The sequence below is a fragment of the Falco punctatus genome (genome assembly GCF_963210335.1).
Source record: "Falco punctatus genome assembly, chromosome: 1".
Lineage (NCBI taxonomy): Eukaryota > Metazoa > Chordata > Aves > Falconiformes > Falconidae > Falco > Falco punctatus.
Genome location: NC_137580.1, coordinates 62853113 through 63141470, shown reverse-complemented (window position 1 = coordinate 63141470; position 288358 = coordinate 62853113). Strand labels below are relative to the sequence as shown.

General features: G+C 38.9%; 1 protein-coding gene across 5 annotated transcripts; it reads right to left on the bottom strand.

Moving 5' to 3' along the window:
- Positions 1 to 130744: 130744 nt before the first annotated feature.
- Positions 130745 to 242979, bottom strand: FAT1 (FAT atypical cadherin 1). 5 transcript variants are annotated; one of them, XM_080378605.1, is made up of 29 exons: positions 242484 to 242979; positions 231260 to 234548; positions 204191 to 204505; positions 185237 to 185298; positions 180078 to 180407; positions 179341 to 179551; positions 175004 to 175143; positions 166788 to 167063; positions 166358 to 166568; positions 159746 to 163813; positions 158899 to 159095; positions 157340 to 157493; positions 155669 to 155902; positions 154007 to 154396; positions 152541 to 152755; positions 151992 to 152129; positions 151533 to 151676; positions 148192 to 148389; positions 143126 to 143927; positions 141762 to 141893; positions 141489 to 141652; positions 140457 to 140919; positions 139803 to 139956; positions 139430 to 139540; positions 138582 to 139213; positions 138201 to 138338; positions 136162 to 136221; positions 133386 to 133421; positions 130745 to 132450 (listed from the first exon to the last, which is right to left on the bottom strand). In XM_080378605.1, the coding sequence occupies exons 2-29, from the start codon at positions 234525 to 234527 to the stop codon at positions 131825 to 131827; spliced, it is 13869 nt and encodes a 4622-aa protein (XP_080234731.1). In that variant the 5' UTR covers positions 234528 to 234548; positions 242484 to 242979; the 3' UTR covers positions 130745 to 131824. The 5 variants fall into 5 exon arrangements, with proteins under 5 accessions (XP_080234731.1, XP_080234728.1, XP_080234729.1 ...); XM_080378602.1 differs by lacking the exon at positions 242484 to 242979 and adding an exon at positions 240653 to 240889; XM_080378603.1 differs by lacking the exons at positions 136162 to 136221; positions 242484 to 242979 and adding an exon at positions 240653 to 240889.
- Between the last annotated feature and the right edge of the window lie 45379 nt (positions 242980 to 288358).

Sequence of the window (288358 nt, the reverse complement as noted above, 5' to 3'; positions counted from 1 at the left end):
TGTTGGTTTTGATCTTACAAGAGATACCTTATTTTTTCTTATTGCTTATAATCTCCACTTTTGCAGAAAGCTCTTCTCTGATGCCTCTTGCAGATCGATAGTACAAAACCAAATACTTTGTTTTCCTTGTTAATCTTATCAGATACTCATTTATCTCTTTTTTTTTAATTTGTAACTGTGGAGAAACTCTTCCCTCTGAAATCTCTATAAAAGGACACCTCAGTCCTGAAAACATATTTTTTGTTTTAATTTGATCTTTTTCTCCTGTTCATTTCCTTCACAAGTCTTAATGTTGAATATCCTTTTCCCATGGTCTCTTATGATGTTAAATTTCCATCATTACACACGGTTTCCCAAAGTTAGGACAGAATGTGAGAATGAATGGTAGCAACATAGTTACTGTTGTTAAAATTCTTACTGGACTGTATGAATTAGTAAATGTTACAGGAAAACCTATCCAATGAGCAAGGCAAAGAGATCTTGTGCTATAAATCAGTACATAGCTTCTCATACCTTCAGCTATGAACCATTCCTAGGATAATTCAGCAGATGAATTATTGCCATAGACTCTTACCTGTGGTCTTACCTGCATAGTCAACTTCTGAACAACGGTGCAGTTTAAACCAATGCCAACATCTGCTCAGCTACTTTTGACCCTCACAGCACAGCCTTACTTTGTAACTAGATTATTTACAACAAGGGCTTCTTACCTTCCTCTGCACTGGAGTTACAAGAAAATATCTAAACCACAGAAAGATCAGTATTTCATTGTGCATAGGGGGATTTGTAGCTTTGTCAATAGGAAGAGGGAAGTAAGTAGCAGCACATTGCTCCCTCACAGCACTTCAGAGCCAGCAGCTGAATAGCATGCCAGATACCACGATCAGAATTCTGACTCCCCCTTACAAATTCAGCAGCAGTACTGTTGCTGGCTGCTGCAGAGCTGGGGCTTTAGAAGAGGCCTTGCTCCCACCTGTAGCATCCTTCCCATGGCTGTGCTGTGCCTAAGAAAGGAGCAAGCATCAGGGGGGATAAAGGTTTTTTCTCTCTCAGGGCTGCGGCCATTTAAATGGAGCATGTTGTTTCACCACACTGGGGAAAAGCAAATTCAAAGCCAAGACTGCCAGAACTGAAGAATTTTATTTGGTAGTGATGAGCAGAGGTTTGTAAAACCAGCTTCAGTCCTTTGCTGATTTAGTTGTGTACTGAACCCACTTTCTGTATAGTGGAGGGGGCTGGGGATATGATCTTAACCTGCTGAAGAGTGAATATTTCATTAAAAAACTTTGGTGAAAATTTGTCAAATAATTTAATAGAATCTGTGAATTGTTAGGTTAGCTCTATTAGTTGGGTTTTTAATATAAAGAACATGTTTTATTTCAAAAATAACACTCAATAAATTATTCAGCAAGTAACATCGGCCAGCTCTTGCAACAATTGATAGAAACCTGTAGCAAAGCAAGTGAAATTAAACTAACCCTCAAATAAGCCTGAATATTGCAGACTATTCCAGCAAGGGAAGTGCTTTCCATTTTTCTTCTTTTCTAGTTTACACATAAATGGAGAAAAGCACTTGGAGATAAGAATGAAATCAGCAAGCAACCAATGCTTAGTATACTGTCCCTCAGACATGCTAACTTAGAAGTGATAATTTCCCCCTTTTTCCTGTTGTAATTAATATCTTGTAGGAAAAGTCATCTGATGGTAGCAGTAAAAATTAAATCTGTGGCCATCTCAGAGCACTATATGACTACTTTTCTGCCTGTCTTGGCCTTGGACTCTGTAGGACTCTCCAAATTAACTGCAAATGTTCTTGCTCATTACCTTCCTCTGAAGCTTTTGTGGAATCACAGCAGCACACTGTAACCACTGACTATGAAAGGGAGAAAATTCTGATGAAGGAAAAACATATGGAGCATGGTTTGTAATCAGATCTATCCCGTCCTTTTCGTATGTTTTCAGTTCACAGCAAAAAAATCCACAGAGCATAAACACCTGAATCCGTTGAAATCTATTTCCCCAAACAATTTTACCGTGTCCCAGGCTGCTCCTGCCTCAGCTCATGCAGCAAACCCACTTTGCTGCATAGTCCCTTATGGGATTTGTAACACTGGCAGCCATTCCACTAGGGTCATGTATAGCTCACACTTGTTAGCAGATCGTTGTTGCCTCCAGCAAATTTAGAGGGAACGGTGTGGACTTACAGATAAGCTTCTTCATTGAGCCTTCTCTCCTTTGTTTTCTGTAGACACCACAGCCAGGTGAGCATATCCTTGGCACTTTATTTCCCTCTTGTCCTGACATACCTTCATTCTTCCGGTACGTCCTGTTTAAGGAACTCACGAGGGCAGCTAGACCTCACCCATTTCTCCTGGCATTTAGCAAGTAGATGTCATGACAGCCAAGCAGCGTATCCAGGTACCAGTAAGTGCCTGCACATGTAACTTGCTCCCTTCCACATCCGCAGAAGACGAGGTTGTGAGGTCTGCTGCTCATTACTGTATGACAGTAATCTTGGTGGAGTTCCCAATCAGCATGGGTAAATGCTTGCCTCATCCCCCTTCCTATAAAGAGATAACTCCTCCGGACCAACACAAATTTCTGCCCCACCCCATCCTTTTGGAAATGCCCCCACAGGTAGACCAGAATAAACAACTCATCTAAATATGATGCTATGAAGCAGTATTCCCCTCAGCCATGACTAGCTGTTAAAAACACTGGGCTTGTTTACCCACGAGTTACAGTGACCTAAACCATGCCTTGCACTTAAATTGGCTTATATGGACCCTACAGCCCATTTTGCCACTCCTATGAGAATGCAAAACTATGCTGTGAAAATTGCATAGTGCCTTTTCTACATAATAAACAAGGACAACCTGTGTTTTAAGGCTGGTTACTGAAAAATGTTTCAGATTTATAAGCTCATCTGTGACATTTACTTCAGCCTTAAATTAGCAGTCACCAATAAGCGATGTGAAATCAGTTCACCTCAGCAATAGATGCATATCTTCAGTTAGGTAGTTTCTCTTCTGAACAAGAAATTGTTTGGCAATGTTTCTTGGGGGAGGGGTTTGGGGGCTGCAAAACACCCTCCTTACATGCACAGAGGAAAAAAAAAAGGGGAAAAAAAGAAAAATAAACCTTCTGTCAGTTTTTTACTATTTGGAAACTGGAAGGTGAGGAGTGGCATAATTTATTACAGCCATTAACAATGTTATAGAAACAAGTAAAATAATAATTGGTCTATATTCCTCAAGGAAGAATACCACCGACATTTAGCCCAGACAATTGTTATTCCATATGAGTGAAAACAGCACCATTCACATTCATATCCCAGACAAAAGATTAATTAGGAATTGAAATGGTTTATTGTGTCTGTAATGCATGAGTTTGCTAGAGCTGTTGAGTTTGTCATTATTTCAGTTTCTTTCAGAACAACAATCAATTTCCAGAATCAGGAATGGTGTAAGCATTTTTTCTTTTAGTGCTTGAAAAATTGTTACTGTGATTTAGAAATAAAAAACTAGCACCCAGCTCTCCATTTGGTTGTTTTGTTTTGTTTTGTTTTGTTTTGTTTTTTTTAATTTTTATTTTTGATTACTTTAGAACCTCAATTATGCAACTTCACAACTGAAATTAACCCAGCATCCAACACTTGAATTTCTACAGAAATAGGTAAATCTTTCCTTTAAAATGTTTGGAGTAAGTGTTCTCCTGTTCTTACTGGCTATACAATCAATCAGCTAACTGCTTAATTTAAATATTAGTTAAAAAATCATAAGGCTGAATTGGGGGTGTGAGGTGTGTGTGTGCATGTGTGTGATGTTTTGTGTGTGAGTGTCATCTCAAATTTCAGTAAGTTCTTAGAGCTAAAAAATTGTAAGACAGTTGTAAGTATCATAGCATTGCAGCAAGGATCACCATTCTAAAGCAGTAGAGTAAGAATGTCTTTTAATCTGCTTGCCTTACTGTATATTGGAGTCCAGTGCTCGTTAGTGGCTGCTTTTTGCTCTCGCTGCTTGCTGTACTGCTTATCATCTTACTGTGCTGTGCCCGGGAACACTCTGATAACAGCGATGGCGATGTGCCTGGGCTGGCAGGTGGCCAGGGCATCGCTGCTGTTTCTGTGCTGCCAGACTGGACAGGCTCCAGTGTGAGCTTGAGGGACTGTGACCAGCAGATGAGTCCATGCCAGAGCAGGACACTGCAAAGTATCTGTGGATGTAAGTCCACAACACAGCAGGTACATCTCAAAGCATCTGTGGCCATGGTTATGTCCATGCATACATCTGAAAAGATTATGACCCAAGGGTAAGTTCATGCTGGAGAAAGTACATCTTGAAGTATCTGTGGCTGTGGCTAAGTCTATGCCACAGCAGATATACCCCTGAAGAGACTGTGGCTCATAGATGAGGCTCCTCTTGGAGCAGGTACAGCCCTAAGGGACTGCAGTTTGTGAATAAGTCCAAACTGGAGCAGGAGCACAGGGAGGAGTTCATTGCAATGTTAAACCCTATGGTCTGGTCCAAAGGGACCAGGAGTGGACATGGCAATGAAAATACCTCTTAATTGTTGTAACCCATGATTTGAGTTGCATGTTACAGGAATTACTGTAGCAGGAACCAGCTGAAGCAGTGGAGGACAAGCCTTACAAGAAGCAGTGCAAGTGCAGCAGTGACCCAACCTGTGCTTACTTTGGTGCCCAGTAACTCCATGCAACACATCACCTCTCCTATCCTGAGTGACCACTATAATAGACAGATCCAAATATCATGGACTAAATTAACTCAGTGGACATTTTGTAGACATTTGTGAACATTTATGGGCATCTTACAGACATTTCACAGGGGTAGACCATTGACTAAGGGAATGATATCTATGTATTGTATCAAAGGATGGGAAGAGGGGTGGTGGTTAGTGAAGAACTATTGGATAGTGTGGGACATGAGTTTAACATAAATGGTATGGAATAAAGGGTGGAGAATGTGCTGTCATGCTGCATAACGCTGGTGCACATCACAAGATCATGCACTGTTGCTTTTGCATTCCTGATAGGCATTATCCTTCCAGAAATGTCTCTTACCATGAATTTGGAAAGACAGAAGCATCAACAATTCCAGAGGTTGAATGGTGTGTAAACTGTAGGCTGCTTGGTGGTGGATGTTAGGGCAGAAAGCGCATCTTAGGGGAACATAGGCAACTTGGTGGGGTCTGTCTGAACAGTATCACAGATTGTATACTTCAGTGTCATTTTCGTGTGGAAGAAGCAATGAAAAAGATTTATATTTCCCTCCTGACACAGAAACATTTTATTGTTGAAAGATGATGGAAAGTGAAAAATACTCTTGGGACTTACCAGACAGTAGTTCCTTTCTCTCAGCCCTCATTCCTTCTCTTTTCTCCCTGTCATTCCTGTCTAGAAATGGTCCAGAAATGGTGAACTTTCTCTCAGTTGTGGCCAGAGCTACCATGGTAAATGATTTGGCTTCTACCTCACATTTTTCCCAAAGAAAACCTTTTGTGAGTTACATGTCTGCCAGACTAGCCAAAGCTCTGCCAGAGGCAAGACAAGACAGATCTTGTGCATTGGACAAATAGTTGTACAAGTGGGTGGAAGCGGTGGGAGAAGTTACTTCTTCACGGTGAGGTAGGAGACAACTGTAGTTAAAATGTGCAGCTGAAATTCTAAACTTTTTCACAAGAAGAAGCAATGTAACTGTTGTATGACAGAGGAATTCATAATTTGATCCTCATGCATTAACCAAAAGGATGATACAAGGTGGAACAATGAACAGAGGCAATTTAAAGAAATATTTCTTCTTCTGCATCTTGGTCAAGCAAGGCCCTAGCAGACCCATATGTTAGCAAAACACAGATACTTCGAATGCAGACACTGAAGATATGTTTTATCTTCAAATGCTTCATCTATTTCCATGGCTAAGGAATTGTTCTACCTAAAAATTGTAATAAAATCTTTGTGCTATTGCTATAAAAGTTGAAATTAACTTACATAACAACGTGGCAAAAAACATTCCCAGAGGAATATGAGAAACCATCTGCTCAGGCATTCAACTCAGCAAGAATATGAAGGGGAGGGAGGTAGTGGGTGAGAGGGATCTGCAACAAAGTATTTTCAAGCCTGAAGCAATAAATGCATATGACGAGGTGTTACTGTTAAATTCTGGCAAAAGTCTACTTCAGAGCTCTTCAGTAAGATAATACACTACTCTCCACATGACCTCATAGATTTTTCTATGACAGCAAATTGTCAAAAACCGTGCACCTCTGTATCACTTTCCTGCCTGCATTTCATCCTCACTTTGACAGCAAACTGGATGACTGATTCCACGTTCTTCATGTGGAAAAACGTATTTAGTGCACAGCAGAGCTCACTTTTTATCTGTCTTGGAGGGCACGTGGCAGAAAATATTGATAAACTTTGGTGCTCTTCTTTTTTTTTGTTTGTTTCTCTTTTTTTCTCTCTTTTCTTTTCAGGGACATAAATTTAAGCACTTTTTTACAAGACTTACTTCTAGTTCAAAACAAAGCAGAAGTCTTCACCATATTTAAGTAATGTTAGGTATGTAAGAAGCCAAGACGGACAAATAAGTGTTTTAACATGCAGCAGTGGAAAAATATGTTAAAGAGCTGTTGAGTTTACTGATTTTCTAGGTTTATTTGAAAGACAAATCCTCTATCAATAAGAACAACTAAAGTGCAGGCACGAAGTGGGAGACAAGGTTTCTGCTTCCTCCTAAACAACAAGAACCTTGCAAGGAGATAAAAGATCAGCTAGCAGCAGGAGTGTTGAGCAAAAGATGACACCTGGGAACCCTTCTGGTTTTGACTGTGCTGGGTTGAAAATGTGCTTGGCAAATATGTGGCAAATGTGAGATTATAGGTATGATGGAGTAAAAGGCAGCTTCAGTTATTACTCTGTAGCCCCTTTGATTTAAGCTTGCATTAACTGGCAATGTGCAGTACCTGATGTGTTTACTGTAGCCTTTAGAAAGATTATATAGAAAGATAGTACTCCTGCCCTGCAGTTCTTGCTGAAAGCAAACATCCTCTCTGTGCTAAGCTTAGCCGTGTCTTGAAAGGTTGTACATCCCCTTCAAGATCCTCTCTGGTTTTTTTTCCAGAAAGCCTCATTTTAATATGGATGGTGACAGTCATGATTACCCCACCTCTGTTTATGGCTTAATTAAGCTTTGTAGAAATCTTAATTGCATAATGGTGCAAAATGTTCTCACAGTGGTACAAAACACCCTCACAGGTCTGTGCAAAAAAAGATTTGTGCTGTCTAAGGCTTGCAGGATCTCTCCACAAGATCTACATCAAGAAACCAGGCTTTGTTTCTTCTGCCCAGGCATTGATGTACTTCATAAATATATCCATGAATTACATATATAGCCCCTGATTCAGCAGAGAATTTACGTAAATGGCTTCACTCTAGGGTTGTGCTTAAATGTAAGCACAGGTTTAAGTGTTCTCCTGTACCACAGGTTTTGCAGGAAACACTTCTCTACTTGTCAACAGGATAGTTTATTCTTGGTTTTGATAGGTCAAGAACAGATTTCATTAAATTATACACCTTCTCTTCCAGCTAAAGCAGTATAAATGTAAGTCTTGCAACTTTTGTCTGCTCACTGCTTAAATACTGCTGTAAGTGCAAAGGTATTTTCTTTGAAAGTTTAAATGATTTAATATTGTTCTTTCTTCTGTCTCTCATGCACACATTTATTGTCAGTAAAATATTAATCAAACTTTCCTACTGATCTGCCCTTTAACAGCTATCATACATAAACACACTTAAATCAAGATTTTTCTACTCTAACATGAATAGTCTCAGTGACGTTTACAAGAAAATGCTCTGGTTTAAACCTAGGCACATATTGAAGTGCTTTGCTGAAAATGGATCTGCTTATGTGAATTATGATTAATTTTATGGTCCAGATTTTCAGAAGAATTCATCCTCTATCACCTTCTGTTTAGAAAGATAAATGAAATGTCCAGAAAACAACAGCTGTGGGACTTACTGAAGTTTTTAGTCTCACAGAAATTCTGCCAAATATGTTTGAAAATTTGATCTTAATCTTAAGTCCATTGTGTGAGCACAGAATAATTCTTTGAGTCCTAAGCAGAAAAATGGTCACATGTCACAGATTCCCCAAACCAAACATGGCTGTTGTTTCCTCCACTTCTGTAATTCATAAGATGCTCTCTTAAAAAAAGCAAGGATAGTAACTTGGTTAGCAAGCCTAAATTGACAATCAGTAGAGTTAAAATCCTTTCTATGCAGTGTCTGTGCAGAGATCTGGCATTTTTGTTTGGAAGTCTAGCATGGATGGACACATGTTTGTGTATAGCTAGTAAAACTAAAAGAAAAAAGCCCACAGCTCCATCAGATTTGTGAAAATAGGAAGCAAAGCTCACTCTTGAACTAGTCAAGGTAAATAATCAGAAATACCTTGCATATGAGGAAGGAATGCAGAGATCCTGATGTCAGAGTTGCCCACTGTAAAGGAATGAAGGCAGCGGGTTGATTAGCACCGATAACATGCAGCTGGGGCCTTGCTGTGAAGGCAGTGGGTTGATTGGCATGGATGATGTGCAGCTGTAGCTCGTTCCTGCTAAGTGGTTAAATAGCCCTGAGGAGCATAGGAAGAGAGGCTGCATGAAGGAGAAGCCTGGAGAAGGAAGAACCTAGACATAGCAGAGACAAGAAGCATGGTGGTCTGGCCTCAGGAGGATGGAAAAACAGCACAGACAATAGAATCTGACCCATGTAAAAGCCTTTCTGCTGCTTGCTAGTTTTGCTTGTGCTGTGACAGCTCACCTCTGGTTTCCAGTCTATCCTAAGATGGTGTTTACTGGAACTATGACGTTTACTAGGAAGTTAACTGTGATAGCCTTACTCCAGGGACTGCCTTCCTTTCCCACTGTGACTAGTTTGAAATAGGGTCATACACAGCATATACCATGCTGACATATGCAGTGAAGCATATGCCTAGAAGCTGCACAGATTGAGCTTTCATAACTTTCAGAGTGATTCTTTCTGTCTAGGATAAAGCACACTGACTAGAGAGAAGGGAAAAGACTGGTTCAGTATTTTTTTGTTTACATACCTATCCCATAACATTACCCTTATCAACACTGTTATGGAGGCTTCATGGCTAGCATCAAAAGAATTTGTCCTGAGAGGTACCTGTGTATTTTCTGGTAGGATTATATTTTATTTTTACCTATAGTCACAGGCCATGTAATGGAAGTGATGAATTACTTTGATTATCTTGTTTGCTCACATGGCAAGGGAATTTTCTTTAAATGTTTAGCATTCTCCCAGTCACTGTGGACATGAAACATTTTGTGAAAGAAATTTGAGAGGTCACTGAGCAAATAGGTGAAGGTTAGAATTTCTCTCCCCACTATCTTGGACCTGTAGGTTGGATGATGACAGAAGAAGGCTTCTTGTGTTTTGCAGCAGCTGGTAATGCTAGTCAGAATCAAGACTGCAAAAACAGCATTTAACTGTCTTCTCCAGAAGAGGTAAAAAGTTGGTTTCTTTTAGTACTCCTTCTATTCCTAACTGCCTGTAATATTTGGGTGATATAATGGCTGAACGATTACTTTGTAGAAGAATACAGTGAAGAGTGTTTTTAACTGTCAGCAAATATAATGCCAATTATACAGCTATTGATTAGCCACCATGGAACAACACTTACACCTCAAGGAACCTGTAATTCAAGAGGCATAAACAGGAAGAATTAGACATGGGGGGAAGTTGAGAGGGAAGTGACTATTTGATTATTAGTAGTAGATGAGTTCTGTTCACTGTATTTTTTGTTAAATTTTACTCTCCACGTACTATTGCTATATACTCACTGATTTTGATGTTACAGAGGGAAGAATCCGGCCTTCTGTCTCCTGGCTGGGCAAGCTGCTTTCTATCTTTTATGGCTTCCTCTTTTCTTTTTTCTTTCTTTGTGTGCTGGCTGGTGAGTTACCTGTTGTTAGCAGCACAAATGATCAAAACCACGTCCTTGCTAAAGTCAGCCAACAAGCTGTTTATGACTCAGAAAACAAGCCTTCTGGTTATTTGGCTCAATTGGAGCCATATGGACTATCCACCTCCCAAGAGCAAGTGGCAATGAGTCAGAGAAAGAGACTCCCTCCTCCAACACTAAGCAGGGAGCGTTGACCTAATTGACAGATAAAGAATCTGGCAGGTTAAATGGAACAGAAAATGATACATCCATTACTTAAAATGCTTTTTTACCTCTAGGTTTAAGCAAACAATAGGAAGCCCCAATAAGAAATTGAATTTAAATTATTTTAATCTATTTTGTGAAAATTACAGAAATGCTACAATTACTTGTATTGTGCCAGCCTCTGTATACAGGCTTGTATCGATGTAGTATTCTGTTGAATAATACAAATCATTGCATTGAAAAAAACCCAACCCAAAAAACCCTAACACTGTGGTATGAACGCAAGAAAGCCTAGCTGAAGCTGGTATAATCCACAAACCTACAGCAGTTGCAGAAAAGTCTTGCTGATGTACACAAGATAAATCCATTTGCATAGAGACTTGCACTTTAGGCACTGCATAAGCTATTAGTGCTTATAAAGGTCAGCAGAAGAACCTATCCTTGATATAGTTGCTTAGAGAGTTGTCCTAATAGTAATCCAACTGTCCAGCTAATGGTTGAATCAGAACTCCCTTCCTGGCACTTGCTTGCAGATTTGAGGGATTTGGAGGCCCTTCTTCATACTTCAGATACGTTAGTTCTCAGTCCAAAAAGCTTTTCCTTTCCTTCTCTGAGCCTTTGTTAAAGCCTTATGGACAGTATAACATTCATGACTTAGCTACTGCAGCCACTGCTGAAACAAACTGATTTTTACAACTCCAGTCATCTTTCCTTGATGTTTACCTACCCTTTATATTTTATTTCAATAAAATTGTCATCAGATGCCTTGATAAGTTCTTGTTGCTGCCTGTTTCCTTTCTGATCCAGCATTAAAGTAGTTTCTTTCTTTTTACAACACTTTGAAAAAAATCCTCTGACAAATTTTGATATGGATTTTTTAAAAAGCAACTTGGTATGCTAAAACATGCACAAATCAGCCTGATTTTGCCTAAAGGCATCTGTCCAAGCAGAAATGACCCTTCAAAAGTTCATTATTTGTAGTCTTATGACTGCTGTTCTCTACTAAGATATGGATGCAGAAATTATGGCACAAAGAGGTAGAAGAAGGTCTATGTATTGTTGGTTTGGTTTGGCTTTTTTAATCAAAAACTGAATTGGGAAGGTATAAAGCTGAAACCTGTTTTGGTGCAAAGATAGCATCGTTCCCAGAACTTGGACTCTTTAATTTAGGCAGGGGCTGATCTTGAAAGAATTGCAGTGTTCAAGAAATCCTGGTTTTCCCAGAAAAAAAAGATTAGGGTCCTGTTTGATGCAGAATCCATATTTGAATCTGGAACTGTCATTTATTAATTTTGGAGTTCAGCTGGGTGTTCTGCTCTTGATAAAATAACCACAGAGGGAAGTGCAGAGCTGCGGGGTACATGTGAACTATGAAGCGGAACATAAATATTTAAACTGATCTTCAGTGAAGAGAAAAAGCTATCATCTTAGACTGCTTCCCTTTCTATTGTACTGAGCACCAAGAGCAGCACCTTCTGTTCAGTACGTGCTTCCTGACTTCCAACAGAGCTGGAGTGCACTGGGAGAACATTGCTACAAGGGTAGTTTCCTTACAGCAGCACTCCTTACAATAGAATCTTACAGCATAAGGTACAAGAAAATTGTTGTTCTTGCTTGATCTGCATTTTGGTCACTAAGGGAACAGCCCTGCATCCATAAACTGCACAAGCCACCGAGTATCTTGCTGTTAGCCAGGTTTTGATTTCTCCTCGCTGCCATCTAGACAGACAACTTGCTGAAAAATACCCAGAGGTGATGCACAAAGCAAGGAGCACAGGCCTGATTCAGCTGTGTAAGAACAGTAAAGCACAGGCAGCGAATACAGCCGCCACATCCAGAGAGGCCACCACAGTGCTCAAGGCCAGTGAAATGAATGTTCCTGAATGGTTCGGTGAAAGGTTTTGGCTGTAGTATTTTAATATGCAAACCTACTTGGCTTTTTCTTTTGTTTCTTCTCTCTTTCCCTGGAAAAGGGAGGGAAACAGTTCAGAAAAAGCAGAGATATGAAAAATATAAATCAAAAGCAGGAAATGATCAAAAGATATAAACTTGTGTTTCTGTAGACAGAGAACAAAGGTAGTACTACACTTGAAAAATACTAATAGGATGTTCGTATCATTGCTTAAAAATGAACAATAGCTTCTTGTATCCTATAGTCTGTTTGGTTAGTGCCCAGGAAGGGGGTTTCCCTCAGATATTTTCTGTGTGCTTGCACTGATGATTTCCTGGCAAAATGAGCTGGAAAGAAAACTGTATGGGGGAAAGGAAGATGGGAACAAAATCACTGTGATAGCCAGCTACTCCCATAAACTTGCAATCAGTGCCACTTAATTTGCTTTTCTTCCTAAAAAGCTGTCAAGCTCCAACACTTTTACTCCTTACAGCACATGGGACAACAGGGTCCCTCACAAATCTGCGACCAGATTGGAGGACTGATCCACTTCTCATAGTTTCCATAGGCTTTGATGAGGGCGAGGAACATGGTGAGGAGACAGCAACTTGGAAAAGGTGGAGTGGCTGGAGTCTATAACCCTCAGACAAGCAGCTGAGTGCCTCCCAGTATTCCCTCGAGGAACCATATTTTCCCATCTCTAACAGCAGACAACATTCCTGCACAAGTTGTTAAATACCCACACTGGTTTCCATGCTTTACCACACGCTCATTCTGGGACTGTAACCATGTCACTTGGTCTTTCTGAGCTGGGGTCTGCATGCTGCAAGGGAAGTTAGCAAAAACTCCTTAGCCTTGTGCAACATGAAGCCTTGTGCAACATGAAGTTACACAGTTTTGTTTTGTTGAAGATGTCCCTGCTTTTTGCATGGGGGGTGGGGGTGGGGGGGTGTCTTGGACTAGATGACCTTTAAAGGCCCATTCCAACCAAAGTTTTCTATGAATCTATAATTATGGCAGGGCACCAATATTAGGCAATGGGGGCTGTATGTGCGTCTGGAAAAGGCAGTGTAGGATGACAGGAATGTGTCTTGCTGGATTTCTGCTGTATATCACAATCTGTGAATAAGAGTAAATGCAAAATTGCCAAATTCAGCCCACTGAATGCTGTCAGTGCTAACAGTAGCATTGTGAATGCTTCTAGCTACAGTAAAGGAGATTCATGGTTAAACAATCCCTTAGTAGTAGGCCAAGCCATAGAAGCTCCCGATTCAGGATTGTGCTGCTGGCTGAATTTGCAGGATAATATTGGGTGGTGTGACCTCAGCTTAACTAGGTGCAGAGTATTAAGTGAAATAAGTGTGTGAAAATAAGCCGTGTGCCACCCATTCATTTATTCTTTAGCAGGTTTGTTCTATGGAGAGCAATGTACAATCCCAGCAGCTAATCACCCATACAGTTTGGGCTGGGTCCATTTTTAATTCCTCAGCTACAAAGTTCTGCCTCTACTTGGCATATGAACAGTACAGCAGATGTCAAAACAGATGTGCATCATTTCTGAATTCTGAATCCAGGGGTGGCTGCACATTGTCACTAAATATAGACTGACTATTGCAGGGAGAACTGGAATCACTGGATGGTGTGCTCAAATACCTGCCTTTGGTTCACATTTTAAACTAATAAGACCAGTCTGACAAAAATCTGCTAAATCAAGGACAGGATCCAAGGTGTGTACTCTAATATTTGCATTACAGAAGAGCTTTGAGTGCCGAGGAGATAAGTGAATTGCTTTTTCATACATTTGTCACATATACAAAAACTTATTGATAGGCATTCAGGGAATATCCTACTCCAAGTTCTGCTGTGAAAACAGATATGAAAGTTGATTTTTCTAGCAACCTGTATCACTTCTTTTGAGTCAAGTAGTTGTGATGAAGATCTACATGGTTCGTGTCTTTTACTACCACAAGAATATGCGTGCTTATGACAACTGAACTGTGTCTTTGAGATGACTAAGGTTGGTTGTTTTCTTTTTTTCCTTTGGAGTCTGATAAATGAAGCTGTCTTCCAGAGCATACTTGCACTCAGAATAGCAGATTGATTAGCGATTTGTGTCCCTGCATGTAATGTGCAGCTGTACGAAACTGTTTGTGGTCAAACTCACAGCATGGGCATGCTAGGGAGAATTTGCAATCTTGATATGAAAGTCTTCAAAAGTAAACTGGGATGTCCATCAGAAGGCTGCTTCTCTGCTGCTGGTTCAGAGAAAGACAGGGATGGAGATGTAAGGCATTGTCAGCCTTTCCTTCTTTTTTGGTGGGGTTGAGGCTAATCAAAAGATGGCTGTAGAAAACCACAATGAGATGCCTGCAAGATAGTGAGGAAAACAGGATCTACTGAGGAGCTGCAGAGGATGGTGGGTTTTGCAATTCCAGTCTGCATGCTGCCCTCTGTGCCTGTTTCCCTTGTATCTGAGTATGTACCAACCAGTACCTCCAGTGGTTGCTCCTCAGGAGCAGCCATGTGCTGTCTCCTTCAGCCTTTTTAAAAGTGACACAAGTGTAACCCAATGTCTGTGGAGTGACAAGCCTTTGTCATTTTAGTTTTCTGGCCTACACCTGCTAGAAATCTCAAAAAGAGAAAGACTGGGCTTGCTTTAGCCTGTCACTGAGTGCCAGTTTAGGCCTCATGAAACTTTCATTTCTCATGGACTGAGAACATCACCCTCAGCCCAGGGTTCAGCTGCCTGAGTCAAGGCCTGTTTTGGTTCAGAGAAGCTGTATGAACTTGGTTGAAATTTACACAGGAAACTCTTTCTAAGCTTCTACAGAAGACAACCAACTGAAGTCGTACAAGGTAAGGACTGCAAAAACACTGAGTGACTGCTGAGACAGGGCTAGCCAGCAGCTAGTTTTTCAGCTTCAAGATGAAAAATAGCACCTTGAAAAGGTATAAACCCTGAGGAATAGTAGAGAATTGGAAGACAGCAACTGAGCAACATCAAGAATCAGACCATTTCATGAAGCACCAAAGGTTGATCCTTCTCTACCTGCCTGGCTAGCAAAAATGTAGCCTGTCATTAGGGTGGTAAGCATATTAATGTTCAGCCAAGTAGCTCATTAGTCCCAGCTAGTTATTGTGTGTAAACCAATAAATACCTTTTGTGTGCTTTCTACTTGTGTTTTTTCCTGCTTGCAGTCTTTCTGCATGTGGTAATAGTTTCCCCAACAAAGTGACCAGGAGGTGGAAGGTTACAAGTACTTAGTTGTTCATGCATTGCCCACCATTAGCAAAGCAAATCGAGTCGTGAATTACTGCTTGCTATTAAGAGTGTAATTCACATCAAATACACCCAGCACACATAGATTCCTTTATGTAATTTAAAAAAAAAAAAAAAAAGAACAGAGAATTAAAATCATTGAATGCAGAGTACGTGATAAAATTACCTAAAATGTTTTTCATTATAGACTGACCTTTAGAAACCTTTAGACTGCTTGAGGGACTGCTTCATACTCATGTGCTGTTGCTGGTTAGAGATGCTCGTCTATAACGTTTGATTACAACTCTGATACATGTCCTAGTCCAGAACTGTAATGACTGTGAGGGCAGTTACAACTCTGAGTTTGCATGTCTCTTTGTGTACTGCATGTTTAGGTTCCTGTGCACAACTGCTTCGCTTCTGCTGCACCTTTCCGTTGACAATAAGCAAGCACGGTTACAGTATTTACAGTGCTGTTGGGTTTTAGTGCAATCCTCTAGTGCTAAGAGGATTCCAATTACCAGGATCATGGTGCCACTACTGGCCCACGGTATTGAAAGCAGATTGCTGTGGACTGTATTCACTCAACAATACCAAAACCCTTCTTTTGACTGCTGAGCCAGACAGCAGTGAGTCTGAGGAAGAGACCCAGGAAAAAGCATAGTGTGAAGCCCCACAGTTCTGTTTTATACAGGAACCTACAGAATAACTGTCAGTCTGGGTTATGCAATGAAGCGAAAGTTAGCTGCATTTACACAACAGCTACATCTCACATTTAAAGGGTTTTAGGGTGGCTGGGGCATCTGTAAAGGTTTAAAGAGCAGTTAATCGGAACTCGGGTGAATTGCCTATTCAGCCTGGACAACTTTGTCAGAGATTTCCCAGGTGTAACAGCTTCAACATGAGGCTTTTAATTTTGTCAGTCATGGTGTGCTAATTTTAGCAGTTCTGAGGAAATCACTCTTGACCCTAGACCAAATACAAAACAAGGCAGAAGCCTAATGCTTCTGGGTCTAACAGCATACTATTCTCAAAGCATATATGGAATCTAATACAGATCTGTTGCTCTCATTACACACATAATATAGATGATATGTGCATGCATAACAGCTGCTATGTAGGGATCTCTACCAGCCCAGTGCTGACTAGTCTAATGATTTGGCTGCCAAGTCTCCAGAAAATCCAGACAATGAACCACAAGATGAGAGAGGGGAGATGACCTAATAAATAGTGGTCTACTGCCAAAACTGTAGATTCAATTAGGTGTTATGTAAGAGGGGGCTTACTTGAAAAGAGAGGTGTTGTCTCCTTCTCTCTTCCATGGAGGCATGAGAGAGGATCAAGGGTGCCTGTGTCAGAGGAGACTGTGTGTCTTATTGATCTTGCTATATTTTACAGAAGTACTTTAAAAGCAGAAGTAGGTGCCAGTTACAGAGGTAAGCAGATGCAGTTTGCATGGAGTGGTTGAGGAAAATAATAAAAATATTAGAGCAAATAGCTGTCTGCCCACATATCGTCCACACTTGAGTTATTAAGGTCCATCAAAATTGACTAGTAGGCAACAATACCTCTAAAGTGAAAAACTTGCATTTGCCCTACATTTCAGTTATTTCTCCATCTCCTCTACTGGGGACTATAGAAAATGAGTGACACATTGTCATCTTCTTCTCTGTTATCAAGTAGAGCTATACCTGTTACTTGACAGAAACTGTAAACTTTGGGCACTAGTTCATTTTTCAGTACTGACATCTGTGTCTTATGGTGAGGCCTCTGTTTGGATTGCTCCTGGCTTGGCTCCTTCTGCTGCTGGATGAGTGATTGGCACTGTCTGCATTGTAATACTGTTCCCAGGGTGGCTGGAGTGTGGGGGTTAGAGGTCAGGACTTCCAGACTCTCACCTGATTTAGGATGGTCTGACACTTTTGGAGCTCTTGCAGACATGGAGAGCTGCACTTGAACCTGGTCTCCATCAGCATTCTTATGTGAGCTGAGGGGAAATTACCAGGTAAGGGATTCCTCTTTGCTTTAATCAGGGAAAGTTTAAGTGTCTTGTTTTACATTAGGTCAAAAAACTTAATTTAGGAGTTTGGACACCCTATTTAGGCAATAGAAAAAGCTATGAATGTTCTGAGAGTGATTCAACTGAAATTTATTAATCTCTGGAGTTAACACAGGGTGAATCAACTTACTGAACTGCCTCTCTCTCCTTTCACTTGGATGAGGTGGATTTTACCCTTAGTCTTTTCTTGATTTCACTTCCTACCTGTGAAGTGTTTTGCAGTTTTCCATCAATAGTGCTTGTAAAGTACTCATATGCTTTACTAGTGTTGTAGACCTTAGCTACCTGTATAATTGAATCAAATTATTCTGCCCTTACTAATTATGTCATCCACACTCAGTTTTTCTAAATTAAGGTATATTAATTTTACACACATAGCGTATCTGAATGCCAGCAAAACTAGCCATGTAAAGGCTTTGGTTATTAGACTGCACAAATTTTTGTCTGCTGTAAAAGAACAGCAAACACAACAGAAGGAATTGGGAGTTGGTGGAGATTGTAAAGTGCTGGACACACTTGCCTGTGGAATCAGTTTATTCAAGGCTTTTACAAACAAAAGAAATTAATATGTTAGATTTGAATTATAACAGGATGTTCTTGCCTTTGGGCAGTGGGGTGGATCAAGGACCTTTTGTGGGCCTCCCCACCCTCATTTTTTAAAGTCTGAATTATTTCTTTTATTTCAAAACTAATGCAAATCATTTGGCGCTCTGTGCTCTGACTTTTTCCCTCTCTTAAAGTGGTATAAAAGTAGGACCACTGTATACTTTGGAATAAACAATGAGAATAAAAATCATTCCTATATGTTAAGTAACCACATCTGTGGTGCGCTCCTGGTAGACAATTGGTCAGATGTTGGATACCTACTTTGAAACATAAGATTTCATTTCACAGAGCTTTACGCATCTCACTTAATAGTTACCTCACCATAAGGCTCCCTATAGAGAGGCAGAAGCATCTCCATATTCATCTCATTGTAAGACAAATATCTGCAATAGTTAAGATCCATCACCCTGGAGGTGCCTGTCTCTCCCAGTTGATATAAAAGGAGGCTAGCCAGCTATCTTAGACCTAAACAACTCACTTTTATACTTCTGAAGTTAGACTAGGTGGAACTACCCCTCTAGTAAAGACTGCCTTTCAACAGTAAAGACACAACCAATACTTTGCCAGCTTTTGCTGTTTACCTTACAAGTATTCTTTGTGCAGATTGTCTTTCCTGCTCCACTAACATTTTTTGACAGCAGATAAACTTCATAGGTCTTGACATGTCGTACCACCTAGGGATAGTACTTCAGAACTACAGCAGTGCTGGCTGCTTGGCACTTCCCATTATTACTCTAACAGCCTTTACTTTGGCTTGTCATCATGGAGCAAGACTCAGTCTGACAGTGTTTTATCAGTAGGAAGTGGCTTCTTATAGCTGCAGCAAGCCTTTGGCACTGGTAACAGAAATACATCACAGCTCACTACCTGATGGACAAAAGTGTGTTTTACCATCAGAAGCTGTAATTGTAGAACTGGGTACAGAGTATACAGGGTATGAGTGAAACACGAAACATCAGCAGTGGGTAATAGTCAGAGGACTTGTACAAGGCTTGGTAGTCTCATGGTGACATCCCTGACAAACCCTCAGTAAGCAGCACACCTCTGTAGAGAGTGCATCCAGTCAGCAAATGGAAGCCTCTGTACCTCTCAGAATCAGAAAAATTGAGTTAAGGACAATAATAATAAATAATAATAATAACAAAACCAACAACAACAATAACAACAATTGTAATGAAAAGGAGAAAGTGAGAGGAATAAAACCCAAGGGGGGAAAAAAAAGAAAAAGTGATGCGCAATACAATTGCTCACCACCCGCTGACTGATGCCCAGCCAGCCCCTGAGCAGTGATCTGTGCCTGCTGGCTGACTACCCCCAGTTTATATACTAAGCATGACACCTGTGGCACAGAATATCCCTTTGGCTAGTTCGGGTCAGCTGTCCTGGCTCTGCTCCCTCCCAGCTTCTTGTGCACCTGCTCGCTGGCAGAGCATGGGAAACTTGAAAAGTCCTTGATCGAGAGTGGGCACGACTTAGCAACAACTAAAAATGTCAGTGTGTTATCAACATTATTCTCACACTATATCCAAAACACAGTATTGTGCCAGTCACTAAGAAGAAAATTAACTATCCCAGCCGAAACTAGGACAGTATCCACCCTTTATTCCATACTATTTATGTCATGCTACACTTTCCAATACCATCACCTTTCGTGTCTCTTAATATAAACACACAGACAGCATTCCCCTAGTCTATGGACCATCCTTCTAAAAGTCCATTGAGTTCATTTAGTCCATGATGTTGGGCTCCATCTGTCATAACAGGCTTTCAGGGCAGGAAAGATGATGTCTGATGTTGGATTGTTGCATGTTGAAGTCAGTTTTGATTCTAGCACTGCTGTGATGGTCTGGTCTCATCAATGTTCATTCTTTGTTGATATGGTGATTGGAAGGGAGTTGGGTTAAGATCTCCAAATCAGGAGCAGCAGAGATGGGTGCTGCAAGGTGGTGCCTCCATACCTCTCAGAATCACCCGTCGTCTTTCCTTAGTTGTGTAGGTTGTTATATGGGGAGCAGATTGGGCTGCCTTACTCAGCTCCATCATCTCTCCTGATGCGACAGGTCTTTCCTCTTCATTCTGCAGAAGAGATGATGCAGCTGCATATCTCAATTAAACTGTTGATTTGGAATATCCTAAATTCCAGCATGCCGTACATCCAGGGGTCAGGGCTGATCTCCTTTCAAGACAAACATTTTTTTAATAGAGATGTTTTTGGAGCTAAAGCCAACATCTATTTTTTTGCCATGGTACTATTAGGAATTCAAATTTGGTTCCAGTTGTCTACAAAAGCTCCAGATAGAGCTGGTAATAGCTGTTGTAGACAAGATTGCACCTGCTTTGTAAATACAGTTACATGTAATAGCCATAGAAACATTTTGCCGCAATCAGCCACTTCATCTTCCTGTAAAAATGCAGTGAATTTACAATCCCTCATGCATGAAAATCTCTTTATCTAGGGCCTACCATTATAGTGATTTTGTAAGAAAATAATCTCTACTGTCATCAGGGCTGTTCATCACTAACAAGGTGTCAGTAAAAGACTGGATGTTTGTAAGAGGCACCCATGAGAATTCTTCCCAGACTTATTAAAAATTACAGAAACAGCTCCTCAAGTACTTGGAAAACCAGATAAAACTCTGAATGGAGACAGAAGATCAAGTAGATCCCAGGCAGCTCCTTCCCTTAAAAGAGTTAATCTTGCTTCTTTATGAAACAAGTTAAAAGAAAAGGGTCCGATCCTTACCTACAGAGACTCAGCAGAGCACTGGTGGAAAAGCAGCTGCAAGGAGTGGAACAGTAAGACATCACCCGTCTTTGCAGGCTCTGTGCTGTATGCTGGCAAAGCAGGGTGAGGAAATAATCTCTACTGCAGTTGAAGTGTGGGCATAGGAGAAGATTTTGCCAGAGTTGTTGTATCTGTGCATTGCTACCCTGAATTCAAAGGGTCCACAGCAAACAGGGAGATGTTAAGCCATTAGGGTGCAGAGCTCAGTCTTCCCTTTGCCCTCTGCATCCAAGGCACTACTGTGGGCATGAGCTTGCTTTCTTAGATTTCCAGATTCTGTGCTGGCACTTGCACATAATCAGCATGGCCAGAGCTGAACATGGATTCAGGCCCTTGCTTGGCCAGTGCTGATACCTGCTACGGTAGGAACAACCCATGCCCTTCTCAAACAGCGATGCAGTAGCTGCTGCTCATCCAGACATCCTTATCACCTCCAGCATCTCTGTGACCAAGGAGTCAGGGATTTGTGGATTTTATCCAATTTCAGAGCAGAGGCACACAGCAGTCTACTAGTATCTTCCCTAGAAACCTCTTACCTCTAGACATGTCAGACATAAGTATGTGAGACTGTAAAAAAAGACCAGTTGCAGACCCTCTTATCGAAGATCCACAACCATCAGACTTTATATTTTGGCTTGGGAGTAGGTGCTTACTGGAAATATGTCTATCAGTGCAGCAGAGTGGGGCGGCAGCGGGAGCAGGCAGCACTACAGCCCAGTGGAGGAAATGAAAACAAACCCTCCTGTCTCCCTGCCTCCCTTTCCCCCAAAAAAGTCTTTCGAAATATTGCCATGATACTGCTTAAAAGGTCTCCATGGTGCTGTTAATTTGAATGTCAGCCAATAATTAGTAGATGTGATTACATACAGAGAGCGAACGTATTGAAGTAGCATATAAGCAGAGATTGTCTGTGTCCCTGGTATGCAGAGCTGCCGGCGGATGTTGTATTAGGAGGTGGATACTGAGTCAGGAAGGCTTGCAGTAGGAAGATGAGGACGGTGGAGACAGCAGGATGTTGTAATACTACCCAAAGGGGAAGGATAAAGGAATTGAAATTCAGCTTTCATGGACAAAACCCCAAAATGCTGGAAAAGTCAGAGTAACGAATGGAGGAGAAGGAAGCTGTGCCCTTGGATGAGATCTAAATGGCTGAATTTTTTTAGCAGTCTAAGGAAGGATGGGATGTGTCAGTGCAGAAGAACAGATGGGGTTGGGAGAGGAACCCCCAGAACTTTCTCATACACACCGGGTCTTTACAAGCAGTGAAGGTCTCCTTGTTGCTCTGGTTGTCCCTTTTCTTCTGCCTCACCTGCAGCTACAGACACCATAGTGGGAGGACTGGATCGTGGGCATCTCTGCCTGTGCAAGCAGGCCAGTGGCTTGGGGAGCTTCTCTGCTGAAAGCAGTGCATGTCCTGGCAGTCAGCACAATGGCCTGTGGGAAGTAGGTCAGCCTCAGGCTCCAGGTGCTGCTGATCCAAAAGGCTTTGTCTGGATAGCCAGGGCTGTGTATCATGTAGCACAGTGATGCACGTTGCATCACGCTGCAAATGATTTATGCACATTGCGTCACCTTGCAAATGCACAATGCACATTGCATCACACTGCAAATGTACTGGAAGTAGACACCTGATTTGCCATCAGATCTAGCAGGTGGAATTGTCTTCTGCTGATTTCTACTGCCAAAATTTCTGTGTCCCTGAGCTGTACTATGCCTACTGCTGGGTTTAGGCAAGCGAAGCAGATGACTGCCTATGGCAATGGAACAACGAGAGCTGGCAGCAGCACTGACTCTGCATCCTTCTTTGGCTGTTTCAGAACCTGGTGGAGCCAGCCCAGACATATGTGGGTTGTTCAGTACTGCTGGGCCTCTGTCCCATGCCTCCTTCACTGGGAAAATGTGCTCCTGCCATTGGGCAGAAAGAGTCGATAAGTCAAAATTAGAGAGTGATCTGGAGAGGAGTGGCCCAAGGCCACATTAATGGAGGGCATTGGAAAAGTCACTGTATAGTCCTGCTATTCAAGATGGAAACACACAGTTGTGGAAAGTTTGGCTCAGTGTGTTTGATCAGCTTGGCAGATCTAGTTGGGCACAAGTTAATCAGATGGCATAAGGCTGTTTAATTCCTCTACCGTACTAGTAGAAGTCTTTTACTGTTACGATATTCAGAGATCTTTGGTAGCATACAGAGCACATTTAGATGAAATAATATATCCCATAGTCATTAAATAGGTCAAAATAGCTTAAAGACAAAGGATGTGAATAGTGTGCATTTTGTAATTAACATTATGGGCATATAAAAAGGTGCAAGAAAAGAATACATCAAATTACAGAAGCTGGAAGGAGAGAAGTACAGGTTGCAGAACATTTTGGTATTTCATTCTTGACAATATTTGCATAAGAAATTAAAACCATTTTTTTTCTTAAGATTAAAACCTTGGTTTTCCCTGGTCTTTCACAGGGCTGAATCCTATAGAAAATTACTTGTGCAGCAAAGAGGAATAAGCAGCATATACAGTCTATAGTGCATAAAAATTTGCTTGTGAAGTTACAGCACATTAGATTTACTTTTTTCAAAGTAAATCTGAGGAAGACACTTTAGCTTTTAAAGCAGAGTATCAAAAAATTTAAGCAGTTTAAAGTCCTGAGAACCCAGCTATTAGACTTCTTAGAGCAGAATTTGTAGGTTAGGTATAATTAAATGGATTTTTTTTGTGGGTGGGGAAAATATCTCAGACAAGTGCACTGCTATAATCAATGGATAATTATACTTCAAATAAATCAATGCAATGACCATTTTCCTTTCAGTTTAGTTCTTGGTATGGTGTCTTGACAATATGGGTAGCTGTTCTCTATGTGTGAAAATGTGTGTGAATTGTCCTGCTACAGAGATTTTTCAAGAGGAATGTTTATCATTCCCAAATTTGCCTATGGCTTCCATCATAATTCTTCAAATCAATGATATTTCAGCACTCAGACACCATTACAAATTATCAAAACTGTTTTCCTATTTTTAAAGGTGGTTTAGAGTTGTGAAGACCAAGAATAAGTCGTTATGGTTTGCTTGTTTTTCAGGTTTTGCTATTTTATTTTTTTTTAGGTTTTGCTATTATATTTTTTTTTCCTCTTTGTTACAAATTATTGGTCTTTCAGTTTTCAGTTTGGAAAAACATACTGTTACCTTAGAAACTTACAAAGATGTTTGTGAACTTGTGGTTATGTCTGCTACAAACATTGATAAAATCTCATGATTTACTGCATTTTTGTATGTATGTATGCATGTATATGCATATTATATGTATATATGTATGCACAAATACATTTAGAATTGAGTATGAGGATAGTTCTGATTTCTGGGACTAAGAGGCCAATATTTTAATGTAAGCACCCATGCATCAGTTAAAACATAGCTTCTGAGATAATAGGCCAGAAACTGGTTTCTCTTAAGAGAAATGTCACATAATGATGGGACTCAGATACTAGACTTTGAGAAAATACCATGTTTTTCATTCTGATAAAAGGCATGAGTTGACAGAATTCAGTCAGGTCCAATTAAAAATAATATCCCATGTTGGTTTAAAAAACAACCTAGGGAAAAAAAAAAAGATTAAAAATAAACTCAACATGAAGAGAGGTATTTTATAATTTTCTTGTTCTTTTGTCATGGATTCAATGTAAAGAACATATCAACCTGGAAAAATATTTTTTTTGCAAGCAAGGTAAATTCTCAGTCATTTCGTTTAATAGGAAGAATTCTAAGTAGAGGATGAAATTGTCTAGCTCCAGAGGAAGTTATGTATGTGTTCACTACCATTATCACAGTGGGTATAGTGCAAAAAAGGCACGCAAGGCCAGGAGGGATTCATTTTCTTTGTATACACAATCATTTAGTATTTCATTTCACACATAATTTAGTGTTTCCCTGGAAGGAGAAATGATCCCCTCTACATGTGTGAAAAATGAGTGTAGGGATGCATGTAACATACCCTAAATCATCACCCATGGTTTAAACCTCAACAGAGGAAAGGAAAGCTGTCCAGAAAAAAAGACGGGGGAAAAAAAAAAAAAAAGAAGAAAAAAAGAAGAGGAAGAAAGAAACTCACATTAAGCAACTTGATTCTGGCTATTTTGAGTAAATTAATCACTCAGGCCAAGCTACCAAGAATCATGGATTAAAATCAGTTAAAAGAGACCATTTTTAAGGCATTTTTCTACCACTGGAAATCGGTGGACTTGTTTAGTTGTTTCTCAGCTGTTCTGAAGGCTCCCCTAAGTCTGTATTCCAACTGCCAGTAAGTTTGGCTATTTCCTTTGTTTACTAATATGGAATGGCAAATCCCAGCAGAAACAGGTGTCATCACCAACACAGGCAAGCTACAAGCTCCCGTCCCTAACACTGCAATTAAAGACCTTTGAGCACTGATGATCTTTAGTGGATACTGAGATCCGGTCCAGGAATTTTCACAGCCCTGGCTGGTGCTTTATTTTACCACCTAACTCCAGTCTCCTGAGATCTGGATGACAGCCTTATCTTGTTAGCTGGGAGGAGTACTGACACCTCCTATGCATTAATACATTGCTTGTCTGTTTTCACTATCACTTGGCCCACCTAACTGGAGAAGCAGATGGAAGATTTGGGAACAGTAGCAAATGGCACATATTATGATGGCTTTAAGCAGTAACGCCCCCAAAAGCAAGATGCAATATATGACAGCTCACAGGGTATGTGATGTAGTCAAAAATCTCCCTGAACGTTAGCAGAAGAGGCAATTTTGATTTTTGTGGTCAAGCTATAAAGCAGTGGTACTGTGTCTCATCTGGACAACATTTTACAGAGGGAGATTTCACAAGAAGTCTGGGAAAATTCAGGTGAAGCACAGAGAAGGCTTGATTCAGAAGGGACTGTAAGCACTGATGTGTATTTCTGAACCCTGAAGCTGTCAGGCTGCAATTTGTTTTTTTGCCTAGGGGCTTTGTGCCTACTCTAGTTTGAACAGAAGAAGCCATTTAGTCTCAGCTGTTTGACATCCTGGTCTGGGATAAACATCTGTTGCTCTGTTCTTCTCTTGCTATGCTGATGTTATTTCTATGACAAATTGGTTGTTGTCAGCTCTAGGGGCAATAAATCAGCTTTAGATCAGGCCTAGCGGGAGATGCAGGTTCACCAAGGAGCAGCAGAGCAACAGGGCGTTATTTCTGTCTGCCTCCAGATCAAGTGTCCTATTTGGTAAAAGAAAAGCAGCAAGCTTGACATAGTCATGTGGATTGATTTGAACTGTAGGAGTCCACTCCAAGGCTGAAGCTTGCAAGATCAGAGCCTGTTAAATCATGCTGCACAAAACTCTCAATTTTGTCATGGAAAACACACCTAAAAATAGGTGGTTTGGTTCTTTCACACACTACAAGCTGTTTCTGTCAGTTGGCTGCACTGAACTAGAAAGTGTTTTGGCTTTCCCATAAGTTTAATTTCCAGACATTTCTCCCAATCTCTATGCACATTGCTGGGGAAAGGCTCTGTCCCATCCCTCACTAGAATTGCTCCACTATATGCAATCATACTCATAAGGGGCAAAGAGTTTTCAGCTCACAGTTCAAAGGGAAGAAAGTATATCTTGTATTCCCCTTCCTCCCCCTCCTCTCCCTACCGATGTTTAATTCAAGCAGCTCAGCAAAGAATGAAATGTCAATGACTTCAAGGGTGTTACAGATCTCTGGTGCAAATCTCCCATCTCAGCTCTGGCAGTTTCATACCTGTATGTGTAGATTTATCCTGAAACTAAGTTTTCAGAGATTAGTGATATTAATAAAATAATTTTAGTAAAATGTAATAAAATTATATCCTGTGATTATTTTAATGTAATATTCTAACACTTTTTTATATAATAACTAACACAATGAAATTTGCAATTTCATTGCAAATAAAAGAAGAGCTTCTCTTTTAAAAAAGCTATTAACAACAATCACTGCCCTTGCAAACAAATTATCGAGCAAGCTACTGACTGTAATCTACCAGACTTAGAAAAGTCGTCCAACAGAGAATGTAATTTATTTGTAAAACAAGCAAGCTACAGGTATGTAAAATTTTCAATAATAATTTCAGCAGGAAAGACAAAACATATATCAGCTTTCTTGTTACATTTTGATAATGCTAAAAGATCTTCTTTGAATGATTACACATGGATGATTATATGAAAGGATAATTCGACAAAGGGTATGATGTTCTTGAAAACATTATAGTCATCCTGATCCAAGATCTTTTTCCTCTTGTCCTGGTTTCAGCTGGGATGGAGTTAATTTTCCTCTTAGTAGTTAATAGTGCTGTGTTTTGGCTATGATGTGAGAACAATGTTGATAGGACACTGATGTTTTTAGTTGTTGCTGGGTGATGTTTATACTAAATCAAGGACTTTTCAGTTCCTTGGGCCCTGTCAGCCAGAGGGCTGGGGGGGAGGGGAGGGGGAGCACAGGAAATTGGGAGGGGACACAGCCAGGACAGCTGACCCAAGCTCGCCAAAGTGGTGTTCCATACCATATGATGTCATGCTGAGTATATAAACTGTAGGAAGAAGAAGGAAGGTGGGGATATTTGGCTATGGCATTTATCTTCCCAAGTAACCATTACGTGTGATGGAGCCCTGCTTTCCTGGGGATGGCCGAACACCTGCCTGCCGGTGGGAAGTGGTGAATGAATTCCTTGTTTTGCATTGCTTGCATGCATGGCTTTTGCTTTACCTATTAAACTGTTCTTATCTCAACCCTTGAGTTTTACATTCCTTTCTGTTTCTCCTTCCCATCCCTCCGGGTGAGGAGGAGTGAGCAAGTGGCTGTGACCTCTTTATTATTAACCACAACACCTTTATAATCATCATTATTCAAATCATATTCAGAATAGTAAGTACACCAAATACTGTGTTACACCTTGCTATGAAGCCACACAAGATCTGATAGCTTCTAATTTCTCAGAGCAATGCCTTAGTCTCCGTTTGGCACCTGATGAGAAACCAGTGTCACTGATAAACATCTAGTGCTGTATCTGCTCATGGCTCAGCTTTGGGTCTCCCATTTGTCACTACAAGTTAGGGGTCCTGGTTGAACTACTTTCTTGCAGTCTGTGTGTCACAACAGAGAAGTGTAGGGTTAAGTTAAGCACATCAGGAATTAATCATCCAGTGTACAGAAATTACTTTTGTTTCAGTTGAATTGACATGAAATCATTTATTTTTTTTTTCATTTGCTTTTCCTGAAGGGAAATCGACAAATTTGTTGAAACTCTGATCCTCTTTGTGGAGAATTTGGATTTGTTTCAAACACTTTTCTATGCTTAAACTTTCTTCCTTTACTACATCTGTTCATCTCTGAAAAAAGTATAGGAGCAATGTCATTGTCACTGTGTCTGGATTCCCTGCAATCTCCAGCAGGAGAGCTGTTGGGCTGAAAATAAAGAATCTACATATGTGGGGTTTAGAGTTCAGCCTTATTTTCTTTAAAGGTAATTTTTGTAAAAAAAATCTCTCCTATTTTCAGAAAACTTACTGCTGGTTTGGGCATTGTGTCTGACAAAGTCTGCTGTTTATCACTTTGGCCAGTCACAAGTGTAGAATGGCAAAGAACAAATTGCCAACAGTATCCTCTGTTTCACTTGCTGAAGTGATTTTGACCCAATGAGGCACTGACTCAGCTGGATGGACAAAGGTGAAGAGCTGCAGCGGTTGTGCCCGTTCTGTTGCAGCATGGCCAGCTGCACTGCAGTGCCTGCTTTGGGTTGGGATGGCTTCGCTTGTACTCATCACCTGTTGCTTAAAGGTTGCTCTGTATTTTGTTCTGTAGAGTGAAGTATATCCAGAATCATTTTAATATGAATCAGAAAACTCAGATATTTAAGTTCTGGCAATAAGGCCATAAGGACTTCCATGCATATCTGAGGATTTTTTCTGGCTTTCATTTTACCCATGATTACCCAAAGTCTTCTCGAAAAAGTAGGACTTATTTAAAAAAAAAAAAAAAAAAAAAAAAGAGAACAAGCTTGAAGAAGTTTAAGTTTAGGCCTTCTTTCAATTGCTTAATAAAATTGAGTTATTAAGTGAAAAGGGAAGTCACTTTCACAGATCATCCTAATCTTAATCAGTTGCAATAATATCAAGCAAGATCTAGGGACTCTTCTCAAGAACTGCAATCCATCTAAACAGGAAAAAAATCCAAAAAGGTGAGCCCTACCTCTGGAGTTCACAGTCAAGGTAATAAATGCAGAAAGCTAGGAAAGCACAGGAAAGCAGCAAGGCAGCGTTGCTGGCTGGAATCACACCGTACCATTAAACTGACACTTCTTTTTTAACAGTGCTTACACAGCATCAAGACCTTCACTGCTCCTCACCCTGCCCCACCAGCCAGCAAGCTGATAGTGAACGAGGAGCTGAGAGGGGACACAGCTGACCCCAAATGACGAAAGGGATTCCCCATACCATATGGCATCATGCTCAGCAATAAAAAGCTGTGAAGAAGGGAGAAGAAGAATGTTCAGAGCTTGGCATTTATCTTCACAAGTAGCCATTATGCATGATGGAGTCTTCCTTTCCTGGAGATGGCACTAAACATCTGGCTGCCAATGGGACGTGGTGAATGAATTCCTATTTTGCTTTGCTTGTGTGTACTACTTTTGCTTTACTTTTCAAACTGTCTGTTTCAACACACAAGTTTTCACACTTGTGATCCTCTTCCCCAGCCTCACTGAGGGGATAGAACACGCAGCTGTGTGGGGCTTAGCTGATGCTAAGGTTAAAACAGCAGCTGTTTAGGGTCAAACCAGCATCCTAAGTGTGCCTAACATGACAAGAAAGACCAAGGTCATTGTGGATAGTGTTCCAAAACAATAGAGAAAGACTCTGTTATATCTTGTCCTTTCCTTCTGGAAGAAAATTGTGTGGCTGTGCCACTCTTTTAGAAAGTACAGAAAGACACTTCTCCACAGACCTGGTATTTCCAATGTTAAATTATCAAAAGGATTTTTGTGTGACTTGATTCACTGCTAGAGACTCTGGCAAGCTGGTTACCTTTATGAGCCCTCTGTGCATTTTGGATATGGTTGGTTGTTCTCTTTGGGAAGCGGAGAATTCAAGCCTAGTGGATGTGGAAAAGAGCTAGGGGTCATAAGACTAGTTCTCCACCCTTGCTGTAATACCAGCAACCCATAATAGCTCAGGGAAGCCACTTCACACCTTCAGCTGGTGAAATAAGGAGCTGGCATCCTCAGCCAATTGGTTTCAGAACTATGGATAAAAAAGGTACTGTTAATGCTTCAGAATTATTTTCCTTTGAAAGACACTAATAAGGGGGTTTGGGAGGGGCATTGACTTTTGATGTATTTACCCCACAAATACATGCTGCTATTCTTCTAAGGCATTGACTTGGGAACAAATGTACTTTACCACAAAAGCTCTCTTTTTAAGTGTTTCTTCCACTTAGAAGATATATTCGTACCTTTTCAAGAAATACAATTTCTAGTTCCCATAGTGATTTCTGCTGTATACCTATCAAATTCTATCAAAATTAGCTCTTGCTTAGTTCTTAATAAGCATCTTATAATGATTGCTCTGCATTTGAGGAGCTACTACATTTCAAGATATCTAGTTGTAGTAAACTCTGAAACACAGTGAAGTCTAAGCAGCGTGGGAGTTATTTTTAGATCTTAAAAATTTATGTGTCAGATTTTTGAACCTTTACTTTTAAATTCTTGGCACCTTGCAGTTCATTTCCTGACATTTAAGTGTGTTAGCACACCCCCCAGCTGTTATTTCCTAGATACTTTTCTCCTCTGTCTCTTTATGCTGCATTGCATAAATGTCTGTGTGTTTTCAAGATCATTTCATGTATCTCCTCTGTTCCATTACAGTCTGTGTTTGTGAGTGCGTGTGAAGGTAAGAGAAGCTGGTTATTCAAAACATCCAGTTTGCTTCTCATCCTAAATAGCAGATCACAACTTTTCATGAGAGTACTCTGATTTTTCTGGTTCCTGCCCTCGAATGACCTTGCAAATATCTTGCTGTTTTCCTAGTGATGGACGAACAACTCAAAAAAATCTGCTTTTTTGTTATTATTAAAAAAAAAATAATATGGTGTACACTTTATGGATCTTTTCTAGAAAAAGACTGCCACTTTCCAAGCAAGGTATGGTTAGGGATTTATTTTTTTTTAAAGGCAGTTGAGCTCTTCAAAACTCATTAAATAATTAACACTTTTCAATGACATTCAAGTCAGAGCTAATTACTAAACTTCTAGAAAGCAATCCTTATAAAGTGAAATAAAGTATGAAGGCAAATGTTTATACTGGTTTATTTTGGAGTTGCTGCTTACTCCTTCGTAGGAGCTTCCTTTCTTTGGGCATTGGTCATACAATGAACAGGAAAGGTGTCTTTCATCGGTTCAGTAAAATACAATGAAAATAATATTTTCACAACTAAGTCTTATTTTACAGTAAGCGAATTTATCTCTGCCCAAAATGGATTTACTACAAAGCAAAGCAATGCAGTTTTCCACCAGAACATAATTACTGCTCTACTGAAAGCAAAATTACAACATTGCTGGCTATTGAAGTAAGCTTATATAATAATTAGGGATGCAATGTTCTTTGATGCTGTTTCAGTTCCCATAGGGATTTTTATTTGACTAGGAAAGACATATCTAGATCTGCTTTGCTATTGCTGCCTATTCTCTCCTGACATAATTAAAATGTTAGACTATATGCTTTGCAAAATTGGAAACTTTTACAGTTCCACTTTTCTCAGGTAAAGTACGTATGTTTTTCAGAAGTGTTGTCCTAATTCATCTCCCATTGACAATGCTGCTAGGGCAGCTGGCTAACAATGGGAACAGGGTGGGGGTTCGCCATCCCTGTGGTCAGGATTTCTAGGAGAAAAGTGAAGCCCAAGTGACTGATTTTGTTTTCTCCCCATGGAAAAAACTCATGTTCTTTTTCTAAACTATAAGTTTAGATTAGATAAAGACAGCATTACAAATGCAAGATCTACATCTGTGGAAAAACTTACACACTGAGTAGTGTTTGTACTGCAACTGTATACTACATCTCACTGGCTAAATCTAAAATGGTAGTTTAGGAGCACAGAGGAAGAAGAGGTAAACTGTTATGCACTCCCTTTTCTCTACTTTGTGCAACCACAGTGATAAAGACAAAGAATGCTCTGTCATACATGTCAGTATGGCAGCTCTCTGTCCAGGCTTTCCCCAGATCCCTTCCCTCCTTGCCATATGTGATGATGGAACCCTTCTTCATTGCTTATATTTAGCACTGATTTTTATGTCTGTATATGTATATCTTTCATATATATATATATCTATATACATAATCTATATACAAAATTGGAAACCTTTCCACAAAGCTCTCAAAATAACTTGACTGCTTAGCCAAGGCAGCTGTGTTAGCTACTTATCAAAGACTGCATATAAAAAATTGCAGGATGAACAATTTTAACTTTAAGCTAATGAGCCAGCTACTTGTATTTTCATTTTTACTATACAGGTTTTGCTGGTAATAGTTCTATGTTAATAAACCTCAATTAAAAAATAAACTGAGAACTGGTTCACTGCTTCCAGAATGGGTGGAAAGCTAAACTTCAAGTTCTATATTGAATCAGGGCTGCTTAACCAAAACTCAGTGTGTGTGTAATATGTGTCAAAATTACTTAAAATGTGTGTTCACTGTGTTTTCTGTAAAGACAGGCACTATCAAAATGTGTATAATTTTCAGTGAGAAACTTCAGGTTACATGCTAAACTTGCTGAACATGTTGCTGGGGTGCACTCTGAAGTGCAGGAGGAACACAGGATTTTCCTCTGGGTGTATCAGCTGCCCTAAGCCTGCACCAGAGCATTCTTCTGAGTCTAAAGAATAGGAATAGTTAATCATGTCTTAAAACAGTACACAGACCTTGATGGGAAAACGAGGAGCTTAAGCTTCCTACTGCCAAAACCCCCCACCTTTGGGTCCATAGTTAATTTGAATTACGTTAAGGAGAAGGAAGTGCAGGGATGTTTTATTTTTGAGTGACAGAAAACCCTTTATTTGTTAATTGTGAAGTCTCACTGAATTCTTTATCACTGTTAGCTTCTATCACCTTCAAGCTTATTTCTGCATGGCTCTACATATGCAACAGATCTAACCACAAAACTGAAATTTTAAAAAAAACTATCTCCCAATATCTTCTCCAAGTTTCTTAGCACATTCCTTGAATCTCATTGCTAACTTATTCATTTAAGGAGTTTTCAAATATGTTTTTGCTAATTTCCAAAAAGAGAAAATGAGAGACTTCCCCTCATGCATGCTACTGATCCTCAATGTTCCCCTATGGATTAACTTTATTTTCATATGTCTAAAAGCCTTCTTATTGACTGGACAAAGAGAAACTGTTGATTGCCCCATAGCATAAATTTTTAATTAAGAAGGCAACACATTTAGGCACTTCAAAACTCATTAAACAAGTAATGTGTTTCAACTGCAGTAAAACTCAGAACTAATTACCAATATCTGCCTAGTGAACCTTGTACAGCTGGGCTTATTCTACAAGTACTAATGGTTATTTTAGAGAAGCCTGGCGTCCACCTTCAAATAAGAAGCTAAGACGCTGTTGTGAATAGTTTGAAAGCTTAAACCTATGCTGAGCCAGTGACAACTCCTAAAATTTCAGGGCTCTTCTGCATTCAGCACCAGGAGCCTGGGGTTTATAGTAGCCTTGTACTGTTAGCAGCCCTTTGTTCTTTTGTCTCTGGAAAATAAAATTCAGATCCAGTATCTGCTGACCCCAAAAGCTTAACTTGAGCTCATGCTGACACAGTAACTGAAAGTGGCCACAACCTGGCATACATCCACCCGTGCAGAACAAAAGCTTTCGCAAGTAAAGTCTGGGAGGAACTAGAGAGAGTGAAGACAAATCTGCAGGAAGGGCAGAGAGTTCCTCTCAGGTGATTATCAACAGAAAATGTTTCTTATTGTTAATACTGAGCTGGGATATATTAAGCCTTTGGTATCAGTCTCATATTTCTTGCCAATTTCAGAGTTTTTATCTATAAGGCCCAGGGAAAATCACTAGGCAATTTTCTCTGCAAAGAGCATCTTTTTGAGTTTTTAAATCTGGAAGCATAAGCAGAGATACATGCAATGCATGATGTCTTATAGCTGTGTCTATAAATAAACCCTGCATGATGGCAGGTGCTTCAGGCACCTGACACAACTTCCCTATTGTTTGTTTGGGGTTTTTTCTCTACTGACCTATTTGTTTGCAGAAATGTGTGGGAAAATTAAAGAGGTAGCTTATTTTATGTGTGTAAAGAGTCTGGTTTAAACATGGCACTTAATGCAGTTCAGATGGGAAAGCTGTCAGGCATGAAACCAGGAGAGGAGTTCAGTAACAGACAGCCTGGACCTGTCTGGGTGAGCTGTGCATCTGCAACTGCATCCCAGGACATGGGGTGGCATCATTTCATCAGCTGGTGCTAACAGGTTTAATGCTTCCTCCTGAAACATCACACTGGCATGAAATGAAGGGTCAGTAGAAGGAGAGGGAAGACCCCTGAGTCCAGGGGATACAAGCAGGGCATAACAGAAATTTTTCAAGGCAGACACAACAGCAGGGCAAACGTGCCCATAGCTCATTGGTCTGTCAGCTTTTTCCCTTCCAGCAGAGAAGACATGCAGACGTGGCCGTGGCAGAACTGCAAGCTATGGTGCTTTCTGTGTGGCAACAGTATCACTGCATGCTTGGGGCAATATGGTAGGGCATTCTCTGGCACAGTAAAACAGGTTGCCCTGACAGTATTTGCATTACCACCCCAGATGATGTGCTTTTTTTTCTTCCAGTCTATCCACACTGGCTTAATCTTTGCTGGAAAGATGTCAACCACATCATCCTGATTCAAGAACCAGTTTAATTAAGATACCATGTCAAATCTAGAAGTGTGCTAACGGGCTGCAAGACTTTCTATGTCATATAATATAATAGGTTACCAGGTAAAGAAGAACACACATAACTGTTGTTTGTGCTAGGGTCTAGGTAGCTTGGGATGGCAGAATGGGAAATGCATATATCCAGATAAAGACCACTTTGACTATGGAAACACATAAGAGCTCTAGTTATGGACAGGATTCCTGTTCTTCTAGTTAGTTGCCATGGTTTAACTGCAGCCAGCAACCAAGTACTATGCAACCACTCACTCATTCCCCCGCTCCCCTGGTGAGATGGCGAGGAGAATCAGGGGAAAAAAAAAAAAAATAAAACCTGTGGGTTGAGTGTGGGTTGAGGTTAGAACAGTTTAATAATTTAAATAATGCAAAATATAATAATAATACTAATAATAGTTTTAATGGAAAGGGAGGTAACAAAAAGAGAAAGATAAATACACAAGGGAAAAAAACTCAAACAAACAAATACCCAAGTGATGCACGATACCATTGCTCACCAGCCACTGATTGACACCCAGGCAGTGATACCACCCACCACCCACCCCCAGCTACCTCCTCCCCACTTTATATACTGAGCATGACATCATATGGTATGGGATATCACTTTAGCCAGTTTGGGTCAGCTGTCCTGGCTGTGTCCCCTCCCGCTTCTCTCTGGCACAGCCTGAGAAACTGAAAAGTCTTTGACTTAGTATAATCACTACTGAGCAACAAGTAAAACCATCAGTGTGTTATCAACATTATTCTCATCTTAAATCCAAGCTACAGCACTGTACCAGCTGCTAAGAACAGAATTAATTTTGTTCCAGCCAAAACCAGAACATTTGTGTAAAATTGGGAAGGAAAAAGATGATGCTTTTTGAAGCAGACTGATCACAGGGTGCTCAAACGCCTTTATGGAAGTCATTAAAACAAGTCATAGTTTTGTTTTAGTGGTGGTGGCAACCATTTATTGTCTCTTCTGAGCTATGTTGGGACAGCTAAAATCATCTAACTTGCAAAGCAAGCAACCAGAAAAATATTTATAGTTCTGTAAGAAAAGGAACTTTTGCACCAGTCAGCCTTGCCACAATCAATAAAGGCCAGGTCTCTTATGTCTCAGAGTCATAACTAACCTGCTATACCAGAGCACCTTGGCCTTGGATTTCCTGTTTGCAAAAAAGCGATGAGAACACTTACCTAGTGATCTATAAGAACATGAATACTTGAAATCATGGAAGCCTAACTTTCCACTGTCTCCTTACCCTATGTAGTCATTTACGTTAGTCTAATGTCCATGGAGAATAATGCTTCACATATCATTTCCAGTGGGGTTTTTAGTATGAGCTAACTGATGGTCCAATCCCTTATGTAAATACCTAATGTGTTATGAGACAGGGCAGACACATGGGCAGTATCTGGACTAGATGCTACAAACATGTTGACTATCTCAAAGCAATGGACAGTCAAGGGACTAAAAGCTAAAATACCATCAGGAAAAGGCTGTTGTATTTCTGTTTCTTCCCCAGAGTAAGTTTCCCTTTTCTTTTGCTGGTTCAGATAAACAAGAGAGCTGCAGCAACAATAGCTGACTAGAATTGTAGCACAAGGCTGTAAACCCCTCCAGAGTGCCTGCACACCACCACAGGTGGGATAAATGGCCTTGGTTCGGCTCCTGAAAGAGCAAGGATTAGACAGAAGACACTTTTCTTAGGAACTGTAGCCATCATCACAGTTCCTTTACAAATAGAGCAGGACTGCAGCAAAATTGATAGTGTGTCTGAGAGCTCAGGGAATCAATAAAGGCAGCAGGAAAAGGAAAAGGCCAACTGCTGTAGCTTCTTAAATGAGAAATGATTTTTATCCATTGTCCAGTCCCATGGCACAGGAAGAAGCTTATCACTTCAAACCAAGAATAGAAAGGACACTAATTCTCTGTCTCAGGAAAGGACAGGAGCTCAGTAAAAGGTCACTGAGAAGATCAGCGCTGTCATAAAGAGATCTGTTTTCACTTGACTTCCTGAAAGAGAAAGTGGACTTGGGCTAATCAGCTATGTGGCTTTCCTCCAACATTGACGTCTAGGGCTGCAAGGAAACCAGAGTGCACCAACAAGTTAAAAAAACAAACATGTATATGCATTCCTCAGGGATGCATGCGAATAAGGGGAGTTTGCAACATTTGCAGGCAGAGACCTCTGCCTTTCTTGGGAGAAGCCCTGGAAGCACCAGAAGGTCTGTGTTTGGCAGCAGTCATTGACGTGGATGACAGAGCCCTGTGAGGCTCCCAAATACCCCACCATAAGGCTGCTTCGACAGCACCTCTGAAAGGAACTACTTCACCAACCAGCTCCTTGTGGCATGCTGGTTCTGCCATATGACAAACAGCCTAGATGGGGGAAAAAAAGGTTTACTTTTTCAGAGCAGACAGATGAAATGCAAGCACCAAACACACCCTTTAATTTGTTCCTTTAAGTAAGCTTCACACAGCCTTAAAACTCATTGAATTTTTCCATAATTGCACACCAGCCATCATGCTTATAACAAATACCATCAGTCCAGCTTCACTTGCTTATATCTAACAATGCTGAGTTTCCCTAATGCCTTTTGCACTAGCAAAAAGATATGTGTAAATATACGTATATTTACATATAAATTGATTCACAAGGGTGCTTCACAAGCGTGGAAGTGAGCTGATTTTCACTGCAGCAGAAGGTCAAAGGACTAAAATTGCTCATTTAGCTCCACTGCACTGGATCTGTGATGTGGTGTGGCATGGTGTGTGCAGAGAAGCAGGTGCTCCAAGCAGTGCTGATGCAGAACAGAGTCTAGGCAGAATCTTAATGACATTCATGAGCTTGCTGAGCTTGTGTCAGTGAGGTTCTCTGAAGCTCAGAAATCAAGTGGTGTTCATTCACAGTCTATGTATTGGTGTACTTCCTCCTAACACAGTGGCATCAATCTTTATGTGTGATAAAGCTGATGGTCTCACTCCTCAAGAGATCATGAAAAAGAAGGGCACATTGTCCAGCAGGAACATACTGGAAGCCTGTAGAGCTGTATGTCTTGTATGTGGCTTTCACACTGGCTGCAGAAACCCCCTTGTTCAGGAGACAAGAGAAGACACTGTTCTGCTGAAGGGGATTTCTAAAAGTTTATGGTGATGGCGGTGTGGCTTTTAACCAGATCTGAACATGCCCTCAGCCCCACTTTCTTTCTTCATGGCCCCCAAATCCTTGATCTCTCAGCTGGAAGCAACCAGCATGTTCAGTTCAGCTCTGAGTACCTTGAAGTGTTCCTTTGGAGTTCCCAAATCCCTTTTGTTTAGCCACCTAAGTTTGGTAAATATTAATAAAAAGGAAAAAATGCCAATGTAAATTGTTCCTTCAGAAAATACGGTAAGAAAACCTTTTTGGTATTTCCAAAGTGCATGAGTTTTTAGCTAATGTGTCCAAATAACATGTTTTTTATGTTTATTTGGGTTTATGTTTATTTGTTCTGATTTGTGACTCTTTCCTTGTTGGTGCTAGAGTTGTTCAGTGAATTCTGGTTTGAATTCATGACTAGTCTCCCTGAAATGCAGGCAAAAAATGTGAAAAGCCCAAATCATGTCAATGTAACCAGAGTTTCAAAGGTGAAGCCTGTAGGTTCTACAACTGTGCTTGGAAGACTCTATTGTGAGAAATATTTTTGAAGAGACACATGGTTTATAATGGGCTTCCTGAGTTTGTGTCAGTTGAAAACCTATCAGAGAAGTTCTGTGAAGCACAGAAACTAGTCTGTGTTCATCTGCAGTCTATGTACCAGTGTGCTTTCCTCTTACCACAGGGGCATCAATATTTATTTCTTCTCAAAATTATTAATGAATGTGCAAGAGTTTGGAAGCCCTTCAGATCAGTCAGCTCAGCTGGGCAGTAGTCAGTGCTCTGTCAGAAAAATCTTGTTACAGGTTGTAGTCAGCTTGTTGCTACAGGGTTAGGTGTGGGGAAAGAAATGCGAGTCAGAGAAACAGATCCAAGTACCTATGTACAGTTCCTCTGGTTTTGCCGCAGATAACTTTGTCATACTATTCTATACTGCTGGGTTTTATTCAATTAAAAAAAAATACATCTAGTAAAGTGTTAAAACAAACAGTTAAAAAAACATTGCAAGCAGATCCTGAAGATTTACAGGAAGATTAAGGGAGATGATTTTCAACCCATGACATGCACTGCAATATACAGTAAAGGGATTATGTTTCCAACATACTTATTGCAGGAAACAATAATCTTCTGGTTTCTGATTACGGTATCACATTTTGCTTTGGCAGATAGCACAGTAAGCATGGCTTCTGCTCTCAAAGGTGAGTTTAGCCTTGTTAATTAAAAAAACATAGTGAAGTCAGTGGCTTCTCAGGACAGCTTGAATATAAGATTTGGCTTCTGTTGTTTTGCCAGACCCACTTTTTTCAGTTTTACTATTTAGAAAGTGTAAAGCCCACTGATTTCAGACCTGTGATTTAGAACATTTAATGGAGCTGCAGACTCATACATGTTTGGTGAACTATCTGAATACATGTTGATACAACGACTTCCATTTGCTGCAGTTTAGTATTTTCTGGGGTAACTTGAGGCTACAAATGAAGATGACAGATCCTAAAGAGACCTCTCTCTATATATGCATGTATAGTTTTAACCATGATGAGTAGTCTCACAAAAACAACTGAGACAAGGCACAACTTATGAAGTTTATTTCATCAGGGCAAAACACAGGATTCCTGAGAAGGTGAAGATACTGTTGACATGGTAATAGATCATGTGAAAGCAAGACTGGCATTTGCTCTTAACGTGCTTTTTCTGCATTATTTACCTCTCACAAGACTGCACATTAAATAAGCACCAATGTTAGATCACTGTGATTTGTCAAGGTTTACGCTAAAATATGTTGGCCTTTTGATTTTATATCCAAATTTGATATTTCAAAGTTATGAAGGACTGATTATTTTTTTCCCTCCCACAAGTAGCACAACCTTTTGCTGATATAACATCGAATATTTTTCCAAGGAGACCAGATCCTAGCAATGTCCCAAAGATTTCATGTTCTTTGTAGGTGCTCCTTGCAGATGTTTTTTGCAACTCTATCTGTACTTCTTGTAGAATAAGCCCACTAATTTTTGATAGGCATAACATTTTTTTTCTTTGTTCAGTCACCTCTCATCCGTGCAGGATTCTGCCACTTGTGTAACTAAGCAGGAGGTATGAAACATATGGCTTGACCGTGACATAAGTGTGATGCAAGTTTTGAGATCATCAAAGAATCATGGAATGGTTTGGGTTGGAAGGGCAGGGACACCTCCCACTAGACCAGGTTGCTCAAAGCCCCATCCAGCCTGGCCTGGAACACTGCCAGGGATGGGGCATCCACAGCTTCTCTGGGCAACCTGCTCCTGTGTCTTGCCACCCTCAGAGTAAGGAATTTATTCCATGAAAGCAGATTTCCCTATGGCACGGACTACTAACCCAAGCATCTGAGTTAAGGGCAGCATGCTAGTTTTCTTCTTTCCTTGTTCAAACAAACTTAGGAAAAGGGAAAGAGGATGTCCTTAGAAGTTTTGGGACTGCTTTCATTAAGTCCATGTAAAAGAGAAAAGATAATCATCGTGGCATCTTTTTTCTCCATCTATTTGACAAATCACTGTCACAGATCGTGTGAAACACAGATCTGATGAATCCCTAGCAAATTTGGCAGTTATAATGGATTCTGTTCAAGGGAATGAAGACACACAGATGAAATAAGGATCAACTTCAGGGAAGTTTTCTAATCCTTGTTTGCAACTACCCTGGTCAGCAATTACTCCATCCTCAACGGTGCTGGCTACAAGCTTTGCCATAGTGACAATCAAATCAGTCCAAGATTTCTGCTAATGAGTGGACAAACTATATTCAAAGAGGGGCTGCAGGGCATTCTATGCCGTTACCACTGGTCAGAAATATCAGTTTCACTATACATACCTGGAGGACTGGGGTCACGTTTCAACTTGTCCTAGGCAAATCTTAGAGTCTACTTGCATCAAAGGTGAGGTACCATGGGTTAAAATTGTTTAGAAGTTTATTTATCTTGGGATTGCTCTCCAGATTACCAATAATTCATTAAATACTGCCTTGTGTTTCCAAAGCGCAGTGAATGAAAGATCCTACTAGCCCCTAGTAGGCTACTGTAATTTATTATTTGTTTATGAACCTGAGCTGTCTGCCGCTTACAAATAGCCTCATCAATTTTGTCACAATTGCCTCTGTTGAAGCACAGGGATTCATTGGCACGGCTGTATAACAAATAGCAAGTTTTTAAAATTAGCAAACTCCTCTCTTGTAACTCTCCTCATTAAAAGTGATGGCTAGGCTTGTATTAAAAGTTGTAGATCTTTTATGACCAGCTCCCTATTTCAAAAAAGCATGTAGAGGCTACTCTGGATTTTGGGGAGGGAGGTCATTTTTTGAGGGGAATCCACTCAGAAAGCAAGTTTCATCAGTATCAGTGGCTGGGAGAAAAATATTTTGAGAGGGAGATAAATCTGTCACAAAGCTGTCACAGCTGACAGCCATTTTTGTTGGTATAATTTTGTCTAGTTTGGTATCTTCTTGTGACAGGAGTGTCAGGAGTGTGTCTCTTATAGTTGTCTGCAAAAAAGCTTTTCTGTCCTATAAAATAATTAGAGGAGATCACAGTCTTGCTTTGTGATTGGAGGTATGCCAGTCAAGACACAGCTTTCATGGCAGAAAGAGAAGAAGATAATTAAAAGGAATTATATACCTTCTGGATTAGCTCTACAAAGTAATTATTCTTCCCTTATCATGGGAAATACTACAGACCCAGCAGTTTTGGTCACAGATTTTTCTTTGCATTTGTTCAATGAACTAGCCCAATGTCACATGATTGGCAGATTTGATTACACAGTAATGATAATTGATATATTCAGCAAATACAGCTCATAAACTGCCAGATATTGAACCAACTCATTAAAAATCAGCATGTTTGCCACCAGAAATGAAGATGCTGCTTAGAATTGACTAAATTAAACACAACTACTAATTTGGTTAGATAACCAATTAAATAGAATAAAAACAAACAAAAAAGATGTTGCTTCAAATGATGCATATATTTTTAAAGCTGCGAAGAAGAATTTTCATCAGCCTAAATAAAAGACAAATGATATTGCTTTGAAGTGTGTGACCACCACAAGACATTGCAACTCAAAGAAAAGATTTAAGAGCTGAATGGGCATGGTACCACACAGATGTAAGATTTCTTTGTTAGCAACAAAGAGTAGGTCAATTAATTCCAAACATTGTTAGTGGATGATGAAATGCCACCATATCGTTTGTAAGCATCATGGAATAGGAGTGCTCAGGTGCCGTCTCTGGTAAAGAGCTGGGGCTGGGGAACAAACCAGAGACGAGGTTAAGGTACTTGATGATGATGTTCATGGGGTTGGTTGTGGTGCCAGTGTATGTAAGGAATTGGCTCATGACAACATCTTTGCAGACTCTACAAAACTGCTTACAGTGTTAGGACCTTGCCCCAGTGCATTGCTCATTAAACCTTTTTTTTATGTTTAAGCACAAATGTGTGTTTAAAATTCTCAGAGGGTACAATAAAAAAAATTCCCTAACACATAAAATAGAAAACTGAAACTTTGGGATCAATTAAAATCTATTTATCAGGTCCCTTAGTATGCACAGGAACTTGTAATCATCTACATCACTTAACACACATCTAATTACTGAAAGCTATTGCATGAAAGACACACTAAAGGCATGGAAGGATGTCATGCTTTCTTTTCATACAAATTGTTGACCTGAACCTATGCTAGTACCCCATGAACAGCATTTTTCTTCTGGAGTTGTTCCAACCTACTACGAAAATAGAAAAAAAATATCTGTTACTCTGAGGGAGGGGAAGAAAAAGGGTGCCAGGGCTGAACAGTTTTAATTTGTTCACCTAAAAATTCCTTAGCATTTAAAATGTGTTTTGAACACATTTTTGGTTTGGGATATATATCTAGTTAGTAGGGTTAAAGCTTTGACACCTGATTGTATACCATTTTGACTTGTTTCTCCTTTCACTATTGGTGTATTCTGAATTAAGGCATTGTATCAATTGTTTAATGCACCGGCTGAGAAATTTGATCTAATATTCACTGAAAGCACTTGACTGTCCTGTCAAGTTAATTACTCCTGAAATACTAATGGCAGAGGAGGCACTCCCTGAGACTGCGAGAGTAATGGTCTTTACCTTGAAAAGCCAAAGGTGCCAGGAGCAGTGTTTGAGTGGAGATTGATCATTCATTAAGTAAATTTTGTATTTCCTCTACTCAGAAGGAACTACTTGAACCATCAGGAGTGGATCGAGCAGCTGTGCTCCATCAGCTTTATTTTACAACATGCAGAAGCATATTAACAGTGTTATTAGGTGACTGACCCGGTATTTCCAAGAATACTTCCAGTGTGCTAGTCCCACATTTATAGTAGTCTAGTTTTATTTTTCTTAGCCATCAGACATGCCTCATCCTAGCAGGGCAGCTCTGAGCTGCAAGAGCAAATCTGTGTCCTGCACACAGCCATTGTGGTGGTAGAGGTTTTGTGTTGGTACCGCTGAGCTGTTTGACAAAGGAAACCCAAAGATTGTTGTCATATTTGTTCTTAATTTTCATTGTACTGTTCTGACTGTGAGAATGCAAAGAAGTGCTGATTTGTTGAGGAACCATTTGTAGGTATAGTATGGTTTAGGAAGATGTAACCAGGAGCATGGTCAAAGCTTTCCTGAAAAAGGATTAATTTGGAGATGACAATTAAGGCTGTATCACTGCCAATTGGCAGTCAGGGAGGGTTCAGCTCAGACATTAAAGACATGGGAGCTCTGGACACTGGTGGGAGATTTCATGAGTCTTGTATCTGATGGTGGCAGGTGAGCCTGAAGGAGAGCTGAGCCAGGATCCCAGCTGCAAGAAAATGCATGTCCTTCATAATTCCTAGATTCAGCTCCTTCCCTCTCTGACTCTGCCAGAAAGCATGGGGAGCTCTGGGGCAGGGGACGGGTTTCAGGATCATGTCCAGGAAACCTGCTCAGGGTCCAGGTGGTGAAGCTTTATTGTCTGGCATCCTTGGTGCCAGGCAGGCAGCGAACCATCTGCGTGGACGGATAGGATCCTTTAGGTATCTCCAGCTTTTCTGCACATCAGGACCGGAGGGGCAGGTATTACCTACCACGTAGGTAGGTAAAGCCTGCTGGGAATTGAGTAGCCCCATACTGACAGCCCAGGAGCTTCTCTGCCCTCTCTGGCCAGTATGCATGGCTTTATTAGTGACAGGAGCTGGGAGCCTCTGCAAAGGGTTCCTGTTACATGAGTGGCCAATTTATATTGGAAATTTTGAATGCCTACTTTTATGAAATCTAAACGAAACCACAAAAGGAGTTTGCATGAATATAATTTATATATGGGTTTTATTAATTTGCATGGAAAGATGTGTTTGCTGCACAATCCAAAATTAATGAATTATTGAAAAATATTCACAATCGAAGAATGTAACTATCAAATGTTTCAAGGTCATTACTGCTGCTAGAGTTCAGTAGTGCTAAGGTCTTTACTGCTACTACTATGAAAGACAAGGCAAGATGGAGTTACATAAAAGACACGAAACATTTCTTCAGAAATGAAGAAAAATGGATATGAAGGCAAAATAATGTACACTGCACCTGAGAGAAATGAGAACTTGGGTAGAGCTATCAGAAGGATGATGATAGGGATATAGAAGGCATCAGAATCACATGCAAAAGATTATAACTTTTTTTTTTCCATAAAACACAGATTTTCTTCCTTCCAAATATAGTTAGTAATTTCTGACTCACTCCTAGCTATTTTTACATTAAAATGCTTTTTGCAAAGCTGAATTAGTAAAGACAAGAAATCTGTTTTCTGAGAACTGTTGGAAGTCACAAACTGACACATCATTGTATGTCTTTTCCAAATTAAAACTGTACATGCTTTCAGCTTCCTTTATCCAGCTGTTTACTCCATTCACGAATCAGGTCTATATATGGCTTGTGCTTGGCCAATCACTTCAGCACAGCTAACAGCTGCTTAGAAAAAAAAAAAAAATTATACTCTCCTACCTTCCCAGCTTTCCCAACAATACTTTATTCTCTTCTTCTGTTAAGAGATTTCAGAAATCACTGAGAGGACAGGTTATCACACAGTTCAATTGTCCCATGAAAATTGAACTTCCTTTCCTTGCTCAGTTGTTTTTTAAACTAAACAGTCCAAGTGAAAGGGCTCAGCATTCAGAGAGGGGATGTTCGTATGCAAAGGATGCAGGAAAATTTAAAGTTACAAATACAATTTCACAACTAGCATTTCTTTACTTTCTGAAAGTAGTTTTATCTTAAAGGACCTGATTCTGGTAACATTTATGCATGTCAGGGAAGGGAGCATCTTGTCCAGGCATGTGCTTAATGATGTTTTGATTTGAGTCATGGTAACTTTCAGGGAATTGCTTGGCCATACCTGGAAAAAAATACTAGTCACAAATGTCCTACTGTCTTATTGAACTTATAATCCAGAATTTATATAAGATCAAGGTAATTACAGCCTTGTCCTTGAAAATAACTGGATAAGAGAAACCCACGCATGACACAATCACAATTTTTATTTTTTTTTTTTTTTTCAAAAGAGGATTAGCATTACTTCCATGTATGCAGGCAAATTTTTGTTACAGATGAAATTTGGAAAACTATAGTTAATGTCAAATAACTAGCAACGCTGCTTAAATTATTTTCATTGTTCCTACTGTTTAGTACTTGCATCATCACATAAACAAGAGCCATTCTGTACAGGATTGTACCCTGATGCTCCAAAAAGATGGTATTTACTTAAAAAGAGGATGAAAAGGGGAAAAAAAAGGCGTTGGGGGAAACATGCACAACATGTATAATCTTGCCAGCATGAACACAATTGAACCTATTAAAATGGAAATTATATGAGTACTCTTAAACTGTGATACAGAAAGGATCAGAAGTCAGATTTTGATAACCCTAATTCAGAACAAATAAGAGCCTTGCAGACCAGGAGCTTTCATAGAAGTTGAGGGAAGCTTTTGTGGCATATAATCTTGCTCAGTGTGGAGGAGGGCAACTGACTATGTTTAGCAGTGTAATGGCTGTCTGAGTCATCAGTCTGTGAGCTTTGGTCTCCCACCCACTTGCATATTGGTGGAAGGGAAGCACAGCTTGTATCTCAACAATTCCTTCAACATGGTTGACAGTACTGGTGGGAAAATGCTCCCATTCCAAACACCAGCACTTCTGACCAACTGAAAAGTGTGCATTCCCCCCGCACCTATCCCTGGCTAATAAGCTTCCAGACTCTTAGTGCTCCACCATCTCTGTGTGCAGCATGGACACTGTGCCTGTGCTAATGGCTGTATGACAAGTGCTACAGCAAATAACGGGGCACTTCTATAAAAGGATGGGTCCTTATCTACCTGTGCAAAAGCAGTAGGTCTTGGAGTTGTAGTCAGGAGTGCAATGATCAAGTGATGCCTCTCTTCAGCAAGGGCTGAGTGAAGAGCAGTCTAGGATGCATTTTTGTTAAAGGAACAGAAGTGTATTTTGGTCCTGAATACAGTAAATAGGGCATGTTATAAGCAAGCCATTATATATATAGGTAGGTATATGCTCCTTGGATGTGTTCATACCTTTCTCACAGCAACATTTTATTTGAGCTTTCTAGTGTATTTTGATTTGAGTGCCATAGAACTAGAAAAACACAAGTGTGAATGAAACTCATAAAGCCCTACAAAGTTAGTATCCTTGAATTTCCTGATACACATTTAACGGGGAAAGATCCTGCTGTTATTTTTAAGTATTCCTTTTACTTAGATTCATACATACATACATCAGTACTTCACTTTCAAAAAAAAAAAAAAAGAAAAAAAGAAAAACTTTTAACAATTCCCATTTAGTATATGTTGTTATGATAAGTAATAACAAGCGTGACACTCAGCAACATATATCACAAGAAATGCAGGGGAACTTACCCTGTAAGCGTGGGGTTGTTCCTTGTAGTTAACAGAGATAACCTTCGATTCTAGATTCACCTGCTTTTCTGCTTCAGTGCTCCCAGGTGGCATACTTGAAGGAGCATGAGGCCAGATCTGTAAAGATAACGTCGACAACATGATCTGAATCATAATAGGGATATAAATAAATACCTAAAAGACGCCAGCACCACCAAGCATAGTAGTGCTAAAGGAAGAAGGGGAGGGGGGGCAGTGGGGGGGAGGAAACTACTGTCTGGATGTACAGACCCCCTTTAACCACCATGTAGCTGTTATGCCTCTGCTTGGCTTGAGAGAGGAAGGAGCATTGAGCTGGGGAGAATAGAGAGGGTGCATTCCGCATCCACCCCCAGTGCTGGAGCAGAGAAGCTGTGCAGCTGACAGTGACCAGCTCTTGGGCTGGTGGCAGACAAGAAAGGACTGGGAGAGAAAGATGGAGCTAGGCAGACTGTGACAGAGCGTGAGACAAGCACGGTAAGCATTCGGTTCATGCTTGGTAGTTTTGTTACTGTACACCGTTAAAATCAAAACGCAGCAATCGTACCTGTGCACTGACCTTCACTGTTGTAAAGGTTTTTAAATGCCTTTTTTCCTACTGACTTTTCAATTGTAGGAGAGGGCCAGAAAGAAGACTCAGCCTCATGTCTGTAAAATGAAGGCTTCCTTTCCTTCCCTGTGCAGCTTAGCAATGTCAATTGTATCATTATCTTGTACACTGCTTGAAATAAGGTTTCAAATGGGGCCTCAAGTGCTGTAGTCACAGAGCTCGTGGCTCAGCCTCAACAGGGGAGTCACCAGGAGCCCTACAAACACATGAACATGGAAGGAAAGCACAATTACCATATATTTGTAAACATACCAAAGGTCTCAAATGACTCAACACACTGTAAAAAGCCAGGTCTCTGCCTGCTCACACAGCACTGTGTATCACTGTCTAACTGACTGCGTAAAACACTGTCATGGTTTAACCCCAGCCGGTGACTAAGTCCCACGCAGCCGCTCACTCACTCCCCCCCCTCAGTGGGATGGGGAAGAGGATCAGAAAAGTGAAAGTGAGAAAACTTAAGGGCCAAGATAAAGACAATTTAATAGGTAAAGCAAAAGCCACAGACACAAGCAAAGCAAAACAAAGAATTCATTCACCACCTCCCATGGGTGGGCAGGTGCTCAGCCATCCCCAGGAAAGCAGGGCTCCAGCACGTGCAATGGTCACTTGGGAAGACAAACACCATAATACCAAATGTCATCCCATCTCCCTGCCCCCCACCCCCCCTTCTTCTTCCCTCAGCTTATATACTTATATATACTCAGCATGACGTCATATGGCATGGAATACCCCTCTGACTAGTTCAGGTCAGCTGTCCTAGCTGTGTCCCCTCCCGGTTTCCCATGCTCCTCCAGCCCTCTCCGTAGCAGAGCCCAAGAAACTGAAAAGTCCTTGACTTAGCATAAACATCACCCAGCACCAACCAAGAACATCGGAGTACTATCAACATTGTTCTCAGACAAAATCCAAACCACAGCACTGCACCAACTACTAAGAGGAAAATTAACTCTATCCCAGCTGAAACCAGATCGTGCATTGTAAAGGAATGAAGCTGGGTTAATTAGCATTGATAACATACAGCTGTGAGTTGGCTTCAGGGGTGGGGGGGTTGGCTGATGTAGATAAGGTGCAGCTGTGGCTGGTTAAGTTAAGATGTTGGGCAGCCAATGAAGGGAAAGCAGAAGAGGAAGAAGCAAGAGGAGACAGAACACATGCCCTGGATGAGGTAAGATGAGAAGAAGGCAGCAGAGGGACTGGCATGAAGAGTATGCTGGTATGAGATGGTAAAGGACCTTGTTGCAGCTTGATAGTCTGGAGAGTGCTGTGACAATGCACCAAATGAGAGCTAAGGGAACTTTTGGACAAAAAGCTTACAGACTTCCTAGTAGGAGCTCCATGGCATATTCAGAGTTTTTAGCATTTTTTTATATACTGCCACACGTGTTATTCTTATACAAGCAGTTCCACAGCACTCTGCTTCTATTGTTTTCTACTTCAATGTGTTTGCAGTTTTTTCCTACTTTTTTCACTTCTACTTTCATGAGCACTTCCTACCATGATGCACAATCTCCTCTAAGCTCAAAGGTACATTCTGCAGGTACTGCTGTCTGTAAACAAATGACAGAGTCCCACATAATAACAATAGTACAACTGATATTGCATCAAATAAAGCTAGCTGAAAATTTTCTAAGGTGAGCTGTTTGAACTGGAAAACGCTGTTGTTACAGAATGAAGATGTCTTGCAGATAAATGTTGATTTTGTCTAAATTCTCAGCAGATAATTATTATTAAGTCTTACTATCAGAAAGTTGAAATGCTTCATTTCAGAAAGGTCCAAGTATTGTTTTTAATATGCTGTATTTGGACTATATAACAGAGTAAGACTGTCAGATTACCAGCTCTGACCTTACTGAAATGAGATGCCATGTATGTTAGGAAGAAAACATTTCCGCACATTTTGTTTGCAAGACATTCTGAGATTTTTCAACCCAATTTAAGACAATGTAGAATTTTTAAATCTCAGTATCTTGGATGGCAATTCTTTTTTTTTCAACCTGATGTAGCCATTGGAGAATAAGAACAAAGCAGCAGAGACATCGGGGGGGAAAAGGAGAAAATACAGTGGCTGGTAACTGGAAACAATTGAATAAGAAGCAACTAGTAGCTTTCCTGAAGTACTATGTCCCTAATCAAATGAGAAATTTTGTGACAGTGATTTTATTAAATGTAAATTCTGATTTATTACCGGGGGTGGAAGGTATTGCTGTGAGATTTTCAGTGCAAGCTAATGAATTTCTGTGTTAATTTACTTTTTATCCTCTTAATGCATTGAATATTTCTATTTTGAACTTCACACATTCTCATCAAGGAACTATTTTAACCTCCCACTGACTTTGCTTTCAATAAATAGTCTTTAAGTGCAAGCATGGTCTTGTTGCATCAAGTAGTTGCACAAGTCTGTGCACAGCACATAAGTTCAGCATTCATGTGCTGGTGCCTGTGCACTGGAGTAATACTTCCAACAGTGTGTGTGTGATGGGTCTCGGTGTGGACTCTGCGTGGATTCAAAGGCCTCATGGTGGCCCTGGGTTATGCATAAAACACCACTATGAAGTCGGGCTGCTCTCCTTCCCTCCTCTCTTAGATCCCAGAGGTGGGGATGGGGAAGAACAGGAGAGGATTTGTTCTACCTGAGCCAAAATGATCTGACGCTAGAGCCACTGGCAATGGTCAAGGAATCTAGGTGTCAGGCTCTTGGCACATCTGAATGCCGTCTTGTTTGCATGATATGCCTTGCATTCAGTTAAATATAGAATTACAGAGCTGGTACCATCAGGCTGTTGCAGATGCATATCAGAAATCTCACTAAGAGCTCTCTGTTCACAACGTTTTCCAAACAAGACAGCTGGTAGTAGTTTACTCCCAGATCTGAAAGCAGAGGGTCTGATGGAGACCTTTAACGTATACATGCAGTCTTTGCAGGGTACAAGAGGCAAACCATTTCTTTTCCTGGAGTTGAGCTGTAGTTGTTTATCCATGTAGCCAGCAAGTGAACCATAGAGGTCTGATAGTCATCCATTCAGTACAGAATTCCCTGCTGAATGGAGAATAACTCTATACTCTGAAGTGCCCTATTTTGTACTTCCATTTCAGACATAACTTCTCCCTCTCTGGACCAAGTATGAGGAACCAGCAAAATTCCAAAGAATGAAGGGCCTGAAGCTGTCAAAAAATGCAGTCATATCAGGTATAGGCTGAGGGTAGGAATTGTCCTCTAGCTTACTTCTCTTCATTGTCCACAAAACTGCAAATAGAGCTCTAAGAATATATTCCAATTGTACTCCAAACCAGAATATTAGTTTTCAAGCTCTGGGGCTAATTGGGTTATTTAATCATCTGTGTAGAACATCTATTTCTAGTTCCAACTCACAGGGTTGAGTAACTACTTTTAGAGAAAGTAAATAAAAAGAAAGAAACATCAATTGTCTTGCTTGAGTTCTGTAAAATTATGTTACTGGAAGAAGAGCACGTTTGGGATTTACTGCTGTATCGTTTTTTTCTTTCATTACAAAAGGGAAAAAAAGGTCTTCACAGCACATAGTGCTTTCAGCAAAAGCATACCTAATTCCTTGTGTTTTCAGGAAAAACATATGTAATTCCTTGCTTTTTTTCCCTGAATAAAATATGTCATTGTTATTTCTACTATGGACATGCCTATAAGTCCCAGCAGAGATGGTGTTGCCATTCTAAAATGTTCTGGCTGAAACAGACATTCTCTGCCCTGGAAAGCTGAATGTAAGTGGATAAAGCGGGCAGAGATAGGGGCGGGGGTGGGGTGGGGTGGGAACAAAAAAAAACAATTAAGATCACATTTTATGGATCAGTTAACTGTAACACCGAGTTTCTTGTGTCAAGCTGAAATTTAAATTCAGGTTTCCTGAATCCAAACCTTTTAACTTTGGGAAACTACTCCCTCACCTGGCCCCTTGAGCCTCAACTGATTTCAGACCGTCATTGGTTTTCTGTTAATTAATTTCAAACCCTAGATATCAGAATGTCATAGTAATCTAGAGTTAAAAAGAAGAGAATTTTAGACCTTAAGAGTGACCATTCAGTCTCCCCCGCGTTGCAGGATTTTTTCAGCCATACCCAAATTACCTCTGGATCCAGGACAATATCATAATAGCATAAGACTATCCCAGGGCATTGAGTCACACAGATGCATCTCTACTGCCAGGACCCAGGAACACAGTGAATGGAAAAATGCCTTTGTTGGCAGTTGCAATCAGCTTTCTCTCACCTCTGCTATAATCAAGAGACTCACCGAACTCCAGGCTTTCCACACGTACTGTTTTCCCTTGTTGCCTTGTAACTTATAAAAATAATGCTTAAAAAGTGTCTGACAGAACCTTGTTTCTCTTTCATGTCCTTTCCAAGTAAAGGAGTGTGAAGTTAATGAGGCCGCTACCATGAAGACACTATCATCGTGATAATGGCATTAGGTTTATGCCTGTCAGAAGGTCTGGACACGGGGCTGTGAGATGCAGCTGAGGTCAGTGAATGGCATCTTTCTAGGTTGTAGTGAGAAGCTTGTGACCAGGGTTTGGACCACCTTGCACAGAGTAAGCACAAAATTACATCCCTTGCCTTTAAGTGCTCAACAGTCTAAATATTAGAGATGGGATGCAAATGTATGGAGAGGGACCCCGGAGGCTCTGCTGAAGAGCAATAATCGCAAGCATCTCATCGTGCAAGCTACTTGGCATAGCCCACCCTTCTCTCCTTAGTCCCCACCAATACAAACCAAGTTGTACAACTGCTGAATTGGAAGCATACTGCCACAGCTCCCTCCTTTAATAAATAAACACATCTGTGCGATGTCACAACAAATTAGCAACTACTTATTTCTGTTCATTGAGCCAGATGGAATCAATAATCAGCAGGGAGTTGGCACCAGATTCATTAAGGCAGCTTTCAAGGCCTCAGTAACAGGAGTGAGAAGTGACCCTGTAGATGGGAAACTGGGCTAAAATAATTCTCAGCTGAAGTAAAAATAATAGATAATACTCAGTTTACACAGCACCCTTTTACCATCTAAAACAGCTAACCCTTTTTCTAAATAATACATGAAATGCAGCTCAGTGCCTGATACCTGATGATTGTACTGTGCAGTTTTGTGACAAGAAACTGAAATAAAAACAGGGAAACAGTGCTTAGTCTTTCATGCTTATTTTTGCCTATCTGAAGAACATCAATCTATGTAAATAGATTTGCTTTTGGTTGAAATCTGCATGTTCCATTTCACCAACTGCATGTTAGAAATTCAGACCTCTGCACAGCAGGTGTATCTTCCTTTCTTTTGATTTGCGAAGTGTATAACACTAGAGCTTAATATTTATCAGAAATGGCCAATCAATCTTCTGAGTCTGCAGTCCTATGGATATATCATATATTAACAGGGCTGGTAATAAAAGTCAAACACAGTACCAGATGTGAAATATGACAGTGCTGTAAAATGATAAAGCATAGCTAGAACTTCTCTCTTTATTACTATTATCGCAAACTTTTTTACTGAGGAAGCCACAAACAAGTTGAAGAATCTGGTGTGTTGGGCGCCGTTCAGGTTCTTAACTGGGAAATAAATCTCATCCCAAATATTTTTCAATCCACGGCCTTGTAAGCATGCACTTGCTGACCTTATTCCTAGAGCAGCTCCACTGACAGCAGTGCTGTCACAATGATAAAGTTGTGTTTCTATGCACTGCAGAATTGGAGTTTTAAAAGATGAAACAGGAAAAGAGCTCGCAGTCTACACAGTGGTCTGTGTTCCCAATCATATTTCATAGCTGGGAAGCCAAGGCAGCGATCTCTTTGGGCCCCCTCAGCCAGAGGTCATTATTACCCCTGGCAGTAATTGGTAGACATTTTTTGGCATTTTTAAGAGATAGACCAAAGATCTAAATGGGCTCTGTAGACAGAATCCCCCTTTGATTATCACGTATTTCTTACAATTATTATAAAATTAATTATGTTTTATATTAATATGTCATTAAGTTTTAGTAATAAAAGGAGATGAAGTTTGCTCAGCAGAAATGTGAGTCCTTTTCTGGAAAGGTAATAATCTATCTGCCCTTGAAATGTTGTTCTCAATAGCTATCACTTGATATTGCTATTCCCACACACAGAGATTTTGGGATAATAAAAAAAGAAGCTAAATATATTAATTGTGGCTATTAAGTGTCACCTGCTTTCCAAATCGTCCTAGGTATTTTTCTGCAGTTTAATCATAAAAGTACAATTTAACCTACATTAAAGGAACCCAGCAAATCAGAAGTTTTAGTTTAAGCATGTAAATTACAGCTTTGCAGATGTTAAAAATTAACCAGGGAAGGCACTGCAGGCAAATGGATGGGTTAAGAAACTTAAACTCTGGTCCCAGCTCTTTGCCACTGACTCATTTAATCTTTGTGTAGCACCCGAGTGAACTTCAGGAGCAACACCACTGTGTTTGAACCATGCAGGAACAAACACCAGTGTGTAGCAAAACCCAGAACCTTGCTCAAATGCCTGTATCATCCTCTTTTCTTCCATACTGACACCTGATAACTAAGGACCTAACTACTGATCCAGTACAGGTGGTCCCAAAAGTAAGAAAATTTCAGCAGGACAGGTACCAGGGCATAACTGAAAAGTCGCAGTGAAGGTTGTGCTCATGAGAAGGGCAGGAAGAATTATTTCACTGAGGTAACATGAAAGCATTATTCAGACACAGGTCTGGTGATTTGTGTTGCTCAAAATCATCCACCAGACTCAGTAAAAAAGGTTCCTGAAGAGCCATGTACTAAAAGAATAGTCAAGACACTTGACATGCCAAATGTCATGTAGCAGTATGCACGTCAGAGAAGGTTATCTCCCTCCCCTGGTGGTTGGCTGCCTTTAGGGATTCCCGTGTCTTGCAGTGGGAAGGTGCCAGCCCCTCACGTTGCTCTTTGCCCATTAATTGCAGCTTTCATGCTAAAGAGAAAAAAATTCCAGAAAGGATGAATACTGATTCTTTGTAACAGCTTTCACAGCCACACCTCCTGCGTAAACTACTCAGTAAATAAGAGTACCAAGCTCGGGTCAGCTATAGCTCTTCTTCACAACCCAAAAGCATTATTCCCTAATAAAAGAAATATTAACATTCCGTAGACTGTTGTCCAACATCTCTCTTGTAAAGCAGGATTACATGAACAGCTGAATTCAATTCTAAAAACTGAATGGTATCAACTGATAAACTGCTCTGCAAGCTCTCCCGTGAGCACAATCACATCAGTTAAGCTGCAGAGGAGAGTCAAGTGAGAATATTAACTTACTGACTCCTATCATCTGTTCAAAGTCAATTCTGCAGGAGTGAGCATGTCTTCTGAGCTGCTGAGTCGGGTGTTTGTTATGGGTTCAGGAGCATGTATTTTATTAGATAACAGGGCAAATGGAAGGCTCTGATTGTGGTTTTTTCCTCTCTGGGAGAACTTTATTTGAGCCAAGTGACTTAGTTCATACATAATGAAAATCAAGATCCTCTTTTTTCTTTTTCTTTTTTTTTTTTCTTTTCTCTCTTTTGGCAAATTCTTCCCGTCTCTCACTAGCTAATCCCCAGAGGCCAACAGATTTGAATTTTGCAATACTTATTATCAAACAACTGCTGCCTTCAAAATATTCTTAAAACTGTGCTGACATCACAGTGACAAAGTGCTGTCATCCCCTGGCAAGATAAATTAAGTCAACTTATGTTTGCATCTTGTGATTGAGCTGACTGAAATTATCTCCATTAAAAAACATGCAGGAGGGATGAAAATGGCACCAGGCGTATAGATAGGACAGCAGTTAAATAGAGGATTGTTCATTCCAGCTGAAGATGAGTCTGAATTTGGCTAAAAAGGTTCATGGTTTCTGCAGCATTATGGCGCATCCAACTGGAAACTCTGTGGCAGCCACAGATAACTCCAAAAGTAGGAGGTTTTGAAGTAAATGAAAAGTGAAAATGAATAATCCAGTCAGAGCAGTGTCCCTGGTGTTGTTGAATTTCATATGCAAAATTGGTTTATCCTAAACTGCCCCTGGTTTCCATGAACCCACTTAAGCTAAGTCTAAAGGCCTGTCCCTGCACTATGAAATTACTGAGCACGCAAGAAAGATATTAGCAGCTGCAGAGCAAAGGAGCTGAGCTTCTAAGTGGTGGAGAGGGTATACTAGCTGTGATCAGCTTTAATGTGTCTTCTGCAATGACCTGATGGGAAAGCAAAGCTTCTGTGCTTGGGTACGCAGCATCCTTCATGCTTCTGCCTTAGCAAGAGAGGGCCGGTGGAGAGAGGCAGTGATGTGGCTGGCCCTCATGGTCCTATTCTCCTGGGTAGTGCAGGCAGGGTGCACATACAGGGCAGTCACTTCTCCTTGGTGTTGCTTGGCCCTTTTACACCTAGGGTCGATCCAAAGAAAAGTCTGTCACGCTGTCTCTTTTTCCAGGGATTTGGAAGCCACCATTTCTCAGTGGGAAGCAGGAGAAACAGAGGCAGGTTTTTTTTTCACTCACAAGAACTTTCTCTGTTGCCCCCATTTTTCACTCTTGTCTGCATGGTGCAATGTCTTATATGCAGAAATACACAAGGTAGCAAGAAATATGTATTAGGTGTCAGTAAATGGGATAAAAATGGTTTTCAATTGAACATTTGTTTTATAAATGTGATTTCAGATGAAGGAATATTGCAAACTGCCATGCAGCACATTCAGCAAGTACTACCTTGCTATCATAAGACATTATTCTGCCTCCAAATTTGATTTGTGTAAGCAGGGAACCAGGAAAGAGTCCCTCATAAATTAAATTGTTGACTCATTTTGCTATTGAATTCCAGAAAAGACCTTACCTGAGTCCTATATTGGAAATCTGCAATACACACACATTAAAAATAATAGAAATGGAGAGTGAGAAACTCTGATCAGAGAATGAAAATCTCGGTTCCCAAAAATCTTTAAAATTTTGAATGTATCTTCATCCCCTTCACTCTGGGAATGAAATGCCAAACATTTTTAAGCTTTCTGTGAAAGAGAATTATTGTGTATATATCATCACAAACCTATTATATTGAAAAAAAGTTTCAGAACTATTGAAAAATTCTCTACAAAGACATCATTCTGTGTTGCCATGCCATGCACCATAATGCTTTACAACAAGTGATATAATGCAAAATAAAGATAAAGGTGAGTTCAGCATCCCTCTTTTCTGTTTTAACACTTTGGACTCCAGTATTGTGCAGTGCGAACAATAAAGTGTCTGTGTACAATAGGTCGGTTTAAGAAGACAAGCAGTTTCTGTTAGTTCACAAGGACTGGCTGGAATCAAGCACTAAGTGTTTGACTGGAAGTCGTAGGAATAGACATGGTATGCATAACTATTCTGAAAATGGCATGACAATGTGAAATGTGAAAAAGGTAGACTGAGATCTCACTGTTAACATTTTTCCTAAAAAGCCAAAATACTGAAATTAAATAAACTCTGATGGAAAAAACAGACTCCGTATTTTCTGACAGCTGTACAATGAGAGATAATGGTTGTACAGCTTTTAATAGGTTACACAACTAAACATTGTTTAGCGATGCAGCCTCTCGACAGAGGCAGCAGAATGGGTGGTATTGCCATTGCGGTCTCGGGGCCCTTTACACACCTTCATCTATTGCTCTGGCCGAGAGTGCGTACTCAGGGCAATGCCTTCGCTTTGCTGCACAACGTATTTGGAGCAGAAGTGGGGGGAGCCTGGCTGCCTGTACAGAAAGAAGAGCCACAAATTTTCTGCCTCAGAGCTAGTTTTGTTCTCACAATAAGAAGCAGCCAACACAAAATAATACCTCACACTTGCTTTCTCCTTTGAATTCTATGTAAGACTGCTTACAACAATGTCCCAGCATAATACGCTGGATGACTGTGGGGAATTTGTGTCTTTACTAGAATGACCTAGGTTGGAAGGCACCTCTGGGCGCCTTTTGTCCAGACCTCCTGCTCTAAACATAAATCATTTCAGCATGAGATTAGGTTGCTCAGGGCCTTGTCCAGCCAAGTGCTGAAGACCCCCAAGGATGGAGACACCCCTGCGACACCACTGCCTCAATGGGCCATTTCCCAGGGCTGCACTGCTCTCAATGTGATCTTTTTTCCCTGTATAGCATAGTCCTATGGAGGCAGCTGTTTGCACTGTGTCAGTCCAACCACTTTTCTTTTAAATGAATGCCAGACAGCCAGCCACCTTGAAAGTTTTATCCTGACTACATAAACTTTGAAACAGAGAAAAAAAATCATAGCGCCCTAGGATGCAGTCTGAGCAATATCCTTGATCTTTCACTTTCCTAGCAAATCATTTGTCTGGACAGTCTCTTTATAGAATCCTCTATTACAGACAAATCCCATAAAGTATATTTATTATATCAACAGAATGCCATCTTTCTACCAACACTTTTCAGATGCTTAGGTACACTTAACTTGTTATAAAGCAATAAACGTACTTTAGCACCTTTGTATTCTTTGGTAGTTCTCCCTCTATGCAAATTGCTTGTTACCAATGTATGGGAAATAGGAACTGTTTGTAATACTTCTGCTGAAGTGGGGAGGGGTCTACTAATTTTGGTACTTATTAGCCTAAATTCTCATGCATTTCTCAGACTCCATTGGTCAAAAACATTTGTGCTTCCTCAGGCTTACTTTGTGTGAAAAGGTTGCTTTAATTAAACCCACCCAACTGTTTTTGTTAATAGCTCTGTAAGAACTTCATCTGAAGATGGGAAAAGTCAATGGAAAAAAATCAGGCTAAGGTGAGTAGAGGAGCTTGTGTAGGTGACAGAGATCAGGATGCATAGATGGAGATCAGCATATTTTAAATAACAGATTTTAGCCATTTGATGAACAGAGAAGTTTGAAGATTTTAGTAATTACTTCTACCCTTTTTTTGCATGAGTACATATTTTCCTCAAGAAAGGTATTAGCAATAAAGGTTTGCTAGAACTCATGCATCAATAAGCCAGATGACAAAAATGTCTAGATGTGCTCTAGCACCAGTGGCAGACTAAGGAAATGTTCCTCTTTCAATCCAAGAGATCCAGACCATCCATACTGCACTACTGGTCTAGCTGATTAAGACAATGAGAGGTTTCCATCTCATTCCCATTTCCATTTCAATTCAGAGGTGTTTAAGAGTTATGCAGCACGCTTCTATATGTATTCAAATTTTCACTTTTTATACTTCATGTTTGGAAGTGGTGAATGGCTGAACTTCTTACCTACTTTGTGAATATTTTTTCCCCGTGAATTTTCATTTAAAGTAATTGATGCACTGACCACTGGGGTATTTCTATAGTTATTTAAATGAAGATATTTTTTTCCAGTCACTGTGGCCTTTGAGACCAAGGAGCTGACAATTCTCATCCTCTCAAATACCATGTTTATTCTAAAAATAGAGAGGAAAAAAAGTTGCCCTATAGTTATAAAAACCCAGGCAGTTTTTTATCACAGAATGAATTAATCCTCAGTCCAGCCCACTTGAATAATCTTCTCTGTGAAACTACTATACAAAGTTCATATAGCACTTCAGCAGTCTTTGGTTTCTGCACTTAAGAAGTCTTCAGTAGTTTGGTAGCTTGACCTTAAAACTTTTGTCAGCAAATATATGTATTACTGCTTTAAAAAATATTTCAGTGAAATACAAATCATTAGATTGTTCTTGTGATTTCACAAAATTATTGCTACTGCTTTAATTGGAGATCATTATAAAAATAGTCAATTTCAAATAAAAATATACTTAGGTAAAAGATCTCTTTTAAATAAAATTCCAAGTTCTGTGTGTAGTTTAATCTTCTGCATTCATTCCATTTTGGCCGTTAAGCTCCTCTGTCCACACTAGTTCTTTTGTTCTTAAGCAATGTTGCTGGTTTCAGTGAGATATACCAAGTATTAAAAACTACCTAAAAAATGTACATGTATCCAGAATATGTCTGTGTTTGCTTTATGTGTTAAGGTTGGGGTAGTTTGGGTTGGTTTTTTTTTTTTTTTTTTTTTTGGGGGGGGGGGGAGCTGCAGGGGTGGGTTTTGTGAGAAGCTGCTAAAAGTTTCCCCCCATGTCCAACAGAGCAGTAGCTGCTCCATGATGGACCTGCTACTGTCTAAGTCTGAGCCCATCAGCGACAGTAGTAGCACCTCTGAGATAACATATTTAAGGAAGGGAGGAAAAATATGCATAAAAGAAACCATAGACAGAGAGAAGAATGAGAATGTGTGAGAAAAAAAGCCCTGCAGACACCAAGGTCAGTGCAGAAGGAGGGGGAGGAGGTGTTCCAGGCACTGGAGCAGAGATTCCCTGTCAGGCCATGGTGAGGACCATGGTGAGGCAGGCTGTGCCCCTCCCTCTGAGGTGGAAGGAGTGGCAGTGATGAACTGACCACAAACCCCATTCCCTGTCCCCCTGCACTGCTTGGGGTGAGGGGGTAGAGAAAATCGGGAGTAAAGTTGAGCCCAGAAAAAATGGGGTGGGCAGAAGGTTCTTTTAAGATTTGGTTTTAGTTCTTTGTTATCTGACTCTGATTTCATGGGTAATAAATTAAACTCGTTTTCCCCATGTTGAGTCTGTTTTGCCCATGATAGCAATGGCTGAATTATTTCTTGCTGACCTTCTCAACTCACAAGTTTTTTCTCTTTATTTTTTCTCTTCCCTGTCCAGCTGAGGAAGGGAGTGATAGAGTGGTTTTGGTGGGTACCTGGCATCCAGCCAGGGTCAACCTGCCACAATGTTCTTCAAAATAAGATCAATAATTTTGTATGAGAAGCTGAAATTAAGCAAATGGGACTAATGCTGGAATGAGTATCTTGACATAAAGGATTTAATTCTGAAATTAAGACTCCCTTTAAGTGATGTTTATACTTGTAAATTCAAATTCCAAATGCCACTATGAGGTTCATTGGGGCTGCTCAGCAACAAGAGCACTAAAAAGAGGAATCAGCAGTGAAATGAAAGAAGAGAGGTAGTTATTCTATCAAAGAAACATTTGGGAAACTTGGGAAGGGAGACAGATAAAAGGAAAGTCAGGGAAAGTGGAGACTTAGCATCCCACTTCCCTCAGAAAAAGTAAGACTGTGTTTGGAAATGGTGCCAGAAAATTTTGAAACTGTTCGTGTATTACATGAAGAACATGTATTACAGCAAGAAAAACAATGCCCTTTTCACCTCCCTGCCATTTTCACCTCTATGCAGAGCTACCCCATGCAGCTTCCCAAAATCCTTGGGCTGCCTTTGCTCTTCCTCAGAGCTGCTGTCCATCTTGCAGCTTCCCCCACACAAAACCACCCCAAATGCACATGTGGTGGTGAAAGAATAACTCTGCAATACACAGTTGATGTAGTAAGAGAAGCAGCAAACAGTAAAACATACCAGCCATCCTTCTCGCCCGACCTGGAGTGTTAATGTAGTGAAAAGCTGACAGGTGTCAAGTTATTCGGCTTGTAAGACTTTTCAGGCATAAATAATGGTCATACTTTCGTCTTTGCTACATGAAACTCAGTGTTCATTTCCCAAGGCCTGAATTCCTCTCTTACTGCTTTTACATGGGGCATTCTCCCTGCTTGGCTTCTAGAGGAAGTCGACTGATGAGCTGTATTAGGGCTGTAAGGCCTCATGCAACAGAGGTCATCTCCTGAAAATTATGGAAAAATAGAGTTCTTTTCTCCTAGTCTGAATGCAACAGAGAGGCAGTACGGCATCATTGTGCTGGAAGATCAGGACACTGTTTGTACCCCAGAGAGAGCTCAGCAAGAGACACAAGAAGAGAGGAGTTACAAGAATTAATAACAGTAGCAAAATGTCTCATCCAGCCTAAAAAACAAATACATTTTAGTTAGACAAATGTTGCTCTGGCCTGCGACCGTCAGTCTTACCTGCCCTCTCCAATACTGTGAAAAACAGGCAGGAGTGACAATCTATCCCATAGTAATTTTTCTGTCAAAGCCTACAGGAACTGCAGCACAGAGACAGTTTGTCTATTAATGTCACTGGTTATTCATTTCTTCTCTCAGAGGAAGACAAGTCATATAGCAAGAAAAATATGATCTCTAGGCAACACATGCTTTTTTGAGTCCATAATGGTGGGCTCAGAAGTACTGGGGTGGTAGGTCCATTGTCCGCTCTCTGGCTCCCATTCACATCTCTTATTTCTCATCCCACTTGCTTATGACCCTGTTCTGACTGCAATTTAATTGTCTTTGCTTTACTGAACAGCTTTGAAAAGCTAAACAGATAATGTCACCTTTACAGCTAAACAAGGAGTTCTGCACAGAAAGTAAAACTTGAAATTTGCCTTGTTACTCATTTACAGTGTTTTTCCCAGCCCTACTACCCTTGTCCTTCCTGCCACAGATTTCCTTGGTTTTGCTGTAAGCAGAAAGGCATTCAAAAGCTCATAAAGAGGCAAGGATCGGTGCTTGATGAGCTGATAATGAAGAATTTGCAGTATATTCCACAAAGCTCTTGCATTCAGCTTGTGTCAGAGCTATGAACAGGGTTCAATAGAGCAAAAAAAGAAATAAACAGAAAATCTCAACCCTACTTCAGCTTAAGCACTTATCCTGCACACTACTTAAAGGCCAATATTTGCAAGTTATTTATTTCAGAAGTAGGGTTTCAGAGCTTCACAAAGACACTTGTATTCACTATGCTCTAATCCAGAAAATCAAAAGAAGTTATTCTTGTTTCTAAAATACTTGTTCATCTCTCTGTGAATGAGACAGCTTGATTTTGCAGTTCTTATCCTTACCTAGTGGGAGAATCAACATATTATAAAATCTAGAAGGTGGATTGAACCAAATTATATTGATTCTTCTCTGAAAATGGATGTTTAAAGAACTTATTCAGTCTGTCTCCCAGCTTCAGACAAACAGGAATTCTTGGCTAGGAATGGCAAACTTACCCTAGAAGGAAGTTCAAAACACTGAAGAACTGCTTTTTAGGGAACTTTGGCAGCAGTGAAAAAAAATTAGGGTGGTGTTTACTGTGTATGATTATCAAGGGTTAGCAATTGACTTGAGAATACAGAGCAAATGCAAAAAATATTCATTTGTTGCTGAGGAAAATAAAACATTTTTGAAGTAACTGTACTGTACTCACAAATCTGAGGCAGCAGGAGGGTATTCTCTGACTAGAGACTGTTCTTCTGATTATCTTTTGCTAAGCCAGAAGTTATAAATTAAAAGGTGAGAATTTTAGGGCTCCTGGAGCAGCTAAATACAATGGGCTAGTATAGAAGAGGCTCGCACTCCTTGGCACCTTATCTGAAAAGGAAGTAATGTCATCCTATAATTCATAGCATTTAGGTCAGCCCCATGCCTGAAGTTGAAATGGATAAAATCAGCTGCAGCTTGCCATTTTGATTTGTGTTTCTTGGTATTTGCAGAATCTGAGACCATTTGTAGATATTCCCTTTTCTTCTACATCAGATCTATGAGGAGGAAGTATTCACTCGTGTAGTTTTAATGGTGTGTACTTTTCAGAGATAGGCATTTTCAGATATGGGTGTGGTAACTTGGATGCAGCTAGTTCATGTTCTATAGCTGAAAAACAGAGGATCTCTGGGATTCCTTTAGTCAAACAAAAGTACAGCAATGACAGCCACCCTTAAAAGTTTTTCAAACAATTTTCAAACTATTTCTTTGGTACTTTGTCCCATTGTGATTCCTTAATACTTGGGAGATGCTGACTGTAGATACTATGAAAATGTCATCTTCACTGCCTTCCCAAATTGTGACATCCATGAAAAAATCTGAAATCACCTGAAACAATCTGAACCAAACCCAAAATCTGAAACAATCAAGTAGCTGGCGTGCTGAGCTCCCTGCTTAAATTACTATTGTCTCATTGTTTCCTTGTACTCATCCATCAATTTGCATTTGCCTTTTATCTACCTTCTACTGTAAACAATCAGGAGAGGTTATATTTTCTGATGTGCTGTCCAATTGTTGTCCACTAGGCATCTTATTCATGACCAGGGATACAAAGTGTTTCAGCAATATGAATAAATGCATTTGAAATATCTCTGCAGATACTTTTTCAACTCTCCCACAAAACGTCCATTGTTGTAAGGGACAGTCAAGAAACAATGAGGAAAAACTCTGTCTCTTCTGTACTATTATCTCATAGCAGCTAGCAAGCACTGAGTTGAGATATTGAGAAAACCCCATCATTTTCCTTTTGCTTTTCATTTTGATGTTAAAAGTGGAAACTGCTGTGCTACACAGAGCTTTTCTTATCTTTGTATCTGGATGCCCAAGTAGCTTGTGATACTGTCTCATAGTGCAAAGACAGTATTCTCTTGTCTATCCACGCATTTCTTCTCTCTGTACAAAGTGTTGCTAATGTTTTAGTCCAATGGGTAAATACAGCTTTGATCTGGAGGGAATTAAGGGATGGCTACATAATTTGAAGCTAAAGTATCTGCTTAGGACTTCCATCTCTTTGTAGATGAAAATATGTTTTAGCAGATCTTTCTAGACCCAGGCACAGAGAGTACTCCTGCACATTTTCTGTGGAAATCATCCTGTTCCTTCCTCTCAGAGCTGGTCGATTTGATCTGGCCAGATTGGACTCAATGTGGACACTGTTCTTGCAGTCTGGATTGCCCAAACATGGATTTAATATGCCAAGGATGCCTTGGACCTATCACATATGATTGCTGAGACAGGCAGTGCAGAAATAATGCAACACACCCCAGCTGTGTTGAATTTCACCACACACCCCATGCAGTCAAACAGCCATGCTCAATACTTACATGTCCTAGATTTGTACCATTCCTATGCCAACTGGGCTACCAGATACCTGTAAAGTCCAGACCAGTGCACTGCACTGATCATAGGAAGATTAATAGCCCTGTAGTCCTGCTTGGTAAAGCTTTGCTATACAATCTGCTTTGGTAATGTCTGGAAGTGGCAAAACTCATGCTTCACATGCTTCTTTGTTACACCAATATATCCATCAGGCACCTAGGGAGCCTGACACCCTGTTCATTCTCTCAGGGGAAATTTGACAAGCAGATCAAACAAGGGTCTGTATGAACTTGTTCTGTTAATACAGAGAGAAGGTACTCGGCTAACAGTTGTGTTATGCCTTTCCTATTGTTTAAAAGTATTTGGGAAAGAAGAGAAAAATCAGGTTGCTTAGTATGCAAAAAATCAGAGTTGAACTTAAGATACAAGGTCAGACTAAATTCCAATGGTAAATTTTATGTTGGAAAAATAAAAAAGCTAGTCCGAAGAAAGAAATGGTAATTTTTTTCTCCTCTGTAAGACACAGTTTCACTGAAACTAAAAATTCTTATGAATATTTTTTTAAAAAGTAATGAACCTGAATCAGGGTGGTTTTCATTAAAATACTTTCTTCTATGTTTTTCACTTCTTTCTAAATTCTCTAATTCCTTTACTGCCACATTTCAATTTATATGTATTATGAAATACGTTATTAAATGTTACGTATTATTACATATTATCAAATATATTGGGTCTTGCTGGGATGGAGTTAACTTTCCTCATAGTGCCGTCATAGTGCTGTGCTTTGTATTTGCAGCTAGATCGGTGTTGATTAACACACCAGTGGTTTGGCTGCTGCTGAGCAGTGCTCACAGCATCAAGGCTGGCTCTCCAGTCGTCCCCCACTCATCAATGCCCAGTAGGCTGGGCATGGGCAAGAGGCTGGGAGGGGACATAACCAAGACAGCTGACCTAAACTGACCGAAGGAATATTCCATACCATATGACCCTATGACTCAGTAACAAAAGCTAAGAAAAAGGAGGAAGCAGGGGAGGACGTTCATTATTAAGGCATTTGTCTTCTGAAGCAACCACTACAGAGGCCCTGCTTCCCAGGCAGTGGGGGGACATTCCATGCTGCTGGGAAGTAGAGAATAAAATCTCTTTGTTTTCCTGTCCTTCTGCATGTGGCCTTTGCTTTTCTTTATTAAACTGCTTTTATCTCAACCCATGAGGTTTTCATTTTCTCAACCCTCTCGTGCTGAGGAGGGCAGGGATAGAGTGGTTTGTTGGGCACCTGGCAGCCTTCCAATGGGGTGCAGTCCACCAGGAACAGACTGCTCCAACATGGGACCCCACAGGGTCACAGGTCCTGCCAGAAACCCTGCTCCAGCATGGGCTGCTCTCCCCACAGGGCCATGGGTCCTGCCAGGAGCCTGTTCCAGCATGAGCTTTCCACAAGCTGCAGCTTCCTTTAGGGCACATCCATATGCTCTGGCATGGGTTTCTACATGGGTTGCAGGGTTGATATGTGCTCCAACGTGGACCTCCATAGGCTGCAAAGGGACAGCCTGCCTCACCATGGTCTTCACCATGGGCTGCAGGGGAATCTCTGCTCTGGTGCCTGGAGCACCTCCTGCCCCTCCTGCACTGACCTGGGTGTCTGCACAGTTGTTGCTCTCACATATTCTCACTTTTCCCTCCCAGCTGCTGTTGTGCAGTAGCTTTTCCCCCTTCTTAAATACATTCTCACAGAGGCTCTACCAACATTGCTGATGGGCTCAGCTCTGGCCAACAGCAGGTCCATCTTGGAGCAGGCTGGCATTGACTCTATCAGGCATGGGGGCAGCTCCTGGTATCTTCTCACAGAAGCCACCCCTGCAGCCCCACCCACTATCAAAACATCAACATGTAAACCCAGTATGTGTGCGTTACACTCTGTAAGTAAGTGAGAGCATGTTATGAAATATGTCAAAAATTATGAACATTTTTTTTTACTTGGTTTGATATAAACTGGTACAGAACAAAATGGACTGTTAACATCCAATCATTCCTTCACAGTTTCTACTCTGTCAAAAATTTGGAAATCCATTTTAATTTCATGTTTTTGAGAGCTGCTACTGATTCTTAGCCAGCTGTAATAAAGGCAGTTAATAGTTTACTGGCTCAAACTCCAATTTATCCAGCTTTGCTAGAGGTGTCATGGTTGTTGACACATCCATGTTTCCCAGTGAGATTTTTTTTCAGATACTAGTCATCAAACTGAAGCATTGCAGTTAAACCTGAAAGCTCACATGAAACAATAAATTTCAAAAGCAAGTGATAAGTTATCTTTACTTTAAGAACCTTTCTTTGACTCTCAGGCTTGGAAAAACAATAGCTAGAACTGCATTTTCTCTAAAAAAATGTTGTACATTTGGTAAGCCAACTCCTAGGTGAATTAATAAATATCTCACCTTCAAGGTTCATAATTTGTCCTCATTTCAGGGATATGGTATGTTAATTGTGTCTTGCAGGTGCAGAGCGGACACTGGTTTTGTTGCTTCTCTTCCCAAACTATGAGGGTGAAACAAAATCCTGATAACAAAATGTATGTCTTTTAACTAACATTCCTTTCTTTATTTTTTCCAGGTTTTTCTGCAGCCATGAAGAATCAAAAAGGAATATCTCTTCCAAGGCAAAGGTTGAGATGCTCACACAATCATGTGTTATAAAAGGGCTCTAATGACAGCTCTCTATAAAACAAGATATATAAGAATTTCTAAATAGCAGGCAACATTGGCATTGACAGAAAGACTTCACAGGACAAATGATTCAAAAGTTGGGTGCTTAAGGTTAGAAACTGAGCTCCCATTAGAATCACTGGGGTCCAAACCTCTTCTGACAATCAGGTCACTTTCATGGTCACCTCTGGCTACTTCATGTTGGGTACAGATTGAAATCTATGAAAAGACAGACAGAGACGTATGGGCATAAGTCTCTGAAAAGAAAGCTTGAATTTAAGAAGGGAATTTTGTGGAAGGGGACATCAAGAATGTCAGAGAAGGAAGAGAGGGCTTTTATAAAAAGCAGAGAGAAAGAAGAGTAAAGCAGCCATTGAGGCCAGCAGAGGGAAAGGTCACTTCCAAAAAGTCACAGGCTGAGGTGCTGGGTATGATTTGAACACAACTTCTGTCTGTGGGTTTGGGTATGTGCTTCTCTTCCAACACAATAAGACTGCACGCTTCTTCCCTCACAGTGCTGCCAGAATCACCCCAAAAAAATTTTGGCTTTGTTTGACCATGGTGAGCCCTGCTTTTGTGTACCGAAGTAACCCAAATCTCCAGGAGAAAACCAGTGAAAAAAGAACCAATAAACTGTCCTTAGGGTCTTTTGAAACTGCAACTCAGTCATCTACATCTACATCAGTCAAGCTCAGTCTTTGTCATCACAGAAGGTTTGCAACAGAACTTTTCATGCATTTCCTCTGTACTCCCTACACAGTATTCACCTCTGGCTTGGAGAAGTTTTTTTAGCATTCTTCCATACTGTCTGAAAACCTGTTATGTTCTGCGAGACCAGGATCCTTTAAAGCTGCAGAGCTTTTTTATCAAAAAGGATCTTTTCTGCAGAAGCTCTATATTAAGCAATCTTTCCCTTTGCCTGGAATCGTATTGTTGTTCTGCTCCATTTTATCCCGGCTGTATAGGAGGTAAATACTTATTACTAGCTCCATTTTAATGCACAAGTAGGAACTAAGTATGCCAGGCCATCCTTTACACCAGGATTTAATGTTTTCATAAGCTCATCTGTCACGGTTAATCCTGGTGGGTGGAAAGCAGCTCTTGCACTCAGTAAGTCTTGCAGTAGTGTATGTCTGGTGTGGGCCAGGGTCTCAGCGTGGCTATGACTGCATTCATTTTGTTGCACATGCTGGAGTGAAGACCCATGTGAAAATGCCAGCTTCCCTAAGTCCTGGGCCATAATTTCTATGGGTTTTGGTACACAGCTGGCCTGAAAGTGAACTTGAGTTATGGTGCTAGGCAGGTAAGCAGCTTTCTTCAAAAGGTGCCATTTTCAGTATATAGTATCAAATATGTGGATGGACAAAGCCACAGTCTTGTTGGACCAGGTGGCTGTTGAGAAAACAGCACTTTTGCAAAACACTTTTATCAATGCACACTGAACTAGTATTCTCAGTTCTTGGTTTAGAGCACGTCTATCTGTCTGCCTTCCTTGTAGCTCCACTTCAAGGCTATTTGAGCCTGACAGCTAGGCTTGTTGTGGGTTTTTTTCCACTTTTTTGCCCCCCTGTGAAATTCCAGCAGACTGGTTTCGAAGACATCTGTTACCTTCAGTGCAGAGCTGTTGGGAAGCAAAGTAACTGCTATTCTGTGCCTTTGGAATTGTTTTATTTTGGCTTATCCATGACTTTTATGAGTCAGGATAAGTGACTTGCCACATCCCAGCTGTTCATGAGCTTTCTATTTCTTCTGTGTGAGATTAATTGAAAAAAAATAAACCTAAAACAAACTCAGCCTGACTGCAAAGGAATATACACAACAGAATTAGGAGCTGCAGTGTAATGCAATGCCTGATGATTTGCAATATCATTTCTCATTGTGGAAGTAATTAACTGGGAATATGCTGAAATGTTAGCAGGGCTGGACAAAGTGAGGTCATTAAAACACTTCTCTTTTACCAAAGGAAGTTAACATACCAGCATTGGCACACACGTATCAAAATTTTCACTGAGTTTGAAGTTAAAATATCAATTTACTTCACAGTATTCAATGCAGAAACTGAAATGTATTTTTCATTTCAACTTTTTTTTTTTTTTTTTTTTTTTTTACTTAAGTACAGAGAATTGCTAGCTGTGCTCCATGCTTCACCTAGCCAGTCTGTGGAGAGCGGTTCATCTGTTGAAGGTTATGGTTCTAAGTGTAAATTCTTTTGTGACAAGAAATATCATTTGTACAGCAACTTGCACAATAGACTGTTCTCTGTCTCTGGAGTTGTTCAATGTAACAGCAAAACAGATGTATAAATGTTCAAGTTGTTCATAGGAAATGTGTGCAGTGCAGATCCTTATTAGGAGGATATTCTGCTGTCTGACTGCTGTCTTCAGCCTTTCTTCCACCCTCTGCAGGGTTTAACACTTCCCTCCAGGCTCCTTCAGCCACCTTCCCCATCAATACAGGGACTGAATAAACTGCATACCCGCCTGTCACTCAGGGAAAGCCTGCAAAGGAAGTCAGCAGCTTCATATGACAACTGAGAAAAGTAATTTCTTCTTCTGAACCCTGCTGTCCTTCATATTGCAAAGGTAGAGAAAAGACTGCTGTAGGTGTTGTCCTACTTCTGATAGCTGCTACTATTTTGCCCACTTTCTTGGGTAAATTCAAGACTGAATTGGAAATATTGAGACCTAAAAGAAAGAGCAATAGCTGGGTGAAAGATTCTCCAGCTCTGGCATGAGTGCTGAAGGTCTGATGCTGGTGTTGCTGTTATGGCAGGGAACCTTTCCCATCCTATCTCATTCCACATGTTCTGTCTCACTATTGTGTTACATTACCATGAAAAGGGGTCCTCACTTTTACTGTCATATTTATTTCTCCTGTGACTTCCTTACGCATCACGTTTCTGCAGAAATAGTAGATTTTGACTGGAGGATCTTTGGCACATTTTAATCTCCAAATATCAACCTGTATAGAGTGTAATGTGGTATCTTTATCTATTAATCCAGTCTCATGCAGTTCATAGCTGTGTGATCAAAACAGTGTCTCAATGCAGTTTAGCAATGTGAGCCAACACCAGAACAGAAAGAAGAAATGTCTATTTTTGAACTCTTGTCTTTTGTGGTAAACAGAGAATTGCATCCTGCTAGTACCACCCTATCCCACTGTCTTCCTCCGTGTCCCCCTGCAGTCTTCAATTCACAGCCAGGAAAACATTTTGGTCCCTTTAGCTGTTTCTCAGTGCTATTCACTGCACTAATTCCATCCTCCAGCAAAGAATACTAGGGAAAAATTACTTATTGAGTTTAATTTCGTCTTTTCATAGCTTAATTCCTTCTCATGGGAAGATCCTAGTGTCTGAGAGAGCTCAAAACCAGTATGAAATCTCATCTGGGTTGGTGGATAAAAGTCTAAACAAATGGATTGAACCAGGTTATTAAATTTTAGATAGGACAACAGTTCCTTTCTGCCTGAAGTTAAAAGTAGTTCTAGATTTTCAGGTAAGAAGCCAGCCTTTTTAATTTCTTATTTCTTCTTCTTCCACTTTTTTTTTTTTGTTGTTTTTTTTTTTAATTGTATCTATTAGAAAGAGGAAAAAGATGTCTAACCTTGCTGGAATTAATTTTTTTCCAGTGATTAATTTTCCCTCATACTGAAATTAAATGTTTGGATCTAAGGTTCTGGACTATTTAACAGTGAATAATTTCCAGTTCAAGTTCTAATATGTTTTCACTAGTACAGGCAGTCTTAAACTTATCATCAAGGTATAAATGAGCAAACATTCCATTAAAAATGAAGAGTCTTATGACAATACCTATTCTCCAAAAATGGAACTACCTGAGCTTTCCTAATAGCTGGTGACATCCATTAGCAGTTCTCTCAGAAATTGAAAACATTTTCCATCTGTTCATACACACTCATTACAAAGTAGTTAAGAGCCTGTGGGATAACAGAGGCCCGTTTTTGCAAATTACAAAATATCAAAATGAGTTATTGAAGAAGCAGTGATGACTTTGTAATAAGCTCCTAAACCTTCAACTTTCTTTTTTCTCAGACACTGGACACCCCATTAGTTGGAACCTGTTTAGCCTGTAACCTTTCAGATCATGATATTTTGAAACTCTGTGCTGTGCATACTCTGGGAAGGCAAGCTGGTTCTGCCAGGTTGCACTACTCTAGCAAAGAGTAGAAATCAGCCTTATTATTTAGCAGAAAACACCACTGAGGCCAAGTGATTAAGAAAACTCAAATATAAATGGAGCATTTATATAGATAATGAGATCAGCCAGTATTATGTTAATAAGAAATAAACTGCATTAATTATGTGCTTGCATGTTTTCATGCCTGAAGCGATCTTTAAGCAGGAAGCTTGGATTGACCTTTCCTGTAGGAAAGTGTATTGGGTATGGGCATTTCTAAGAACTTCTTCCAGTCACCTGCTGTGAGATGATGGAAAGTTAGTTAAAGCCTGCTACACGGAGGCTTCTGAAATGACAAATGGCTTGGTTGGAGACAGATAAACATGTCATACCAAGTAAACACTGTTTCTTGTTGCAGCGTAAATCTGTTTAGAGATGTTCCTCAAAAATCAGTCTTGTGAGGATTGGCTCCAGTACCATCTTATTCTATGCACGTTTCCCCACAAAACTAACCTCTTGGTCAGGTCTCCAACTTGTACATGTTTCTAATTAATTACTGAGTGCAAATTGAGTTACCATATTTTACATTATTGGGTCCTAAACCTGACTCAGAGCTCCAAAAAACTTTGTTTTTCAGTTCAATGCTTATCATGTGTCTTGGTCCTATGTCATTGATACAAGAAGGTTACTTGGTTTGTCTGCCTGTGATTTCTCATGGCTTGAGAGATCTGCATATCATGTGTTTTTATGCTGAAAACAGATTACCTTGCAAGTAATCTTTAACAGGAATGTTTTCTTTGTTTCTTCTAATTGTAATTTAGTCCGGTATTCTAATAAATACAGTTCTTTCAATTTCAAAGATTCTCATAGCATTTAACAAACCACAGTGCCATATTATGGTTTGCTACTACACAGAATCACAGAATGGTAGAGGCTGAAAGGGAACTCTGGAGATCATCTGGTCTAACTTCTCTGCTCAAGCAGGGCCACCTTGAGTCAATTGCTGAGGACCATGCATAGACAGTTTTAATATCTCTCAGGACGGAGACTCCATAACGTCTCTAGGCAATCTATGTCAGTGCTTAGTCAGCCTCACAGTGACCAAGTGTTTCCTGATGTTCAGAAGGAGACTCCTGCGTTCCATTTGCACCTATTGCTTGTGGTCCTGCACTGGACACCACTGAAAAGAGCCTGGCTCCATCTTTACACCATCCCTTCAGGTATTTGTATACATTACTAAGATATTTTATCTAGAAGGATACTCTGAGAGACAGTATCAGAAGCTTTGCCAAAATCCAAACCTACTAGATCTACTGGCTTCTCTTGGTCAACTAGATGGGTGATATTGTAAAAGGAAATTGGACTAGTTAAGTCTAAGGACTTTCCCCTTGTGAACCCATGCTGGCTATGACCGATGACAGCATTGTCTCTCAAGTTTTTTTTTCAATAACTCCCAGAGTAACCTTCTCCATGATTTTACCAGGCACTGAAGTGAGACTGACAGGCCTGTAATCCCCCCAGTCTTCCTTCCTACCCTTTTTGAAAATTGTTTGCTCCAGACTCTTGATCATTTTTATGGCCTTTCATTGAACTCCATCCAATATGTCCATGTTTCTCTTGTACTGAGGAGCCCAGAACTGGACAAAGTACTCCATGTGTGGCCTCACCAGAGCTGAGCAGAGGGGAAGGATCATCCGCCTCAGCCTGTAGTAATACTTAGTCTAATGCAGCCAAGGATACCATTCACCTTCTTTGTGTCTCATGTTCAACCTGGCGTTCTCCAGGACCCCAAGTCCTTTTCTGCTGAGCTGCTTTCCAGATGACTTGAGTAAGCATTTCCATAAAGTCTTGTATAGCTTTATATACTGTGCACTCACTGATCTGTTCACCCATCATCTGAAACTTGAGGATCTCTGAGATGAAGAATTGCAGATATGCAGCAATGCTCAGGAACAGAAATGGAAAATCTGGGCCCCTGAATTCAAGGGTCAGTTGATCATATTTGCACGTAGATGGGTTGAAAGGGGCCCAGGTTTGCATTTATGACTTGCTCAAATTTGTCACTTCTCTGCTGCAAGGTTAACCTATGCCTGTTAAGTTTGAAAGAAGCAATGACACCTACACTTTATTCACTTCAGTTTTCTACCTGTATTCTCCCCTTTTCTAGTGGGAAAGAGAAAGAAAAATAAAGGAAGGTAAGGGGAATTGCTCAGCCTTCAGCAGCTTCTTCCCAGCTGAAATAGAAGATGCTCTCACACAGTTATTAGGAGCCACATGGCCTTATTTTGAGAAAATTCATTTGCAAGCCTCTTATTCTTCCTGATGCAGGGTCTCTCTGAAGTTTTAATGGAGGTTTCCATTGTGCAACTGTGTTCATGTACAAAGTACCAATCAAGAGAATAGCAGTGACAGCATGGACAGCAGCAAAGGGCAGGTGCCATTGTAGCTCTGCTGACTGATCAGATATTCAGAGCAGCTTTCATTCTCCTGCCTTCCAGCATCCTATTTTATCTATTCTTTGAAATATTTTCCCTTGTTCCATTACAATGATACTAAAGAAGTAGAAGTGGAAATAAGAAATGTGTAGTACTCTGCTGTGCTCTAGCTAGCAGCAAGAGGGATGCAGCTTGGTTCTTGTTCCTTTCAGGCACTAATGCATCTATACATTAAGGAAGATAGTGTACCATTACCAGCCATATCCATGACAGGGTTTGAACATGAGGGTGCTTAAAGAACGTCATAAAACAGGCTCATTACTGGTTCCTGTGCATGTAAAAGAGGTAGGTCTACAACTGTCTGTCCCACGTGGAAGTGACTTACATCAATGCTGTGATGATCTAGTTGTGTATTTATAACTATGAGGACACTAATGGAGGAAAAGCAAAGTTAAGGTTCTCCTAGATACTTGGCCATTTTATACACCATATTGCTAACCTTGGAGGCAACAGAAGCCAGTGCTTCTGTTTGGGTGTTGTATGCCAGACAAAGAACTTGACGTAAAGTGGAGAAGAAGTAATTGCAGTTTGGTGTCATGTCCCTGCTACAAACAAGGTGGGACCACTGTGTAGCTATCTCTGGTGAAAAACAGCAGGTGGAAATGAAACTGAATGGAATCTGAACTTTTATATCTTTAGGGTATTTTTACTTTTTTTTTTACTTTTTTTTTTTTTTCTTTTAAAGATTTACCTCTTTAAAATGGCTGCATTAGCATGAGCTTTCAGAGAAAGAAAGGTGGAAAAAACCCACCAGGCTATATGAACTGTTATGCAGATTTCAGTTTTTTAATTGCTATTAAGACTAAATTTAAAACAACCACTAACAACAGAGCTCACATAAAATTGTCAAACTGGAAAAAAGCCTCTCCGTTTGCAATCTGTCATTATAACTCACTAATTTAGGCCAGGTACAGAACTACACATCATGTAATTTATGAAAGGCACAGGTCTCTTATTAATCATGAAAACACATGAAGTTATACCCAATACACAGAGCTAGAATAAAAGCTGCATTCTGGACACATATGAGGGAGAAAATTACAAGTAAAAGAGGAAATAAATTATTAGAATATAGATGAGCGTCATGAATGACTTAACTGTTTAGTTGCTTTGTTTTGGTAGCTTGCAATGCAAAAGCTTTCCTATATGAAAGTGACGTGCCAAGTACTTGCATTTTTCTCAGTTGGATTGGTTTTGCTAGTTCTAAGTGATGGTTTTCAATTTTTGTTCTCATAATCTCAGGTATGAGTGGGTCCCCAACATGGGGTCCTTTCCATCAAAACTGTACTGGCAGTGGTACCCTTGGGAATGAAATAAAAGCGGCGAAGACAGGATTCAGTTCATTGAGATCACAAGTTTTATGAGACATTGGCCTTGCATTTCTTTAATACATCCACCAATCTTCCCACTGTGAGGTTATCATGCTAGCTGCTCTCCCCCAGTCTCCTCTGACAACTTTTTGGCTTTCCTGTCCTTTATAATAGGTGAAGAAGGAATTTTGTTCCAAAGAGAGATAGCTTCAAAAGTGGTTTGCATCAGGAAGTTTGCCATAGGTTAAAAAAAAAAATGTGTAGAAAGGAAGGGTTATTATTGCATAAACAGAACTTAATTTTCATTGTCATACCTCTTTCTGTACTTTCTTACCTAAATGAAAAATAAGTGTACTAAGGTACAGAATAAAGATGACTTTTATGAGACAAAGGACGACCCTATGAAAGCAGAACTGAGGAGCTAAAGTGAGGTTTTGGCTGTGATGGAGAACTGGATCAAGCTTTCCTATGGCCCTGATGTTATGATATGTATGTACACTGTGGGCAGCACCAACTTTTTAACAACTTTTCTTTAGTATCATGAAAATAGATACAGTTCTTCCTGACTATTTAACTATTCAAATATATGCATATGCACACACATGCATACGCACACACATATATAATGCCTTTGGCCTTCAGATATGAGCATAGTACAAATAATAATGATGACAAGCAATCCTCATTAGTTTATAATTGCCTGAATCATTTATTAGCTAGTGTTTTCCTTCATAGGAATTTGCGTAGTAATGACATCTGGACATTGTTTTCCTTTGGAGACTCCATGCCTTCCTATTATTTTCTTGGTTGATAGAAGTAACTGAGAGTATAAATAGTTATATTAAGACAAATTGTGCTTGCACTTTTAGTCTTTTTTTTTTCCTTTTTCAAATTATTTCTTAGCTTACACTGTAACTTATAGGTGGATTTGACAAAATTTCTCTATGTTGAGTAGATGCAGCAGAAGGAAGAGCCAGAATAATGCTGAGCTGTGCTCAAAATGATAGTGCAAGTACCATGACAGCAGATCCAGAGAGTTATGTAAATGGTTATAACAGTTGCTATGATTTACAACAATAAATTAAAAGCTCACCCTGTCTAAGGCATCATTTTAGGGAGAATACGGAGGAAAGAAATCAGGAAGGTCAGTTGATCAGTAAACATGACCTATAAGGAAAAACCGTTTAATCAGAGAATACCAAGGGAGGTCATTATGCCCAGAATGGGAAAGGTTGCTTTTTTTTAGTTCAATGTAGCAGATTGTTTGGAACACCTTTCTGAGAGAATGAGTGTAGAATGTGAAGGGTTGCCTTGAGTGGCTGAGTGTACTCATGATTTTTTTTTTTTTCTTTATGGGAAATATAGCAGTATTATACTCAGATTGGCATTCTTACAACAGTCCAAGTTCTAAGAAGGTGCTAATTATTGTTTCCAAACCTTTTCTAGCTTTCTTTTTGATAGAGTATTGTCTTTTCCTGGTTTTGCCTCAGTTTTCAATAGGAGATAAACTCTGCTTTTCCTGGTTTCTTAGATGCTCAAATCAAGAGAATTGCTGCATTCAGTACCACATCTGGGTTGTTGTCTTCAGGCTCCTCAAAAGCTTTTTTCTGACAGCAAACAAACTGGTGCTTTCCATGCTGCATCAGGTGAGATGTGGAGCTGCATGGAATTCTCAGGGTAAGTCAGGTGAGCATTCAGTTTGCATAATAAAACTCATCCTAGTAGATGGAGGGGGCATTCTGGCATACACAGAAGTCAATGAGTTAATTTAGTATTTCAACTTGTGCATTCCCTAGATTTTAAGAAAGGCCATATTGTTTGTTTTCCCATTGCCTTAACAATTGGGATTGTCATTTTACTTACAGGTCCTTTACAACTAGTAATTACTGAATGAGCTTCTCCATTATCTATCAGAAAATCAATCACCCCATTCTCCAACTTCACTGGAACCAGGGCACCAGGTGGGGAAACTCTGATATTCTCCCTTAGTCCCCTGACTCACTTTTTCCCTGGCGGTAGGCCACACACTCTTCCAATGCTTCTTGGGATTTTTTTTTGCACAGTGATTCAGTCCCACAGGTGTTCAACCTTGCAGATTTCTTCCCAGCCCCATTCCTATTTTTTCTCTTCCTGTCTGCTACCTGTAGCCATCCCAGTTATAGCTGCTGCCAGTAAAGGTGATTTTTGTTCCTTTTTATTCTCTCAATTGTTATATAATTTATGCACCATCCCTATCAACTGCAAGATAGACACTCCTCCTACCCTGTCAGCTTTCTGCAACTTTTTATTAAATCTTGTGACAATTTTCCGATTAATAATATGCTAAACATTTTCTAAGTAGCTTCCTCATTGGGATTTAAGTCCATCCATTCTTTGGCTACCTCACAACCTCTCATAAAAAGCTGGCAGACATTCTTTAGGACCCTGTTTTCCAAAAGCTGGTACATTCCATCAGAATTTTCCAGATAAGAGCTGACAGACTGCTTCCAGTTCAATAAATCAGAAGTATTTAATAGCATGTTTACAAAAAAAAGTGTGTAAGCCCTTCACCCCAACCACTTGTCTCAGAGAAGTCCTGCTAGAAACAGGACTAAAGTTTCTAAAGTTTTTATCACCTATCTGGGTTTTTTTTTGTTTGTTTGTTTTGTTTTGCTTTCTCTCTCCCTCCCCGCAAAGTATCTGATATTTTTTCCTGCATTTGTAGCATATATAGGTGGGGCTGTGGGCACCAGCAATTGCACATCCTCTGGTCCTCATCCCCCCACACATACAGCCCCATTCTTACTGCAATTACCTCCACATACACTCTTTTTCCCAGCATATAAGGCATCAAAACATCTTTCCCCAGGTTACACTTTTTTCTGTGTATCTGGTTCTCTATATAAAGTCATAAATGTGTCAGTATAAAGCACTTCATTCCACTGCCCCAGCTGGCTACAAAACATCAGTTGTAATATAATTTTAAATCGTAAAGACCCATTTTCTAGCCACTGTTCACCACCACCTGATTTATAATTTAGCCATTAGTGGTTGCAATAACATTGTAATTTTTGTTTAGTTAAGGGATCCCCTCCAAACTTATTCCAGTGTTTGAACATGCATCCCAGAAGAGAACACAGGAAGACCTCTGGAAGCAGCTGTACCCATATCACACTTAATATTACACTTAATTCCACTTAACCCAAAGTTTCATGCACTTGACTCTGACGCTTTGTCAGTGAACATAAGGTATTTTACTCCTTTCCTTGTCACACACCTACGTGTTGAAACTTACAATCCTTAATCGTACTGGTGCAAATACTCCAAGCACGACTTATATGGAGGAATAATAGCGGCTACTTAAAAGTTCCATGATCCCACCGCCCCATACAAATACCTCTAACGGGTGAAGCCCTACCGCCCGGCCCAGGAGCTGGTCACAGGAGCCCCCACCGGCAGTCGGTGTGCTGCAGCGCTGCTCAGTCCGTGTTCTCCTCACTTGGCACAGCAAGGCGATCCAGGCAAGACCTTACAACAGTCCCATCTGGGCTGCCAAAACCGTTCTCCCCAATTTGGGGTGTTCACCCAGTGAGTAAGAGCCGATCCACACAGAGTCAAGATGCTGTTTATTGCATGTCTGCGCAGAGATGGGTGCTCGGTGGTAAACCCACACACATCATAAAACTTTATATACACTTTGAACAGTTTCCAATTAAGTTTATCACACTTAATTCCCATTGGTTCTCACAAGCCTTGTCTCCGTTGTTTAAAGGTGCTCTTTTTTTTCCACCATGCACGTTCTGTGGGAAGGGGGCTTTGTGGTAGGGGGCTGTCTTTGCTCCAGTGTGGATCTTTTAGTATGTTAATTAGGATAGTTCACACATAGTTCCAGTATTTTCCTGTTTGTTGTCATTAGCCATTTGGTTCTGCTTGAGCTTATTTTGTTGTGCCCCAGCTTGACTTATTTATGGTGTCTCTTCCTTCCCTCAAGGCCAGGCTTTGTTAACTGTTTGTAAGGATTTAACTAACATGCTCCGTTTTTCAAATGCTTGTTTTTAACTACAGATATTTACATTTTCCCCTCTCTTTTTCTTTCTTAAAGTAAATAATTCTTATATAAGGGAGAGAAATGTTTTGAGGTATTATAAAAATATACTTTAGCATGAACAGAGGAAGCAGTATAGAACAGAGTGCTAGGACATCTGCAGACTGAGATGAAATTGGATCCAGATGTTCTTAGGATTCACGAAGCAACAGGTCAACTAACATACTTCTGCATTCTCCCAAGAATTTCTAAGCTGTCTTATGAAGGCATACCTCCCAGCTCCAGGATTTTCTGTATTACCAAACCATGTGCTTTTTAGAAACTGATTCACTTGTATTATGTGAACACTGAGAATCAAATGTTAACTTAAGCCAACACCAGAGCAGTGAATTACCTACCTCCCATTTTAAGTATTAAATTTTCTCAGTCTCTCTTAAACTGAGGAGTTGGTATTGCCAGGATGCTCCTTTTTTTAACATCACTTACAAAATTTCCTCTCAGTGGCCCACAAAGAATGCAAGGAATCATGCTTTATATAAAAAGTCATAGAAGGCGGCTATGCCAAAACCCTAAATCCTTGTCATATGGACACAGCTGAAATAAAGAGCATAACATGTCATTGTGTGGAGAGTTAACAGCAGTCTGAGCTGTTGGAGGTTATTGTCTTTCAGTTGTTTGGCTCCAAGGAGAGAACAAAAGACTGAAGGATGGGGGAGATGACAGCCCACCTATCAAGTTTGATGTATGAGGGAATCTTCTATAGCTTAACAGTGAAATTCTCTTCAAGCATTACAGCCACATGAAGTAAGATGAGTCAAAGAGGTGATGTCATCCATTATAGAAATGATAATGTAATAGATTGGTTTATAGGATTATGGCCAACATTTTCCAAAAACTATTCCCTCTGGTCTGTATTTAGTCATCTGAGTGGTCTTAGCCAAGATTTTTAAACACAAGAATGTAAATTGAACTTTCAGTGGTGAAGTTTTCAAAACACCCAAGTCATCTGAACATCTCTGCTTCATTATCAAAAGGGAACTGTACTTCCATTGTCTTTTGAAGAAAGTCTTAGGCACATAATGGGGTGGACCACTTGAAAATTTGTCTCCTAAATTTGTGATTATGCTTCCAAATACATTTGGTATCGGTGTCAATACTACTGAATATCCTCATGCCCAAAGTACTTGTTTGGCAATAGAAAGTTTCTTCAAGCACTCTGAATGCAGAGTACTTCTGAAAACTGAACCATTAATTTTTGTGTATTTTCATGGCCATTAGAACTCAAGTTTTTAAAATTAAGGTTCCAGTTTCACAGTCACACACCACTCAGCCATATCACTGTGAACTTTGTCTGGGAGATCTTTGTAAGAAACAAATTGTCCAACATCTGGGCTAGACTACATTAAGGAAGATTTACTTTTTATTTTAGAAAGAACAAAATTACCTTTACCCTTCAGGTACTGTATTTGGTGAGGATTGTTTAAGGAGAGAAAAACAAATTTTTAAATGATGAGACAATAACAGATTCACTAATTAGAGGCAAATTATATCAGATTCAGAGTTATAACATGAATTAAGAGATAGAGAAATGGCCGTTTGAATTTGAAATAGTGAATGGTAGTGTGAGACAGGGAGAGAAGGTATAATCCTTCTATTTTACCTTATGACCCTTGTTTCAGGCTCTTATTTCCCTCTGGCTTCTTTCCTTTGAAAGAGGCATTAGCAAAATGCAGTGGACTGATGACTTTTATGCAGCTGCTAGAAACTGGTTTTAAAGAGACTGCCTGTCCCTGCTAATGATTACAGAAACTGATGGGCCTGGGTGGGGGGAGGCTGGGTGTTGTAACACCATATAGGAAGGGCTGTTTAAGTTCTGTTACCAAAGAATGTGGTGACATCTGGGTGTTGATTAGTTATCAGACGTCCTTAAAATCAGAAATATTGCTGCTAAGTTTGGACGTTTGGTGCAATTATTTAGTGCCTTTTATATGGGTATCTTGTTGCACAGTTTGTTGAGGGGGAACAGATAACTGTTCCGTAAAGTCTTCGGCAGCCTTGAGGAAGAGGGAGATGCTGTTACGTACTGTGCTGACTGGGCAAGACCTTGCATTGCAGTGATGCTGACAAATGATGTCTCAGTCTCAAAGTGCTTACTTGAGCAGATTTCCTGTTGTTTCCAGCAGGCACCGAGCAGCAGGGAATGAAAATATATGCCACTTTGCCTTTCACATCCTACACAGAGTCGGTGCTTCTGAGCAGAGCACCTGCATATATCGAACACTCCTGAGAGGGAATGGCAGCCCCCATCTTGATCTGCAGGTGCGCTGAGTAACACACGTTTCCTGCAGCATTCATATGTAGCTCTTTGACCTCATTCCATCCCAGAGATCCAATCTAAAAAATCATAGTGCAGTTCACCACCTTTACTGAGAATAGGGGATGGTGCAGCTGCACCTTTACTGGTGATGTGGAATGTGTGATTATTTCTGCCTGGCCCAGAGAAAAACACAGAGGACAGAGTCTTCCCCGTATCTTCCTCCTCTGGGCCTCTAGGCCCTTGCTTGTGCCTCACACCCTGATTCCTTTCTTGTCTTCCATGGTGGCCCAGCTGAAATTAAAACTGCTTGACCAAAAAAAGAGGGGAAAAAACAGTACTTTGCTAGGCAGTGCCACCCGCAGGCAAGCGCTCCCAAATCCCAAAGCCTTTACAGATGGTTGAGGGGAGAGTTCCTTTCAAGCTTCATGCAGCACAAGTGAGGAGTAAGGATAAACGCCCGGGCTTGATCCCTTATGATCCTCCTCAGTCAGCAGCTCTGCTGTGGTTCAGCCAGGGAGGACTCACAGGAGGAACCTGACCACGTCTCTCCTCAGGGAAGCAAGCTCAGAGCTGGCACGGGTGTGACATTCAGAAAAGGGCTCCTGTAGCTTTCCTTGGTGGGAAAATGGCTGAGGAGGCAGGAAGGAGAGATTTTAGTGTTTGCTCATTAAGAGCCTTCAGACCTCTTTTTCCCCCTAGAGTGCTTCCCAGAGGGTAGGATCTTTACTTCTGAGTGCAAATTCAGGACTGGAAAAGGGGGAATGTAAACCCCATTTTTAAAAAGGGAAAAAAGGAGGAGCGGGGAACTATAGGCTGGTCAGTCTCACCTCTATGCCCGGCAAGATTGTTGTCCCATATTTCACTGGAGCTCCCTGTGAAGTCGGTAGTCCTCTCTTTTTCCAGATTGCTCCATGTGCATGAGCTACCCCAAAGGCATATTTCAAGTCTGTATAGATGTTTACTTTTTTTCCCTGACTGAGTTCCAAGGCTCAAGTGAAGCCTATTAATTCGTCTTTCTATGCAGAAGTGTTGCGGCATAACAATTTGCTGTCCCGTACTTCTGTGGTAGCTACCACCGCATATATAGCTTTTTATTTTCCATTTGACGTATAGCTACTTCCATCAATAAAAAGTTCCAATTCTGTCTCAGATAGTGGTTCATCTTGAAGATCTAGCCTGCTGGAGTGAACTTGTTCAGTAGTTGTGAAATAATCATGATGTAATTCTCCAGTTACTAGTTTCCAAGGCTGGCAGTAGAGTAACTGGGTTGAGAACAGAGGTTTGAGCATCATCCTTCTCCAGCAGCACTGCTTGATACTGAGCTAATCAACTTGCAGAAATCCAGTGATGTCCTTTGTTCTCAAGGAGAGAGATGACAGCACGGGGTACTTGTGCACTAAGGGGTTGGCTGCCCGGTGTCAGTTTTTGAGACTCTTTGATCAGAGTTACAGTTGCAGCTACCGCTCTCAAACAAGCAGGTCACCCTTTGCTTACTTCATCCAATTGTTTGGAAAACTATCCCACTGGTCTCTTCCAGCTTCCTAACTTCTGTGTAAGCACTCTCAATGCTGCTTGCTGGTTTTCATGCACATACAATTGGAGCAGTTTCTGCAAATTTCAGAGTCCTGATGAGGGAGTCTGTCAGCTTTCTCTTTACTTCCTCAAAAGCTTTTTGGCATTCTGGAGTCCATTCTAGCACTGTTTGTAGTCCTTTTGTAGCAGCATATAAAGGTTGGGCTATCAAGCCAAATTTGAATCCAGAGCTGACACCATCCAGCCATTCCTAGAATCCCTGACAATTGTTTCTTTGAGATGGGAACAGCAATTTTGCATATTGTCTCAGCTCTCCCAGCACTCAGTTGACTCTGCCCTCTTAGAATCTCAAAGCCCATGTAAAGGACTTCCAACTGAGGCCTTTTCTCTTGAGACTCATATCCTGCTAGTCCCATGAAATTGAGTAAACTGATAGTCATCTCCAAACATTCTTCCTGAGTACCTGACCCAATCAGTATATTCCTTTCAGAACAAAAGGATTTGCCAGTGCTTAAGGAAGCCTTATCAGGACTTACAAAGTGCTTTTAACCTGAATTAACCCTTAACAACTTATTCACTCCAACTGTCTTAAAGTCAAACCACCAACAACACCTTCAATTCTATCAACCACAGAATATCAAGATCAGGGAGAAGATCCTCCTCAAAACTATACTAAGGCACGTGGAAAATAAGGAGATGATTAGTGACTGCCAACATGGCTTCACTAAGGTCAGGTCCTGCCTGAGAAATGTGGTGGCCTTCTATGACAGGATTACAGCATTGACGGATCCAGGGAAGAATGACTGATGTCATCTTCCTGGACTTGTGCAGAGCTTTTGACACTGTCCTGAACAGCATTCTTGCTGAACTTCGTGAGTTTCTCTAAACTGGAGACACATGGATTTGACAGGTGGACACTTGATGGATAAGGAATTGGCTGTATGATTGTACTCAAAGAGTTGTGGTCAACAGCTCAATGTCCAAGTGGAGACTAATGATGAGTGGCATTTTTCAGGGGTCCATACTGGGACCAGTGCTGTCCAACATTTTGTTGGCAATGTGGACAATCAGACTGAGTGCACCCTCAGCAAGTTTGCCAGCGACGCCAAGCTGAGTGGTGTGGTTGACATGCCGGAGGGAAGGGATACCATCCAGAGGGACCTTGACGGGCTTGAGAGGTGCACCCATGCGAACCTCATGAAGTTCAGCAAGGCCAAGTGCAAGGTCCTGCACATGGACCTGGGCAATTCCAAGCACAAGTATAGGCTGGGTGAAGAATGGGTTGAGAGTGGCCCTGAGGAAAAGAACTCAGGGGTGTTGGCTGATGAGAAGCTCAGCATGACCTGGCAATGTGCACTTGCAGCCCAGAAAGCCAACCATATCCTGGGCTGCATCAAAAGAAGCATCGCCAGCAGGCTGAGGGAAGTGATTCTGCCCTGCCCTCTGCTATGGTGAGACCCCACCTGAAGTACTGTGTTGAGCTCTGAGACTAGCAACATAACAAGGTCATGGACCTGTTGGAGCAAGTCCAGAGGAGGGCCACGAAGATTATCAGGGGGATGGAGCAGCTCTCGCTATGAGTACAGACTGAGCGAGTTGGGGATGTTCAGCCTGCAGAAGAGAAGCCTCCTGAAAGACCTTATAGCAGCCTCAAGGGGGCCTAGAAGAAAGCTGGAGAGGGACCTTTTACAAGGGCAAGTAGCGATAGGACAAGGGGTAATGGTTTTAAACTGAAAGAGGTTAGGTTTGGGTTAGATATTAGGAAGAAATTATTTACTGTGAGAGCAATGAGACACTGGAACAGGTTGCCCAGAGCAGCTGTGGATGCCCCATCCCTGGAAGTGTTCAAGGCCAGGCTGGATGGGGCTCTGAACAACCTGGTCTAGTGGAAGGTGACCCTGCCCATGGCCGGGGGATTGGAACTAGATGATCTTTAAGGTTCCTTCCAACCCAAACTGTTCTATGACTCTATGAAATCCCAAATCCAATTGACATTCTAGCTCATCACAGAAGCAAAAATGTGAGGTGCCCTGTTTTGGGGAATAAGACAGAATGCATGACAGGGCAGGGAAGAAAGGAAAATGGAGTATGAAGTGTGAAACTGACATTGAGGATCAAGGCCTGATCTTTTCAAAATCCCATCAGGTCCCAGTATTGTTGATAATATTGCTACATGCAGTTATGCCAGCAGAATGGAGCAACCCCATGCTGTGGGTCCTGAGAATGGGCAGACTGAGAAGATAGTTTGGGAAGTACCCTGCATGGGTATTTCTGCAAGAGCCTGTCTGTATTGGGGCTGCAGACTCAATTTTCACAGCTGTTTGCACTGTTGACATTTCTTCTTTAGAAATTTCCATGTTTCATAATTAATAACTGAATAGCCCTATTTTTCAATGCCGACTAACCCCCAGTTTCCTAGATTGATAACTGGGAGTAGCCCAAGAAACCTGTAAGTCCGGATCTTAATTTTTTATTAATTCATATATTTACACTGACTTTAATTTATCTGTATTAATTTCTACCAGCTGATGATGGATCTTCCTGTTTAGGCAGAACTGCATTTCTACCCTGCCTGTGAAATCCAGAGCCTGTAATATCTTCCATTTATGCAGTGACATGGGACTGTCAGGGAAAATGTGTTTATTTTACATTATTATGTATTTAAAGTGAGAATAGAAAAAGTAAGTCAGTCAGCTACTTTGGGCAAATAGTGCTGTGAACTTAGTGTGACCATCCTGCCAAATTTATTTCAGGATGATATATTTTCTCATTAATTATCACATTTTATGTAAATGTCATACTTTATCTGCAGGCTTAACAGGGCTTCGACCTTTTCAGCAGATTTTCCATTGAATTGTTTCCTTGCATAAAAGTATTGGAGTCGTGCCTCACTTTTCTTTAGAAATACCTCTGCAGTTTTCCTGACCCTACTGCCAGCTGGGAGAATAGATTAAAACTCCCGAGCTGTGACTTACATTAGTGAAAACTATGCTTATCTGTGGTAAAGCAAAATGTTGGTGTGATGCATGAGGAACAGACCTCTTTCTACCTTAAATAACCTTTTTTTATAGGTGATGGAAAAAGCTCTGACAGAATCATAGCAAGATTTGGGTGGGAAGGTACCTCTAGACACCTGTAGTTCACAGCTAGATAAAGGTTCTGAGGGTCTTGTCCAGGCAAGTGCTAAAGATATTGAAGGCTCTGGATTTCATTGCAAAATGGTATCCATTGATGGATTATCATCCTATAACTGAATCATATAAGTGGTAGCACATCAGGGCTACCATTGATTGAAAATGAAAGTAAGGTCCAAACAACCCTATTTCACTCCAAATGCCAAAGATTTGAAATCCTACTTAGAGTGCACCAAAGGTATCAAGCCATCCCTTCATTGGCTTGAAAGTAAAAGCCCAGGGATAGCAGGCACGCAAAGAGGGAGGATTTCCAGTCTGTAACCCGAGTGAAAACCTCACAGCACTAATGTACTAAGTCCTCCTTGGACCTACTTTTGGCCACTGGTAGAAAGAAGGATAGTAGGGAAGAAAGGCTTTTGGGATGTATGTCTGTGCTGCTAAAAGCCTTGTGTCAGCCCCAGATTGGTAAGGAACAACCAACCCAGCAACTGTTCTGAGTTGTCCCGGGGACTTTGTTGCATGTACTGAGTTTTCTCAGGAGTCTCTCCTCCTTTTCTCTTCTAAAACTGAAGAAATCTCTGTTCTGTCTGTACATCTTGGGGCTGGTTAGTTTCCACTCTTCAAAATAACTGCAGCAGACTGGCTGATAAAAGAGTCCTAGGCTGCATCTTGCTCACCTCCTGTTATCCAGCCACATGCAGCACCTTAACCAAAATGTAGACAACACCAGCTTTCTGTGGGTGTTTCTTCCTTCTAAAAATCTAAAGTCAGGTTGAATAGAAAAGTTTTCTATAATGATTTTCATGAACAATTAGAAGACTTCATTAATATTATAAAAATCCATAACCATTTTGAAGTTCTGATGAAATCCCATCTTTAAGGGGAAGAAAAATCAGGCTGGAAGGTTTCTGTTAGGTCTCGTGATTTCATTATGGTTTAAAATTTTGCTAAATGAAGTTAATGTCAGTCACTTTAAATTAGTCATTATGCAATAAGACTTTTGTATGCATAAACAATATGTCAGGTCTTTCTCCACTAACAAACACTTCTGAAGTGCAGGCATAGAAACTCAGGAAGGACTGTAGTAAATTCAGCAAGCATGTGTGACATGTTGCTGTCTGGAGGCTTTTGACTACAAAATGAAAGGACAAAGAGAGCAGTCCTACTGATCTGTGGAACATTAGCAGCAAGAATGGCAAAAGCACAAACAATGGGATTAATGAGACATTATTAAAAGCAATAAAGTATATGCATAGCATTGCCAGGAGAATAATTTTTTGACATCACTAAAAGCAGAGTAGCATTCTTGAAGCGCGTTCAGTTAGCATCTGTGATTGTGAAGAAAAACCTGCTATTATGGAGAGGGTGGACATCCTAATTTATCTGGAGTATACCAAGGCCAATTTTATCTGAAAATGATATAAGATTAATCACAAATTGTATCTTTAAGACAGGTGAGCCCTACCATTATAAAATAAAGGTGCATATTATGCTTCATACAGAACCATGAGTTCAGAAGGATGTGAAGACACACAAAGGCAAGCACAGGACTGTAGTCCACCAGGACTAGCCCCTGGTCTAATTAAATAGGGGACAGTTATGTCCTAAGGAATAAACTGATGTCTAACAGTTCCCAGATGTGGGTAGAGTACCACTAGCAAGGCAAGGAAATTGCTGTACTAGAGAGGCCTGTTCCTCAGTGTGTGACCACCACACAGCTGAGCATCACATTGCCATCTCCTATAGGGTAAAGGCAGCAGGACATTTTTTTTTTTTTATATCACTTTGAAGTAGTTCATGGTGCATGTCACCATTCTTTCTAGGTGGGTGGAGGCAGAGAAATGGCTTGTCCTTCATCTGTCCTTCTGCATCTGCATCTCCAGGCCCTGGGCCACCTGGTGCAGTCTTGCACAAGACTGAACACGACTATCACCATTTGGAGAACAGAATTATCTCAAGACACTTTCCTCAGCTTTCAGTGGCATTAAAAATTACTAAATAAGGATGGCTTAGCTCTCATCATTTGTTGCTCAACACCTGACAGCACAATGGATGGTGAATTTTGAACAGAAAAGAAGTGTGATGCCCTGGAGAAACCAGGTCCTAGACTCTGTGTGGGATGGAAAAACTCTTTGGTGTATTTACAGAAGGAAAGAAAAGGGAACTAGTTTTCCGTGTTTATAGTCTTCCATGTAGACCTCTTTTGGGCCAGCAAGCTTTGGTACAGTTTGACTCCCTCTGCTTTTCATAGTGGTGCCATCAGGACTAGGGTGATTTACACCAGCTTTGTAGAGATGCTAGCAACTGAGCAAGTCAGGAATATTGCAAGGTGTCCTGGTGGACTGGGAAGAGTTAAAAGAGTTTAAAATAAAGGTTAAATGGACAGTGACATAGTTTTCTTTTCCCTGCTGGTCTTCAGGAGCCATCTGCTGCTTGACAGGTCAGTTCTGGTGTGCTGACCTACCTGTCAGCTATCCATTACAGGGCGACTGCCAGCTCGCTCACTGCAAGGTCTGCAGCCACCTGGATTCACCAGCCTCACTGTGTCCTGCAGTAATTAAGGAACCACAGGTGAAATAAAAGTAAATTTCCACTTCCACTTCTTATAAACAATGTTAATTTGATACTGGTAGGTATTTTTTAATGCCTTTTAAAAACCAATTGTAATTAAAGATTTCAATAGCTAATTATGCTACATTGAGGGAAAATGTCTTCAATAACAGACTGTACTCAGAGCAGTACATTAGGTAGCAGTATTGATACAGGGAAAAAGCAAAACAAGCTACTTACACTTTTAACATTTTTTTTTCCTTCCCTTTACAATTTAAGGATTTCCATGAATTAGTGCCAACAATGAAAATGCAACTATTTGAATCATGCTTTCATTCTTCTCTGGTTATCTACAGCAAATATATGTTTTCTAACAGTATTAAGGACTTCCTTCTTGAATGTCAACTTATAAACAAGCTAGTAAGTGTGAACTTGATTTATGAGACTGTAGCCTGAACAAGCATGGTTCAGAACAACGAAGCTAAAAGAAGAGTTGGCTATGGATTCTGACTTCAGATGTAAGCCCACTTCAGGCATGAACCTGTGTTCATATCTGAAATATCGTTGTACTGTTGAAAAAAGTTAATTGCAGTGCTTTGGATTGTATCAGATACAGCAAATGCTTGCTTTTTAATGGTAGTGAATATGTCGATCCATATTCTATGTAAGAGTGGAGCACATTTTTTCAAGCAAACTAATAATCTGTGTTTTCGTCATGTGGAGAACTATTTGAATGATGCATCTCTGATTTAGGCTAACTTGTAGTGAGAAATAACTGGCTTGGGAATTATGAAATACAGTATGTTTCAAGTGAGTATCTCACTGAAACAAATAAAAGAGAGTAAAATATGTGCAATGAGCAGAGGAAGGGTGAACTTGAAGATAGCTGGAAATAAATGTTCATGCCCCCTTTTACAAAGAAGAAACTATGAATTAAATATGACATTTGGATATTGAAGCAAAGGTTTAACTTCTGAAAAAGGCATTGATTTTGTTAGTGGGACTCTACCTGTGGTTTCTCTCCTGTTGTCACCATCCTGTCTAAAACCTGCCAAATCCCTGCCTATTTTTCCAGTCTTGGCTAACTTAGATTAAATCAAATCATGTCACAGTTTTTCTCACATTCATATTAGCATTGATTTTGTAGACAAACTGCAAAGCAAATTCCTGTGATCAGTCCCTTTCTTCCTCATACAGGGAAACTTCAGCAACTTGGTATTGAGGTGAACTTAACCACTTCTTCACAGTGGCCTTGAATCCTTTAGAATTGGAAATGCTACTAACAGAAGCACCCTGAAAAAAAGAACCTAGTATTTTTATATGTTGTGGATGCTATGTTTGGGAATTAAAGAAAGCAACTGAATAAATTGATGGAAGAAAATCCATCAAGGTTATTTAATACTAAGATGCTACTGCTTGCTCGGTTGTGTGTCATTGATAGCTGGGAAGGTGTAACTAGGGAAGTACTACGTAGCTTGCCATCATATTTTTCCCCTTGTCATCCACTACAGTACATTTTCGGATGTATAATGCAGGTCTAGACAATCCATTGTGACCATGTTAGTGGAATCTATTCAACCATGGTTGAGATACACAGATTATAAGAACACAAAATAGGTATATGGGTTATTTATTCTATTCTATTGCTCACATGCAAAGGTAAGTAGACTTTCTTTAAAGGAAATGGAATGGAAATTCATTCAGGATAGACTCCAAATTCAACAAGTCTGACAAAGGTGGGATTAAAGTCAGGACAATTGTTAAACCTTGACTGTATTCTTTGCCCTGTCTACCACTGTAGTCATTCACTCCCAAGTCTTGAACATTGGCCCTACACTGACCAGACTGTAAGAACTACCACTGGGCCAATGAGGTGATAAATCAACATGTTTTGCTTCCACCAGCTGTGACAGAGTAAGAGGCAACGTTATGTACGGAACACTGTCATTATTAAAATTACATTTATCATGGGGAAAAAAAAAAGAATGGAAAAGAAGAGATTGATGACTCAAAGAGTAGAGGCCTATATTTAAGTCATCCTTATCTATAAGGTAAGAAATGTCCATTGCATTGGACTGGGAGAGGATGAAAAAGACAAGTGAAAGAACCAAAACCAGTTCCAGTTTGTGGTATTACTTGGTTTCTTCTAGTATCAGCATCTAATTGTCATACTTACACTGGGGCATGCTGCAAGCACAGCTGAAAATAGGTCACAGCAGATAATGTCTATTGCATTGTTTAGATACGCAGGCTTCCTCCACCCTGCATGACTTGTTTATCTGTTTGAAAATATTTTCCTTGGGGATCAGGTTATACAAATCAGGTTTTTGCATGGTGTTAAATTCTTTTGACAGCCTATTTGTGACATAGAAATGAGGAAGAAAAGAGAAATCAATGCTTCTAAAAATCTTCCACCCCAGTGGCTTGCTTATGAGCAAAGGCCAAGCTGTGTCCACAGGGTGTCTTCTAATTCTCCCTGGCAGTGAGGAAACCTGAGCTGAATAAAGTGTGCACACTCAACTGTAGCCTGGTTTGCGTATGACGATACCAGTAATATTCTTAAGCAGGACTAAAGTGCAGGAAAGGCAGGAGATGTTGCCTATATGTCTAACATAAAGCAGCCTTCAGACTGCTCTGAATTAAGCCAAGTATTAAAGAGGATGGAGAGACAAAGTCGTCTGAGATCCACCAGCTCTCTTAGGTCCTGCCATGACAACCCTTTCTGTTCTTTGTTTCTCTGGAAATTTGTTTATGATAGAGCTCCAAATCAAAGCAATGATGGGATAGCGGACAGGGAGAAGAGAGCTTCCCCTTCCACCAGGGTGGGTAGGAATTACTGAGTGCTTTTGCAAGTCAGGTTAGTTTGTTAGATACTTAAACATAGATTTATGATCCTGATTTTAAGTGAGTTTAAAATGTAACAGTACTCATTTTCTTTCAAATTAAATGTAGAAATGCTGATGAGGCTTTTTTTGAGAATAATTGCCTTTTTATAAGGTACATATTAAAGAATGTCACAAGCACATTATACAGAAGGCATACCCTTTTGACTGTGCATGAGTGTGTAGAAATTTGGTGTCTGTGTCCAAAGTAGTTCCTTTCGGTTCCTTCAGTCAGTGGAGCTAAGGAAGTCATTCCTTCCTTCTTATGGGAGAAGGTGGTCAAAGAAATCACACTTTAGACCTTGCTTTACTGGTAACTAGCTCACATGTAAGAGTCCACACTGGTCTCCTTGAGTCAGAGAGAGCGCTCCTACCAGGGGTGCCTATATTTGCATGTGTTTCAGTGGGTTTTGCTCAAACTGACTTGTTATCCACTTGACTCAGCAGTGTCTTGACCCAGGAAAAAAAAGAAACAAAGAGAAGGTTCATGGCATCCCCTGGCATCTTTGTGAGCTAGGGGTTTGAGTCTTACAGAAGTATTACTGGTGGATGTTAGCGTGCTTCAAAGGCAGCTGCACAGCATATATATATACACTCTTAGCCGTGCTTGGGCAGCAAAGTTTTAAGCCTCACTTCTTATTCAGACCATACACTAAGAGACAGGACAGACACAGATCTCCTTGCCATGGGTTCAGTGGTGCTGGGAACAAGTGGTTGCGATCACACTACATGTCTCTCGCAGTACTACGATGAGAGCATTGTTCTCTTTCACTTAGGACCTCTGATTATTCATATTCAGAAAGCAGTGCCACCAGAGGTCAATGCAAATACAACCTTCCCCAATAAATTTCTGCTCTTTCGTGCAGCTCACCAAAGGAAGGTTGAAGAACAGAGGGAATTGATATGTTTTGTTCAAAATCAGGGCCATAGGTTCAGGGGGGAAATGTGACCTATTGACTTAGTTTAGGTTGATAAAAATGGTCATTGCTTCCACAAGGTGAGAAATTCTTCAGCCTGTACTTCTTTTGTGAAGTGTACAAAAACACATCAAGCTTCTTTTATGCCTCTTTTGCTGTTCCATTAAATTGACAATATTTGCATAAATGGAATAATGGCTCTTTACTCACCATAGCCAGCCAGTCTCAAAATTTTAGTCAGTATGGAGGAGTAACACATAATGTAGAACCCTTTTCCTTTTTTTCTCAGGTGTGATTCTCAGCTGACACCAGCAAACTCAGAAAGATAAATCTCCTGGAGTGGATGCTGTGGAGAGCAGAGGGTGATGTGCTGCATATCTGGTGGTGTTTCAGAATATGAAACTAGCCTGCAAAGGGCCAGGTTTTCAGTAGGGGATGAGCACCTAACAGCTCCTCTTCCTTTCACACACTAAGGGCCTCCATGTATTGGTCATACTTTGTATTTTGGGTGCAGAGCAGGTTTGAAGAATCTGGTTTATATAGCTTTGATGTCACTAGCCATGTAAGCAGGGACTGCCCTCTTTTGACAGCAAATGACTTTCCCCAGGGCAGTAAACCTGGTGTCTACTACTCAAATATTCAAAATACTGTTTAGGATTATGGAAATGATGACTCAGGGATAGAATGTTGAGAACTGTACTAAATCCCATGGCTGTCTGGACACTTAATTCTCTCTGAAATCAGAGAAGGCTGAGGGTCTAATTAACTATGAAATTGGGCCGCCAAGTCTTCCTGTTATGTGGCACTTGAAGTCTGTACATTTGGTCAGTAAAGAATTAGCCTGTCCTGAAGGCTGGAGTTTAGGCTGCATAGCAGCTGGAAGGGTTAAAAAGAAAAAGGCTGCAGGCCAAGGTGGAAAAACCTTGCAGAGGTAGAGGAGTGACTGAGAGACATTCAACCAGAGAGAGAAAAATTGTTGTGGGTAAAGAAGCGAGAGGGCTGGAGGGGCATGGGAAATTGGGAGGGGACACAGCCAGGACAGCAGACCCAAACTAGCTAAAGAGGTGATCCATAGCATGGGACAACATGTTGAATATATAAACTGGGGGAAGAAGAAGGAAATGGGGGTGTGTGGGGCGCATCTGGGATTATGGTGTTTGTCTTCCCAAGTAACTGCTACATGCTGATGGAACCCTGCTTTCCTGGGGATGGCTGAACACCTGCCTGCCCATGGAAAGTGGTGAATTAATTCCTTGTTTTGCTTTGCTTGTGCGTGCAGCTTTTGCTTTACCTATTAAACTGTCTTTATCTCAACCCAGGAGTTTTTTCACTTCTACTCTTCCAATCCTCTCCCCATTCCACTGTGGGGGGAGTAAGTGAGCGGCTGCGTGGGGCTTAGTTGCCAGCTGGGGTTAAACCGTGACATATGTACTTAATATTGTCAAAATACTTGCCAGGATTCCTGCCAGTTTTTACCATGTCTGTGTGGTACTTTGTGCCATTTGGTGTGCTAATTTGTTATTCTGTCATTTGTTATTCTGGAATAAGTCTTTTAATTCATTGTGGTTGTGGTTGTGGGTATTTTATGACAAGCAAAATCGAGGTGTAACTGTGCATTGTGAATAAGAAAAGTCGTTTTTCCTGTAATGTCTGTGATGAATACTTTAATGAAAATAGCAATAAGAATATCTGAATGTCAGTGTCATAACAGAAAAATAAACAGGTTTCCTGGGAAAAAGTTAAAATTTCTGAATTATTTTACTGCTATGTCTGTCTTAAGGGTTTATCCAAAGCAGAATGAAGTAATGGAGTAAACTCAATTTGACTTAAAGGGTTTTCAAATCAAGCTGCTAATACCTCTGTTAGATAATGTCATGAGTTAGAACTGATCATAATAACAAGACAAAGACTGCATTTACAGCTTCTATAATATCCGTCTTCTGTGGATTGCACTACATGGCACAGTACTAATTCTCACTGTCCTGCTGGGAAAATTGTTATTCTGCCCATCTTCTCAGTGAGGAATATGCTGAAGAATGTTGAGAGTTAACTTGGGATATCCAAGGTCACACCCTGGAATGGGAAAAAAAAAAATTAAGCATGGAATGAGAAGGGCTGGTTGAACAGGTTATTCTGCCAAAAATTTTTGCAGTTTTTCAGTGCAAAGCCTTTCCCCAACTCTCCCCTGACTTTAGCTCAAATTTGCCCCTACCTTCGAAGCACTTTTAATTAAAAATAAAATTATTAGCCAATACTTTCCCCCCTCCCTTCTCTTCATAGTTTGCAGCTATTTGTCAGCATTTTATATGGGCATGGATAAACATTTTGCCTCCGATCCCTCAGTGAAGTTGTCATTCCTAGGAAAATGGTGAGGTCAGATTCAGGTTCATTACTGGTAGGTTAAGGAATTTATGGACAGATTATGTTCTGGTAGGTTTTTGGGGGAGGGTATGTCTGGAGGGTAGAGAAGATACTTGGTGGAAGTCCAAACATTTTCTCTGGATGATTTACACTGATAGTACCTGTATCCAGGAGCCAGATTCTTCGTATTACCATTAGCTGATTTTGCCCAGAGTGTATTACATAATGTGCCAACATGTTTGCTTTTCGACAGTCAGAGTAAACAGAAAGAGATTCTTCTCCTCCAGAACCATTGTTACAAAAGCTAAAAGGGAAGTTACATAAGTAATGAAATGAAAATGTATTCCTCAAAATTCCTCCGAATTATCCTAACATTTGGTTTTGTATGGAGAGGAAGAGGGCTAGTATCTAATACGAATTCTATAAACCAATATACATCAGTCATTTATTACTAAAGGAGGGTGGGATACAAATGCTCAATTTTTCTAAAACACCAACATCTACTTCAAATTAAGTTTGTGGGAAAAGGTGATTGAGGTGCCCCTTAATAGAGAAAAATATTAGAAACTGAAGAACTCTTTATCTTCATGGGAAAGGCACAGCAAGAAGCTCAGTCCAGGAACCAAACACAGACAAAGTTCAGCTGATAAATAAAAATGTATGTTTATGACAGCAAAGATGATTGAGGAGGATGAAGAACAAACTGCTGAAGGAAGTTTTGTCTTGATCATCTTCAGAGATGTCTTTCTGGAAGGCAGGATTGACCCCAGCACAAAAGATACTACTTGAAGCAAGAGTGATGTACATGACAATCTCTGCCTTGAAGTAAGACTGAATAATCATAAGGGGCCTTTGTCTTCAAATGCATAACTGTTATCCCAGGCATGCACAGCTCTTAAAGTGGAGTTTCTTCAGGACTGGTTTACCCAAATTTTCAGGCTGGTGCTGTGAAAGCTGTTCAGGAAGAAGGATTTGGGGAACTACAGGCCTGTCAGCCTGACCTCACCGCCTCTGAAGATTACGGAGTAGATCACCCTGAGTGCCATCACATGGCACACACAGGACAACCAGGGGATCAGGCCCAGCCAGCATGAGGTTGTGAAAGGCAGGTCCTGCCTGACAAACCTGATCTCTTTCTACAACAAAATGACCTGCCTAGTGGGTGAGGGAAAGGCTGTGGATGGTGTCTACCCAGACCTTAGTAAAGCCTTTGACACCATCTCCTACAGCATTCTCCTGAGAAACTGGCTGCTCAGGGCTTGGAAGAGTGTACACTATGTTGTATAAAAAGCTGGCTGGACGGCTGAGCCCAAAGAATGGTAATAAGTAAAGTTATATCCAGCTGCTAACCTGTCAAAAGTGGTGTTCCCCAGGGCTCCGTATTGAGGCCAGTCCTGTTTAATGTCTATCAGTGATCTATATGAGGGGACTGAGGGTACACTCAGTAAGACTGCACGTGACACCAAGTTGTAGGGGAGTGTTGATCTGCTTGAGGGCAGGAAGACTCTGCAGAGGGATCTGGATAGGCTGGACCCATGGGCTGAGTCCAGTTGCATCAAATTCAACAAGAAGAAGCTCCGGGTCCTGCACTTGGATCACAACAACCCCACACAACGCTACAGGCTTGGGGAAGAGTGGCAGGAAAGCTGCCTGGGGGAAAAGGACCTGGGGGTGCTGGCTGACAGCTGGCTGAACATGAGCCAGCAGTGTGCCCAGGTGGCCAAGAAGGCCAACAGCATCCTGGCTTGTATCCAAAACTGTGTGGCCAGCAGGACTAAGGAAGTGATTGTCCCCCTGTACTTGTGAGGCTGCAACTCGAATACTGTGTTCAGTTTTGGGCCTCTCACTACAAGCCTGATGTAGAGGTTTTGGAGCGTGTCCAGAGAAGGGCAGATGAGGCTGGTGAAGGGTCTGGACCACAAGTCTTGTGAGGAGCAGCTGAGGGAACTGGGCTTGTTTGGTCTGGAGAGGAGGAGGCTTGTGGGGGACTGTATTGCTCTCTACAACTGCCTGAAAGGAGGTTGTAGGCAGGTGGGGGTAGGTCTCTTCTCCCAGATAACAAGCAACAGGACAAGAGGAAACAGCTTCAAGTCATGCCAGGGGAGGTTCAGATTGGACATTAGGAGGAATTTCTTCACTGAAAGGGTTGTCGAGTGTTGGAATGGGCTGCCCAGGGAGGTGGTAGAATCACCATCGCTGAAGATATTTTAAAAATGCATAGATATGGTACTTAGGGACATGGTTTCGTGATGGACTTGGCAGTCCTGGGTTAATGGTTGGCCTTGATGATCCCGAAGGTCTTTTCCAACCTAAATGATTCTTCTGTGTTTCTATGATTCTGCTATAAGGGAAGCAAAGATATTTTGCCTATGCTTTACCACCAGTTGTGGAAGGGAGAATGGAAAGTATTGTACCACCCTAGATAAGGCACTGTTTTGAGATGCCAATGACATCACCCTTTATATCCTATTTTGGGAAAAGTGAGTGCACAGCAAGATTTAGTGCTGTTGGTTTTCCTTCAGCAATGTAACATGAACATCTTACTGATTATCTGACATCCCCATATAGTGCTCCACTGAAAAATTTGCCTTTATTATCAACAGAAAAGGGAGAAAACCTGACTGCAACATACAGAAGGACATCAAGAAAAAAAGAATTAAAAAAAAATAGTTTGGAAAGGGGATGTTGTTGAAGACCCTGTGCCTTGGCACCTTAACAGTGATGAGAAAGTGTGTATGCAGCCCGTCCTCAGAGATATTTACAAGGAGAAAAATCTGTGTGTGCACAGAAGCAGCAGGGCAGTTTATGCATTGTAGTTGCAGAAAGACAATGCACATCATCTGCATGAGCTGTTCATGCAAAAGAAAATCTGTGGTATTATGGGGTCTTCTATTATACTTCAGGAAGAAACTGTGCATGTTCACATTAATAATTCAAGTCTTCAGGGTTCAGAGGACAGTGGTGTGTGCTCAAAGAGGCAATGTGAGAATCAAAGAACGCTTCCCCATCTGTTCTTATTGACCATGAATGGAAAGGTAAAGTGGGAATTGCAGCGTGGGAGGAACAGGAGAATTTTAGAATTGGTCTGCAGGAAAAGGTGAGGTGTCATGACAGAAGAATATGAGTATTTATTCCTTTAAGTCTGTCTTGGAAGGCAACTCTTTCATCACTCAGTTGTGTCTCCATAATGCTTCCTTGCAAGTCCTACAGTAAAACTCTACTCTCTTCCCCACACCACTCATACAGCACCTAAACCTTTTTGACCCAAGGCTCTTGGTGGCCATTTGAAACTGCATCAGCAGGGTGAAAGAAACAGCAGTAGGCAGAAACAAGTGGTAAAAATACTGAGGGGAAGCAAATCCATCACTATTAGTTTATTGTGCATTGAATTTATATGCCAGAGAGATGAGCAACTGCCAAAAGTACACCTTTCTCATTCATTTTAGCAAACAAGGACAACATAGAAGAGTAGTTCAGCTTTAAGAGAATGTGTCCTCAAAGATTTCTGGGATTAATTGGAAGAAAATAGCTATTAAATGACTGACAGCATAATATGGCCTTTCTAATCAGTTCTTCCCTATTATCTGGACAAAGATTTGACGGATGAGTCTATATAATCTTGCAGTAAAGTCGTATTTTACAGTGATGAGAAAGTATAATTTGTACTCACATTGCAATGCTCAGATAACCATCTTTATAACTATATCTACCTGAAGTATTTATAAAGAACAGCCTAGAATCAGGCTTCTAAATCCACACTCAAGCACTTCAGTAACTGATCTAATTATCAAATTGCTTCCTCTAATGTTAAAGATCGCCCCTGCTCCTCATGAATTATCTTCATGGGAATCCTGGGAAAGCTGATTATATGGAAGGAGGGAGAAACAGTTAGAAGCGAGTAGACCAAACAATTAGAATTCCAAATGACACGTTCTAATGGCTTAGGTTTATCATGGTTGTCATTTTTTAACTCCAGTTGGCAACTACAACAGCTGCTTGCTCACTCCCTGCCCACCCACCCCAGCAGGATGCGAAGGCAATCAGAAGAGTAAAAGTGAGAAAACTCATGGGTTGAGATAAAGGCATGGAACAAAAAAGGAAGAAAGTAATAATGTTAATAATAATGATGATGATGATGATAAAATAATTAGAATATACAAAACAAAGGATGCACTATGCGATTGCTCACCACTTGGCAACTGATGCCCAGCCAGTTCCTGAGCAGCGTCCCGCAGCCAACTCTCCCCCAGTTTATGTACTGAGCATGACATCATATGGTACAGAACATCAGTGTGGGTCAGCTGTCCTGGCTGTGTCCCTCCCGATTTCTTGTACCCCTTGAGCCTTCTTTCTGGCAGGGCTTGAGAAGCTGACAAGTCTTTGACTTAGTATAAACGCTACTTAGCAACAACTGAAAACATCAGTGTGTAATCAACATTACTCTCATCTTAAATCCAAAACACAACACTATACCAGCTGCTAGGAAGAAAATTAACTCTATCCCAGCCAAAACCAGGACAATGGTGATGCAAGAGACTTTTTTAATTTACAGATGTGTTTTACTTTCCATTATAAGGCCATCATTTTCTGATTTTATTATGTAAAGTGTTGATAACATTGAGAATTAGATTTTAATCAAGAATAACTTACTCCTTAGATCTCTGACTAATGCACCAACCCAGGAAAGCACTGAAGCATGTAATTTTACCCCTGCTTGGCAGTGTACATAAAGTCATGCTTAATTCTAAGCATGTGAAAAGTCCCATTAACTGTTAAATTAAGTATGTTTATAGGCACTGTGCTTGTACAAAGAATCCAGAAGAATCCAGTACATAAATTCAGTAGTAATTAAAATGAAATCAAATAATAGTAAAAGTTACTAGTTTATTCTCTCTCATTCTTTGCACAAGTTGCCCAAGAGGCAGGTATTTTGTAGTCATGACACTGACATAACTCATGATTTGTCTAGAAGGAGCACTGGTTTTGTACTAAGATCCCCCTTGTGTACAAGATGCTATACAAATGCCAAACAATAATAATACTTCCCCAGGTAGTTTGAACTCCGTTTCTAATTGGTACCACAGTATCTGTGATCACCCTTATCCAAAAGTGACTGAATATATCAATGAGATACTGGGGTGCTGGGACCCTACTTCACCTGGCCAGTGAAGGTGGGAAGAAGTTCATACATTTCACTCAAAGCAGTCTAAGTTCTTTCTAAGGTAGGGAGAGGCCTTTCACACAGATACTGCTGAAAACTTCATGCAAAAGCTCCACATGGACTCCAGGTTTCTCCTTGCACGTAGCCATTTACAAAATTGGTATCTGTGCTATTAATACACTAGATGCTTCTTTTTAATCCTAGTAAAGTCAGTGAGGGTCTTTCTGTTACTCTTTAGGTGCTTTGTTTACAGCTTTTGCAGGCCAGAGGTTGCACTGGGGCCAAAATTACAGTCCTTATCCTAGATGTCTTTTGAAGTGCTGCTGCATGAAAAGAAAGCTTTTTATTATGAGTCATGAGGTATTCTTTGGAAAGCAGAATTAGGAATTTAAAGAATAGTATTGTGTGTTCATTAACTCATGAGAGAAAGTATCGTTGAGGTCTGCCTTTCTTGCACTTCTGCATTTTTATTAATGATACATGGTTTTGCAACAAAAGCTGAATTTATATGCCAGGCTGTTCTTAGCATTGCTAAAAACCCAAACATGAAGCTGAATTAATATACAAAGTCTTACAAAACTGATTAAAAAAATTAACATGAAATTGCTAAGTACTGCCCAAATTAACACAAATCAGAGTTCATTACATGGCATTAGGAGCCAATTTATTGCAATCATTATGCCTGCTGTTAGAGAGAACCATATGCCAACTCCAGAAATAACAAGCATTCTGAATCAGGGTCATTGCTGTCATATTTGCATGTGAAATACATTAATTGATCTCCCGTGGATATTAAAATTAAACCCACACTTTTTTGCTGCTGAATGTTCTCTCAGAAATTTGGTGTGTGAAAGGACAGACTGCGTGGAGAGAGATGTGATGCTTTAGAGGAATACTTTTTTGCAAACTACATTATAGTCTTCAGTAATCAAACTCATTCTACTTAAGTAACTGAGGTCCTAACCATCTTTTGGGTTCCATAGTAGAAAGATATGCAATCATACATGTCAGAGATGTGAAATTCCATGTTCTTACCCATGTCTTCTTTTTCTGGTAGACTTCCAAGGGATGTCCTAAAGAGGCTTGTGGTGGTGCTCTTCTCCCCTTCTCTGGGCTGTTCTATGACCTTGGGAGCTGCTAGCTAGACCTCGGTGCCTTGAGGGACAAGTCAGGCATTTAAGCACACCTTGACTGTACCGTACCAGTAACTCCTGATCAGTTAAGGCAGAGAGTGGCACTGCCCGTGCTGGAACTCCCATTGACTAGTCAAAGCAGGGAAGAGGAATGGCAACAATCAGTTACTCCCTGAAAACCCTAGAATGTTCCTTCCAGATCATAGCCTGAGTGGTAACCAAGCGGAATGATACAGTGTTCCTGAAATTTGTAAGAAAATTACAAACTCAAGTTGTATTCGGGATGGAAATTTACTGATGACTAAATCAAATCATATCACAGCCTTATAAACAGCAGTCCCAAAGTGAGATCCTTTTGAGCTCCTCTGGACCACAGCACTTTGCAATCAACATCTCCCTCTGAGCAGGACATTGTTCAGGGCTTGCAAACCACTAAGTTTGCAAAACTAGGAGGACCATTGTGGAAAGTCAACAACGGGGCCTGGGATGATCCTGCTCCTCAAGGCTCAACCCTTCACCCATTAAGGAATGCAAAGGCATAAGATGTATTTCACTGAACTTATGGGCATTTAGTAGGTATACCTTTGCTGTAATTATATGCTACAGGCTTGAAGTAGTTTGTTTAATTATGTAATTTTGTGATTTAGAACAAATTTTATTGATCTGATGCTAAAATCTTATGAACAGTCTTGAACTGTGAACAAAGCCTCTCTTTCTCTGTTTTGCTGCCCTTTAGATCTCATCCATTGTCCAAGTCTGAGACTAGGAATAGATCCAGCTGCACCTAAACTCTGTGAGAGTTTAGAAAGCAAGGGGGTCTACTCTAAACCTCGTGTCTTAATGGTAGGATGCCCTTTACTTTTTTACACCTTTGATCTTTATAAACTGTTTCTATCTCTATTCTGACTTGATTTCAGCTTGATTTATTTCTGCATTTGCTCCATGTAATAAGTAACAGAGTGAAACTTGCCATTGAATGTTATGTAGTCGCATTTCCATGTATTCATATTAAACCCATTTCATTATTGGTGGTAATTCATTAAGTGACCTCAACTGACCACTCCTTTCATAACAAGGCTACAGCTGTAAGAACTTATGGGTGAACAACATGTTGTTTAGAAAAGTTTGCCCTTCCATAAAGGTTTGCTGTGCCATGGAAAAAGGATAATAAATTTTATTGTTCAGTCACACAGAGTAAGAATGCATCATGCCCTTCAGCTGTAACTCCCAGGATGCACTGCTGCAGTGCAAATTAAAACAGTTCAGTACTCAAGATAAGTATTTTGATATTTCAGGTTTTGTCCAGAACTTCCATATTGTCTATGGATAAATAAAAGCTGAAAAATAGCGCCTGATTTCATTTGAGAAAAAAATTGTGTGGGAGAATAAAACCAGTGTCCTCCCTTCCCCAAGCACTTGTGACCAGTCCTGGACAAAGGCAGTGGGAAACTTCACATGAGAAACAAGAAGCACCTCTTTCTGAGCCAAGGAGAGGTTATGGGAGGGAAGGTGGATGTGAAGTAATGTGGTGAAAAACTCTGTACAATAAGATAGGCTGTGGAGCTGAGGTTAGATTGCTGACTTTCTGACTTGGAGCCTATGAATACATGGGAGGACATGAAATATTTTGACAGTAGCAGAGAGGTTATTAAATTAGATAAGCCAGACATTGGAGCTGGAGGGCAAACGCTGATATAGGCTGGAAGGGTGAGAAAATACCTGTGAGAACCAGGGACTCAAAATGGGATGTGTCAGGAGACAGTTAAGGCAAGGCTAAAGAATTAAGTAGGACATAAGAGGAGTAAAGAGGGCAGCTATCCCGTATCTTTTCTCCTGTAATTGATGCTGATCCGTTGAGCAGGAAGAAAATCTTTCCCTCTTCCTCTTACCCCTTGAAAAGGAAGAGGTACCCCTCAAGTTGTCTGCTGAGATAGTCCTTGAGGACATACAGGCCGGTAAACTTTTCCTGTTGAGTCCCATGGTTGCTCTAACCTATACCTTCCTTGATTTCTATGGACTAGAAAGAATAGTTAAAAAATGCAGGGTGAGTATAGATTGCTTTGCCCCACTCTGCTTCTGTGAGAACAGATTTACTGGAGCACATTCTCCATGGTTTATAGCACCAATACAAACCAGTCCTGCCCTGTGAAAACAACTCACATGCCTTTTTATGTGTCCTTTACCAAGTGAAGACAGCATTTCTGTTGTAGTGTGGGAAATCCGAGTGGCTGTCACCCTTAACAACAAAACCAGAAGTAAATTAAAAATAAGTAGCTTGAACAAACAAAATTGTTATTCCAGCATCACCAAAACAGTCCAGAAAGCCTTAGAAACTTTCTCAATTAATGTGCAAATTATGGCAGTCCAGTGTTAGCAGGGCAAACAGCTGTTGTGCTTACCTAGACAGAGGTTAACTTCTCTGTAATGATGTGGGTTATTAAAATCTTTGGAGATAACATTATCAGGAGCAGCACACAATGCTACAGCATTTTTCATTCACCTGCTCTATTATTGCCAGTGCAGAGAACATAAACACCTTGCTTTCTATGCAGGAAGTCAGATAGATTGAATTTCAGAGTTTTCCAACAGTGGCCTTAAGTAGATGCCTATAAAAGAGTAAGGAGTAGGGACAGTTTCTCTTTTCCTTTCCTTAAAGAGCTTGGAAAATAATTATTCCTCAAGCCTTTATATTGTCATTAATGCTCTGGAAAACTCATAGGTCTCTTTTTTTGCTCTCAGCCTCTAAAAGCTCAGCCACTTCCACCTTTCCATGCAGATCTCATACTTCAAGCAGTTTCGGAATCCTTATAACTGCATAGCAGGATGTGGGAAATTGCCCACCTGCTTGTTTGAAACAAACCTACAAGTTCTGGGGATCTTCTCAAGGACCTGATTCTCACCTTACAGAATGCCAGTCAAAAGTGGGGATCAAGTAAAGGTAGGGATCCCTGGTCAGAAGTGCTCACAAGTTGTACAGTGCTTCTGTAAGAGACGTGCCTTAAATGGGACACTGAGGAAAGGAAAGTTACATTCTGTGTCTTATAAGGATACTCTTTTACTCTCAGTATGATTTTTTTCTTTTTTCTGTAACTTATTCAACATACTTGGCTTGCAGGTAGTTCACATTTTGGATACTTTTCTGCTGAACCGTCATGTCTTCCCTGGTTTTGTGTACCAGTCTTCTTTATCTGACTCTCTTGTTTTGCTGAGATGATTTTGGAAGAATCCCTCACAGTCCTTCAAAACTCTGAACACATCCTCCGCATGATCTGCAGCTCCTCTCAGTTTAATGTTTTCTCAAAACTCGATTAATGCCTTCTCTGTCCCATTAACAATAATTAACATATAAAGCCCAGCGTAGAGCTTTCTGATGTCTGTCTCAAAGACTGGTATACAATCTCAAAATGATTTTTCAATTACTTCTGCACTGGCCTGACAGTATTTACATGTAGAGCATATTTCCTCAGTTTGCTTATGAGAGTGTCATGTGGGACAGTATCGAAGGCCACAAAGAAGTCTAAGTAGTTCATCTCTACTACTTACTTCTTTACTCACAAGGACAGTTATCTTGCCGAAGAAGAAATTTACTTACAAAGGCAAAAAAGCAACAATATCCATTAAAATCTCTCATTATCATCTTTATAAACCTAGAATACATTTATAGCTAGAGAGATATGTATCCTACCCACCGTACACAGTTCTCTGAGGTTATTTAGTATATATAAAAGAATGTGTGGTTTTGATAAAAAAATAATTTCTCTCTCAACTTTTGTTTGGCATTTTGATTTCTACAAGTATTTGTAGTTATTTCAGCGAGTCCAGTAGGCTGTTTGCTTTACGATCTCAGATATTTATTCTGCTTATATGGTACTCAAATATTTTCTGTGGCAGGACAAAATAAGTCTTATAAAATTGCATTCTCTTATCAAATGACAATAACTCAGAACTTACCCCAAGGTGAGGAATAAATTGAAACTAGCAGTGTTTAACATGGCACACAGTGCAAAGCTCTGCACCAAATTAATACTAAATCCAACTTTGATATATACTTATGCTGTTTGGAACACTGCACAGCTATGTTTGCTTTTAACTGAGAAATGGTCCCTGCAGTTCAATATTTAATGTTACCTATGATTCTGGAGAGCTCAAAAAGAATTATTTCTTTATTCTTTAACCAGTTAAAAAATCTGGAAATCACTTTGGGGCACAGATTGATTGTATAACAACAAGGGAATGAAAAGCAATTTCTTGATCTGTGTAGCTCCTTAGTCTTTGCACTTTGTTATAGTAAACTAAGGCCAGGATTTGATCATTCTTTAACCGCTTTGGAAAATAGCTTACTGCACAAAACAACTATTATATTTTATGGTTTCCTCCACTGGCATCCAGCTGTGGGGTGGGGGTTGGGGAGCAGGGGGGGGGAAATGTGACAGAAATGAGTTTACCAGCTCTGCACAGGTCCTGGGGAAACAATGGAGATACTACCTTGGTTAGTGCTGTTCACTATTGAGTGCTTGTCCATTGTATGGGAAGTCCAACAAAGGAAGTGGTAACAGCAGTCTTGGAACTCTTTAAACTGTAGTATCACAATCAAAGCAGGTCTGTCAAAGTCTCCTGTGCCAAACCCCTAAGCATGGATGGGGACTGAAGCTGATCAGAGTCATAAAGACTTCCAGCAGGTGTTCAGGCACGTCTTTCCTCTTAAACGGCAAATGTCATTGTGTCTGGATAGTTCTTGACACATGTACAGATCATGAACACAGTGGGGAGAACGGGTAAATGGCAAAAATGAATCAACAGTTTCTTGCTAGATCATCCCTTTCTAGAAATCCAGGGAAAAGCCATTTTTGACAGGAATTGTAACACTTCTATTATGTGGGATGAGGAATCAAATCACTTTTCACTTGCAGATGAGGAAACCAACTCCCTAGGGCTGTGATACTGCCAGTGGTAATATCTTGGACATTAAGTATTTGAAAGAAAAAAAAAAAAAAAAGGTCCCATTCTCCTCAGACTTCAAAATGACTAGCTTACACACTGTATTTTAAAAAAAAAAATAAATAAATAAAATAAAAAAGATAAGAAGGCACTGTGTCACTTAAGCTTTAAAGCTACGATACAAAGTTTCACCTAACACCTCTACTTTCCTCTTTACATGTATTTAACAGGAGAAAGCAGGGGGTTGTATGAAGAAAAACTCATTGCTCAGATAGTTTTTCTTAAAGTTATTCAAGATATTCCAAAGATCATGTACAGTATCATCTTTATGATACATTTTGGCACGACTGTGGTGACTGGGAAAGAGTAATGCCTATTTATCAATATTTTACAGAGTTCTGGAAAACCTGATAGATCTGAAAACTGACATGCATTAACAAAGAGTTATGCTAGGACCTGTGGAAAGCATGATATGAATGCATAATATTATTTTCAAGAGTTCTTTGTGCTGCTACACATTCAGGACAGTCATAAGGTGTCCTGTTTATGCATGGGATGAAGCTTAGCTGGACTTGGAATTCTTGCAAATTACTAGAATGATTACCTTGAATCATCCTACAAAATAGTTTTGATAGATGTAATCGATGTTCTTTAGCCTGTACGCTGCCAACTTTTCCCCCCAGAAGTGACAGATCATCCATTGCTCATTGCTCCCTCTATTGTTCAGATGTTCACAAAGCTGAACTTTGAACAGTTAATTATCTGTTATTCTAGTAATTTTGTTAGTTATAGAGAGCCACCGATGATATATTTACATGATGTTACATGATGCTTTTATTTTCAGACAGTTTACAGTGGAAAAAATGCTATTCCTGGGCAGTTTTTTCCTCTACTGTGGGGACAGAGATGGCAGCATTGCTAAGCTGCCCTAGGGAGTTATGGGTTAAGATTTGGTGCAGATTATATCTTCTTGTAGCTGAGATCACACCATGTTTCATATAGTTTATATATGTTGTTAAACAGTCTGTGTTTCTGTCTGAGTTTGAGTTCATTGACATATTGCAAAACAACCCTTTTTTTTCAATACAGCTGCAACCTGACTGTGCTTGTAAGCTTAAGGCCTTCGGAGTGAAGCAGGGAGGGAATGTGTCCCCTAGCAGAAAGTCAGTTCCTGTCCATTGTGCAGCTTGGAGGATGATACACCTGAACTTCCAGCTCAGGAGACGGTAAAGGACAGCTTTCAGCCATGAGTGACCCTGCGCTCACTTGAAACACCTTTCAGTGCAAAATCAAGCCATTCTGCTAAACCCAGTGCCAAAGTTGTTTTTTATTATTATTTTATAATAGTTTTATTTAGAATATATTTGTAACTATATAAAATATTAATAATATATTCATAACAACCAAATTTATAATAAACAAAGTTATTAGTGGATCTTTCGCCTCTTCAAGGAATGGCTTAGGGACTATGCCTAGGACAATGAAATCACCCTTGTCTTTGTTTCTGGGCAGGACACGGGCCAGACATGCAATGAAGTTCTAGCTGAGAGCCAGAGGGCATTCTGTCCTGTGGTCCTATAGTAACACAACTCCACACTGCTCCGTGCCCACTTCCCAAAGCACCCAGGTAACCCCAAGACAATGAAGGAAACTAAATTGCCAACCTTTTACTACTTGTGTAAGAGTTAGCTCTGGAATAAATGCTTAATAATGGAAACACAAGAGGAAAAGAACTTTATCTAAGGCTTATATGGTTTGTTATTTTGTAGCTGAGAGGGGGAAAATGAGGGAAAGCTGCAGCGGAAAATGACATTTAAAGTCTGATCTCCAGATTGTGAAATAGAAAGGAATGGATAAAATTATTGGGAGCCACAAAGTTCAATTTCATATCATCTGATCTTAATGTTATGGCAGCTACTTCTGTGAACTTCGGTCTTCTCTTCCCTTGCTTCCCTCCTGCAAGATTGCAATCTCACGCAGCAGCTCCTGCTCTAAGGCTCAAAGGGATTACTAGTGAGATATGGCCTTTTCTAAAATATGGAACAGACTATGAAAAACAGTAAGAGAGACTAATCTCAAGCACCTACGCTTGGGAAGTAAAAACTATTTCTGAGAAAGCAAGTGCTAGGTATCTCTGGTAATCACAATTACAGTCATTTGCCATCTGTACGCACAGCAGCAGAGCGTGGGACTTTGTACATAGCCTGTGGGTGCGTAGGAGGGTGCTAGACCCAAAGAGGTTCATGAACACTGCAGCACTGCATTGCGATGGCTGTGCTCTTGTGCTGTCCAGCCCGCGTCCTGGATTTCGAGAGCCTGCAGTTGCTTTGTTGTACCGAGCGGTGCAAGTAAAAGTTGCAAACCCATGCAGCCCGCCAGGTCTGCAAGACCAGGACATTCTGACAATGGGAGGGTAGGAATTAGGGCTGGATGTGGCAGCCTGGCACATTTGCTCAGGAATAGTTCATTTTCCCCCTTTGCCTGAAAGAATTCAAACACAGATAGGTCATCACCCAGAACAGCTATCAGGCTGGGTAGGAATCAGTGCAGGCTGTGCAGGGAGTGGGGTTTAGCCTTTCCTGCTGTAGTGGTAGATATTCTTTGAGATTCATTCACCTTCTGCACACGTTTGAAGCTGGAGTCTGGTGACATGTGGGGTGGGAAGCCCAAGCTCCACTTTCCAGGATGATGCATGCATTTCAAATTAGTGTCACCAGTGCCACATTCCTAGTCACTAGGAAACGTTACCTATCCCCATTTAAAAAAAACATCTGCTGCTTCTGTGTTTTGAGGGCAAGCTGAATTGGTATGGCATAATAAGTTCCCTTCAAGCAAACAAGGCAGTGGGTTGCTTGGGGTTGATCTCCTTCAGACCTAGCAATGATCTAAACTTTGTGTACAAAGCTGGATGCATTTTGAGATGAGGAGGAGCAGAAAATTCAGAAACTTGTGAGACATATGAGGTACCTGCACAAAGCCAAAAATGTTCAGGCCCGTAACTTTAAACTTTAGACTTTAGCACTTAGTTGTTACACCAATATCACTGACCTGCTATGAAATCAAATAAACAAGATAATCCATTCCTGCTATAATTAATGCACCACTGTCTGCTGCAAAGTGAGGACTGTTTTTCTTTGGAAAATAATGATTTTCAGGGGTTGAAACCTCTGTCAGTTTCATTAAAACCTACATAAGGGAGGTTTCTTAGTCTGGAGATGGTATTTCTGTTCAAAACCCAATAAAAACGTGGCCAAAAGACAACCAAATGCTTTATCCATTAGGCCACTGGCTGTTTAGAGTTCTTGTTACTCTGTGCTCAGAACATAGCCAAAGTTTTTTTATGTTTTTCACCTGAACTGCTTTTCAGAGCTTCCTTAGTACAGTTCCACAAGCAGCCACATTGGCAAAGCTGACGGAGGTATGAACAGCAGCAGCAGTAGAGGGGCAAGCTGCTGACAAAGTGACAGCCCCTTCCAGCCCACTTTGCCTTTGGATAGATCTCTTGATTTTGTCTCCTGAAAGGGAGACATTTGCTTAGCTGCAAGAAAAAGGGAGTGTAAATGGAAAAGCTCAGCATCCTCACACACTCATTTTTCAGCCAGATATTGATATTCAAGGAAAAAAGATTTTCAGGGATAAAGAGAAGTATTTAAATCCCATTATTATTATTATTATTATTATTATTATTATTATTATTATTATTGTTGTTGTTGTTGTTGTTGTTGTTGTTGTTGTTGTTGTTGTTGTTGTTGTTGCTGTTGTTATCCTTAGTGTTATTAGTTTATTATTACTGTAATTTTATTTTTATTATTATTACATGTGTTTTGTCTAAGCAGAGGAGCAAGCTCTTCTTTTTCACAGAGGTCTATAAAGATGCAGAGAAATTAATACCAGTTTTGTGTAACAGAAATGTAGTAAAGTGGTCCAAAGAGAAAACGTGTTTTCTTTGGACACTTGCTTATGGGAATGGTAAAAGACAGTCTTTTAAAAACATGCTAAACCATTTGCTTTCCTTTTCTGACTTTGATGCTACTTTGGAGCCTGCAGCATCTTTTTCAAGAGGCTTGTAATGGAAATGGTGAGACATCCTTAACTGCAGCAGATCAAGTGATGGCCTCTCAGCTTCCTTGGAAAGGCTGCAAGCAGGGGGTCTGTTTCTCCAGCTTAGTAGGGCAGTAATACAGGGGCAATAGCCATGAAGGCAATCCCTCATCATCAGGGGTCATGGTCACCTCACTGGAAAGTGCAGGATGCAGAGGGGCAAGAGCTAAAGGCTGAAGATGGCATTCTAAGCAGATGGGTTTCCAAAAATCTGTCGCTTTTGAGAAGACTAATTTCTGGAGTATTTCTCTGCTCTGGACAGCAATGGGCCAGCTTTGTAGTGTGCTAGGAATAACAAACACTCCTTTAAGAGAAGCTAAATGATGTGACTTACAGTGCAGCGCTTCCTAAAACACTTTGTTTAACCATAGCAAGTTGAGAGCAACCTTCTTCATGTTGCCTCAGGGCTTTCAGTCCATAATTCAAACCATTGTTTATCATGTCCCGGACCTACAGATTTTGGAGTTTACCAAAAGCACTGCAATAACAAGCAATCCATTTTCAGCATAGAGATATTGTTGAGACAACAAAGCCCACTCCCTGAGGCAGGTAGTGCCTATTTGTTGCTAGTTTTGAGCCACATAAGTGCACAGGTTGCCTGTGAGATTACTGGTCCAAAGGCTGAGGTCCATATCCTGCTGAGATGGGAGCATTCATGTCTTTTCCTCAGAGGGTTTTCAGATGTACCTAGAGCTACTGAAATTCTCAGAGACACTTTTGAGAGAGAAGAAAATACACAGGAATTTAGGCCAGATACTCAACTGAATTCTGTGAACCAACACTCCATGACATGTCCTCCAAAAACTGAGGAAAGAACAGTGCACCACACAGTTTCAGGTCCAGCTGGTGCTGGCTGAAGGTCCTCATCTTGCTGCTCATATAAGTGTCTCAGTCTTGGTAAGGCTACTGGTTTTAATTGCTAGTGGTGATTTGAGCTTCACTAATCAGAAATTGTTTGTTTTTATCTACCTGGGCAGGTAGAATAGAATAGATTGGAATAGAATAGTTCAGTTGAAAGGGACCTAAAACAATCATCTACTCAAACTGCACAGATTGAGAAGGTTAAATATACAGTATCATGAACAGAGTCCTGGCAGTCATAGTACAGAGGAAGGTACTTAATCTCCTGCTATTAATACACTTTCTGGACATTCCCATTTTGTCATGGTCATTTTAAACATTGTCATTTTATTAAAAGTTTTCAATCATCTCAGCTGATGAAAAGGTGTTCATGTGTTTTTGAAAAGTTGCAAGCAATTCTCCTTTTCAGGCAGAACTCAGCTCTCTGACCATGTATCCAAACAATTATCATTCACCTAAATGAATGAGAGGAGAATAGGGGAGGAAGGATTTGCGTGATTGATGGGAAGAATGAATTTCTTTTAGCCACCCAGCAGTACAGTAATTGGTATCTGGGACACAGCTGCAAGTGCCACATAATAGCTGTCAGTGTCATGTGTAGGCAGATGGTCTCAATGTTTTGGAGTGGAGATAACACTCTGACAAAAGATGGGCATGGTATGAACAGAACTCCAATGTTCTTGGCTAGCCACCAGAGCAGCACTGTCGTGCTGTCCTACTTACAAGGTGTCTCTGCCTGTTTCCTGCATCTGTAAAGATGTTGATGCCTCGTGAAAAGGAAATCGGGAGATGAAAGCAGGAGCAAAGAGATCTGTGGAATATATATGCCTTTCTCCCACAGCCTTTCAACTGCCTAGAGGGTTTGGGGTTTTTTTTTTGTTTTTGGTTTGGGTTTGGGTTTTTTATGGTGTGGAGCCAGCTTGGAGAGAAAGACTTTGTTCTGAAGACTAAGGGTGTTTTCTAGAGTTCTTTCAAGGTACTGAAAGGGAAAAAAATACCTCTTGTGAATTCATTCATAAGCTCCCATGAAAGTGCTTTCAGCTAGAAAAGCAGCGAGGCCAGCAGTATGACTGGGATTACTGCGTCCATACTGCTGAGATTCTGCACTCCCCTGTCATCCTGCTTCCAGAACAAGGTATGTAATGGGAACTATGGATTTCCCCTGTTCCTTACCTGTGTTACAAATTAAAACACTGAAGATAATGTGGCACTAGGCATGCTGCTATAGACCTGCGTAAGACCCTGGGCTTGCATAGCGTGATTCCTAGACACTGGGTCATTCAGCCTCTCTCACCCCAGTAGTCATGAATATTTGTGTTTAAATGCAGAGCAGGTGGCAGACCTTTAGGCTTAGGGCTTAGGGAGGAGTGGGAGAGGATTACTTTTCTTTGGTACTCCGTGTGGAGGGAAATTAGCTATTGACACCTTCCTGGCTACCCAGAGCTGGATGGGTACTGGATGGGTATTTCTTTAATTTCCTCATACTGCTCAGTCCCCATGCTGTTGCTTTGCTAGTGCTGCGTTGCACTGTAACACTTATCATTACCACAGCTGGAGAAGATAAAAGACTTCAAGCCTTCAAGTCCTTGTGGCTTTGATTCCCATGGCCTCTGTATGGCATAGTCACTGGACACAACTGTTTATAATGCCTTCAAGCCCATCGGTTATATGGAGAGGGGTCCTCTTCACCGATAATTCATAAGATCAGAGTAGGAGACACAAAGTTTCCCTACACAGGCAGGTTATCCTACAGAGGCAGATAGCAACGTGAAGGTTGTGAATCATGAGAACAGGTTTGCCCCCTCCCACATACACATAACTGCAAGTCTGGAAAAGAGGGGGGAGGAAGGGAAGGGAAGGGAAGGGAAGGGAAGGGAAGGGAAGGGAAGGGAAGGGAAGGGAAGGGAAGGGAAGGGAAGGGAAGGGAAGGGAAGGGAAGGGAAGGGAAGGGAAGGGAAGGGAAGGGAAGGGAAGGGAAGGGAAGGGAAGGGAAGGGAAGGGAAGGGACAAATGGTCCCCTCACTTTCTCAATCTCATGAAGCCAGTTCCTGTTGCGACGGAGGGAAGACACAGTCACTCAATATGAGTGATCAGCAGACTTTGTTTATTGTACCTTACAGTCACCTTTTATATCTTGTTATAATTAGCTCATACATATTACAAAAGTTAAGCTCATTATTGGTTAGTTGCCTAAATACCAAGCCCGCCCCTAGTTTCTCTTCTGTAGTTTTCTGTTCCCACCTGCAACATTCTTTTTCCACCAAAATCTTCCTGTTATTGTGTAACAAGAACAGCCAAAGACAGTGTATTTTTGCTTTACTTCAGATAAGCTGAGAGCGATGTGCATTTTTGTCCAGCCAGCTGGACTATGTCTATGAGACCTTTTTCAGCTAGCCAGTTATCCACAAGTTCCCAAATTGAAAATGTCCAGCCACTGCTCTCACATAGAAGGTGCCAGCAAGGAAATCTGTTGCTGGCTCTCACCTTCCCTTTGCAGCCCTCTAATTGCTTCAAGAAAACTTGGGCTACATGCTTTCTTAGCAAAAATATGGTCCCTCACTTTCTCACTGATACGGAGCCCAGCTCCAAATCTCAAAATGTCCAGTGACTGCTCCCAGACAGAAGATGCAAGGAAGGAATTTATTGCTCGCCCTCACCTTCCCTTTTCATCCTTATAACTGCTGCAGCAAAACCTGGGCTACGTGCTTTCTGAGCCACAAAACGGTCACTTGTTTTCTGACTCTTACGGAGCCCAGTTCCCAAGTTGAAAATTCTCAGTGAGTGCTCCCATACAGAAGGTGCCAGGAAGCACCTTCCAATGGGGGAGATGGGCTCCACAACGGTAAGAAAGTGAGGGGACCGTTGTGTGGCTCAGAAAGCATGTATATTGTTGCAGCCATTATATGGCTACAAAGGGAAGATGAGGGCCAGTAATAGAATTCCTTCCTGGCACCTTCTGCATGGGAGCGGTGACTAGATATTTTGAATTTGTGAGTTTGTCTCTGTGAGAGTGAGAAAGTGAGGGGACTGTTTTGTGACTCAGAAAGCACACGGCCAAAGTTTTGTTGCAGCAGTTATAAGGCTGCAAAGGAAAGAGTGATGGCCAACAATAGAATTCCTTCCTGGCACCTTCTGTGTGGAAGCAGTCACTGGGCGTTTGGAATTTGGGCGTAGGTCTCAGTAAGAGTGAGAAAGCAAGTTATCTGTTTTGTGGCTCGGAAAGGCTGTAGCCCATTTTTTGTTGCAGCTGCAATAGGGATACAAAGGGAAGGTGAGGGCCAGCAATAGAATTCCTTCCTAGCACCTTCCGTGTGGGTATCCTATATATACTATGAGGGTGAGACCAAATCCTCCTGCTTCTCTTTCAATTCCCAATCACACCCTTTCACCCCATGTCTGTATAAACTATTGTGCCGTTGAGTTGATGGCCATTCCAGCTTTGGGGCTGTTCGTACACAGTCCCCGATAAAAAGGTGGATGTGTGCTGATATGGAGCAGTCAGTTGATCTGGGCAAGGCAGTACAGCAGTGCCACCTGGGTCACCAAAATAACTTTCTGTAGGCAGGCTCATTATCTGGTGTGCAGTGCCAATTCACATGCTGAGTTGAGGTATTTCTATTCCTTCTTTCTAGTTTGTGCAAAGTAGGGAGCTGGTGGTCACCCACAAATGTGCAGCTCTTCGATTTTCAAAAATTTACACTATTTATACAGTTCAGCATGCACAGACATTAGCCTTCATTGGTTACTAGTTAAATAACTCCTTCATTACTCTAATACTCAGTTTCCTATTTGTCAAGTAATGCTCTCACTTCTCATGTTAGTTCACAGGCTCAGTCTCAGCTTCTTTTTGGCTCTTGGGGGTTTCTTGAAGTTGGTGGTCATGATCTCCTGCTGCTGGAATTATCTTTCCCTTAGTTAGTGCTTTTTGTGGTAAACTCCCAGTCAGCTCATTCATCTTGTGCTATTTTCCTTGTTTAAACAAAGAACTTGCTGGTGCTTAACAAAGCACTTTGAGGGACATACAGAAATGCTTGTATCTTGAATTAACCAATCAAAACTCATTTGCTTTAGTTGTCTTAAAGTGAAACTACTAACGATACATTATATTTTATTAATCATTTGATACCAAATGATATGGAATAAGGGGTGGATGCTGTCTTGTTTTCAGCTGGGTCAGAGATAATTTTCTTGTTAGTAGGTAGTACGATGCTGTGCTCTGGATTTGGTGTATTAATAGTGTTGATAACACACTGATGTTTTCAATTGTTGCTAGGTAATGTTTATATGAAGTCAAGGGCTTTTCAGTTTCTTAGGCCATGCCAGGGAGAAGGCTGGAGAGGCACAAGAAATTGGTATGGGAGAGTACCAGGACAGCTGAGCCAAAGCAAGCCAGAGGGATATTCCATATCATAGAACATCACACTCAGTACATAAACTGGGGGGGGTGAGCTGGTGCTGGCTTATTGCTTCTCAGGGACTGGCTGGGCATCTGTCAGTGGGTGGTGAGCAATTGTATTGAGCATAGGTATTTTTTCTGGGTGGGGGTTTTTTCGCTTCCCTTTGGATTTTTTTCCTCTCCCCTTCTCCCTCCTTTTCAATACAATTGTTGTTGTTGTCACTATTATTACCATTATTATTTTCATTTTATTTCAATTATTAAATTGTTCTTATCTCAAACCTTGAATTTTACCTTTTTCCTGATTCTCCTCCCCATCCTGCAAGGGGCTGGGGGGGTGGGGGCAGCTATGCAAGAGGCTGCATGGTACTTAGTTGCCTGTTGGGGTTAAATCACAGCAAGGTAAACAAATTCTTCATCCTGGTAGCTACTGATTCTTGCTGTGAATGTTCATGGTGAACAGCATGATGCTGTAGGGAAATGGCTAAAGAAGTCCAGGAAAAGGTCCCTCCGCTGTCAGGCTGTCATACCACAGTCAGGCCCACATGCAGTGTCAGATGAGATTGATACAAAAATGTAATAGCAATTGCTGTACTGAGATATAGCTACCAGGAAACACTTTGGTGTCATTTGGCTATACAGGCTCAGGCTCTTACCTGCGTACATAGAACAGCAACTAACCGGGATTTGTCCAAGTCATTTCTTGGGTGGGAGAACCTCTTCTGTTTATTTTGGGGTGCTGGTGAGGAAACCACCTTGGTGACCTATGGTGTTTTGTATTGGCTCAGTAGAAATAGGGATTTTTGCATGTGCATAGGTATATATTTGGGATATCAATTACGTGATTTACCATGTTGGGATGTTGCCTATGGTTTTGTTACTTTGTGTTAGTTGGAAGTGCTAGTGCCTTGTTCCTTGCTCTCTGGGATTTTGTGTTGTGTTGGCCTCCATGCTTCCTTTCCATCTCCAGAAGAAAGGCAGAGATCCAGTGGCTGAGACATCCAGTGCCTGCAGCTCTAAATGGCTTCTTGTGATCATATTTGGCAGTGCTCTGAAAAATCAGGTATTTGCAGAAAAATGACAGTACTACACATCATTTCCTGCCCCATTTCTAGTTGTAGCCATTGGAAGCCCTTTTTTTGCTGGATTTTCCCATTCTTTAGAAGTTCATTTAAATGAATAAACCTCAAAACTGAAAAATCCAGCAAAATTCCAACTACCTTTGACAGTTTGCCAAGGACCACAGTCTTAAAACCCCTTAAAGATAATAACACTCAAAAGTACGCAAGTTTTAAGATACAGAAGCAGGATCAGAGCACAAGTTTGGCCCGAATTAGCGTGCTATTTTATACTACTGCTTTACAGCTGCTAGCAGCCTCCTGTTAAGGACAGTAGGCCTTCTGTATCTGGTTGAGGTATTCAGCTGCAGGTACACTGGACTGCTTCCAGCAAACAATGAGCATTATATTTAAATTTCCACTGAAAATTACTCTCCATCTTCAGGTGCTCCCTCTTGCCACTGAGAAGATTTAGCGTTCTTTGAGAGAGAGGAGGTAATTAAATTACTTGAAGGAACAAGACTGATGAGCCTAAGGAAAAATAGAAGACTGACATTTTCAGCTGGTCTCCAAAGTGATTAAATTCTGATTGCAGGAAGTGCCTCGTATTGAACCTGCAGGCTGCACTAGGATGGGCCTATAAGCTCCGTGAGGGACACACGTAGCTATAGCACATGTATTTATTGCTTTAGGCAGCTTTGTATCAACCGGGCACAACTGAATAACGGGAAGGGCTGACATTGTAATGATTCCTGCTCTCTCTCATTATTCCAAAACAATAGGAGATAACCCTGAGGTGTTTTCTGACTCTACTGTTTCATTACAGCTCCTGAGCAGGGGGTTGGCTACCTTTCATCTGGTGCTACTCATTTCATTTACAGAAATGGCATCCTTAGCTATCCTCATTTCCTAGGACATCTATCTGACAATGGAGCAAATTTGGGGCTCTCTTCTCTGAGGGCCACAACTGCCTGAACCCAGACATCAGTTTGAGCTAGCCCAGGGTGAAACCTGCAGTGCTGCAGTCGGCTGGCTTGCGGATACGTGATTAATAGAAGACCAGTCTGTTATTTAACTTGATATTTAGACAAAATATGAGAATACTTATCGTGAAGAAGAGGAGAGAGTCTGAAAGGCAGGGGATGTTTCAGACAGCTGGCGGAATATGGCCTTGGGGGAAGGAACAGGCATCATAAATATGTCAAGCTGGGGCACAACAAGGTAAACTCAAGGAGAACCAAATGGTTAATGAGAGCAAATAGAAAATTACTAGAACTGTGTGTGAACTATCCTAATTAGCACACTAAAAGATCCACTCTCGAGCAAAGAGAGCCCCCTACCAACAAAGCCCCCTCCCCGCAGAACGTGCATGGTGATAAAAAAGAGCACTGTACCTTTAAAAGGAGGCTAGGCTTGTAAGAACCAGTGAGAATTAAGTGTGACTAAATGTAATTGCAAACAATTGTTCAAAGTGTATAAAGTGTTTTACGATGTGCTAAGATGTGTGCCAGTTTTGTGGTTTTATCACCCAGCACCCATCTCTGCAGTGCAATAAATGATGATATCTCAGCTCTGTGTGTGGGGTTGGCTTTTTGCACACCAGGGTACGAGCTCCATTTGTGAGACAACACTGCCTTACCCAGCAAAGCCAACCTGCTAGACCTTCAAACCAAGCCTATGACTTGCAGAAGTGACTGGTGTTTCTGAGTGCCTAAAGCCCAGGATTATCCCCTGTTTAAGCCTTGTTTTCTTCAGGGAATAATAGCTTGAGGTTTACCAGCTTCATGAGGAGCAGTGACGGAACCATGCTATCAGCTGAATATCCCAGCCAGCTTTAGTGCTCTCACTTCTGCTTCAATGAACATAGGATGGTCAGAATAGCTGTCCAATGTGGTCTCTATTTGCACCAGAATGGTAAGGAAAGACAGGAACAGAGACAAACATTAAGATACATCCTTTTGTAACGGGCATATGCCTAATTTTGCAAAAATACTGAACTGTTGCTAATTCTGCTTTCAGCAAAAACAAACCTAAGGTTGCTGCCATTCTAGTTTGCCTACAAACACTTATGAGAATGTAACAAGTCTATGGAGTCATTCCCACTAGTATCCATTAATTTCTGTGGTTTTTCAAGGCCTATAAATTGATTTCCTCTGGTTGTTGCCTGTGCACAAACTGGAATAAAGAATGCTTCCTGCAGTTCACAGAAAGATGAAGCAACTGAACACAGTTTCATAATTTATGAATTAGACTTCTTTTCTGTTGGAAAAACCTGCCACAAATAATTTGCTTTGGCAGGTTATATGATATTGTCACCAAAATCAGAAATAAGAAAACTCCTTAACACCAACGTAGCATTAAGGAGCAGGCATTCCTGTATTGCAGCGCTGGATGCACGGGGGATCATCCCACCTAATGTGCAGGCTGTATGTTACATTCAAACAAAATTATATAGTCCACACTTATGTTTATGCATTACATTTATTGGAAAAATCATACCTATTCATTCAACGTTAGTTAAGTTAGTTAAGCATCGGGCACGCTCCTCACAGGCATCTCCGAGTCTTCTAAGGGGTCTCAAACAGTAGCCCACGCTCTAGTTACAGCTGACCGATCACTGAACCTTAATGTAGTTCCCTGACACGGAGAGCCCAAGGGGAGCCTGTTTGTTTCATTAGTTACCTGTACAACGGTCTCCTCAGCAATTGTAAGATTTAAACAGCTCTTTCCCTCTTAAGATAAAATTAAATAACCAGAGTTGTTTAGCAGTCTCTTCCATAGCGATTACACTGAAACAAACAATACAATTGTTCCCCCCTTTGAGACTTATGATGTTATACACATCACGAATCTCACAATCTTTTTTTATAAATCTGGGTTCTACATGATGGAACACATTGCACGTGACACAGCAAGTGACAATCATCATTATTATTAGAAATCATGCAAATAAAACCACTTGTTTTACCCAATTTAAACTGGGAAGCCAAGATAATACCCAAGAAAAGTAAATTCATTCTTTTTCTTTAATTCCTGCTGCTAATTCCTTTAACTATTGAGTATTTTCTTCTGTTAATTAGGAATTATCTGTAAGATTAAAACAACACATCTCTTTGAATTCCTCACACCCGTGATTATGTCTTAATAAAAAATAATCAATGGCTGCTCTGTTTTCTGGAGTTGCTTCTCTTATCTGTATAATCTCAGTCCCGGTGGCCAAAAGAACTGGAAAGTGTAACTGATGTTCTTAACTGAAGCACAAGTGATTCTTTTCATCATATGATAATTCATAGCCACCCCTACTCCAGGTGTGAGTATTGCTACAGACGATACCTCACTAAGGCCATACACAGTTACTTGTGAAATAGAGTATTCTGGTAATGGTTGTACCTCTCTTTTAACTCTCTCTCCTCTTTCCTTGTGTATTAAGTCCTCCTTACTGACGATGGCGCCATTCTCCCACTAGTGCAGGGGCCTCCTGTTATGTTGGCTGGGACACGTGAATAGGCTGTCCTCCCACATAACAAGAGCCATTCTAAAGGTAATAGAGTATGAGCCCATGTATAACTTTGGGATTGTACATTACTACAATTTAGAGGGGGTTGTAAACATGTTAAATTCTCACACTTTGAAGAACAACCTACAAACACAAGACAGTTCTGCAGGGAGCGTCCCACAGACTCTTACTTTCAACATTCCTCTTTCCTTAATTCACATTGTCTTCCCCATATCCTATATGCTTGCATAGGTCAAGGTAAAGCCAAAGCCCCATAACATAGTATAACTCTTAAGTAACTAATGGAATTGGTACTCCTATTTGACAAGAGCTATACATTCTTCCCACCAAATTTTCAACTGAAAGGCAGAAGAATGGCATGTTGGTTACTTCCCTGGCTAAAAGTTCCTGTATGTTTCAGTTTCTATCCCATTTGGGCATCAAAATTTGACCATTCTCACTATTGATTAAAAATACAAATAAGATTATTCCAGTCTAATGTTCCTTCTTACTCCACTTTATAATTGGTATTCTTTTGAAAGAAAGTTACTCAGTGTTTGGTGTCACTGTTTCAAAACTAGCTTCAATGGTTCTGTCAATGTTCAGGTCCACACCTTGGATGGAATTTTCTTAATTCTAGTATAATGAATGCAAGAATCAATTCATTCTAACTTAACTGCAGTATTTGTAGTTAGTAATACTTGATAAGGTCCTTTCCACTTGTCTTGTAGGGGTTCAGAGTTCCAAGTCTTTTGGTATACAAAGTCCCCTGGCTGGTATTGATGTTTGTAGGTGTCTAATACAAGTGGTCCTGTAATGACAACATGTTGTTGGAGAGTCACAAGGACCTTTCATAAAGAAATCAAATATAACTTTAAAACTGTCTTTCCCTATACTTGTATTTCTCCTGGGATTAATGGTATTTGATATGGTTTTCCATATATCTCATAAGGGCTAAACTTACTTTTAGATCGCGGTTGTATTCTAATTCTCAAAAGAGCTACTGGAAGGGCCTGTAGCCATTTTAAAGAAGTTTCCTGACGTATTTTACTGATTTGTTGTTTCAAGGTTTGGTTCATTCTTTCTACCTTTCCACTTCATTGTGTGTAGAGGAATTGTAGGGAAGGCAGGCAGGTTAATTACTATTGATAATGTACAGCTGTGGGCTGGCTTTAGGGCGGTGGGTTGGCTGCTGTGGATGATGCGCAGCTGTGGCTGGTTCCTGCTAAGTTGTTAAATAGCTCTACGGACCATATGGAAGAGGAGCAGTCAATGAAGAGACCTGGAATTTCATTGAATTTTGAAGACTAGAGATCATAGCCTCCCTACCCTGATGTGTTTGTTCATGTTTGTTCTCTGCTATCTCTGTCATTATTTGTGATGGAACAATGACCTGGTTTGTGGGGGTTATTAACCAGCTCTCTCCATTTATAGTTTCTTTTAACAGTGATGTTAATTGTTGATCTGCCTCACTATAGCTGGGTTTCAAAATTGAGAGCTGTACCTGTTTTACTGGCACTAATGCAAGGATGCTTTGCTCAGCCACCTCCTTACTGGTTTTATAGTCAGTTGATTACCCACGTTTACTGCAGACTGTCCAAATTGATGTGCTTTGCAATGCATTATTGCCACTTCCTTAGGTTTTTTTGATATCCTCTAAAAGCTGAAGAATTTCTTCCTTACATTAATTGGTGACCCTTGGGCTGATAACGGTCCTCTTTCCTCCCAGATAGCCCCATGTGCATGGACTATCCCAAATGCATATTTTGAATTGGTCTGTATACTTACTGTCTTTCCTTCAGCTGTCTTCCAGTCTTGTCTGAATGCAATCAGTTCTGCCCTCTGGGCTGACGTGTTGATGGGCAGAGCCTTGGCCTTTATCACCTGTGTAGTTGTAACCACTGCATATCCAGCCATTTGTCTTCCATCTCATACAAAGCTACTACCATCAGTAAAAAATTCCAAATCTGGATCTGTTAATGCTTCATCCCTCAAATCTTTTCTGCTTAAATATACATGTTCAATAATTTGTAGGTAACCATGATACAGGGATCCAGATTCCTTTGTTTCTTCGTTTCTGAATTTAAAGAATTGCTGGGTTGACTGCTGTAGTGTTTTTAAGTTCCGCTTCAACAAGATTACTTGATATCTGAGCATGTGTCTTGGAGATAACCAGTGGTCCCCCCTTTTGTTCTAAAATGGAAACGAACATATACCATAATTCTCTGTCCCACTGCTAATTTTCTTGCTGCTTGAATTAGAAGAACATTTGCAGCCACAGCATGCAAACATCCTGGCCATCCTCTGCTCACATTGTCCAATTGTTTGGAAGAATATCCCACAGCTCTCCCCCATGCTCCCAATTTCTGAGTCGGCACACCCAGGGCCAGATGTAGTTGCTCATGTACAAATAACTCAAAAGGCTTAGACAAATCAGATGGCCCCAGTGCAGGTGTCAACATCAGAGCTCTTGTAAAGTTCATAAAGGCAGCTTGGCACTTGGGGATCCACAGTAAATGGTTTCCTTTTGACCCTTTCAGGGTTTCATAAAAGGGTTTTACCAATAGTCCGCAGCTGAGGACCCACAATCTGCACCATCCAACCATGTCCAGGACTGCCCGTAGCTCCTGCGCGGTTCTTTGTCCTGGAGTTCAGCAGATTGCTTCTTTCCTGTTGCTTCCCACTTTTTGTTGTCCTTGGGAAATCTCAAATCCTAGATAGAGCACAGTTTCTTTTCCTACTGGGGCTTTGCCCTTCAGTACATGATATCTTCCTTGTCCTAAGAAATTTAACAAGCTTATAATCATTTGCAAGCATTCTTCCCAAGATTCTGTAGTCAATAAAATACCATCCACATACTGTAATATTACTTCCTCTGGATTTCCCTTTTTCCACAGGACCTCTCCTCATGTCTGACTTAAAGGCATTCTTTGGGAAGTTCCTTACCTTTTCCAGGGATCTTGCTCAGAGCTTTTCAGTCCAGGGATCGGAGGTTCTCCCTAAGAATTCCTCAGTGCCAGCTGGAGGTCCTGTGATCCCATAGATCCATCGATATTCAGAAGCAGTGTCCCATCAGGGCCACCAAAACTGTCACTGAAATCGTGAATAAGAAAACTGAACACCAATGTAGCATTAAGAAGCAGGCATTCCTGTATTGCAGCAATGAATCCCCAGGGGATCAATCCACCTAACAGGCGATACCCATTCCAAGGGGAAATACATACTTGATAATTTTTTTCTACATGGATAATGAATTTTAATTGCAAATACCTTTTAAGTACACAACAATATCGGGGCTTTCTTCCTTTGTGACATCCTTGGAATTAAATGATCTGTATAAGAAAAGGATGGTAGCTGTTGACTCCTTTTAAATAGTGTCATTCACGAAGTTACTTAAATGGAAGAAGTGGAGACAGTTCCTTATTTCTGAATGGACAAGATTCATGCAGTACTTCTTAACCATGCAGTATCAGAGCAAAGACTTAAAGAATTTAACTTGTCACGTCAGTTTGTATAAATAATTGTGAAATAAAACTGGAGAGCAATGTGGTGGTTTTATTGGATAACTGGAGTTATTCTTTGTGGGTATCATGAGTGTTTAAAATGATTATTTATAATAGTTTAATTTGTGGACATCGTGGAAATTTGAATAGGACTTAATTATATGATCACTGAAGCATTTTCAGGTGCCTCTTAACAGAGAGATTGAGAGTTATAGAAGAATAGAAAGAAGTTAAAAGTAACTGGTGGTAGTATCATTTTTCTGAAGTAGCAAGAGCTTTTTTTAGTTTAACATAATTCTTCTGGGGACTGCAGTGCTGTAAAAGCAGCTGCATTTGAGAGAAATCACAGCCCTGCCAAAAAGTATAGAAAAGTCCTATAGAAGGCCGACAGAAAAGTCCCCTTATGTGTCCAGGGCTGCCATATGAGGTCAGGACACGAACACTAGTTTAACTCTTTCTGTGAGTACTTGAACCTTTAATCTTCACATCAATTTTTCAAAAGTGTGTTCTCCTTTAAAAAGACAATATATTGAGTTATAACCGTCAGTAAACCCAAGGCTAAAAGTATACAGCCAAAGCATTATTCATAATTTGAGTGGTCTTTTTTTTTTCTTTTCTTTTTTTTTTTTTTTTTCCCCTCTTGTGATTCCGTGGTAGTTTATAAGAAAAATTGAGGGGTTTAAGGAATACTTTGCTTTCCCTTACAGGCAAATGCATACTTTGGGGTTACTGGGGTGCTTGTGAGTACCAATAAATTGGCAATCATTTCTCTTTCTAAAGACCATATTTTGAGCAAAATAAAAAAAATTAAAAAGGAATGCTACTAAAAAGAAATCTATCCTAAACATTAGGAATATAAATGTTCTTAGTAGGACTACTCTGAAGTATTCTGTTAAAATAATTATTTTGTAGGACAAAAAGTGAATTTTCAGTGGGTTGACATTACACCCAAAAAGCATTTTATTTGTGGGCTCATAACACCAAACACTAAAAATTTAAATATCTTGGTTCAGCAACATTCTGTGGGGCCATATGAGCAGACGCAGTCCTTTGGGTTGTGTGGAGTCCAGTCCATGGAGGAATATGAGCCTGTAGGATTAGTTCAGTTCAGGCTATGATCTGTGCAAAGCTTGGCAGAATTTACAAACATTATATTGAAGATGTACTATTTGGGAGGCAAATTCTGTATATCTTTGAGGGTGCATATATGCCAAAACATTAGCAGTTCCATGAACAAAGAGGATTTTTTCCTTGTTTTCATTATCAAAACCTCCATTTTCCAGATAGCTAAGGCTGGCCATTTATTTCTATTATGTTGCTTTATAAAGCTGAGAAGGGCTATGCTGTGCTAGGTGTTAAACGTTTTGACATCCCTTCCCAAAGAGTGTAGACCCTAATTTTAGGAATGGGACAGGAGCAGGGATGGATTTAGCAAGTGAGCCAAGCACTTTGGCATCAGAACTAGAAACACACTACAGAACTCTTACTTCCCAGCTCAGTTCCTTCCCACCTGCACCACGCCACCAGCCCCTTCACTGGGCTACCAAATTAAGAGAAAGCAAAGACCTGAAACCGGTGAAAGTTTCCCTTTGTTAACAGGTTTTGTACCTTCCACCACAAATATTGCTGAAGGAGAAGGTGCTCAGGATGGGGAATGATGTGCCTTCCCCTGCCCATGATGGCTTTGAGTGCAACATGCCAGTCATGTAGAATGAACTCATTAGACCCACTTGCAGTCCCTGTTAAATAACAACAATTGAATATTCACGCATCTGATCAATTGGGCTGCAGTGCTGCTAATGTTCTAAAAGGCTAAAGACTGCTGCTCACCTGCTAGAGGATGGGCATATAGATAACTGCTCGGTTGACAAAACATTTCAGTAAACAAACTTGATGGATTGGGGTGGCAGGATTTAATTTAAGGGCACACATAGAAAGGTGTGCAATTATTAGTCAATTATTCATCCATTAATAGGCTACTGCGCTGAACTATTAATCATTCATGAACTTAATTCTTTCCCCACTTGTTCTTTAAAGGGCAGCTAACCCTTTTAAGGAAGGAGAAATGCTGTACTTCAGGACAGTGGCAGCCTTGCCATCAGTAGGGATACGTTTTGAGCTCCCACATATAGAGGCATTTATAGGTTATTTTGTCTCAAGCCAGTGTTGTAATGCACTGCAATAGTTTATCATGTTTATGCCTGAACCTTTTAGTCAAGTTCAGGAACTGTGGAGTGGGCTTTGAGCAAACTGGTCTAGTTGAAGATGTCCCTGCTCATTGCAGGGGAGTTGGACTAGATGACTTTTAAAGGTCCCTTCAAACTCAAACTATTCTATGATTCCATAAGCAATAGGTATGTATATAGCATCAGAGGAGTAAGAGTGGAAGAATACTATCTATGAGATGTTGTGAATTAAAAAGAAAATTAATTGCTAAATAATTTTAGTTAAAATGTATCTGTCCTGTTAGACAAGTTTACTACTAGAGAAGCTTTTTGTCATACAATGTCATGAAACCGCAATACAAATCTGATATAATTGGCTGAGAGCATTTCTTTCATACAAATTAGCATATTGAAATGCACCTTTTAACAGCAAATAAACACAGAAGCAAGTATTCCATACTAAACTAGTCTTCTTAAACTTCACATATGATGGCAAAGGGTCAGATTACTTAGTGGTGTAGAATGATTTCAGGTTTCACCACAATCCAGTTGTGCAAAAGATTATTGTAAAGAATCCCAATGATTGTTACTGAGTGTGCTTTGATGAAGACTTCTTTTCATTTATGTATGAAGATGAGTACTTCTCCCATCAGAAGAATTATATCAATGCTTTATGGCAGGTCTTCTCCTGTCTTGCTTCAAAGGTCTTCCATGGTGGCTTTAAAACATCTGAATATTTTGACCTGTTCTTTGGGGAGGAACTTTTTCCAGAACAACAACAAAAAAGGTCATTGAAGTGAAAGAAAGAAAAATGTTACATTTAGAGAAAAAATATCATTTTTTTGAAATGGAGGAAAAAAATTGTCAAAGAAAGTCTGCTGCAAGTAAATTTTATTGTAAAAGCTTTTCAGGACAAATATGTCATCATGCTCTATCAAAGTACATCAGTTTTGTCCTGTTCAATATATTTTAATGCAGTTGAGAACTGTCTAACTGTCCTTTGTTTGATTTGAGAAAATACAGAGCATACCTCTCTGTGCTGGGGTGGTTTCAGAAGAATTGTGTTTGAAAAAGACATTTGTCAGCAATATAAAATGATGGCTCAATTCCTTGTCTTATCTTCTTATCACCTGTAAATCTTAATGGGGGGGGAAAAAGTACAGGTTCTTTTTCTAGATGAGGGGGGGAGGGGGAGCACGGGCAGGTAACATTTAGACAAGTATCAGCAACTCCTCAAGCTCTTGATGCAGAAAAAGAAAAAAAAAACAACCATCAGGCCATCAGGCTTCCTTTGCCCTTTTACATGTCATGCACAGAATCTGGTCTCGGCATGGGGGGTGAATACTATCAATGTCAAGAAGAGACAGACTCTCTTTGGTCTGAATTGCAAGACAATTTTCTGTAGCCTGAATTACAAGACTGTTGCCTTTGACATCTGAAAGTCTCCCTTAGTTACTCGTTATGAATTATGTTCAATTCCCTAGAAAAGTGAAATAAGCGTAGAAAACCACTATAAATTGTATTTGGCACCTTATGACAAGAGTGTGGGGTTTGGCTCTCCTCATCATGGCACACTGCATGTTCACAGGAACAGGGCTCTGGAAGAGGGCACCTGCTTTCTGACTCCAGTCACCTCTTCCAGAGAGGCTTTCAGACCTGAATTTTCATCACAGTAATGTCTCACACTGGCATTATATCCCCTGAGTTGCAGACAGTCTCTTAGTGGTAAGTATACAGGTCTAAACATTTTAAAAAAAACAATGCAAGTATACCTGGAAATTGTATATTGGTAGCAATTTTTAAAGTATGGCTTGAAGCAGTTGCCCACAGAAAAATGTAAAGGCACATCTTAAATGATAAGTTTAATATACATAATATATTAAATATAACTTTATACATATATTTATAACAAACATATATACATATATATCAAATAAATATGTATATGCATATCTATACAAACATTATATAGAAATAAAATTTTGTTACGATTGGAATGCTTCTGTGGATCATATTTAGCAACAGATGTTGGGCATTGGTAACCAATAAGCTTTTGATTATCAGCAAGTTCAGAAGTGTATTTACCTTATATGAGGAGAAAATAATTCTAGTAAGCTTTGCCTTCGACTTTCATCTCTAAGATCAGAGCAAAGAGAAAAATGTCCTGCTTTGCAGCGGTGCTGGATATTGTGCTGTGCTTCTCTGATTCTTCTCCCCCACTCCAGCTGTGCAAGAATGAGTAATGCTGCCAAAATCTAATGTCTGCTTCAATCTGCTTGGTTTGATGGGGACTTTGTCTTTCTAATGTTTTTACGATGGCTTGTGTGGTCTTGAAAGCTGTTTAATGCTACAAATTGGAAAGAGTTATGAAAAACAACTGAGGCACCCACCTCTCGGCTGTCTGGCTTTTGTGCGTGGAGTATGTGCAGAGCTTTGCTGTGAAGTGCACAGACTTCTCGTGTGGAGGCTTCTGGTACCCTGGTGTGGCAGTTAGCAGCTACTGTTTAGTGTGCAGAGCTGTGATCTGGACGGAGCTTGTGAACACCAAGTCAGGAACCACCCCAGGCACTTTGGAGAACTGCATCTGTTCAGCCCTGGTCTGTCTGCAGACAGGTATCAGCCATGACCCACGACGGTCCCCGGAGCAAGAACTAATCCCTGCGACTGTCTTCAAGGGCTTTACAGATACCTTCAAGGTGGAGGTGGTGCATTCATTCTCCCCCTGCCTCTACCTCAATAAAAGGGTGGATCTTATGTTTTGTGTCTTGCAGTTAGAGACTGATTTCATACCTTCTCTGGCTTGAGTGGATTTGGATTTGTATCCCTTGGGCAGTGCAGGAACTGCTTAGACTCGGTGGCTTGGGACAGTACTTGTTTCATGGAGGCAATGGGTAGAGCAGGGAACAGCAGAAAAACAATCTGAGTAACCTTGGAGGAGGGGCCACAACCTGGTACTCTCTGGTCATGTTCCTTCTTATATGTCTCTGTCCTGGAGTCCTCAGACCAGGCGTGCATGTTAAATAAAGACTAAAAGAAGTTTATAGGATTGTCTGTTGTTGTTTCTATCTCAAATATTATTAATTGGGTAGAATTACAGTTTGTTTTCTGCTCCAAGGCAAAATGACATTTCATACACTCAAAATGTAAATCTGACAGAACAGCAATGACTTTAACTCTGATCTGCCAATAAAACTTAAAATTCTACCAGCTCGAGTATTTTAAAATAGAAAAAAAAAAAAAAATCACTTCCACTTTTTCCTGTACAAGACGGACAGGGACTTAACTAGAGTACAGCAGAGGGACAGTAAGACGATTAAGGGACTGAAGCCTCTTTCATATGAGAAGCTGAGAGAACTGAGACTGCTCAGTCTGGAAGAGAGATGGCTCAGTGAGGAACTTGCTAATACAGGTTTACAAATACCCGATGTGAAGATGTAAAGACGACACAGGCTCTTCCCAGTGGTTCCATATGGCAGGACAAGGAACCAATGGGCACATATTGTAATACATGAAACTACATCTGAACATAAAACTCTTACTGTGAAGATGCATGATTGCTCGTTGCCCAGTTTTTAATTTCCATCCTTGGAGACAGTAAAGAGATGCCTTCCAACCTCTGCTGTTCTGCAATTCAGGGTACTGCTTTCACACCTTTTAATATGGGTATGTCAATTAGTTAAAAGCTGAGAGAAGTTTGTATTTCTTTAGCCACTTAAAAATCTGTATAAGGAGTTAATTAAAATGTATTAACAGTAACTATGAGGACTTGAATGTGTGAGTACACTGAAATTCCCTATTTTAAAAAATGTTTGGCTCAAATCATCTGGCCAATGCTTTCTGATGTCTTGGACAACTATTAAGTCCAAGAGCAATGCCCTGCTCTATCAGTGTTTTTTAATTGGGTTAAAAATGTCACCAGCTTAGTTTTGTGTATTGTTGTAGCTCTGCATGGGAAAACAGGTTTAATGGCACTTCAAATGAGGTGGTAATAGCTCCTGGTACTTCTACAAAGGGAACATGGTCTTGCTTTACTCACCAATTGCAAAGCTGTTGTGAAGCTGAAACTGCCTGTTCTTTAAGTGACTGCTAGGATGCCCGCTTGTCTCCTGCCGTGAAGTATAACTTGGGTGCTGCATGTTGCCTAGCAGCACAGTTCTTGAGAAAGGGGGGAAAAACAAGGATATTCTGATACTTTCAACATAAGGTTTTCTTAAGCTGACTTGGAGGTTTTTTTGCAGAGTAATGAGACATTGTTCTTTTTCAGCATGATACTCTGCATTAGCCTTCAGTTCACAGTACTACAAACAAAAGTATATTTAAGTGCTGGAACTCCTGTCCTTCACACTTCTTAATTTTAAAAATCTGTTTTCAGAGCTTTCTGCTGCAAGCAAGCAACTTAAGAAAACATATCTGTAGGGTAGCCTTTCATTTTATCAACTAAGAAATTATGCAGTTCTGTGCAGTGTCTTCCTCTTGCTGCCTTCTGATGTTTATTCCTACTGAGAAGCAGATACTAAAGAATCTTGAGCAGAACTGCCACTAAGCTTAACCTTCACAGTTTAAGATGGACCTTAAGCAGTGATTGTAGTAGCAGCACTACTATAGAGTGCATGATAGCCTTTACTCACAGCTCTGAAGATGTTTTTAAAGCTATCATTACATAAGAAAATTGAGTCAAATGTACAAAACTCTCTTCATTATCAGGGTGAACATTGCAGCTTACAGCCAGAACATGGTTTTAAACCCACTGATTTTAGCCTTTTTACATACATCACACATAATGAGATTCTTACCTGCACATGGGCAAGTTAACACTGAGGAATGTCTGTTTGGCTCTTCACTCTGTCCTGTAATCCATCCATTTCCATTACACAGCTGCCAGGCTGGGAGTTGCTCCACTCTGTGCATAGATAGCACTCTAAATACAAATCCAGTAGCTTTCCCCCAGATGGTGGAAGGCTAGGCTTGGCTCTCAAGCCTGACAGAATTTAGTATTTTACCTTTCCAGGCTACAGAATTCTATGAGACAGTAGAAAAAAAAAAAAGAGGCTGAGCTAAAAGAATTCCAGGCTATATCAGAAATTTACTAATGCGCTAGGAAATCTGTATTTATCAAAACTCAGAAATTGGCACAAATTTCGGCATGCAAATGTGCAGTCAAGAGACAACTACCCATGAAAATAACTATTCAGGTGATTAAAAAAGGAAGAAACTGCTTCAAAGAACTTTTTTTTTTTTTTTTTCTGTACGTATTTTTGGGACTTCAGGGAAAAAAAAAAACCCACACCAAACCCTCAGTAATTTACATAGCTGATACTGTGCGTTTAAAGAAAAAATGCAAACTACCGAGAAGGCTACTGAAGTTTGATACCCATCAATCTTTATTCATACTGGCCCGATTACTTTTTCAAACACCATTAAGCAGACACACACTGCCATCTAGTGAGCATCTCTAACATCGCTGCAGTTCGAGTTCGGAGGAGAGGAAAACGTGTTGCTTGGAGCAAGTAACTTAACACAGTACAAAACACATACAGACTTAAAAACGCTGCACGGAATGCTTTGTCAATTGTATATTATATAACAGAGATACACAGAGCAAAGCTAAAGTATTTTATTAATAATTTATTGTCAGTAAGAAAGACTGGCTAATGGTAATTTTCAGTAAAAACCTTTACAAGACCATTGGATCACAAATATACAGACACTATAAAAACTGTGTCATGGTGGGTTTTGGTTCTAAACTGGTATGTAGAGGGTCCCCAACACGCCTTCCAAGAAGGGAAAAAATGTTTACAGTTCTAAAATACAGCAACCCTTTTAAGACATTTCCACGTAGCTGACCCAGAAAAATATCAGACCTAACCTATGTACAATTGGAATTGTGTGAGTATGTTGATTTTTTTGTGATGAAATGTCATACCTTAGTTTTTGGGAGAATACATACAGTGACGCCTTGATTATAATATGTCAGGGTGCTAGTTTTTTAATGGCACACTAACACGGCTAGTTTCAGTGGAAAACAAATCCACAAAATATCTACAAAATCTAGTTAAAACTATTAAAATCAAAACTGTACATAAAATTTACAAAAAAGTAGGACAAAATTAATTGCATTAGAACTATATAAATATATGCATCATGCTAACATGGAGAAGTGGTATGTGATTTATTTTAACATAGACAATGTAAGTACAAAAAAGATATTCAGAAATGGCACAGCCAATGGAATTCTGTCTGATTACAGTAGGTCAGGAAATGGAAACAGGCTGATGTAGTGAAATGAACTGCATGATCCAAGGCCGCCATGCCAGTTTAGCTCACTGAAACAAAAGCATTCACTGTGGCTGGGGAAAAAAAATAAAAATAAAAGAGATCTTGAAAGTTGTTCTAGGATTGATAAAGTTTGTTAGAGTCCAGGCACTTTTGTTGAGTGTGTCAGACTTCTGTATGTTGCTGGGAATCAAGCGGAGGAATTTTCACATCTTCAAAGTGACCATCGTCTCCACTCTCATAGTCACTCATCATGACTTCAGATTCCATCTCACAGCACGCTGACACATCAGAGCATGAAGCTGTGGAAGCATACACAGACATGGACGTGTTGTCTACAGCGGGTGCTTCAAAGTCTCTATTGTACCCTAATGTGTAAGGAGCGTAAGGTTCTCTGTAACTGCCGTTGACACCACTGGCTGTGGTCTGAGGTTCTGACATGTCTGCAGGATAGTGATGGGGAAGGTACTGATTAAGATTAAATCTCTGCCTGCTTCTTGTAGAAGAACCCAAGCTACCTATGGCTGGCATGTCTCTGGGTGGCTGTATTGACTCAAACTGGTCGCTGTATTCTGGTGGTAATGGTGGAAGCTCATCAGGTGCAGGAAAGTCATCAGGTGGAGGTGGAAAATCACTCTCTATGTCATAACCGCCAGGGTAATAGTCTGTATCGATGGCGTTTGGATCTGTGTAGAGGGGAGCTGACTCCTCAACCACTTCGTAATTTGGATACTCTTGGATACCTGGCAACTGAACGCTTGGCATCCAGTCTGATGTATCCCAGTGATAACCTGAAAAGTTATTGTTTTTGAAAGAAAGTAGTATTAGTACCTTGTCTTCAAGTCAGTCTGAATTGAGAAGTCAATACATGTATTAAGACAATGCAATCACTGTGATTAGGACACTACTTGTTAATTAGAGAGCAGTTTGCCCCAGTTCCACAGAAAACATTCAACACAACACAACTTTACATTATGCCATGCATTAGGTAATGCACCAATCACACTTGAACTTCTACATTTTCTCAGACATCTCACCTAACATAGGAAGAGCTGTAGGTCACCTACTGAATGTGCTGTCACAATACATAATGGTATAGAATTGTTCACTGGATAGCAAAGAACCAACAGCTTCCTGGTGCAGCTAAATTCTTAATCAATTTTTGTTGAGTAATTATTTAGGGTGGTAACAGCTGCCTGTTTACCTTAAGACTATATTAGCATATATAAACCATGTTTTTCTTACATAAAAAACATTATTTCTAATTGGTAAAGTATCCAGACCATTTAAAACAACTTTACCCCTTAACTGAATTGTAAAGTTAATTTCACAAAATGCTGTTAGCTCTATATAACTGCCACACCTCTGATAATCTTTTACTATTAGTAAAGACATTCCGCATTCAAATACAAGAACAGAACAAGAAAATCAAGCTTAATCATGCATAAATGACCGAACTTGATCCTCTCTTGCAAACTCCCCTTGAATAAGTTTGTATTCATCTGCTGAAAACTAGATGTAAGCTTAATCTCATTGAAAAATAATTGTTTTTTTTATCTGAATACCAAAAAGGAAAATGGTACAGAATTGCAATAAGCTGTAAAGCTAGTAAAGAGTAAACACTGCAGACAAATGCACAGCAAGCAACTGATAGTAAGTCTGTGTTAAAACCAAGTATTAACTGAAGTATTTTGGTGAACATCAATGAACTGCATGCAGAAGTCACCTCTTGAATTGCTGAGGTCAGGAACAGCAAAAGATTCTTTAGGTGGCAGAATGAGAAGAAAAAGGAGAAAATATCTGTAGTTAGGAATCAAATAGTAGAACCAATGTGAAGACAAACAATGACTGTCACTATGATGTTTGTGCTGCTTTTGTCCAGTTTACTTAGCAGTACTAAAGTTGGTTTTTGTTTGGATTTGTTTTTTTTTTTTTTTTCTCCTGGGCTTCTCCTTTGTTAGATTTGAACTGTAGAATAGCTACTGAGTTAAAGTACAGCCCACCTGGGACATGGCTGTGTAGTGACAAAATCTGCAGTCTGTAGTTTGCTGAAATCCTAGTATCAGTAGATTTAGGACTTCTGCAACAAAGGGCAAGACTGGGTCTGATTTTTTTCTTTCCTTGCATCCCCCCTTGTTTTTCGATACAGGGCTGCATCTACTAGGACTTATACTTTAAAGTATTTCATGCAAAACTGTGAATTTGCCCTTTAGTATCCAGCTTCCATGCACTGGGAGACCTGCCTCCCTTTGTACAGCTATGCCAACAACTCATGCTCAGCAAAGAACTGTCCTGTGTTATCTGACAAATATTAAACCTTTCTTTCTTCATTAATCTATAATCCCTTGTCAGGTCTGTAAGGATGGGTGATGCCTATCCTAACAGCAGAATCCTCTCCTAAAAACTGATACTTTTATCTGTTCTTGGAAGACTGGAGGGACAGAAGCTGTCTCTTGGGAGGGTGTCCTCTACTTTTTTTTTTTTTTTTTTTTTTAATTTTTAAGCTTGCCTAGCCCAGACAAGAAAAATACTGTCCACACTAAAGGTGGTATCAGCCTGAGACTCTTAAAACATCTCTGGCCTCATCTCCAGAAAGTTCTGATCACTAGTCTAGTTTGAAGATGCCATTCTTCATTTTTATAAACTGGGTACAAAACTAAAGCCAATAGGCAGACTGTGGCCTCATGATTTAGAGCAAGGAACAGGGAGATCTTGGTCCTGTCCTCTTCTTCTGAGGCAAAATACAGAAACACAAACTAGAACCTGATGTGCCTGTCTTTCTAGGTGGCAATCTGCTAGACTGGAGCTGTAATTGCTTGTGCACTCAGCGTTGTTGATTTGCATGGAGCTACAACCTTCCCTGAGGAGCAGCGCAGAGAACACAGGCCTACAGCTGGTCCTAGGATGAGACTAGCTACAATTCATGCTTCCAGGGAACTGGCTGGACAGAACCACTTGGGATGACTAAAGAAAAAGACCATCTGTCCCAGAACTTGACCTTGCTGAAGTCCTGAGCAAGGATCTCTGCTGCTCGAACTGGCACCCTCCTGAGGGTGCTCAAAAGCAGGACTCGTTACCTAAGATGCTCTGAAAGAAGGAATGCTTATTAAGAGTAGAAACTTCCAAGCGTTAAAAGGTAGCTGAACAGGACATCTTTAATCTATAAATATTCTACAATGCATAACATATTTGTATTTAACTTACAGTGATACTAAACCACCAAGCAATACTGTCAAACCTTGACTTAAGAACTACATCCATAATTTTTGGTTTCTGCCTATAAAGATCTCAAGACAAAATCTGAATAATTAAATATTTCCCTTTATAGATTTTGCCTCTTTTAGTCTTATAATTCTCCCTTTCATAAATACTGTGCATAGAGTACTTGGACTATAGTTATAGGTACACATTAATTAAATACTTTCATGTAATTAGAAGTCTTTGCATTTGTCTACTTTTTGTGTGTCTGCATACATTAGACAGGATGTACTTCAAATAAACTAAAGAGAAACTTTAGCTACCATAATTAATTTTATGTTCTTAAAATGGCTTTCAGTGGGGTTTAATAAAAAAGTAGGGTTTCCTAGTCTGTATTAAGAAATAGGAAACATACACTGTGGATGTTATTTCAGAAGTACCGTCTGCAGACTCACAGTCATGGAGTGAATTACTTCCATATTACTGTATTACTGGAACTTTAAGGACTTTTAGGTCATATAAAACAACAGTTAGCATTTGTATAGACTCACTGGCACCTTTATTACTACTATTATTTTGTAAAGAGTTTGTGTTTTCCAGTCTGGTCAGTTCTTAAGTGTTAGCAGAAAAGAAATACAATTCCACTGAAAATGTCTACTTTGACTCTCTCTAACTTCCAAATACATGCTACACACACAAAAATATACGTGTGTGTACATATATACACCCAAACACACCTTTTAGACACTGATGTAAGGCTGGGTAGTAAGTGACTACTTAAATTGATGGGGATGTGTATGCCTATATATCTTAACTGCATACTAGAACCATTTTTTCCTGCTAAAGAGACAGGTTGATGTGAAGGCCAGAAGTGAGTTCTAGTATCAGACCACTCCCATTCTGCTCAGCTGGACAAGGTGCCAACGGATGTGGGTGGGCAAAGAAAAGGAAGCAGGGGCTGCTCCTTTTTCATCTACAGTAGTGTATGTAATTGCCTTTGATGCTGTCTCAGCTCTGTTGGGAGCTTTAGTATGAGTATTTTCAGAAAAGAATAAGCACCAAGATCTTTTTATGCCAATTTTTTTTTTTTAGAAGAAATCACACTTTGAGACCTGTCCACAGGGTATCTACAGCATACACATGAAAACATGAACAGATATACAACACAGATATATTCTTTGTTAAAACTTATCAGAAAGTCCAAGTAAAATTTTACAACTCCCATCTGCTAGGGCTACATTACTAGAAGACAAATGTGCATTATTCTGCCAAAGCAGTAAATAAATATGAAAATATGTATATACCTTCTTTTTCCACCGAGTCAACGACAGCATTGACAAGGTGTATTACAGTCACTATGGAAGCTTGTAAAAGGTATAAAAGGAGCAAATGAAAACAAACCTATAGTTAGTATCACTTTAAACAGCATACAGATATACAAAAAACATTGTGAAATTGCAATTTATTACTATTTTATGGAACAAGACTATTAGTGTACATATACATTTACTCTGTCTAGAAAGCAGTTTCATATAATACATTTCTAAACCTAAATTTTATCCTTGATAAACATGGAGAAGTACTTGTAACTACTCCTGAAGCAAAATCTGCAGGAGCACAAAGCTGCTTTGGTTGTGTTTGAATTTCTGAAATGTTGCCTAAACACACTATTTGCATAATATTTCATCTAGTTACCAATAAACTAGCCTTTTCTAAAGGCTTGTGTTGGGTGAATTAAGGAGTATTGCACTAGGCTTCCCCTTCTAGACTGCCAACTGCATTTTTTTTCACCGTCAATGAAAGAAATTTTCACTGAAATGAACTAAAACGCCAGAATATGAAAAGTACCTACTGAAAACTTCCGTGGCTGACCTACTTAAGCTGTGTGCAACCAGTAGTACCGCAGCAGGAATACCAAATTCAGGCTGTGATGTTCTTATTTAAAAACAACTAAAATGAATGATTTTTTTGTCTTCTTTTTCCCAAGATATTTTTGGAAGGCAGAAGAAGTATTTACTCTTACAGGGTAGGATGAAGTAAGCACATGCAATTTTTTTGCATGGCTTAGGGGTTAAATTTCAAACTAATAAATTCAGAATCTACCAGAAAGAAAGGAAGGAACAATATCTATGATGCTACAGCTATTTCTCTAAAATGATGTATTAATGAGTAATCAATACATGACAAGAAATGTGAGTAAGAATATATTAAATACATGGGATGGAGAGGAGGGGAGAACAAAATGTACTGCACAACACTTAATACCACAGTAAAAAAGCTGATATCAGATCTACTGATAAAATGATGAGTACTGTAAGCATACTATTTTACTTTCACCAATCATTAACACAGATGTTTCTTTTCATGCTTTTAAGAACAAATCACTCTACTTCGCTGAGAAGCAGAATGTTCTTTATTCCTAAGCTAAAGGAATTTCAAATTCTTTTTACCAGAGACAAAAGCAGAAATTGGAATAAAGAGTCAAAATGCCTTAACTTAGTGAATTAAGTAACAAGACAGCTATGGCTTTGTCCAATCAGCCTAAAATGTTTCTGAACACATAGATGCATTCATATCTACTGTAAAAGCATCTGTCATCACAATGGAAAAGTAAAAGACTTCCAATTGATAATAATAAACCCCACAAATACATATGCTGATTATATTTTGATGGACCAGAGTTGTGATCAAAATATTTTTTTTATATTGGCTTTTTTCAATGAATGAAATTTTTCTATGCATTCATTTTAATCATGGTGAAAGCCAAATATACTCTCTTACTAAAACAAAATTCCTTTTTGTGCAGCTTCCTTCATTACTAAAGTAATCAAACTTACAAGCAGTCCCTTAAACTCTGCTCTCACTCAGAACTGATCTGATCCATATGGGAGCTGAGGTCGCAGCAAGAAAAAGAGAAGGAAACAAATGAAACTGTAACACCAGCAAGCTTTTTACTGAGAGCTGAATGTCAAAGTCAAAGTTATATTCGTGCAGAGGCCATTTTGTAAATTCCCTAGAAGAGTTTCTCACATTTGAACACGCTTTTAAAACCTTTTAAACACAAGGCTCTGAACAACTTGCCTTGCATTTTCACTGTTAATATTCTAACAGAATAATGATTACATATAATTTTAAGGTAAATTAACACAAGGTATATGATAGGCAAAATACTTCTAAAAAGTTAACATATCTGGGATTTAACGTAAGCAAATATAGATATATATTAAATAAGCTATTTAACATATATCCATATATGTAAATCCTATTGATATTAAAAGATATAGATGCAAAGACAGAACAAATGAATGCAAGCAGCAGTACAGAATGATTTTATTTTACATACCATTATCATCACATGATTCAGACTGGAAGGAGCTGAGAGATTGGACCTCAGACATGCTTTCTCTAGCACTGTAAGGATGGGAGCTTTTTTCATCCAGAGGCTTTTTTGAAAGGCAGGGATCAAGATCTACTACTTTAGCTGAAAGAAAAAGTTTGAAGTGAGACGATTAATAGATTCTAGATTAAGGAGTCAATAAAATTTAAGGTTGAAATCTACACATTCATACAAAACTTAACAGAGCATGAAGGCCAATCAGACACAAACCCCAGTGAAATCATAATGCCTTTTGTGCCCTAACAGGCATAAACAGAGACTTTGTACTTGAAATTGTACTAGCACACACCTTTAACAGAAAAATAATAAAATAAGAACACTTCTTACTGTCATAGTCAAAATCCCAGCTGGGTTTCTGTATTGAATCGCTGTCCGAAGGAGAGTTGGAGGGAGGCGGAGGTGGCAAATTTGGTGCTACACTACAAACAGCTACAGCTTTCCGGTGACCATGTACAGAATCGGGATTAAAAGTACTAAACTCTGGGTGCTCAGGGATAGCAGACCCCTCAAAAGAATTCCTGTCAAGATTGTTCCTGGAGTCACTTGGAACGCTTGGAGTGTATGAAATGGGACGAACAGGAACCTGTGGCGGGATGTCAGAATAGATGTTCTTATTCAATTTTGCATCAAAATAAGGTCTTTGCAAGAAAGCTGTTGTGGCTCCTAGTTGCTTGTCTTCAGGTTCTGGATGGCGCTTCTTCTTTCTACTGATCACTTTGCGGCAAACAACAAAAATCACTACTAACATGAATATTCCTGCGATGAAAACAATAATCCCAATCACTTCAGCTAAGCTAATGTTCCAAGATGTTGAAACATATTTGTTAAGAACGATGTCTGTGCAGTGTTTTCCTCCAAATCCACGGCTACAATTGCAGTGATATGAACCATAAGTATTCTCACAAAGAGCACCATTAAGACATGGGTTTTCTATGCATTCATCGACATCAGTCAGGCACCTACCAGAAACAGAGCAGAGCAATGATGGTTAGTTTACATCAGTGGACTTTGTTGTAGTCTCCTTGTTCTCAACAATTCTAGATATATTTAATATACAGTACTGTACAGTACCAGGTGATTCGCTATTTCATCACCATTCCAGATTGCAATGAGTTTGAACTGTTAAATGTTAAATAATACTGTTAAAAATTCAATATATGTGGAACACTACCTACCTTTCTCCACGAAAGCCTGCTTCACACTCACAAACAGGTCCGTCCAAACTGTCAATACACTTGCCACTGTTTTTACAGGGATTGTCTTTGCAATACGGACCTAGCTGGCACCTGTAAAGAAAAAAAAAAAAACAGGAAAAAAAAAAGGGTGGGGCGGGCAAGCATGAACAAACCATTACCTTACTGCAAATGAGTATATAGTGTGGGATTCAGGGCTGTAACACAGGGGCTGGCATTAACTTCAATTAAATCCAGTGGGTTTCAAAGTCTGAGCTTTAAGCAGGAAACAGATTAAAACAGAAAACAGAAAAAGTGTTACATTTATAGCCTATTCTCTAAGGGGTTCATTGGTACAATAAACATATAAACATACCTTTGGCCTGTGTATTGTCCCCGGCACTGACAGATAAAATCATCACTGACTGGGATGCAAGTACCACCATAAAGGCAGGGATTGGAAGCACACGGGTTGACACTTACGTCGCAGTGAGTTCCCATAAACAAAGGTGTACACTTGCAGTAGTAACCTGAAATCAAATACAGTCTTTTTGAAAGATACACATGGCTTCACTGGATTCAAGATAAAATCCTCCCCGCCCACCTTTGAAGAGAGAGGGGAATGGAAGAAATTGAAATATTTTTATTGAAGATGAAGGTAAATCTAACAGTAAGTTTTTTCTTGAATATAATTGAAGAGTAAGTTCCACTTCTCTCATGAAACTCAAGCTTGTCATAACGATTTCAGAATTTTTAAGGAAGACTTTAAAGCAGACAGTTAAGAGGATGGACCTCAGGTATTCACACTGAAGATTAAATCCCCACATTGTCTGATGGACTTTGTCTACTTCATACCCCAAGGAAGTGAGTCTAGAACACAGGCAGACACAGCCTTTCTACCTGCTCAACAACCAGCCTTTCCACAGCTCTCTGGGGAAGCAAGAATTATTCATAAAGTTTTGTCCTTCAAGGCAGGGAAGTAGAAAAGCAGTTCTGAAAACAAACAGCAGAAGAATATAACACAGCTTACCTCCATTTGACAGTGCATTGCAGATGCCTCCATTCTGGCACGGGCTGCTTGCACAACCTTCTGTGGTAGTCAGTAAGCATCCAGAAGTCACATCTACAGATTCTTCCATGTGTGCATAATTTCGTGGCTTACTGTTTAGGGGAAGCTCTTGTCCATTAAGTACAACAGAATCCATACAGCCTCTGAAACCATTGCTAACCTGAGGGCTTCTACCATTTCTTGTACCTTGCTGCCGAATATGGCCACCAAAAAACACATGATTATCCAGGTTTAGTGTCCTAAGTGTACCAGGAGCAGTACCAGATGCAGTATGTACCCTATCCAGAACAAGTCGTGCATAATTTCCATCCACTTCTAGAGATACTGAATGCCACTGGCCATCGTTAATCTGAATGCTCTGAATGGAGACAATCCCAGGTCCGCTGCCACAATCAAATTTATACTGCAGCCTTCCATGGTGAATCTGTAGAGGAAAGCCACAACATCAACAAATGGTTAGCACACTTCGAGAGTATAAAATACCGATGCCTATAAAGTTTATGTCTGCTGGAGAGACAGGAAGATGGTAGTCTCCATAAAAGGCAGTTTAATAACATTGTATTTGAACAGTCACAGTGATTGTGATTAATTTGTATGGTTCTTCTCATTAAAGTGTATATTTTGTACGTTTCTTCCTCTAGTAAAGAAGTCACAGATCATCATCAAATGATCACACAATACTTCAAGACCTTTCACCTTGTGCTTTAAGTGACTTTTTCCATATAGCCTTAATGAGTATCATAAGCACATGCATTTAAAGTTATTATTTTAAATAGACTAATTCAGAGTGGGCTTTTTTGTTTTATTTCTTTTTTATACATTTAAAAAAACCCTGTACAAGTTTGTATAACACACTCTACTTTGAAGACAATTCTCAATTATAACAGTTCTACAAGATGTAATGATTCAGTCTTTTAATGTGGCACAAAAAATAGTAAGAAGATGGTAAGAAAAAAAGAGAAGAAGATATGCACTAGGGAGATTTTAATATACCTCCAAGATACTGTAGTCTGTTCCTCGAGCATACATAACAACTGCATGGGCAGAGTAAGTTTTAAGTCTCATTGTCAGCTTCATTTCCTCTTTGTTCTCATTTTCCATGAGACGGTACTTCACATAGCTGCTCCCAGTAAATGTCACTGCAGAGCCAGCTGATGCTTAGGAATACAGAAAAGCATAAAATGTGTAAACACAGGACTGGAATCATCTTAATATTTGGAAAATAATATGGTTTTACACAGAGATTTTTAAGAGTTAAGTTCTTACCAGGGCACTGTCCAGATCTGCCATCTTGACAAACACAGATGTATTTTCCTTCTTTTGGATCTCCTAAACATTCAGAACCTTCAGGGCATGGGTTTCCTTCACACACACTATTCACCAAGGGGCATTTCCCTTCTGTAAAACAAAACACATTATTTCTCTTCTGTTGGTGGCAACGGCATTTTGTGAAAGTGAACACTAAAGTACAATAGCTGAAAGTAACCCAAATGATATTCTTAATTATCACAGAATCAAACAATCTATGACCATTTTTTCTAGAAATATTTCATAAAACAGGGAACAAGTCTAAATTAGTAGAATCATAGAATGGTCTGGGTTCGAAGGGACCTTAAAGATCACCTAGTTCCAACCCCTCTGCCATGGGCAGGGACACCTTCCACTAGACCAGGTTGCTCAAAGCCCCATCCAGCCTGGCCTGGAACACTGCCAGGGATGGGGCATCCGCAGCTGCTCTGGGCAACATGTTCCAGTGCCTCACTACCCTCACAGGAAAGAATTTCTTCCTTATATCTAACCTAAACCTAACCTCTTTCAGTTTAAAGCATTACTCCTTGTCCTATCACTACATGCCCCAACTATCAAGACAAGGAAGTGAAGTAGTAACAGTTACGGCATATACAGTGACTGATGTTCACAGCTATCTTCGTTACTCAAGCAATTAAAGTGGTAAGGTTTACCGTTACTATCATATACCATAAAAAACCAACATGTAGATATTAAACATGGACAGAGCGGGTTGGGGAGAGCAGAAGAGTGTTCTGTATTTGACACGGAAAGGGAACGGGCTTTAAATATTAACTTAAGATGTGCAAGTTCACCCAGCAATATTAAGTCATGATTTTGAGAAGTGATGTTGATTTTCTCAGATTAATCTTCTGTTATAAATCTGTATACTTATAGGTATCTTAATGAATATCCAATTCCCAGTTCACTCTGTCATTCCCAGCCAAGTTTGGAAGCTGTGTGGGCTATTCCTCTAAGCAGAAACCAGGAAGTATTCATGTACTTTTCAGGAACTTACCTGCGTGCATACAAAACTGAAAATGGCTGGCAATTTAGAACAGGCAACAAAAAAAGGAAAGTCTTTCATAAAATGGAAAATGAAGGTGTAACTAATGGAAAAAAAAAATCCCCTCCCATAAACTTATACCATGTAAACTCTTAAAATGAGGTAACAAGACAATAATTACTTCTTACTCTGAATAAAATTAGGCAAATGATGCAGTGACAGTTACAGGACGTTCTTAACCTTGTCCTGTAATATAAATTTTCCCATGTTGATTATAACTGTTCAAACCCAGCAAAAATCTATTCAAGGCTACAGTTTTCCTTATTGCTTTTCTTACCTTTACAAAGACAAACTGCTGTTCTGTGATGACGGGGAGTGACAAAACTCAACCTGGCTGTGCTGTGGGTTGACATGATACTCTCATCCACTGTTACTTTTTCTTCACAAAATTTCAAAGGACAATCTAGGCCTGCGCAAAGCTTATGAAAAACATCAATTATCCGGACACCTAAAATCTCCTCTAGGTCAGGCACAGAAGAGTTTATCTTGTGGAGCAAAATTCTCATTGGGTGCTGAGAGCTACCAGACTTCTCAATATTCAGGAGGACATCAAGATTTGAAGGAGGGTCAGAAGGCTGTAAACTAACAATCTGGATATCATTTCTCCTCACGCCCAAGATGTTTCTTAATGCTCTCTGGAAATTGCGCCAGTAATCACCGATGAATTCTTCAGGGGCAAGGTTTGCAAAGCGTATTGCAATGCTGTGATTTAGTAAATCTTGTGTGATTTGTCTGATGTGTACAGTAATATCAGCTGCAGTTGTAAATTTTCCATCTGTTACAGTGACATTTAGGAGGTACTGTCCTACATCTAACCTTTTATGTGCTATCAGTTTGCCACCAGTACTGGAAACAGAGAACAAAGATTCCATTTTGGGGTCCAGACTGTATGTCAAAGTATCATAAACATCTTGATCGGTTGCATGAATTTTTCCAATGACACCACCTGAATATTCTTCCCCAAAGGCTGTGATAAAGATTTCTAGAGGCAGAATTGCTGGAGAATAAATGCTTTCCTCAATAACTCTAATATCAATGTAAGTCAAAGTTGACAACGGTGGTTTTCCATTATCTGACACCTAAAGGAAGGTGAGAACAGGGTTAGATTTTTGCTTTATCTTCTTTTGCTTTAACTTCTACTGTAGATATTTGTACTGTGTACAGTAGAGATGTGTTTTTCCACCGAAAAAAAAAAAGGTCCTACAGGAAAATGCTTTATGTAAATTTCATAACACAGTTCCCAACACAAAAAACTAATACTGAAAATTCAAAAAGCTCATATAAGCAGGCACACACAAACATGTTTTCACTTCTGCCAAGGTTAAAAAGCTAACAGTGCTCCTAATAGCTGGAAATGCCAGGAAGCTACTAACACCGCTAGCAAATACAGAGGAGATGCACAGTAGCTGATTTCAGACAGCAGATGGTGCTTGAAGCTTTTTTATTTCAAGCATGGAAACACAAACTCGAAGTGAGTCATGCATTAGAAATTTACGATATGCTTCACCACAGTTATTAGGAGGTGGCTTTGAAGACAAACTAAATGCAGTATGCCAAACGGTACTTCAAAAGGAGAATAATACATGTAGAAAGTTACAATTAATGATGTTGTCCATTATTTGTGATCATGGAGAGGGAAAAAAAAACAACCAAACCCAGTAGTGCTACTTGCTTCCAACAATTAGAGTAAGTATCTTGAACAGAATCAGTCCAATTAATTTTTAAATTCTTTTTAAACAAAACACCCCCTGTCCTCCAACTCTTTCTGACAAAAACATACACTGTCATCATATGAAGAGAGGACCAAAAAAAGAATAGAAAACGGAGAAAAGAGCATTCCCTTGGGTTCCCTTTCTTTCTTTTTGTTTCTCAGCTTTTATTTCCCATCTACCTTTTTCCCAGAGCTATTTCCCAGTTACTGAAAGTGTGACTGAAGAAATGGGCAAAGAAGAATTGGAGGGATGTCAAGGGACAGAGGAGGATACACAAGGCTCAGAGGGCAGAAGATATCCTGCATTGTTCAGGATTTAACAATAATTTTGCAATGACTACACTTTGAAGATCTTACCAATTTAAGCAGAAAAGGAAGAACTCCAGGCACAAGGTTATCTGTGGATGTGCACATAATCGTAGCATTTTTAAAAGGTAACACATGTTTCATAGCACTACATGTCTTCATCCGTTAACTCCCAAAGACAGACATGGCAAGAAACCTGCCCTCTAGTTACCCAAACAGAAATAACGAGAGAGCACGCACACTCAAGTTGGCCAAGTTTTGTTTTGCCTAGATTTCTGCCTGGAAACAAGGCAAGGCAGGCAGCTCAGCTACAGGAGAAATGCGTAAGGGGCACAAGAAAGAGCTCAAAACAAACAGGCAAGCAAAATTATAACAAATGGACACCAAGAAGAAAAGAAAAGCCCCAGGAGAAATGATTTCTCGGTAGTGCAGATATTTAAAAATCTGCTGTGGTTTTAAACTAAAGACTACAGAGTGTGGCACAAAGGATTGTATGACTCATAGCTGAAGATTTCACACACTCATGTTGTGAGACATTTGTTAATGGATAATTATTTCCTTTGGAGAGAAGGAAAGCAAACCTGAGTGGCATGTGCGTGTTAGGGTTGTTGGGAAGAAAAAAATATCCAAATCCTTATTTCCATTAAACCCACAAAAGTAAAGAAAAAGAAAGGCTCATTTTAAGTAAAGTTTTTTAGTGGTAGTGGTAGTGTGTATGGGAGGGGTTGTTTCTGAGTTTTTGGTGTTTTTTTTGTTTTTTGGGTTTTTTTTTCTTTCATTTAAAGTATGCCTGTAATGTAAGACCACCTCTGCTTCAGCAATCCACTCAGAAAGCAGCTAAGGTGAAAGCTGTCAATACTGAAAAGCACACCAGTGAAGGTCAGTTAAAAAACAAAAACAAGTACTGAGAGATCATACACAGCCATTAACTTGTGAACTGCAAGATGAAAGTGCAGAAATTCAAGATAGCGTAAACTTGAGAAGATGCTACAGCCTTTCAAAAATCTGTCTTTAAATGAACAGGGAAAGAATATTTTCCCACAGAAGTCATATCTCTGTTCTTATGTGTAAACCTGGAACTGAAGTCTTGTGAAATGGAAATGCTAGTTTTAGTCTTAGATGCCTTCATACTCACGTATAGTGACTCACTAGAGGAGAAGATAATAGCAAATCATAGCACTGTGTCTACTTAAAAAAAGCTATCATAGTGTAAGATGACAAATGGCAATTACAAGACAGTGACATATTTCCAGAATCCAGGCAGGGAACTTGTAAATCAAGGGATTAGACAGGTCTAAGATAACTGAGATTGGGTAGCACAGCATACAAAAAAATGCGCATTCGTGTAGTCTGCTTCAATGATTTACAGTCTCTGAGAAGCCTTTGTTCAAAATGAGTACATTTGTTTTAAGACACTTGTTTAGCTAACACATGCCATTAAAATACCCTTTATTCATTCTCTAGAAAAAAAGGCACTTTTCAAGTGCTGTGCTAAAGAGAAAGTAGCTGAAGTACTGACAGGCTGTTTACAAGCATCCTGCAGCCTAGGAAGTGGCTTGGAAATGAAAGAATGGTGTGATTCCACCCAGAGGAAGGTGTTAAGACAGGCACTTCGTACTTCGGAAAAGGCAGGCACATTAGGAAGGGCCAAAGGTGCAGTTAAATCATGAAGTGCAACTAAGACAGTGTAGCAGTCTGCATAGAACAGACATAATTGCCTGTGCATGCATTCATAGGAATAAGTTTTAGAAGCAAAATAGATAGAAATATTGTTACTGCTTAGAGAAAATATAAAATAAATCACATGAATCTTGCATTACACTGATCGCACATATGGGAAAAACATTCCTGGCTCTTCTCTAAACAAAATGCAACTTTGGACAATTGGCATAGAACCTGGAAAGCCTATTAGGCAAGTGTGAAAAAGCCCAGCTCTACTGCTGTTTCAGACTCATGCAGTCTAGGAAGGCCAACAGAACCATCCTTTAGGTACCTTGAAGGCTAAACTGGTTCCACCACTAATTAGCACATCACTATTGAGAAAAAAATGGCTAACAGAGCAACGATATACCTCTCTGCCTCCTTTTTAATCTCAGTGCTTAAACCCTAAACTAAACTACAGTTAAATGGAACCTTTGTCTATGCTGGTTCTTATACTAATAGCTCCTGATAACACCTTTTAGTAACTCAGCCAGCAAATGGCAGTACTGTGGGATTTTTTTTTCCTTCCCCAAAGAAAAGAAATAGACTTTGTGTAAATACATCATGATTACTATCCCAATGTGGACAGAATTCAGCATACACTGATGAAGGCAGTACTGTCCTAAAACTCTGCAAGTGCATGCTTATTCAGAAATTGTTTGTAATATTATGTATGAGAATAATTTAGAGATTGAAAGAAATTCCTCATGTAAAAATAAAGGTATGAATTTTTCTTAACACACGAATCTGGAAATGAAGTTTAAGAATTAAGACCAGCTATTTTTAGCTTACTAATTTCAAGTTGCCTATTCACAACTGCTTAATTTATAACTGAATTAAAAAGGATTGCATAAGATTAAAAAAATGGTTTGAACTTTTCTTATATTAGGTTACAAAAAGTATTTTAGAGAACTTAGCTGTGTTAATGCAACTGGGATTTTTGGACATGGTCTGGTCTTTTTGCACAACAATGGTAAATGCAGGCATATGTTACAGCATTTCAGGGTCATTTCTGAGTTTTTTGCTGTGTTTTCCACTGCAAGATTCTGAGATCTCCAAGTACTGTGCTGCAAGTTTCAATGCTATCGGCAGGGGTCCACTGACCTGGTTTTCCAAACTTAAGAAACTACGTTTTCAACTGTCATTGGAAAAAGAATGTGGCACTACAGAAAAATGTTTCCGTACTGCCATGATGTGCAACTTCCAACATCCCTGTGTCCATCGTATCAGTGTAGCAAGGCTCACAGCTTCAGGAGTCAGAGACAGTGCAAGAAGTCTGCAGCCAGGAGTAGGTGGCTCAAGGAACCTGTCTCCTGGCTTTTCCAGCATCCACATGAAAGGGCTTATCAAGACCACTCACCCAGTTAACACTTCACTTACACCTTACCCTTACTGTGAATTTAATTAAGCTTAACTGTTACACCTGTGTAGATTTCCATTTAAACCAACAGACTTCGTCTCTGAAGGTGTTACCTCAAGGGACATGCCTCAAATGACTACTTGGCATGTCAGTATCTTGTAATAGAAAGACAAGGGGAGGCAGGAAAAAGTGGTGGACTGGATATTAGTGGGAAAAGTTAACTAAATACTTATAATGTAAAACAGCTAGAAGCAGAATATCATACCTTAATCTGAAGTAAATAGTGATCCCTCACTTTGCGATTCAGTGCAGCAGTTGTTGTCAGTACTCCCTGCTGGTTAATCTGAAAAGTGTTCTCTTCATTTCCACTCAGGATGGTGAAGAGAAAAGGAGGGCCATTGTGAGAAGAATCCTTGTCTGTCACCACTAGCTGTAGCACACTAAATCCAATAGGCTTATTTTCCTATAAACACACAATACAATTACATTGGTTTTGCTATAATTGAAGATATAGCCTGACATTGATTTCTCTTTCATAACAGAAAAAAAAAATATCAAATTACTGTCAAACCAGTTAATCAGTATAAGAGACATCAGAATGACAATACTGTTTAAAGAAAAATACTACCCTCTGAGAATAGCAACGAAAACAGTCAAAGGAGAAAGAGCACATTTTTAAAGTTTGGTTTTTAAACTTTGTCTTGTATTTTTAAAAGTAGCTCAGCCTTAAAACTTTACATTTCCCACTTCTGGTCTGAATTAAGATTACTGTAGATTAACTACCAAGTCGTCAAAGATTTCAAATTTAGCTAAAACACCTGTTAATAATAATCCAATGCCTTTGCTGGGAGGACTAGAAAAACACACTCCTGCATTTGACCCCTTGTGTCCCTAATTAGTGTTCTGACTACAGTTGTGGCTGCTACAGCCACAATTCAGTTAAAATACAAAAAACAGGTTTTAAAGTTTGCATCATAAAGTCCCTTCAGGTTTGCATCATGTAGATATCTGCCTGAGCTTTCACAGGCACTTCACATACTTTGCTTTATCATACACACAAACTTATTTAAGAACACCTCTCCCAGAATACTTGTGCTATGCTGTATTGACCAGATTTTATATATATATATATATATACACACCTATTTTAAATGCAAAAAAAGTAAAACATTATTGTGAAGTACAGTAACAAAATGCTAACCTTTCGCAATTACAATAACTCCTAACAAGCATACTCTTTGTTCTTGCAAGAGTAAGTCAAGCTAATTATCAGATATTGCAGCTGAAGCTTCTCCCCCTACACACAGTCTTCAGCAAAACAGACACGGACCATCATTTTAAAGTAGTACAAATATTTACATTTTAATATCTAAAATAATTTGATTTTCATAATAGCTAAGCACATTTCCAACTACGTCCAAATGTGTCCATCTCCAATAAATCAGGAAATGCACACCAGCATTCTTGGGCAACTCCTCCAGCTTTTTCTCTGGCACCCTCATACTGGGACAGGCTGATATGAATGAACTATAAAATATGAGGTCTTTTTTTAACCCCACTTATCTATTGTACAAGGACAGGCACCGGCAATAGCAAAAGAACCCAAGGGACTGAGCTCACTTACATTACTCTTATGAAGGTCTTAATGCAATTCCTTTGTTCCATTTATTCTCTACTGGATTCAGGAAGACAAGAGGTAGAGATGCTGCCTCTGCTATCTTTGCTTTAGCACAGTTTTCCGAATCAGAAAAGTACATGCCAGTCATTTGAAAATCTGGCCCACCACCACCATCCTAAGGTGCAAAACTAGTCAAAGGATTGGTGTATAGCAACATGAAAAACTACTCCTGTTCCAACTGCTTCTGATCCCAGAGGAGGCCAATGGGAATTAAGACTTGACTTAATGTTCCACAGTGTGCAAAATTTGCTTCACAGTAATAGGTACCTAGAGTATCTTAGAGTCATTGAATCATTTAGGTTGGAAAAGACCTTCGGGATCATCAAGGCCAACCATTAACCCAGGACTGCCAAGTCCATCACAAAACCATGTCCCTAAGTACCATATCTATGCATTTTTAAAATATCTTCAGGGATGGTGATTCTACCACCTCCCTGAGCAGCCCGTTCCAACACTCGACAACCCTTTCAGTGAAGAAATTCCTCCTAATGTCCAATCTGAACCTCCCCTGGCATGACTTGAAGCTGTTTCCTCTTGTCCTGTTGCTTGTTATCTGGGAGAAGAGACCTACTCCCACCTGCCTACAACCTCCTTTCAGGCAGTTGTAGAGAGCAATACAGTCCCCCCCCTGCAGACTTACTGAGGGCACACTCCATCCCCTCATCCAGATCATCAATAAAGATACTAAACAGGACTGGCCCCAGTACTCAGCCCTGGGGAACACCTCTTGTGTCTGGCTGCCAGCTGGATGTAATTGCAGTCACCACAACTCTTTGGGCTCAGCCATCCAGCCAGCTTTTAACCCAGCACAGAGTACACCCATCCATGCCATGAGCAGCCAGTTTCTCCAGGAGAATGCTGTGGGAGACAGTGTCAAAGGTTTTACTAAGGTCCAGTTAGACAACATCCACAGCCTTTCCCTCATCTGCTAGGCAGGTCATCTTGTAGAAGATCAGGTCTGTCAGGCAGGACCTGCCTTTCATAACCCCATGCTGGCTGGGACTGATCCCCCAGGTGTCTTGCACATGCCACAAGATGGTACTCAGGCTGATCTGCTCCATAACCTTCCATGCACCGAGGTCAGGCTGACAGGCCTGTAGTTTCCCAGATCCTCCTACCTGCCGTTCTTCTAGATGGGCATCACACTGGCTAACCTCCAGTCTTCTGGGACCTCCTCTGTTTGCCAGGACTGTTGATAAATGATAGAGAGTAGCTTGGCGAGCTCTTCTGCCAGCTCCCTCAGTACCCTCAGGTAGATCCCATCCAGCCCCATAGACCTGTGCATGTCTAAGTGGAGAAGCAGGTCACTAACTTTTCCTTCTGGACTGCAGGGACTTCATCCCACTTCTCCTCATCCCTCTCTTTCAGCTCAGGGTGCTGAGTACCCTGAAGGTAACTGGTCTTGCTACTAAAGGCTGAGGCAAAGAAAGCATTGAGTAGCTCAGTCTTTTTCTCATCTTTCGCAGCAATGTTCCCCCCTGCATCCAAAAAATGATGCAGATTATCTTTGGCCCTCCTTTTGTTTATAAGTATTTGTAATATTTTTGTAAATTTGTATCTTTTTCTAATAACTCTAAGCTTAAAAATAAATAGCAAAATTATGTATTTTAACCTACCTGTACGATACTAAGAATATTATAAACATAAATGCAATGTATAAATGTCAATGCAATATACACATGTCCACACATGAAGTACATGAAGAAAGAACATGCTCAACTTGCATCATAAGTTCCTAAACAGACTGCACAATATGAATTTTGTAACCCTTAACACTTACTAGGTTAAGCCAATCTCGCTGACAGCCTTAAATAATTAAAAATATAGAGAAATAAAATTGAAGCATTTATCACATTTTGCAGAGCTTTTCAAGTCATAAATTAACACTCCAATATTATTAATTTGACTAGTCCACTATCTGTATTTACCTGGATGATAACACTATAGTTTCCTTTTGAGAATACTGGAGGATTGTCATTTACATCAGAAACATCGATATTAACTGTGGTTGTGTTAAGTCTAGGTGGGTTTCCATTATCTGAAGCTTGAACTGTCAAAGTATATCCTGAAATCTAAGAAGAAATAATAATGATAATAAAAATTTTCAAACATTCACCAAGGAGCAAAAAGTAACAAACTCAGCTTTTGTTTTAAGGAAGAAATACTTTAGCGCAAATCCCCAGTAAAGCTTGCCTTCTTATACTTAATCCTTTCACTTCCTCCCTGTCCCCGCAAAAACACTGACATAAATAGATGCTTTCACTTTATTATAGCTATATTAATTCTGGAACATGAAATGGTAATTACAAATATAATAAAAAAATGCTGGTCATCAATTACATATAGCTAAATTAACCCCAACTGCTCACAAAGCATCAAAACCTTACCTTTTCTCTGTCTAGAAGTTTAGTCACTTTTATTTCACCCCTGGTAGGGTCAATTGTAAAAGGATTTCCCTGATTGCCGTCTATAATTGCATAGTGAATGCGGTTGTTTGAAGGTCCATCGGCATCATCTGCCATAACCTAAGGGACATTACAGTCTCATTTAAAAAAGGTCAAAATAAGCTCTATCACCTTTCAGATAAACTCATCCTGAAGATGAGCACAGCTGTTTTAGTCTAACACATTTCATAGTTCTCAGAAGAAATGTCACCCAAATAGAATATAGCAACAACACTTAATTTCCTGAATTTCTTCTGAAAATTAAGCCATGTTCTCATGAGAAGAATGCAAATACATCACAAAATATCAACTGCTTTCCTATAGCATCTCAAGTCTCTGGTTCTGAAACTTTTTCAAAATAAATTTTCAGTTCATTCAGTGGCAAACTTATGAATTAATTTATGTCCATCTCCAAACCAATATTTATTCCTTCAAGACTGAAAGCATGATTGTCATGACAGAGTATTTCAAAGGAAAAAAACCAATACATACTGTAATGACCGATTGTTCAAGCATAGCGTCTTCACTGATCACTGCAGTGTAAGTGTCTTGGCTAAACACTGGAGTATTGTCATTGATATCTGTTACATTAATATTCACTGTTACAACATCACTTAATGAAGGTGTGCCTCCATCTGTGGCTTCCACTGTCAAGTAGTATTCATGAGAACTTTCATAATCCAAGCTCTCAATGATAAAAATGGCTCCTAGGAAAGGACAAAAAAAAAAAACAAACAAACAAAAACCAAAAGCTCACGAACTCTGTTATTACTGTAGTATTATACATTGCAACTTTTGATTTTGGTCTGACAAATACTCAGCTTATTCAGGGCTTGATTTGTCACTGTAAAGCTGGAGCTACACAGTGAAATGATCAGGCTTTACAAGTAAAAGTAAAAAGGTGAGAAGTTCCTGCCATTACTACAAAAGAGTCACACTTTAAAACTACCTGGCTCACATCTTGTAACAAAAAAAAAAAAAAAAAAAAAAAAAAAAAAAAAGTATGTTTAGAAAATGTCCTTTTCATAATTTTCTATTAAAACTAACTAAAAATATGAAATTACCTTTAACTTTCCTTGCAACCAGCATTAATGTCAGGCATGGAGTATGCAAAGACAGTAAGAGAAGTATCTGACCACGAATCACGAATTTTGATTAATAGAAATGTCAGAGTTAAAGTGTGAGTTTTTAACTGGCTAGTTAAGATAGTGCAGTCCCAAACATACACTCTGATTTGCTGCTGGAGGAGTATTTTCCTGGAAACTTTTTGCTCCTTTCAAGTATGTGAAGAAGTTAAACTGGCAAAGTACTTCTATAACGTAGTACCAGCGTGCACACTGGAAAAAGCAGCTGGAAGAACTATTAATTTTAATTACACTGGTATAATTAACTGCCAGTAACTTTTGGGCAGAAATCTTATTTTACAAAAAAAAAAAATATCAAACTTTACCAGAAATTAACTCTAGAAAAAGAACTACATAAGAAAGAAAAACTAGAATTGATTTATATATTGATTTTTAAAACATAGTTATCATTAACAGGGAAAAATTCTCCGCAGAACCTAAATGCTTCCTGAGACTAAATCTGACTAACGTACAAGCCTAAAATCTCCACTGTCATGCTGCATATATGATTAAACAGAATATTCCAACCTTTCTTTAATGGCATATTAAACATCTCTAGAATTACTGTCTTTGTGGACCAATGGCTAGTTTTCCCTATCAATTTAATCTCTGATCTTTCTTTTACCAATTCTGGCCACTCAGTCCGATTGTATAGCCTTTGCTTCTGCACTGCTGTTAGTGTGCTGGCAAAATGAGAACAGACAGTAGGACTGGCTTTACAGCCAGGGCGATGCACACAGATTATACATAACTTATTTGGTTGAATTACTGTAGAACACAGCGTGGCACTGTGCTTGGTTAGCCTAAAGTATAGTCACAGTTGTAATCTGTTACCTGTTGTTGAATCGATGCTGAATTTTCCATGTTCATTCCCACTGACTATTGAGTATGTGATTTCAGCATTGGCTTCGATGTCCCTGCTTGCAGCATATATCTGGAGAACTTCAGTTCCAACCAAAATGTCCTCTGATACACTTGCACTGTACTCCCTATGCTCAAATACAGGTGGATTATCATTTATATCCAAAACAGAAACTATAAGACTACTTGTTGAAGACAGTCTTCTAGGTAAACCTTCATCTGTAGCTTTCAAAGTTAGAGTGTACACAGATTGTAATTCCCGATCCAAAGGCTTCTCCAAACGAATGATTCCAGAGAATTCATCAATAGAGAACTGACCCTCTGCAGAGTTCACCAGTGAATAATGGATTTTATGGTTCATCCCTGCATTTTGAAAATAATTGTAGAGTATGAAGCAACCATTAAAATACACCAAAATAGTAACAGATCTCTTAGCTATAGAAATAAAATATGCATGTTGAATATTATCATTCATGTTAAAATAAATCTCAGCAAGAATTAAAGGCTCTTGTGAAAGGAAGAATTATTTCCAAAAAGATGTAATGATTAAAGATATTAAGCTAACGCTTCATTGCACTGATTTTCTGCCACACAAAAACCATGAAGCATGGTTCTGCTTCAGTCTCAGTAGCAGCTAATATGAAACAATTAGTAATATAAATCTAATTATAACTTCAGAACAGCAGCATCTGCTTAGCAGGCTTATAGATAATGCAAGAGGGTATAGGAGAGTTAAGGCTGCATCAAATAACTAGACTCTATACCAGTAAGTTTATTTAAGAACCATGTCCCAGAATTAACAGGAACATAATTTTTGGCAACCTGCAAACAAAAAACCCACAGTTTTTTTGGCCAAGTATTTTCCTCCTCTGAAGCCTCAAGGACTAGCGAAGTGTGAAAACATTTGTCTGTTACCTTCAAATTCAGCAACCCAGCTTTATTATAGCACAAAGCAGGCCAGTTGTTTTGCAAGACTGAGGCAACTACTAATTAATACTATCTGATTAATAAACTGATGATATATGGAAACCACATACCTTTAAAAAGACCTAATGCTGTTGTACTCCTTACAACAAAGCCTAAGAAAAAACTCTTTCTAATGTTACTTTCAGTTCATGTTCACTCAAATACTTGTAACTAGAGAGTAAAGATAAAGGGACAGCAAAACTCTTAACAGGGTAGCACATACAGAAAGCTACAGTTGACCAGGGTTCCCTTCATGGTATGATCATCAATGGCTAGTCTGAGAAGCACACATTCAAGAATCTATGAAAGCACATTTACATGAACAGACATGGCTTGATAATCTTCTTACTTACACCAGGAGTGAAAGGATGGACCTAACTCATCATAACGTTATTAGCTTATCCCACTACAAATATCCTACATTTTTGTCTCTCTCCCACCCTTTTTTTTGCAGAGACACAAAAGGGATGTCTTCCACGCTACTCACACAGGGAAGTCACGTGTTATATGATTTAATAGATCTAAATATATCTTTCAGGAGTCTAATCCTGAGCAGTATTGAACATCTGTCAGTTCTACTGAAAGACTTAACACCTGTCAGGATAGAAATAAACAAACATTACTGTAACTCTGAGACCATGACAAAAGTACTGGTCAAAGACTGCATACCTGCATCTGCATCTGTTGCCTGCACTCTTGTCAAAAGGGTTTTAGGCTCTGTGTTTTCAAATACTGTAATGGAGTAAGGATCAGCTGTAAACTCTGGGGCATTATCATTCACATCCTCAAGAGTCAGGATAATATTAGCTTGGCAGGATCTTCCTCCTCCATCTGTGGCTTTCACTAGAAGATTATACACTGCTTGCTGCTCACGATCAAGTGGCATTAATGTTTTCAATTCACCTATAAACAGAGTAACACACGTAAGCTGATGCAAGTTGCAAGACTTAAGTGTCCCTAACATGTTTTCCTATAAAATCCTTGCACTCAGAAAAACTAAACAATTTTCTTTTTGATGGTAATTTCATCAGTGGCTAAGTCAACAGCTGTACTGCACTTAATGAGCTCCACTTTGGGCAAAACATGTCAGTGGCCTGCCTTTTCAGCTTTAAAAGATTAAATATTAAAATTGCCTACCTCTTTTTCAAATATCTCTGACACAGAATTCAGCTGAAGTAAAAATACCTGACAGTGCAGAACGACAGAATGTGTATACATGCACAATTGCATGCATTTTTGTGTAAAGAAAATGAAATTATTAGAACTCTGGCTTTAACAATATGCAAGGCAAAACCGACGTTACAGTTTTCCTGGGCTATTTAATTGTGTTCCTTCCACAGCTATTGAGCTGACTCTTCTCTAAGATTCAATAAATAAACAGAGCTATTCACACTATCAAATATAACTTGCTGCTACAGACAAACCTCTAGGTCTAATGCATACTTTCTTTCCAACGTGACAAAAACCACAATGACAGGCACAATGTGTAGACATTGTCTCCTTTTAACCAATGCAAAAAAGTATTCTGTTTATGAGTATTTTAGCCTCACTGATTCTGAATTTATGTAATGACATGCTGACACAGCACACAGGTGACAAAGTAAAAAGAAAAAAAAAATCCTTCTGATTTATTTTGCCACTGAAGTATTCTAATCACTTTCATCCATATTTCCACTATATCTTTGTATGTATCTTTTTTACATTTTTCTACATTGTTTACTGCTCCTTTCCTACTATTTGTCTTCTGCAGCTTGCAGAGCACAGGGATTCTGGCATTAGCTTTGACCTGCATTATAATGCAGAAGACACAAATGCCATGAAAACCAAAGTCAGGCAAGTTGAAAGTTAATCTCATTTATATAATGCTTCCAGTAGAACTGGAGGCACTTTTGTTTTTACTATGGAAAGGAAATTTGTTGCTCCATCTAACCTCATCCCATTTAACATGCCAAACCAAATGATGACACACAGAATCTGAATGAAGGTATTTTCAGTTATAAACCATTATGGCTACTACTACAATGAATATAGAAAATATAAAATTTATAGCATTCCTTTGCTCCAGTCGCTTTGGCATGGAAGTTTCTGGCCTTGGGGCAGTCACCCTATTTACTTTTTAGCTCCTCATATATTAAAATACTTGCCTTTTCCCTGACTCTTATTCAATATATTATTAGCATTTCTGTGGAAATTAAAATGTGGAAACTCACATTTTAAAAAGTTACAAACTCACTCTTAATGGAAAGCTTAAAGTACTGTCATTTATGTATATCTTAATATAATAGTAAAACATTTTAAAAAATGAGGTGAAGACTGGATTTTTGTATAAACTATTATTACCTGTATCTGGAGTGAGTCTGAATTTTTCTGCTCCTGTGCCATGCAGCGTATAAGTAATTTCTGCATTGGAACGAATATCTGCATCTGTAGCAGATACCTGCATTATCAGTTTGCCAGGAAGGGCATCCTCAGGAACAGAATCAGTGTATAAACCCTGGAAGATTGTAAAGTTACATTGTAAGACTAAACATATGAAGTAAGCAGAGCTTGGAAAGGGGAGGGGAAGAAGGAATGACAGATGAGATAACATCCTGTTTGAATGTTTGGTAACATATGAAGTGAATCAGGGGATGAAATGCCTGAAAATGAAAAGAACTTACGATTTTCTAATTAATTACCTCACATTTATTAATTATTCAGAAAGGTAATTAATACTGCAACCATAAGGGCTCTTCAGTATCACTGCATAGCTGAGAACTCTAAACACTTGTAACTGATTAACTGATAATTAAATGCATTCCCAAAATAGGAGTTACACATTTTTGGTAATTTCAGTGTCTTCTCTTTTGGTAAATCATCTTTTTTAGGTCTGACTCAATCTAGAAAAAATTGATACCTGCCTTTTCTGTAATGGCATTAAATAAAAGCTTCCAGTTTAAATAAAAGCTAAGAAAAAGCCACCCATAATTTAAAGGCACTAAGCACTCACACAGCTCACCCATGTCAGGGATGTGCGTTAAATTAGTACTGAGCCTTATAACACCAATATTAACAAAGGAAAAAAAGCTAAAACCATGGACTTATCAGTCTGTATATAACTGTAATCATTTATATAGAAGTAACCATCATAAACATTGACTAAGAAAAATAATTCAATGCTCACTGTATACTTGATCTTTCCCAGAACAAGAAAAGATTTCCACTTGGTGACATCAAATCTGTGTTTAACAAGATGGCTATGACAAGTCCAAGTGTACCAAGGTAAAAAAAAAAGGTGACTATGAAACCCCAGGGTGTCCTTGTAAAGGCAATTACATATTTTGTAGGGTCCATCTTTCTGGGTTTTTTGCCATTCTTTATTTTTCATGTCCATTTTTGCAGATCTAGTAAGGTAGATAATGTTTTCTTGTTAAAAAGCTTAGGGACTACAGAGTTTTGGTGCTGTTGAGTGCAACTGCAGGATAATATTCCAGTCTTTTAAACTCTTTTATCACAGGAAATGCACAAATACTTCAACTAAGTGAGGCATACAGCCTTCTTTGAGATTTGACTTCCTTCAGAAAACAGAGCATGTAAACTATCACAGCTGCAGCTGAAAACAGTTCCTTTTGGAAAAGTATGGATTCACACAGGAGAAATGTGCTACAATTCTCCTTATACTCTTAAAATACCCATCAAGTGTTAAAATTACATCAATTAATTGTCTTTGGATTTTCATTTAAGTAAATTGTTCATGAAATAACCTTTCTTTGAAAGAATTCTACCTTAATAGTCCAAATTTCTGTTACCAACATAAAAGGAATATCTATTTGTCCATCTCCTGATAAGCAGTTTCAGAGAAAATTCAGATTTTTGTGTATGGAACCAGCTGCACATGGACGATACAAGATTGTGCCTACCTTTTCACAAACAGGGTTATTATCATTGGCATCAAGGACTTTAACCTCCACCACAGCTTTAGTTGCAAAGGTCCCATCAGTAGCTGTAATATTTAAAAGGTAATTATCCTTTTCTTCTCTGTCCAGAGGCTTTTTGACATAGACCTTCCATTCATTCTGTATATTTTCAATAGCAAACTGTCCCAAGGGATCACCTCCTGAAATATGAAAACAAACATTTAATTAAAGACAAGAGAGATTGCTACAATTACTCTGTCAACATTAAGTTATACCTAAAGAGGGGAAAAAAGAAGAAAAAAAAAAAAAGGGGGGGAAATAAGCAGCCACTCTCTGTGGCTCTATAGTGCAATAGCTTCATTTTCCAGGTAGGTATAGTCAGTAGATGCTCATACAACACATTTACTGCAGCCAACAATCTTTAAAAATAAATGAAGAAATTTAGGTAGTATTATAAATAACATCATACCAAGACATATGCTAAACAACAAAACCAATACAATACTCCATTGGAAATTAATAGTCTATTATTTTGTGAAATGTCTTTTGTTTGTTCTTTACCCACCTCACTAATTTAAGTTAATTATACTTTTTAAATAAAATTTGAGACATAAGTAAATAATAAACATAGGAAAACATTTTAAGCAAGGTGCACATGAAACATAAAGCCATAGACCTGTTTTCTAAAACTTTCTTTTTCCCCTGAAGTTTTTATTATTCATATTAAAACCCACACATTCTTTCTTTGCAGCTTTATGGTTTCAAATACTTTTAAATAATTTGAAAGCTGAAGTTATATCATTCCAGGACCACTCAAATGATTATACTGACATTACCCCAAAAGATTTACCTGTAATGTAATAAAAGACTTGTCTATTGGCTTCTTCTGTATCAGCATCAGTTGTACTCAAGATAGCAATCACCCCACCAGGAGGGTCATCCTCACTGACTGTTCCTTTATATATCTCTGCAGTAAAGCGTGGAGGATTGTCATTCACATCTGTAACAGTAACTTCAACCACAGCCATAGAAGACAGTTGAATTTTTTCACCCCGATCAGATGCAACCACTGTAATTTTGTATTTGTCTCGTTTCTCATGATCAAGTTCTTTGAGAGTGGTAACCCAGCCAGTTTCCATGTTTATGGCAAAAGACTCTATAACGTCTAGTTCTTGAGAAGGATCCAAGCTGTAAGTAACCTGCCCATTGAGTCCGGAATCTAAGTCAGTTCCTTTAACCTGGATGACTCTTGTTCCAGCTGGCATGTTTTCTACGATGAATGCTTCATACGGATTGGACTCCAAAACCGGTTTGTTATCATTTGCATCTTTTACCTGAATGCTTACCTCTACTGAGGAAACAACACTATAATCTTCATTTGCATACTGTGCTTGAACTGAGAACTGGTACCATTTAGTTGTTTCATGATCAAGATTCTTCTGAAGTTTCAACTGTCCAGTCTGTCGGTCGATCACAAAAAAATCATCTTTATTGCTTTCCAGAGTGCTCCCTTTAATCAGACTATATACTAAAGTCTGATTATGCTCTGCTTTGATAACATCTATCTCAGTCCCAATTGGAATGTCCTCAGAAACCATGTAGGAATAAAATGGCTCTGAAAATTTTGGAAGAGGCACTTCTGGTGGGAGTATTCTAGCATAGACAGGAACAACTGACTCTTTTTTTGGGGATCCACCATCGACTGCTCTAACAAAGAAGGTCAGAAACTCATTTTCTAAACCAATTAAGCTTTCTCTTGTAGTAATTATACCCGACAGTGAATCAATTTCTAAATTCTCTTTAACATTTTCAGATTCTGCTTCAATAGCATATGTGATGTCTGCATTTGTACCCTCATCAGCATCAGATGCCCAGATTTTAATGACGGAAGTACCCCGCGGAACATCAGACCCAATATTTACTTCATATTCTGTTGCTCGGAATTGAGGAGCATTATCATTGTCATCTGTAAGTATTACATTAACAGTACAGAAAGCAACTTTTCCTCCTGAATCTTTGGCCATTAAACTAATGGCAATTACTTTTTCTGCCTGTGTTTCACGGTCAAGCTTTTCGGAGGTAAATATCTGCCCTCTCTCATTTGTGTAAAATCTGTCTTTGGCGAAGTCATTCACAATGTGATAAGTGATGTGGCCATATGTACCAGAATCTTCATCTGTTGCTTTAACTTCAGTCACCAAAGTATGCAACGGAGCATTTTCTGCTAGTTCAACCTCATATTCGTTCTGGCTGAAAACAGGACTGTGCATATTGGCACTGGTTACAGTTATATGGACTTGAGCTGAGCTTCTGAAGACCCCATCAGAAACAGACACATTAAGATTATAATGTGATTTCAGTGTCTGTCTGCGTAGGTTTGAGGTGGTGATAATGCCAGTTTTACTATCAATTACAAAATTCTTTAGATCATTGCCTGTCAGAATGGAGTATTCTAGCTTGTCAACATCTGAAGTATCTGCATCTGAGGCTTGCACACATGTCACAAAATGCCCTCGGGGAGCCAGTTCACTAATTTTAGCTTCATAAAGTAATTGGTTAAAGAGAGGGGGGTTATCGTTGAGATCAGTTACATCAACAGTTACAACAGTATCACTGCTCAAGGGCAGCATACCACCATCTACAGCCCTTATTAGCAATTTGTGTTGTTTAATTTGTTCATAGTCCAAAGTTCTTGCTGTAACAATGAGTCCCGTGCTGCTATCTATATGGAAGTAGTCATGACTTTCACTATTATCCTCAACCAAGTGATAGGAAATCCCCCGGTTCGTTCCAGAATCAGCATCTGTAGCGCTCACTTGTACAACAGATGTTCCAGTGACAGATGCCTCAGAAAGGGTTGCAGTGTAAGACTGCTCTGTAAACACAGGAGGATTATCATTGATGTCTTCCACAATTATGTCTACAAACACATCAGCGTGTGCCCCAGTTAGGGAATCTGTTGCTCGAATACTCAGTTTGTAGGCTGGATGAGACTCAAAGTCAAGAGGGCTAACAACATTTATAACTCCAGTGTTGAAGTTGATAGTGAACTGATTGAAAGGATCCCCATCTGTGATGCTGTAAAGCACCTTAAGTCCTTCTGGGCTGTTCGCTTGTACATGTACCACAGGACTATGGAGGTGAATGTTTTCTGGTATCTCTGCACTGTAGAAAGGCTTTTCAAAAACTGGCATAGCTTTACTCATAACTGTAATTGGGACTATAACTTCAGCAGAAAAAGCAGGGTCCCCTCCATCTTTTGCTACTACTGTGACCAGATGCTCCTTATTTAGTGTGTCTGGTTCAAACTTCTTCTTCAATGAGATTTCACCATCGGGATCAATTTGGAAATATTCATGATGTTCTTTGAGATAGTAATGCACCTCTCCATTTCTGCCTGTATCTTTATCTACTGCAGTGACACGTTGAATAACATGGCCTACTTCAGAGTCTACTTTAACAACAGCATAATATGGAAGATTGACAAAAAATGGAGCATTATCATTTACATCTTCTACTGTGACTTTAACTACAATGTGTGCAACAACTGATGGCTTATATTCCTCTGTCACTTCTATGACCACATCAAAAGATTCTTGCTGTTCACGATCAAATGGTATTCCTGTTGTTGAAAGGACTCCTGAAGTGGGGCTTATTTTAAATCTGCTGTCTGGATTCAGAATATGGTAAAACAAAGGCTCATTTATTTGATTCCCTATAGCAGTAACAACAGCTATTGTTTTTGCCTCTGTGGAATTCTCCTGCACTGTTGCAGAGTAAGAACTCTGTGTGAACTTCAGCTGGCTTGCTTTGCTTTCTTTCACATTAATTTTTACAGATGCAGTGCTTGCAAATCTACCATCAGATGCTCTCACTGTTAATTCATATCTGCTTCTTAATTGAGTTGTATTTTGTACAGTTATATCTCCAGTCTTAGGGTTTATTGAAAATTTTTCTCCAATGTTGCCTTCAATAATGGAATAAATTAATTGTGGAAAAATTCCTGAATCTGCATCAGTGGCATTTACGCTGATGACTTTCACGCCTTTATAGGTTGGAACCAAAATGGATGTCTCATATAACTCTTTTGAAAACACAGGAGGGCAATCATTGATGTCAATTACATAAATAGTAACATTAGCTGCATATTCTGCATATAAACGTGGTATCCCCTTATCATGTACTTGCACTGAAAAGTGGAAAATATTTGTCTCCTCGTAGTCCAGACTCATTACCGTCCGAATGGCACCAGTGCTAGAATCAATGGCAAAATACTTGTGGACAGATGGTTCAACAATTTGATAAACAAGCAAAGCATTATATTCTTTATCAGCATCTGTAGCTCGAATTACTAATGGGACATTCTTTTCAGTCAGAACCACACTGTTAATTGAAGCTGATTCACTGATGAGTCCTGTATATTCAGCCTGCAAAAAAACTGGTGTATTGTCATTCTCATCTCGAAGGTGTACCAAAACGGTTGCATTAGTGGACAAGCCAGCCATGTTTGTTCCTTGCACAGTTAGAGTGTAAATAGGAAAAGTTTCAAAATCTAGTGTCTTCTGAGAAACAATGACACCTGAGTTCGGGTTGATAGCAAAGGCATCGCCTACATTACCATCTTTTATTTCATAAACTACAGAAGACTGACTGTATGCTGTAACCATTCCAACAAAACTGCCAATGCTGGCACTTTCACTGATTTCTGTAGAATATTCCTTTGCTGTGAATTTTGGTGAGGCATTATCAGAAACCGTAACAAATATATGCACAGAGGTCAGTTCACTCATTGGAGGATCTCCTTTGTCTGTAGCTTTTACCATCAGGTTGTATTCTTCCTGGTTACTACGATCTAATTCCTTCGCAATTTTAATCGTACCCAAAATGGGATCTATAAAGAAGGAGTTTCCAATATTCCCTGTGAAGAAAAAGAGAAGTAATTAAGAAAGGCATAAAGAACTTAAAGGATGATTGCTTATTTAGCTATATACTAAAAGAGGTCACGTAGCAAGAACACAGAGAATATTAAAGTTTCTTAGTTTTGTTTAACAAACACTTGTTAGCCTCTCTGGAAAGTTTTCTGTAACCAAGTGTTAGCACTAATTCTAACGTTACTTGTGGAAACATTGCATAAAACATAGTTAGCAATGCCACCCAAGCCTTGAAAATAAATGCAAAAATATGTGTCATTTTCCAATAAGAAACTTTAAAAGGATAACAAGTTTTTTTGCAAGTTTCAACATTATAAATTATGTATTTTCTTCAAATTATATTTGTCATTTAGTTCCTGTTTAAGTCAACTTAAACATTTACTGAAGCTGGAAGAAAATTATATTCAGAAGTTAAGACTGGAGGAATACAAGTTCGATTTTATGATTTAAAATAATTAGATTGCTTTGAAAAGAAGTGTTTTAATGATTTCACACTTGTGAATCTTAATTGGTTATGCAAGTATTGTTTAAATCACTGCTTTAAAATTAATCTTTCTGAAATGGACCAATAGTTCTCTCTATCCTAACTTCCTATTAATACATAGGCAAGTTATTCCCTGTGAGAGTATTAGAAAAATGTACTACCTGCTGAAGATTACCAGCTGCTGTTTGATAAACACTCGTTTTCTTTATATTTTCAAATATATAGCTGAACTACACTGCATACAATATTCAGCTCATGTACTAATATAGTAAGATTTAACATTTTACTTCCTTAAAAAAATTACAATATTAAAGCCATGTTCTCAGTATGGAAAAAATTCATTAAGAACTTCTGAGTTATGCACACAAGTAGGCAAGAAGGGATTTTTTTTTTGTTTTTTTTGTTTGGGTTTTTTATTTTTTAGTGGAGGCTCTAAACACAGTGGCATTCTTAGAATATCCCATTACAAATCTAAGCAGCCATTACAAGCATTTAAGGAATGTTCCTTCCATATGCTTTGAACGTCACTCATAAAGCTTTAACCTCCCAGTAGAACACAGTTCTGTAAAACAAACCTTACATGTCTTATATTTACTTGTACAAAAAGCTAGCAGAAAGGAAGAGAACAGGATGTAATTTCATTCTGGACAGCACATGCACACACATTTTTTTTCTTGCCATGCTTTGGCATTTGTAAAACAAGCACTACTGAAATGAGAAAGGCAAAAGAAAAGTTTCATGGGCATTAGTGTCCTGTTTAGTAAAAAGGTCATATTTCTACAAATAACAGAAAACATATATCTCAAGCAACTTACAAGACACTTCAATAAATTTTTCAGAGTATCATAATCACAGCTATGTTTTAATACAGTATTAAAGTGTGTTTTCATATAGAAACAACACTTTGGGGGAAGAAATGGAAGATATTTACAGTAAACAATTCCTATGCTTCACAAAGCAACTTATGTAAAATAAAAACGCATTTGCACCTATCAACTGGCATGCAACAGTAACTGATTAACTTTTTACCTACTGTTCTCTTCAGTATCTAGTTTCTCACGCTTATTACTGGGACATTTATTTTAAATTATTGTTTACCTTTAAAGTAGTACTGCACATAGGCAATGAAATTTAAATACCTACCCCCACCCCCCACTCCACCCGAGTCATAGTGCCTAAATAGTTCAGGACCTTGGTAATGGCAGGCTTGTATCTAGACTTAATGGACTGAACCAAAACTCACTTCCATCTGGTAAGTGAACTCCATCCAAGTTATACTGTTTTCATATTACTCAAAATCGCCATGATTTGAATTGCACTGTTAATAGGCAAGTTCAGAAAGATACTCTGATGTTAAAAATAAGCAGCAGTACCTAACATTCTTCTCTAGCCTGCACTCTGAAAGGACCTTTAATGTCAAATTGACCAACTATTAAATAATGTCTTACACATTTTCTCGAGCTAGAACAGTAGTCCCACTATCTAAAATCAGCCAGAGGGAACCATGCAAAACAACCCCTTGCTTGCTACGTCTATCTGAAAGTTTAACTTAAAAACTGGGACTATTTAGTGGTTAACTATATGGATATTTCTACGTTATTTTTTAGTTCCTTTCCTTCACACTGTGCTAAATACAAAAGCACTTGTCTCAGGCTCTTACTGTTTTCACCAAATTCTTGCTTTGCATATGCCATAAAATTCCACTTATGTTATCAAAATCTAATGCTTTAAGATCTGAAATGTAATGCTTCTGTAACTTCTAAAGAACACCCCCCTCCTAAGGTTTTAAAGGTAGCTTTCTTTTCTGCTGTAAGTAAAATGTTCCAAATGTAGCTGAAGGATAACATAAACAGCTAAGGGAGGGAGATGAGTATTTGTCATTGTGGTTTTCTTTTAAATGCTGAAGCTGTACTGTAAATAAATCAAACAGAATACAACACATACACTTCTTTTTTTTATAGCTGTTGCTTTACGTGTCTACAGTTGAAACAAAGTATTAGCAAGCACTGTTTCAAAGTAAACTGAAGATGTGAGAAAGTCAATATACCTGATTCAATAGAGTACACAATTTCTGCATTTTTTCCTTTGTCCTTATCTAATGCTGTAACCTGGAGTACTGCTGATCCAACAGCTGCTGACTCATACACTCGTCCTTCATAGGAAGAGCTGGTGAACCATGGAGCATGATCATTTGTGTCACTAACATTAATGATGATTCTAGCATAGTTGCGCTTTACAGGAACATCTTGATCTCGAACCTGAAACAGTTAGCATATTACTAGTAATTAGCACTGTTATTTCAGTAGTTCACCAAATATTAGTAATAATTCAAGGTTCAATCTGTACCAGTCACAGAGACAAAGACTGCATACATATTAAACATAAAAATACATGTCTAAATTAAGGGGACAAATTAAAAAGACATAAAAAAAGATCCATTAGTTACTGTCTACAGAAGAAATTTTGTATTTATTTACCATTACTGTAAGGATATGTTGGTTCATGGTCTCATGATCCAATTTTTCTGAAGTATAAAGAGAGCCAGTTGCAGGGTCCAGACGAAATTTTTTAAGACTGATGGGATCAGTGCTGCCCTGCATAGTGTAAATCAATTTATTCTTCTCATCTCTGTCTGTGGCACTGACTTGCAGAATTTCTGTCTCTGGTATGGTGTCTTCAGGTATAACAACTTCATACTTTGAAGCAGAAAACTGAGGCCTATGATTATTTGTGTCTATAACTTTGATGTACACCTGAAATGATACAATAGGAAAAGGAATACATTGATGACATTTGGGAAACAGAGATGAAAAGATGACATTTCATTATAAATCAGACCATAATACTGAAATAATTCCTCCTCAAGACAACTCCCCCCCCCCCCCCCCCCCCCCCAGGGACGGGGAAAGATCTAAGAAGTGTGGGGAAGAAGGATCTCACTAAACCAAGTCTGCCTCACATTCCTCAAAGTCAAACCAGAAATCTATACTATCAAAAATGCCTTAGGTAAAATATCTTAAAGGGAATGATTTTTGTCTAAAGCAAGACAAAAAAAATAATCCTTGGTAATTCTGGAATTAAAAAAAAAATACAAAAAATTCTCAATATGGACCTCAGGGTGGGTAAAAATCCTTTTTATTTTAAGCAATATTCTCCAAGGCAGTGGATGCACTGTATCCCTCCTCACCCTCACATAGAAACAACCCTCTTTCAACTCCTTACACTCCCAAGTCTAGGCAAGAATGGAAAAGTGGTGGAATTCCTACTGAAGTACATTACTTTGAAGAATCACAGGTATTGCTTGCTCTTCTTCAGCAATGTAGCACAATCTCAGCATAGGTAACTGTTCACCAACACAATTTCTCTGAAGTTAAATTAACATAGATACTTCAAATTGCACTTTCCTACAGAAGTTCAGCTGGCTTCACCTATGTGCTATGCAGGCAATGTTCTCTTCATCTGAGTAATAATGTTTACTGAAACCACACAAGATCCCTGCGCACCCACTTGACTTACACAGCATCTAACTCTTGTATAAAAGGCATAAGACACTCAGCCACCATCCTGTTCCTTCAACAGTGATAACATCAGATGAGTAACAGTAATGCTGAGACGTTGGCAGGTGGACAGCAAAGCTCCAAGAACACATGGCCAAATACAAGTTCATTGTGTGCTGCACATACAGCCACACTTTTAGCCACCCAAAGGTTAGCTGCTTTAAATAAGTTAGTTGTGCCATCAACAGGTGTTTAAAATAACTACTGATGATATCATAAGTTGGTTGAGTTGCTCTCTGAATATACTTATTGCTTTCCACTGATACCTGGTGGAGTCTGGAGATGTAAATTTGGACAAGGTACCAAACTGCATGTCATAAAAACTAGATGAGATGAATCCTCTTTGTGGTAAATAATAAGGAAATGCCATGTATGCTGCTACAGGAAGAGGAAATTTCCTCAGCTTCGCCCTTGCAAAACTAGAATCTGACATTATTCTTTTGTTAAAACTTGCAACAAGGTAATTATACTGAGCTCCACCTCCAGACCACAAGTCAGGGCAGGGAGGGGAGGCACATGTAGGTATGGGCACACATGTTGCTGTCCACAGCCACACACACAAGCCTCAGACTTTTTTAGTAGCTGTAGTCCTAGGCATTACAGGTCACTGAGCCATAATCCAAAACACAGTACATTTAGGGAAATATTCATAAACATAGGTAGTTTTTCAGTGTTTGAAATGGTCTGTTACAATAAACACAATCTTTCACTGCAGAGGAAAACGCTGCCTCCCACAATTTATTAGATTTCTTGGAAAATGGAAGAAATAGGAAATAAACTACTATTTTGGCACATTGATAAAATCTCTTGCAGGATATTGCTATGGAGACTATGGAGTTTGTTTTTGTCATGGATTAGAAACCGAAAGAAAAGAAACAAGGAGTTGGAATAAACATTGATTTTCAGTGGGGAGAAAAATTAACGGTAGGTGACCCAGGATACACATTAAGTCAAGTATTTAAATACATTCACTAACAAATTCAACTGAAAAATGAACAGCAACAATGGAAAGAACATGACCTTAAATATGTGGTATTTTTTAGATTGTCATGATCAGAGAGGATGCAATTAAAGTCACACAAGCACAGTTGGTTTCCTTTAAAATTCTGTGTAAGTAAAATACATTTTAATGCACCTTGGAAGAAGAAATATGGAAGGGTCCACTACAGTCACTTACATGGCATTTTAGTAAAAACACCTGCTCACTGAACATTGGTGATCAGGAAAATGAAAAATTAAACCAAATGAAGACAGCAAACAACTTAAAAAAAAAAGGCGGAACCCCCCAACGCTCAATATGAACTAAACTATACAAATATGTTTTTATAAATAAAAGGAGAATAGACCACATACAATTACAACACCAGATTAATGGATACTATGCTTTAAAAATTAGCATGTAAATTTTTTTATTCAATTCCCATCCCCAAGAGATTTTAAATTGACTCAGAAAAACAGTAAGTAAAAAGATAAAGTGTCAAATTTGATGAATTTAAATCAAAATTGCTATTTAAGTTCAGGTTTATTCCCCTCCCCCTCCACCCCCCCCCGGAAATACAGAAACTTAGGTAACATCAGAAATAAGAAAGAAAGCAATCCCAGAGCAGAGCAATTGTGTTAGATGAATCTTTGGAGTGGAAGACATGGCCACCTGTGCTGAAGGTACTACAAAATGGATACAGAAAACCAATTTTTCTAGAATGGAGCACCACAAAAAATGGTGCAAAGTACAAAGGTAAATTCCAGGAATGTAGTGACTCTGAAACCAACATTGGTAACTGCAAAACTAACCACATAGCCAATAAACCAGCTTAACCGAGAACTGATCTGTTGATCATACCCTCAGGACTTAGCATTAACTTCCTCTGGTATTAGCTCATGAAGCGGTTAAATTGACCTTACTGCTAAACACATAAGGAGACATCCTCCAAAAAGGTACTGTTGGGCTAAGCAGATAGTTCCTCAAAATGCATAGCACTATTAAATATGAATTATTAAGAAAAAATATTACTAAAGAATACACGTAAAGACTCAGTCACTATGAGTGGCTTGCTCAGGTATTCTATTAGTTGTCAAATGACTGACTCAGGCATGCAGTTTTTCTCCGCACCGGCACACACAACTACAAATATACAATTTGATCTATTAGTGCAATCATTTTAAATGTAAAGTTTATCCCAGACTCAAGTGAAAGGTGTTCTAAGTAGATACTTTAGGATTCATTCCTTACTCACTGATGTTACTTTACACTCCTCCGCAGATTTGGGCGGACAAGCGTAACGTGAATCAAATGGCACCCTTTTAGTAACTTGGCTAACTGCAGGTATGCCGTGCTGCTTTAGTAAGGGGAGCAGCAGTTATGGGGAAAAGAATTATTTCCTTCTATTAGACACTCACTGGTGGGACTGTAGATCCACTACAGTTTTGGGCCTTGCAGTCCAAACCAGACCTTTGACAAACTGAAATAAACCCAGTGAAGGGCCATTAAAATCAATGGGGAACTAAAAGGCACTTAGAACCTGACAAGGCCCTGAACAACTTGATTCAACTTTGCAGTTTGCTCTACTTTGAGTAAGAGTTTTTACTAGATGAATGCCAGGGGCTCCTTCCAACCTAAACCACTAAATAAATGTACTAAGGAAACCCTACTTTCAAGACAGGAATTCTTACTGATGCTAAGTGACAGGTGCTAGATGTGCAATTTCCTTTAAAATGTAAGAGGAGCAAATTTTCATGTGAACTGTTAAGGTCTTCAAATTAAATGAAAGGCACCTGAAGTAATAATGACGAGTGCCATTTTAAAGGCATGCACAGAAAACTATGGGTTCACGTGCCTGAGAACAAAACACATGAAAAGCTTGTGTTATTCCAAAGTAACACATCCAATACAATAAAATCAGCTATTGCGCATTTCACAGTGACATTATAAGATTAATTTCAAATGAAATACACTAATATATTCTTTATTTTGAGGGTGATGGTACACTGGAACAGGCTCCCCAGACAGGCTGTGGAGTCTCCTTCTCTGGAGACATTCAAAACCTGCCTGGACACGATTCTGTGCAAGCTGCTTTAGGTAAACCTGTGTTAGCAGGGGGGTGGACTAGACAATCTCCAGAGGTACCTTCCAACCCTGACCAGTCTGTGATTATCTCTTAAAGAAAGAAGCTGCATATTAAAGAGGCACACTATAGAAAAGTTTGACATTACTAGACCATAATGTGATCTCTGAAACAAAATGGTGTGGAACTAAAGAAATGGCTCATTTTGCAAAGCTATGCATGGGCTGTGTTGCACAACTGCCCTCTATTCACAGATATAACCTGGGTATACAGACAAAGAGAAAAGCAGCCCAGGATTATTTAAGGGAAGCACTGGAAATCTATTAATTATTTGACAGGCAAAACCTACATTTACATAGGAATGCATTGATTGCTAGTAAGTTACAGAGGAGTTATGTGCCATTGACAAAACACACTCAGTGTGGAATGTTTAAACGTGATGTTCCTTTGGATTGTTTTAATCTAATTTTTCATTTGCTGATTCTATGTGGAGTTTAAAATCTCCTCCTCTCTCCATTTATAATTACACTGATGTGTTTATAATAATTTCCATAAACAAGAAGTTATATTATCCAGAGACAATACAACCGCATACCAGTTCTAAAATGTCTCTGTGGAGCAGTGTGATGATCGCAAGGAAAAATGCACATTTAATCAATGAAGAATATTCTATCCTTCATTCCCAGAGCATAATACCCATATAAATTTTGCATAAATCAAGATTAAATATTCTGCACTAGCACAGTGATATGTAAAATGCTACAATTAGCTTTAAACCATCTTAAATAATACTTCCAGTGAAGAAAACCTGACAGACATAGCAACAACTGGAAGTGGCTATAGCTAGAAACAGGATTTTTTTTTCTTTCTTTTTGTTTTCCCTTCAAAAGCAACTCAATACTTCATATATTGCTACTTACAGCCTGTAAATAACCTTTTCTACTGCAGGCCAAAACATTATAAAACAAAAACATAAGTACATAGATTTTTTTTTTTGTTTTTATATTCCTTCCTAGTGTGACACTAGTCATCTCTAACACCATCTTTCAAACACCAGTACTGTAGGCCGGGAATTTGTTTGTCCTTGTTTTGCATCATGCATTTGGCATCTAGATGCATGCAAAATTCTAATAGCCTCCACGCCTACTACTGCTGTATTTTTCAAAAAAGCTATTTTAACTTTTTTTTTTAACTGAAGTCCTGAAAGAATTAAATGATTTACAGATGTTAATAGCCTGAGGCCAGCAAATGCCTTCTAGTTTAAAGTCAGATTCAATATACTCATTTTACACAAAAAGATTTTCGTTTCTTGTCCCCCTCCCTAATGTCTTGAAAATGTCTCTTCCTTTTTCAAATTAAATGTAACATTACTTAATATGCAGTTAATCAAGGTCTGGAAGTACAGTAAACAATTTAACAATGTTTACAGTAATTAATTTGTAAGCTAAAAGCATGTATGGCATATTGTTGTTGCTAATGTATGCACTCAGTATTCAGCATTTCTTTTGCCTGTCACTCCATTTTAACTGTTTATAAGCTCTTAGAAGAGTCCAACAACACATCAACACTCAAACTTTCATCATTATTTCAGCAGTAATGGAATTGACACGCTAGCAGCCATAAATCACCCTCTGATCAACATTTTTAATTCCCCTGAAGTTTCATCTGAAATGCATCTTCTTAATGATAGTCCTGAATACTACCTTAACAGAGTAGTCCATTTGGGTGGGCCAGGGGTTACGGGGGAGGTAAGAGAATCAGTTCAAATCAGGAGTCTGTTCATGCACCAGCAGTTGCAGAGTCTGAATTAATCTATACTCCTCCGTCTATACACTTCAGTAACATAAGACTCAGGCAGCAACAGTGTAACTTATCCCAGAAGCAGGAGAAAAAGAAAGACAATGCAAAGGAAAGCTCTGTGCTTGTTTGTAAAAGAAACCACAAACTCTGCTCTTGCCAACTCTAGCAGAGAGAGGAAAGGCAAGACATGAAAGAAAATCATACAAAAAACAGTCACAGAGATAATAAATTTGAGACTACTACTCCAATTCTTCTGCAGAGGACTGCTATGGTTAATGTTTATAATGCACACTCTGCTTTACAAAATGCTAAAACAACAAATTCATTTAAAGAAATTGGACAAAAGGTACACTATACATTTCCAAGAACAACTAAATGAATCACATAACCCAGAGGAAAGAAGGGGTGTGGGTGAAAGTATTTTTGTGACCTTACAATTCTTGGCTGTTCCGGAAGGCAAAGCAGGTTATGGTTCAACTGTGACAGCTCAGGATGCCTGCAATAAATTCAGCTACATAAGCAGCTGCACTGGATAGAGTATCTGCAGTCATCAAGAGCCCATATTCAGCCTTTCCTAGTCGCCGGGCTACCCATGACACTCCACATGGTGGCATTTTGGACTGCATTCTTGGAAGGAGGGGAAGTGTGAGTGGAAAGCTTCTTGGTGTCTTTCTGACTTCCCTGGTGAAAGGAATTCTCTTCAAGTTGGATTTAGGTTTTTAGGTTTCTTTTTTTTTTTTTTTTTTTTTTTTTTTTCCCCCCTTCAAACTAATTCATGTCTTCTATCCAGAATTCTGTAATTAGCATAAATTAATCTGCTCTATATTTTTACTACAACTAGGCAATAGATTTACAGCAGGATTCTCCAGTGCTTTTATGGTGGTTATCAGCACCAGAAGAAATGGCACCATGGCTGTGATAGTAGCAAATTCTGCCTGGAAGATAGGTTGTCAAGGTTTGGAGATTCATGGTCTAGAATATCACTCACAGTTGTCATCACTGAAGGAAAAGGCAGCTCTCAAAGGAAACTGCTAATCTTCTACTATAAAATTTAGTCTATTTGACCTATCAAGACTCCAGACATCAATAAAGATTCCGGTTTAAATCCTAAACATCGACAAGAAACACCTTTCTCTCTGGTTGAAAGAAGGAAGACAACATATAAGACATTAGAAAAGACAGCAGAAAAACATACATATTGCACAGAAGTTAAACAACAAGAAATGGTGTTTGGAAGACATATTTCCATGTACAGAAAAGACAGCAGCAACCCACTTATTGCTCTTCTGAGTTTCTGAGGGGCAGATTAACGATACTGGTAGGTAACAGAGACACACCACTGTCCTTATCCAAGAGTCTTTCATCAGTAAATAAATCCTTTCCTTTCTATTTGGAAGTGGAGCTCCTCGAGGCTTGTGGCTCTATTCATAGCAGCCTCATAAACCTTACTTCCAAATATATTCAGATTCTGGGCTAGGTAAAGAAACTACATGGGAAAAACAGGAGTTTACTATATTAACTTTACTATGAGTTAACTTAACTTTACTATGAGTTAACTTTACTATGAGTTATTTCCAGCAACGCCAGAAAAGGCTGTGCTGTCAAGTAAACTTATTAGTCCAACGGCAATGAATTGCTACCACCATGGAGCCTTAGTAGAGAGGTAATCTGAAAAAAAATTTTTTGTCTGAGACTGCTGCTTTTTGGAGAGTGTTTGGCAATCTCTACGTCCACTGAAGCTAAAAAAGTACTTAGGAAGACACACAGAGATGTTAGCAGATCTATTTCTTAAAATGGTACTTGGACACTGTACAATTTGTCATCCACAGATCTTGGATGGACACCCTCCCCCCTGCCCCCAAACAACATCACAACGATCATCTTATAAATTTCAAATGAAGTAATCATATCTGGTGATTTGGGGGGAGCTGGATAGAGAGGTAATTCAGATAAGTATTAATCCTTTTCTTGTGAGTAATCATGCACAAAGGGTTTAGTTTCTGTTTTCATTTACTCAGCTAATGTAGAAACATAACTTAAAAGCTGCTGATTCAGACTACAGCACACTAACACCAACCTTCCACCAGTATCACTGAACAACATGGCTCTACGAATACCAGAATCCACTTACCCGTTAGACAGAGTCCCTAATTTATATAAACCATATTCATTGTCCAGGATGAAAAAAAATGGTAAGGAGAAAATGCAACACCCTCCCCACCCCGCAGTTACAAATTCCTTCTACTGTAAGCACTTCATTGGAAAGACCATTACCTGAGTGCTGATAGATCTGGTTCCATCTGTTGCCTCTACTGTCAAGTTGTAATTTGATTTCTGTTCTGCGTCAAGAGGTCTAGCGACAATGATAGTTCCAGTGCCCTTGTCCACATCAAATCGACTGTCATAGTTGCCACCTTGTTCAGGAAATTGGGAGAGGAAGACGATCATAAAACACAGCACTGTTTCAACGTTTTCATGTATGATCATGTTCTGTCTTCAGATGCTTAATGAAGGTGAAACTATATACACATATACTTATATATACACACTTCTTTTAAACCCTTTGGCTTTCTTCTGGTAATGTGATATGCTGCTGCTTACAGATATTTAAAACTGATTAGTTTTAGACAAAGCTGATTTGTCTGGCTCATGGATAGTTAGCAGGTAGATTCTTAGCAAGATTCTCTAGTTTGTTTTTAACCAAAATTTAAAGATTCTAAATAGTAGGAGGCAGAATTATGAGGTTCAATGTGATAGCTTATTTTGTGCAGATCTTCAGCTTATTAGTGAAAAACATACCTTGTATCAAAATAAATGAAAATTCCATATCAGACATATAAGTCAGATTTGTGTCTTTTGGCTCAGAGTACAAATTACTATACTGGTATATGACTATATATAAGGCTGAAAAAGCTACAGCACCTCCAAAGGATGCTCATCTCAGTGCTGAGTATCTAAAGAACTCACTAACTCCTGCTGAAATAAGCAGGGCTCAGATGGGTGCTAAATGTTTAAATGCCCAATGTTTAAATATGGCTAAGCTCCTTTTCTGAAGCAAATTATCTTAACTTCCCTTGTGAAACTTTCCAATTACCCTTTGAACTAGTTAAATAATCATGTAGAACAATAGTTACACTTGATCAATTAAACATTTAAATGTTTGGCATAAATGTTTGTCATCATCATGCCACCCTGTGCTGACTGTCATGAGAATACAGTGTCCATTAAGTCCAAATATTGTTAGCAATGACAAATACTGCCATTTATTTACAGTTGCTTTAGACGTCTCAACAAACTGCTTAAAATGCAAGAATCAATTTTTATTTTGGTCAAGTCAATCCTAGATATGGCAAACCAATTTCTTCTAATTATGTGTATAAGCTTTTCTAATTATATTTTACAAGGATAGCGTTCAGATATCATCTGAGTGCCTTTTTTTTTTTTAAAAAAAAGAATTTTTATATGCTATGTTTTATAATCACTAAATACCTTTCATGAAAACCCAATGCTAGAAGCAAAAGGGTGAAGTCCCAAAGGTTGCAAATTTATACTTAATCCAGAAAGAACAGTAAATACTGAAATGGGTCCCCATTCACATGTAAAAAGGATGTCACCTTTAGAAGGTTTCATAGCATGACAGACATATCAGTTTAGGAAAGATGGGCTGGATTCTGCTTCACTAGATTTAAGATATTTGATAATGACAAAGATAATGTAATTTTTCTAGTTTCACTAAAAGCCAACTCCTCTTACTGGTCCAGCAGCAGTTTCTGAATCACACAAATGAATACAAACCGGACAGCATGAAAGGCAGCAGCTTTTTCTTTTATAAACAGGTGGACATGAGATTTTTTTAATGGGCTTTGCACAATATGTCAGCTTCAGAAAGTGAATCTCTAGCTTTTATTTTATAGCTGGCATGTGATACTGTTTTTTCAGATGGCTCAGATGATGTCTAAATGACATCACATCCGTATTCAGGGAAAAAGCAGGGTGAATGGCTAAGAATCTTCTCATTCAATTTCCCTGATACAAGCATAAGGTCTCTAACAAAATTTTTTCTTTCTTATCAAGGAAATCACAAAGGCCTTGCCTAATTTTTGTATTAATGGTGATATCTGGTAATTCACTGAAGCAGAACTCAACCCAAACTTCTGCATCTGGTACGCTGAGAGTGTAATAGCAACAGTTTTGGCCAAAGCCAAAACTGGATGCTCTGAATCGATGCTGTATAAATGTAATGATGACAAAACAAAACAAAAACAAACCTGTCACAAATGCAACCGTGAGCACTTTGATTTCCGAAGTTAATAAAATAAATATTTTATAAATGTACGCTTTCATTTCAGATCTCATAATCTGGTAATAAATTATGTGATCTCAGCAGATACCTTCTGCTGTACAGTTCAGGTCACAAGCCATCTGAAAGATGTAAAATACTTCACTAGCAAGCTTGTCTCCTGGCTCAGCCAAAAAGAAAGAAAGCATGGAAAGCAAGCACAGAACACAAAGGAAAGCTGTCAATCAAATTAATTCATGCTATTAGAAACAGTAAAAGAGGGCAGTAAAGTGACCACCTGTAGGAGTAGTTGATAACTACACAACATGATCACATATCAAACTTTCCCAAACACTTTTACTAAGAAAATAGTCAAAATACAATTGTTTATTTTACAGTTCATGGACAAGTTCTCCTCCTTCCCCTTGGAGTTTCCTGTATATCTTTCTAAAAATAGCAGGAAAATATTGTCTATTCTCTGCATTAAGCACACAAGAGAAGTTCTGTAAATGTCCAAACTGTGCTGCACACTTAGAAGGAGCAAATCAAAATACTATCATCAGAATACTATTCAGCTGTACACACTGTTTGGAGTGTACAGTGGTTCAGGCAAACTAAAAAGTATAGAAAAGTACATCCCCGATTTAATTAACAAATTTTGCTAATAGAAGACCCCAGGAAATGCCATTGCTGTACTCCGTGGAAACTCTCAAGACCTCTGAGGCCTCTTTTATCTACTCTTCTGTCTCCATGAACCACTCACCTTTTTCTGGCAATACCTCTTTCTTAACCTTTCTTTTAATGGACTCTTTTTGGTCTACAGATGTTTCTGTTTGCTGTTGACTGAATAACCTTGTCTGAAATGCATCACGCAGAACCTTCTCCTCTCTCCTGCTCATGTAAATTATTTTTATATTTTCTGCTTTTCTTATCTCATGTCTATATGTGTGTATGTTTGGGAGAACAGCAAAAGAGCAGCCTCAGTTCCAAAATACCCTGATGCAAAGAGCTTTGCCCCTATGATAATGCAAGAAGGTCTCTTGAACTCTTTACTCCCTCTACACAGTTGTATAGATCTCTAACCCCCTGGTTTGTCTAAATGTAAACACTTTTTATTCAACTATGATGTATTTGGACAGGAACTAGATATATTTTTTTCCAGACTACATTAGAAAGAACCATTTAAAAACCTGTATGTAAATATCTAATATATTAGCAATGATATAATCACAAGTTGTTCATGCATGAAGCATGCGTTTAGGGAAAAGTTGTCTCTGTTCTCATGTGCTTGGAAGCTTTCTGAGAACACCCTCAAGTATTTGACATATATTCCTGCTACATGTATCAGTTTTTACAAACTTTATTTTTAATTGTTGCTGTTCTCAGCATCCCCTAAGAAACACCTAAAAGCAAACCTGACCTTTAAAATAACTAAATTTTTAAGAAATAGTTCAAAAACTGCTCTCTCCAGCAACTTAACACCATAATCTTAGCTAAAATTTTCAGCAGTAACCAAGGTGAAAAAGATCCTTCTCTCTCTTGCAAATGTGGTAGAAAAATCCTGATCTCATAGGGCTATCTTAAGACCAGAAACGGTTCACTACAAGATACCTCTCCTGAAACAAGGCTGTGCTATTCTCCTTGATTCTAAAGCATGTAACACACGACAAAACTTGTTTTCGGTATCAGCTATATAATGAACACACTGTGTATTCCTGGTGCTCATAGGTCTATTAAGTCTAAAATTAAGAAGTACTACTCATTTTGTCACCACAGCATCAATGTATATTCATATTACTAATTAAAATTCCCTTTTCAATGGTAAAGGCTAAGGTGTGACATAGTAAGAATACGTACAGGAAGAAGTTTGCTGGGGTTAGGAACACTGCAAGCTTTCCTTTTAGTACTGATTTAAGGGACAGCAAATTGAGAAGCAGCTCAGAGGCCAAAAAATCAGCGTGAACAATATAATCTCTCTTTGGGTATACTATCCTGATTTGTAGAAAACTGCCATTTTATCTCTTTCCCTACTCTACAGACTATGTTTTAATTCCATTGAAACAATATTCATAAGTCATTACCAAAACTGTCGCAAAGCAGATGTTTTGCAAGGTGATTTTCATCTTTGATATATTGTGGCACTGATAAAAATTTCAAGTCATTTTGATTTATAAAGAAACTGAGGGAAAAAAGTATGCATCTACAGCTAAAGAATGCCAAAATCTTGCATTATTTAGATAAGCAATTAAGAAACCCAGCTGCAATGAGCCCTCCAGTATCTCAGACTCCATTCATTTGTTTCTAATAATAAAAGCCCTTAAGTCATCCTTACCCGTTATGTCAAACCAAAGTGGTGTTCCAAGAGGTTCAACAGCTATTACACCAATCATGTGAGCAACTGGGTCACTTTCCATCACCGTAAAAGAAAAAAATGCTTCCTCAAAATAAATGGGCTCTGTGGGTGGGACAGGCTTTGGAATCCATTCTATGTGAAGCCGCGTTGTTGATGATTTTTGTGGACGACCATTATCTACAGCTTTAATCTGTGAAACAGACACATCTTTTAGGTTACAGGATCACATAAATCATTATGTCACATAAATGGAAAAGTAATAATAAGCTCCAAGCACATTTGCTTGTGTGAGATATATCCAGAAAGGTTAAGTGTCTCTCAAAGTGCCACTTGCCCTTCATTATCTGGGCAGCAATGGAGAAAAAGTATGCAGCACCTGATAGAAGCACAAACTGTTAACATAAATTCACTTTTATTTTGCTTTCTTCTTGAAAGAGAGTCAAACTGATTGTTTATGTTCCTTCATCATGTTCATTATCTGTCAAGTTCTGGAAAAGAACAACAGCTTCTTGATTCACTTTCCCAATACAAACATCTGAAATCATCCTTCAGAAACAAAACAAACCACAAGCACACAGAAAAATACTTGGGATTTGCTGAAGCTTTCTTCCCTCAAATACTGCAGTCACTCATCTGCCAGCTACTGAGTCAGAAGTGATGAGAACGCAGATAAAAGAACACTTCACATATTTATGATATATAAGATTTTGACTCACTGAAAGGATATCATAGTCCCTTGCTGCAGAAAATTTCTTTGATGAAACCACTCCAGTTTTTGGTTCAATGAAGAATTTGCCATGTTCATCACCCTCTTCAATGCTGTAAGAGATCTCTGCATTGGGGCCTTCATCCTTATCTGTAGCAATAACTCGATAGATTGGCTCTCTCCTGGCAGTTCTTTCCCGTTCTGGCTTACCACGCTCTGGAAGTTGGATTTTATAGAACTTTTGCAAGAACTGAGGCTTATTGTCATTCTCATCTAAGACCTTCACAATCACCCGTGCAACTGTTGATTTTGCAGGAATACCATTGTCTGTTACCGTTACCTGTTTTTATCAAAAAATGATATGGTTAGCACCTAATTCAAACATGGTCCTTCCAACAATGCTCTTTTGAAATCAGATTTTCCTACAACTGCCTACGACAACTTCAGTTACTTAAAGACCATTGTTTAAAGCTATTTGGTGAACATTTACAAAAGGCACTACCAAAAGTCTATTCAGCTACTATCGTAGTATTTTAATGCTGGATTTATGGCATGTAGGAGTTGACAGATATAGATAAAATATATTTCACTATTTTGCAGCATTGTGACTGAAATAGTAACTTAAGTACAGGAACAGCACACAATTATAGTATCTCTGGTAACATTTTCACTGTAATAATACCTTAATTCAGCCTAGTGTTTCCTTGCAACTTTTCAATTTAACAATTTGATTTCAAACCTCAAAAGACGCAATTCATAAGAATTTAAGTTTCATCATTTGACAGGCCGATGCACTAAAAATCCCCTATATTTCAAGACAAAAATCACTATATTGTTTGAAAGACACTGAAAAAATTGCTTTTTAAGACAACACAGAACAATCTATTTCCATGAACTAAATGAAATGGGAAATGAACCAAGTCTACTCTTCCAGCAATAGTCAAAATTTCTCCTAAAAAGCCAAGACATTAGTATGAAATCTTCTATAAAATTAATTATATGACTGATCTGATGTTATTGGCATGGATAGTGAATAAAAATATAATCAGAGTTATGTTTATTTGAAGTCAGAAAATAGGAAAAAATTCTTATCTACTGGAAAAGGATCAAACAGATGGAAAACCAGTTCATTTACAGGAATCATACCTTATTACCTTGACTTTTACCTATTTAATCCCTTATTTGTTAATAAGGGGTTAAATATGAGCCTATATAAACTACTTTAGTGTCTATTTCAAAGAAAAAGATAGGGGGCTTATTGTTCCTGCTTCCTGCAAGACCTTGGTTAGGAGAAGAGTTCCAGAATCAGGCCCATCATTTTCTGGCTGTATCCTGCCACCCACATACAAGCTAATGGGCTCAGACAGACCTCAGATATTTTCAAAAGAGTGTTTAGTTTCTATTACACAAAGCATTTAAAAAAAAAAAAAAAAAACAAAACAACAAAACAAATTCTTCACTGATAACAGTATTACCTGACCTCTAGAAGTTTAGCTAAATCTCAGTTTCCGAAGGGGATCTTTTAAAAAACAAATCGGCATTAAAGACAGGGAATAATGATGGGTAAAGACATCTTTTTTTTTTTTTTTCAATCTTTCATGTTCTTTTCCTTTGCTGTTGGGCTGTTTTTTTGTTATAGCTGTAAAATTTTAATCCTTGTGTGTCTCAATTTAAAAACAATTTTATGACCCGGTGTAGCACTTTCTCAGCTTTTCTATGGTCTCCCCTTAATTTTCTTTTAATCACTCCCCCCCAAGTTAATTTACCTTCCTTATTATTACATAGAAACACACAGGGATGTCTGAGGGTCACCTACGCCAGCTCTACTGTAATCAGAGGAACCAATAAACTGTGGTATGTTAATCTAATTCTATGTGATACTTCTCAAAGCTATAGAGGAATGCATAACATGATTAAAAAAAAACAAACACCCGATGTTTCTAACAAATTATGCAGGAAATGTGTTACTGCAGTTTCATTTTGGTTTTGAGTTTTAAAGAAAGAAACAAGTCTTTGCTGGGAGGCAACTGTACAGAACTCAGTCACTACAGTAGCACTGGGAAAACGCAAGGAAGACATATGGTTGGACTCAATGATTTTAAAGGTCTTTTCCATCCTAAATGATTCTGTGATTCTAAGATCAGTGCTGTGGAGGGTGTTAAACAAAAAAATACCCCTTAACCCAAACAAAAAACCCTACACGCCACTGATAAAGAGTATTCCAGTTCCAACAATCCCACCACAACTTGGGGAGAACAAGTGTTTTTCTTCATGAATGTGGGTGGTGAATTCCTTCACTGATTCTTAGGATGCCTTGGGAAATCTGACTCGAAAAAGGTAAGGATTTAAGGATAATATGGCTACAAAATAAAGAAATGAATACCAATGGAAGACTTGACTGAATCCCTGATGAAAAAATGGTTTTACACTGACATGAATGAGGACATGATCAGATACTCTATTTTTGCCCTTTCACATCTATTTTAGGGGGAAAAAACCCCAAACTTAAATACATTTTAAATGTGGTATAACTTGCAAGCATAAACCAAGAAATATCACAATGAAACACATGAACTGCAACATGAAATGCAAATTGCATGCTCACCTCTAACAGATGGTAGGATTTCCACATACATGAATATCTGTTCCCTTCAGTACTTGTAATAGAACACCACCACATATCTTTCAGTTCAAAGAAAACCAAAAAAACCCCCAAAAAATCGAAACACATCCCAAAAGAGGAAAGAGGAAATTCCAAATGGTACAGAATAATTTGTCTGTTAATATAAAATTAGAAGTGCCCTGAGCAAGCAGATAAAAAAATGGCAAACTGGAGGAAAATCTAGTTTTGTTTGAATCCAGCATCAGTTTTGAAGGCATTACTGACATAACAAGCAGATATGAGAGAATAACATGAAGCTAACTTAAAATAACTGCATAAAAAAAGTACCAATTGCCATTCAGAAAATAGTTACAAGTTGGGAGTAAAAGAATGGAACATATTAATTACTACTATGCAAGCATGAGTGCAATCAAGGATCAAATTTAATAGCAAAGAAGGAATAAACCCACCAACCCATCTGGTCAAGATTTCAATGCTCAATTAATTAACCAGATGCTCAGCATTTGGCTCATAACATTTATGCACCATTCTGTGCATTTCTGGGTTTCTTTCCAAACTATTTTCAAAGTTGTAAACATAAAGCCAACAAATGGAAAAACTGCTACTTTGGGACACGTTGTCTATCAGTATCACACTGAAGAGTTCTTCCATTGGACACTTCACAGACTTTTATTTAAAACGTTAACAACCAGCTGAGATTCAAAGCGAAGGAAGAATGAAGAAATATAAACAATACCAGCAAGCAATAACCAATATTCCAAATTAAAGAACTATCAGCTTCATCTGCTATCTGTATAGAGAATGCTGAAATCAAAGAGCATTTATGTACCATTGTGCAAACTGTAACCTTAAAAAAAACCACTGTCAGAGTTCTACACATGTTATCTGTTATAACTTAAGGTTAAATTAGCAGGCATGACTGCTAGCAGACAACTGCCCACAACGTTACACTGCTAGTGTAAGCTCTGGCATAAATTTTGGCCCAGAGCCTGTAGCATGCTGCCACACCATTGCCTAGCTGCAGCCTGAGAATTCGCACAATTTCAAGCACCATTCTCAACAGCCAATTTGGATACAGCCACCTTGTTCCAGGGATATGGTATAAGCAATCAAAACCATACTGTGCCAGGTGGCTTCAAGGTCAGAGAATAACCACAGCTCATTTTATTTACTGTGTAAATCTAATACAAAAGCCAGCACAATATGCATGGAGTAAAAGTCATGAGATATGGATTTTATAACCAATATACATATCAGTGGTCAAAAAATAAGATATAACTGACATGAAGTGCTTTGGGAAACTGACACAAGCAGATTTAAGGAGGTAATTTCAAAAGAGAATAATATAATGACTTTATAATTTGCGGGAATAACATGTCTAGCACTAAATCAGATTTACCACTTAACTTTTCTACTACTACTACTAGAAACACACTAAAGAGGAAACTCCACTGTACTGCTACTTAGGTGCAAAGTTCTTTGCAAAGCTGACACAGAAATGAAAATAATGATTCAAATATGGTCCAACAGCTGCATTAATCCAGCTTGCAATGCACCAAAGGGATAGAAAAGGGCCAGGAAGACTGCATATACACCGGAGCTCTGCAAAAGGACAGCTTGTACTATCAGGGAATACGTTCTCCTCCAAGTCTATGCAGTCCTTGCATTCCTATCAGAAAACTTTTTTACAGATTTCACAAGTTCTTAGTCCAGACTTACTTCTCTAGTTTTAACATTAGTTTTGCTGGCTCACATTTCAGTCTTTTATCTGTCATCCCGGAGGAGAGGCGCATTTAAGGTTCCAGACAAATCTAAGTATGTATCACTGTGAGCATTAAGTTTTCACAGCAGGTGAAGTACAATGCTGTCACACTGCATGACAACATGGTGAAACTGGAAGACTCACGGTGGTCTATGTGTTTTAATTTCAAGTTGTTTGCCAATGAGAATAACCATCACATAAATTCCAGGCAATCAATTAAATGAAGCTAAATAAAAGAATTACATCATTCATTTCATGCTCTTGGACTCCGACTCTATAATGCATATTTTGCAACTCATCTACTTATGTGATTGATAAACATGTTACCCAGAAAAAATGTCAACTCACAATCTGTCTGTATTCTCAATGTTAATAAAAGATTCTGCACTTGTTTTTCAGAGGTCTATTCAGCAAAATGCAGACTGGAATAGCTATTCCAATAATTACACAGGAAAATCATAAAAAAAGGGAATCACACTCCTTTTAACAGTCATGCCCTTATACTGTTTGAAAGAAAATCTTGGTTTACAGATATAAAAACAAACAAAAAGATTGCCTTCAATCTGTATCTTAACTCTTTTCTTATGGAAAAGTTCCAACACACTGTTTTTATAAGATAGGTAACTTTCTGCATTGTAATATATTGAACATAGAAGTAAACTACTTCTGAAATCCAGTTCTCTAAATTCTTTATATTGTAATCAAGTACTGTAAACTTAACTCTCTGTAAAAGAACAATAAACTTACAGTCACTGTTTTTCAGAGAACTAAAGAAATTACTTACCTCCAGTATGTGCTCTCCCTGCTGCTCTCGATCTAGTTTTCTAGATGTGGTTGTAATTAGACCTGTAAATAATAAAATAATAATTAATCAGATCCTTCAAGAAAATAATCCGAATGAAGGTTAGGTTAAACCCATAGTTACTGATACAGCCAATCTCAATTTCTTCTTATGGGTCTCTTCTCTTTTTGCAGAATTTATGCTTTTATTAAGGGAAGGGGTGAGGGGTTTCCAATCCTTAAGGGCCATGAAAATATTCTTTGCAATCTGAAAGCTAAGCTGTTGTAGTTCTTAGACATGGTTCAATTTTCCAACACATCTGTTCATGTCATGTTTCTGACAGGAGTAACATATGTAATTCACTCATATGAAGTCTTTTTTTTCAGAGGGCGTTTGTATGCCTTATTCAAAGGGTGCTTACACACATTATTTGGGTAATTATCAGTTTCTTCAGGAGAAACATCTATTTGTATTTTTAACAACAACAGAAAAAGGATGACCTGAAGAGATGCATTAATGGTGGAAACCAGAGCAATTTGTGTGTGTTGGCTTGATTTGGCAACAAGGAGTCAAACAGTTACTGTTGGCAATAGCAGAGAATAAGTGCAAGTTTTTGATTCATGACTGTGTTGCAAGAGTTCAATACTCTTTTGATGCAAGACTAGGAAGGCATGATGAGTTTTGCTTTAAACGAAGAAAGTCAAAGAGTAAGAAGTGACAAAACCCCCAGTGAAATGTAAATATGAAAGGATTTTATTTGAATTAATTCTCTCTAACAGCAGGTTCAAAATTTTAACTACTGAATTTCATGAAAAGTAAACTCAGTCAATTCTCAATTACAGTTGAATGTCTTGCTGTGATGGGGTTAACTGTGCCATGGATGCAGGCACAGGAGATAACTACTTCTTTGCTGCACAAAAGCTGTTAACTTGTTTGCATGAACAAGTTGGCCCCAGAAACACCATCACTGTGTTCACAAGGCACTGAGCCTGTGCTAGTAAATCCTGCTACAACAAACTTGGCTTTTCATGGAGCAAACACCAAGATCTGGATTTGCCCAGCTTAACCCACTACTGGCCAAAGCATCCCATATTCTCTGCAGCAAGAGTCCAGTATATGCTATATACAGAAGACACTACAATGTCACAAGACCTTTCCACTAACTGTCCCAGCTTGTCACAGTGACAGAAAAGCACTAACATCTTGATCTTTAATTGTGAAACTGAAAAACTGGGAAGCAATTACCCAATTATGGACAAAATAGAGAGCAAAACACAGGCCACACACTTATTGTTCCTTTTCCCAACTGTAGTGTAAGCTTTTTATTAATAAGACCTCTTATAAGCAAATTTAAACTCCATGTATAAAGTTTCCAAGGTTGATCTGCTACAACAAAACCCCTTCAGTTTTGTCTCACAGTTGATAGAAATAGAACAAGTAAGATGAGCAAGAAAGACTTCAATTTCACTTAAAAAAGAAAGGTCAATAGAGAAGTGTAGTGTATGTCACCAGTGCACAGCTACTCAATGCTTCTATGAAAATACAGTTGTAGTCTACATATACCTACAAAATAGAGAGCCTGTACTAAATATTATGAACAAAACTAGTATAAGGCAATATTACAGCTGTCATGCTCAAAAAACTGTTCTTCAAAAGATAGATAGTGCAAATAATGGCTGTTTCAATTACAGGCAAAACTGCACTTGTTTTTCCAGCAATTTGGTTTGTCATTGCACCAATATATTATATAACTAGTATTCTAGACATAAAGGTCTAAAAACTTTTTTTTTATTATTTTATCTTTTTATGCTTTTACAACACAGAATATATGTATGTTATTGTTAAAGTACATTTTTTGGCATTATGAAGTAATTGCCCTTAATTACAAAGAAAATGGAAATAAAAATTAAAAGAAAAAAAAGACAAGGAAAAAGCAGTTCCTTTAGTACTGTGAATTTGGGGATTGGCAGGGAGAAAGGATGTGACAACTTTATTAACCTCCTTGAGGGTAATATCTTCCAATAGAGATTACAGAGCTGTGAACAATGACAACTGAAAATATTTATTGTCACAGTCTAAACAAAGCTTTCTCCTAACTGCCTGGCCGATCAAGCCAGACCTTTACTTTTCACAGGCTCTGTGGGGAAACTGGAAGTGAACAAATGGCAGAACCAACGCCTCATCTACTTCCCTTCAGCAAAGGGACATGTAGGTGACTTCAAAGAAACACGTGCTCTCCTAAATACCTCTCTTTCTATGAGCACCTCTGGAGAAAGCCAGCACAAACCCTCCCATGAAGCATTAATTCCCTGAGACTCACCACAGCTGCAAGGGAAAAGGGTAAATTTCAGCACAGCTGCTAAAGGAGTTGGCTGTTGAATAGCTGGGTTGAAGATGGGGAAGATCTCAAAAAGTACAGGAAGAATAAAGTAATTCCAGCAGAAAAATCTCATTATGTTTGCATTTCTTTGAATATTCAATACTCAGTCTATACAAGGGCACGTAGTGGTAGGACAAGGAGTAATGGTTTTAAGCTGAAAGAGGGTAGATTTAGATTAGATACTGGGAAGAAATTCTTTCCTGTGAGGGTGGTGAGGCACAGGAACATGTTGCCCAGAGCAGCTGTGGATGCCCCATCCCTGGCAGTGTTCCAGGCCAGGCTGGATGGGGCTTTGAGCAACCTGGTCTAGTGGAAGGTGTCCCTGCCCATGGCAGGGGGGTTGGAACTAGATGGTCTTTAAGGTTCCTTCCAACCTAAAGCATTCCATAACTTTATCATTCCATCTCTCACAGCTGCAGCAAGTACAGAATTGTTAACATATGAGAGCAGGAAGATGGCACCTTTCAACAGTTTCCTATCCAATTTTTCCCAATCAAGAGCCTTAAGAGCCACCACTAACCCCAAACAGTTCTGCTGCAAGCACTCTAGACAAAATTCTACCATATACCACTACTCTATGTATTACATTTTGTTGAACAAAGTCCAATTCCAGATGTAACTTCTGTTAATAAAGTTGGCCAATAGAACTCAAACAGGTAAGCAGAAAAATATCCAGTAAGCACAAATATATATGCTTTGATCTGTCAAAACCTCCAGTCTTTTCAACCAAGCATGCCACACTTCTGTTAAAACATGTCAGACCAATAACAGAAGGGTTTAGTCTTCACCATATATATCCTGTATATTCAGCAGAAGCTAACTGCCAGCAAAGGAAATGTAACACTTCTTGATTTAGAACTGCATACACATGCATGACATTCTTTTTATTTAACTCTTTACTGCTAGCCACTTACCTAAGTAAAAATTTAGCTTCAGTGAAGTGTTTCACTACAGCTTAAGACTGTAAAAGGTTTATTATGGCAATCACTAAGTTTTTCCCATTTTTTCAAGTTTTTCTATATTATAAAACACTTAATGCTGCACCAAAAATTTTCACCAGTTTTTGAAGAGTTTTTCTGAATTAGGGCCATAATAATAAGGTCGAGTGTTCCTATGCAGCGTGGCTTTTGTGACTGCCCATTAAGAAGCCTGGGGAGAACCTTAGGACCTAATATAAGCCATCTCCCTGCAACAAGAGCCATCACTTTCTACTGAAAACAATTAAGTTCTCAAACTTTTTATACTGAGCTCCCCCTCTTCTGTAACCTTTGCCATGCCCCTCCCTCTATAGAAATAAATGAATAACCACACCTTTATATTTGTATATAACCACACAAAGTTCGTTAATATTAATTCCACGCTACTAGCTATCTTTATAGCATGGATTGTCTCAGCAATGAAAGAAATAGCATCAGAAAAAGTGGTCTTTTCAAGGGAAGGAGGAAGGCTCAAAATTTTTGTCTTGCTTGTATATATCATTTATTCCCTTCTACAGGCACACCTACAAGTGCATACATTTGTGCTTTCAGAAACATACAGCCTTTCCAACTGCACATTCAGCTTGAGACGATGAAGATTCCGGAGCTGTATGGGAGTTTGGCTGTTAGCCAAAGCTAACCCACCACAACCCAAAAAACTGAAACAGATGCCAAGTCTACTAAGCTGCCTCTGATGAGTCTGACCTGATAGGCTTGATTTGAATGTAGTATAATACTATTTGAATTGTAGTGTCTGAGAAGAAATACAGTTTCTCTGATCTTTGAATGCACGGGCACTGAAGGTTTTAAGAAATGTGGAACACAGCTACCACATTTTTTATCACCAACTTCAACAGTGACATGACATTGCAATTAAATATAAGGGACATCACATTTTGTTGATGAGATTTTTGTCTTCTGTGTTGAATGTAAACTATAACCAGTCAGCAGAAATGATTTCTCTGGATTGCATTAGTGCAACTCCATCAGTTTAAATCTTTAGATCAATTTATTTATAATATTTTATTATTTAAGGTCTTGTTCTCCCACTTCAACCTCAAAATGACCAATTACTAATGAATGTTAAAAACAATTATCTCTGTATTTTCTTTACAGAATCTTAATATATAAGTCAGTTTAATACTTGAAGAAAGTAAGGATTTAAAACTCACATGTAGCTGTAATGATAATCTAGTTTGACTACTGCATTAACACAACCCTAAAGCACTGGGCAAATTACAGCATACATTCTGTAAGTGGAAGACCAATTATGTCTTTTCAAGTGATAAAGATGCTGTCACACCTCAAGGCAGGATTCCTACTAATCTTCCTCATTTAAGAAATACTGCATTATATCCAATTCAAGACAGCTTTCCCTTCTAGACAGACGAACAGATCCTTCTTTTGTCTGATAGACTAGTAAGCCCACTGTAATCAGCAGTTTCCTTCTCATGAAAGTACTTACTGCGATCAGGTCATGTCTTGGACATGTCTGATAATAAAGTGAGCAATAAAGTCCCACTGTCAGGAAGATGTCTTACGACATTGTTTTAAACTGCTTCAGTATCTCAACCCTTTCTGAAATATGGACAACATGACAAGCACAATAATCCATGATTGTTTCATCACTGCCACAAAAAGATGACTATTTTTTTTCAGTCCTCTTTCAACTGATTTCAGGTTAACTATGATTTCCACCTAACTTTACACTCGATGACCATCAGAAACATCCCATATCTCCTTTCCAAAGGTGTTAGGATAAGCTTTTTGGCAAAACTGTAGTCAAATCTTGTCTCCTAAGCCAAGACAAGGTTTCACAACCAAAGTAAATAAACAGGTTAATAAAAACAGGTCAATGAAGAGTAATAGCAAAAGGATTTAAGAACAGATTTCAGCTTTGCAGCTGACAGAACATAAAGTCCATGTCTTACCAGTCATGTATAGATAATGATTATAAGCTAGGCAATATCACCATGAAGGCAGGCTGCTGAGTTAAAAACCAAACAAGATCATAGACCATCCAGCTATTGTACTGGAGAAAGCATATCATAAAGGAACTGAACAGCTTTGGTTTACATAGTCCTAACTAAAGATAGTTCTTTAGCAGTTTGACTTGCTTTTCATTCCTAAACTATTGCTTGTCCCAAGCACCTTAATAGCTCTCAGTAAAACCAGCAACATAATTATCACCAGTAATTTCCAAGTGCTGAAAATATGATTGTAAACATAGTAGTCCCAAAAGAAACCAGCAATATCATTTACAAGCACATTAAATGGCTGCAAATACCTCTTTTGTTCAAGTAGAATATTTAAAACCAATCATTTCTTTTCTTTCAATAAAGACTAAAAATGATACCACTTTTCAAGGGAAATCAAACGCCCAGGTTCCTCTTTCCACTCTTAGCTGACTACCCTACCCATTAGCTAGAGCTGTGTTTTTGCTTGCTTGTTCTCTCTAGCCTCTTGAATCTTACCTTTTTTGCTACACAGTTGTTTAGGTAGAACACAAGATGACTTCTGTATAGCACAGTTTACAGCCTGTAGCTTAGCAGACTTCTCTAGGCAGTTTAAATCCACTTTTGGGACTCAAGGAGTAGTTTTCCACTCCACGTATGAACTTTCTGATCAGGGTATTTTACAAAAATGAGTTACGCTACCCTATAAATAGTTTTAGAAAAATTAAAAGGTAGATCAACTGCAGTACACTGCGCTGAAATCAGTGTTCCCTTTCTGTTAAGTATAGCACGATTGCACTCAACTAGTAAAGTCTTGCACAGCTTTGGTGCCTTTCCCCCTTCACTTCCCATCTGCGGCAGTCCGGGCAAAAGCCAGCAGGACATTCTCACAGTGTACAGGCACCTAGGTAAACTCCAGACCGAAAGGTCTAAAACGCTTCATAGAACTACACACTATTTGCTCTTCAGAACACCTTTTCTTTTTATTTAGGCACTTCCTTATTCCTGTTTCAGATGCAGATGGATTTCATCAACAACCCCCGCCCCCCCCCCCCCCCCCCCACCTTTTTGGCACATTTATCCCAGCTGAATAAATATCTTGCCCTTTGAATGGTACTCCACCAAAAAGAAAGTAATAATTGAGATCTCAGTCCCACCCAAGCCAGGATTACATCAAATAAGGGATAACCAGCCTAGTCCATAGGGACATGCTTTTGTCAGCACATCAGACATTTATTGAAGTACAGTAATATCTGTGTTTATGAGTTTGTTCCTTGTTGCCAAGAGAAACTGTAAGCTTTGTATATGAGGTCAAAAAGTTACTCAATCCTGTGGCTGATAATTCATACCAGTCACTATGTTAATCAGCAATCAGGCAACTTAACTACTCAGTCCTACTACTATGAAGCGTTAGTGCAAGGTGCACATCTGAAGTTGAGTCACATCCCTAAACAACTTTAACAGCATACAGATACAAAGACCTGCAATTTGCTGATCAGAGAACTCATTAATCATTTTAGTGATTGCAAGCAGGGAGCAAAGACAAGCAACCCACCAAAGATTATTAACGTATGGTATAAGGAGGAAAAACACTTCATATAAACAATTAAGTCATCCAATCCAATAAACACTGTCAAGCTTCAATTTCAACTAGATTTCAAATGAAGTATAAAATCTGTGTTTAGTGATCGAACAACTATAGAAAATTTCTCAAATGTATCCTACAAAAGTAAACCATGTAGTTTTGTATAGTCTTAATCAGTCACAGAGTACACTATTTCCAGTCTGGGTTTACCAAGACAGCGGCGTAACTGCTTCTGCAGTAATTCTTTTACTAGTAAAACTATTTGGGGAATAATGAAAAGAAAGATATAAATAATCACATGTGCTCAAACAGCTATACTAGAAAAATAAACCTAAGTCTAAGATCCTGTTTTCTCAGTGCTTGAAAGCATTTAGGGTACGTCCAGTTTCACTGACAATCATATTCTTTTGGTAGTTTGTTTTTCTCATACATAAGATAAAAAACATAAATGTAAGTCATAAGCAGTATAAAATGAGATCAGACATGCAAAAAAGGTACTTAAATAATAAAAGAATAGCTAAAATAATTTTGAATATCAAATAAAACAAAACCTAAGTATGACTATTGAAAGGAAACTAAGTGATGATAAATTTCCTGTAGAATGAACTTTGATCTTACTATCAACAGAACACTAAAAATTTCTGTTACCGCTTCGCTTACTTTGCAAAAAAATCCTTGCCTTCAGCACCATCTGGTATACTTAAAGCCACACCAATTCAAAGCTCAAATGCCTTCAGTAATCAACTGTAAGTAACGTGATCTTCACCACTCACCTTTATTATCTCACTTTGAGACATACCATCTTCAATAATTAAGTACAGAATTATAGCCATAAAATCTCATATCATCTTGAAAGATCTTTTCAGACCTGACATAATCTTACTGCATTTATAATGCCTGAACAAATACAGAAACATCGCACTCCTTTCCAAACTTGGCGCTTTTTTACCCCCCTAAACAAAGGAAATGCATTTTTTGTATTACAGTAGCCAGCACTGCGTTGTTAATACGTTTCAAGAGAACTCATGACCAGTTGAGAGAATTATTTCAGATTGATTATTAATGCATTGAGGTTAGTTTTGAGGCAATTCCTCTGCTGCAGACATTTTACAATTTCATTATTATTCTCCCATAAAACTATTGCAACACACATGTGGATTAAAGACCACTGACAAATTCACAAAGAAAGAAATGGTCCCTAGAATTTAGAGCAGGTTTCCATGTTGGCTACTGTCTTGACGTCAAAATTGCTTTTATGCAATTCAACTGTTTTTATTAACACTGGTTTTTAGTCACAAAACAGTGTTTTGGTTGCAATTACAGCATTTAACTAATGGCAGCACTGGTTGAGAACGACTGAGTAACATGAAAAATTATTGAACTCATTTTGGCATTTCATAAAACTCTACAAACAGGAAAATGTATTATGGCGGAGAGTAGAAAGTTTGACGCTACTTGTTTGGTTGTTTTGGGGTTTTTTTGGCAAAGTATGAGAACAGCTGTTTAAAACATTTTGATACATTACAGTGATACGTTCTAAGTGAAATGAGAAATTAAAATGTCTAGTTTAAGTTTCTTAGTATTTAGCATATTATAATAAGGAAGAATCTTTTGGAAAAAGTTTCCAAATAATCAATACAGATGCCAGGAAACTGAACAGAAGTACTAGTTTTAAATGTGGTCTCTTCTTCTTGTAACAACCTTGGAAGCAAAACTGTAAAGGGAGGGTTTTGATCTCAGTTATCTTAGCACATCTAAGACTCCATCTATACAAAGACAAATGAGACCACCCACTGGATCTAAACACGTACAGGTCACAAAATACCACCAGCACAAAACAGAAGTCTTTCATACTTAGAAGTGGCTCATAATTCCATTACAATGCCATACTGTTGATGCCAAAAAATCCCCCCAGAACAGAACAAGGGAGTAAGCAGCCACACAAAATACAGCTTAATATTGAAAATGGTCATTTTATAGATAGATAAAATTATTAATGAAAGACACTAATCTGAGAAAGTCACAATTTTTTATTTAACTAATATTATATTTTGAAATATAAAAGTGTGACTGTTTTTTAATTAACTGATTTGTAGAGAACGGATACAAAACTAGCTACCTGATTCTTATGGACAAAATCCATTCCCTCCGAATTTTGAAGGTAGGGCTTAAGGAAAGGGAAAATTCAGCTTACAAATGTTCATCACCATGTATGTCTATATGGTTTATTTATTTTTTATTGATTCAAACGATGAGGATTTCCTTAAGAATGCTCATCAGTTGCAAGAGATGGCTGGTCTTCCTTATCAACTTCAGGACTAGCCATCCAATTTGAAAATAGTCTTCTGAATTTGAAGACAGACAAGTTCAAGAATATGTCTCCTTAAAAAGCCAACAAATAGAACTGTATTTCTATTTTTGAAGCACAAAGTTTCTGAAAGACTAGAAGAGGAATTAAAAATGTGATCTGGCACACCCTCTTTCAACATTTATCACAACACCGATACTGGATGTAAAATTTTTTATCTAGGAACTGAGGCAGGAACTAAGAGCAGCATGCCAGAAAAAACCAAACATCATATGACCTAACACTATGAATAAAACCAACTTCTTTAAAAAAAAAGAAAAAAAAAAAAAAAACAACCAAACACAAACCAAAACCAAAACTACTTTATTCCAGTGTTACCTGTATATGGCTAAACTAGGTACAGATAAGAAGTTTCAGCTATTTCAGGGTTCTGGGCAGTCTTAAACCTATAAATAACTTTCTTGGAATTTTCTTCAGTTACTCATTTAAACCTTTCCTATGAAACAGAAGTTGAGGCAACAGCGTAACAACTCTGTTACATACAATTGTCCTTACTATCTTCTCTTCTTTGATGTTATGAATGGTTTATGGATGACATATGTATTTACAAAAGTACTGAGAAAAACCACTGAAGAGACACTAAGAATATTAGGGTGTTTCCAACACCATTACAGGCTTTATTTCGACATCCCCTAACTCCCTATACATCTGAACCCTAAAAAAGTAGTTTCTAAGTGAGAATTTGGAGATTTATATAATGCTGCTGCCCTCTCCCCCCCACTCCCCTTGTTTTACTGGCATGTTGCTTCTTATATTTAGAAGACACAATACTAGTAGAACAAGTCTGGAATGCACTACAGTCTTTCATCTACTGATTTAAAAGGAACTGCTTTTGTAACTGAACGATATGTAAAGACCTCCATGCAACACTAATGACAGAGATGATTACATAAACTGCTTCCAAAGGTCTTCTCAACTCTCAGAAAAGCTGAAAAATTTTACAGCTGACTCCTAGTTAGCCTTTGACTGTGACTCCACTGTGAATTTTTCAGATAGAAAAATATGTTACTTCATGTAGAACTGTATTTTTGCTGGGATTGATCTTTTCTTTTTATCACTCAAAACCCAAGCCAAGCTAGATGTGAATCTGGGCACTCATTCTGAGTAATCTTCTCTTAATAGGAAATGAATCAATACTAATGTTATAGTGTTGCTATAAACACAGACTCCATTAAGCCACACTACTCAGAGTGCCTATCAAGGAAAGACTATGTGTGTGAAGGTGGTACTATGCAAGTGGCTCATAATAGTATCTGATCACCATCTCTTCCCTGGCTAGAATTGTAATTTCACATGTTATATATTCCAGCTCAAAAGAACATACACTACGTCTGCATGTCTGCATCACTATTTCTGCATCAGAATATGGGAAAACTGTAAAAAGGCCTCACTTTGTTTTGAACTCCTGTTTCACAATACAGATCATGCAGAGTATGACCTGAAGTTTTTATGTAGTTCCAGGGACAGAAAAAGGAGAAGGGAAGGACTGCTGTGTTTTCTGTTTATTTTCCCATTTCTCTTTTTCCAAGGAGAGGTAAGAAAATAAACAAATAAAGCCCCAACACCTCCACCAAAAATATAAAAGAAGTGGTCTCTACATAAATGCTTGCAAATAGTTTTTAAAATAGCTGTCTATATTATAGCAAATCTTCTGTCTTTTCAAGTTCTAAATCCCTAAATATTCTAGAGTGGATGTGAAGATATTACTAGAAATTTCATAGATAGGAACTTGTTCCCAGTTCCAAAAACGACCAGGTTGAAAAACACTAGTCTAACAGCACTTTAAGTGCTTTAAATGGTATTTATGAAGGAAAATAAAGGTAGCTTTTTGCAGAATTAAATTCTCTTTCCAAATGTATATCTATAGAAACTTCTGTCTATTCATGTAACCCTCTCTGGTTGCAGTTTAACAAACATTTAGGTTAATTCTGGTCACATTTTCAGTAAAGATAAAGAAAATCTTTCTAGAGACAGTGTAACCAAATACTTCCATTTTATCTCCATGTGATGAGTAAACAGTTGGGCGCATGCAGGCTGCTACATACACTTTGACGTGTGTGACATGAATGAGCAATAGTTGAGCCTGGCATTATTTTCTAGCTGCTGAAGTAACATGAACTATTTCAATGCCTGGGTCTTTATTTAACTTTAAATCACATTAGTGTGCAATACAGTAATACTGGTTTCATTCAAGTTTCAAAATATTAGGTCAATTGGGATTAAAACCCACAAGCAGTTAAACAACAAAGGTTTCCTCTGTTAAAATGAAGCCAATACTACTGTGCGGTCACCGGCCCTTCATTTCCTCACTAAGTAATTCTCCAGTGTTATCGGAAACCCATGGAAGTTGTTTGCAGCCATACCCATTTCCTATTTCACTTCACTCAGTCTCCAAATCAGACAGACACACGCACACAAGGATACTATTTTAAAGGTAACAAAGAGCATAAAATGATAAAATCATGTGAGACAGATGTTTTGCCCATGAGCTATTAACATTTTATAATTTTACAAAGCTCTAATAATTACCGGAGACTAACAAACATGACAGTGAGAACCGTTCAACAGAACAAACTTTTTAGATTAACATAGTGTTCTATTTTAAGATTGTATATATCAAAATATCTTTAAATCAGCACTTAATGTGAAGGTTGACATTAACTTTGTAATGCATGTTTTGAGGTATGGTACAATTTAAGAAACAAAACCTGCCGTAATCCTAAATTGCCACAGGATTAATTCAGTGTAAGTACTTTCAAAAACTTGAGACAGTAAAAAAGAGCATAGTAAAAAGAAAGTAAGAGCAAAAAGTTATGTCAAATAATATTAAATCATAGAGAAACACTTATCTTCAGATTTAGTCACTCAAACTGGGAAATTCCAGAGTCAAGTCTGCCACATCATCTTAACTTGACTGTCTCACCTGTGTGCATTAAGATGCACAGACTCAGGCCTCATTGGGAGGCACAGGACAGAGTATGTTCCGAAATGGCTAATTACTCAATGCTTCTGCTGGAATTCCCTGCGTAAGAAAGGCCTTATCTAAATGGCCTAACTCCTACACCATAGGATTACTAATTGCCTCAAAGGAACCTCAGTGGCATTCTCAAGGTAATACCCAAATGCTTCATAAATATGGATGAATATTTATTTGAATATTCACAACACTCTTAAGCAATTAGCTTATGCAACTATTCCTATTTTACACCTATAAAACTGAAATATGGGGAAATTAACACTCAGAATTAATTTTGTCATTCTCCTGTCCAAGTTATGAACCCAAGCCTAATTTTTGGAAGCATGCATCATGCTTATATCAAGTTGCATTAAAGGTATCAAAAGCTATATTTTTGCAGTCAGCACTTCTGCAACCCTGGCTCAGAATTGTTATACGGAGCAATGGCAGGTAACTCCCTGCCTCATTTGCTATTATTGTTTTGAAATTCTGAAGTAAGGCATGGCTTCTGGAGAAAGCGTGATTTGCTACCCAACCCCGACTACTTCCCCAAGCCAAATCTAGCTGGTACAATATACATATATACATATAACAGAAGTCCTGTGGAAGCAGGAATAAGCATACCAATTTGGTAAAAAGATCAGAAATTCTTGCCTGAGTACTACCTGCCTGAATACTTGGGCGAGGTAATAAAATATAAAGTACAAGGGTCTTCTCTCATCCTGTATGGACACCTGGTTAGGATTCCAACTTCTTGCTTAGGAATACTAAGGAAAACTGGAACTCCCTTCACCATGCAAATGTAGTTTTTGCTACTTTAATGTGCATACTGATACTTACAAGGTAGTATACGCTTCTTTCAGACACCTTAACTTAGCAAATTTTGAGATATAAATTACACAAAGCCTGTATCATTGACTAGCTGCCATGCTTTAGAATCAGTGGCATGGCAAAACTATTCCATCCATATGGAAACTGAAACAGAGCCCAGGGGAATTCAGTCACCTCCTTTTCTTTAGAGAGAGTTCATTGTAATGGCTCTAGTTCTGCAGCAATTAAGGATGTTTCTCCTTAGCTCTTAAGTTGTGGTGTTTTACACATGACTTGTAGAGCTACTGTTGTTGGTCAGTTAAAGGTGAATACCTTTTTTCTATTCACATGATGTCTGCAAGCCCACAGTTTAAAAAGTAAAAATAGATGAAAACTACAGAACATAGGAAACAATGATAGAAAAACAATTTCCTTTACTATGTCACTCTGGTAAGTATACATTTTAAAATGGGGAGGTAGTTTGCATACTACCCTTACAATTCTTACTGGGTGAAACAAAGATCTTGTATTTAATGCATGTCCCACTTTTCCGTCTCAGTAAGAAGTTACACGTTTTGATTGAAAGCTCTTAGTAAAATGAGTACAATAACCACGTCTTGAAACTGGCACTAACAGATCCCATTTCTAAATGGTTAATCCAATATATGATAGAAATGATATAGTTATGATTCATAAATCTACATTTATATACAATGGTATTTTCAGTTATTAGTAGTAGATGCCATACTAAGTACCTGTTCCACTTTCTTTAAGAATTACTGCAACGCTGCTTTTGGCTGTCATGCTTCCAGTATTCCTCCCCAAAAAGCAATAAGGCAAACTAAGATATTATAATATTAAAGAAACAAAAGATGGGAAAAAAATATACATTTTTCCACTCAATATGGTTGTGTTCATGTAAAGATAAAAATATTCAGTAATTTAATTCAAACAATAAAAAATACTCATTTGTATTTTGCAAATACAACTATGGAGTTTACATAAGTGATATGTTAAACTTTTCACTCCTACAACTAGATTGGAGTTGAATCACTTGTAAGTGAAACAGGTCATTACTATTTCCCTGAAGCACCGTTTTTCTGTCCATCTCATTGCTTTCATAGACAAAACATATCCAAATGCATCCACTGAAATACAGAAACTAGCAACTACAAGTATTTTGATAATTAACTTTCATAGTCTTTGACCTTGTTACAAGGTAATTATGAAATGTAAAAAGAAAAATATCTGAATAACTCACAAGCAAATAAACCACACCCAAGTCAAATACTACTAAGCTATTTTCTATTATACATATCAGAAAAAATACTGCACATTGTGAGCACCAAAGCACAAAAACTAGAGTATATTTACTGTTATATAACCCTCTGCTTTACATGGGTGTTGCTAAAAGTGCAAATCTTTCTGATCCTCAGTGCAACAGCTCTAGGGTTAAGTGGCAAGATTAACCATACAGTCCCAGGACCTATATTCTGAACAGCTAGCAAAATTCTGCCATCTCCTTCCATCTAAACATATCAAAATGCTTTGGAACTCTAGGAGTTTTACTTATATATTAAATTGTAAGCTATTTTGCGAGAAGTTAAGCAGATATAAAGTAGTCATTGTAACTTACATATTTGTCTACAGTTACATATTGTCCACAGTTATGTTCAGGGTGAGCATGAAAGTTATGCAATTCTTTCCTGCAAATGGTATTATGATAACTATATTCCACCTGGCCAGCTCACACATGCAGGAGTTTTTTCATTACATGGAAACTCCAAAACTAAAGAGGACTGTTTTTAATTTGCTTTAATGAAGGTGTATCTGAAGAGATTATAAAATGTCCTATGATGTACTGTGTTACATACCCTGCTCCAAAAAGTGAAACAGCATTTCCGCATACAAAGAAAAACTCAGCAATGTTTCATTAACTGAATGATTTCATATATACTTAAAATAAGATTTTTTTTTCGTGCCAATCAACATTTACTGAAGGGGATACTTGGAAACCGATCACTGTAAGAAGCATGGCAGATACTACTTCAGCTGGTACCATTTTTAAGAAACTGATCAGTCAGTCAATAGTTCTTGTCCTGAAAAGAAATCTCTTCTTCTGTGGAAGATTAACTATATCCTACATAGGTCCACATCAGTGGTTTACCATCTAAAAATTCAGTATTATTGCACAAAACCAGACATATCTTAGTTTGGAGCCTATACAATTCTAGAAATTAATTAGCTACTTCCAGAGAACAAAAAGCAGTATTTTACTTGACATAACAGGTTGTTGTAATAATGTAATAATAACAGTATAGTTTACTGCTATTTACAGTCCGTATTATTATTATATGTGGGAGTTCTAGCCATTGACCACAATACCATAGTGTTAAATTCTATAAAGAGACAGAAAAAGATGGATCCTTGATTTGGAGAGGAGACAACAACATATCAGCTGAAATGTATCTAACACTCATCACATACTTTAACAATCCCAACACCAGCCTTCCCTTCACTCAGACTGAATGCCATTAGAGTTCTCAATTTGCCTTTGAGGCTGCACAGCAGCCCAAAGTAATCAATGTTAACACACACTTAACTCTTACTCTGTCGCTTTCAGTGATACAATGGGATACAGTTAAAGACTTGATTCATATTCCAGCCCTATCTCCCCTTTGGCTGGAAGGGAAACCTGAGGCCCTGTGAAGGTTTCTCTTCCTTTGACAAACACCTTACAGGGCGATGGCCCCACAAGGTCCAACAAGGGTAACATACCTGCATAAGCAAACAAGACAGGATTTGGTCTCACTAATTCTCCTCAAGTTTACTCTTCAGCTAAGCTCTATTTTAAGTCATTGAGATAAAATAAACCATGTTATAACTACAATAACTAGTGCCTTTTAAAGTGATTTTTCAACTCCTTAACATCCCAATCTTAGTGAAAGCACTTTCACCCTATGTAAGATCTATTCAGGTCAAGTGTATTTGATTTCTAATAGACAGAAGAGAGACCTTGGAAGTTATGAACCTGATAATCTCAGTCAAAACTCATCTTAATCACTATGCGAATGCCTACTGCAGACTGACAGTTCCAAATTAAACATGTACAGGAAAAGACATGACAGCCATTAGACTGCATGAAATCCAGTGTTGTATATCATAAGAAAAAATATACATGTACTAGCTATTTAATATCAATTGAACTTATTTGAGTGCACTCTGGGAACACAACAGAAACAAACCAAAGAGGTCTCCCTTCTGCTCTGCCCATCTCTTCCCCTCCTTTGTTTATTATGCTTATCTTGCATTACAATTTTAACGGTAATAGACACCAATGAATTCATCTATCCTTGTGATTTTAACTATAGTTTAAAAAATATTTTCTCCTGCTGAATGTAAATCAGAATGAGATTCTTTTCCTCTCAGTGTTTATACTCAAATTATTTCATTAGTTTCAGTTGGTTGGTTGGTTTATTGTGCCCCCCCATCCCACCACCCCTTTAACACAGAGCTGAGAAGGACTCCAGACTGCACTGCTTTTGTCTACAGTATGCATGCTGCAATAAGGGCAGGTAAGAAACTCTCTTGACAGAAAATCTTTATTAGCTTTCTATTAAGTGCTCCTTATCACTTCACCATCTAGTGTGTTGAGCTCCCTCAAGCTCCCTTTCTAACATAAATGAGATCAGCAGTAAGCTCCTGCTTTGGAAAACTACAAACTCTGTCTGTAGACAGGTCACAATCTCCTTCTGCCCCAATTTTTCTATCCATTAAACAGGAATAAAGAGGTTTCTTCCTCCCAAAACTTCGGGAAGGGAGGCATGCAAGTGCCTTTTTTAAAACAATGTCTGGAAAATGCTGCATCTCAAGTTGCACCAGGAAAGTTTTAGATTGGATATTAGGAAAAATTTCTTCACTGAAAGGATGGTCAAGCATTAGAACAGGCTGCTCAGGGAGGTGATGAAATCACTATCCCTGGAAGTGGTTAAAAAACCCATACATGTAGGTGTGGTGCTTAGAGACATGGTTCAGTGGTCCCTTGGCAGTCCTGGGTTAACGGTTGGGCTTGATGATCTAAAGGTCTTTCCCAACCTAAATGACACTGATACAGAAGGCAGAGAGAAGTAGGAAAGAACCAGAAGAAAGTAAGTTACAGAAAAAAATAAGGAAACAGCAACCAAAAATATTCGGCCAATTATACAGTAAAGGCTAAATTCAGCCTTTAGTAGGTAGAGTTTATGTCCACTTGCAATTTGAGCACTGTAGTCATTCAGTTCTTTTCATCCAACTCACAGGCAATTTTACTCCCATTTTTATCAAGATCATTGATTGAGATGACAAGAAACAGAAAAGTAGCAGGCACGATACAAGAGCAGAAAGTTTTTTCTTTTGCATCATGTGTAAGCAGAGAAAAGCAAACAGAAATAAAGCACAGAGAGTTTCACTTTAGAAGACTGGTTGAGTTTTCCTTGCTTTACTTCTTCAGGCAGCCTCTGTTCTAAAACCACTTCTGTAAAAATAGTATTTAGCTACAGGCTTTAACTATGCTAAAGATCTTCTGTTGCTATAGCTATTTCATAAGTTTGTCTCAGCAATGTCTTCACAAGCAGATGCAGCACATGCTGACAAAGAAGGCATTGTCAGAAATTACTCAAACATACCTGTGTTTACATTCAGACCTTTGCTGTCACAGCAATTACAGCCGATCGAGCTGAAACAGCTGTGAAAGAACGAAGGCCATAGTGTCAATCCAGCCTTCAAAACAGGTTTTCACCCAATTTTTTGCTTCTTTAAATCCCCTGAAATTCCCTACACCAACAAGCAAGAGCTAAATTAATGTCTTCTATTTGCTCCCTTCTAATTACAGGGTTTATTGTACAGATATAAGTCGCTCCCTACACCTCTAGTCTAAAAATTTCCAGATTCTAAGAAGAACTTTCTGGCTGAGTGAATCAGAAGTATCTCCTGTAATTTGTACTGTGAAATAGTACCTAAATGCAACATATGAAAAGCTAAGCAGCATCCAACCCAACAAAATATTATTTTATCAAACCCAAACCATTCTTCAACATTAGCAAAGATTTGTGGAAATAACATCCAGTATATGTACTACTTTCTCTACGTTCATTCAGAAGCAAGGGATGGCAAGCAATCTTGTTTTATAAATTGCTGTGTAACTTCAGTTAAAATTTATTATCTTATTTGTTTCCTGTCTCTGTGCCCTGTACACATTTCGGTATTTGTTAAGAGTTACTAAAAGGACACTTGTTTCTTGTATTTATAATTCCCTGTTAAAACCTCAGTGTGTTTTTCTGAAGCTTCTGAAACAATCACTGAACTCAGACTCTCTTCATTACATAACAGCCACACCTGCAAATTATCATCCAGATTTTATATGTCTCACAATAGCAACAGTTACTTACAAAGACAGTTCCTTTTCAGTGTAAGACAAGTGAGTTTGCCGTTGATAAATAGCTTGCATCGCTTACGCTAACACTACCAGAAAATAAAAAGCCTGACAAAAAAACCTCCACAACTATGCATGAAAATTGGAAGACTCATACTGCTAAAAACAGCTTGGATGAAACTAAGCTAACATATGTATTTTTACTGTGTACTGACTACACTACAACAGCAAATGGGCATTGACTAATCTAGAGCCGAGCTACTCTGAAGTAAACCTTCTCAAAACATGCATAATGTGGATGTCAAGTACTTTGAACCAACTGCTTCACTCTCAAATCCTCTTCTACTTGTTTGTATAACTTATGAGTATTGACACAGCCCAAGATACCAGGTTAACTCCTAACTATTGTGAAAGCATGGTTACAATGTTAAACCAAAGATCTTGATTTTGCCTGGTTTATGTATTTACGCAAGTATGTCCATTCATATGTAAAATAAAACACTGTATTGTGCCTACCTGTTTTGGGGTTTATTGAAAAGAATCCCTGTGGATTTCCACTTGTAATCTTGTAGGTTAATTTTTCACTTGAACTAGAATCTGGATCAAATGCCTCAATCTGAATGACGGATACATCTTTAGGTGAGTTTTCCATGACCTCTGGGTAATAAACTGGTTCTGTGGTCTGAGGAGCATTATCATTAACATCACCAACTTCTATGTAGATTTCAATGAAGGAGGATAAAGGCACAACTCCTTGGTCTGTTGCATAAACAGTTAACCAGTAATGTGAAGTAGTCTCACGATCCAGGCGATCTGCAGTCTCAATAATACCTGTTTAATAGGAAGAAAAATAGATAGAAAATGCTCAATAAATAGGCAGAAGTTTGTAAAAATACAGGAAGCAACAAGCTTACTAAATTAATAGAAGTTCAAAATAACTGGCATTGATTTTACAATCTGTGTTAATATACACAAACATACTGAGACTAACTTGAAGCCACAAAACAAAATTACTACAACAGTTTTCAGCAGTTATGCATTACAGATATTAGAACAATATATTAGTTTCCTTTTCAACATCCTTTGTGATTTATTAGATCAGTTAGCACTATTCATAAAAGCTATGTTGCCTAAAAGATTAAATATAATGAGTAATTCACAGTCTCTTGGGGGTTGAATGACCCTCTTTATTCATCATTGATTATAGTGAATTTTATACCATATTAAACTATCTGATTTAGATGCCTAATTCTTGAAGTGTTTACCATTATTCATATTAATGAGCATCTACTTAAATGTGAAACATTCTTATCTATGTGCCCAAATGAATTATTTAACTGAATTTTCTTGATCTGCTTATTTGGGTTCACACAGGAAAGAAAAAAAAAAAGTTATACCTGAAGCTAATCTTTGTAGCATTAGGAGCAACCAATGGCTGCCATTTCTCTGGCAATGGAAAGCAGCCCTTAGCTCAATTTTATACACATAAAATAAATTACCATTTATGGTACAGCTACACAATTCACAAACTTCATAAAAACACATCTGCTGAGTCTACAGGAGCTTGTCTGAGCCAGAACTAAATAAAGAATGAAGGAATCAAGCTTTTATCCACTGTGAAGGAAATACAGATCTATTTTTATAAGCAGCTTATACTACAGGTACAGTCAAAATATGCATGTGTCAAAAGGGTACGTGACATGGCATAACCTATATGAGGCAGGATGAATATTAAACAGATTCATGGAGCCATGGTACAATAAAACTTCACACTTTCCTCTTCCAGATACAGTCGCTCTTACAGGTTGCCTGATTTGAGGACTTAAAATGAACCTGATACATGTCAGGGTGAGGGCCAGAGCAATCCCTTGTAACCATTTCTGTGGAAATCTTGAAGGGCTTTGTCATGGCTCTTACTGTTTGTTATACTGATACCCACAGTATGATCTGGATTTGAGCCAAGATGAGTCAAACTATCACCATGACAGCTGGTTTTGGACTCTGGATACAGCCACATAATGTAACTATGCATGATGTGGCCCTTCTCCTGAGCTTGTTTACTCCACACAACATATACATATATATACACACACACCCAGCCCCACATATACCATCAGTAAAATAGGACCTCAATAAAACTATGCCATTGCACTTTTACAGGAGTTCTTCAGGAAAGGAATTAACTCTAAGTATAATTTCTTTCACACACTTCACACTTTTTTAAATGCATTATACCAGCTGAGAAAAATGAAATAAATATTGAGAAACTACTAATTTATTCATTACTCCTTTGTCTTGTGGGAAGCTGCATAAAGTCTGATGGTGATCATTTGAAATTTTAGTATATCAATAAGATCCCTTCAGAAGGGCTGGAGGTGATAGCATCTAATGCTTAGACCTGCAAAATACCCATATATAGCATTTTGAACAACACAGCATTTCAAAACTACCAGCAGATGTCAGTGTGGAAATTGGTTTTATATAGTGCCAAAGGCTTCAGAACTTGCATAAAAAGGAGTGGCACTGCAATCTGAAAATACACATGCATTGCATACAGTCTATAGAAGTTTTCTTTAAAGTAAGTGGGTAGCTTTGTAATTTCTTTTATTTTTTGCAGAGGAACATCATCAGAAAACTACGCCAAGGTGTTAATTTTAAGTTAATTTACAACTCCAGTCTCTTCACCTCTGTATTTATATTTTTTTTTCGATGGCAGTTTTAATATGAAAAAAAATAGTCCTATGTAGTCATTTGGATTTGTGCTGTGGTTACCTACACAGTCTCTGATTGTTAATGTACCTAAATTTGTTCTTAAAAATGGGCACGCAGCCTAGAGTGCCCAGTTACCTGGATTCTATTTTTGTAACTCACGTTACACCTTTTGCACCCCTCTACTTCAGTGAAGAGACTTCCCTGGGAGCAAATAAATTCGTTAATTAACATGGCCTCACTTCTAAACCTAAATGCTGGATGTGGCATGCAAGTACTTCTTCATCTTAAGTTTGACTAGACTCCACATATGCCTTGCAAAATTGTGTAAAGCTTCCATATCCTACCAAACACAAGACTAGAGTATCTCCTTTGAGCAAGGCTTCCATCAATGTTGCTCTGTTGTTTGCAATCCATGCAGAACACAGGGGCCAGGCTTATGCTGAACTGAGCAACCATTATCATTTTAAACTTGTCCTGCTTTCTTAATAGTAGCTACATCAGAAGTGGCAGATTAATTTTAAGATAGACTTGCCTGATTTTAAAGAAACATAAAAAGAGACTCTTGTGGTAATACAGCTCTCCTCATGCAATCGGCTTACCTGGCATTTACAAATTCTACCACCTTAGTTACCAAAGCCTACCTCAAGGAAAAAGAAGACTGAACCTATTTTGCTTTTGTGGACTATGAGTTCTCAAGTGTCTGTTCTCTTAAGTCACATACTTCACAAGGGACAAACAGGAAAAAAGTACCACACCAAAAACCAGTAGCAAGAGTATCTCAAAAAGAAATAAAAAGATTATAGGGAGAACGAATAACAGTATGATACAGCATACAAGGGCAACTTTATTGTTTGGTTCATTTTTAATTTCAAATTGGATCTGCATATATGATGATATTCCTGAGTATTTTACATTGACTTCTGCAGAAACATTCAATGAAAGGCTTGTAATCTTATCATCTGACCATTCAACATGCCACACAACACAGATGTTTACCCAACAGGGTAGCTCTGGTTTTCAGAATGTCTCTGATTTTCTACAGGGTCACCCACACTCTAAGTGTGCATTAATCAAAGTAACACGAAATCTCATTCACTAAAATTATTTTCCCATTTTTCTCACGTTTCTCACCCAACAGATCCTGAATTGTAAATGTTATGTTTTTTCTGTATGTGCTGTTTATAATGCCAAACTGAAAATAAAACATCAAAGAAAACAATGTCATGATCAGCCAGATATGCAAAAACGTCTATTTAACTGTTCAGCACTAATCAACAGTAATTCCTAAATGAACATTTCCTAGAGGCACAAAGGGTACTTAAAAAAAACCTCCCTGTACCCCACTAACAGTTTAAAGTAGATGGAATAGACAAGTTGGAAAACTTAGTAGAGATGGACATCACACAGAAGTGGATTACTCTGACAATATTAAAAATGAAGATTCAAAGTAACATTCTTCATGTAAAAGCAGACAGGAAGACAGGGAGCAAAAGTTTCCCTTCACTCCTCCCATATTGAGTGAGCATGGAGGAGAGGCCACCCCACTGCAGTTTTTCATCAGACTCAAGCCTGCAGTCCCAGCAAGGGAAGGGACAACTGGTCTACTAGTGTGACTCAGCTGTTTTCCTGTTGCTTTCACCCAGCAATAAAATACAAGAGATACTGATCCAGTGCACATGCCTGGGGATGGGGGGAAGCTCTGACTACCAAAACCTGAATTTCTTCTGGTTCTGCATCAGCACTTATGTCACAAAATACAATCAACACTAAATGCACAAAACTATATGGCATAGTCTTTTTTTCCCCTTTTAACATTACTGTACAATCTGATCCTCTATCAGTAATTACAAACCACCATCCTTTTCTCATTACTCCAGTTGAAATTGCTTCTGCTTCTGCAAGTTTAACACTAAATCTTTCCTGATTTTGCCTATGAGAACACTAATAACCCCATCTTTAATTTCTATGCAACAATAATGAATACAAATGCATGTAAACTTCAGTAGTCTACTATAGGAAAAAAACACAAGCCCAAAGAAAAATTTAACTAAGATTATCTTCTTCCTTTTTTTTTTTTTTTTTAAACAAAGATAACAATAGCTATCATACCAAATCACAGGTCTAGAACCAGTCCTTCAAGTGTAATTGGTTGGTGTACCAGCTTTCTGCTTTTGCAAACATTGACTGGTTCTTTAGACAGCAGAGAGAAAAATTATGAGAACTCATGTATCAAAAAGAAGTAATAAAACAATCCAAGTAAAAGTTGATTTGTTTTAATCTCGCAATCGGCTAGATCCATTAAGCATCAGTGAGATATTGATCAGTACCATCAGTTTCAACAGTGTATTTGGTCTCCTAGAAAGTATTTTCACTTTTTCAAGTGATGCAAAGCACACTTAGGGAGTACAGCTTAAGTGCTTCTGTTCTATCTTTAATGCTGCAAAAGCCCCACCCTCTGCTCTAACTCATCTCCCATTCACAGAAAATCTTTAATCAGTGAACTTCCCATCCATTCTCTATGTTGAGGCAATTTGGTAGTTTTAACTTTTACAAACCATTTGTTTTTTATGTAGCAAGACAAGTAGAGAGATCTTCCACAGAGCACCACTGAAGTATCTTTAGCACGTATGGTAACACCGAACATTTGTAAATATTATTGTTCAAATAATATGGTTAAGTAAGGATTCAAAAAACATTTCTAACATGGCTGGATACGCGATCTTGAAGCCTTTCAGGTGGTCAGGATAAAAAAAATATTGTATTCAGTCACTAACCACCAGAGGGGAGTACAAAAGAGCTCTGATGAAATACAACCCAGTCATCTGCAAGAGGGTATTATAACTGATTTGACAATATTAACATCTGACATTTTAGACTAGATTTGTTCCCACTTGATGCAATAGGACTTTTCTATCAATTTCATGAAAAGAAGGCAAAACTCTTAAGTGAATATTATAGGAAAGGAACAGGCTAGGCTGGTTTACAAATATAGCAACTAAGGAAAAATCAGGACGTTAACCCCACTCTCAACAACCACCAAAATTACTTTCAATTTAAATCCCACAGCCCAAGTCACTACAACCAAAGACACTGTTAAAACAAAAATAAACATATAAATCCACCTAAAATCTGACAGTTTTACATATGCCAATTCTATCTAATTAACAAATGCTCAAACTATAATACTCCCAATTCCCAGGGATGATCCTCCTTAAGTGTGCTTATCCATGAGAACTCTAATTAACAATATTAATGATTCTGTAATGGAAATCAAAACCTGCAATCATTTCTCAGCAAAGCATGAAAATGAAGTTTAGCAGAATTTGTCCTGGGAGTGATGTTTGAAGCAAACTAAGAGAAATCCCTGGCCTGGAACACGATGCTTGAAATCTGATTACAAACTTAATTAATCTAAATTCTAATAAGCTGGGCAAATCAAAAAGCTTCTTCAGCTGCTTTAAAAGCCATCTCTGGGGGGGAAAAGAAAACCAGCAGTATTTTAAGAATTGCATCAACAAAGGTTTTGATCAAATATGACCTTCAACAACCAATCCAAATCGAAGTTTTAAAACTGAGTGGATTAAGCCTGTTATAAACGAAAGGCATGCTGCTCCTCAATGGCACTAGTCTGCCAACTCACCAACAGAGACTGCAACTTTGTCTTGAATTCTAAAGAGTAAGTCACTGCAGTGTAAACTATCATTAAGGTCTGCACAATCTTTCCAATCAAAAATAAAATAGAGGAAATGCTCAGCACATACTGCAGTTCACTACTTGAATCTCTGCTGCCTCTAGATAGGCTACATATATTTTCCAGAAAGTTATTAATATTTATGAAATTAGCTTTTTATGTGGACAAGGGTCCAAAGAACCCCAACTCCCAGAAGTTTTCAGGTTTTCTGCCCAAATTTCTCCTTTATATTTTGTGGGACTTAGCTTAGTTGTTGTTAAAACAATGAAAAAAGATATCATATCAGCCTCATTGATTAGTAAGATTTTACTTAAAATACAAAGCAACCAAACCACTAAATATAATAGTATCATACTTTAGCTTCTAATATTGTTAAGCAGTTCAGAACAGAGTTTTCAGGTTGTTACTAAAAATCTCCACACTTGCACAACCAGAATAGGCCAGAAAAACAAAAACATTTTACAAAGCTGGTATTTTCCACTTTAATTACCTTTTGATTTATGCCCGGGTCATTTTATTTAAAATATCGTCTATTCCAACCCATACTTTGCCTTTTGGTGCAAGTTACTGACAGTGCAGCTCTTCAACACTACCCAGATCAAACACAGATGAAGGCAGATGACTTCCTTGGCAGACTTCTTGTTCCTATTCGTCCCTTCTTATATGTTCTATTTTTGTCTTTCCTGCTATACACCGCTCTTTCTTAGATTATTACCTGCTATGACATGATAAGCTTTTTCCTGAGCTTTATAAATACAGAGGCTATAATAGAGCTGATGGGATAAAAAAAAAAGAAAAAAAAAGGCAAGAAAACAAACCAAAACAGGAAAGAGCATCTGGCATAGGAGAAGATGCAGTGCTTGTCTGCTTCTCAGCAGTCCCCAGAGGTTTCAAAGGGGAACACATCCATACTCTACTGTCCTCCTTTTCCCCTTGAGTAACTTCTAGAGGCACAGTCAAATCAGAACAGTTGGCAAGTGCAATCCTGTGTGTTATGTATGGGATTTTTTTTTCTACACTGTATGCTCTCTGTCAGACATAGTAATAGACAGCAAGGTGACTTGAAAAAAAAAAGCAAATTTATTAATAGTTATGGTACCCACCCGCACAAGATAAAACAGAATACAGCAGACTGGAGTGTGCTATTTACAAGTACTACATCCATCTGTAGTATTCAGTATAAATTGATTCTGTTACTAATTTTGACCAGTGTCATAGCTCAGATTCTTTCCACTTTTGGAGCAATTAAAGAAAAATCATCTAGCCAATTTATCTGTATTACTGTTAACTTCTTCTTAACTTTCTTCCGATAACTTCTGACCACCACTGTAGTCTGACATTGGAAAACGCCTTGAAGCAGCAGCCAAGTTCAGCCACAACCCTACATGCCATAAAGAGTTCCATAAAGTGAAGATTTTGAAACATGTAACCTACTGAACTCCCAAGAATAAATTCTTTCTTTCCTAGAGGCTGCTGCGCTACTGTAACTCAAACCTCTACCAAGCACCAATGTGTAAGGGACAACTGAACCTTAAGCCTCAGTTCTTCTGAAATAGCATACAATGCTATGTCAATAAAACTTAATATTATTTGTTCAGTCAAGCAATAACCACTTGGTAAAACCAAAACAATGACAGCACAATATCACACCAGTCTTTATTCTACACAAACTATCCTTAAGCACTGAAGATTTCAAGCATGTCCTGCCACAGAGACAAGGAACTATTCAGCACTTAAAACATCAGCTGAAAAGACAAAAATCTCCATCCTGTGAACTCCTCGAAACAATCTCCTTCTAAAGAAGGAATGGAATGAGATTCCTTTCGCACAAGTGAAATGTCAGCTTCTCTTCTGTATAAACAGGGCGGAATGCCAAGAGAAGCACTGCACTCTAACTCTTGAACTAACTCACTCTGTGGCAGGCAGTGTGAGGTTTTAACAAGTGTGTGTAATCTATCTTTTAATAGAAGTAATATTTTAGATAAATAAACTGAGCTGGAAAAGTGCTAGCCTTCCTTACTTGTACCACATACACACTTTGAACAGGAAGCATTGTTTACGCCTCTATGGAAAAAAGTGCAACAGCCACCCAGAGAAATATGATTTGCTCTTCAACTCCACGGCAATTTAAAGCTCATCACTGACAACGCAAGCTACTCACATATCAGACTTCTTGCATCTGCAGATTTACACAGACTAAACTATACTGTTTCAGAATATAAATAATCCTTGGTTGCAGCCCTGAAGGAGAGCAGAAAGTTTTAGCAACTACTGCTTGCCTTTGAATCACACATGAACAAGAGGTGTTCACTGCTCCTCTCCAGGAACGTTAATTAGGCACAGCTAAAAAGACTGTAACCTGGCAACAAACCATCGATACTGTGTTTTGCATAACTCATGAAGAATTTAGATTACTTGTTTGGAAACACGTCTGAGTAACATGAATGTGCATAACTAATAATATAACCTAGTTTGAAATAGTTTCATTGTTTCTTTTCAACCACTCAATGATTCTTCTACTTTGCCTGAGTAAAGCTGAATCTTAAATTAACAGATTCTGATTTATTATTCAAATAATTCGGTGGCTTTACCTTTTACATGCATCCTGGTTAACTGTACTTTAATGTTTAACAAAACCAAACACAACACCCCACCAAAAAACAACAAACAAAACTGCACCTTACAAAAACACAACCACCATTGAAAAATTCTGCAACAAATTATGTTTGCAGGCTATGGAGTTCAGATTTTCATATGCACCCCAAAAGTCCTTAGACAGTATCTCTTAACATCCGTCACCAACATAAACATTCCTTTTAATAGTTAAAGTTTGACTCAATGATTTCTTTAGACATTCAGGAAGTCTACACAGTGGTCTTAATACACTTTTTAATACATATATACACATATATATTTCTTATAAGTGCTGAAGAAAGGCTATGAAAAAATTAAACTTTACAATTTCTGCTTCAGCAAATGCTCACAAAAATTTTCTCTCAGGATAAACAAGGTAAAAATACTAAAAACAAGCTGAAAGTAACAAATTTGAATTACACATCCTTTGTAAGCATTTATAAAGGCAGATTCCCAGAAAATTGAATGAAATTGTATTTATAGCTCTTTGAAATAGAAAGTTGTATACATTTCAAGTGTCTTGTGTACTACCTGCTGAGAAATCATGCTTAGACAAGATTGTTAAATAGAAAGCAACTCTTGCTGCTGTTTCAAGGACAATTTGCTCATTTTCTAACAAATCAAGGCTTAGAAAGTTTCAAGTAACTTATCACTAGCAATATCAGCAAGCTGATGGAACTGTAGTGATTTTATACAAGTTCTTTAACTGGTAAATGCCATTTCACTGTGCAGCTCCAAGACCTTCAAACATGTCAAGTCCACAACTGCTTGTTCTCTTTCCAGACACTAGTTACTGCAAGTTCTGGGAGGTGGAAGGGGAAGAATATCACTGCAGAGCATACATGGTCTCTACAGCACACAGACTCCTTAACAGAATAGAATAACTAAACAAAACCAAACTGAACAAAGCAAAACCTCAATCATGATAAAATTACGGTCTGTTTATAGCTCAAATTTAACTTCACTGAACTGTCCAGATGTAATGAAATATATAACTGAGTCCAGTTTTGTACCAATACTTTAAGTAAACTTGATATGCATACAAGTTTTCAAAAATTCCCAAATTCCATTAAATAACCTACTTTATTTGAAATTAAACAACTTCTGCATATGACACTGATGGAACAACAAAGAGAGTAGTTGAAGAAACAATCAGACACTACCGTGTCCAGTCAAACCCGGTAGACTCACTTTTGTTAATTTGAAGAAGTTACCAATGCATTCGTAGTAAAATACCTTTTTGGAAAAAATCTGGCATCCAGAGAGCCCCAGCATGTGGTCAAATCCTGACCTTGACATAAAACTTAAAACACAGAACTGTTTATGCATCACTTCTGTGCTATGAACTGATGGCAGTAATTTGAATTGTGTTCAAGCAAAGGAAGAGAAAGGGTCACTATTGATTGATCTCTGCTACATGCAGCTTATAAACAAGGTAGACAGAGGTAGATTTGAAGAAATACACAATGTTCAGCAGTTAAGCGCAGCTATCACTTAAATAAGCATTTAGAGATATAGTAATCTCTAGGTTATAAGACCTAGAAACAAAGACATGCATAGTTACAGCTCTACAGCAAACACAGAATATACTTTAAAACATTGAGAAAACAAATTTTGCACATCTTGGTTAAATGTGTAAAGCAGAACAAAACACAGGGCAAAAGAGTTGTAAATAATCAGACCCAGTAACATTTTTGACTTCCAGTTCCTGCCACATTGCTTTCTGCACATTTGTACAAAAACAAGTCAAATGCACGGAAAACAGAGTGTTTAGACAATTTATGAAAGAAAAAAAAAAGTTCTGACAACATGTTCTTACGATTGTCTACATAGAAGATTATGCACAGAAATTATGATTCAGTACTAGGTAGCCTGCGCTGAAAGCAGTATATCTGCTAAGGTCCACAAACATCGTGAACTGGCTCTCAGGAAGTCGGGGGGATGGTGAGAGGGAATTTTTGCAATTAGAAGATCCCTGATGGGTTTGCCTTACAACTCAACTGATTACTTCCAGTTCAGAAAACCTTTTGGGACAATGGCAGACAGCTCCTATTGTCAGCCTCATTTACGGTTATTTTAATAGCTCCAGCTTATTCCTGTCAGCTAGGCTGCTTGTATGTCAAGCTTTTGGACAGGCAATATAATTGCTATACAGAGGAACAGTGCCATGTTGCTAAAGCTTGATATGGAGAGACATAAAAACCCCCTGATGAGTACACATTAGGGAAATGAAATGTTAACTCCTATGCCAATAAGAAAAATTATTGCAATACAACCACATATGATCTATGTTCTTTGAAGAGAGAGCAAGTAAAGCAAGCTTTGCTGTTGACATGACCAGTCATTCATGATTTGAGGTCGTGTTTTTTCAGCATGCTTTCTCTCACTACTACATCAGCATTACAGCAGGTTTATAAAATATTAGTGAAAATGGAACAAACTGCCAGCAGATTCTGGACCAAACATGTGGGCTCTCAGTACCCACAAAAGCAGCTCCTCTTACTCTGTTACATGAGCAAGGTTTGCAGGACCCAATGAGAATCATTGCTCCAGTCATCCATCCCCTTACTCAGGGCAGATTTTTGTCTTCAAGTAAAGACACAACTGGTTTCTATGTCCCAAGAAATACAATTTCTATGTCCCAAGAAAATGCAATATCATAAAATTAAAGTAACTATGTTTAAGCAAAAATACTTTGGGATAATATTGTTATGCTATTCAGTTACCTTTAAATCCTGCTCTCTTACTACAGTTTCATAACCAACAGAGAATTTCTACTGAAAGGTACATAATTCAGAAACAAGTGAAGAATTCCACAGGTCTACTATTTGTTTACTGAGCACCAAAGACAAAGAAGGAAATGTATTTAAGCAATTTTTTAGAATATGTGTACCATATGCATAAGAAATGCAAAAGATGAATTTCTGTGTTCTTAAAGTTTGTAAGATTTTCTTACCTACACACCATACACTCTTTAGAATTCTGGTTTCACCCTGCAAAACCCCTCTGACTTCACTGTCAGTCTTCCTAGTACTAAAGAATTGTTGACAATATGAGTGGTTATATTACCACTCTAATAATTTAACTGGGAAATAGGGAGCCTCTGAAGGGGAAATTCCTCTGCAAACGGCCCCAGGAATTTCAAAACTAACTGGGGTTGACAAGTTAACCTAGGTCCCCCTTAGGCAGAAGAAGAGGCTACAAGGAAAATAATGAGACGCATGGGAAGCCAATTATGCACAAGAGCAACACATTTAATTGCACAGAAACTGGTTTGTTGATCCAGAAGGATCTAGCTGTTCAGACCTCTGCAAGCTATTAACATACCTGGGCAGTTCTGCAACAAGTATACTCATTTTCTGTCTGTAAATTTCAAAGTTTAATGACCATTTTAAATAAGGAAAATTGTTCCATGCATCCCAAGAATCTTCTTCCTGCATCCACAGCATTTCACTCATACTCCCTTTCTGGTTGCAATTTGAACAGTTGCAGCCTACCTTGTATTACTTCCACAGAAGTAACTTTGAAGGCCCAGTTCAACAAAGCAGTCCTACTTTCTAGTAAGCAGCAGTTACAGCTGTGCTCCACAGCAGCACTGGCTCAGGACTAACACACATGCAAAAAACTGTCATTTAGAATATGTGTGTTACTAATTCTGATTTCTGTTTTGGACTGCTGCAATTTTGCTTCAAGCTTTCAGTCTCCAGACTATTTTCAGTGACAGAAACGGCTGGTTAACGAGTTTCCAGACCAGCTTTGAGCAAGAAAAGATACTGATACCTATCGAAAGGCAAGTAGCATGTTGAGGGATACTAGAAATCAGGCTATTACTGCTGTTCATGTTATGTCACCAGGTATCTATATACACAATGGCACTTAATTGCTGTCAGCATAAAGCTGCTCCCAAGCAGATTTATGTGTACAAAGAAGAGCTGGTGTACCTGTGGGCATGTGAGTGCTAGGCAAACAATGCAAATCAATGAAGTAATGAGATTAAAGCATCTGGGATCCAGTGGCATCAGAAGATATTTTCATCCTTGTTCTGACAAAGTCCAATTTATTAACCTACAAAGTATCCATTTATTTATTCAGACTTCATTTCTACTCATGTATCCAGATGGGATTCCACACTCATCAATACCTGTAAGACTAAGGTTTTTTTTTATTATTATTTGCCTTTGCATATGAATCAAAATAAACGTAAGGCCATAAAAATAAAATGTTTGTGAACTTTGCTTCTGAGTAAAAACTTCAGGACAGGAGAGTCATGAATGCAAAGAACTTTGCAATTAAAACAATATGTTCATTCTCTTCCGTTAGGATTACTGTAAAAAGTAAATGAGAAATCCTCTATCTATAAGCAAATACTTACATGCACGCTGAAGAATCAATACTTAACATCTAAAAAGAAGACTTGCAACTAGAGAACTAGAAATTACTTACTAGATGTCAAGCATATTTATAAGTGCCCTGGATGCTTGTTGGGAAATGGGTTCAGCCTCTTTCACACAAATAATGGATAACTGCCTGGACTCTTTCAATCAACATTTTCCAGAAGAAAAAAAATTACTAAAGGAAGCAGAAATTAATGCAAGTTAACAGTTAAAAAAACCTCTAACTTTAATTCACTCTATATTTATTGCTTAATAGTTGAGTCTGCAAGCATTTGGATAAACAGACCACAGAATTTCTGTTAGAATTTCCATTGGAAACTTAATTATTCTCCACAGAAACATTTTTCGCTGAAGATAACTGTAGTAACAATACCAAAGAGAATGAGTGAGGTAACTAATTCTCCACCAAATAAAGTTTAATTGTCATAAAGCCATGATAAAAGTAGATCAACTCTACACTAGTATGCTCAGTGTAAATTACAGAATACTATGATATTGTACCTAACTAGTAGACCATTTGGGCACAAAATGCATCGTGCTCCTGAACCACTGATGATTTTTTCCTTGTTTAAGAAATTCACAGAATCTGCAGTGACTAGAGATGGAGTTGCACCAGGTGACTTTCTCAAATCTCCATATTGGCGCATAACTGTTCTCAACAATATATTCTCAAATGCTGGCCATTCTTCTGTTTGACTAAACAACTCAATTTCCAAAACATTTTTTGATCACCCCTGGAATTACACACATAGCATGGCATACATTTCTTACTCCATTTCCTCCTATCATCACATGCTGGATCAATATTCACTCCAAATTTAATCAACATAATCTTCAGTAATCTTGTTCTCACTGTAATCATCGCTCCCTTAACTTCTTATTAAATAAGGCACATCAAAACTGATGTGCCATTTGAGTCAATGACAACTTGAAACTCATCTTTGAACCTTCTCACACTCTCCTCCCCTACCATAACTGTGTCTGGAAGGATTCAAGTCAGGCCAAAATTTCACCACAAAATTTCACCATTCAGCATGAACACTTTCAAACAAGCAAAAAGCTTATTTAAAAGTCCACGTTTTAAGTTTTTTTTGTTGTTTTGTTGGGGTTTTTTAGTTTTAGTTTTTTAGTATTTGCAAGCACAGTTCTTGGTCTCTGGGCTTCTGCACTTAACACACAAGTCCCCATTCAGAAAGCTGATGAGGAACAGTGTGAAACAGTGGGGACTATGAACTGCTTAGTTTTTTACTTTACCGCCTTTTCTTTTTTTTTTTTTTTTTAAGCCATGTTTTCTTTATATCCATACACAAATCCACTTCTTAACAAGTTGTCATCTCTTCTTACAGACCTTTTACTTTAAAATGGTCTGGACAAACCCAAAACATTACTAGCTAGCAGCACAGGTATAGAAGCACATACGTATAAGCAGACATTAAAGAGAGAGGCATAGGTCATTTTTCCATTTCTGATTAACCTGCTAAAATTGGTACTGTAATATTCAAACTACCTTCAAAGTGAACTACGATACCAGACTTCTTATGCAAAGGCATAGTCATCTTTCCCTCCCTCCACAAAGTAATTAACATTCCTTGCACAGGCAGCTGGACATTTGTTAATCATTAACTGTTTGTATAATAAAGACAGAGAGAGAAGCTGTTAGCCATTCCTCACAACGGTATACCAAACAAATGTTTAAGACAGATTTAGTGAATAGTGTAAAAATTATCTACAGTAACAACCCCCCTGTGTATTATCATAGCACATTAAATATTTTGCTGACAATATTTGTTTCCATGTTCAAACCTACATAATTAACTCAGGAATTTAATCAATAAAAACTCAGCAGTTTTAACTAAAATAGAAAGAAAGCGGTATCTTTCAAAAGTATGAACTATGCTGTTAATCTCTTGGATAGTAAAATAATACATATGACCAAATTGCAACACCAAATATAATAGAGGCATAACCAATGCACACATTCCAATCTTATCTAGAATCACTTTGATTCACTCTACCTTGCTTTCATTACAGGAAGGGCACAGCAAGGGCATTCCTCTCAGATCAAACAGAAAATTCCACAGACAGAAGTTTCCACATGTCTGATTCGTTGCAGATTAAACCCTTATCGTTAGACAGCAATCTCTAATTTTCATAGAGACAGGATATACCCTGTCATGGTAAATCTACAGGCAAAGGTTGGGGGGCAAGGGCAGGGGTGTGTGTGGGGGGGGTGGGGGCAGTGCGGGCAGGATGTGGACAGAGGGATTAAAAAGAAAATAAAATCTGAAGAATGGAGATGCATTCCCTATGAAAGAGCTATGCACATCACCCTCACAGACTTGGAGAAATCGAGGGGACAAGGTACCAGCATTAAAGATCACACATATAATTCCATTAATACATTCCATCATAAATCTCTTTGTACTGCAACTGTTTCAAACTGAACTACCAAACTCCCTCTGTACATAAACACAACCAGGACTACGGGCAATACATACAAGAAGTCTGTATGAATTTTTAACACATTATGCATTCATTCTGTATTCATTTTTAACACAGTGTTACCAAAATCTTCATTTCTTTACCAACATGACTGGTCCAGTTCTGTAATGCTCATGTACATTTACCAGTAATACTAAAATCAGAAGGTATTCAGTAACTATACTTCTTACATTTTGAGATTTCTAATATAATAATCTTTTAATCCTTAAATCCTGTACAAAATTTGAATAAGCACACTATGATCAACAACTTCAAAACCAAAACTCATGATTTTTCATTTTTTAGCATATAGAGGTGGTTCAGGCTTTTTTGTATCAGCAAAATAAAAACGGCCTTTTGTATAATCACCAAAAATCTAACAAACATGCGGACTTCAGAAGCAATCCATGTGAGTGAGAATTATTCCAAGAAGTAGATCAAGCAATAAAACAATGTTAACAACTGAATTTTCTGTGCATAATCTCCCGTCACAGGCAGATACTAAGTTCCGGTATCAGCAATGCCACACTGACTAGTCTGCACGGACACAGAACTCTGAGCAGAAAGAACTATTATGATCGCCACTACTGGTAGGTCAAGACAATTTATATTCACTAACTCAGCAGCTTGGTCTTTAGCCCTAATGCCTATCAAAATTACATAACTCCTTATAAGCACCATGAACATATTGATTTATTTGGTCACAAATAATTCAAAATGAAATAGAAGCAGCTATTAGAAGCATGGATAGGTCACAAGGAGTTTTGGGAAAACTCATTTCTGAATAAATATATTATCTGTTGTCCTATTGCTAGGTTCTTTGGAAACTTCTATTTTCACAAAAATCCCTCTTTGATGGCACTGGAATGCTGGAGGTATTGGGTGTTGGTGCTGGGTTTTTTTTTGTTTTTGAGCCACACAAAGACTGATGAGATGAAAATTAATTTTTAGTCATTTTCAGATGACGAGTGCAATCAAGTCACAGATGCAATAAGAATCATACACAGATCACAAAATGGACCTGCAAACCCTAGTCTCAGCAAGGCCCAAAGCATTTTTAAATCCAGGTTCTAAAGCTGCAAGTACTGCAGGTTGTAAGTTGCGGAAGTCTGCCAAATATTCATGTAGGTTTGTCCTTTTGTTAAATATGTCCAAATGCTGTATGATTAAAGTTTAAAATCTTCAAAGAAAAGAATAAGCATTACACAATCATTTCAAGCTCCCCTCCTTTGACCTTAATATGTACTTCAAAAGCTAAGCAGATGCTTAGTAGGAAATAAATCCCCAACTCAACAGATGTACCAACAGTGATATGGCAAGATGCACCTTCCACAGCTTTTGACAACCCTTTTATTATTCCTCTGCTCACAAGTACTTTTCAAGTCAGAGAGGCCTAAGCAAGTTAATAGGCACTTAATATGTACTCTGCTGCCTGAACTGATTGTTGTTTATAAGGTAATCTTTGGGACCACATGTGGCTCAGCATAGTTCATCTCCTACAGAGACACAGCCCTGAGGCAGCTCTGTTTTCATCAGACCAAGCTGTAACCCAATCAACACCTTTCACAACAAAACAATCTCTTACTTTCAGCCTCCCTGCAGAAGAGGAGGGGAGCCCCAGCTTTTGTATGGGATCTCCATTTGGCAGCTAAGGTGATGTTTTACTCAGCAGGATACCTGAGAAAACTCTCAAAGTACTTTGGAAGATCCCCCTGCCAACAGCAAAAAGTAAGATGAATATGTCTGCCTAGAAGTAATTCAGCTTCTTCCAAAGACATTCTAAAACCTACATTAACAACCTAATAGCACTTTGAGTTATCACCATCACCACAAATGCAAATTACACAGTTTCCTTCTGGCCTAAGAAAGAAGCATAACCAGCTAGCTCCAGGCTGCTCAGGACCTTGGTCCAAACCCAGGTCTGCTTAATCTCTGTCAAACTGAAGCTCAACATTAGCTCAACAAAACATGACAGGCTTAGTTTGAAGCACCTGAAAAGAAACATGAATACAACAGCATCATCCCACAGGCTAACCCATCAGCACCATCAGTTCCAGACCTCAGCCTGAGTGTAATCACACCCTGAGTACAGCAGTGCAAAACTGCAAACTACAGTCAAGACCAGATGGTCCCTGAAAGGCTACCCCTGGTAACCTCTTCCGAACTTGAGTACTTAGATGCACAGGACTACTTTCAGGTGTCAGGCAGCCAGGCTACTGGTAACAACAATCACTAACTTTTGGGAGAGTGCTGTCTCCTAGGAAAAAGCTTTTGGGATTGTTTTTTTGGACAGCAGCAAATTTAGGACTTCTCAATCTAACTGCTAGTTGGTCTCTGGCTCTTACCTTTATTTCTTAAAAAAAGACAAACTGTGTTGAAGTGGGTCTATACTTCTTCAAAACAAAAAGTTTTTCGACTTCTAATACTAGAGGGGTTCTAAAGTTTCAACAGTTACTCTTAGTAAGCTGCTGTTAGAGTTATTTGTACTCTCATAAATGAGAATCTATGTGCCAAATGCCTCATTTTTAAACCCATAACAAAACAGTGGAAAATATATTTTAGTTGCATGAAATTTTAAGCAATTTTTTTTTTAAACTCCAACTATTATTCTGTTTGGACACAGGTTGGGTTTTTTGTTTGTTTGGGTTTTTTGTAACATAACTAATTTCTTTCTTGCACAATGGCCCAAGTTTGGCTTAATGACACTGAAGAAAATTGCTATAAAACCAGAATGAAACCATACAGATCTTCTTTGTCAGCTTCACTCTTATTTTCAACATGATACTGAACACATTCAAATCTACCAGATATCATTCACTACAAAGCAGAAAATAAGACAATACTCCATTTTTAGAATAGTCTACACAACAAGATTTTAAAATATCTGTAATCATAAATATGCCTCTTCAATTTAAGTGTCCCACACAGATACAATTGCCTCTCCCATCTTGCAGACTAAACTAGGATTTCAGCTCTGCTCCATGTATTGCATGCTTGGCTATCACTGAAAATTCTGGTAGGAAAATCATCAAAATATGGGATAAATGCTTAAAAAAACAGATTACTGTGTTCAGGTGCACATAGTACTGTAAGTGGCATCATTATTTATTTTCATAACAAAACCTTTCTTCTGGTGGGCTCTGGAGAAGTTTGCTAAGGACGCTTCCGCAAAGGATTCATGAGAGAGTTGAAATCTTGTCTCCCAGTCACACCAACTCAAGTTGTTCTCATGCTGCTCGTCTTTCTCAATTCAACATCACAGGGAGGAAATGCCCAAGCATAGCACAAAATAAATATATCACTAGAAAAAACACTGCACAAATACCAGCATTAAAATTTATTTCTAGAGCATTCAACTACCAAACTAATCTTCACTTGTCCACCCCCTCCTTTTTTTTTTTTTAAAGACTGTATTATTTTTACTAAACTGTCCTCCCAGAGAAAGCTAAGGACTGTTCTGCATCTCTGACCTGAACTACTTCCTGTTTCCAGAATAAGAACAGCTCTATTTATTATTATTTAGCAGAAATAAATTAGTATTTCTTTAACAAATATGTTCCCAACATTTCACCAAAAAAATCCCAAAACAAAACAAGCATACACTTTTATCCTGACATGCACAAAAAAAAGCACCTAAAACTCAGATTTTATTGAATTCCTTTAAGAAGTTTAATTATACACTATTCAAACAAATAGAAGATGTTTGCCCTTGTATTATTTTCCAAAGAAATAATGAGTTTAATAGTTTGCGCTTCTGTTCCAGATGTCTGTGTGGCAACTGACCAGCCAGTTCCAGGATCCAAGAATATAATCTGTGTGAAATCCTTTGATTAAGAAAAAAACCTGCTCTCTGCTGACTGGAATCAAATCTCCAGTGTACACATTAGAATCAGGCTTTAGTGCTCTAAAGTGCTAACCTAAGTGCTGATGCAGCCCCTCATTTAAAAGATTAACTTTCCAAATTAACATTCATAGGCCTAAAAACTTAACTCTAACTTGGACTTTACAGAAACTAGTAATCGTTCTACAAGGTTGGGGGTTTTTTGCTTGGTTTTGTTTTGGTTGGTTGTTTTTGGTTGTTTTTGTTTTGGTTTTTTTTTAAAGCAAACCACATCAAAATAACCTTAAAAAATCTGACTCTAGCACATTTATATCTCAGCCACTGAAGAAAGTTAGCTGCTGTAGCTATATGAGCAAATTAACTTCAGTAAAATGTAATGTTGCAGTACAGAATTCAGTGTAGGGTGAAAAAGACTTTGAAAAGCTAATTAGATACTTGGGAGATTAGTCTGTGCTCTGGGCTTCACTCATGTCTGTACCTGAACGAGCTGGGGTAAAAATTTCACTGCAAAAAGCTGCAACCACTTAGTGTTCTACAGAAAAAGCATGTCCTATTCCATCTCTCTCTTCAAAAAGAGCAGTGGGAAGAAGTACTGCACTATGCAAGAAGAAAACACTAGGAGAAGACCCTCATAAAAGAAGATCGTCTTCCCATTTACTCCTCTTTTTCACCTGGTCAAAATACTCACATAAAGGATTTTAACTGCAAAACCTATGTGCCAATGAGACTGAAGCTAAGCAGGAAATCTCATCGTCACAACCACTGTAACAGAACTTTGACTAAATCTTAGAACTTCTCCTTGTAACCTGTCATACGAAAGCCACCAGGAATATTCTTTCCTGACTATCAATATAACCTAATTGATTACAATTACTACTTTGATGTTTAACAACTTTCTTACAAAAAGATTTGTTCCACATTTTTTTTGTTAGCAGTCTTCAGTGGACTATAACCTACCTGACAAACCTGCAAAGACTCAGAATAAACATAGCACACAGTCACCATATGGCTTTGACAGCAGCTTGTTTGGAATATATATAGTAAAAAAAACTTTTTTAAACTAAGAACTTTTTTGTTTTTTTGGTTTGGTGGTTTTTTTTTTTGTTTTGTTTTGTTTTTTTTTTTTTGGGGGGGGGTGCATGTTTTTAATCTAAATGGAGGGAAACTATGTTCTTGTATATCCTGATGCTTATATCCATGACTTGTACAAAAAAGGTAACAAACTAAAGTTTTCCATGAAGTATATGGAAAGTGTAAACTTCAACATGAAGCATAAAAGACTATGAAGAAAGTTCCATATTTGTAAGGCTGCTCAACTACAATTAACTTAAAACCAAATCATACTCGTCTCAGTTTTGATTAAAAATGCCTCCCCTACCTTCAAGTGGTTTATGGCTCTATCAGTACAACAAACAGAAAACGTTCCCAGGCACTGGAACTGGATTCTCCACATTGCTAAACTGCTTTTGGCCTGTGCCAGCTACCACTCTTCTAAAGAGCACCAGGGCACAGTTCAGAGTTGAAATGCAGCAGACAGCATTTCCAAGAGACAATACGGGTGCAGCCACCCTGCGTAAAGGTAGAAGAGTTGTTAGGATAGATGCAGGTCAGTTGACTTCTGTTCCAGACAATGCTACCAGTTTAATAGCTATCCAATAGGTATTTAAGTGTGCTGCTGCATTGATGATCATAGTATTTAATGTTTGTTAGTGCCCGTCTTGATATTAAAACTCAACAACAGTGAGTGGTGGAATGGTTTGAAAACCTCAAAAGCCAAAGATCACTGAAGAAACAGGACCTGAAGCTACCCCTTATGTATAAGTATTAATCATATCTTGCATTTTAATTAATGCAATTACAAGAACGCTACAAAGAAATGTTAACATGCTTTTTATGTGTTAGCAATGCTCTGTACCTTTTAACAGTATAATTCCGTACTTTGCTTTACACGGTTAAAATCCTATTCATTCTCCTTTAATGAATTACTGTCTTCCCAGCTGGAAACGGTTCTGGCAATATTAAAAATAGTGTCTCATAGCCATTAAGCTTTATTGATGGTATTTTATGCACACAGAGATAGTGCAATAAAATTAATTTTCTTCCACATGCTCCTGTTAACATTTTTGTTAATTGCTCCTTTAACATTCTTTACCAAACCAAGTATCTTTCTTTATCATGACAGCAAGGTTACACTTGAAAATTACATGGTTCCAAGGGAAGACTATACAAGAAAGATAAATCTGCTAAAGGTTACAAAACCACATCTGACTCAAAAATTCCCCAAATCAAAAATAAACAGAGACTGGGAAAGTATTAGAAGAAAGTACCATGTCTGCCCTGCTCTTGTGCTTCCTTACGCTACTGGAGACAGCATATCAGGCTAGACAGACCTTTGTTCTAATGAAGCAGTCATACTTACAAATTTTTAAGTCAGCAAATTAGCTTAATCACCTTAAACTTTGTTGTTAGAACAGAATTACTGTTATTCTGTAACACTCATGGCCTAATAAACTCAGGTTACTGAAAAAACAGTAAGATTTCTGGTAACAAGAAACTGTATTACTGGATCAAACATGAATAACAGGGTTACCATGGATGAAGTCCAGACTGCTACAGCACCCTTAATACCATTCTGGAACTAAATTATGTGCTGGGAAATATTCTCAATTGCAGAAGTTTAAAAAACAACCTGCTAGCAGCCTTGCAAGATCAACTAGCCAGCAAGTTTCTGATAACAATGCATTTGTAAAATTCACCGTGGTTTATTAAAATAGTTCAAACAAACTGTCATCAGGGGAAACCTTACTGTGTAGGGCCTGTATGTGAACACCCTGTGTGTACAAGGGCTGCAAATCTAACCGCTCTAGAGAAAACCAGACATCACAGAATTCATGACTCTTAAAACTTCCTTTGTCTCTCAACAGTAGCTTCCAGGATGGGCTCCCATCTTCTATAAACACTGCAATGAGACCTATCTTAAGCTAAATGACCCAGGGCATCTACACTCCCAAAGTCTGCTAGCTCCCTCAGCTATTCAAGTTTTGAGCAGTACAAAGACAATCGAACCCTAAAGAAGATAAACTTGAAATAACATAAAGACCAGCTCTCAGTAATAAGTTAGAAGTCCTGATATTGCAAGGAAAGGAGCCATCCGCTTGGCAAAAATTCTTTGGAGAAGGCCAGATACTGAGCAAAACTAGTAACAGTTCTCGTTTTTTCACAGCTGAAAATCAATGTGGAAACTTGCTCACCGTGTGCTGGTGCTCCCATGACAAGAGTCATATCCAGCCCAGAGGGCAACACTGAACAGCCTTGTTCACCTATACAACTGGAGTAAGTACTGGGAGTTCTTTCTAATACTATTTTTACGTACTAGAGCTTCCATCTTTGATTTTACCTTTGATGAGCCTATACACTTAACATAAATGCTTAATTATTAATACTTAGTGAAATTCTCTATCCTTATATTTGACAACCAAAAAGTAAACAGGGAGACATTCTCCTTTTCCCTGCTTGCACACTGGGATAAGAACTGGGACAAAGAAGAGTTTTCAGTACTGTCTTGGTCCCACATAGCTTCTGCTTTAGGTTCTCCTCCAGCAATTGATTCTATCATTCCTTAAATCTTTTCTAAATGGCAGTAGCAGCACAATATAGACATGATTTATCTCACTTTCACTGCTCAGTGCTAATGTGATTTAGATGGTGCATGTGGGTTTCTTGTGGCACACTGGGATGTGTATCAACACAATGCATTCTATTATTAATACATCCCAATCTGCTCAACTCCTTATCAAATTCTTTGGGAAAATATTTTACAGCTGCTTTAGTACACAATTTATATAGCCAGCTGTTCATCTCAATTTGCAGACTTCAGTCTACCTCACACATACAAAGCTATCTTAAATTCCAAGTTCTCCTGAGCACACATACCTGAAGGACAAACAAATTGCTTTGGTGTATAAATTCACTGCACAAAAATCTTGTTTCAACATTTTTGCCCTCACCCTGTTATAAGACACCTAGTCTCCATTTATTATGTAATTTTAATGTTATCTCTGTACAGTAAGTCACAATGCACTGTTATACTTCTGAATCATTATATATTGAGCAATGATCTCTGATCTCCTTCCCTTACCCAATCGACTTCCAGTTAACAATTTATGAGCTGAAGATAGCACGAAGCCAAACCTCAAACAATCTCATTAGTACCATTTATTTTCTTTAGTCATACTTTCGATCTCTGTAACTTCCTGGGGAAATTAGTTTCATTACTTTATTACACTTCATGTGAAAAAAATTTCTTTTAGGTCGGTTACCTGTTTGTTAACTGTGTGTGCCCTATTTCTTGCATTGCCAAAAAAAGTCAGTGATATGAGGAAGGTGGTACAGAAACTACTGCAATTTTACAGACTTCCATCATCTTGCTCTCCTCCTTTCCCAACGATTATTGTCTTTTTAGGCTAAAGAATGTTTACATGAAAGCTAAAATATGACTGACTACCAAATTCACCCCTGATATACTTTTTTCTGTGTCTTCTTGAAAAGCATCAGAGCAATTATGCAACAAAGTAAAATAAAAGCAGCTTCTGAATTTGGCAGTATGGGCGCATTAGGGCTCCCTGTTAAAACGTTTACTTCTAACAGTTTGGACAGGACTGCAGAAAACAGAACCTATGAAAACCAGAGGACCTAAAGCAAAGGTAAGTCTTAGAAAAAAGGCCTCAGGAGTTAGTGGCAAAGTTATATATATTATATCATTATAAAGTTATAAAATATTAAATTTTCTTGTGAAAATTCCAGAATTACAGGTACAAATACGAAACATTAATACAATTTCCTACCTTTTGAAATGTAAAATTGAAAACCTCATTAACATGGAAAAGATATCCTGAAAGCCAGCAAAAATTCCACACACGGAACTAGCTATTTGATGCTTCTATATAGCATCATCAGTCACCTGGTCTTCCTGCAAATGTGATTGTTGTCCTTTGACTGCTTGTAAGCAAGGCACAAAAAGACTCCTTTTAGCCACTGACTAGTTAAGTGTTGACCAGATGACTTCCTAAATCCAGTTTATCTATCTTTGTGCTGAAAGCTAGTATGATGCTTTCAAAGACAGCTGGAAGAGACATGTAGCTCAAGGGAAATGTCAGAAAAGCCCTTTAGCAAGCTGAAAAAGTTACGAAGTTGCTTGGCAGGTCTCCTTTCACATCTTCTTTTAATGTTCTTTCTTGGCTAATTATCAGTCTGCTTCCTGTATCAAGGCCAGTCCATTTTGGAAAACATGACAAATATTCAGACACTGCAGTGTAACAGTGCCTTCTGCAACAATTTGCACGGCTTTTTAGTAACAACAACAATCAGAAAGTGTCAAGACTAAATTTAAGCTACATCATCAACCTTGTAGATACACCATGTTCTTTTCTTGGTTCCTCTGTGTCAACATTTGACAGGAAAAGAACCACAACTACCAAACACAAATGGATGCGTTCTTCCCCATGCCACTGTCTTAAATGGAAGTTGTTCATTCAGATCAAAAACTAGCAAGCCCTCTTCACCACCCTCCCCTCCCCACCAAGTATCCCTGAAGCACTGCAAACACTAAATACCAGATATGAATACAGCCAATGCCTCTCCCCTGCCTTGAAAATATAGAGCCACTGGCCTGGGCAAGATAACATTAACTACAAGCTGGTTTTGCCCCAAGTTCTGCCAACTTTGTAAACCTGGCACATAAAAAGGAACTCGCTTAGACTCACACCAGCTCTTCAGTAAAGCAAACTAGGCTTGCACCAAAAGAGTAAAGAGGCAACATACTCAGACAATTAATTCTGCCGCAGTAGTAGTGTCACAAAAATACACATACCAGTGCACATACACATGAACAGGTACACAGGTACATAGTGGTTCTCATTCTCATTCCTGTTATCTATCATTTGGACAATAAATGGGCAAACTCAGGTTCATTCTATAGGACAACTATACTCTTTTCTAAGATACTATAATGCACAGTAAACTTGAATGTATTTGTCAAAAAAAAGGCATACTGATTTATAAATGAATTGTCTACACACATAGCAAAAACCCAAAAGTGAAACTACTCAACTCTCCTTTTTTAGAAAATTGTCCTGGTTTAGGATGAGACAGAGTTAATTTTCTTCTCAGTAGCTGGTACAATGCTGTGTTTTGGATTTAGTATGAGAATAATGTTGATAAGACACTGATGTTTTCAGTTGCTGCTAAGTAATGTTTATACCAAGTCAAGGATTTTTCAGTTTCTCAGGCCTTGACAGCAAGAAGGCTGGAATGGCACAAGAAGCTGGGAATGTACATAGCCAAACGGATGTTTCATACCATAGAATGTCATACTAAATATATAAACTGGGGGGAGTTGGCTGGAGCCAGCCGACTGCTGTTCAGGGACTGGGTTGGGTATTGGTCAAGAGGTGATAAGCAATTGTATTGTGCATCACTTGTTTTTTTTGGGGTTTTTTTCCTTTTGGATTTTATTCCTCTCTCCCCTTTTCATTACAATCATTGCTATCCGTGGGTTTTCCTCCCCATCCCACTGGGAGCAGAGAGGGGAATAAGTGGGCAGCTGCGTGGTACTTAGTTGCAGGCTGGGGTTAAACTACAACAAAAATCTGTTCCATAATCTTAATTATGTGCTCTGTTAAAAGCAAAGCTAAGAGAAGCAATGCTATATTTCAAGCTCTAGAGTTAGCTCTTTAGCCACAAGATACATAATTTAATAACTCAGTTTCTATAGACGAAAAAATACTGCCAGTAACAGTTTGTTCACCTAAACCTTGAACAGTAAAGTGAGGTTGTGAGTCTGTATTACCCACATTCAGGAATTGTGGGAAGCATACAGAACACACAGAATGGTTACGGGATGAATCAGATATGATTTCTGTATTTTATTCACAGTTACAAGGGGTTTTTTTCTGTAAGACATCAATCACATATGTCACAATTTACCTACATGTAACCCACAGCTGAATTTTGCACGAGTTTCCTCCTCAATTTATTTTAAGGTGCTTAGATAGTAGCACAGTATCAATGGTCTATCTTTATCAGAGATGTAAATGAATGGGTAGGTACACAGGTGCCCAACCAAAATGTTAGAAGTCAGCACTAGAATTTTATTGAAACCATAATTATGTTTCTTCCAAATAGATGACACTGGAATAATTCTCAGAGTTGCTTGACAATTCAGGCACTATTAATGAAATAAATCAACACTTCAGGCTGCTTCATTTATACAAGTTCTTTTTAAAAGACTGCATCTATACTTTCTTTGACAGAAGTCTTTCCATGAAGAAGGCACCACTTATTAACTTATAGATGGGCACCTCTAACAACTCTAAAAGGTAACTATCAAACCCAGCATGTATTGCAGTATCATACCCATGCACGCCTCCAGTAAATGAAGCAACAGAGATATCACTTAAGATTAAAAAGCACAAAAATCCATGCAGAAAGCATTTTTCTGCCTTAGCTTCACAGTCCCACTGTCTACATGACAACAGTGTTCCCATGAGGCAGACTTTCATTTTATATCAATAGTATTCTTATTTTTGCCAGGTCACATAGATTTTAAACTCTAAGAATGGCTTTAGGTAGGTTAGACAGAAATAAGGACAACATAAAAAAGTTACTTATCAAATGTATACATATAATTTCACTGAAGTGGTATACACGTTATTGGTGACATCTTTTTATCCTAACAAGAATATCTATGAGAACTGTGACAGTGCTGCTTCTCTTATCTCTTTGCTGGCAAATGATTTTACTTAGAACATAAAAAACCCAGAAGGCAACCTTACCTTTTTCTTCATCTATTCGAAAAACTCCTAGACCAGATCCATCTCTGATGGAGTATCTAATCTCCCCATCTCGTCCTGTGTCTTCATCATAAGCAGATACTGTCATTACTGAGGAGCCAACAGGGGCATCTTCTTTTACAAAGCCTTTATCTGCAAATATGGAGAACCGTGGAGGGTGCAAGTTTTCATTCACATCAACTATCTCAACCTCAACATAACATGTAGAGGACAATGAAATGGGTTTTCCTTTGTCCTTGGCCCGCACAGTCAAGTTATAAAACTGTTTCTTTTCATAATCCAGTCTTTGTACAATACGTATTGCTCCACTTAGTTTGTCAACATCAAAGGTGCCATCTCCACTGTCCAAAAGACTGTATCGTACTTGACTTGACTGGCCTAAATCAGGATCATAGGCTTCTAGCCACGTAATAATAGTTCCCTCAGGAAGATCTTCTCGAATTTTCACATGATAATTTGAAGGAATAAATTTAGGAGGATTATCATTTACATCTTCTACAGACACTTTCAAAATAACTGTTGAAAATAATTGAGGTTCTTCAGTAGGTTGATCCCTAGCCTCTACTTTCAAGAAATAGACATGCTGTTCTTCACGATCCAGAACACCTACAATCTGCACAACTCCTGTCACAGCATTAATAGTAAACTTGTCTGTATCTGTAAGAAGAGAATATTTCACTTCTCCATTAGCCCCCAAATCTTTATCAGTAGCTTCAATTTGAATTATTTCACTGTTTGGCTCTTTGTTTTCACTCACTTCAACAAAATAGCTGTCTTGCAGGAACTCTGGTGGGTTATCATTCGCATCCAAGATTTTTATATCTAAAACGTGCCAGGCAGACTTCTGTGGTATTCCAAGATCATAGACAGTAATATTCAGACTATATTTATCTTTTACTTCTCGGTCAAGGGGACATAAGATTTTCAGCACTCCTCTTTCCATATCAACAATGAAACTACTGTCTTCATTACCTCCAGAAATAGCATACACTAGCTTTCCATTGAAGCCAGTATCAAGATCAGTAGCATTCAGAAGTATTATGCTGGAGCCCACAGGTTGGTCTTCTCTTATCTCAATGCTACTAGGAAGAGTACTTCTAAACTGAGGTGCATGCAGATTCACAGAGTGAACGTCAAAGAAAGCATCCTCAACCTCTCCACGACTGTGCAATTTATTTGCCTGTAAGAGTTTCTCTGCAAGCATTTTGGCAACTCCAGTTTCTTCACACTGCAAGTTGACAGGTTTGCGACTGGCAGCTACAGTTATGTTGATATACAATGGTTTTGCAAAGTTTTCTCCATCTGTAGCTGTAATTTTCAAACTGTGAAAAGACATTTTAGCACCTAGGCCATCTATTAGTGACTGTTTGAGTGAAAGTACTCCAGAATTTGGATTTAGACTAAATAAATCCAGTTCATTTCCAGATTCAATTTGGTATCTCACCAACTGGAGCTCATCAGCATCAATAGCAGATACAGTTGTTATTTGTTCTCCAACACCAAGATCCCTGGGGATTGTTCCCTCACAATTTATTTTCTCAAAGAGAGGTATATTGTCATTCAGGTTATTTAAAACAATAGTAACAGGAACTTCAACTTCTCGACGGTATGGTACACCCCAATCAGAAGCTCGAATCCTTAAATTGTAAACCCTTGGCATCAATTCATAATCCAACTCTTCTGAAGTACTAATAACACCACTGAAATGGTTGATCACAAATGGTAAAGGATTTAGGTTTGCAATGCTATAGGTCACATAACCATTCTCCCCTTCATCAGGGTCTTTTGCACTTACTCTCATGACACTCATACCTACTGGCACATTCTCATCAAAGGAAGCTTTATAGGATGTCTGAGTAAATTCAGGAGGATTGCTGTTCATGCCTAGTACCTTAATTAATACCTTTGCAGAAGCTCTTCTGTCACTTGTCACAACTTCAAGTTCAAAATGGGATGCATATTGTGCTTTTATGGGTTCTAAAGTAGTAATAAGACCAGTGTGAGTGTTTAAATTGAATTTCACTTTGCCCGGTGTATTTTTAAATACATATTTTAAATGTGGGTAACTAGGCAGAGCTTTCACCATTATCACTGGTGTGTTTGGAGGGGCAAATTCACTTATTTCAGCTCTATATATCTCTTTTTCAAATCTGACGGGACCAGACTTAAATTGTGGTGATGTCACATGAACAACTTTTACAGAAGAAAACTGTGGTGGACTTCCTTTATCTTTAGCTTGAAGTGTAAGGTTGTATCCAAAAGAGTGGCTCTCCCAATCAATGTGACCAGTGGCTTTTATTCTGTATTCTTTACCTCCTGGAACAGACCTCACTGTTTTGAATTGCTGAAGTGGATCACCTGCAACAATATTTAATGATGCTATTTCCCCATTTGCACCCTGATCATTGTCCTCTACAGTTACAATTGCATAAGTTGGATCCCTGTCTGATTCTGATGGAGTCAATGTAACAGCTGTAATAACAGGGGCATATTCGTTTGCTTGTTCTACATGAACAGTTAGTTTTGCCATACTGCTTATGCCACTGCTACCATACAGCTTCAGCCCACGGTCCACTGCAAGAATTTCCATCTCATAATGTTTAGTGTCCGAGTAGTCAAGTCTACCAGTTAAAACTACCACTCCACTAGTTGGATGTATAGCAAACACATCCGTTCTTTCTTTAAAGCTATAGTAGAACTCTCCATTTGTTCCTATATCTGCATCTGTTGCACTGACTCTTGCGATGCTGGTCCTTATTGCTGTGTTTTCAGGCAAAGAAACACTGTAAGATGTCGGAGAAAACAAAGGCCGCAAGTCATTTGTATCCAGTACCTGTATCCTGACTTTTGTGCGCGTTTCAGCATTTGTGTTTTTTTCAACTGCTTTAACAGTCAGCATATAATGGTCTTTCACCTCTCTGTTAAGGATAGCTGTGTTTCCTCCCTTGGTCCGTATTCTCAAAAAGCAAAAGTTTCCAAGAACATATTCTTCAGCTTTGAACAAGTTCTCATTGTCACCAGAAATAATTTTGTATCTTAGCTCCCATAACGGATTTGTAATGTAAATGCCCATTTTCAGTGGATGCCCAACATAAGTCTTGGCTGCAGAATTCTCGTACACAGTGGCATTATACTGTACTTGTGTAAATTGCATTGGTGGAGCATGATGTGGCCTTTGATTTCCTTCACAGTTTCCAAAATGCTGCACCAGCAGCATCAGCAGCAACAGCATAGTCAAGTATCTTCCCATGGCAGCAATTACAAAGAAACCCTGAAACGAGAGAGATGTGTTAAGACTTACGACTGTTCAAATATTATGTTTAGTTTAGAATTCACACTTGAAAGAAAACTAGCTTACACATTTACATTAGACCCTTTTTTACAGAAAGTTTCAACAAGATTTACAGTAACAGAAAAGCATATGAAGTAAAACTCCTAAAAAATGTCAAGAATCCACACAACCAAAAGTCTAGGAATTACTACCATGACACAAGGGGAACACACAAAGTTAACTTCAAATAAGCAACTCCATGAAGCAACATATGTCAGTGCTGTATGTTATAAGCAAGTGAACTAGATCTGAACTAATCTGGAGTTGTGAACATTCACATCCAGTCCTCTACTTCGTATGTGACATTGTCTTCTGATTGAGAATTCTCCCTCATTTCACTTAGACTGTAAAATAGCTGATGTCCAATGATGTGGAAATAACTGCAAGGGTTGGCTTGAAATTACCATGAATTCTTCAGAGTATCCGGTAAGTACCTGTTCCAAGAATTAGAAAAATTTTGAACAGAGTAATTCTGTATGTATTGTATTCTCTCCAGACCTAAGTACCCTTATAGGAGTAGCACATATAATAAAAACCCCACATTTTTATCAAGCATCAAAGTTGTAAAACCAATGAAGGATGAGACATATTCCTTTATTCCCCCCTCAGAACAGAACCAAAATTGGTATCAAGAGCTATGAGAACAGGAATCTACCAAAATAACTGGAGGAACGATTAAGACATGTTTCTCACACACTCTGAAATGACAGGGGAAGAATGTGGAGCAGCAGGACAGACATGGAGAAACATCCTCCCTGGCTTTTCCTTTTGAAGAAGTCAGTGTATCATTTCCAATGCCTAAATCCAGGCAAGACTGCAGCAGGAAGAAAGGCAGAAAGCTCCAGAAAAAGACCTTTGGGACCACCTTCTTCATCTCTGTTTACAGCAAGTCTTTACTCCTCAAAATCTCACAGGATAACAAACCAAAGCTTCAGAATACTTCCTCAACAAGTCCAAACTTTTAACCAAATCTTTGGGGAAAATTTTCTTTCCAGCAAGTAGAAAGCAATCTAGCTTTGACTTAATTACTTTAAGCAGTACAAATTCTTCTCCTTCATTTTTCCCTATTTATCCTAAATATTTTTTCTTTACCATCTTCTTCCCTATCCAGTCTGTTACAACTCATACCAATTCCTAACTGTACCCTTCTTTAATTCTTCCTGACCTTTTCCCCTCCATTTTAGCCCTAGTTTGTCTTCACTCTGTCTTTGGCTGTCAGCCTCTCCTCAAGTGCCTATCCTCACACTAGTTCCATTTGTCTTAGCTCAAAAACTATCACATTATGTTGTCTCTTTCCTCCACTTACATTGTCTCTTACAGTTATTTCTCTCTCTCCTAATTCCTACCTGCTCAAGTAGTTACATGAACAACTGCATTGGCTGAAATTCCATGGACTGCCTCTGCCCACTACAAAGCATTAGAGCAAACTGATCTACTTGTGCCAACAGTTCATTCCAAAACCTCAGAGGAAGGAATTCAGTTGCAACCATTAGTAAGTCAATGATTTTGTGAAGACTAAGATTTATGCAAACTATAGGAAATAACTGTAGATAGCTAGCACCATTTTGGAAGGGAAAAAAAAAGAAAGAAAAGCATCTGTCTTCCAAATCTAGCAGTTAATTTACATGATTAAAGCTATAACCCTAGAAAACAATAAAAAGTGAATGAGCTTTTATAAGTCTGTCACTAGCTAGAACCACTACTTACAAGGTCTTAATGCTGGATGAAGGAAAGGTTGGGAAGGCAAATGAGTGTGAGGTTGGCACAGCCACCATTTCAATGGGTTAACAATATTATTCCTTCTCTATCTATGCTTCTTCCCAGGCTATGATTCTTCCTGGAAAGAAACTGACACTTGGATCTCCAGGGCTTGATCCTCCTACATACTGCCAAGTAAACGAACATTTTCATCAAAAAAACACATCCAAATAAAAAACAACCAAAACTCTGCAATACATAGCTGATACCAACACTTCCAAAACTCCAAGCAATTTAAGATGCCCTCAGACCATCCTAAAAAGACATGTTAAGAAACTACATCATTTTTAAGTAATCAATAGGAACAGGTTCTTTTACTCTCTCTTGCTGGAATTTTGGAAGCGATTATCAAAAACTACTTAACAATTAGACCTATGGTGATCTTTCCTTCTTTTGTCTCTCAGCTACAGTAGGATTCTTTCAATTTATTTTCTTATTTTTTTATCTAAATTCATGTTAAAGTCCAAAGTCCAGGCTCACCTCTGATGCTATGGTATCCAGTAACTCACTGCCTACATTTATGTATGGCAACAAGTTGTCTGAAGTGGTGCATTTATTTTGAAAAACATTGTACCTATCTGTATCTTTGCTTATTTGCTCCTCACATCTCCGGCACATTAGACACAACATGCACCATGGTATGATACATTAGACTGCATTAAGATATCCAAACTCCTTGTTAAAATTCAAAGTTGCACACATGTGTAGGTTTTACTATTACTGTAAGTATTTTTCTGTGCCATAATACCTTAATGCACTTCTTGCTGCTTTTCTGCAAGAGAAGTCTGCTCAGAACTGGGAACAGGCAGCCTATTACACACAATGACACAACTACCAGTAAGAGGGCACACTTCTCAGCAGCAACTTCTAAGGTTTCCTGAGTCATGATAGAGAGCTCTAGAGTTAAGAGCATCTCTCTACTGAACAGTTAACCATGTTAGATAAAAAAAAAAAAAAAGTTAGTCATTTCTGTTACATTGAAACCTTCCATCTTGTCATAATTCACAGAGCTACTAGAAACTAAAAAATGTTTATCTGGGATTATCTAAAAAATCAACATAATATAATCTTGCTAAGTGTCTAAGCTATTAAACAATGCCAATTGTAAAAACTACTAAGGGAAAGTATGAAAGTGTTAAGATAAAGTGATAATGTGTTAGATATAAACTCAGATGGGTCATTACAGTGAGCGAAAATGACTGAATTTCAGAAACATTTTAGCCAAAGGCTACAGTCTGAACTCCTAAATTTTTTATTATCTTTGGAATATAACCAGTTTAGTATTTTCTGCATCCATTTTCAACACACCAAGGCAACCGTTGGCTTAACAAAACATCATAGCCCTAGGTTTATAAGTGCACACCATATTTATTCCAAAAAGCTAACTCTGGTTTCTTATTTGGAAATTATTATTCAGATAATTTTTAATTATATGCATATACAAGTCATTTTTATTTATATGCGTATTCAGCACTAGGATATGTAAGATAATTTTACTTAATTACAACATTAACAAAATTATTCACACATCAACACCATTAAGACAATTTGTATATGGAAAAAAAATACTAAGCACAAATTAGAAATATGTACTAACTTTACATTAAAGCCATAACAACAAGCAAAGCTCTGGGGCTAGCAGACCTCAAACTGATAACTTAAAAAGGAATATGATCTGGCTAAGATAGCAGTCATATAAAAGACTTTCTCTTAGCAATATGTTTACAGTACGTAGACTTCAAAGTTTATAGTTTGAGATTTGAAAGTTTTAAGCATAAAATACACAATTTAGTAAATGGCAATCTCAACAGCAAGCAAACAACAACAACAGCAGCAAAAAAAACCCAAACAGAAAACAAGCGTATCTTTTACATAGTGTATCAATGGGGAGCGTACATTGAGAGATCTACCCCCCCAGCAATCAAATAAAAGTCACAGGTAGAAAAAAACCCTAAATCAGGCCACACAGCCCAAGTCACAATAACTCTTAGTCCCATCGGTATCCCTTTTGTACACGCAAAATCTGCAAGTCCAGGAGGACCTACTGAACGACATCATTTACATTAGCAGAGGGAGACTCTGTGAGCATGGCCTGTTACATCACTCTAGGGACACATCAGAGAGCATTCTGAGGGCTAAGAGAGGTTCTTTAGTGCTGTTTCTACAATGCTTGTCTACCAAAATCTTTCACTAACATTCAACAAATGTCGTGGGGTTTTCCCCCCCCGATACATGCACCAGCTTCTTTGATTAATAACACTAAAATGTCTCCACCAATCAAAACATCCCCTTATTTACTTTAAGCTCAGTTTTGATCAGCATATGCAACTGATGTCATTTGACACAAATGCACTGTGAAAAGTTATTACTGCAGTAACTAAACTGTTACGATAGGGTTCTGATTGTAGGAGTCTATGAGAGATCATGTGACTTTGTGGGCTGTACCAACTATAGTTACACCTACTCTTTCAATTGTTTAACAGCAATTATTGATATAAACTGATAAGCTTTTTGATTGGAAACTTAAGCATGTTGAAACAGCTAAACTGGATTATTATTTTTGTTTAAGAGCGTCTTTTGCTTTTCTGAGAGGGAGGGTGGCTGCCTCTTTTAGTATTCAGAAATTAACACATGATGAAAGTGTAGGGTAACATTACTTCAGTAAAGCTGGTAAATTATTCAAAAAATGTACATTGTCGCACAGATTAATGAAACAGTTTCAACTTGTGACTGAAGTCCTGTAACTTTTATGCTTGTTTTCTCCACATTATGAGTTAATCTCATGAGATACTTTGGTTTATGCTTTCGAGATCTTCGCTGTTAAAAGGAAAACACCGCAACTGCATTCAAACAGCAAGCAAAGATTCTGAATCTTTCATCAGAGAATTCTGACAATTTATCTGTAGGGCAGTTACTACTGTATGCAATACCGAGCTCACCAGTTGTGCAAGGAAAAACAGATCTCCAATCTCTATGAATGAGTCTGATCAAAATTTAACATGGCACCTTAAAGTTTGTGATGACAAATAGTTCTACTGAGTTTGAACTCAGTTTTAAACTTAAAAAAAAAATTAAAAGATGCAAATCTCCGAGGGTTTTAAGAAATTTTATGCTTACTTATTTGCACTGATAACTTATCCATATAAAGTTCTTTCACATGGTAATTTATAAAACCCAGGAGACTATCTCACTACTGGGACGACTGCTAAAGCTCCCCTCCAGTCGCCTAGAAGTGCGGTTTTAGGATTTCTCATAGAACAAAACAAAATCTTAAAAATTAAATAGTTTTCAGCGTTAAAGTATGATATTTTACTCACTAAACAGATTAATATTTCCAGATGGTTAGATAAGTAAATAGGAGATACGCATCCATCACACAGCATTCTTTTCTTTTACAGAAAGACTGCAGAGGTGGTAAGAGCATACAGGTAACATTTCACATGCAATTGCCTAGGAACAACTTGAAAGCAAGAATTTAAACCGTAGGGGAAAACTTCTGTTAGAAGGCAGTATTTTTAATTTACTTATGCGTTTCCAGAAAAAAAAAAAAAGTTTACAACATGGGGATATTATCAGCGGTAAACCACGCCGTCACTTACTGATGCCCAGAGATTAAGAAGCGCACCTTGCAAGCAAAGCTTTGTTTTGTTTCAACTGCTGTAAAGAAAAAAAAGCAGCCGGGGCCGGCAGACGCGTTCCGCCAGGGTCCTCCAGCAAACGCCGCGACCTTGCGGGCGCTGCCCTTCGCGTTACGGAGGAATCCGGCGAGGGACGTGGAGTTAAAGCGCAAACAAAGGAAGAAAGTCACCCCAAGGTACTCGCTCGCCGCGAATCGCCCCTGCCGGCTTACCCGGGAATGAAGTTTGCAGCGGCCCATCAGAGGCGCCCGAAGACACCGTGTCCCCAGGGGAAACACCGCCGCCGCCCCCTTCCCTCGGCGCGGCTGGCCAACAACCTGCCGGCTGAACTCCCGCCGGTCCCCAGAGGAGCGCGGCCGCGGCTCCAGCCGCCGGGGACGGGGGACAGCGGGACGCCAGGGCCCGCGACGCCCGGCGGCCACCCCGGCCCGGCGCCGGGCGGGGGTAGCGAGGAGGGGGCCGGCGCCGCTCCGCGGGCCGCTGCAGCTCGAACCGACCGCTCGCCCAGCGCCACCGGGCGGCCTCGCCTCAGCGCCAAGACTTCCCGAGGGGCCCGGCCGCCCCTTCCCCGCGCCGCTGCCCGCCCTCCCCCGCCACCAAAACTTCTCCCAACTCGCTGCGCCCCGCCCGCGCCGCTCCGCGCCTCACCTCTACGCGGCTCACTGCCTGCGGGGCGGGGCCGGGGGCGCGGGCCGGGACCGGCCCCACATAGTGGCTGCCGCGCCGCTCCCCCTTTCTTCCCGGGCCTCGCCGGTGCCCAGCCGCACCGCGCCGCCCCCCGCCGCCGTATTCCTCCGCGGCGCTGGACGGCCGCCACTCCGGAACTCGTTTCTGCGGCGCTACGCGGGAGCGGCAGCCCGCGCACCCCGGCCGGCCTCCGCGCCCGGGACCCTGCCCCGCCGGGGAAGGGCGAAGCGCGGAGAGGGGCGGCGGTGTCTGGGCGAACCACAGCATAAACTGCTCCTCCCGGTGGCCCGGCGGTGGCGGGGACACCTCACCTCCGCCACGCTCGCCCCGGGCAGTTTGTGTGTGGCGAGCTCGTCTTTCGGAGAAGCTACTCAGAAACTTCAGAAACTGCTGCCAGGGCGTATCTTACGGGGATGGCGAGGGAAATCGCCACCGCTCCCGGGAACAGGCAGTCCGCGATGGCGGGGCTGTGCCGTCCGAGGAGTAGCGGGTACCCGGGACAAGCCCCGCGGTGCCCAGTCGCGCCGGTGGCAGCGGGGACCGCCCTGGCGCGACCACAGCGGCTCGGCAGCCGCTCCCCTTCCCGCGGGCGGAGAGCGGGAGCGGGCGGGCGGGCTGCCGCCCCCGGGCCGCGCCGGCGGGTCTGGCCTCACGCCTCCCGGCCTGGGGCCCGCGGCTGGGTGAGCCGCCGCTTACCGGCCCCACGGGGAGAGGTCTCTCAGCGGAGACCAAAACCGACTGACGGCCACCGCGGCTCCCCGCCGCTGTTTTAAGGAGCCGGCTAGCGTGTGCGGGGCCGGGGGCAGCCGGGGCTGCGCGACGGCGATCCCCCGGCCCGGGGGGTGTGTGTGTGTGTGGCTCTGGGCTACCTCGGGCGGGGGAAGCGCCCTGCAGGAGCCGCGCTGAGGGATGTCCGTCAGCCAGCCCTGCGTTAAAGATTAATGCTCCGAAATAGTTCTCGGAGGATTCCTCGCTCATTAATAAGTGATCACGCTTAATAACGATCAAACGTTTGCCTGGGGAATCCCGACCCAGCGGGCTCACGGCGAAGCCGGGCTGCGAGCGGGAGAAGCCGATGGAGGCGCATGTACCGCGCCTTAGCCCCGCCACGTCTTTTATTAGCCACATAAATAAATACAGCCAGCTGCGCGGGGGGCCCGGCTGCAACCAGAGCCTTGCGCGCCCGAGGCTGCAGATCAGAAGAAGCAGCCAGCCCCTTCAGAAGCGCCGGCTGTCAGGTCCACCCGCCCGCAGCCGGCAGGCCCCGCCGCACAGCGCCCCCGCAGGGCCCGCGCCCCCTCCCGGTGCCGCCCCGGCCGGCAGCCCCCGGCCCGGGCACCGACTGCCCCGCGGCGGCGGCGGCGCATTTCCGCGGCGGTCGGACAGGGGGCGCCGCGCCACAGCGCACGGGCGGCCGGGCACTGTGCCGGCAGCCAGCCCGGGCTCGGCCGAGCCCGGCAGAGCAGAGCCGGTAGCCCGCGGCGCCGAGCCCGGATCCGGCGGCGGGGGGGCTGGGTCGGGAAACGTGTGTGCCGCTCTCTCCGTGAAGGTGGCCGTACGGCTGAGGGTGTCCTCAGCCCCAGGTACGCATGGCTTTGGCTAACGTCGGTGTGCACATATGCATAGATAGATAGATGCAGAAACATACATGCACTACACAGTTACGAACTATGGGCTGAAGGGAAGACCTGAGTATTTTCAACAACGCAGCAACCGAGAGGGCCCGAACTCCGACGGGAATCATCCCTCTGAGCACCCCGCTCATCATAAACTCATTAAACAAAGAACTCACCAGACCAGCTGGACTCGGCGCTCTTCTCCCAAAGTCCACTCCAGCTCAGTTCATCTCCGCACGCCTCCTGCCCCCCTTTCTTTGCTGTCCTTTTGAGAAGCAGCGACCAGCGCCCCGCTGCCCGCACACCTCTAGTGCGTGGACTCCGCCGCTGCCTCGGCGCTCAGCGCGGCCCCGGCGCGGAGCAGGCGCCGCGCTCGTCCCCATCTCCACAGCGCGGCATGTCGGCTCGGACCCATCAGCTGCTTCAAACTTGAACGAGGGTGGGAAGGAAAAAAGACGGGGAGGGAGAGAAGGGGGTAAGAAAAAAAAAAAAAAAAAAAAAGAAGGCGAAAGGGAAGGAGAGATCCAACTTTCTTAAGACATGTCCAGGCAAAGAGCGGGCAGAGTTGAGGAGTTGCAGCGGCGGAGAGAGTGAGTGGGAAAGCTGCGCCGGATCGCCGATTCCCTCCCTCCTTCCCCCGCCTCCCTCCCTCCCTCCTTCCCTCCCTCCCTCCTTCCCTCCCTCTCTCTTTCCCTCCCTCTCTCTCTCCCCCGTCTTTCGCACTCAGTCCGCCCCCCTCGGACCCTGCTCCCGGCAGCACCACTCCCTCCCTCCCCTCACCGCTGTAGCGGAGCGCGGCGGCAGCAACGCGCACCTCTCCGCGCCGCCACGGCTCCGCGGGGCCCCTGGGCCGCGGCCGCCCGGGGCTGAGGCGAGGCGCCCTGCACGGCCCCGCCGCCCCCGGCCCCTTCCGCGGCCGCCGGCGCTGGGGGAGCCCGCTGGCTCCGCCGCCGCAGCACGGCTCGGCTCGGCTCGGCGGGGCGCCGTTACCGCCGCCGCACGGCTCCTCCTCGGCGGGCACAGCCGCTGCAATAACGGCGTGACTATCTCCGAGCGGGCTGCACGGGAATCTCCCGGTCTCCTGCAGCCGCGTTAAGACTAGTTTGCTCCTCTCCCTCTCCTCTTTCTTTCTCTCTTTTTTCTTTTTCTCTTTTCTTAAAATCTTTTTTCCTTTTCTCATCCCCCCCCCCCCCTTTTTTTTTCTTCTTCCTCTTCTTTCTTCCCTTTCTTCTTTTCTTCAGGGGAGCTGTATTTTTCAAGGCGTAGCAAAGGGTGCCCCGCCCCCCCCCCAAAAAAAAAAAAAAAAAAAAAAGCTCCTTCTCAAAATTTATAAGTCATAATGGAGCAAGACATATTTATATTGTGGTTCTCCCTTATTCAAAGTAAGCCCCGACCAATTATTCCTCCTTGAGGAAGTCCAGGAGAGGTCGCACTGCGAAGTGGCAGGGATCAGCTGGAAGCAGGAGCCTGAGCAGGTCCTGGATGGTGTGGTTTATAAAACTTTGGGGAAACTACAGAACTGCTTTAAAAGTTATTTGCCTGTGAGCTATAGTGTAACACTAAATTTGTAAAGCACTCTGAGGTTCTCAGAGGGTAAAATACTCTTTAATGACACCAGTTATCCCTAAGGACCTTGAAGTTGTAGCCTTCCTCCAAAAGTCAAATTGACTTCTGAAGACCCTGGGTCATTATTTCCTGAGCGATACCACTAAAATCTGTCAGCCAAGTGAACGTGCAGTGTTCTGCCTTAGGAAGAGCAGGTACAAACTGCAGTATATAAATACTAAGTACATTTCCAAATAGTGCATACAAACCAATTCAGCTTGGGAATGATCACTTTGAATGAACCTGTCTGGAAAGTTTAATGTGAAAATTCTCTGCCCTTGTAGGTTTCCACAACAGACACAGCTGGCTGATTTACTTAGCATCTCAAAGTTACTTTCTGAAGACCCTAAATGGAATTATGCTAAGTCCTTATCCAAGTGCCACTGGGCCAAATGATCTTTCCTTCTGTGAAAACTGCTTCAAAGTGATCTTCATAAAGTAAAATGCATTGAAAACAGCATTCCAGAAAAGAGCTAAAAGGGGAACACTTTAAAGGCATTATCGTTAAGGGCCAGAAACTAACGTGAACCACACTTCTACTCAGTACAGTTGCAAATATTTCATCATTTTGGAGTTTAAAATTTGCTACCTTTCAGATTCATGGCTATAATTTTGTTGGTTGCTGAGTATAAGTAACGAAAGGCCAGAGCAGCAGATTGCTTAAACCTTTGTCTAAACTTTGATTTTCAATGCCTTGAGAAGTGCAGTGGTGGTTGATTGCAATAATGTCCTGTAAGTGGGACAGGAGCATCTCTCAAATGTAGCTGGTAAAGGCAACAAACAAACAAACAAACAAACAAAAAAAAACAAAAAAAAGGAGCTTCTGATTTGGATTTGCTGCTATACACATACTATGCAGACAGTAAGTCCTTTACATGAAGAATAAAGGGATGTGTTGGCACTCTCCAACAGTGGGTAATGGTGCTTAGCACTTCAGATAAAGTGTAGGAGCCATGATGTCCAGGCAAGTGTATTCATAATTCATCTTGGTATATGTAGTTTTATCTTCTAAAATAGTTTTCTAACATCATGAATCATATTGACAAAGTCATTCTGATAGTTACTGAGTATTCCATTTTCATTTCATGTTTTCTCTGCCCTTTGATTTTTCTTCTTGAAAATAGTGTCAATAAAACTATTATAATCATTATTGACTGTCACATTTAAAGATTAATCTTCCCAGGGTATCTTTTTCATATGTTATCCTAAAAAAAATGAATATATTCTGTTACATTTTGCTAACCTGTAGGCAAGGTACAAAAGAGAATACTTGAAATCACACTCCAGTGCCTAGGGCACTGTGCACTTCTCTGGAAAACTTCTAGTCTTATAACCATTGTAGCAAAATATGTTCAGTGCTCCCTGTCATTTATTAACATATTCTTGTCTTTATGAAACTGCCTAAGTTCAAACAAGTTTTAGCTCAGCTGTCAATAAAAAAAAAAAATAGTTCTCTGGATTAGACAGTTTTATTTTAAAAGAGGCATGGATCCTTTAACTTTGGAATTATTCCCAAAAAACTGAAAGAAAATTCTGGTATCAGACTACCAGAAAGCAATTATGTTAAAAAACTCTTGTCATAAAATAATAAGACAATCATAAATTCTGTTCCTACATAATCATCACTATCATCATCATCTACCTTTAAGGTTTTATGGCACTAACATTCTTCTCACTAATCTACCTAAAAACCTGACCTCACAGATCTCAACTCTTACATATTTAACAAACAGGAGCTGATGGATCAACTGGGTAAATCAATAGATCGGAAGTAAATACCGAAGTCAAGTGTCCTCCAAAGAAATTTTCCTGCTACCAGCCCCAGGTATGTACATGGGGAATGATATCTCAAGTACTTTGGGCTTATGTCTCAGCTCCCATTTTGAATAATAGAAATTAATTTCAAATTGTAGGGAGTTCAGCTGCATAAATCTTTAAAGATTGATCAGCACTTTGAATCCCATGGGCTCAGAGATGGCAAAGGCAAGGATAATTATGGCTTGGTCTCTCTGAGAGTGAAACAGTTGCAATTGCTGCGCCAAGTGCAGCTTCAAAAAAAGCACTTCTGAACACAATAGCATCCTGTGAGTCAGGGGCAATCAAGGGCCCATAAACATTGAGCCTCCGTGGCAGAGGGCAAATGCATCTTCTCAGTAATGGGGTCAGGCACAGTTTCAAGCTAGTTCTCTACCAGTTAAATATGAACCAATCTGACATTGGTTTTACAGTAAAAAATTCTCTACAGTACAAAAAGGTAGCGCAAAACCTGTACCCTATCTGAATTGCATTTACACAGACAGAAGGAGGCTGATGAGTAGAAGTTCTGCCCTGGCCATTCTCCTTTTCCTCATGTGGCTGCAACGTCTTACAAAGAACTCCCCAGTATCTCAATTAGCTGTAGCCTTCAGAAAACAAAATAAAACAAAGCAAAACAAAACAGCACAACTTCTAAAAACTTGGTAATCATCCTCTCCCTGGCCTGTAGTCAAGGATGTATACTCCTTTACCACTATATTTTGATTCTTTCTTGTAAATGCAGATCTGCAGAATAAAAAAACAATTCTGCCTTTTTGGCTGTTCTTGCCTACTCTCTGCAAACTTGGACGGAAGTACAGCTGTCCTTTTCCCGCTCTCTCCCCACCATCCTTGGGCCTTTCCTAGGGGGGAAAAGGGGGCATTTGAGAGAGTGCTGGCATTTTTCTACCTGAACGAAAGTTTTGCCAAACCCCAAAAAACCTTTAGGATTGCCTTTGCATGCATCTCTTTATCTGACAGAATTTGAGCAAGAATATTTACCTTTTCATAATTTAGGTTTTTTTTATTGACTTTCTTTTACCCTCGACAATTCTTACTATGTAAAATATCACTGACTATTTGATTAGGTACCCTGCCACTGTGCTTTTCAAGAATTTCAAGACAGCAATGTCAAAATAATAGTCATATATCAGCTTTGGTATAATGAAATGCTAAACAATCTCTGCTATTTGGCAATCCATTGTGTGCCCTGTGAACCTGAAGAGTTTACTGAGGCAGCTCAATCATGAAACCTATAAACTACAGCTATTTGTGGATATTTGATAACTACACACATATGCAATAGTGAAGAAAACCTGGAGCAATTCTACAGAGGAAAAAATGAAAACATACTTAAAAGATTATTTTACGTTTCTAGGTACAAATAGTTCTTTACGTACTAATGGGAAGGAGGACACCCAAATATTTGGATAGTTCTCTTCTGAGCCTTTAAACTGGCAGAAACAGCTGATCTAGAAAAGAAGTGATTCCCCTGCCCCCAAGTAGCAGGAATGAGAAATACATTCTCTAAACAGGAGTAAGCTAGGTAGCCTCATACTTGAAACATTTTGATCTTACAGATTACCTTTGTGTATGCCAACTTTTGAGAAGCATTTTAGCTTCACTTCAGAAACAAGACACATTTTCACATCACACTTTTTGTCACTGATCTATTTCAGACTGAGGGCTAGTCAAATAGGTTACTTTAAGTCCACATCATAAATAATAACAAAAAAAAATCTTGTAACATAAGTTTGCTTATATGGCATTTATCCTACTGTATGTCATACTGCCAAACTGGAACAGAACCATCTGCACTGTTATGGGCAGTACTGGTATATTAATTAAAGGTTTGCAATGAAATTAGGGTAATGATTTGTGTTAATGCATCCCAAACAAAAGTGTTGCATTCCACTTATCTTCAATATTCCCTAGGTTGGAATGATGATTGAATGGAGATATGCAGGGATTTTTTTGTCTTGCCTGGCTCAGCAAGGTAGGATAAGTTTGCCCCTTTGGTAGGTGTTGTTTTCTTCCTACTGAGTGGTCCTTGTACTGCACTATGGAGTTCAAATCCACATTGCTCAAGGCAGAGAGGCATCAGTTCACAGTCTCATGCCTATAACATGAGGAACACCTGAATTTAAGTTTAACTAATTAAAGGAAAATTACTGTGTTTGAAAAGATCAGAAAAGGTCTAGGCTATAATGATGATTACGCTTCTTTTCCTTTTTTCTTTTTCTTTTTTTTTTTTTTTTTTTTTTTTTCTTAAGCTGTGTAAGCTGGTATTCTGGTTTTCTGAAACACAGGTTTAGTACCAGAGTTAGTAACAGGATTTCCAGACTCACCAGTCCAGAGCCAACATGCCTTTGGCACTTTGTAGGGCAAGCAGAGGTGAAAGACATCTGCTCTCCACTGGGTCTTAAACCTCCTGTTTTCTTGAGCTGATTCTTCAGCTATAAATTTAGCAATTTGAAGTTCAAGTCTAGATGATCTTAATGTATCTTAGTGCTAAAAGACAGTGATAAATTGGGACATAAAACTCCTTGATTGGAAGTAGTTGTCCAGTTTCCATTAGTCCCATAGCTGGTCTGAGTTCATGTGCTGGTTTTGGCTGGGATAGAGTTCATTTTCTTCATAGTAGCTAGTATGGGACTGTGTTTCGGATTTGTGCTTGAAACAGTGTTGATAATACAGGGATGTTTTTTTTGTTGCTGAATGGTGCTTACAAAGGGTCAAAGCCTCTTCTGCTCCTCATCCCACCCCACCAGTGAGCAGGCTGGGGGTATACAAAGAGTTGGGAGGGGGAACAGCCAGGACAGCTGACCCCAGCTGACCAGAGGGATATTCCATACCATATGGCATCATGCTCAGCATATAAAGCTGAGAGGAAAAGAAGGAGGGGGGGGGGGGGGGGATGTTTGGAATGATGGCATTTTTCTTCCCATGTAACCATTACATGTGATGGAGCCCTGCCTTCCTGGAGATGGCTGAACACCTGCCTGCCCATGGGAAGTGGTGAATTAATTCCTTGTTTTGCTTTGCTTGTGTGCGCAGCTTTTGCTTCACCTAATAAACTGTCTTTATCTCAACCCATTAATTTTACTTTTGTTTATTTCCAATTCTTTCCCCCATTCTGCTGCAGGAGGGGGAGTGAGTGAGTGACTGCGTGGTGCTTAGTTGCTGGCTGGGGTTAAACCATGACAGTTCACAAAATCAAAGTTTTAAGAGCTCAGGTGACATTAGTATTATGTAGGGTTGAATGAGGTAAAAAAAGGGCTGGTGTTAAAGTACGATCTTCTGTTTTGTAGTAAGGTACTGGTCCTTTTGGTTCTAAAACTAGTCTTAAATCTGTAATTAGGGTTTGAAGAACTGTAGAAAAAAGTAGAGAGCACCAGCAACTGTGGCACTCATAAATGTCAGGAACAAGGTTGGTCTCTGCATAAGCCATGGATTTGCATAATGTTCATAGATTGGTAGTCCAGTTTTAATTTAGTCCAGGATGATTAATGTCGGAATTTAATACTCTGAATGTCTTCAAAATTCTTCAGGTCATAAAGAAGGAAAAGCGTAGGTTTCTACTGGAACTAAGTCATTATGGCCTTTTTATTGTGGTCATTGAGCCTTTTATAAAGACTAGGTTCAGGTTTACAGCTTATAAACCTAGAGCACTAAAATATACATAGCATATAAGTCTAGAACTCAATTGACTTCAGTGTATTGTAAGGCTCAAAGAGATTTTAGTTAAACTGGCATTTACAATGTCATAAGCTTCACGTTTCTTTAAGAGGTATTGCTTATTCCTCCAGGTTTAACTAATCTTAGATTATGGTTTGGTTTAGGATTTGCCAATCCAAATAGTTAAAAACCTAGATTACTTCAGAATTTTGAAAAGCTGATAGTTATAAAGGAAGCTGTTTTCCATCATCACTAAGGCTCAATGTTTTATTCCATAGTATGGAGTACTGTACCTAGTACTTCTGCTAAAATTAATCTAGACTTACAGCTAAGTTTAGGGTTTTCCATCATAAAGAACTGAGTACCCAGTGCTTGGCTGTGTACTGTAGAGCTCATAAAGATTTAGTCTGCTGTGTGTATAAAGTATTACATCCTCTTTTACTATGGACTCAAAGCCCTTAGATTTCCTCAAGATGAAGATTCCTGGTCTTTACTGATGGTTTTATCCCATTTTACTAATATTAAGATTAAATTCTGATTAATCTTTGTGTACATGTATCCAGCTTCTGGAGTTCACTATATTTAGGAATATTATTTCATCCAGTCAAAAAGAGAGAGGGCTCTCGTGACCAGACATTCCCATCCCACATGACTTCTTACCTACTGTAAACTGAGTTGCCTGATCCAGAAGGTGATTTTCACATACATGAAAGAGCACTTTCTTCATTTGCTTACATGGTATTCTTCTCTATAGTATTGATCAAAATTCAGCTTATATGAATGAAAAGAATTTGAGTTCAATGAATGCCTACCAGACCTCCAAAGTGCCTGAATACCTGAGTAACAAACAGAAGGTGTGTGGCATGGCAGGATGTCCCCTTTCCTTTCAGCTGCCTAGGTCATATCACAGTGTATCACTAGGTCATATCACAGCAAGGAAGTAAGAGTCTCTGTTTTAAGGAACAATGAGCTGATACACAGCGATCTGCCAGGGATAATGGAAACAAAAATGGCCTCATAAATACTAGGGGGAAGTTTTTCTCAAAATATTGCTCAACTAGCTGAAATGAATGCAGTGTGTGAAACAAGAACCTTTCCTGCAAGGGCACAGTGGGCAGGGAAATAATTGTTTATCAGCTCTTTTAACTTATTTATTTGTCTTGCTGGTCACTGTGACTTTCTTCTTGTTTAAGAAATCAAGTCTTCTACTTTAAAAGTTAATAAAATCTACCTTTCCTGTATTTGAAACTAATTTACTAACCTTTTTTGAAGCGCGGTGTAAGAGAAAGGTCTTGGTCTACCTACTCTACCCAATCTGTGTTTCTGTCACAATCCTTGTCATAAAACTTTGGCATTTCTTTTCTGGTACATGCAAAGGAACCGTATTACTAAAACAAAATTTCTAAATTAAAGGATTAATATATATGTTCAGCATAAAACATATATACTTGTTCTCATTCTCCCACATGTTCTGTGTTATTGAATAGGATTTGACAACCTGTTTCTTCTTACTCTTTCAGCACTTACAAAACTTTTGTTTCTTTTTCATTATAAGCATAGAGAACATGGTTTGCTGCCTTCTTTACTCCTTTGTTTTGAAAGTTCTGCATTTTAAATAACTAAATCTCTAAAAGCCTCACACAACATTCAACATCAATATAACAGGCCATCCTCCATAACAAAGCTGTGTCATATTTAAGCTCCAGTCTCTGTACTATCTCTAGTACTCTATACCATCTTTAGTACTGTTATGGCACATCACATAGGGTTATTACTATGTAAATTAGCCAAATAAAGAACACTGTGGAACTGTTCATTCAGACCAATATTGTATCACTCTGAATGTGTGGAAAATTTCCCTCATATAAATGGGATCATATAAAGGTCAATGTCTATAAAATAAAAGCATATATCAAAATAGGATCTAAGTAAGAATCAATATCAATATATCCCATTTTCATGTCATAAGCATATATAAATATGTCAGTTACAAGAAATATATTGTGTCCTTTTGTTTGTAATTGTAACATCATTGCTTACCTGCAGTAAGTTATAGAGCACGCCTTCAGGCATGAATTGTTCTTAACATAAAAATCTACAATATTATTATTTTATATTGACAATCTTTATGGAGGTACTGTCTCAGAAGCTGAAGCTGTATAATAAAACTTGTATGCCACCTAGGCTCAACTCCTAACCAGCTGCTTTAAGCTCAGAAAAGCTTACCCTTGCTTTAGTTCAAACTAAATACAAAGATGTATCTGCCAAGGTCTTGCACAGGGAGCAGAAAGAAGAAAGGGGAAGTAGATTGGTGAGGTAGACTTGGTAGATTTCAACAGGTGATGCATGAGGGAGAAAGAAGGAAATATTTTCACTTTCAGAAAAGGTACCATGAGAGCTACAGTGGTGACATTCAGTTAAGATGTTCCAACTTACCATTGTAGCAGGCAATTTTTGCATGCTTCATGCAGATTTTTCAACAAGCCAATGTAGTTAGATATATCTGTATCTTGAAAACAGATGTAGCCAGTAATAAATTCATTCATCTGTATATATCTTGCACAGATGGATGGAATTTTCAATACATTTTTTAAGACTGTGGAGCCAAAGACCCTACCAGGCCTATTCCAATATTCTGAATAAAACACAGGGCTGCTCAAAAACTGGAATAAAAAGTACTTCAACATGTATTTTATCCAGCACAAACAGATTAATTAATACCCACAGGTTAATTTATTTCAGTTAATCAAGAGCAATCTACTAAAAAAAAAACAATGAGGAAAAATATTGTGGAAATTTTACATTTGACATTTCCAAGCATTGTACAAATGAAGTAAATTTTGAAGACAGTCATACCTAATCCTGCTTTTTCTTGGTTGTCATTTTACTTGAATTTTCTCCTTTCCCTTCCCTTCCCTTCCCTTCCCTTCCCTTCCCTTCCCTTCCCTTCCCTTCCCTTCCCTTCCCTTCCCTTCCCTTCCCTTCCCTTCCCTTCCCTTCCCTTCCCTTCCCTTCCCTTCCCTTCCCTTCCCTTCCCTTCCCTTCCCCTTTTTAGCAGGTTTTAAGGATATTTCTGCTAATGCTGTCTGTCTCACAATTTCCCTGTGATTTGCCTGTGAAAATTTCATCGCATGACTGTAACGGGCGTCACAATCCGGTACACGACGGAAGGCTGGCTCTGATGGTAACTCCTTCTCTGCTCTCACATTGTTGACTGTTCTTTCTGCTCAGTTTTCTCTCCTATCACTGTTACCACCAGAAGTGTTCAGGAATGGGGCACTCCACTGAACTTTCGTTTGAACTTTTACTGAAAATCTACCCAATATCAGCAGAATATCTTATCTAGTGTTTCCTCAACATAAATAAGAGGCCTTTCTGTTACAGGAGGGCTTGGTTTTGAAACTTTCTTCTCACAAATGAGGTGAATAGAGCTTATTTTTTAACCAAATGTCTGCTGTAAGGCCCATCACTCCCTTATTTATATTTGATATTATCAAAACACTATTGAAATGAAACAATTCTAAGGAAAGGATGTGTTGAGCTAGAAACATTTTTACACTAACGTTTTTAATTTGTGACCCAAACAAAATCAGATAAAATAAATGCAAGAGTTTATCACCTGTACTTTCCCGTCAGGATTGAAGTATGTCAGAGAATCAAAAGCAACGGAATGATTGTATCTCATGAAGTCACTACCGTACCTCTCTCATAATCCTTTGCAAAATGAAAGTAAAATGCAGACTAAAAAAGACTCACTGCTTTCACAGCAATGGAATAAGTTTGTCTAACTACGTGCTGGCAGGAGATAAGTTTTTTACTCAACTACCTGAAATATTCTGGCTATCTCCTCATTTCATTAGTGGGGGGGGGCAGGCAGAAACTATATTGTGTGAAACTGTGTGTTGCTGTATAAAAGTCTTCTCATCTTGCTTGATTTGAACAGTCAAATACATTGTTGAACTTAGTCTATATGGTGACAAGGACTGTGCAACTATCCAATTACATGAATAAAATTACCTGTTAAAATGATTTTGTGTATTTCTAGCCTTCCTTCTGATGAAAACAACAGTTTTCCATCAGGTAGGCTCATTGAAAAAGAATTCTACATAATTAAGTTGCAGTGGCTATAATGGAGTGCTACTTGATTGTATTGTGTTAACTGTATTTGCAAATATGTGTTATGAAGATCCTTTTTTGAATATTTGGCAATACTGACTGCTACCTTCAGTTCTGATTAAAATATTTTTCCAGAGTATCTTCACACACAGTGGACTGTATTTCTTGTTTTGTATTTTCTCCAATTGTGTTCTAATTGCAAAGATGACTGCACAGCAGAATAAAAGCTCTGACCAGGGAAGAGTTTTCTGCATTTTGATGAAATATCAAATGTAAAAGTTAAATTGCCTGTATCGTACCAAGCATCATAGGGTACTTTAGAGTTTAGAAGTAAATAATTACAGAGTGAAAAGGCTATCTGAGGTGATGGATGTTCAGGGGAGTGAGAATGGATTTTTCACTGCCAGGTCATTGGCTTGAAGATGACCTACTTCAGTGGAGACTGAATGTAGTTACCTTCTAATAGCTCATCACTGGCTGTAAGAAATTTGTTTGTGGATTAATGTAGTTCTCTGTAGATGTGTGTTTAGGATGCAGAAAAATATGTTATACACACTTAAAAGTCTCAGAGGATAGAAAGGGAGAGTTCTAGAGACTTTATCATAAGACTAACATTTTTGCTGAAAATGCAAATAAGTAGGTAATAGTAATACAGTGAAGCCTGTACTGCCAGACCTCCGTGTTTGCTCTGTGCATCAAGGACTTGAGTTTCTCAGACTATTCACAAATTATTTCTGACAATAATAATCCTTTTAAAAATACCTGGTTAAATGTAAGGAAAAAATTTGTAACTACTACCAAACAAAACTACTTCCATAAGCAAAATCCAGTGTAAGCAACTGTTGCAGAATTGGACCCTAAACAGAATTCAAAATCAAATAAATATTTACCATAATCTTAAACTGCAGAAGAATCCATGCTGATTTTTTATTAAATTAAATTCAGGTAAAACTTCACACACAACCCCAAGGAAAACTTTCTCATGATTTATTTGTGAAGAAGACAGCTTTCAGATTTCCAGTTATGAATTAGGCACTTATTAAAAAGGAACACGGCCAATGACTGATTGTTTTTTTACCTTTCCCCCTTCGGTTAAGATCTTGAAATATTTCTTCAGCCTGGCCTATGTAATATGGTCTAGTCTAAATGAGACCTCCATACATTATTTATGTGTGCATTTCATTATGCTATTAAATAAACATTTTCTTTGGCTTCTTAACACCATGATAACCCTTTTACTAGTTAGTGCATGTTCTGAAACAGGCACAATGATAGAAAGGTGCACACAAGTATGTGCTCCCTTACAATGGAAGTGTAAGGAATGCTTTTTTTTTTTCTTAAAAAAAAAACAACAAAAAAACCCCAAACCACCAAAAAAAAACCCACACCAAAAAAAACCCACAACACCTTGCTTGCTTTGATTTTTTTCCTCACAGAAACTACAGAAAATTAAGAATTTGCTTTCTTTACCTTTTATTTAAATGAACTCGGCTTCTTGGTCAAATTCATAACATACCTAACTGTTACCTCTTCTGTTTAATAGAATTTCATAACAGAACACATAAATCTTTAAAGTGTATTATTGTTGCTATTATCAGGTATTGCTATAAATAGAGCCCAGGTTCTGTGCTAATGCTTTCAGGGGCAATTGTTCTTGGGTTCGTTTTTTACATGATAAAAAATTCCTGCTCCAAAGATTTCATAATGTGTTTGTATGTGTGTATAAACAAAAGAGACAGATACAAACTGGTAACAAGAAATATTTAGAAGTAGTGAACCTGTGCTGGTCAGCTGGAGTGAACTAAGTATCACTGCAGTAAACTAACTGTTGTCAGGATTAGTAAACAAAAGAGACTTTTGGGGTTGGTTCAGAAGGATTTTAACTAGTTACTTTGAAAACATTTATGGGAAAGGCCATTGTGGGCCAGTGAGTCCAAATAAATCAAGATGTTTACTAGTTATTTCAACAATCAAACCATTTATGTCCTTAAGCTACTTATTTGAAGAATGTCAAGGGATGGCTGTCCCTTGAAATAATTTTCAATGTGTTGTGCTGCATTGTGTGTTTCCAGATGGCGATATGAGAAAGTTTGTAAAAGTAACAACATGGTAAATAGAATTTGGAAATGATCCTCTATCCTGAAGTGCTAAAAAAGGATCCCTCCATGATTTCCTGAATGTTTCTGTCGTCAAGGTGTAGAAATTACTTATGAGAGAGGAACTGAGAGGAAGAAAACACCAGAGTGCTGGTAAGGAAAGCTTTGCAATGTTTTCAGAACAGAAATGTTTTTGTTCATGCTGGGGGACATGCAGAAAACAAGGACAAGGATTCATTGCCATCACTGTGATGATCAGTGGCCCCATAAGAAAAGTAGTTATTGGTAAAGATTAACTGGTCAGCCTGGGAAAATCTAATGGCTTAAGGAGTTGATATTTTACTCTCTGTAAGCAGTTTCCATGTGGTTCTTTTAATCTCATCTGAGTTGATAGATTTTATCTGCTTTGATAATTTTTTTCCTCGATGTAACCAATATGAACAACAAGACCCTCAATTTATTGAGAAACCCATTTCTAGCTGTTTATTTCATTCTTTCTCTTGGTATTGTTCTTTCTAGATTCATGGCCATGAAACACACTTCTTTGTTGCTCTCAGAACCCAGATGAATCAACTCTCTAAAGATGTTACAAGACTTCTGAATGTTTTTTAGGGAACATATAGGATAGAAGGAGGTTACCTGGGCAAGGGAAGCTCACATTTTGGGTATTTCCTTTATCTGATATTAAATAGTAAGATTTAAGGACTGAACTTTTAAATTAATTGCCTAATTAGATAAAATAAATGCAATTCAGTAGCATACCATTGGATGATATTGACATTTAACTTCATTTTCTTTGCAGAAGAAAGTTAAAAAGTGTAGCAAAGCTAGCCTTCTAGCCTAAGACAAATCATTTTCATGGAGAGCTGTCATATATCATTGATCTGCCTCAAAATCTGGTGCTGAGCCTTACATTATCATATAACTATTGTTTACTTCACAACTTCTATGTGTTTCTTTTTATAATAACCCTTTGTGGTTTGAAGTTTTTAGTATATTCATGTCATACCCGAGGAAGAGAAACACAAAGGAGAGCTTTCATTAACATGCCCAAGTCCCATTTTTAAATTACTTTGATGCCAAAATCTCACTGGGCGCTATTGATATTCAAGCACCTAAGGGCCATATTTTAAATTATTAGTTGTGAAATATAAAGGCATCAAAAATAGGTCAATAAAGTTAGAACAACAATAATTAACATCTTATATGAAGTGACATCAGAACCAGAACCAACTTCGTTTTGCTTTACTTTCCTTAGCTGTTACTGCTGGTGCTATACCTGATCCTGAACAGTAGAAACCGTGGTGACTGTGTATCCTCTTAAAGTTGCTATGTAAGAGTGAACCTGGTGAATGGCTTCAAATCAAGGTTTTTACTCTCAAGCTTTGGAAAAGCATATGACCATCATTGAGGAAGGTAATGTACTATTGCAGTGTAATAACATATTGAGTTTATGGTTTGGGGGCTGAGGACTTAAATGGAGACATCATTTAAAAGAAGCAAAGAATGGAGAGCAAAAAGCAACTCTCATCAGCCATCTGAGGACCTGTATCTCAAGATATTTCTACTCAAGACTTATTTTATATTAATCCCTATGGAACTTTTTAGATTCCATTAAAATTTTCTTGAAATAAGAACATTTACATGAAAAAAATTGCAAGCTTGCAGGTTGATAAAGTTTAGCCGTACTATAAAAGACCCTGAAGAGATTTAGTAATTACATGTTATTGACAGAAATTTAGGGCAATATCAAGTACCAGTTATGATGAAACTTAAAAAGGAAATATGCAAAGGTAGCAGCTAAACTGGGCTACTTCAGCAAGAAAGCACCATTCCTTATGTTTTATTTTCTAGCATGCTATTATCTAAGATATCAGGAATTGGTGTCCAAAGGTAATTTGTGTGACAGAAAATGCAGTTAAATGCTTAGAGGTGTTTTCAGAAGTGCCATAGTTAGTTAAGCACTCACCTCATTCAAAAAGTTAATGCAAATGGTGAGTTGCCAGTGAACTCCTCTATGCACCTCTGTACTGATATTAGGCCCTAAATACATCTACACATTGCAGGAATAATATTCAAAATATTAGTCTTAGTGGTTCTTGTGAGTCTGCGGACAGGCTGAAATTAGTGCCTCTCCAGTGTTAAATAGTTAATCATTGGTCAAACGGTAGAAGAAAGAAAGAGAGAACAATTTTATGGGAAACTATGAAATTTATGACTGTTTTGTTAAATACCAACACACACTTCTGTCTGAATGAAATATCCAAGACGAGGTGTTGAATGAGTGTTCAGGAGAAATATCTCTCTCTGCTTACCTTCTATTAACATTGTTCCCTAGGCATTCCTATGGTCCCAGCATCACAGAGAGTGCCTGACTGGTTGAAGGGGACTTGTGATCATCTAGTCTAATCCCCACCCTGGTCAAGCAGTGTCAGCTACAGCTGGTTGCCCAGGGCTATGTCCAGTTGTGTTTCGGATATCTACAAAGTTGGAGACACCATGACCTCTGTGAGTAACCTGTGGCAGTGTTTGACGATCTTCACAGTAAAAAAGCATTTCTTATGTTCAGAGGAAATTTCAGGTGTTTTAATTTGTTCCCTCTGCCTTTTGTCCCGTGACTGGGCACCACTGGGAGGAGTCCAGGCTCCTTCATCTTCTTTTCCTCCCATATGATATTTACACATGTTCATAAGACCCCCCTGAGCTTTCCTTTCTCCAGGCAGAACAGTCCCTGAGGCTCTCACCCTCTCCTCATGTGAGGAGTGTCCCTGTCATTAACAAACGTGTTAAACAGCATTGGCCCCAGTACCAGCCTCTGGGGTACGCACCAGCTTGCCTCCAGTGTGACTTTGTACCACTGATCACAACCCTCTGGGTCCAGCCAATCGGCTGTTACCTGCTCCTAATATTCTTCCTTAGTCATCTCTGTTGTCCGTGGTTAGAGAACAGGATACTGGGCTAGGTGGACCCATTATGACCATTCTGACTTTCTTCTTTTAGTAACTAAGGCAGAAAGAGGTTGTTCGTATATCAGATAGTCCCAAGACTGTCTGCCCTCCCAAACACACCCCCAGGCCTGCAAAGCAAGAACTGGCACAGAAGAGATTTTCTGTAATCATATTCCAAGCATATAATGAGAACCACTTGGACCAATGTGCTCTTTCCATGATATTAAAAAGCTGTGATAACAATAAAGCTGTGATGCTTTAAGTTCCCTGGCAAAACAAACAAACAAACAAACAAACAAACCAACAAACAAACCAAAGATTACATTAATATCCAATTATTTATTTAATTCCCATGCTGAGCACCTTTGTCCTTTAAATGGCCTTGACAATCCTAACTCATGAACTAAGTCCATAGAAATAAATGTGTATCCTGAATGGCTTTCTTTACCACAATTTTCTGTAAATTACATAAGGAATAAATCAGTGCGAAATTTCTTATTTAGCTTCAACCTCTGCATGTGTTATATTAACTCAGTGTGAACATCTATGTTCACATGTCACGTGCCATTCTATTATTCTTTGCTGGCATAAAAAGAAAAGACAGAACATTTAAAAATATATTGTAAAAATAATACATCAAAAGGAACAAGCATCTTTGATCCTCACATCTAATTAATTGCACATTGGATAGATTTAGCTCATACAAATGTGGGATAGTTACTTCACTGTAAATGATTAATAACAATGTATGAACAGTTGTTTGTTTTTTCTCCATTCCTTCCAAATGAGAAACCACAGACACCTACAGTTCAAGCATCGGGAAAGAGGTTAAAGCATGCTGCATCTGACCTCTTAAGAGTTAGTTATGTTATGTAGGGTTTGAAGAGCACTTGTCTTCCAAGGGCTTTTCAGTAATTCAGCTCATAAGCAGGTAGAACATGCATGCACTTCCTTGAGCATCATTTGTGAGTCATACAGATGCTCTCATTCCAATCAATAAAACATGAAAAGATATAATTTATAATAGCTAGTACATCAAGATCCATTTATTATACTTTACCCCTATACAGCAATTGATGTATACTGCCAATTCCCTTGGGACGTGTGAAGACCTTGGGGACAGACTTAATATTATTTAGAATCATGAGGCACATCACAAGCTTCTTTGATCTAGGTATAAAAGGAAGCATAAAATAAACCTACTTTTCTAATGAAAATTTTCATGTAACCACCAAATGCTTTGACTTCTTTTACCATGCCCAAAATGATGTGGTTCAAAACTAAAATTTTAAAGATATTTTTTGCATCATAGTCTGTGATGTTAATAATACTATTAATGCATAATATACAATCAGTTTTTTTCAATTACTCTTTGACAAAATCCTGCCAAACTCAATAGATATGAATCGTCCATGATGAGTGAAATTTACCTTCGGTTACACAGCAGTAACTCATTGATTTGGCAGAGCAGGATTTCACGGTGAATGAATCACTGTGTCTGCTGATTTATGCTCCCACTATGTTTGAGTGTGTTTGTGTGCATGTATGTACAGATCACACAATTCTTTTGTAGCTCCAGATACTCTGCAATTTCTCTGGGATGGCAGACGTTAAAGAAGTGAAAGGTGTGTATTTTCCCAGCAGGCATCAAAGCAGAAAAATAGTACAACTTAGATAACCTTTCTGCCAGGCTCCCTCCATGGTGGAATTGCCATTTAAACATCTTTCCCAGAGCTGCATCTCCTCCATCTCTGTGCTGTACTGTTTCTACACCAATGGCTGTAAGTAGGAGGTGCAGTGAAAGATGAAACCAAAATGTTTTGATGCTGGGGGCTTTGATCCTTCCTGCTCTTTTAGGATCCCTTGTATCTGAAGCCCTCAATCAAGTTCTGAGAAACTTCTGGGAGGAAGGACAGTCTTAAAGAGTTTTTCATTCCTTTTTTTGTTTCTGCAGTTTTTCCCACAGAAGGGCGTATTCAGATTCCTAAAGAAGGCTTTGAAAGGGATCCAAAGAGGCAATCATATGCATGTGCAACTATTTTTTCACCAGGCAAGAATATATGGAATGTGAATAGAGTTTCAGCATAGCTCTGCGAATGTGAGTATCAGTTGAAACTGGGTAAGCAAATTCCATTAAGGTCTAGGTAAATTAACGATTAATGTGCATATAGCCATTGGATTACTAACTTTGCATAAATGAAAGCAGGAAAACCTGTCTGCATTCAATTGTTAATATAAAGTTTAATTAGAAGGAAGATCTTTAAGGGTGAAGGGTGTCACTGAGCAGCACAGACTTCACAGTACCTTGAGAACATCATTCTACCAAGAAGTACAGGATTTCTGAAGGGAAAAATGAATGTATGTCATTCTTCTCATGTACAAATAGCAATATCTGTAGACTTTCTGTAGGTTAATCCTAAGGAGGAATAAATATTTTCCAAAGATTAGACAATATATTCTTTCCCCTCAGGCAAAAAGGTGTAATTGAAATCCATGTAACTTATTATATCTTCAAAATGTAAATTAGTTCAAACCTATCTGATTTTCACATTCAAAATAACTAGTAGATACAGCAACATTTGCTCTTAATTATTGCCTGTTATTTTTTATCCTCCTGTTTAAAAAACGTCAAGTCATACAGCAAGACAACTAAAAAAGCACTGTGTGACCTAAGTGACTACTGTGAATAATATGAGGAGACTGACCAAGCAGGCTTGCAAAACAGCATACCATTTATGTTGACAGTTTTCAGGCTATAGAGTACTTATGAATAAGGGATACAATTGCAGCAGTTAGGATTGATTACTAGATAACATAGAAGGAAAACAATGATACATTCATCAGATACATCCTCTGCTGTGAAAAAAACAAACATTTGCAGCAATCATTTACAGCTTACACAGTTGTTTTAAGGTAAGAAGTCGCTGAAGTTACGTTCTGTTATTTATAATTTTAAAATTTTATTTCCATGTGTACTTTCTAGGAGTGATTTATATGCCCGTATTTGATAACCTATGTGTGGAATGGCATAATCCTTAAAGAAATGTGACTAATTACTCTTCCTTAATTAAATTTTAATTTTGAAACTAACCTTCCAAATTGTATAGAAACTACATAGATAGACAGAAAAGAAAAACATAGGTCAAGAGCAAAAGGATGCACTCTGTTTTTATGCTTCTGTCTAAAGAAAATACAAACACTGAGTACTTAGAAAAGTAGATTACAGTTATTTTTGTTTGATGGATGTTTACTGGAGGTAGTCTGTAGGACTGTAAGCAAAGCATGACCCATTCATGCTTGCTTGACTTTTCTCAGTTTACTGTGACCCAGCATTGCTGGCTTTGTTGTATCTTTATTTAAACTTTGCTCCTCTGTGAGGAGCTGTGGCTTCTGTATTTCTCAGCATCACGGTACCCCATGGGTGACATTTCCTCTGATCCTTAAGATGTTGTATTTCAGATATTAGATCACACCTCTGAAGAGTAACTTGCTAAGGAAAATATAGCTGTATTTTCCTGAAGGAACTGAAGCTACATCAGGTTGAATTTCACCCTGTAGGTTATTTAAGCACAGTACGATGTTATACAAACTGGAAACAGAGGGCAAATTCCTGTCTGCTACAGAAGAGATGTCACCGAGGGGGAAAAAAAGCACATAACTCCCATTCCCTTCCACTCATGTCTTAAGGGCAAAGATTTAATTGTGCTGAACTGGAGAATAAAATTAATTTCCAAGAGGAATGAGATACTGATAATTTGGCCCTTGCTCAGGTATATAAAATGAACAGTTTACAGTCTCTTGGTCTGATCTTGTTTACAGAAGGCTGGATGAAAGGTTTTTTTGTTCGCTTGTTTGGTTTTGGTTTCTCCACACACACACACACACTGGTTTCAGCTGACCTTTCTCTGCTTTTTCATTAGGTTCAGATGTCTAAACTCTGTGGTACAATCTGGCTTTACAATAGGTATTATTATTATTTTTTTTAATTTAATGGAAATTTTGTAAAGTCTGTGTGTCATCTGGGTCCATCTTCCATTCTTTTTATCTGCACCTCTTCCTGTGCTTAGATTCCCCACATTTGCCACAGTGATCTACCTCAAATTGCAGCAAGTAAGCAAGGGGTCAGTGTTTGGTAGCAGCACTTCAGAGACAGTAAGTCTGCAATGTCTGAAAGGGAACCCAATTCCCCATGTCCAGAAATGGCTGGGGAGATCAGGAGAGAAAATACATAGAACTGTAAGAAAATTGGAGAGCACATGTTAATTCTATTTCATATTCTTGAGCATCTGAGCTGCTTAAAAAGTTATAGAGATCCTGAAGGGGCACATTTTCCAGTGCTGAGACCTGTAGGAAGCTGCATTGGTCAGGTCCTTCAAAACTTGGATGAATGTTCATTCATTTGCCCCTGATCTTTGTCCCTCTTTGAAACACCCAGCTCAGTCTATAGTCTTTGTTTTCCAGTATAGTTTCACCATTTCCTTGCTGTTATAAAACCATGCTGTTCCTCAGTATGAGAAGTACAGTGAGTGACCTGCTTTGTTACATTTAGCTGTATCTCCTCCTCTTCTAGTTGTTATTTGATTACCAGAAATGCTTTATGCATCTCTTTTACTATATAAACATATCTCTTTGTATATGTATATTTAGGAGAAGAGATATATAGATATATAAATCTTTGTAAATATTTTTTTAAGTTCAGAAAGTGAACACTAGTGCAATTCATTACAGTAAATAACGCACATCATAATGGAAAGATACAAGGCATGTTCTTTTTATTTCTATACAGAGAGTTCTCTAGACATTGAACACAAGTGTAGTTAAATAAAAGAAGCAATGCAAGATTCTGAGTCTGTGCTTTGTAGCAACATTGATTACAGAAGAAGTTAGCAAAAACTGAGAAGTCTAGGATTGCTTGTGAGTTTGATGAACCTGTAGGTTAATTGCTAGTCAGGTGTAAAATAGCAGACATCTTCATTTCCGTATGCTGCTTTCTCTGGGACAGAACACAGAAAAAATATTTTCTTCATCCTTTTCTTAGTTAATTTTCAAGTTTTCAAATGGACTGCTACAGTTCTGCTCTCCTTTCTAAGAGAGCAGTTTGTACCAGTGTGTGTCTTACTCTTCTAAAGCTGCTCTTTCCCACTACAAAGCACTGTGATATACTGAAGAAAAAGACATTGCAAATTTTTCTCTCTTGTTCTTTTGGGTATCTTTGACCATCAAAATACAATCTTCCATTTGTCCCTGTCAAGAAATGTGCCCTGAGCGTGTACTACCACAGAATGAAAGAATGTCCTAACAAATGCGTTTAGACACTACCCTGGATCATTGTTTCACAGTAGTTTTTTAATGCAGTTATAAAGTTGCATCTTCCAGTTAGCAAGAAAAGACATGATTTGTCTGATGGTGTTAATACTGTTCAAAGCCTTTTAGAAACTGCAGAAAGGGTTTGAAATGTTTGTTTTGAGCAGCAACACCACGTTGCAGTGCTGAATTTTAACTGCTGAATATTTTGTACTGGGCTTGTCCTTCCCATCTCAGCATTTTCCTATTTAATGTAAGGAAGAATTGATACAATACAGTGATTTTACATTTTTAGAATATGAATAATCAGTGTTATATGCAAAGTTTTTAGATATCTCAACAAACTTTAATCCCTTCCCTTTTTCTTCCCTTTTCATGTCTGCATTCATCATTTCAGCTTATGCATACAGTTTATATTTGAATACAGCAATGAAAGCAAGTTCATTCTTGGTTCATATCTTCACTTTCCCCACCAAACTTTCATATAGCTGTATATTATTAAGTCTCTCCTCATTAAGTTTTTTTTCCAATCTAAAATATTCTGCTCTTGCTGATTTCAGATGAGGCCTAAACAAAGTCTTGCAAAATGGAATCATTACCCTTCAATGTTTAAATTTTAGGTTAATTCACAACTTGCAACAACATGCAATGCCCAAATATAGGTGAACAGAAAAAGAGGTTGGGCAGACTAAAGATATTAAAGCCATAGATTATGGGAAAAGGAATAGTAAAGACATCCCCTCTCCCCACACCCCCCAAACCCCCCAAACCAAACCAAAACAGAAAAACCTCTATGTGTAGAGATACTTCATAACACTACCTGTATTGAAACCCTTTGCATATTTAGCCAGTTGAGCTTACTGTGATCCTTGGCAGTGAAAAGACGTATTGTGCAATGTGATCCAGAACACCAGCAGTGACACCCCCAGCAGCTGACCACTTCCCTTTTGGCTGCTTTCCAGCAGGATATTTTTATGCCATATCATGCTGTGCTGTATCAAAGATGCCTTAGTTAACTTCACGCAAACAGTGCCACACAGCCAGGTTAAGGTGATACACTAGGGATGCGGAGATGTGTAGTTTTGCTCCAGGTTATTGGAAAGGGAGATTGACAGAATGTAGCGTATTTTCTCTCCTTCTCTTTACCTGAGTATGTAGGGTGCAACATCACACCAATGGAGTTGCTTCCAGTTTTAGAGCTACTGTAGTTGGTGCCAAGGAGGTATCTCCGAGCAACATGGTATGGGTAAATGTAGATGCAATCTATAGTTGCAGACCTTTCCTCAGTGGTTAGGAGTCATTAAAAGCTGGTTAAAAGCCAGCTGGATGCTTGATTACAAACATTCCCAATTTATTTGAATCTTTCACTTCATAGTTCCTGTCCACAAACCATTGTATTATCGTAAGTGAAGGAAGAGTGTTTGGTGATGTGGGTTTGTGAATGTCTAAATTTACCAGTGAAGGAAAAATGTGCCATCTACAGAACTCCTGAATTCACTGGTTTTTTGAATGTCCCAAGTAATCTTACCCATTTTTACTGATACAGCTGAACTTCTGTGTTGTCCAATTTGATAATCATAGAGTGAAACGGCAGCTGAGATGGAGTTTACTGCCCAAAGGACAGGGCATAAACACAGACCTTCTGAGAATTAGATGCAAGACTATTCCCCAAACTGACTGAAGAGGAAAATTTGAGTCCCACAAATTATCTATATTATAATTTCACAGTTGCAATCCCTCCGTTCCCCTCTGTCACAATGGAGATTTGTTTGTGGTTTGGTTGTTTGGTTTTTTTTTTTTTTTGGTGTTTTTTTTTTTTCCCCCACGATTAAACAGCTTCACAAGGATAAAAAGTTTTCCCCCTGTTTCTCCTTAAATAGCTCAGAATTTGAGCACTATTACAGAACAGCTAGGGTTTCATCTTCAGGCAGAAAGGCCTTGAATGAGGAACTCCATGCTATTAGGTAAGCACTTTGACTCATGTACCATTAAAACTAGTATTATCCCAGAGCGGAAGGAGGTTTTCCTAATTTCATATCCATGTGATAGGAAGTGCTGGAGTATGCCAAATAGACTGAGCAGCTGAAGATATAAGGTGCCCTGAAGATGGATTCTTGTTTGGTTTAGTGTCTGTTAAGTGGGGAGCACCGACCCATCAGGAAAAGAGCTCTTCTGTGTACTGAGAAACAGAACTTCAGCTGCTTGGCAAATACTAAAGTTCAAACTTCTGTACTTGTGGAGCTTAAATGCTTTTGGCCTAGGCAGACCTGAGCCTGAATCACAGCTGTCTTTCTGGAGACGTGTAGTCTATTTTGGGTGAGCTACCATGCATTCATGAGAAACTCCTCCACTTTGCTTAGAGCTCTGGAGTCCAATAGACAGGCAAGCACCTAAGGATGGAAAATTGCCATGAAAAATTGCCTAAATAAGACAATCTTTTGTTATTGATTTCAATGAGCATGGGACAATTAACTTAGGAACTTTTCAAAATGCAACCTACTTAAAAAGAATCCTAAAACTTGAGGTCATTCTTCAGAGATATTCTACTATTTTTAAAAAGCAGAATCTCAGTTTTGCCTTAGGAGTATGCTTTTTAGAAATTCTATTCATGCATGATTTCTGCTGTTCTGCAATATCAAATGCAGTCAAAACTGGACAACTTTGTTCCTACAAAATCTTGGATCTGTTTATGCATTTATTTGGATACCTGTTCATTTTTTCTGCAGAAAAAAGACTGTTTCTGCCACATCACAGTTTATTGCATGGCTTTTTAAAATGTCTTTTTGAAATTTAGTTCTGATTGTCCTTCTTAAGACATAAGAAGAGATTAAACTTCATATATCAGCTTCTTTCTTCTTAAAGCTTATTAACATCTAATCAAGATTAGATACGTGGTCAGACTTCTCAGGGAGGTATGTCAGCATGCAATAACATGTCAAAGACAGTGCAAATTGTTCCACATTTGTTCATCCCAATTAAAGTGGCAGAAAGGCTATATGATTGCTGGAAAGTAAAATCCTGATGAAAACACCAAAGGGGTTTCTTTCGATGATTCTGTCATTTATTCAGTTTCCAATTTTGTTTAATTTTTTCTTCAGGAAGTGATCCATCAAATATAGGAGAACAGTTTTCTCTGAAATGTTATGATTTACTTGGTACAGTAGTTATTATTTTTCTACAATTTTAAATAACTATATTTCTGATTTGGCTTCTATTACAGAATAATTTATTAAGCTGTTGATACAAAGTAAACCCCACCAGAATTAAAATAGCCAAACGTCTGATATTTACCAAAATATCTTTCTGACCTAGAGAAACTGCTGTAAAACAAAATTAATAGAATTCATTTTTAAAAAATATTATTCTTAACTTACTGTTATAGAAACATGCTGTAAGTCATATATGTAATTAGAAAATGATCTCTACCTTTGGCATAAAATTTCCTGAACTAGTTTTTCCTCCATTAAATCAGAGGGGCTTATTTCATCTACAGATTTCAGAACAAGCAAGAACAAATCCTCACCTTACTACTACTCTCCTCAAACACCTTTTTTCATAACCATGCAGTCAATACTTTAAAAATAAAACTTTCCTACAAACTGTGGTAGTACATAATTCTCTTTCCTACCAGAATCCATACATTCCCATTGACAGGGGTTAACCACAAAGCCTCTCTTAAATGACTATCATCTGTAAGGAATGTGCACATAAACATTGCATTCTTCTCTGGGATCTTTCTTTATAAACTGTAATATCCTTAACCAAAAATAACAGCTGTCCAGCCTTTCTTTCTCTCTCCTTTTCTTCTTCTTTTTTATTTTTTTTTATTTATTTTTTTAATTCTTTCATTGCTTTCAGAATACTGTGTATTGACAGTTGAAACTCTGGCTGTAAATAGGAATCATGAAATACTGTAAATCTGGAATTTTATCTAGCAGAGAGGAAAAAAATAATTGTTGTGCCTGCTTTTTATCTCCTAAACTTCTAAGCAGGCATTAAAATAAAGAAAACAGTGGGTGCGGGTTTGTCGGTTTTTTGTTTGCTTGTTTTTTTGTGTTTTTTTTTACTACGTTTCCCATTTTCAAGACAGCTACTTGCATCATCAGGAGAAATCTTAAATAAACATTTTTATGTTATTATTGACCAAAGACTCCTCATAAAATTGCTTATAACATACTGAAGATAGCTAAAAAAGTATCATCATAGAATCACAGAATGGTTTGGGTTGGAAGGCACCTTAAAGATCAACTTGTTCCAATCCCCCTGCCGTGGACAGGGCCACCTTCCACTGGATCAGGCTGCTCAAAGCCCCATCCAGCCTGGCCTGGAACACTGCCAGGGATGGAGCATCCACAGCTGCTCTGTGGCAACCTGTTCCAGTGCCTCACCACACTCATAGTGAAGAATTTCTTTCAATTATTTTCCTAATACCTAATAAAAAAAGCCCCCTTTAGGTACTGGAAGGCTGCAATAAGGTCTCCCCAGAGCCTTCTCTGGGCTGAATAGCCCCAAGGCTCTCAGCCTGTCTTCACAGGAGAGGTGCTGAAAGTATTTCTTGATTTCTCTTCTATACACACTCAAATCACCCACAGTGGTACAGTGATACAGCTACTCCTGTAAAACTAACGGGAGAAAGATCAAAAGCTGTTATATTCGTTTGCAATTTTTGTGTAAAACACAGTGTTCGTTCCTCTGAGTGTTTTAATTTTTAGCTATCATTACACTGTTCTCAAGGGTGAGTCACATAATCTGTGTGAAAGATATGGTATGGTTGTCTATTACCAATCTATGTTTTATCAGATGAAAAACTTAAATGAACAGTTAATCTGGAAACTTGAATACACCACATGAAGAATAACTACAAATGACTTGTTGAGTAAACCCTCATACAATTTGGATTCCTGTTACATATGAATATACCATAGACTAAATGATATTTTAATTATGCAAAAATAAATAAAACCTAGGGTAATCTCAGCAATTATGTTCAGTGAGACATACTGCTTACAGATTTTCCTAACTGCCCATGACTGGTAATGAACTCAATTTAAAAAGAGTATTTATTCCAATTTGGTTTGTATAACCCGTGTTGAAAATAATTCACAGTAAAATAATTCACCTATCACCTCTTCTCCACATAAACATACACATAATCTCATATTTCTTGATACAGTAGGGTAGCATTCTATGTAATTTAGGTAATTAAATTGGGCTTTAAGGCATTATTTTTTCTTAACTCCTTGAATCCTATTAATTTCTTTAACATTGGCATAGAACAAGTTTAGTGCAGATAAAAACATTTTGAGACAGGAAGTACAGACAGAACTGTTTGAACTGTATCAGAATTTAAAGCATCTATGCATTTGCTGCATTTTGTTTATTTCCTCACTTTGAGGTCCCCTAGTTGAAGGTGCCAGTACAGGGTTAAAACTGGTTTGAAAGAGTTTCCGATAAAACTTAGAAAAGATATGAGTCTAAATAGGTGCATAGTACAGTGGAATAAAGTGCTTGCTTTGAATCAAGTATTTTAATAATGTTTTATTCTATAACTTCTCTCTGAATAACAGAAACATGTTAAGTACAATTAAATCTGTTTCCGTAATCTTGTAAATACTTTATTTGAAAATAATGAGCACCATTATTAAAGAAGCATTGTAACACACCTGTTTGATTTCCACCAGTGTCTCCAAATGAATGTAGTGGTGTAAAAGCAAAATCAGGCCCAATAATACATATTTCTGGGTAATAACTTGTCTTATTATCCAGATGCTGTGTATTAGCTAAGGTAGTCAGATTCCAGGACTGTTTAATGAACAGTGGAGTTAGCCCTGTAGTGCAAAAAGGTTTTATTCTCAACATCTTTTTGCATATGTTCATCTTCATGTCAGGTGACATCAACATGACATTTGCCAGTAACTCTGATTTAGGCTCAGCCTTAAAGTTTTATAAATTATCATTAGCTCCTTTAAATTTTTTTCCAGATTATAGGAGTAAAGACAGCAAAACTCAGCTGGACTCTGGGTCAGCAATTGTGGCATACAAATGTCTTGGTTTTAAAAAATGCTGTATACAAGATTTCCCATATACTTATTTATAACTCAGGACCATATACCATGGCAATTTAGCTTCCTCCAAAAAAGAATAAAAGATAATTTTACCTGAAATACCCAGAATCTGAGGTACAATATAGTGCCTCTCTCTTTCCTTCAACCCTCACCTCTAAGAAATCCTAAGGAAGAGGGCTCTTTTGAAATGAAGCAGTGATCAGGTATTGATTACAGAAACAGATAAGCCATTTACAGATATTACCAGTGTTGCTGCTGTTTGTTATTGCCAGTCTGCTGGAAAGCTGAAAAGCTCACATAATCATCTCACATCATCTTCCATGAAAGACAGCTGAGTTAGTGTAAATACTATTCCCAATGTAGGATAAACTTACTGGACTGACAGAAAAGAAATAGAAGAGCAAATAAAATTGTAGCAGATTGAGCATTTCTGATGTAATTTTCCTCTTCTGTTCAAGTTGTTCTATTATTTAAGGGACTCCAGCCATTTTTCAACCTGAATAACAGACACATGGATATTATTTAATGAAAGCAATTTCACTAATTGCAATAGCATGAACAATGTTTTACAGGACCAAAATATAGCTTAGAAGATTTTAGTACTGTAACTGTCAAGATATTTCTTTCATAATATTTGCAATTTGATTGATCTAATTAATACGCCGTTCTGTTCAGTTTCACCAGTAAGATCCAATGAGCATCAGAATATTCATTAAATATTCTACATTCATACTTAAATGACAGAGATGACAAATCCTTTCTGAAAATTGTGCACAACTGAGGTAAGAAATAATAGCAAGCGCCTAGCACACAAATCAAATCACTAAAACAACCCTCAAAGCAAATGCTTCTTTTCACATGTATTTTTTGTCAACCAGAGAGAGCATTTCAGTCATTTTTAGAAGTTAACTTGAGCCCAGTTTATATGACTTTTACAACTACATGGTAGCTGGGTTATTTGGAACAAGAGCAGTAAGCCTCAAATCAAAGGTTTACAAGCGAAATATCAAAATCATACAGTATATTATTCTGTTTTATTTAAAAACTAGAGTATATGTATTTAGTGGATGCTCTGTTTTTCTGGGAGGCATTTATTTATGATATGGAAATACCTTAGCATTGGTGGGCTGCAATTTATAAAATTGACTGCCTAAGTATATCTTAAAATATCAGTATAGAACGTTTCCTATATAGTCATTGGTCTCCTGATTTATCATCATTTCAAATCTTTCTCCATAACTTTCCCATGAACCAGAGAAATACAATAATGATTAGTTTTTAAATTCAACTGCCTGAATCAATAATATTTTGCAGAAGTGAGCATTTAGTTTAATAAAATTCTGGAATAGAAATGGCTAGGGATTAGTTTAAGGAATCTTGATCAAAATTTCCTAAGAAATGTACATGGAAGCTGAACAACTTCCATTGAAAAATCAATTTTGCTTTGGTTGTCGGTTTTGGTGGGAGTGGGGGGGGCAGATTGAAGGGGTATTATAACTATAGGATCAGACTATGGCCCTTTTTCTGCAGGTGCTTTTACTACAGGACCCCTGAAAATGTTAACTATTTTTCATGAGTATGATGATCCCAGTAAATATGAAATATAAGCAAGCTTGTATATATACATGGTAAGCATGATCTGCAAGCTTTCTTTATGGGAATAACACCCCCCACCCCCCCCACCCCCACCCCCAGGACTGCCCATATGTGCAATCTGCAGCCTCAAAAAGGTGAAAATTAATTACCCACACACTTTCACCCATTTGTTTAATCTACTACCTGGGTGTTTGTTCACTAATTTTAGAAAACAGGGTAAGATGTCTAGTTATTACTAGCTAGACAACTGAATTAATTTTTAGCTATCAAAGTAGTCTCTATCTTAACCTCCTTTAACCTGTGACATTTAACAATGCAAGATATGATTGCATCCCTTATCATAAATGTATTTCTAACTTTTAGGTACATTGCATATACATTTTATCTTTAAACTCTATAAAGTGAAAAATCATTCAAGCACATTTGTTGAGTGCTTATGGTTTTTTAGCGTATAATGGTAGATAATAAGAGAATGTCACTTTGAAGAGGCTAACAGTAAAAATGAATTTATTTTGCTTTTTTTTTTTTTAAATGCATGCAAATAATTCTTAATGACCCTACTGCATACTCTCATACTTTATCAGAATTATATCCCATGTATCAGTAAATAATGTGACAAGGGTACTTCTTTATGACTGATATAAATCAATGGTTGCTGCCTTAATTTAAAAGCTGAGTGATGATAAGATGCTGTGACTCAGTAAATGCAAGCTTCTAGTATTATGCAGAAGAACATAAAATCTATTTGTGCATTATAATGCAGCAATAAGTTATCCCTTCCTAATCACTGGCATACCTATCTTTTCTAGCTTTCCTATAGCACATATAATAAAAAGTTTGCAAAATGTGGAGAGATTCTAATTTTTTTACCTGCTTTATGAATCCCTGCAGCTATTACAAAAAATACTAAACCCCTTAAACTACAAGAGTAAAATACAATTTACAGAGTACATTTTCTGATTATTGCCTTTGAAGATAGCATCAATTGTCTACACAGACCTATAAAATGTTTTAAGGGTTGAAAGATACACCTTAATGCACTTATCTTTCCTTTCTTAATAAAAGATAAAACAATAACAGCGCTTTGAATGATAAACAAACAAAAGCAAGAAATAACTTACTGTTTGCCTAAGTTGACCTCGGGTTTAAGAATCAAGGATTGCTTTTTGTTGGCTCTGGCATTAGCTAAACTAAATCCTAAAGTGTATTCTTAGACGGTGTGAAGTTGGTCTAATTGTATTCAAGTAAAGTGACACTGATTTGCAGTAGCTGCAGATCAGGGCCCTTACAGGACTAACCACCTGCCCGTGTTTCAGAATTAACTGGGGATAAGACTGATTGTTTTGTAGCTGTTTAGCAGAGGATTGGCTACCGATTAGTTGGTTTTGACCTTGTCTCTTTAACCTCGTGCAGATATGTCAGTGGGAGAAGAAACGGGAACAGAAAAGGTAGAACAGGATGATAAGAAGGATGTGATATTTTCTAGTGCAAGAAATGAATCATTTCATATACATTCAATGTGACCTTTGTGGTCTATGGGTGATGTATGGATGTTTCTTTTAGCTTTTCAGAAATATCGTCATTTCAAGCTGGAAAAAGAAAAGGAACAGATTATTGTAATGTATCTAAGACAAGACTGAGAGGGAGGGGAGTGTTTTTTCTAATATTGGAGTCACTTCACAAAGAATATTTTTGAGGGGTTTCTTCAGTATAAATCATGCCATCCAAGTTCAAAGCAACAAATTCAAACAAACTTGCAAAATATACAAACCAGTAAGTTCAGGATACTAATTTAGATATGGTTGTTTACATTCTCACCCCATTTTGCTAAGTGTGAAATGTTGAAAGCAGTTGTAGAGACCACAAGCATTTTGGTCCTGGCTTTAAGTAAAAGACAATGTGTAAAAAGGGAGTTATTGCTTAACTTAGCAAAAACTCGCAATATTGCATTTTGTTTTGAACAGAAGTTTCGTATACTTTAAAAAATGGTTCACTGGAGGAATACATTGATAAAATCTTTTACTTTTTTTTTAGTAATAGAAGGGAATAAAGGGCCTCATAAATATGCTTACAGCTAGTGTTTATAAAATCTGCTAATGATCTCACTAGTGGAAGCTATTTTATGAAATGTATTTTGCATCAGGTTTATGCCCAGAGCAGCCATTTTACAAGGAGTCCCTGATAGATGTTAATTTTTTACTTTCTGATCTGCAGTTCTTCAATTAGAAGAACATGTATTATGCTGGGAAATGAATCTTTCAGTGGCTGCATTTATATATACTGTCTTTTTTTGTTTGTTTGTTAATTTTGTGTATCTTCTTTACACATACACATTTGAATTATCAAAAAAAAAAAAAAGCTCTGATTATTTCAAACTGAGGTACATAAAACTTAAATTCTTAGAAGAATCCATGATACCTAGCTTCCACCAGTGTGTGATCATAAAATTGTCAAGTGTATTTGTATGATGAGATACTCTTCAAACTTTAAACACTGTATGTGACCTAGAGCAAGTCAAGTTTTAGATTGCCTAGTTGATAATGTTTGGGGTTTTTTTAGTGCAGTAGCAGAGCTGAACAAAATGACTCTGGTAATGTTTAGATCCGATATTTGTATGATCCCACTAATGGGAAAAGATTATAAAAAGTATTTTACAGCAGGTTTATTCAGAAAATGCAGGGCCAAGTACTTGTGCTGTTCAAGACAGTGAAAAATTTCTAGTTAATTACAGTTAAGAGAAGATCTGGTACAGAACAGCTAACCTCTATTAGATTTTATTGCTCACCTCTTGGGCTGTTCAAGATACACACTAACTTCCCATTTAACACTGCCCTCCAGGGTAAGTATTTTCAGTATTCACCCTTGATGAATAGTACTTGCAGTCAAAGACTATGACCTGTGAACCTCCCCCACTGTGGTTCTGCCGTAAAAGGACTGCACCTTTGAACACTGTATTACAAACCCATCATTTCGAGGATGTCAGCAGCACTGAAGTGGAGAAAGTAAGTTCCCAAGCAGAGAGAAAGATGCCTTGTGCTCTGATTCTGCTCCTACCTCAGTATTATCACTCAGTTTAATGGGAACACAAACAAATCTTGAGGACCTTATTCTGATTTCATATAGCTGAAGGCTAAATTCTGGAGCTCAGTTTAAGAAAAAACTTTGACATTTCATGTTGCAGAAACTTTGTTGGAAAGAGGGAGATGACTAAGTATTTAGGTCTAATATTAACTTTGTTAGCTATAAAACAAAATATATTAATTAAAATATAAAAACTTCAATATTAGATTGTTAGGTTGGAAGGAAGTTGCAGCCTGAAATCTAATGTAAAGACAGAAACAGCAGGTTTTCAAGCTTCTCTTCATTATCCCAAGAATTCTGATCATTTGAACTTTGTTTTTATGTTACTGCCAAAAAAAGGGCACCTCTGATACAAGTAAACTCAAAACCCAACTAAATACATTAATTCATTTTGCACCACTGTCAAGCTAGCCATTTCTTTGAAACATTTTGAGTTTTGAAAATTTAGACAAAATTAAATAAGTAATCTAAAGATTTTAGGGTTTTTAACTCTGAATACCTTCCTTTGCCTAGCTATTGATTTTCATCCATGGAAGTAAATAAATACTAGCCATTACTTTTTTTTAAAAAAATATATATATAGTTATTGATTACACATTCCTCATATACTTTTTACTAATTATAAAGTAATTGTATCGTTTTAGAGCAGATTTTCAATTCACCAGCTTATCATCCTTCAGGTACTCGGATTTTAGAATCATACTGTATTCAAAAGAAAATATTTATTTTAGTCCTTTGTGCTTCTGTATTTCTCAAAATATTGTGACAAGCCTTGAAAAATAAGGTGGTTTTTGAAAAGGAAGTATGATTATAAAAACTATGCATACAGAATTAGATAGGCTTAAACCTGCAGAAGACAAAGGTAATTGAATTAGAAGGAATTCAGCTGGATGCAAAAATCATTCACATTGATTAGTAGGAAGGAAATAACTTCTGGGTGGATTTTTGAGAAACATTTCCTATATTAACTTTCTGAGAATATTTGGGGATACAGTGTTATAAATATGGCTAGCAGGGTCCTAGGAAGCAAATATATAGTACTCATCTTCACCCGTTTGCCTTAGTTTTTTCTCTTCTTATCCTGTTCACGTGACAGTTCTTTTCTTATATTAATTCAAGATTTCAGCGAACTTTAGGTACTTCCATAGTGTATCCGTATATTCCTCATCCTGACTTCATTAGATATCTATAGTTCTCCTTAACTAATAAAAACTTATATACACAAACCTACATTTATGCTCAGTGTTAAACTTTGCTTTCTTAAAATAATCCCAACCATTTTCTGAGGGATTCATTTGCCACAGAAAATCTACCAATACATATTTTTACAGGATGACTCAGTGACATATCTACCTGTATTTCATTATATTTCTTGTGTAGAATCTGCACAGCAATTAGCTGCTCAGGTTTCCGATGGTTTTCTCTTTCAAGTTTTCCTTTAGCGGATTCACTTCTGCCTTAGTTGGATTTAATGTATTTCTTCATGGAGCTGCAGATATGAAGGGGAGACTTAACATTATCATACTATATCCTGTTTGCCTTCTTTCAAAAAGTCCAGTTCAAGCAGGTATGGGAAAATGAACTCAACATCATCATTGATATAACAGACTGGTTTGGACTTACATTTTTTTTTAAAACTCAAGAATCTAAATGTCCCGATATAATTATACATGCCTACATGCACATCCACAGTGAATGATTAGGTGTCTGACAGCTGAAATCACTGCAAGATGCTTTTAGTTACTTAAGTGTGCATTACAGTGAAGATGTGGTTAAATGGTGAGTCATATTTTTTCTAAAGGTATTCACCTTAAAAACTTGTAGTTTTCCAAATCTACTGAATGTTCACAGTTCTGATTAATCTCAGTCTGTATATTCCTTCAGAAATATTCATCTACACTGAGGTGACAATTCTTAGGCTTCTTTACAACATTTAGTAGAAAAATGTTACAGTGGAACCTTTTTACTCTTGATGGGGCTGGGCTGACCACATATGCCCTAATACAAGAGTGCCTCTTTTGACGAAAAGAGGTAATGTGACATGGGAATTCATAATTACAGTGAGTTACAGCAAAAGGAAACATGACCTAGAGAAGAGAATGGTAACCAAAATACTTTTCCTAGAACCACTGCAACAGCACACCCAATTAAATGTTTTAGAAGACTGAAAATATTTCATAGAATCATAGAATTACAGAATACCAGGTTGGAAGGGACCTCAAGGATCATCTGGTCCAACCTTTCTTTGCAAAAGCACAGTCTAGACAAGATGGCCAGCATCCTGCCCAGCTAAATCTTAAAAGTGTCCAATGTTGGAGAATCCACTACTTCCTTGGGGAGATTATTCCAATGACTCATTGTTCTCATTGTGAAAAAAATTCCTTTTATGTTCAATCAGAATCTCCCCAGGACTAATTTGTGCCCGTTACCCCTCATCTTTTCCATGTGACTCCTTGTAAAAAGGGAGTCTTCAACTTTGTAGACATCCTTTAAATACTGGAATGTGGTAGTAAGGTCTCCCCTTAAGCTTTCTTTTCTCAAGGCAGAGCAAACCCAGTTCTCTCAGCCTTTCCTCATCTGGCACGCTTTCCAGTCATCTCTGTGGCCCTTCTCTGGACCTTCTCCAGCCTGTCCACATCTTTTTCACATAGTAGGGACCAAAACTGAACACAGCATTCCAGGCGTGACCTGACAAGCACTGCGTGGGGTAATGACTTCACCCCTGCTGGTGATGCTCTTGTTGATACAACCCAACATCCTATTGGCTTTCTTTGTGGCAGCAGCGCACTGTTCACTCATACTGAGCTTGTTGTCCACCAGGACCCCCAGCTCCCTTTCCACAGAGCTGCTCTCCAGCTAGTAGACCCCAGCCTCTTCACTCCTGGATTATGTTTTCCCAGGTGCAAGGCCTTACACTTGTTGAACTTCAAAAGGTTCCTGTTAGCTCACTCTTCCAGCCTATCCAGGTGTTCCTGCAGGGTGGCTCTCCCTTCTGAAGTGTCCACTGGTCCTCACTCAGTTTGGTATCAATAACAAACTTCATCAGGGTACACTTGATCCCATCATCCTCCAGACCACTTATGAAGATATAAAACAGCACTGAGCCCAATAACAATCTCTGGGGGACCCCACAGGTGACAGGTTGCCAGTTTGAAAAGGAGCTATTTACCACCACCCTCTGGGTGCAGCCTCTCAGCCAGTTCCCCAGCCACCACACAGACCACCTGTCTAGACTGTAATACATCAGTTTCTCTAGGACACTGTGGGAAACCACATCAAAAGCCTTGGAGAAGTGCAGGTAGACAATGTCCACTGATGTCCCCACATCAACTGAACAGATTACTTTGTCACAGAAGGCAGTGAGGTTTGTTGAGCATGATTTTCCCTTGGTGAGTCTGTGCTGGCTTTTCCCAATCATGTGCTTCATTTGACTTGTGATAACCCCCAGGAGGATTTGTTCCATAACTTTCCCAAGGACTGAAGCTCTTTTAGACTTCAGTCCAAATATAGACTGAAGGTCTATAATTTCCTGGATCTTCCTTTAAGCCCTTCTTGTAGATGGGAGTAACATCAATCTTCTTCCAGTCTTCTGGGACATCCCCCAGTCTCACCAATTTCTCAGAGATTATGGAGAGCAGACTTGCAATGACTTCAGCCAGCTCTCTTAACCTCAGGTGGAGAATGTCAGGGCCCATCAATTTGTAAAGGTCAAGCTTCTTCAACAGGTTGCATACTAACTCTTCCTTCACCAACAGTGGGTCTGTTTCTATCAACCTGGATTTTTGCTCCTAAGGCCTGGGGCCCAGCAGTGCTAGTAGAGACAGAGGTGAAGAAAGCATTGAGAACATCTGCCTTTTTAACATTGTTGGTGACTAATTCACCTCTCCTGTTTAACAGTGGACTGATGTTTTCCTTCTGTTTCTGTTTGTTGTTTACATACTTGAAGAACAATTTCTTGTAGTTTTTGATGTCTCTGGCCAAGGTCAATTCAGGCTGAGTTTTCTCTTCTAACTGTATCTCTGCATGCCCTGGTAATGCCCTTGTAGTTCCTAATGGATATTCATCCAGTTTTCCATCTCTGGTATACTTCTCTTTTGGTTTTGGGCAAACTCAAAAGCTCACAGTTAAGCCAAGGGGGTCTCTTGCTCCACCTATTTCCCTTACCTTTAAAGGGGATTAGCTGTTTTTGTGTTTCCAGGAGAGAGTTCTTGAAAAACTCCCAGCACTCACTAGCATCTTTATCCTCCATAGAAGCTTCCCATGGAGTCCCTCTCAACTGAGCTCTAAGTGGGCTGAAGTTTGCTCTTCTAAAATCTAAAACCTTTATCTTATTACTAACATTCAGTGTGCTTAGCAGGATCCCAGACTCCACAATATTGTGATCACTGCAGCCAAGGCTATCACTAACAAAGATGTTATGAAACAGGTTTTCTTGGTTTGTGAGTAGCAAGTCCAGCAGTGCCTCATTCCTGGTTGGTACATCTAAATTCGTATGAGGAAGCAGTCCTCTATGCATTTCAGGCACTTGATGGATGATGTGTGATTTGCTGTATTGTTTTTCCAACAAATATCTGGGTAGTTGAAGTGACTCATAAGAACTTCTGTTGACCCAAAGCTTGTTTAAGTGACCCAAATATTGTTTCATTAGCTTTATCATCTTGGTTTGGAGGTTGGTAACAGACTCATAATGTAGTACCCCCTTGGAGATGACACCTCTAATTCTGACCCAGAGGCTTCCACAGCTGTTGTTCAATGTTCTTGAATGCATAAAGCACAACTACTTTTCTTCTTTTTCCCTGCCTGTTTTTAAGGAACATCCTATAGCCATCCATTGTGATCCTCCAGTCCTGTGAGTTGTCCCACCATGTTTCAGTTATTCCTATGACATCATATCTTTCTGAATGAGTGCAGAACTCCAGTTCCTCCTGTTTGTTCCCCAGACTGTGTGCATTGGTGTACATACACTTCAGGTGGTTGGTGTTTTGGTTCTCATCTTGGGAGGCAGCTAAGGAACATGTGTTACTGCTCTGGTTGGCCTGACTTAATCCCCAGCTGGATACAATGGTGTGAGTGTTGCCAGTTTGGACCACAGCCCCCTAGTCCTTCAGGTTAAAGCTCACCTCACCCAGCTGGCCAGCCTTCTGGCAAAGATTCCCTTGCCTTTTCTAGACAGGTGGATTGCACCCTCCCCTGCCAACCAGCTATACTCTTTGAAGAATGTCCCATTGTCATAAAAGCCAAAACCCTCATGATGGCATAAAGCCATCAATAAGAAACAGAGGTGTTCAGGAACCTCAGTAAAGTCAGCTCTCAGGTAAATAAGACTGGAGCCATGAAGAAGTGTACAGAATGCACCAGATGGAGAAGCAGCTGGTTTATGTGTAGCAGGAGAAAGATATTTTGGTTTTCTGCTTGTTTTAAACTCTTTATATATATAAATTTTTTTTTTTTTTTTTTTTTTTTTTTTTTTTTTTTTGGTGTGTAACTAAATATTTAAGAACATGGACTGAATAATAAATGTTTCAGAAGACACACTTCTTAATAAAAGACCCTTTGTTCTGCAGGTAGACAACAGGAATCAGTTTCAACTGTCTGCACGCCCTTAAGTGCTTCCTGTGGATCTGTGCCCAACACATACCTTTATTATTCCTGATACCTCCAAATGTTCAAACAGCACTAGAAATAGAAAATATTTACAAGGACGGATGTATCTGCAAGCTGTCGTTGGGTCAGAGAATATAATCAGAGGGAAATGCCAATTTCCTCCCTGGTTAGGGACTTTATAGTTACACTATGCCCCTTTATCTCATCTTTGAAAAAAAGAGAGGACATATCATTATGATATACTAAGGGTCACAACTCATATGCATCACAGCAATGTAGATATCCATAGATCTGAACATATAAACCTGTAAAACAGATAAAATGTACCTCCATCAGGAAAATGTAACAATCTCTGGTGAGTCAATGCAGTATCTGCAGCGGGAAGAAAACAGAAAGAATGGTTAGTAATAAAGTGGTAAAGACTGAAGATGTGCTTTACTCTTTATATAGATGCAATTGTTATGATCTCATTCTAAGGGGTTGGTAAGACAAAATATTTCAGAACTGCTGCGCTAAATGCCCTGAAGCTTGCAGCTTCATGTGCCTGACATATATCATTAGTGTGAGCGGGTACCACTATGAAACAATTAAGGAAATGTGCCAGAAAAGTAGGCATCTGGGTCTGATATTACCAGGGAAAGAATGCCTGCTTAGCTATAGTATACTTAACGTTGCAAGACAAAGTTGTTCATGACCTTGCAGATTGGAGACCATCTGGAAAAAGGCCTGTGAGTGAACAGATAATTAATCAAGTTGAGAAATATTTCCACTTTATGGAAGCCATCACCTTTTGCAATGAAATCTAGTTCCATCACAGGTGGGAACAAACATAAATGTATGCTAAAAAGTGAAGGTGGAAATGTGGAGCCAAGCACATTTGCTGGGAATGGAGAACTGAAATTCTGGCAACTGAGCCACCGGCTTCAGCCGGCATGGGCTGCACAGGCAGGCATCATTTGTCATGAAATTATAAACAACATCGAGTTCATAAGGTGACTGAGGCCTATGCTTGGAAGCAAATAGCTATTTTTAAAAAAGAAATTGATATTTTCTATCTGTCTATCTGTCCCTCAGTGGCACATTCCTACTTCCTAAGCAGAGGAAGTAGAAATGAACACTGAGCCAACTCTAAAAAAATGATATGTATTTTCCTGTGAAGGGAGAGGGCTGGCAGCAACAAAAAGACTGTGGTCTCCAGCAGTGTCCTGGAAAGTCCACCTGGCTGCTGCTGCTGCTCCTGAGGCAGGCGCCCTGCTTTGGGCAGTTAAGATAGATGATGGCAGAAACTGTTCCTTCTAGAAGGAATCATCAACATCAGCTGCTGCAGTGAGTAGCTGGGCTCTTCTGCTATTTTTTACTGTTTCTTCTCTCAGCTGCTGCTTCTCTCTTCTTATCTTCCAACACAGAAATGACTCAAAGGTAGCCAAGCCCTTGTCACTGTGGCAATAAAATTCAGCTCTGTGCTTCCCATTCAGAAATCTTTGCACCATTTCTGAGTCAATAAGTGCCTTGCAGTGATTAGCCCTTAAGTGTTTTAGTGCAACACCTCCTTCAGTTACACTTTCAACAAAGATTTGAGGTGGAGAAATGGGCTGAGCTGTGATACTGTAACTCATTTTATTTTGCAAGAAAGCATCTGGGAGACTGAAATATTTTGACAGGCCACAGACCCTTTGTTGAATGTGTTAGATTGCATAAGCTGGACCAAAAAAGTCCAAATAAGTTACATATTTGGCAACCCTAAGGCACTTGATGTAAGCATCACCTTTAATACAATAAAATATTTATAAACTAAATTTATATTTATTTATTTGGAATTTCTGAGTAGTTTTTCTGTTGATTAAATTAATTTTTAATCTAAAACCATACTTAAATATCACAAGTAGTAATCCTTTGCTTGTGCCATGGAAACTTTTTGGATTTTCAATTTAAAATGTTGACATTCCATATTTGTTCTGGGCTAGTGTTATTTTTTTTTTAATTTTGGAGTAGCTAATAAAGTAGAAAATTGATTTTCTCCCCTAATAAAGGACACTGTGAGGAAAACTGAAGGAATAAAGAGAAAGTGGGCATCTGTTGGCTTTTAAAAATGTCTGCTGGCTTGAGCTACAATGTACTTACAACTGGTGCAGAAGTCATGGATGCCGTTGATTTTCATGCTTCTTTCAGCTTTTAATTTGATTGTACACAAAAGAATGTGAGAGCAATAAAATGCACCAACTTCATTGAAAGTTTCCTATTTAAGTCTGATGTTTCAAGGCAAGTTAAAAAGGTTGCCAGTAATGGGGAATAACGTGAAGGACCTCATGTCTAGTATCTAAAACCTCTAAGGAGTCGTCTCTTTTTTAAAATGTCAGGTTTTGGTTAAATATAAAGAAACTGTGCTCTGGGATGTGCCCTATTTCATGCTGAGTGTGATAATGAAACAGTGCTCTTATTTATTATAAGCAGGAAACCCAACAGATCATTTCAGACACAGAGAAATGCCTGTAATTTTTGACATTTTCTTTACCATGCTTCGATTTTTATGATCTTTTCCTGAGGGAATATTTATCTTAGAAACCACCACAGAAAATCACAGGCCTCAAAAACCATAGCAAGAGACATGCATATGAAAAACTGAAGACACAGTGGTATATTAAAAAAGGCAACTAAAAGTAAGTGAAGTAAAAAGAGCATTTCATTGCTAATTAAAAAACTTCCACATTTAAAGGCCAAGTAATGCAATCTTTACTGATGAGGAAATGCGTATGTATGAACAGATGCAAAGAAAGTAATTATATGTCTTGTTATATTTCATCTAATTAGGAATCATGATTACTTTAAGGTATGTGTTTAGGAAGAAATATGACTAAAAAAACCCTCTGAAGTATGTACTCTGACCGATGCATTAGATTCAGGACAAATGGAAACTTTTCTGTGGCCCTTGTGTAAATCAGCTCTCAAATACAGAACAGACCTGAACACTGTTCTTCCTCTGTGCAAGAATAACTTAGGAAAAGAAAGCTGCTGAAATACGTGTTAACACAGAACAAACAAGATACAGTATAGCATTTCAATAAAGGAGGACCTTTGCTGTAAAAGAGATTATCTCCTGTTATAAGAAAAATCAGGATGCAGTTCAGTGATCTATACAGAAAGATACGTGAGTAAATATGAGTGTTGGCATTTTTATTTTTACTCACTTTCTTTTATAATGATATAAATTTTTACTTCATTAATTAAATCAATATCTGTGCTGCCATGCTAACAGAGAAAGCAGGAGGAAAAGGGTAATGATTGGGTGGCCAATGGCTATTTCACAGTTACATTCTCTGGACATCTGAGTTTAGTGATGTTGCAGAGCCAGGGCAAAATGCATGCAGCTTAGGAGATAACTAAGATTAATGACTTACAATGTACAAGTGCAGGGGTTTTGTGGGTGGGTTTTTTGTTTGCTTGGTACTTTCCCTCTCCATTGCATTTTTAATTGATTTAAAAATTATTTTATCTGGGATAGCTAAATGTTCCCAAAGGACAAAATTGAAATTCAGTATGCTTAGAAAGTCCTCCATCTTGGATTGGAGAAAGAAGTGACCTTTAAGACATCCTTTCTTTTACTCATTTATGCTTTCATCATCTTTCTAGCAATACTGTTTTATCAGTGATAATACTACCTCTGCCACCTGCTACATAAATGCATAGCATCCTTTCCTAATAAGCAGACAGCCAGCTGTAGAAAGGTCAAAACCGAATTAAAGTTCTGGTATTTTTCCATTAGCTTGGTACAGGGCCAAAGTGTTCTGGAAAACTACTTCTTCCCAGTGAAACTGGTTGTGGTCCCTCTAGGAGAGGTGTGAATAGGCCTGATCTTCCCAGCAACCTGTCCTTTCCATAAGCTCTCCAGTGGGTAGTGGCTGTTATGGTAAAGGACAGATTCGCTGCTGGGACAGATGTGCTTTGGGGGCTCGGGGACCTGGTTTGTGTCCCAGTGCTAACACAAGTGGCAAGTCTTACAGCACATCGTAATTCCTTTGTGCCTTAACATCCCTCTTGGGGATTTTAAGGTACATAAAAGCACACTGCTTCCAGCCAACACTTGGACTTACCTTTAGGAGTAGTGATAATTTTGGGGTGACCTCACAATGGCACCATAGAGTTTAAATGAGTGCACATATGCATGGGGGTTTGTGTCTGCATGCGTGTGTGTGTGTGTGTTTGTCTGCATGTGCATGTGTGTGTACAGATGCAAGGATCTTTCACAACCTTAGGAACAAAGTAAGGCACCAGATTTCTCTTACAGTCACTAAATACATTTGGATTCAGTTCATGTGTGTGTTTACTGCCATGCAACGCTAGCTACACAGTCCTTGTTTTCCTAATAGGGTCAAAGTGATTTTTTGTTATGGAAAATGAAATATTAAAGAAAAGGTAAATATAAACAGATGAGCTTGCTTTTGCACAACCAGTAAGAAATTACTTTCTTTTACTAAGGAATATAATATCTTGATAGTGGAACACGGAAGAATATTTAGGGCCTGCTTAATGAAAAAATTAATTGTGTGATAAACTTTTTGCATCACTACAGTAGAAGAGCACAAAATGTGTCATTTCTATATTTATCAAACTGCCTTCTGACCTGCATGTAATAAAACTTGACCACTGTTATGAATACAAATATAAATTAAAAAAATTATATGAGCTAATTTATAGGTAAAAGCCAAACGATTTATGATAACGTTTTACTAAATCCAGAATCCTTTCCTCTAGGTACTTTTTTTTTTTTTTTTTTTTTTTTTTTTTTTTTTTTTAATAGTGGAGTTATGTGAGAGCATAGGTATGTACCTGTTAGGTATGTGCTGCCCTGTATGGTGTGTTTGATGTATGCCATGAAGATGAAATGCGTTATTCTTTGTAAGGATTCTATACAGCAGTATTATGTGTTATTTTAGATGTATAGTATAGCTACGGTGTATAAAGTGTTAAAAGAGCAATAGAAAAAGTAAAGTTCCTATTGAAAACAGCCCTTACTGATTTCTATCACCAACATGCTGGTTAGTAACACATGTCAACAAGAGCAATGTATCTGAATAAAAAGCATAATATGGCCACCATCTCAGCGTAAAGTAAAATACAGTTTGGATAATTATAAAGCTTTAAGAAATACTAGATATGAATAAAAAACTGCATCTGAACTTCACAGCCAGTGAAGGTCCTCTGTGACCTATCTCAGCTAAATCCATTTATTTACAATATGAGACTCAGGAAAATTTTGCTCATAGGGATTCCCTACAAGCTTACATAATCCAAGCAGGTAAAAGCATTAGATACTGTGAATTAATGCTTCTTTTAGAATTCTTTGTATTTTAACATCCAACTCAGTAACATGCACAAATGCATTTTGGGGGACAGTTGTCCCTATGGGAACAGTTAAATTAAAGATGGGGTTGTTTATAAAACAACAAAGGCATTTTTAGTTATGCCACAGCAGTGGCTAGATGCTCACGAGGTCTTTAAGCATTTACACCCATGTGCTGTTGAGGATCTCAAGCAAGCAGTAACTTGGGACATAGGCTCCCTGTCTGCAACATTTCATTCCTCATGTGATTCCTAAGACTACTGATGATACCTGGGCTCTGGAATAATTCATGAGTGTTTAGATGTGCTGCATTTACAATGCACTCTCCAAGGCTTCTGTTAGTTGAGAGAAGACATCCAGATTTTCTAAGAGACTTTAACCACAATTACACTTTACTTTAAATAGCACAGAAAACAGTTGTAGCCAAAATAATAAACATATCATTCTGTATGGTATTGTTTGCCAGGAAATTGGTCAGCTTTTAGGAAGTGAATCAAAATCCTGTAGAAGTCTTTTGTGCCTGTACACCATTTCTCCCCTAAATCACAGAACCAGAGATTCTCATCTATACATTGATTACCCCTTTATTTTTCTGTCCAAACACTCATGAGGTAAAAGACACTTTATTATTTAACTCTTACATATATCATTGTCTTATGTTCCTCAGCCTATTCAGGTAATTAAGTTCCTTCCTCACATGCTGGCTACCCACCCACAAAGCAGAATAAGATTGATATACCTACAGAACTGCACAGTTAAATCTATTCAAACATCATTGAGCCTAGATAGTTCACCCTCTAACCTAGACCTGATAGCATGCCTCACGTTAGAACCTTGACTGCCTTTTCCTCAAACCCAGAGAGTATCTCCAAACAGCAGTTAATCCCCTGAAGTCAGTTAAGCAACCAAGATCACAGTTACACCAAATGACACTTAATATTTCACAGAAATACTGAAAAAAAAAAATAAAAAAAAATCCCCTGTGGTCTCCAAAAGCTGACAGTTGTTGGAATAATTTATGCCTAGGCTTCTAAAGATGTTCAGTGGGGGGAGGTCTGCCAGTATGAGATTTTAAACATATTTTGTCTAATTCAGACATCTTTAAACATTCCTCAAAGGCTCCAGGTTTGCCTGTGAGCCCATCATTTCTGCAAGATTTGGGAGTCCAGTGGTAAATAATGAGTTATTATGGTATATTCAGCAGTGAGAAGTGCAGTCTTAGGCTTATTCTTTTCATCGCACTTGTACTACCCGTGTTGTAAACAACTGTGAACTAATTTACATTTCCAGTTCTTTCTGGGGTTGTGTTTTCTATGAAGTTCCACTTGGCTTTTAAGTCTCAGTGTTCTTTCTCTCCCCCCACATCCATTTCCCCAGTGCTCACTTTATCTCTTGATGAGACGGATCCAGCAGCCAGTTTGATGTGACAGGAAGGCTAGCAGATGTTAAGGGCTTCTCCCAAAATGACATGCAGGCTCTGAGAAGAGTGAGCTTGGTGGCTGTAGGCTTATAAGGAGTTGGGTGACCATATGAACACTGTCTTCATCAGCCTCTCTGCAGAAGGGTGTGGTGAATGTAAACCAAGTAAACTGCATGACACAATCTGGGTGACTTAAAACCACAAATACTCAGGACATCAGACATATGTTCCAGTTATAGAAATTGTCCCATAACATGGAATGTTGCAAAAAAAAATCCTGGGTAGGACCTATTGAGTCAATGGGTCCTTGTCATAGCACCTGCACATTATGAGATTGCCTGTTCAAACATATCCACACTCCAGTTTTATTTGGTTGGAAATTTTGGGAAGCAGTAGCAATATGTGTTTCTGGAGTATATTTTGGCAATCATGAAAATGAAAACACATCCAATTTTTTAATCTTTGGAAGAATTCCTGGCTTTATTAAAATAAGTTGTAACATTTCTGTTGGTATTGATGATGCCAGATTTCACTTTTTCTTGTCTTTCACTTTTTAGCAGAAAAAAGATGTAGTGTTTAGATGTATTTAAGATGTAGGATCCTGTTGCATAGTATCCTGCCTGCACAGAAAAAAAGTTTCATTTTTTTGTTTGAAAAACACTGTCTGTAAAGGACATGAAAAGTACACATGGATCAAAGTGAGAGGTATTTATCTGGAATTTTTTTCTCCTTCATTGATTTCGGGCACACTGTGGAAAGTGGAAGAGATAAATAAAAAGAGGGCTTGACTTAAGTTACATCTGACTTAGATTTTGTAATATCTAAATGTGAAACACTAAATGTCTGCAAAGTCAAAACCATCCTTCTTCCACACTGGAAGCAAAATTACAGTAAATAATGTTAAATAGTTCTGGATATTTGTATGAAGAAAGTTAAAAAATATGAATAATAAGATAAAAACATTATTATTTTTAAGGGTTTATTTAATGAAGGGCTTATGGCAGAAAAGGAATATTGAAATTGGAACACCTATTATCTTGGACTAGTGAGCCAAAGGAGAAGATCGGTGTAAAGTTTAGCTCTAGTTTTTCTGATGCAATATCTGAAAATACAAATTTTTATGTTTTCCTCTCACCCACTTTCTTCCTCTCACAGTGGTCAGGCTGTTTTATCTCATCTTCAGTAGATCTTGGAGAGAATCCAGGGCCACCCACAGGATATTCTGAATTCAAGAGAACAACTTATTTTCCTCCCAAAGAAACAACATTTTCTAAACCTGAAATTTATTGCTTCAGTATTTAGGAATCAAGAGCTCTAAGATAAAGCAAATACAGGAAGAAAGTGTGTTGCCACTAATTAACTTGATTTCAAAAAGGGAAAATTAAACCAGACAATCTTTAAGAGAA

Excerpts from the sequence above, each read along its gene's own strand:
- FAT1 (XM_080378605.1), bottom strand. The coding sequence starts at position 234,527 with ATGGGAAGATACTTGACTATGCTGTTGCTGCTGATGCTGCTGGTGCAG. Across the intron at positions 155,903-157,339 it reads CAGACTCACTCCAGATACAG|GTGAATTGAAAACATTAATG; the intron begins GTAATAATAGTT and ends CTCTGTTTATAG. Across the intron at positions 139,957-140,456 it reads CAATGCACTGTCAAATGGAG|GTTACTACTGCAAGTGTACA; the intron begins GTAAGCTGTGTT and ends ATTTGATTTCAG.